The sequence below is a fragment of the Watersipora subatra genome, chromosome 7, assembly GCF_963576615.1.
Source record: "Watersipora subatra chromosome 7, tzWatSuba1.1, whole genome shotgun sequence".
Lineage (NCBI taxonomy): Eukaryota > Metazoa > Bryozoa > Gymnolaemata > Cheilostomatida > Watersiporidae > Watersipora > Watersipora subatra.
Window position 1 is genome coordinate 5,145,727 of NC_088714.1, and position 217,260 is coordinate 5,362,986.

General features: G+C 36.8%; 8 protein-coding genes across 11 annotated transcripts; 4 read left to right on the forward strand and 4 right to left on the reverse strand.

Moving 5' to 3' along the window:
- Positions 1–206: 206 nt before the first annotated feature.
- Positions 207–25,049, forward strand: LOC137399413 (tetratricopeptide repeat protein 7B-like). Of its 3 annotated transcripts, XM_068085513.1 has the most exons (22): positions 207–341; positions 797–808; positions 3,261–3,415; positions 3,546–3,714; positions 3,980–4,100; positions 4,197–4,343; positions 4,603–4,684; positions 4,881–5,063; positions 5,966–6,109; positions 6,296–6,379; positions 7,052–7,156; positions 7,955–8,127; positions 8,741–8,852; positions 9,071–9,192; positions 9,939–10,052; positions 10,854–10,942; positions 11,184–11,222; positions 12,714–12,854; positions 17,965–18,062; positions 20,464–20,568; positions 20,820–20,911; positions 24,390–25,049. In XM_068085513.1, exons 1-22 carry the CDS (start codon positions 218–220, stop codon positions 24,517–24,519), a joined length of 2,541 nt encoding a protein of 846 aa, XP_067941614.1. In that variant the 5' UTR covers positions 207–217; the 3' UTR covers positions 24,520–25,049. The 3 variants fall into 3 exon arrangements, with proteins under 3 accessions (XP_067941614.1, XP_067941616.1, XP_067941615.1); XM_068085515.1 differs by lacking the exon at positions 11,184–11,222; XM_068085514.1 differs by lacking the exon at positions 797–808 and having other exon boundaries at positions 218–341.
- A 7,583-nt stretch (positions 25,050–32,632) lies between these two features.
- On the forward strand, positions 32,633–40,740 carry LOC137399364 (DNA repair protein XRCC1-like). The gene is made up of 9 exons (XM_068085443.1): positions 32,633–32,898; positions 34,401–34,614; positions 34,726–34,904; positions 35,212–35,386; positions 35,667–35,845; positions 35,986–36,120; positions 36,289–36,388; positions 36,717–36,827; positions 40,081–40,740. Exons 1-9 carry the CDS (start codon positions 32,647–32,649, stop codon positions 40,437–40,439), a joined length of 1,704 nt encoding a protein of 567 aa, XP_067941544.1. The 5' UTR covers positions 32,633–32,646; the 3' UTR covers positions 40,440–40,740.
- Positions 40,741–49,345: 8,605 nt separating this feature from the next.
- Positions 49,346–50,322, reverse strand: LOC137400359 (uncharacterized). The gene is made up of 2 exons (XM_068086688.1): positions 50,293–50,322; positions 49,346–49,909 (listed from the first exon to the last, which is right to left on the reverse strand). The coding sequence occupies exons 1-2, from the start codon at positions 50,320–50,322 to the stop codon at positions 49,346–49,348; spliced, it is 594 nt and encodes a 197-aa protein (XP_067942789.1).
- A 2,631-nt stretch (positions 50,323–52,953) lies between these two features.
- LOC137400076 (uncharacterized) lies at positions 52,954–55,300 on the reverse strand. Its single transcript, XM_068086387.1, has 4 exons — positions 55,164–55,300; positions 54,133–54,472; positions 53,703–53,876; positions 52,954–53,549 (listed from the first exon to the last, which is right to left on the reverse strand). Exons 1-4 carry the CDS (start codon positions 55,205–55,207, stop codon positions 53,376–53,378), a joined length of 732 nt encoding a protein of 243 aa, XP_067942488.1. The 5' UTR covers positions 55,208–55,300; the 3' UTR covers positions 52,954–53,375.
- Positions 55,301–59,281: 3,981 nt separating this feature from the next.
- On the forward strand, positions 59,282–64,839 carry LOC137399365 (DNA repair protein XRCC1-like). Its single transcript, XM_068085445.1, is given in 9 exon segments — positions 59,282–59,535; positions 61,063–61,276; positions 61,388–61,566; positions 61,874–62,048; positions 62,339–62,517; positions 62,670–62,804; positions 62,950–63,046; positions 63,380–63,490; positions 64,481–64,839. Coding segments are annotated over 9 exon segments (1,701 nt in total). The 5' UTR covers positions 59,282–59,283.
- Positions 64,840–64,855: 16 nt separating this feature from the next.
- On the reverse strand, positions 64,856–100,044 carry LOC137399363 (zinc finger FYVE domain-containing protein 26-like). The gene is made up of 22 exons (XM_068085442.1): positions 99,976–100,044; positions 99,149–99,387; positions 96,051–96,248; positions 94,761–94,987; positions 93,703–93,973; positions 91,929–92,084; positions 90,426–90,677; positions 89,235–89,475; positions 83,882–84,012; positions 83,161–83,379; positions 80,560–80,743; positions 80,301–80,446; positions 78,183–78,343; positions 75,113–75,289; positions 74,741–74,906; positions 73,455–73,619; positions 72,115–72,276; positions 71,775–71,972; positions 71,095–71,333; positions 70,099–70,282; positions 68,244–68,477; positions 64,856–65,470 (listed from the first exon to the last, which is right to left on the reverse strand). The coding sequence occupies exons 1-22, from the start codon at positions 100,031–100,033 to the stop codon at positions 65,303–65,305; spliced, it is 4,176 nt and encodes a 1,391-aa protein (XP_067941543.1). The 5' UTR covers positions 100,034–100,044; the 3' UTR covers positions 64,856–65,302.
- Positions 100,045–100,754: 710 nt separating this feature from the next.
- Positions 100,755–196,075, reverse strand: LOC137400360 (zinc finger FYVE domain-containing protein 26-like). The gene is made up of 27 exons (XM_068086689.1): positions 195,861–196,075; positions 190,949–191,021; positions 190,641–190,721; positions 189,867–190,055; positions 189,187–189,304; positions 188,572–188,765; positions 117,698–117,859; positions 117,021–117,100; positions 116,513–116,667; positions 115,433–115,595; positions 114,067–114,229; positions 113,453–113,569; positions 113,052–113,271; positions 111,389–111,598; positions 110,681–110,837; positions 110,080–110,227; positions 109,724–109,978; positions 107,577–107,736; positions 107,201–107,364; positions 106,643–106,791; positions 106,002–106,078; positions 105,496–105,574; positions 103,979–104,091; positions 103,463–103,606; positions 102,510–102,736; positions 101,538–101,670; positions 100,755–100,990 (listed from the first exon to the last, which is right to left on the reverse strand). Exons 1-27 carry the CDS (start codon positions 196,073–196,075, stop codon positions 100,755–100,757), a joined length of 4,182 nt encoding a protein of 1,393 aa, XP_067942790.1.
- A 2,395-nt stretch (positions 196,076–198,470) lies between these two features.
- On the forward strand, positions 198,471–203,504 carry LOC137401254 (serine/threonine-protein kinase Nek2-like). Of its 2 annotated transcripts, none has more exons than XM_068087674.1 (9): positions 198,471–198,634; positions 199,925–200,048; positions 200,139–200,207; positions 200,541–200,689; positions 200,925–201,159; positions 201,787–201,996; positions 202,195–202,456; positions 202,701–202,805; positions 203,001–203,504. In XM_068087674.1, exons 2-9 carry the CDS (start codon positions 199,953–199,955, stop codon positions 203,312–203,314), a joined length of 1,440 nt encoding a protein of 479 aa, XP_067943775.1. In that variant the 5' UTR covers positions 198,471–198,634; positions 199,925–199,952; the 3' UTR covers positions 203,315–203,504. The 2 variants fall into 2 exon arrangements, with proteins under 2 accessions (XP_067943775.1, XP_067943777.1); XM_068087676.1 differs by having other exon boundaries at positions 199,931–200,048.
- Positions 203,505–217,260: the final 13,756 nt, after the last annotated feature.

Genomic DNA, 217,260 nt, shown 5'->3' on the forward strand with positions numbered 1-217,260 from the left:
TTCTCTCAAGTTCAGCAGAGCGGTTTGTATTTTCCCAACGGCGTGATTTCACAACGACGGTTTTAATTTAAACAGCAATAATTGCATTTGCTTTAAAAGTTGTCTGTCCTTTTCAGAAATTTTATCCGATTATGCGGAAAAGTGCGGAACATAGGGCCTTGCGGAACATAGGGCGTGCGGAACATAGACCTGTCACCGATCGACTTCAACGCTAAAAATGACGACGAAAGGCAAAAGTAACAAGCTTGAAGCTGACATAGAACGCTACAGAGGCCTTCAGAATTGGGAAAAGGCAATAGAATTAACTAAAACACAATGGAACAAATCGAATGTTGGCTTAGGTTAGTATTTTTTCTTGCAAAGCGAGTATGACTATTTTTGCAATCCTGGCAAATTTTGATTGTGCTAACTGATGTAATTTTCTGTGCAAGTAGTGGCAATTTGCTTTTTATAGTGTGCTGTGCACACTCAAATATTATGTTGACCACAATGCATCCTTGTGCTAGCACCCTTTATTGTTTCCACCCTAAACTCTCACTACAGTCAAAAGTCTTAGCAGACCTAAACTGCAGTTGCTTGCTGTACGTTTTTGTAAAAAGTTTTAATAAAGTTGATATCCGCAAGTACCACTTATTAAATCTTCTAGTTATTCACTTATAGTATGTTTCCTTAGTATGCTAAAAAGGTGCAAAAAGTTATGATCAAACTGGAATAAACTAGGCTCTGTGTTTAGCTGTTTTACATCTGGTTTAGTTTTCTGAATTTGTTATTGATCAGTTGTCATGACATGTTTCAGTGGACCTGAGTGGTAAGTTTTGGGCTGTTGTCATTTGTTCATTCTCCTTAGTTTGCATGCATGCTGTCTACTACCTTTAATGCTGATTTTAGATTGTTAAACGCTCAATTGTTAAGTGTCAAATTTGGTATTTGTTCTCTTTGGCGAACTTATGTTTTAAAGATCTTCCCAATTTAGTTTAGTAGTAGAACTGGTGGCTGACAGCTCTCTCTCTCTCTCCCTTTCTCTTTTGTCATGTTAACCAGTGGCAGGCTGCACTCTATTGTCGTGTGAACCAATGACTGGCAGCACTCCGTTGTTTTGTTACCCTGTGGCTGACAGCACTCTATTGTTTTGTGAACCAATAGCTGGCAGCACTGTGTTGTCTTGTGAACCTTTGGCTGGCAGCATTTTCTTGTCTCATGAACTAAATACTTATCTTCTTTACCAACTTTGAAAACATATTGTATATTATGGTTGTCAAACTAGATGGCTGTTCTGTTTTATGGCCCAGTTTATTCAACATCACCTTACGTCTTATCTTACGTCTTACCTTACGTCTTACCTTACGTCTTACTTTACGTCTTACCTTACGCCTTACCTTACGCCTTACCTTACGCCTTACCTTACGCCTTACCTTACGCCTTACCTTACGCCTTACCTTACGCCTTACCTTACGCCTTACCTTACGCCTTACCTTACGCCTTACCTTACGCCTTACCTTACGCCTTACCTTACGCCTTACCTTACGCCTTACCTTACGCCTTACCTTACGCCTCACCTTACGCCTCACTTTACGCCTTACCTTACGTCTTACCTTACGTCTTACCTTACGCCTTACCTTACGCCTTACCTTACGCCTTACCTTACGCCTTACCTTACGCCTTACCTTACGCCTTACCTTACGCCTTACCTTACGCCTTACCTTACGTCTTACCTTACGCCGTATCTTACGTCTTACCTCATTGATAAAGAAACTGTTTAGTCATAGTGTCTGCTACATATAGTTGATTGGCAAGTCAAGTTTTCAATAGCCTTGAAATGTAGCAAAGAAACCATTGGAATGTAACACCTATTGCGGTAGAGAAACTTTGCTGACAAGTGGGTATAGTGGCTGGTTTTCTGCGCTTACAATGCTGGCTGGTTGGCATGGCAAGGTTATACACCTGAGATATCAATTGGGAAGCATTGTTCTCCTTAATCTCATAAAGGACAAAGTATTATTAATAAATCTCAGCTTTTCTTGATGTCAAAGTCTAAATGCTTGTAATTACATTTAAGCTGTACTTCATGGGTTTTCCCTTGCATTTGCTCGTGCCCTGTTCCTTGCTTGACTTCTCTTTGCTTTTGGACATTCATTTACAAAATTATCGTCTGGTTTGGTGCTATTCAGCGAACACTCCGCATAGCTTTCACAGATATACTTGTTCCATTATGGCAAAAACAATCTCCTTTCCACTTGGAACATAACTGAAAGAAATGCCCCTTTGAATCTGCTCAACAAAATATTGGTAGCATGTAAAACCACTAGCTATGGGTTAATACAGAGTGACTGTCATTACTGACATTCTGTGGCAGTTTGACATCAATCAATCAAAACTATATTAATGAGAAAAGTAGAAGCGATTTAGACTTATAGAATGTTGGAATTGTATGGCTATGAGCCATTACTTTGTTTAATTTTCACAATTTTTCAGCATTTGTAAATATTTTGATAGCTTTCCACTATTATCCGATCATTTTATGCCATTGTTGACTAACAATAATATGTATTTGAAGAGGTTGCAAGGGATAAGCAGCATCAAGGTAGGCAACTCCCAATTTCTCTCGACCCATGGTCATCTATTCTTGACCTACACATATGGGCTCTCACGTAGTTAGAGGACCATCTATGTCTGCTTGTTATGATAGTCTCTTTACGCTCTTCTCTAGTTCTCATATGATTTGATTTTTATTCTCGAGCATTTCCTAGAACAGTAATTTCAAGTATCTACAAACGTGTTCAACGGACATTAGAGGCAATGCTGTTGTGGTAGATTTGTGTATTCGGTTTTTGCTTGTTAGGTAATGCTGAAAAATGATTTCGTGTTGTGGCAAAACTTGAGTTTATTCCATAAATATTGACTAACTTCCTCTTTGGTGGCCTTATATTCCAATAATCTTACCGTGTACATCTCTATACATGTACATGTTCTTTGCATGAGTTGTTTTTATTGATATACATTGCAGCTATTAGGAGGCGCTTTCACGTGTTTCAGTCTGTACAGATATTTGTTGAAGCATGGAGTTTATTAAACGATAAAAGGCTATTTTCTGCTTGCCTGCTCATATACGGCGTAGATAATTCCTGCAGGCTGAACATACCATGGTGATGAATGCTATGTTCGAGAGTGACCTATTTACTGGCTCCAGCTTCGCGCTACTAGTGATGACTGACAGAATAGTTAGCTTAGAAATATGCACAGAAACATCTTTCTTTTTCAAGATGTTTTGTCCAACTTGCTACAAGGAGAGAAAGAACTAGAATCATACCTGCTGAACAACCCTCCAGTTGAAGAGAATGTCGAGATGGCTAAGGAGAAGCTTGTGGCAGCAGAGAGACACCTTCGATATGTAGCTCAGCGATGCCCTAAAGAAAGGGTTGGTGTAATTACCAGTTCAGGCTTTAACTGTCACTGACTAAAATGTGTAGAAATTACTTTTTGATCAAGTATTACAGTGTGTATAAAGAATAACGAAGGCCTAATGGCACATCATATTGTGTTGCTAGGAGACGCTAAAACAGGAAGCGGTGCTGTTGTTAGGCAAGTTGTTGTTTGCTGAGGCGAAGTATGCGGAAGCGTTGAAGGAGTTTGACAGCATCAACATGGACAAGCTGACCCTTCATCTAATCACCAACCGGATGCTGAAGATATACGCTGAGGGTCTCGCTGTCAAAGGTGCGTTAGTCAGTTCTGCGCATCAACGTTGAGCTCTACATTGCAAGTGATCGAACCAATATTTCGGTGCCTCTGGTCGGTGTAGAAATACTCTAATTTGTTTTCATAATGTCGCTGTAGACATTGCATCGCTTGTTCTTTTCTAAAGATTTGTATTTTATTGGATTGTTGTGTCTTGCATGTTTGATGATCCAATGATAAATCGGAAAATTGTTATTCTAATCCTCTATTCCTACATATACATGTATGTATCGATTTCTCACAGCCATGTGCCTGGAGAAATTAATCAGCCAAGGGAAGGGCAAACAGTCTGCTGAAAATGAAGAGCTAATCATCAAATACTACGAGCAATCTGGCGATATTCTCCTTCTTTATCTCCAGAACAGGTTGGATGTTTCATTGACTGCGAATGAATGTAATTACTGTATAACATCAAAGGTTAGTAGGCGTTGCTTGATCGACTAATGCTCTCATCATTTTAGGGACTATGCTGATGTCAGCTCGAGTCCAACGTATCCGAGCACTATGACGTTGGGGGCTCCTAGTGCCACCCCGGCTAACGCTGATGCCATTGGTTCAATATTAGAAATGGCAGTTCAAAAATCACCACTTATTCATATAGAGAAGGGGTTTGCTATTTTTATATAACTTTAATGATGATTTCTTTGCATAATAACTAGGAGAAAGAAGGATGCTCTTGTTTATCATATTGTTTTTTTAATTATTGCAATATTTTTTTTTCAATTGAAATAACTTGATCATTAAACCATAACATAATAATTTAATTTGTTTGTTTCTTTTAAGCTAATTTTGTACAGTTTTTTAACACAGATGACAGCAACGCCTGTCATTTGGGCTTTTTATGACATAATTACCTGTTCTTGGCAGAGACGTCGGCAAAGGAGTGGAGAGATTCCGAGAGCTATTGAGAGCTGTCGCACCAGCCCAAAGCAAATGTCTTTATAGACTGGTTAGTACACAGGTTATCCATAAAGGATTACGAGCAAAGGTCTGACAAATAATTCTACCTGGAAAGAATTTGTCGCTCCTTTAAACATTAAAACAATTGGACTCCGCCATTCTACACATATTGATAACTGTAGCGTTGTGTAAATAGTTTAAATTAATATGGCACATGCGTCAGATGTTAAAGCTTTTTATTTTAGATATTAGCTCGTCAGTTAGCAGAGGTTTTGCTACGGGGAATTTGTGGTGCCACATATATTCCCATCAAACTCCAACAAAGCAAGCCCAAAGGAGCCATCAAGGCCAGCCAGTACGACAGCCCCAATATGTTCATTCCTTCTAATGAGGAAGAGGAGGCCTTGCTGCTGCTCCTTATAGCTGAGGTACATACTATTTGACACTCTCTCTGGTAAAGTTACCAAACACCCCTTGATATTAATCCCTATGGTAGGTTCTTACCTGCGGCCTTGTTCTATCAATTTGTGTGTGTTGTGAACTTATTGCGTTAAAGAAGGTCGAAGGTTTTTATGGCAATTTTGTGTTTAAAAACTGTTTTATGTTGACTAAAGGCTGGTTCACGCTATGTCATCGTATGTAAGTGTTTATCACTCAATACTACATTTGTGATAACATTGCTCAGACTATCACAACCCCAATTGCGTTTCATTAGCAAATAGTCCGTGACATATAGCCTTCTCATTATACAATGCATTCATGGTAGCGATGGAATACTAGTCCCGCAGCAACTGTTGTGAAAGAAAATATAGATCAAACAATCCACACGTTGCAAAGGCTGTTGTGAATGCTCGGCAAGCTCTCGGGAATGTTTGACAGCCGCAATCTTTTCCAATGTGTCCGCGTAGTCTCGACGATGTTATCGGTTTGCGGCGCTCTTAGTCGATGAATAATCATCGAGAGGACAACTCCGACACATGGCAATATAGTGTGATCCAGCCTTTAGGGAATTGGGAAAAGCCTTTAGGGAATTGGGAAAAGCCTTTAGGAAAAGCGGAACTGTAAGCATATGGTTGTACTACTGACCTTCATGTTTTAACAGATGTGCAAAGAGTGTATTTAACAATATTACTCATAAAGCATTTTGTTTATTTGGAATTCATGTTTAAATTTAGTCGGCTCATCAAAGTACTGCAGAGCTAGTTGCCCTTGATAGGTGGTTATGAGAGGTTGCATTATGGTTGTTTATATAAGTAGGTTTGTTCAAGATGTGACTCGTGAGAGTGTACCTTTACAAGTGAATCCGCATGTGTCACGATTATATATACAGGGTATGGCTAACAAGGAGGCCATCTTGGAAAGGAGTGCAGAGCATCAGCAGTCTCGGATGCATTCCTATGATAATGCAACCGCTGTCTACGATCTTCTAGCAATTTGCTTGGTGCGGAGGTCCAACTGTACAATACTAGCGGAGGTCTGTACTATACGCCCTTCCTGATTAGACTAAGTGTGCCCTGATTATTCCAGTCTACAGTTGGGACAAGACGGCTTTAATCTTTATGGGTATTAGTTTTGTTTGTTTTGAATTATAGTCAAATTTTTAACTAAATTGTATCATAAATTTTTGTTCTGATCGTCACTTGTATTTATTTTTGGATAGGCGTTAGAGAGAGCAATGAAGTTCTCATATGAGGAGCCTCATGTCTGGTACCAGTTTGCCCTCTCACTTATCGAGACAGGAAAGGTTGGTTGTCTATATGGTCTCTGCATCCATTTTTGTGAATTTATTGGACCGTCAATTCAAGATGGAAAAAAGCAAAGAAGCCTATTTAATTTCTGTAGTTGAAAATCAAGCTAAGCATGGTGTTTTTTTGTAACTTAGATTAATTAGTCAGAATGGGAGGTGTATGCAAGTGTCATAGCTTTTATATATCATATTTGTGTATATTTGTATATAATGTATGTAAGTAAAAACATGTAAGTAAAAGTTCATCAAATAATTTTTTCTTAGTTCTCAAACTTGGATCTTCTTAATTTTTACTTTTTGAAGGTTTAATTTCTTAATTTTGAGATTTTCTGTTTTGCAACATATTTCAATTTACTTTGGAGAATTGACTAAAAATAGTTTATATAAATTGATTTCACAGCACAGCCCTATGCCTGCCATACCACCATTTGCAATTAGGAGACACAATTTACTAATTACAGAGAGTTCATTGGCTGTACATCTGTCTTTATTATTAGCTCTGCATTGCATAGGTAACTCGAGTGCCACAAGTCAAACGCTTCCTTACTGTAAGAATACCTCTTGCGTAGCGCTCTAGTTGTTTTAACAGATTTAGCTATGACATAAGTTTTTGTGTGATTTGTGAAGCCATAAAGATTGAGTTGTTGAATGCAAAACAATGTGCTGCAGTTTGACAGAGCATATCTAGTGCTGAAAGAGTGTCATAGAATCGTACCTAAGGACTTTACCATACTCTTGCTACAAGCTAAACTCTGCTATGACAAGTTGCATCAGGTAAGTATTGCTGTCATTCTCAAAAGGCGAGATAGCTCCGAATATTTGCTACTTTATTAGTTTTATCTGCTCATACTACATTTAAATGATAACACCTGGCTATTTAAAAGTAGCATAAAGCTTCTAGTTGTCAGCCATGTGGCGAGGCAGCCTTTTATCGCTTCATGACGTACCAACACATTATTTACGTTATTAATCTTATTTCAATTTTGTGCTTCATGGTTATTCATGGTGACTCAACATGGTCTTTGGCAGTCTTCTAGCTATTATTTTTACTAGTACACTGTCCGTCCCGTGCGCCGTGAGAGATCATCGTGTGTAATAACTATGTACACAATTATTCCACTATGTAATAAGATGGTTGTTATTATTAATACTAGTACCCTGGTAGTCTAGTGTGCCGTGAGAGATTATCATGTGTAATAACTATGTACACAGTTATTCCACTATGTAACAAGATGGTTGTTATTATTAATACTAGTACCCTGGTAGTCCCGTGTGCCGTGAGAGATCATCATGTGTAATAACTATGTGCACAATTATTCCACTATGCAGCAAGGTGGTGCAGTGGGTAGTGTGCCTGGTTACTAAGAGAATTATCCAAGTTCAATTCCTGTGCGATGCAATTTCTTTTTCTAAAGTTCTAAGCGTGTCTTCGGACAGACACAGCTCTTAGTATAGTAAAAATTGTGCGTCTTTCTTTAGCCTGTGCTTTTATTTTTCTGTGTGCGTTGCTTTCCCTATGCCATTTACTTCTACCAATCACTTAGATCGTAAATTAATACGTGTTCTTTGCAGATAGATGATGGCATACAATTATGTGAAAAAGCGGTCGAGCTGTGTGAGGACCCGATTTCTAAGAGTAAATGCTTGCTTCTGCTGGCCACAGGCTATAGCTACAAACTTTCTGAATGCAGAGTCAATGACAAACGGGAGGAACTTGACAAGCAGGCCTTGAGTGCTTACACCGAGTGAGTTAGTTTGGGTTTCCACGGCAACAGAGTTCACCTTCTCATTCATTCACTCTAGTCTGCTGTGACTGTATGAGGCAGAATAATGCTGGTGTAGATGTTATACACCTTCCACATTGTCGGACAGAATAGTTTGTTCAGCACCTGTTATTAATGTATAACTAGAAGTTTATATTATAAATGGTATATTGTATTACATGTATAGATAGTATTATAATCATATATAGTAGATGCTCCTACAAAGGAAAAAAATAATCCAATTTCAGAATGTTTATGTTATAGGAATTTTACTTCATACAAACAGTAAAATACATGTAAATTGCCTAATTTGTTCTAAGATCTTTCCAAACTCACCTCTTTGGCACGTCAAATGGGAGTAAAACTAGACTCAACTTTTTAATTTAATGGCTGTACTGTAATGCAGCACTATTGGTTTGTATCGACAACTTTTGTCATTTTTATCACTTTCACTTGGTTTAGGTTTCACGAATATGGTAATAAGCCACTTTCTTAGAGGGCCTTTGGACAGACAGATGGACACAGCTCTTATTATAGTAAAGATTAGACAAGATATTATACATATTCAGTAAATGCTAGTTTCCCTTCGCTCCAGGGCCTACACATTAGACAACTATAATGTGGAAGCAGCCTACAGGCTTGGCTTGCATCAGGCTCTCCAGAGGAAATTGAGTGATGCCTTCAAAAGTACAAGACAAGCTTTACGGGTTTGTTGTTTGTACTCTATAGTCTCATCTGTTGACTTCATCATACCTACTCTTTTACTTTTGCTTATTATTTCAATATTAGCATCCATCTCCTTGTCTCTTGGGAATTTAATGAGCAACAGAACTTCAATATAAACATGGGAAGTAGAAGTGGAATCAGCTGTTGTAAATTCCAACTAGTGTGCATAACTCCAAGAGTAATGGATATCTCTTTTCAGCTGCAGCCAGACCACATGAACAGTTTAACTCTTCTCAGTCTCCTCTATTCATCTGAGAAGAACCAGGAGAAGGCACTACAAGTTATTAAAATAGCCTTAGGGGAGCATCCAGATACATTAAGGTAAACTAGCTTTAGGGGACCATCGAGATACATTAAGGTAAAATAGGTGGCTGTGTGAATGAGTGATTTTATGTATGATTAAATTTTGTTTCTCTAAAGGGTAGTAGGTATTGCTAAAGCTGTGTATCAAAAGATGGCACAATCCCCGAGGAGCATGAATGGACCCAGTATGGCGCTTTGTACTTCCTGTGACATTACTCTCTTCATTTTGCTCTGACATAAACCGCTGTAAAACCTGTATTTGAACGCCACCTCTATTTGAACGCCACCTCTATTTGAACGCACCTCTATTTGAACGCACCTCTATTTGAACGCCACCTCTATTTGAGCTTCACTATGGGAGAACGGTTGAAAAATAGAGCATTTATGCAACCTTGTCAAATCTATATATATATATATATATATATATATATATATATATATATATATATATATATATATATATGGATATTTTTTCATCGTTACAAGTTGCTCCAGTGTCATAAAGCAATGTAGGGGAGGAAAATATCACCACAAGTATAAAAGGGCTATATTGGTTCCATTCACACTTTCTTGATGACAACTCTCTGTATACATAACTCTAAGTATTGCCTGGGAATAAATTTATTTTTAATGCTCTAGAATTTGATAAAACTTTAAAGCTAAAGCGCTTGTTGGCTGGAGGACATGCTTATGGTAACTTTATGAATTATAAACTTTACCTGACTGGTCTTAGCCTAGAAATTGTGCAATATTTCTATCTGCAGTTTATTGTTGGTGCGCTGCAAGCTAGAGAACTCCTTGGGTCTTTTCCAACAGTCCCTTTCGACTTGTTCACAGATGCTAAGTCTATGGAAGCATGAATATCAGTCGATACAGCAGTAAGTTGTCTGCCTTCTGCAATGTTGATCTAATCTATGCAGATTGCGCTCATACCTTTGTTAAAGTTAAATTTGGCAGATCCCAAAAAAGACACTTCAATAGCTGAGAGGTTGTTGTAAATAAGTTTTTAGCTGTCAACAAGTTTGCCGTAACTAAATGTTTACTTGATATGGAAAGCTATATTCAGTTATTGCTTTCGAAGTAATCTCGCAATCTGTTGATAATCTATTCTATAATAATAGAAACTCATCAACCATTTATAATATTAAATTATGATAAAGTCAGGATAGTAAACTGGAGATTACTGAACAACTACTCAACAATCTGCCTGAAGCTGGTGCAGGAGCCACGAGTTTTAAAAATGTACAGTTACATGTACACAATTGTACATTCATTACTGAATGCTAACTAGAGAGAATTCTAGACTGAAAAAAATATCTATATACTAAAATAATAACAATTATATGGGTAAAAGGAAAAAAATACTTATCAATAGTCACTACAAATCTGTTTCGTGCAATCGCGCTTTTCAATAGACAAGCTGCAAAGATTTGCTGATTGTTACGTGAAGTATTTTTTTATTTTACCATAGTATTACAGTTACATGTATGTCTTTAGCTGATGTCTGTTTCATGATTTCTCAATGTCTATACAGTTGCAGTTTGCTTTAACGATGGAGTCAGCTTTGACAAGCGGCTTTCTAGCTGGTCGTTGTGCGCCTTTTTACTCAATTCCTCACCTGTGCACCTGGTCAGTTGTAGCGAATTCGATCTGTTGCACATGTATAAGCTATTCTGCAGGGAAGAGAACCGGGGCACGGGTCTATTGGAAAGATTCACAGATAATGGCAAAGGACTTCTACTTGTCGCTGACACAGCCAATGGCAGCGGTAAGTCAGTGCATTGTGACGTTGTAGCAGATATCTCTTACACCTCCAAGTTATCAACAGTTGATATACCTTATTGTCTAAACAGCTCAGATGACAAGCACTTTACACATAGTACATGCCGAACATCTAAATGTGAAGTAGGCGAAGTTTTTACTCATCTCTTACCTTAAATAGTGTATCCGCCTTTAGTTTACTTCTGTGTCTAGTCTCAGCTCTCTGAGATGTTTAGCTATTGTTTTAGACTGTGCCTATGTGGAGCTACATGCTTGTGATGATAAAGGTAATAGCTCTGTAGTTATCATTTCCTAGCGCATAATACTAACACTACTATTTTGAATGATGTCCCTTACAATAGACCCTCAAGTTTACCATTGTATCATATCGTACAACCCAATTGCTCGATGTGTACCTGTGATGAACCCCCCAGAAGTATGCACAACAGCTGCAGCTGTTTCTTTCAGAGTGTTCCTTGTTGCTAACTTTCAGGTTTATTCTGCATTAGAGCTCCACTGTTCATAATTAATGCAATCCTTTAGGATCGTAAGTTGATCCGTTATTCACTGCATGATCTGTAAAAGGAGGCAATTTCATAAGTTCTTTGGTAATTTTCAGAAAATACCCGCAAGAATTACAGTAAAGATCGATATAGTTCAGTACACTTTATAAGTTTATAGAGAAGGCTACTATTTGTTGCATCTTCACACAGTTGTAAATGATGTCTGCATGGTCGAGGAGGTTGTTTACCGTGTATGCTTAAGTAGTCTTGCTCGGCATCCACTTCATTGCATCCTTAGCTCTATCAATTCACTCATGATTCTTGCTACCTTGTTTTCCATAAAAAGCAGAGTAATTGATACCGATGAGTGCATCCTGGTATCAAGGCATGCATACCTCTGCCATTACTAATCACTGCCTAGTTTAACACAATGTTGCTATATCCTGCACCCAATCAGCAGTCGTATATTGAGGAGCCAGTATTCCAGGCAAGCCTTAGGGTCCTGAGATGAATCAGTTGGCATACAGCGCATTTTCCAACTCTATTGGTTATGTCCTGATTCAATTGACTCGGTTTTCTAAAACATTTACAACTATTAAAAATCGATTGTTGAGATCTGCGCAGGGTTTATGCTAAATAGTGTAATTGTTCTCAGGTTATGGTTTACTTTTTATAATTATGTTTTTTATAATTTTCCTTAGTCTATTAGACATTTCCTACAATTCTGTTTCGTAGAAAACGCAACTGTAGAAAACAGTTTTCTCAGTTGACTGGCTGTATACAACAGACATGCCATCATTTTTATCAGCTATGATAAAGCAAACAATTTTTCCACTTTCATTGCTGAGTTTTTAGGCAATATGCCTTGTCATTTCTTGTAACTATCTTACATGAAGGTATGACTGTGGCAGCTGCATACATTGCTGTGTATATCGCTGTATACATTGTTGTATACTTCGCTGTGTACATTGCTGTGTACTTCGTTGTGTACATTGCTGTGTACATTGCTATGTACATTGCTGCATACATTGCTGTGTGCAGTGCTATGTACATTGCTATGTACATTGCTGTGTACATTACTATGTACATTGCTGTGTACATTGCTGTATACACATGAGCTGTGGGTCGCACCATAAAGGTCAGCAATGTTGTGATATGTAGAAACTCGTCTAACAGAGTTCCTCTTATAAGATTTTTGACTACCACTTAGTTCACTACCAAATAATAGATGCGGGGCGCTGTCAGAACTGATTTATGGCTCTTGCTGTTTCGTAGGCTCTGTGAGAGAACTTGCGGCAGCATCTAAAGTAGAGAAGGCGTTGTCAGAGGTAGCGTCATCTTACCAAAGTTCTCTTTGGGTTCCACATGGACCTCAACACAGCTGGTCAGTGCAAGCACAGATCTGGATACATTTAGGTATGTCTATGGCAGACTATGGTATGTCTGTGGCAGACTATGGTTTGTCTATTGCTGGACTGACAGCAAAGTTAAACTAGTATCCATAAAGTCGTACAGTAGGTGGAGGACTGCGGTGCAGGAGGTGCTTAGGTAAAAATCTTTTACTAAGGTATTGCTCGGGTGTCTAAGAACATCTTTTACCCTAGGACATTTATGTATTCGCCTCATCTAACTTTCGCGTTTTCGCGGAGTCATCCTCTCGCGAAAATTTCATGAGCGAAGCTAAACTATCATAATGAACGAGCGAAAACGCGGAATTAAATAGCTTTGTTCATTGATAGTCCAAAAAACAAATAGCAGCAAGTAATCCAATTGCATTATTGATCTCGGCCACAATTCTACCTGCGGTTCACAATTACAAACTAGTCCCAAATTAAAAAAAATTTTCTTACCGGTGAACCGAACCTGAGGAATCTAATTATGCTTGTTCCAGGCCCGTATTCTCTGGGGCGGCTGGCCGGCTGAGCCGCCCCAACTTTTTAGGAACTTTCCGCGGCTAAGTACAGTCAAACTCGGATAACTCCCCCTCGGATAACATGTAACATTTCATCTCAAACACAAGGTTAACTCGAACGGATTTGTTTGGTCTGTTCCCACGCAATGATAAATTGCTTCAGATAACTCGACCTCAACATCATTTATTCGAAAAATTATTTGCCCAACGGCTATGGAGACTGGTTTTATCGCTGTAGAATATCACTTTATTCCAAGCCATAGAGACAAACATCAACTTTTAGTAGTTCTTAGGCGTCATTATTATCATCATCAGTGGCAAAATATTCTTGTTAACGACTTCTATAAAGGTTTGCAAAATATCAAGTTTTACCAAACATCCGCTTGGCTATGTCCCATCGAAAGCGTGGAAACCTCCGTATGAACTTAAAATAAAATCGGCAAAATTATCTTTGTTAAAACGCTCAAAAGAAAAAGATGTCTTTTTTCTGAGCGTTTTAACTACGGTCAAGTTTTGCCTATTTTAATTTAAAAACGTCTCGTCAGTCACATCACCTAAAACAAAACAAATCTCAAAAAATAGAAAAACGTTGAAACTTTTCGATAAAATTTTTTAAAACTTCACATGAGAGGCCCAGCTGAGGCCCTACATAAGAGAAACCTGTTGGGGGCTTACACCGCCCCCCTCCACACCTCCAGGTGTTCATAACTAGTCGCCTAACATTAGTCGCCCCAACTTGCAACCAGTGAATACAGGCCTGGACTTTGTTCCACTGCATTTATTTTCACATCACTATATTTTCGCACTCATCAGAGCTGCGAAATTAAGTTGCAGCGAAAGTTTACTCTGTATGCTACTCACGAAACTAAATACTAGCGAAATATAAGTTTCCTATGGTAGCAAAGAGCTACAGCGCAGAATCACGCAATAAAAACTCAACCGCTATATTATCTGATTAAGTGGCTGGAAAGCTCTCATATCCTCTTAAAACAAGACCTACACCACAACTACCAAACTACAAGTGTCAATATGCATTGACCGTATCAAACGGTTATAACCATTTGGCTTCAGAAATCAGTTTGTTTAAGATAGCATATGAGTCATTTACTAAGTTTATTAGTAACTGTTACCAAGTTCCATACAGCGATTGTAGCGACACCTGGGTGCAGACTGCAGATCATGTTTTCATAGGGCGCTATAGTAGAGCAATTAGTGTGACGCATTATGTGCGTTATGTCAAGAGCGTTTCAGTAATATAAATTTTTGCATATGAAAAAAGCAAGACCTAACCTATGCGCATGCACAAGTACGACACAGTTGGTTGCTAAGGCCGTTTCCATGGCACAAAGATGGTGAATCACATGGTTGTTTCGCTATCAAACCGCCACACTGATTCGTGACAGAATGAGAGCGATACGGCTTTTTCCATGATGGTATTGCAGCACCATATAGGGGTGAGTCGCTACACTCTCGCTGTATGAAGGCTTGGTAATTGTGTTATATCTACTAGCAATCATGAAAGGAACATGAGGAAATTTGTTAGTCTATGGCTTGACTACATATGTTAGTTAAATTATAAATGTGAGGCTTCACTTTCTTTGCATGAATAAAATCTACCTCATTTTAGCTGATAGGCTCAGTAAGAGATCTCTTCGTTGACAAAACAATACGAAAACATTTGAGCTAGTTGGCTCACAGCGGATTTGATTCTTATTATATTAAATCTTACAGCATAGCTTTAACCGGATATAACATTTGAAGGAGTCGAAATGCTGATTTGCTCTTGTAATGCCTACATCTATCAAGTTTCTAAGTAACTTGATAGTCTGGCTTTGTTTCACATAAAATCTTCATTTATTGTTTGTTCATTTATCCCACGAGCAAACGAGCGGAGCGAAGTGTGGGAGTTTTTATGATAAATGCATGTGCACACAACTTACGAAAATTATTCATCAACAATGAGACGAACCCTTGGCTGGAAATTTCATCAACAAATTTAAGCATCGGAATTTAAAGTCGTTAAAGTATAATAACGATACAAAACACATTTAAACCTATTTAAATATGTTACCAAGTCTTTGTAAACCTCCGATAATATCTTAAAACTTACCCATCTGATCGGATTATACACAAATAGACAGATTAGTTTGAACGAAAACTGCCACAAAAAGCTTGAAAAGCTCGGTTTAATAAAAGTTAAGACCGAAAATTGAAACGCCAATAAAGCCGTGCGACAGATAGTAGAACTATTTAGCAGTGCGCATTTCACGAGAAAACCGTGCTCATTTCATCAGTCTATGGCATTTTTTACTTGTAATCGAATTTATTCGAAGGTTTCTGTAATAAACGTAGACCGTTTGAGGCGTAGACCGATTTACAGGTACGAAATTGTGGTACACAGTTTATCAGCCTGTGTTTTTTGTCCAATCACCGAAGGTTTCATTATTTGAAACGTTAGCCAAAATTCTTTACAACTTATGTACAAGCTAGGGCCGAACTACAACGCCCCTTCATGACGAGAACATTTTTTATTTTGCTACAGTTTTATACGCGTGAATGCGGCAACTCGCTTTCTGTTAAAGATCGCTTATCAAAACCATTCTAGGTACATTCAACGCAACCAACTTTCAAACTGTGTATAGTACACAGTAGCTTGCCATTTTACTTCTAATTTTGCATTTCAAAGTTATAATAAACATATTTCTTTATTGTTGTTGAATTACATACATTACAGTAAATTAGGCCTACAGCTTTATAACACTTTTATAACAGCTTTTATTTTGCTGTAGTTTGCAGAAATCTTCGAGACGCGTAAACGCTCATAGGTTTTCTATTATTGCTGTATTACTATATTAACAATATTGGTTATTTTAATAATATCAGTGCATTTTACTTATAATATTGGCCAACATTGCATTTCTCCTATTGCAAGGGAGAGATACAAACGTGTAATATTTTCCTTTCATTGTTGTTGTTTGTCATGACCAAACACTTTTTAAATAAATTTTCTAAAAACCTATATAAATACCACAACTTCTCGATATTGCTACCTATGACGTTTTGAAATGTAAACAAAATTGTGTATTGGTTTTCTATTATTACTATATTAATAAAATTGATTATTCTAAGAATATCAGTGCATTTTACTTCTAATATTGGCCAATATCGCATTTCTCCTATAGCAGGGGGAAAATATAAACATCTTTTCCATTCATTATTGCTGTTTGTTGTATATAATAACACCCACACCCAGTACATTACAGCTACCATTGCAGTTATCCTATTGCACTGCAGAGCCATTTGATTGCTAATATTGCATTTCTCAACCATCAGTACCCTTTATTTTTTGCCAATATCTCTGGCCATCTCTTTGGTCGTGGGCTGTATGACAGTGGAATTTCTAGTTGTACTATATACCTACTTGGAGATTAATATTGCATTTAGCATAACTTGAAATGAGAACCGTGTCGTTGCTACAGACAATTGTTCAAATAAGGGGTTCACTGAAGGGCGAAATACAAATGAAAAGTGCATTGAGCAAGTTTGCAATATGGCGAGGTTTTTAGTATACTTACATGAATAATAAGGTGTGTTTAAGGACTCCCACTGGTACTACTTTTGGTTAGAGCATAAGCTAAATAATTTTTTCTCAAAAAATAAAAATTTCGCTTTGATTAGTTAGTACTGGAAAAATTTTGAACTTGCAAAAGATAACATGAAGTTAAAAAACATTTGTTAGTATGTTTATGGCACAAAATTCTATGTGATATAGCCGGATGAAGCCACTTTTGCTTAGCTTTTACATATTTAACAAGCAAATTGTTTCATTGTTATAAAACATGTCACATTACTATGGCAAAGTGTCACAGTGCCTCCTCTATTGCTAATATAATTTTATTCAATGCATATCGCTCGGTCTTGAAAATGCTAGCTTGAAAAATGAGGACAAAGTAAAAATTCAGCATAAAAAATCTGAGAGTCTCGTAACAGTGACAGTTTGTCATATTGAAGAGTTGCATTAATTATCTTAGCAGGTCAGTTTTTAGTATCACAGCATTGAACAGTGACCAACATTCATTTAAAGGCATCATGGCAAAGACTAGGTATTCGTGAGACAGTACATTGTAGGCTCTAAAAGGAATCAATTGGGACATGATTTGGGTTCCATATACTGCTCTCATCACGACATAAAATTGCCTATTCTGTTGATGTACTTATGATCAGTTGTAACTCAGCTATAGCCAGCCGATTATTTTCCGAAGCTTGAAACGACAGTTTTTATTATAGGTTATTAAATATACACTGCAAGGTAAAATAGATTAACTAATCGACTTCAACCATTGAAATTTGATTTTAAATGGTTGTTCAAAGCAGCACTATTATACATCTACATTATGCGATCATGAAGAATGTTACAGTTTTTCATGTTTTGTAAATAGGTTTCAGATACAAGAAAGCGCTACTGTCTGTTTATTTCAATGGCATATTAAAGGTGGCAGTAGCTCTATTACCTTTAACTTTGTTAGTTTAGTAATAACACTGCTTATCAAACCTTTAACTGTCTTATACCAAGTATGAAAGTACATGCATAACAATACACAATATATGATTTAGCTGAAATATATCTGGAGGCAGGTCACGCCAATGAGGCTCATGAGTGTGTAAAAGAGGCCATGGCCATATTTCCTCTTTCACACCTCGCTAGCTACATGGTGAGTTGTTTCTCCTTTTCTCTTATTTTCAATTATTTCCATCTTGTGCAACCCTGTCCAGGCTCCAAGTGTGTTATGAGTTTTCTTCTCTTTACGTTTGAGCCCCTCTTTGTGAGTCCCCCACCCTCAATCATTCTGTTTTGGCCAGCAGTCCTTTGTCCACCCTCTCACCTTTTGTCTGAATTTGTGATCCTTTTCTTTTGCACAATTCTTTGTTTTGCAGCTAGATGATTGGCATTTCCTTTCCTCAATCTAATATCAGTGTATCTCTGAATGATCAGTAGATTTCAGATCATCACCGGTTTTGCTGTTTTATGAAAACTCCAAAGCAATGGTTATATTTTGATTGTTGAAGGGATTATCGTCACTTGTATCTAGCATTTATCAGTTTTGTGATTGGCTGATTTTAAGATCATTAGGATGATTATACGGAGTCATTCAATCTAAAATGACTAGATTTAAGGAAGTACTAGCTGAATGTCCGGCGTTGCACGAGTATTAAAAATCAGCTTATAAACCGTGAAACATATTGTAGTTACCTGCCATTATCCTGGCACATTGCCAGTGGCTAATTTGAGTAAGCTAGTCCAGTAGACGCTCTTATAACGTATACCTCCTATAACGTAAATTCCAGATAACATAAAAATAAATATGTGAAGATTTTGCTTTCTACGATGTAAAAATTCCATATAATGTTAAGTACCAAGCCGGGCGAGTTCTCAAATTCGATATGGACGTTAATCTATCTTGTTGCACTTGCTGAAGAAAAAACGACTTGCGTATAGTGTAATACCTATTATATATGTACAACTTTCGGAACAATCTAGTTCGTCGGGATAGATCATCAGATGTGTCAACAAAACCGAGAATAGGGTAGCTGCGCATTGGTCACAAATACAAAGGCGATCGATTGATGCAGGTATTACAACGTTGGTCTACCAATTCAAATGTCACGAGTTGGAGTACCATCGAAAGTTCTTTTTATCCTAACCTTGACCCCCTGGATACAGATAGACGACAAACAGGTAGTACCGATTTTTTTGTAAAATATTTTGTGCTTTTGCTTTTTTGTAGACGTATAAAACATTTGTTATTAGTTTTACTTTGAAGAGTACACTTTGCTGTTTAAAAAATGAGCAAATCGTTGTAAATTAATGTCAAAGATGTGCGCTCCTCATCAATTGATAAAACCAGTGAGAATGATCATAAAAAGGCGAAAAGTTGTCGATGTAAACTAATAATACTGCGGTTATGGTACAGCACACAAGTTAAAAAAGTCAAGTTTCTTTCCTTTTTGTATGCCCAGAGTGGTGAGTTGAAAAGATCTCGGAATGAATTAAGCAATTTACATGTATGTTACTGTTCTTATAACGTAAAATCCCTATAACGTAAATGTTCCTGGAACGGATTATTTACGTTGTAGGAGCGCATACTGTATTGCTAAACTTACTAATAAAGGCTGTGAAAGCAAGCATAAAATGATGTTGCGCCGTAACACAGAGCTGTATGTGTATTTTCACTTACATAGCGACATATATTGCCCAATGAATCCATCAATTTCACGTAGCTCAATGGTTTAACATATTGTCTGGGTAATGGGAGGTTCTGAGATCAAATCTTCTGCGATACAAATTCTTCATTCCAATATTTTAATAACTATAGCCGGACAAGCCGAATCACACACATTTTGAGATTTATATGTATAGATACATACTACATCATAATACACAGTTATGATACTCTACAATATGCACTTGTTATATATACTATGTGGTATACATTTAGGATACTTCATGTTATACAATAAAGATACTCCATGGTACACATTTGGAATAGATATTCCAAGAATATTCCAATAGATATTCCATTGATACACTGAAGATACTACATTATATACATTTGGAATATTTCATGGTACTCACTTGAGATATTCCATGATACACACTTGGCAAGTTTCATGATACATATTTTGGATATTCCATGATATACACTTGGGATATTCCACGATATACACTTACATGTAGATACTCTATGATATACGCTTGGGATACTCCATGATATACATTCCGGTTATACCATGATATACACTTGAGATACTCCAGTATTGGATGTTTCACGTTATGCCCTTAACTTTGAAACACACTAATTATTGACATATGTAATTGCCTGGACAGAAAATACTTTTGCGTTTAAAACATCTTACCAAAAAACTAATTAGGATGTTTTTTTTTGTATTTGGTATTTGATTCAAAGCTCTCTAACTTATGCTATATGCCTCCGCATGACCATCTATAATGGTTTATCAACTCTCTGTATGAGATACATTTTTTGTGCTATACTTGCTCTTACAACCTTCTATAAAGTTTCTCACTTTGGTAACTATCCTTTTCTGACATTGTAGAAAGGCCGCGTGTTGGAAGTAGAACAAAATTATGAAGAAGCGAAGTCATGTTTTGAGGCTGCACTAAGCATCAACCCTTATCATGTTAAGAGTATGACATATCTGGTATGTAGGCTATTATTATTATTATTATATAAGACATGCTGTTTAATGTAGTGTGGTCATGGAACATTTTTACAGCCAGTTGAAAGGTCTAAGTTAATAGATGTTCTCCATAACTTTTCAAATATAGACCACTGGACTAGTTAGATATATGTCACTGGTCAGTTATTACTATGATTCTGTAAGCCTAAGGTCTATGTACTCATAGAGGAGAAATTGCCTTGTTAGCTATATATACAATCTACAATTTGTAGGGCAAGACGCTGCATATGATGGGAGCTCCTAAATTGGCAGAGAAAATGTTACGGGATGCGGTAAATGCTGACCCAACTTCACACCAGGCTTGGTTTGTTATTTCCTATTCTACAGATATTTATTTGCTAAATTAACCAATATGCAATACAATATTCCAACCCGCTACCTTGATAGTTCTTTTGATGCAAAATAGTGTAATTCCTTGTGGGGTTTGTATTGCGCTGAGCCCACAACATTGGCTTGCTTGTTGTATTGGAAACAAGGCTATACATTTTTGACCATACGCAGCATTAAAACAAATGAATTAAATAAAACTATTTAAAAACTTCAAGCTAAATTGTTCTTAAAGAATAAATTAATGATGTAATCTATATATATATATATAAATCTAAGTGTTTGTTTGTCGTATGTCCAGTTATAGCGATAAAGTTTTAGGAACGGAAAAAGTCACTTCGCACTAGAATTGAACTCGGAAACCTTGATTCTGCAGACAGGCATGCTATCTACTATGCCACACGGCCTACTTGTAATACTATGGAATAATTGTGAACATGCTTATTACATCTGTCAATATTTAATGGCAATTGGTTAAAATACGCGCGCTTCATTTAGCACGCTTGAACTACTAGAAAAAAAATACTTGCCCAGACTTCCCCAAAATGCTATAAATATATGTATACTAGCTGTGCTACCCGGCATTGCCCGGATAATAGAAAAGTCTTGGACAAAAAATTGATTTGTTGTTAACATAATTATAACAACATTTGCTATTCTAACTTTCAAACTACATATCATTAGAAAAGCGTTCTGTTTTACAAACAATGAAAAGTAGTGAGAGTTGCTCGATATCAGCCAGTACGTTTAATAATGTGAGCGAACAGCTTCTCGTGACATTATGCTATGACCCACGTTGTATGAAAATACGTTGGGTATTGGCTAGCCTGGGCATGGCTCTCTTGGGAAGTAGGGAGAGAGAGCCTGGGACACATAGCGAAAAAAAGTAAGATAACTTCTGCAAAACGAGCGACATATTATGTTACATATGATGCTCAGACTGATACTAATAGAAGTGTGTCGATAGATTCAGATTTCACGATGTATTAGATGTGGCGCGTTTAAAAGCCTATCGTCATGATCACGTGACTTGATCTAATAAAAGGCCCTGTGTTTTTGATAGGTTAGGTGGTTACGTAATACTCCGTTTGATAACAAAACGATAAGAACCATAGGTTACTATTCTCTTGCGTTTTCACGTTTGCAGTTTCATTTCATATACTGATAAAAAAATGGAGCAATTCAAAAATCATCTATCAAAGCTAGGCATAGTCACACTGAGACCAGAACAGTCTCAAGCTTTACAACATATTATCGCAGGTTTTGACCAATTTATAGTTCTTTCTACTGGCTTCGGAAAGAGTTTTTGCTTTCATATGGCACCGTTTTGCAGTGGTAGGTCCGAGTTGTTCATAATAACTGTCGCAAGTAATCGTAATACTCACAAGTAAAATAAAACTGAGATTACTTTTTACTAAATAAACTTTTCTTTACTAGCAGCGTGCGATTCATTTTTGTTGTTCTATTGCTATTCGTTTGCTATGTTTGTATTGTTATTGTGAAAATTTTTTATTTAATTGATTTAACTTTTTATTATAATTAAATCAAAACATAATTAATTAAAACATATTAAATAATATAACTCCCGTAATTGATTTATTATGCAACCAATATTTCATACTTACCAACCAGCGTTTGTTTGCTGCCAATTCAGATGAAAAATAATACATAATATTCGCGTAGATCATAAATAAGATCGTCACATGATACTCATTCGGAAATAACGATTGTGATATTAACGACTGCAGAAGCCAACTTTTATAGAGTTGTCTTCTCCGGGTGTTGCTAAGTGTCCCAGGCTCTTTCTCCCCAACTCTCAAGAGAGCCATGCTCAGGCTAGGTATTGGCTCTCATATACTGACTTATATTGGCAAGGTAGCAATTCAAGATCTGTGGTCTAGTGGATAGAGCGATGGTCTGGTGTACAGCAGGGTCCATGATTGAATATTCTTCAGTACGGAATCTTTATCCAAAGATTTTAAGATCTATAGCCGGAATGCATACACACATATTTTGAGAAATATATATATAGATATTGCATAAACCTAATTTAAGTTGTAGCACACATAGAAATGAACAAATACATTCAATTAAAATGGCAAATGTTTTATATGTTGATTAACACCTTCGTTACCGAATTTATTTCTAGCTCTGCCCGAATTTTTTTTCTATTCACACAAATGTTGACATAACGTTACTAATTTTGTTATAACTTGAGAAATAATGAAGATATCCACTTAATTAAAAACAGGTTGTTGAAAAGAAAATACTTTATTAGGAAGTAAAAAAATTTTAATTAACTGCATTTGAAAATGGTAAATTTTTTGTACAAGCTTTACCAAAAATATTTTGCCAGCAATTTCAGTAGTCATATTTTGACTGTCGCCATAATATTCGGTTACTATTACAATTTTTCACATGAAATACATGTACTAAAAGAGTCAGAATCACTCGATATAGAGTCACTGGAGTCCCAATGGCTAAGAATGTTAGAAGCTTCTACAGCCTAAATTATCGCGGTATTCTTTTTTGTCCATGCTTTTTCCGCAGTGAACTTTCTGTTTGATAATCAGTGATTTGCTAGTGGAAGGCCTGCTAATTAGTCTATAATGTTAGCAACAGGTTTGTTTTCATGGAGACCAGATCTTATTAGTCTATCTGAAGCGAAAACTGAGTTATTATTAATAAATTATAAATAAATAAAGCCGATGTATCGGCTTCCGGCCACAAAAAGAAGGTAACCCGAGCCGATACATCGGCTTGCGGTAGTGAAAGAGTTCAAAAATTGATTTTCTGTTTAAAAATCTTTATTACCTGCGCACCGCCGGGCATTCAGTAGTAATCAACAAAATTAAATTGTTATTGTTACTTTATCTAACAGACATTTGGATGGAAGTGTAGTAAGTCTGGCCTGAGTATGTTCAGAGGTAGAGGTGATGATAAGGATATCTGTTGTAATTTACTTCAAATCTGATTAAGCAATTTAAACTAACTTAGCTTATAAATTGCTCATCGTTAGTATATCTTTTTTACATTTGCTTTTGAATTGTAATGCTTTAAGGAACTTCGAACATTGATTGTATGTTGGAAATTATTGACAAATTTATATGTTACTAGTTCTTTTATGTCAGGCGCGCAATAAAGGCTGTTTTCATGAGGTTTGCATTGTTTGCTATAGATGATATGTATCTATGTTAAAAGAGCAAATTGTACTGCATGGGTTGGCTTGGAAATTAATGTTATCCAACATTTGATAAAACTCATAAATATTAGTGTTGTTCCATTTCTTAATGCAACTTCATGTAAAGGTTTGTCTGTAGTATGTAAATTGCTCTACGATGTCGCTTTGTTCTTACATTTGATATATTTAAATACATGCATAACAAATACTAGTTGTATGAAAACCCTCTGCAAATGATGGTTCAATTTTTTTCATTAGTACCATTTCTTTCCAGGAAAGAACTAGGTATTGTGCTGGAGTCGGGAAACGAGCACGACACTGCTGCTGAATGTCTCATTACTGCCATAAATCTAGAATGTTCTACACCGGTACTTCCATTTGGCACATTGCTCAGAGTCATCTGATCTCGCATCATTTTTTGTGTTGCTGTTTTGATTTGCTGCTCAAATACTTGCAACAACTGTTGTAATCCCAATAGGTGCAAACCATGATAAGTGAATGTGCTAAATTATTGTTTTTTTTTCTTTTCCACTCTTTTCAGCTTCACACATAGTAAATGTTGTTTTGCTGAGATCATGTGTCGTCTGAGCACTTAAGAATGTTAGTGCATAAATGTAGATTTTATATACAGTGCATCTGTTTTGTTGCTATATGTTTTAGCACATGTATTAGGGTGTAAGATATGGTTGTCAAAAATGTAAAGGTATTACAACTGAGATTATTCTCAACACTGGTTTTGCAACATTGAGTTATAATTCACTATTTTTGCATTTGCTGCAACTCAATCAGACATGTTTATTAAACTTTACCAATAGTTGTGAATGTAGGTTGTGCGTAAGCTCTTTCTTATTTTCCATACTTCTACCACACATGTTTACATTCATGTGTAGCTGTAGCTCCAAAATTACTAAATAATAAATTTTGTCAATCAATGTTACAATTTTAATGTAAAGTATTGTGTGCTATTTGCTGGCTAATGTGGAACTTCACAGACATATACTAAATTTGTTTTTCATTATGTACAGCCGTAGCTTAAACAGGTCTCGATTTTTTTAAATAATTTCTAGCAAGTTTTAGTAAATCTGTACTACATCGCCATTTGGTTTTAGTTAATATTCAATGTTGAAATGGTGTATATTGATAACATTTCGGAAATCCTAAAAACATCTATTAGGCTTTTTGCAGACGATGCATTAGTATATCGCCTTGTAGAAACTCAGACTGATAGACAAGTTTTTCAACAAGACCTTGTTTTACTGGAGCAGTGGGCTGACAGAGAGAAAATGTTTTGTTAATACGGATAAATGTCAGGTGGCTCACTTTGCCAAGCAATGCAGTAACAGTGATTATAAATATTACCTTAATGGTAAGCAACTAGATACTGTGACACATTTTAAATATCTGGGAGTATATATTATTGATTTAAACTGGGACCTGCACATAGACTCAAAAACTGCCATGACGCCCCAAAGGCTTGGTATGATTAAGCATGTTTCGTATGGCTAACCGGGTAAGTGAAACGGATCGCATACCTCACATTGGTTAGGCCAATAATGGAATATGCCAGTGAGGCATGCAGGGTTGGAAAAAACTACGGTTTTTATAAAAAACCAAGTTTTTTTGGTTTAAACCGGTTTTTATGGTTTAAACCGGTTTTTATAGTTTTACTAACGTTTTTGCAATTTCAAGTCTAATTAACATGACTTACTATAGCTGCATGATTGAGTACTGAACATACATATGTGATATCATATATTAAATATGGTACTGTGGGAGTTGTTATGGGAAAAAAGAGAGAAAACATATGGAAATTTCGGAATGAGTCTTTAATCAAACATGATCGATGAAATACAGAGCAGAAATCTTATGGCATAAAGTGAATATTTTACGTACAGTTCCATGTATAAGTAGAAATTTTAATCCAAGTGATTAGTCGTGTGATAGTGTAGAGCAAAGCATAATGCAGATGCCTTGCTAGTGTTTGGAGCAGTGGCAGATGACTCAACTTCTATCTCCTGAATACTAGCATGACTGTCTAAATGGGTGTTGTCAGCTTGACATTTTGCTACATGAGCTTCAAGCCTATCTGCGTGACCTCGCGTTACGACAGCACACCTATTACATTATGCCTTAGAACCTTTGCCTTTTGCAGTTCGAATGAAAAACTGTCAAATGGAATCCTATGTGCGAGGTGTGTTGAAATTTGAAACACAACTTTAACTTTTAAAAACACAAAAAGCTTGATAAACTGAATTCTAACAATCCAACTACTTTGGCTTGTGCCCAATAAATGAAATATTGGTTTGCAAACTTAAAGATTTTGCCCAAAAGGAATTTATTGTTTTAATTTCTAAGTAGAAGTAATCTTTTCTCACTGGCCAGACTTGAGAAAGTATTCATTCATTGTTAGAGACGATGATTGGATTAGTATATTTCACATGGTTTTTCTATTTCATCATTAAAGAGGCCATTATATCACTTGATAAAAGCAATTGAAAATGAAGTTCACTAATTTATTGTTGTGCTAAGATTTCATGTAGTTTTAACTTGAATTCTGCCATCAATTTACTAATGTGTCCTAAATAAACTTCCACAGCTGATAATTACATATAACTGCATTTCTATCGCAAATAAACCACTACGAGCTTCAAATATTATGTTTTTCAAAAGAAATAATGAAAAAACCGGGTTTTTTAGGCTGGTTTAAACCAAGCCAACCCTGGAGGCATGGGACCCATATTTAATAAGACAAATAACACTTTTGGAAAATACGCAGAGGAAGGCAGTTCGTTTTATTTCAGCAATTATATACAGCCCCCCATATATAGGGGGCTGCATATCATTGATTTCAGAGATTAAGGGTACACTGAGTGTATCGGAGACACGCAACATTTTTAATATCGAACTCTTAGCACAGATGAAAGAATTATCGCATGTCGTTAATGTTACGGTTTTTATCCGAGGGTGTTCACAGTTCGATTATCAACAGTTTTGAACACCTACTCACAGAACTGCCAACCCAAGAATGGGGCAATGCGTGAGATTTGGTTTTGGGGCAATTGATGTATCAATGATAGCATATATAAAATTTTGGAAATTGGGGCAAAAATCTCACGCATTTTCATTTTTTCTTTGGGGTGATTGCGTGAATCTCACGTCCAATGCGTGAGAGTTAGCAGGTATGTGTTGTAGTAGTCGTCTTCTCTCGTTCACATATATACGTGTATTGTATCCGCATTATCCCAGTAGGATTATATATTAGGTTATGTGGAAAAATATATCATTCACTCTCGCTTCCGGGCAGAACAACACAAGATTGTTAATGACTGAATAAGAAAATCTATCGAACGCATCTAGTCTAGTGGCCGTGCTAAACCAATTTTACTACATGGTGGCAGCGGTGGGAGGTCTTCAGCAATGTTATGGGAGACAGTGAGCATAGCGCGGAAGAAGATGCCGCTCCTGTGGTACATAAACATTACTCAATTCCAAGACTGAATCCACCGGACAAATTTGACTTCAGTGACCCAGGACAATGGACTAGGTGGAAAGCCAGATGGCTCAGGTATCGGGAGGCAAGTAGATTATGTGAGCAAAGGGACCGAGAACAGACTAACGCCCTTGTTTATACGTTAGGCCCTCAAGCAGAAGATATCATCTTAGCCAAAGCTATCCCGGAGGATACGCACGACAATCTAATTAATGCTTTCGATACATATTTTGGTGTTCGCACTAATACGATAGTAGAACGCGCGAAATTCAACAAGCTTGCTCAAGGCAACGATGGCATGGACGTATTTATCAATAAGCTGTATAGACAAGCTGAATATTGCAACTACGGTACATTGAGAGAAGACGACTACTACAACATCTCCCTTAATACAAAATAAGAAGTAGGTGAGGCATATGTGGATTGGGCATACAGAAAGAAGGCATTACAAACTATGCTGAACAGCAAACATATAAGCCGTAAACTGAGAATAACAAGAGTGAGTATAATATGTACAAGACCTAGCAACGAATGAATGCAACGGCTGCTCACCCGCGATAGATTGGTTGTTGGCGTTACTGATGATTTGCTGAGCAACAAACTACAATCAGAATTAGATTTGACTCTCAACACTGCTGTAGACATTTGCAGAAGATATGAATCAGCAAATCAGGCACAGACGGTATCGAGACCTGGCATTGAAGGTTCGTCGGCGTCAGTAGACAGCGTTAAACATTTGAAAAACCGTAGATCTATGAAAGCGACTGCCAAGAATGCTAGGCCCATAACGACTGGTGCTGCTAGTTATAACCCTAATCCAGCCAGTAAACCGAAAGCCTGTCACAGGTGTGGAAAAGGCTTCCACCCGAAATCATCATGTCCAGCTATCAAATCTGTATGTAACCACTGCCGGAAGATCGGGCATTGGAAATCGGTATGCCGACAATTATCTAAGGTTTCAGAAGTTCAAGTAGCTGAAAATATCTCGACACCACATTTCCTAGGTGAGGTCAAGCCACTCAAAGTAGACAATCGCAGCTGGTCGGTGAGAATAAATATCACTTTCCACAACTGTCCCGAGGTCGTAAGTGTGTTCAAACTCGATACAGGTGCTGCTGTATCTGTATGCAGTGTAGATACTTTTGGAGGTAACATTCATAAACTGTCTAAACCCGACAAGCAACTTGTAGGACCCGGTAACACTCACTTACCTGTACTAGGTTATGCCAATGCTAAGATGCGCATTGACAACCGACACATTGTTGAGAAAGTTTATATAGTTTCTGATCAGAACACTAATCTGTTAAGCAAGGACGCCTGTATTTCTTTAGGATTGGTTACTTGTGATGTAAATCATGTATTCAATGTTAACACTGTTTCTGGTGATGTTGTAGGGAAACATGATTTTAAATCTGAATACCCTGATGTTTTTTGTGGTTTAGGCAAGCTCGCAGATCCATACACGATACAGATACGAGACGATGCGAAACCAGTAGCGTTGCATATCCCGTACGAAGTATCGATGCCCCGTTTGCAGATCGTAAAGAGGCAGCTGGACGATATGGAACAAAAGGAGGTCATTTCAAAGGTAACCGTACCTACAGACTGGTGTGCGGGTATGGTCCAGGTTCCGAAGGCAGACCAAAATCAGATCCGAATTTGTGCCGACCTTACAAATTTAAACAAGGCCGTACGGCGTGACACATATCCAAGTACGTCGGTCGATAGCTCGCTTGCTAAGATATCAGGTGCAAAGTTTATGAGCAAGCTTGATGCAAACTCGGGCTATTATCAAATTCCGCTATCTGACGAATCCCGGCTACTCACGACATTCGTGACTCCTTTTGGGCGTTATTGCTACAATAGGGTTCCATTCGGACTAGTCAGCGCCGGCGACATCTTTCAACGGTGTATATATAACATTCTCGAAGGTCTTGACGTTGTTGTCTGTCACATGGACGACTTATTAGTATACAGCTCTGTCAGCGAACAGGAGCATGATGATCGTGTCCGCAAAGTGCTCCAACGCCTGAGGGCGGCCGGCATGACACTTAATGCGGAGAAATGTTGCTTCAGCCAACGCTCCACGAAATTTTTAGGTCATTTAGTAGATGCAGAAGGCGTGAGACCTGATCCCGATCGTATCAGAGATATTCAAAATCTCGCTGACCCGACAAATATAACTGAACTACAATCACTCTTAGGTACCGTGAATCAGTTGGGAAAGTTCTCGCCACGCATCACTGAATTGACGATACCACTTCGTGCTGTCCTCAAGTCGCCACATTGGGTCTGGGATGTTGCCCAAAAGCAAGCCGTGTCTGACATTAAGTGTGAATTGTCGAAGGCTCCGTGTTTAGCATGGTACAGCATCGACAAACCAATAATCATAATGTGTGACGCTTCCAATCAGGGTCTAGGAGCAGTTTTGCTACAAGTGCAATCCGATGGCTCTCGAAGGCTAGTAGCATGTAAATCCCGATCTCTAACCGGAACCGAACAGCGTTGGTCATCTATAGAGAAAGAGGCACTAGGTATAGCGTGGTCATGTGCTAAGTTCGATAGGTACATTCTTGGCCATCAGGACGTGACAGCCGAAACTGATCACAAGCCGCTAGTGCCCATATTTAATTCGAAGGCGGTAAACGATCTTACGATTCGCATTCAAAGACAAAGGTTTCGTGCAATGAAGTACACTTTTGTGACTAAACATGTACCAGGAAAGTCGAATTATGTGGCAGATCTGCTTTCACGCCGACCAGTAGGTAGACCAGATGTCGAGGACAAGAAGCTCGCTGATGAAATTGAGGTGTACACTATATCGTCTCTATCGCAACTACCAGCGACGGACTGCAGGCTTAACGAGATTAAACACGCACAGCTGGAGGATACAACATGTAGGCAAATCAGGCAATACGTACGACATGGTTGGCCATTTTACTTATCAGACTTGCAGACGAACCTGAAGCCATATTGGCAAGTTCAAGAAGATCTGAGTCTGGTGGACAATGTTCTCATGTATATGGACCGTTTGGTAATACCTCTTCCGATGCGCGCAGACATTCTTTTTAGATTGCATTGCGGCCATCAGGGCATCACAAAATGCAGAGAGAGAGCCCGCCAGTCAGTCTGGTGGCCAGGCATTTCTTCCGAGATTTCCGAAATGATAAAGTCATGTAGAACATGCCAAACATACTCTAGCAAAAAGACTGAACCGTTGCAACCGTCAATCTTCCCCGACCACCCATGGCAGCGTGTAGCCACCGACATGTTTCATTGGCAAAGCAAAGACTATGTACTAGTTATAGACTATTATTCTAGGTACATAGAAGTGATAAAGCTAGATCGAACCGATAGCGACTCCGTGATCAACGCACTGAAGTCCGTATTCGCTCGTCACGGTATTCCACAGTCTGTTATATCTGACAATGGCCCACAGTACGCTAGCCAACAGTTCAAGAGGTTTGCCGAAGAGTACAATTTCCTCAGCATAACCAGCTCACCGAGATTTCCACAAGCTAATGGGGAAGCAGAGCGTGCCGTGCGCACAGTTAAGAATCTGCTGCACAAATCATCCGACCCGTATAGAGCGCTACTAGCGTATAGGAACACGCCCATACAGAACGGTTATTCTCCTGCCGAACTACTTATGGGACGCCGTTTAAGATCGGACATACCCGTTGATCCGAAGTCACTCCTACCGAATCCTCCTGACATAGAGATAGTCAAGTCGAAAGAACAGGATTACAAATCCTGCATGAAGAGAGACTTTGACAGCCGCCACAGAGCGAAAGAGTTATCTCCGTTATCGCGAGGTGACGACGTGTATATTAGGGATCTCGACAGAGAAGGCGTTGTTACCAAAAACCTTCCAGGACGCTCGCATGAAGTACACACTCCGAACGGCAGCGTACGTCGCAACCGTCAAGCCCTCTGCCGATTGTCACCGAACAATCAGGACACTGTCGAACCGAGCACTCTCCCACTAGTTGAGCGTGAGGCCGGATCCAACACTGCTGCAGTACGACAACCTATGTCAATTTCTGACAATCAGCCACCAGTACTACGCCGCAGCACTCGCATACGTAGACCTGTAAAGCGCATGGATCTGTGAGCAGCCGTTGCATTCATTCGTTGCTAGGTCTTGTACATATTATACTCACTCTTGTTATTCTCAGTTTACGGCTTATATGTTTGCTGTTCAGCAGTTTGTAATGCCTTCTTTCTGTATGCCCAATCCACATATGCCTTACCTACTTCTTATTTTGTATTAAGGGAGATGTTGTAGTAGTCGTCTTCTCTCGTTCACATATATACGTGTATTGTATCCGCATTATCTCAGTAGGATTATATATTAGGTTATGTGGAAAAATATATCATTCACTCTCGCTTCCGGGCAGAACAACACGAGATTGTTAATGACTGAATAAGAAAATCTATCGAACGCATCTAGTCTAGTGGCCGTGCTAAACCAATTTTACTACAGTATGCCTACACAATTTTATTCACAACCATGAGACAAGACAGGCAACATTCCGCGCACCCCTGGCATTATCCACAAACCAAACATTTTATCACCAAAGCTTTGCACCCTGAACTTTATGTAACTTGCTTGACTATGATTAAAGGGCACTAACAATTTATATTTTTTGCGTGTCCATGTGCAAGGTTTTTTATAGAGCGTCATCGAGTTGATGGCCTTCTTTTACTCGGCCCTAGAGTCTAAGGTTTTATTTAACTTAGACTTTCTCATTGTACCAAAATCTAATTAATGAGTGTTGACGGTATTTTGTACTCTGTACAAACAATAAGCAGGAATATCGCTTGTTTAAAATCAGAGCCGTATACGGTAGATTCACAGCAGTGGAGCTGAATAGCTCTGTATAAAACGGGCTGTCGCCAATCGGTGTCAGGAACAATAGCTTGCACGCATGTTCGCGAAAAGATTTCACTAGCTAACGCTTTCATACGACAATGGCTCAAACTTTGCTAAGGTCTCATAAAGGTCAATGTCGATTGGGCGGCTGTGAACCGCTATATCATGCCTGAAATAAAGCTTGATCGAGTAGTTTCTGTGAGCAGTGAAGATAAAAAATATCCTGCTACGAACCTGCTTGGTCCTGCAGGTTCTGGAAAATGGAAATCAGGTTCTGCCGGCGAAAAACAGCTTTCAGTGATACTGCAATTTAAAAGTTCTTGTAAGCTTTCAGGGATACACGTCGGGAATGACGGCTCAGCTTTTGTCGAAGTGCTCGTTGGTAAGGAAAGTGCAGCATCTGATAATGATTGGAAGGTAAGGTTATTTAGCTGCACATAAACATCAAAATACGGCTATAAAGTCAGTAATGTTCATAAACCACTTATGAGTAACAATTATCTAATATATTATCTTATACTATAGCTAATATTGTAGTTAAATGTGTAGGTTAGGATCAAGAGAACACGATACTTTCCATTTTGTATCCCAACTATTTGATTTACTGTCAAAAATTATCATAGAGAGGAAACAAAACCGATCTACAGCCTTAGTAAGGAATTTCAAAGATGATCACTTTATTGTCTCAGTGCTGCAAATTGTGAACAGTACAAAATATTTATATGGAGACAAACAAATTTTGTGCAACACAGCTTGGTGTTTCATTGCTGCAATTCTTTTTATTAGTGCTGTGAAAAAGAAGCTACAGCTATTATTTTTACACGTATGTGTAAATAATTATGTGATACCAGTAACTAATTATGTAATGCAGGTGTGAAAGGTGTGCGCGTGTTCTCCACACTATTGTATAATCTGTAAACTGTAACACTAGTACGCAGCTTTTAACTCTTACAAAGAGTATTATATTACCAGTTAAATAGCTCTCCTCTTCACATAATTAATAAAATGGTGAAAAACAACCATGAACTGAATAAAAATGTAAGGTCGGAAATGCCATTTTGAATGGTTTGTTCTGTTTGCATTCAACATTAAGCATGCCCCATGACATGCTTTTTCAAAGTGTCAGATTCGATCATGCCATCATACCACTGAATTGGCATTGGGTAAAGACTATTAAATTCAATTTTCTTTGATAAGCAATGAGAAGCTGCTAATAGTGTTGTATATAGATCTCATTTAAATTCTACGCAAAATCGTCCTAAATTTTTAAAATTTAGTATTCACAAGATTTCTCTAATGTTAAATTAAATACAACAGCCACAGTACTTCCATTGTTACTCATTTCATCAATGCCTGTGATCCTCCTTGTAGGTACACCTGCTCTTTGTTTTAACTTTCTACTTTTTCACAGATCGGCAACATAAACAACTGCGCAATTTAATCATTCTGGATTGAAGTTATTTTAGGTAATAGCATCTTAAAACTGCGTATTTTCGCATAAGGTCACTCCTGTCTCATACTAGCTGTCCACATGAAACCGTACTCTCTGTTAATTTCAGGTGTTGTAGTAAATGGTTATTGTATGAGAATGTATAAGGCTTGTATGTGTGTTTCTGTAAATGAATAGTGACAAAATCTAGTTGTACAATTCAAGTAAAATGCATGTACATTTGGATATTTTAGTAACAGTAAGGGGCTAGCTTAAAGGATTACTGACTATTGAGTAACAATTTTGCTTTCTCAACTCATTTACTCTGCTCACCTGTTAAACTGTAGTGCTTTATTTTACTGATGTTCAGCTCAGATATCAATAAAACAATGTTTCATATTTTATATAAAACAAGATTGAAAATTTTTATGGTGCTGCTGCAGCTACGCCTTCATCTGCTACCATTCTTTGTTGTGTGAAATTCTCTCAGGTTATTCTTGTGGCATCCTCCCTGATGACCCCTGCTGACGCGCGGTCAAACACCAATCTTCACAAAGTCAGGATGTTCAGTGCTGACAAGCTAAGCAAGTCAGACAGTGAAGAAAAGTGGGATAGGGCCAAAGTGATCTGTACACAGCCATTTAATAAGAGTCAACAGTATGGCTTGTCTTTCATCTCTTTCCTTACTGATGAGGAATCTAAAGGTGCAGACACAAACCCCTTACAGACCTCTTTCTGTATGATTCCTGTTAATTTGCTCAACTTCTTCGTGTAAACTTACCATCTTAACTAGTGATTAGTTGGTCTGCCATTAGATAAATCAAAATCGATCAAGCTGGGCGCTTACACCTTAAATGATGGCACAGACAGTGATGAGCCGAGCAGAACTACTGGTGGAAGTGTCTTTTCTGACCGAGCTAGGTTGCAGGCCAACATTCCACCACCAACAGCAGCTGCTGCAGTACGTGCTGCCGCTAGAGAGGCTGACCAGAAGGTACTCTTGTTTTTACAGAGTGCTGTAATAGTAGGCTTGATATTCTCTTCAGTTGATGTTAGTAGAACTCGATTTCTAACTTAGGAATTTTGTAACAAAAGCGAAACAGCTTGTGTGATGTCTGCCCTCAAAAAGACAACTTAACAGTTAAAGAAATTCATGGCACTTGGCAAAACTTCTGCAATTTTGACAATTACTATTCATCTAGCCGTGTAACAGGTAGCACTTTTTCCAGCTGTGAGAGGAGTGCACACGCACTCAACAAAATTAACATGTTGTGTTTTGCTGTAACTTAAATGTGTAATAGGTTGGGGTTAAAAAGGAGCGAGATACTTCGAAGCCCTCTCCTGTCTCCAAAGCTGATTCTAAGGCTGTCAAGCGTCCTGCTCCTTCCATAACCTCAGAACCACCGAAATCAAAACAGAAGAAAGCGAGCTCTGCACCAACCGCTGAGGCAGCTAGAGCCGATGGCTCACCCTCAGGTATCTTTAGTATGTGATGATATAGTAATACTAAAGCCCATCTCTATGTATACATTTGTTTTTATGAAATAAGAACATTAAAATGTTGATGTGGCTTTGAGTTCAAAGATCGGTTACCGATCAATAGAAAAGGTTTTTCTTTAGCCTTTCAAACACTTTTTATCATATTTTCAGCTCATAGAAGTTGACACTTTTACTGTGTTAGCATTGATATGGCTAAATGGGTGACATCAGTAAATTGAAACTCAATTGATTTGCTGCTTTGTATTACATTCTTTAGCATCTGAGTTTAAAGACATTTTGAAAGGAGTTGTCTTCGCATTGAGTGGCTTTAAAAACCCAAAGCGCGCAGATCTGCGAGAGAAAGCCATATCACTGGGTGCTCGATATGCACCCGACTGGGACAAGAATTGTACTCATCTCATATGTGCATTCACAACAACTCCCAAATTCTCACAGGCATGTATTTACTGTAGTCCTTATTTTAATATCAGGCTAGCATCCACCTCTCCATAATTTGACTTTTCCATTATTAATGGCGCCATAATCTAGTAATGAGACTTGTTTGTATAGTTTATAGGTGTAACTTGGTGTTACAGGTGAATGGCAAGGGGTACATTCTTACAGATGATTGGATACTTGACTCCCATAAACTCAAAAAGAAACAGTCTTGGAGGGATTACAGGCTGGGCAGAGCAAAGTCTCCTCCTCGAGCCAAAGAAGATGATGAGAAAGTGAGGGAGTTTTTACAAGAGTTGTCTGTCCCTTAAGCATGCTGTTATGCCTGAAACGTGAAAGAAAATAAAGAGACCTAGGTTGTGGACCATCTGCATTCATATAGCGGATTCAATACTGCTTGTTGGTCTTTCATACACGCGTGCACTCACTCTATGTTGTTGCAGGATGAACTTGCTAAGAAAAGTGAAGAATCACCTATATCAGCAACAGCAGCACATCCTAAAAAGGAAGATTTTGATACTGGTTCTACAGATATTGATAGCGGTGAGCTTCATTTTTTGTCATTTGCTTATCTTTTCTGTGATGAAAAATAATCGTGTAGTTAACCTAGCCAGCCAACCAGAAATTTAATGAGGTACAATTATTATATGAAAGACGTGGTAAACGTTCTACAACTTGTTACATCGTCAGTGACAGTGGAAAAAATTAATTTTCCAACACATGTGGAGTTGTATTCTCACTACTGTTGCCTCTCGCGGAGAGATGCACTAAGCAAACTGTAATATGTTTGTTCCTTGAACTGACATGCGCCAGTTTTGCCAAGACATGCTTGAAGCTATGTAAAAATTGATAAATGCTGTTTATCCAACAGATGATGGTGCGGGGCAGCCGGATGCTACCCAGGTTGACAGCGATGCCACAGAGATTGATACAGATGATGAGATAGCTGCTCATCTAGCTAGTGACACATCACCTAGTAAAGGTCAGTCAGCTTTTACTTAGTGAAGTCTAGTAAATGCTTCTGCAATGCAAATAATCTGTTCGGAGAACTTTTACGATATAGGGATTTTACATATGTGCAATAAAATACATGTAAATTGCCTAATCCATTCTAAGATCATCCCAAACTCACTACCTCGGCCCTTAAAAACGTAGAAAAACACAAAAGAATTTTGTTATTCAAACACTATACAGTGACTGTGGTATTATTGGTTTCTATCGATAAATTTTCACTTTTTTCTTATGAAAGATTATGAAAGGGATTTTACATTATATGAGCAGTAAAATACATGTACCGTAAAACCTCTAATTTAACGCCATGGCAATCTATTTTTCAGCTTTTCTTCTATAGTGGCAGTCAATTGAAGGTGGCATTCAAATAGAAGCTGGCTGTCTATTTTTCAAATGGCTCATCAGAATTTTCGGAAGATAAATTTAGCCCCATTACGGTCGAAGCGAATGTCACATATATTTTTGTCTCTTTTTTCGGTGGAGCGATAATAAACCTTTTGTATGCATTAAAACTTTTAACTTCTAACTTGTCAAAGATATCTTAATTAATTTGCATTGAGAAGTCGAGAAATATTTGATATCTATTGCTTGTAATTGACCTGCGATGATATTATGGCCTGTGTCTTTCTTTGCAATTTGTTGGCATTTTAAATTTTTATTTTATTCTAAATTTGAAGACATATTTTCATTTAAGATCTACATTTAACATTGTTGGATAAAAGCTCATTGCACTCACTGATATGTTTACTACAGTTTGCAGCCAAAACTAGCTTTTGATGTGCAATAGAAGTGGAGTTATGAGCATCCATCCATTGTAAGCCGTGTTAAGATAGCCGCAAGAATCTTATTAAATAACATGCTATAAATCTGCATGTTTACAAGTTATACAATAATAATCTATTGAGTGATACAAATATATCTTTATGAACAAGTGACATAAACGAAACATATTTATATTACATGCAGAAACAAAAATTAATGTTTTTAAAATAAAGATATTTTCATCGTTTGCCCGGATAGCTGCGTTCTGATTGTTGCTCTCGCTGGAACGAACATCTTCTAGTTGTCAAATACCTTCCACAATATCTTCTGGACTCAACTCTTCTTCTGCACTGCTGAACTAGTCGACGTTTGCGTCTAAACCCTTTTTGGTAAAGCAAAACTTTTACGCGCTGCATTTAGCACTAATGCAACCCGTAAAAGTTGGCTCGCTAAACGTAACCTTTGCTCCAAAACTCGCGAACCGGTTTTTAAACGCATTTCCTTTGAAGTATTACAACCGCGTTAAACAAGGAACTATTAGCCTGAGACAGTAGTTTATTCCCATAGCGTTGCTTTGAAAGTTCATCTACCATCATAAATTTAAGTCGTTTTTATATATGTAGGCTACTTCGAAGTAGAAAACCGCGTTAAACAGAGAACTACTACTAGCTTGAGATCGTTATTGATTATTTCTATGGTGTTGGTTTCAAAGTTTTAATTAAAAAAAACGAAAAGCATTGGAATTTGACAACAAGAGAATTAACTGTTATTGATATAAACGATTCATTATAAATACGATTTTGTGGACACTTGTCTGCTGATCAGTTGATATTATGGGCTCGTAAAGATCAAATAATGTCAAAGTGAGAGTCAAATGGAGGTGGCGTTCAATTGGAGGGTGGTGGTCTATTTTTCAACCCTTCTCTCAGGGTGGCGGTCAATTGGATGTGTCATTCAAATAGAGGTGGCATTCAATCACTAGTGTTACATGCTACGAAGTTTTGTCATATTTTTCATCTTCATAGCATGTAAATGGTTTAAAGCGTCGAATCTTGAATTCTTTGAAGCGATTCAAACCTCCGTTTCAAGGGGGGATATTGTAGCAAACATATCATCAACGAAGTACTTCGTATGATGTAAACATCAATATTCGTATTATTGCACTAATCTTTGCGATCGGAGACTGGATTTTCATCGTCTTCATTAGTGGCGTCTTTATAGCATCCCTACGCAGCTCTGTTTTTAATGCATGTGTTTTGAAAATATTCTCTCCGAAATAAAAAATATTAACTCAGAATTTGAAAGAAAAATTTCTTACATGCTTTGACATTTGACCATAGACGCATTTTACGAGTGTCAGTCGCGATATATATTATGCACCCTGTTGTAGATAAAAGCGCAACAGACTAATATAGAAAACGCCGAGTTGTGTGACAATTGCTTCGTAGCACGTAAACTCATCAGCTACGAATAATTGCGAGTTGTGCGATAACTCCTGCGTATCATGTAAATACATCCTCCTCATTCCTACGATCAAAACCACAACTTCGAAGCTCAAAAATTCGTAGCGTGCAACACTAGTGATTTAGAGGTTTTACGGTAAGTTGCTTAATCTATACCAACATCATCCCATACTCATCTCTTTGGCCCTTCAAGTAGAAAAACACAAAACAGCGTTTTTATTTAACTGTGGTATTATTGGTTTCTATCAATAAATTTCTAATTTTTCGTATCACTTTCATTTGGTTTAAACTTCGTGATTACGGTAATTTCATGTTAAGGTAAGAGGGGCGCACACCTTAAATGTCAATTTAAATTGATTCTTTTTACTTTTTTCTAGACAGCAACATCTATGCTGAAAACAAAAAAATAAAGTACAACAAAAATATATTTACTATCGTAATGGCGGTGTATCTCTGTTTTTCCGAAGCCAGAGTTAGATGTTGGGATAAAATATCGATTTCATTAAGACTCTAATTCGAGACAATCAGATTGCTAGACTGACATTCTAACACCTGCACCAATCGACTGACTCCAGTTTCTGAATAATTTTGCAGCTACATATTCTCTTTGTGTTATCGGCACACCTAATGATCTCTCGTGGCAAACTAGACTACTAGGGTACTATTATATGTAATAGAAATAACCCTATACATCGCTTTCTCTCCCAAATACAGAAAGAGAGAAGATGATATTTTAAGGCTAACTACGGGACACTCGGTATTCAAGTCAAATTTGAGAACTTGCGCCAACTTGACACTATGTTATAGGGAATTTCGTACGAATGCAAAGCAAAAACGTAACATAAATCTTTTACATCAAATGGAATTTACGTAATGGGAATGTCTACTGTACTAGCTTTTTGATTGAATTCCACTCGATGGTGACAATACATTCACTAAACATTCTTGTTCGACACAGAATTTTTGTAAATGTACTTGACCAATAGAGATGTTTTACAGGTAAAGCACTGGCAAGTGGCAAAACTGCTGTGGTAAAACAATCAAAAGAGCTCCCAACAGGTTCCAGGCGTTCGCTGCCAATTCTTCCTGATTATCTGTTAGACAAAACATTCTTTCTGTATGGAGAAGTAGCCAACCGACGCAGTGTATACCGGTGTATACACGCGTACGGGGGGCAGGTAGAGGAATACATGTGTGATGAGGTAAAGTTTGTCATAACCGATAACTCATGGGATGATAACTTTGACAGCGCGCTGCGTGACAATGATTCTCTAGTATTCGTCAAATCAAAATGGATTAATGACATTCACGCACAGCAGAAGTTTATTCCGCACCAGAAGTATGCCATTGTTCCCTAGACATCTCTGCAGATGGGTAATAAAATGGTGATGATATACTTACATGTACTCTAACATCACTGGCAGATTGTTAAAATGCATGTCTTTTCCTTGATTCTTGGAACTATTTATTTCTCTGGTGTGCAATTCACCTTTTCTATTATAAATGTACATGATTGTGTAGTTTATTGTACCTATGCTTGCATGTAGAAATGCTTTGTACATATGTTGGAATGTACGTAAAAATGTTTTGTACACTTTATAGAGGCCCTAAATGGAATGTATATAGCCATTGATGGCCAATTATAAAAATACATGTAGTAATTATATTGAGAAAAAAGCAAGGTCAAAAGGAATACAAATACATATATAGCAATGTATGTATGAGAAAATGGACAAAGAAGTACACAGTACAATTGGACTGAGTTGAATGAACCTTGAGCAAAGAGAATGACTAGGAGCTGTATGACATCATCCAACCTGCTTCTGTTTGAGATATTTATCACGGATATTCTTCACAGCTGGCTGATTGAGACGCACAGCCTCTTGTGAAATTTTCATCACCGTCTCTACTGAGTCTGAACGAATAGCCAGTAAGTAAGCATTTCTCAGTTTTCCGCACATGATGTATGCGTCAATCTATAAAATTCGTGAGATTGGGAGATAATACACACGGACTACATTAGTCATAGTAACTGTTCTAGTGCTGAGCAACAAGCGTTTATAATTTAATGTCATTTGGTTGATCAATGCAGTTTCGCATAACAAAAGTAATGCAGTAATGCATAGTGAAATGACTAATACAGTGCATAAGCGTAAAGTGTAATGCAGAGCTAAGAAAATAGCACTACACAAACCAGCGCCAATCTAAGAGAAAATTTCAGTAGCCGATAGACTGGCAAAACCCTGACGTAAATTAACAAATACAGCATTCTAGTGATAGGATCAATGATCTTTGCATTTCTTTGAAGAGAATTACACTTGCAATACGTTGAAGCAAATGCCCATTTACTGCAATAGTCAATGCAGAACTTTTAGTCCTACATGCTAACTACAATTCGTGTTTGTGAAAATCTAATTGTTGAATGACAGCGAAATATATAGAAAAGAAATGGAAGGTACATTTTCAATGTAATACAATTTACAATTCATTTGGTACTCACTAATGCAACATAAACAACTAAATACAGCGTACTACTTGTTGCGCATCATCACACAGGTCTGTTCAATCGAACCATTTTTTCTCTATCAGAGGAGTTAGATGGAATACTAATGTTCTACAAGTAAACATATGTTATAGCTCTAAGACTAATGTTAATAAACAAAGGAAAGCTGTTGTATGTAAATGTTAGGGTTTGTTAGGGTTGTTTTTACTTATTTGCTCCAACTAATGGAGTATAAGAGTGCAAATACACAAACTATGAGAAGACTCACAATACGATATGTAATGAGTAACAAGCTGAGATATTAGATAAATGCTAATGCATACACAAGTGCTACCATCAGCGATACTCAAGGGAGATGTATTACCAAGGTTGGAGGAGACAATGCAGAAGATGATCAAAAAAGGGCAGGTGCCGTGCACAATGAGAGATCATAGCATAATTTATGTAATGCCGTAATAATTATGTGCATAATTATTCCATGGCACATCAAGGTGGTCGAGTGGTGCAGGAGGAGCGTGCCTGGCTTCAAGTCTGAATATGCGAGTTCAATTCCTGTGTGATGCAATTTTTTTTCCTAATGTTCCTAGCGTGGCTTCGAACAGATGGACACAGCTCTTATTATAGTAAAGATTAGTCTAGATATTATACATATTCAGTAAATGCTAGCCTCTTACTGCTCTAGGGCCTACACATTAGACAACTATAATGTGGAAGCGGTCTACAAGCTAGGCTTGCATTAGGCTCTCCAGAGGAAGTTGAGTGATGCCTTCAAAAGTACAAGACAAGCTTTGCGGGTTTGTTGTTTGTACTCTATAGTCTCATCTGTTGACTTCATCATACCTACTCTTTTACTTTCGTTTACTATTTCAATATTAAAATCCATCTCCTTGTCTCTTGGGAATTTAATGAGCGACAGAACTTCAGTACAAACACAGGAAGTAGAAGTGGAATCAGCTGTTGTCAGCTCTAACGAGTGCGTATAACTCCAGGAGTAAATTATATCTCTTTACAGCTGCAGCCAGACCACATGAACAGTTTAACACTTCTCAGTTTCCTCTATTCATCTGAGAAGAAGCAGGAGAGGGCACTTGAAGTACCATAATTAAAATAGCCCTAGGGGAACATCCAGATACATTAAGGTAAACTAGCCTTAGAGAAGCATCTAGAAACATTAAGGTAAATTAGCCTTAGAGGAACATCCAGATACATTAAGGTAAACTAGCCTTAGAGGAGCATCCAAATACATTAAGGTAAACTAGCCTTAGAGAAGCATCCAGATACATTAAGGTAAACTAGCCTTAGGGGATCATCCAGATACATTAAGGTAAACTAGCCTTAGAGGAGCATCCAGATACATTAAGGTAAACTAGCCTTAGAGAAGCATCCAGATACATTAAGGTAAACTAGCCTTAGGGGAGCATCCAGATACATTAAGGTAAACTAGCCTTAGAGGAACATCCAGATACATTAAGGTAAACTAGCCTTAGGGGAGCATCCAGATACATTAAGGTAAACTAGCCTTAGGGGAGCATCCAGATACATTAAGGTAAACTAGCCTTAGAGGAGCATCCAGATACATTAAGGTAAGCTAGCCTTAGGGGAGCATCCAGATACATTAAGGTAAACTAGCCTTAGAGGAGCATCCAAATACATTAAGGTAAACTAGCCTTAGGGGAGTATCCAGATACATTAAGGTAAACTAGCCTTAGAAGAGCATCCAGATACATTAAGGTAAACTAGCCTTAGGGGAGTATCCAGATACATTAAGGTAAACTAGCCTTAGAGAAGGATCCAGATACATTAAGGTAAACTAGCCTTAGGGGAGCATCCAGATACATTGAGGTAAACTAGCCTTAGAGAAGCATCCAGATATACTAAGGTAAACTAGCTTTAGGAGACACTCCATGGTACACATTTGGAATAGATATTCCATGAAATACACTGGAGATACTACATTTATACATTTGGAATATTTCATGGTACTTCCTTGAGATATTCCATGATACACACCTGGGAAATTTTTTGATGCACATTTTGGATATTCCATGCTATACACTTGGATACTCCATGATATACGCTTGGGATAATTCATGATATACATTCCGGTTATACCATGATATACACTTGAGATACTCCAGTATTGGATGTTTCACATTATGCCCTTAACTTTGAAACACACTAGTTATTGACATAATCGCCTCGACAGAAAATACTTTTGCGTTTCAAACATCTTACCAAAAAACTAATTAGGATGTTTTTTTGTATTTGGTATTTGATTCAGAGCTCTCTAACTTATGCTATATGCCTCCGCATGACCATCTATAACAGTGGTTCTTAACCTTTTTCAATGTATTTCCCACTTTGACAAACTACACTTCGAGATTTCCCCCTCTCTAGCAGCCGAAAATTGTGGTACTTTTGCCACTCTCAGATTGCAAGAGGAGGCTTTTCAGGATAGCATTTTGCCATACAGTCAAAATGAATCAATTATTAATTGAACTGTGATAGAAATCATATTTTATGGATAGTTTGTCATGATATACTTTTTATTTATGGAAAAATAATGCTCAAGATAAACACAACAATAGAGTAATTTAATTTTAATAAAAACAGCACAGTACAAAGTTAGCAGTCATGATCTTAGTGGGCCCTCTGCTGCTGTTTGTTTTTACTAGCTCTGGGGTCCTCCCATGTTTTGTGACGATTCTGACGACCCGACGACAGGGATATTTAAAAAGTGACAGACGAGACGACCATTTACCAATGTAGGTGACGAGGATTGCGTAAATAGGATTACTAAAGGTACGGCTGCACGTAACGAATTTTTCGTTGGTTCGGAGTTCTGGCCGAAATCACGAAAAACGCAGAATTAATCGGTCAAAATTCACAGAATTATTTGAGCTGTGCATGCCCACCGAGTTCGTCGACGAAACGCTTTTAACAGATTAAACAAATTATTAGCGAGCACGATTCTAACAGCTTTAGCAATTAGTATAGTCCAAGACATGTACCGTGACACACAATAAAAATACGGAAGCATTTCAACATAGAACACACGATGTAACTGTCTAAGTCGCGCTATTATTAGTTAGCAAACACGACTTTAGCAAATTTTAAGATATACGTAGTCCGAAAACATAATGCGACACACAAGAAAATTATTACAGAAAGTTATCATAGTAAATACGATGCAACTGACTTGTTTGCGCTAGAGATGTCGACATTCTCTACCACAAAACTTTTGCTGCTAAAAAGGAAATATAATTAAAAAATAAACAAATTGTAGCAATAGCGTCCAAACAATAAATACATTCAATAACGCAATTTAAGCAATTGCATCGTGTGTACTATGTTGATTTGCACTTATACTTTTACTATTGTGTGTCATTATACGTCTCTTTGACTATACTAATTGCAAAAGCTGCTGAGATCGTGCTCGTTAGCACGATTCTAGCAGCGCAGAATAATTCTGTGTGCTTCAATCATTTCGTGATTTTGGTTAGAACCAACAGAAATTTTGTTACGTGTTGCCGTACCGTTACTAACTTATTATTTGTTCATAAATCACCACGGTCAACCGAAACTTCACTAGTTTTGGTTTGAAGCACCTGGCCCAGCATTTATAGACTGCCAAATAATTAAAGCAATGAAATGCCACGACATTGACAGCAAATCCGTTTCCAAGTCTATGACTGACAGTGATTATTAAAGGCAATCTCGGTCTATTTTCCGTACAAGAAATATAGCTCTAAAAACCTAAGACGGCTGTCACTCTTCGCGGAGTAATCAGCAACGCTCCCAAACATCACTATTATGTTTGTGAAGGTCGCTGGTTGAGCCATGCTTTTGGTGAGCAGAAGTTCAAACCTAGCGAGTTTCAGATTTTTAACGCAACCCAGTGCCACCAGTATAGATATTTGTATTAAAATAACGAATGTGAAGAAAGAGGTTGTTTTGGTTACCAATTTGAAAAAGGTGACAGTGATTTTAAAAGTGACGACAGTGATTTTAAAAGTGACGACAGTGATTTTAAAAGTGACTATTCTGACGACAGCTTTGTGTGGTAGGACCCCCAGCTCTGGTATGTTTGGTGTATGCTTGTGTGATGCCTCAGTAGTATGGTAGTGATTCATAGCTGATGCAATGCAGACTAATTATCCAATAAGCTGCTTGATACATCACGAGGCTTGGTTTCCGTATTACCGTAATACAGTTGTACCCACAATAAAAGCATGTATCTGCATCATGTATGTGGTGAAAATACAGTACAACAGCTAGATCCTTGAAATGTGCGTAATCGATATTCTCAATCTGAAGCTTGAGAATTTCCCACCTCAAATTTCCCACTGGTGGGAAATTTCCTACTGGTTAAGAACCCCTGATCTATGGTTTATCAACTCTCTGTATGAGATACATTTTTTGTGTTATACTTGCTATTACAACCCTCTATAAAGTTTCTCACTTTGGTAACTATCCTTTTCTGACATTGTAGAAAGGCCGCGTGTTGGAAGTAGAACAAAATTATGAAGAAGCGAAGTCATGTTTTGAGGCTGCACTAAGCATCAACCCTTATCATGTTAAGAGTATGACATACCTGGTATGTAGGGTATTATTATTATTACATAAGACATGCTGTTTAATGTAGTGTGGTCATGGAACATTTTTACAGCCAGTTGAAAGGTGTAAGTTAATAGATATTCTCCATAACTTTTCAGATGTAGACCATTGGACTAGTTAGATATAAGTCACTGGTCAGTTATTACTATGACTCTGTAGCCTGAAATATATGTAGTCATAGAGGAGAAATTGCCTTGTTAGCTATATATACAATCTACAATTTGTAGGGCAAGACGTTGCATATGATGGGAGCTCCTAAATTGGCAGAGAAGATGTTACGGGATGCGGTAAATGCTGACCCAACTTCACACCAGTTTGTTATTTCCTATTCTACAGATATTTATTTACTAAATTAATCAAATATTCCAACCCGCTACCTCGATAGTTTATATGATGCAAAATAGTGTAATTCCTTGTGGAGTTTGTATTACGTTGAGCCCACAACATTGTCTTGCTTGTTGTATTAGAAACAAGGCTATACATTTTTGACCATACGCAGTATTAAAACAGATGAATTACATAAGACTATCTAAAACCTTAACTTAAAGTTAAAATATTCTTAAAGAATAAATTAATAATGTAATCTATATATATATAACTCAAATTTTTTGTTTGTTTGTCTAATGTCCAGCTATAGCGATAACGTTTTAGTAACAGAAAAAATCATTTCGCACTAGAATTGAACTCAGGAACCTCAGTTCTGCATACAGGCATGCTATCCACTACACCACTAAGTCTGGGATGAGTACATTCTGAGGCAGAGATGATGATAGGGATATCCGTTGTAATTTACTTTAAATCTGATTAAACAATTTAAACTAACATAGCTTATAAATTGCTTATCGTTAGTGCATCTTTTTTACATTTGCTTTTGAGTGTTTTTGAACTGCAATGCTTCAAGAAACTTTGAACATTGACTGTATGTTGGAAGTTATTAACAAACTTATATATTACTAGTTCTTTTAAATCAAGAGCGCAATAAAAGCTGTTTCCATGAGGTTTGCATTGTTCACTATAGATTGTATGTGTCTATGTTAAAAGAGCAAATTCTACTGCATGGGTTGGCTTGGAAATTAATGTTATCCAACATTTGATAAAACTAATGATTATTAATTTTGTTCCATCTCTTAACGCAACTTTTAAATATATTTAAATATTTAAACATATGCATGACAAATGCTAGTTGTATGGAAACCCTCTGCAAATGATAGTTCAATTTTTTTCTTCTGGACCATTTCTTTCCAGGAAAGAACTAGGTATTGTGCTGGAGTCGGGTAACGAGCATGACACTGCTGCTGAATGTCTCATTACTGCCAGAAATCTAAAATGTTCTACACCAGTACTTCCATTTGGCACATTGCTCAGAGTCATCTGATCTCGCATCATTTTTTGTGTTGCTGTTTTGATTTGCTGCTCGAATACTTGTACCAACAGTTGTAATCCCAATTGGTGCAAACCATGATAAGCGAATGTGCTAAATTATTGTTTTTTTTTAACTTTTTTCAGCTTCACACATAATAAATGAAGTTTTGCTGAGATCCCTGTATGTTTCAATATTAGGGTGTAAGATATGGGGGTCAATAATGTAAAGTATTAGAACTGAGTTTATTCTCAACACTGGTTTTGCAACATTGAGTTATAATTCACTATTTTTGCATTTGCTGCAACTCAATCAGACATGTTTATTAAACTTTACCAATAGTTGCAAATGCAGGTTGTGCATAAGCTCTTTCTTATTGTCAGTACTACCACCACACATGTTTACGCTTGTCAGTAATACAACAACGATGTTGCTGCGTAGCACCAAGCTGCTACGACGATACACCAGCCTCCCCTTTGCCACCAGTCTTCACCACCATGGGATACACGCCCACAGGAGAATGCTGTCACTAATCTCACGGCAGTCCCTACTGCCAACCCGTAGGCAAACAAAATTAGCAGTCTCGCTGCTAACCCCGCTGGACTCTCAAGTCCGATCTCCACAGCGCAGATTGCTTGTCAGTAGAAAATAGAGCAATACAGACAATCAGCTCACTTGCTCTCCTACTGAGGCCTCTGACAAGCATCTGTTTAATGCCTGTTTATATAGCGAGACCTGTTAGTCCCTCGGCTTTTCTATAGAAAACTACCTTTTCAAAGCCCTGGCTTTCCATGAAAGCCAGCCCCGTGTTACCGGCTAATCATTAGAAAGCCTCGAATATTTACATAATATCCCACAGCGTTCATGTGTAGCTGTAGCTCAAAAAGTTACTAAATAATAAATTGTGCCATTCAATGTGACAATTTTAATGTAAGTTATTGTGTGCTATTCGTGTGCCACGCACGCACACACGCACGCACACCCACAGAGTGAGTAAATCTCTAGTACATCGCATGTCCGTTTAGTTGATACTCAGATTTTCATTATACAGTTTGCCATAATCTAATTAACGTGTTTCGACCATAGATATAGTAAACCCTAGATATGCGAATAATCACAAGTGAGGCCTATAATTAGCATGATGCAACGTCATGGTGATGTGTTAAGTGAATCAGCTGATCTATGAACTCCTATTGACTTAACACTAACAACTGCTTAATTTTTCCAGTTTGTGCATCTGAGAAAAAAAATTTTTCTCACTAAAAAAATTTTTTTTTAGTGAGACTACATATTTTATTTATAGGGTAATATATAAAACTGACTTTGGATGAGAAGGGCAAGAAACTTAGACACATGGTAATGGATAATACCAATGATTTAGAAGCTTCTATATAATTGATAATACAAAGAGTGACCAAATAGAAATTATACTAATAATAAACTAATGAATCAAATGAGATTTAGAAGCAGTTATCTGCGGATGGCATTCTTCAAATTCTTGATGACATCTGTCATGACCAAAACCATGATCGGATAGTGCGTAAATTTGGCAATGTAAGTTGTGTCCGCAGGTATTCATAAGCCTTGGACGAATAATAGAACAATGTTATGGCAAACTCTTACCTTTTTGCTGTAAGTCTTTTTAGTCTTTCTAGCTTTGTTTGTGGTTTCATTTGACAATAATTCTCCTAGACATCCATCCATCGATGTAACCTCTATATTGTTAAGTTTATTGTCCTTTTTCAGTATTGTGATCAAACTATTTTGAATCCTATTCCTCTGCTCTAATCGATTCTTCTTTTTAATATTGAAATACGTGTGACAGCAAGCTGTTTAGGTCTATCACCACCACGTCGGCAGCTCGTTGTCGAGGCTGTAGGTGTGTCCTGATTGTCAGAAGCTGCAGGTTGCTCATCATCATGGATAGTAGTATCACCAGGTGTAGTATTTTCAGGGTCAGGTATTTTGGTGCTGGCTGCTGTCGGAGATGTTCTTCCACGTTTCGGCAGGCTTTCTGTTCTTATGGTTTGTGTCCGTCTTTTCACAGCTTTTGGCTGAAGGTAGGTTGGATAAAGTGTAAATATTGTAGGTATTGCATCAGATTTTAGCATTGGTTTTCTTCCAATACCTGGTGGAACCTTGTAGCAGTCTTTCTGAAAGTTATCCACTGCATAATACAGAGCTTGATGTTGGAGTCCAGTCCTGTCTTCGCACTCCCTTAGGCAAGCATTACGGGTTTCAGCTCGTTTTTTGTTTGGAAAGCGGTGAAACGCCAGATCTGGGAACTTTTCAGGATTGCTTGAACAATCATAGGCACAGCACCAGCTGCGGCTTGACTTTTTCTTAGCCTAAACATTAGCAATACATACATGTAGTAGAATGAATATGATTACATTACTTGGAATGAGACAAAAAAAGCATTTGATCAATCATGCCAAGCTAGATTACAACCCTATCAGCTGAGAGACAAGTATGTAATATATGTTGTTGTAATCAGTCTAGACACTCTTTCTTTTGATAGTCCCAAGCATTCATTCACTTCACTTTCAATTTAGAATAATCATAGAAAGGTATGTTCGTTGTTATGAGACCATGATAAGACAAGTAAGTTCAGTTGAGTTGATAATTGGTTTGTTTCCAGTATTTTCTTACAACGTGAACCAATGATATAGTACACATGCAAAGGTTAGTTTTACCAAATATTTAAAATTTGTATTATGGGTTCACATACCTGGGGTGTTGTAGTTTCCTCTGATGACATTTCACCAAGAATTTGGTCTTATTGTAACGTTTATAACTTACAAACTAATAGGACAAGCATTCTTTCACTGCTAAACTCATTGCTCAGCTGAAGGCTCTGTTGCCGTTATGCACATCACTGCGCCCGTAACGTCGTGAGAACAACAGCCAATTATAGGCCTCACTTTTGCTCCATTGTAATGATAGCTATTCGCCAATCTAGGGTTTACTATATCTATGGTTTCGACGGTATTTTGCACTCTGTGCCGTTTAGGCTATGGGCCGAAGCAGTTTATCTTGCATTTCCGTTGGCACCCCTTTCAGTAGCAATTTCTGCAGTGATTTAGACTAATTTGGGTATGGAGAATTCAGAACTAAAGAGTTGCCGCAGCTACCATTCCTACTTCTATGAGAATTTTAATAAAAATTATATTTTAGGATTTATTTCCCCTGTAAATAAGATTCCTTCCATAGAAGCATCAGATTTGCAACTTTTATTATAATTATTTGGCAGTGATTTAGAATGTCAGTGGTAAAGTCAAAATTCATCTTCTACCTATTTTCGAACATTCCATGTTCTACGATTGTTACACGCACATGTAAACTATATACAGTACATGTATATACGTATATGTACATTTGTATATAATTGTATGGTTTAATAGCTTTATTTTACAAAAAAGTTTAAAACACTATAATTACGTTTTATAACTAGACACGGATGAATTATGTTTTATAACCGGACACTGATGAATCATAGAAAATAATAAGAGCGCTGCAAGCAGTGTGAACATGGTGATTATTATTAGCATTATTATTAGTAGTAGCTATTATCAGTAGCTAATATCAAGTCTTACAAAAGGAGCTGAGATATTTCCAAATATCGCATATCCTAACTATTTGTTCAATATGTTAAGTTCTTAGTCATTGTCCTCACCATCGGCATCCTCTGATACTCTCGCTTCAGTTTTGTCTTAGCGCACGCATGTGCAAAGCTCTGTGTGAGGTAGCTTTGCCATGATACTGGCACATCAGTTCCCTCGGCACCTGGATCTTTGACACTCCCATAGAACTGCTTGTAGAATATCAGATGAGGCGATGATTCTGATGACACTTTACTACATACTCATTGTTTTTCTTCTACAGTATCCACCGATGTAAAGAAGGAAATGGTACAGTGGCAAGTTATGTTGTTGCCTCTTTTTATATACATGTAGGTAGCTGCTACATAATTGACACAATGTACGCGTTTTTTCAGCAATTGAAGGGAGGGACTGACTGGCCTAGACCTAGACACAAAAAGCCTGTCCCTTAGTCAGTTGAAGTCTGTGCCATTTTCCTGGGTGCGATCTTCTTGGCCATAAAGTCTGCGTGTGTAAGTCTCACAGAGAGAAGAAAGTTGCCCCGAAACTTATATGATTCTCAGAGTCGACTTCTATTTTGATGAGTTTTCTATGACTGTTTTTTCCTTTGCATGCAAAGGATGAAACTGCATCACAGCTAAAGAAGTCGTGCAAACCTATGAGATTTTCACATTGGAAGTTGATCTCCGAGCTTAGTAGCCTTAGTAGCTCTATTCTTGCAAAGTTTTTGATCTCAAAATCCACACAAGCAGCCTTGTACTTCTTAGTATGAGCACTAAGCACATCAAGAATGGTATCAGCAAGTTGATGGTTGACTTGCAACAAAATTCACATTACAGTTATTTGGTATCAAAAGATTCGCCATGTTTTACTCTGTTGTGTGGTAGGTGCCAAATATGTGGAAATGTGATTAAAAGCTCTTAAAAGCTCAAAAACAAAAAGCCGCCGTAGATTGGAATCTCTTGATTTCGATGACGTATCCGCGCTGTATGGTTATTTTCTTGTCACGTGATGTTCTCGCGTGAATTGAAAGGCCAATAAAAAGCTCAACATCAAACTTATCGTAGCAATAGTTTATGATAATCACTTCGGGTTTTACCTAAGACCCCGTATCAAATATAGATGCTCGCTACTTTACAGTTTCGGCTTGGCCATTCCGTTCGACTATTCATGTCTGAGTTGCGATCATAAAAAATGTCAAATTCTGAAGAGTTAAGACCCTGGCGTTTCGAGTCTGACGCTCTATCTGAAGAAGATCCTCAACAGAATCAAACCTCCCAGCAAGTAAGCACCGCCACTAGCCAGCTCTTATGTGCCAAGCTAGCTAGTAGTAATAGTTTTAGCTTGAGAGTGATAGAAAGTATATTATTATATATGATTTTAATGATAATAATTATCGCTTCAATATTGCGAAAAAATAATTACAGATTTTTCTCGAATGACAACATTAACAATTTTAATATTTAAATCTAGTGCTGCACTGATATACTGTTGGATAACATCGACCTGATGTATTAGCTATGGTTGCATAGACATATCTGTTCATTTCTTTAGGAGCTAATACCACCGGCTACAGAGTGGTGTGCCTGCGAGCGTTGTCAAGACATGCCATCTCTTCCTGAATGTTTGTGCTGCCATTATGCTGAGTTTGCGCATTGTCTCCTTGACCGAGGGGAGCATGAATGCCTGCGTATGCATCCTGGTGTAAACGAATTTGTGGCGTCTGCACCCCTTGAGTTGAGGTGGAATAATTACCTGCGATATCATAGTGAGTTGGATATTCATTTAATGCCAACAACACCAAGGCTATGCTAATGTGTCAAGCATTATCTACAATTCTTGTGTTACACATTTAATGCATCAGTTGAACACACATATTCTGAACTCGTGGAACACAAGGAGAACTGGTATATTTGGCTTGTACACTTACTACAGTAGAGAGTGTATTAGTTTTATGATTTTATTATATAAAGATCGAGATTATTTTGATGATCAGCAATTATTGTTTTTCAATAGTTGTTTTGGTAGATAATCTATTCCCATTTGGAGAGCCATCGCCAAATGCTCGGAAAAGGTTGTGTGCATACCGCAATCTTGTGTTTTGGTTTATGCCGCAAATCTTGTTTGCAAGTCTGCAAACTCTTCTTCATCATCCGTTGGTGGGAAAAGAGCCCGAATCTTAGACACCAAGCATGCAGGTAGAGGCCGTCGCTCACGGCGACAAATTTGCGGCATAAGCCAAAACACAAGCTTGCAGTATGCACACAACCTTTGTAACAACATCCGTTGTAATGGACCTCACTCTCAGGCCGTGGGAAATTAGATCGGACTGGCATCGCTTGAAGCCTTCCAGCTCCATGGTGTTAGAGCTGGTGGTCTCTGTTGACTGCAAAGTAAAGAAAGTTACGACCAACAATTACTTTCACATTATTTGAATGAACTATTTAGCTAGATGAGCAACTTCATGTTTATGTATTGATAACTACTAAAAAATTTGGGTTTTTGTCAGGCTGTGAAGTAAAAACTGTCAAAGTTTTACCTTGACAAGATGGCTGCTGACTATTAAACCGCAGCTCTGATCCATCATAGTGTAGGCTCTGTATAGTGCGCAATGCCCCGGACTATCGCATCTACCGTCACCTGCCAAATCAAGCTCCCAATCGATTGCTGCCATCAATCCCTCGTTATGCAGGGTGTACTGCTCAGCAATACACTGTAAAATATTGTAAAACTTCATTATACAAGATTAATTTGTATCATTATCATTAGTCTAAGAATGTAGAATCCTCTTCCCCCTTTTTGTGCTATATTATGATGAAGAATCAGAATTTTGAATTATAATGTATTTTGCTTGAAGGATGACATATTTTCATTTCAAGAAAAAAATTGTTTCTAAATGTCGTTATTCAATTAGTGTGCCAAGCTTTTACTCACATTTTCCAAGTTTATGAGTAAATATTAACACTCACACCATGTAAGTATTCTCTTTGTTGGTAGAGGCAAACGCTGTGGCTTGGTATTGCGATGTTCAGGAGCGACAGAAAACGGAGGTTCTGCGTAAGGCATCCGCCAGAAAAGAGTGATGCAGCTGCCAGCAGGGGGTTGATGACGTGAGCTCTGTTCACCCTGGCAGTTGTTTCCCAAGTGTACGATCGGTGACAGGAGGCACATGTAACCTTGAACTCTACCCATCCGCCTTCTCGCACCATCGTGAATGAGCAGGGGAGGGCGCAGGTGTGACAGTGAAATAGTCGCTGGAGTGCTGTCACACTTACTATTATTTTCTCCTCTTTGAAGGAGGATTCGGGTCTGAAATCACAACACAATAGTTGACTTGCAATAAGATTTGTACAACATCATTTCCTGTTATTATATCATATTTGCTTGATCAGAAAAAGAATAAATATATAGCCATGCAATCATGACACAGATTTTACAAAACCCTATCAGAATCCATGATATTGTAAACATAAAATGTGAGTAATAACTCTATGGATATTTTTTATATTTTGTCAAGTTTGGTTTAGTTCAGCTCTATCTTACATGTAATTGGAGAGCGTTTGACGCTGGCCAACATAGCGCTCAAACTCTTCCCAGTCTTCAGTGGTTGGCACAAACTCTTCATCTAATAATAATCAACTAATAATATTAATATGCTAATAACGATGATACCAGAAAATGACAATAACTATTTTATATAACATATCTATAAGTGAGTGGGGGTTAAGAAATTTGGCGAAATTAATCGTGAAACAACATTATTTTATCAATTATATATTACGTTTTACAGATAGATATGCAGTATGAATTAGTTTTGTTATTATAATAAGAATAATACACGTAATTAAAAAGATAAAATACTAATAATATAATATTACAATTAAAAGACATTAATATTGTTATATTAAATATAGATTAATACAGTACTATTAGGAGAATAATAGAAAATAACCCGAGTTACAACTACTAATACAAGTAGTTCATAAAATAAATTACTCACGTGCTTTGGTGATATGTGGAGTATTCAAACAGGTTAGAAAACATGTCGTCTTTGAACTGGCGAAAACAAAGGTAAGAGTAAGCAGGCGAATAAATAAAATTTGTCACATCCAGCTTCACCCAGTTGCTCCACGCCCGGTGAAGGTCTGGTCTTTTCTCAGCTCTTGGCCAAAAAAAGGTGCTTCTCAGCTTGGCAGCTGAGAACACTGTGTGGCGCGTTAGTCATGATGACGAATTGAAATAAACAAGTTTAATATGAGAAAGCGTGTTTGCTATTTGCGATAGATCAAACTTGAACTGAAACTAACATTATCTGATCATGTGACTTACAATTCCCGCTATATGGCGCGAAGAATTTCTACAGCATTTTTTAACCATCATAGCGGACCAAAAGGCTCATCATTTTTATCAGAGGATGATATGCAATCGTTCAAGCTAAGCTTAAAAAATTAAACATATTTTTATGCTACGTTTTGAGATATCAGTGCTCAAAGTTGCAGCATTACGATGCCGATAAAATAGACGCGTAAGAACAATAGACATGGTTTTTATCGCAAGCGTGAAGTATATTTGTGAAAATAGTTCGACGAATAAGGATGCATGAAAGTGTAAACATAAACTATCTCGCACACATTTTAGCCGTTTTAGCACACATACGTCACATTTTAGCCGTTTTGGAAAACGAATCCAAACTAGGGCGATCTCGTGTGGCTGCGATTTTCTGTTCGTTTTTAGCTTTTACGAGCTTTTAATCACATTCCCACATATTTGGCACCTAGAACACAATATAGTAAGACATGGCGAATCTTTTGATACCAAATAACTGTAATGTGAATTTTGTTGCAAGTCAACCTTTAAAGGGATGGCACTGGCAGGCAAGGCTTAGATAAGTGCCATGGCATCCACAAGGATGGCCCCACATCTTCAGTAGCTTGGAGTCACTGCATTTATGGTAGTTTGATCATGTCTGTTATAGATATGAACTGGTCCTCTGAGAAGGTTTCTAACTCAGTTGCCATCTGGGAATCTGGGCTATAATATCCACGACTGCAGTTAGAGGCACAGCTCTCTGCTTGTCCCTTTGAGCCTGGTTTCCATATGACAGCGCAAGGTGCACAACAAGGCGCACGACGTCGTGCGTAGGCCGGTTGTGATGTGGGAACGTCAACGCACAACGATTGCGCGACGTGCGTACGCTGATCGCAAAGATCCAACAGAATGGATCCTTGCGACGGGTGCGCGCTATGATGTATCTCACAATACACCTCTCGACCTTTTCAACCTATCCCACAATTCCAACAGAGGGCCGTTTTCCGAAGAAATTGGTCTCCCGTACGAAAAAGTAAGAAAATTACCCACCCTATCGCAGCCCAAGCAATGCATTGCGCACGATTGCTGGACCGCGCACGATCATTGCGCTGTCATATGGAAACCAGGCTTTTACATAAAAAGTTCCAAGATACCATAGGTAAGTAGTGAACAATCTTAATTAATTCTGTTGAGGCAAGATTGATCAACATTTTCACCAATTACGCAGTCGTGTATTGAGTATTACGCAGATACACTTGTCATAACATTTGTTATGAGAGGCCATATTTAAAACAACCACATCTTGATCAAAGTTCTACAAAATACACGTTCTTCCTGTTTGATGGTAGCAGCATTCTTCAACCCATCTGCATATGTAGACAGGTGCACCGCTCCGCAAAATTAGCAAGTTGTTTACGCAAAACCATGCTTGAAGATGTCACTAGGAGTTTAAATCCATTGTTGGGGAGCCATAGTTGCTTGTAAGGCGATGTGATGCCAATCATTGGTGCAATACCAGTACAAGTTGGTCTGCAAAACAATTATGAGCACTGCTCATCAATTACTTATCAATTACTTAATCATAGTCAAAGCAACTGAAGAAATCATATCTTAGGTTAATTTACAGGATAGATGGACAGACCAGCAGACACAGTTTTGGCCACATGAAGTACAGCTTTGCAAGTATGTAGTTGATTTGTGTGAGTAGTACCACACCTTCTTCTCACAAATCATGCATACATGTTTAAATGTAGGTCTTGATGTGTATAAGTGGACAGCAGAATTGAATCTTGTGATTTTCTTTGGTAGCTCATTTTCATCTAGACATGGTGTATCATGAGTAGCAGGTTTCCAACTCTTTTCATGTGGCTAAATGAATGCCAGGACAACATTGACTGAGGAAATCATCACCACTTAGTCGGCTTAGACCAAAAACTAGAGTGAATACATGCATGATTTGTCCATTTGATAAATGAGGGCAAGACTAATGGTTAAATGCCTTGCTGGATCGAAATTTAGTTATTTTTCAAACTGAATACAAGCATCTTGATCAGTAGCCACCACTACTGGTTTTTATGAATTACAATGTCTGCATTCCTTCCATCTTAATAATGGTTATTAATTATGTACTTAAATTACATTATAATAATTATTTTATAGAATAATTATAAGACCCATTATCTCACCTTAACTGTTTGAGTGGTAAAGTACCCCAAGTCTAAAAAAATACTCACCTCACTGTGTTTTCTCATACCAAGCTCAATTTTGCTGTTAGTCAGTCTCTGATAGCATGTTCTGTGAATCTGGTAGCCCTTGCAGGCAAGTTGAAGGCATACACCATTGGAAACAGGCCTTTCAAGCTATTTAACAAGTGTTTTTTCAAGCTTTCTAAACAGTGAATAAGTGTTTGACCTGTATGCTTAGGCAGTGTTTATCAAATTAATTTCTTGAGAGCCATGTATGTGGGCTACACAAGCCAAGTCAAAGCTCAAACCATGAATGCACTTATCTTGTATCTTATTATTTTCTATGATTCATCAGTATCAGGTTATAAAACATAATTATAGTGTTTTGAAATTGTTTTGTAAAATAAAGCTATTGAACCATACAATTACATACACATGTACATATATATATACATGTATATAGTTCACATGTGCGTGTAACAATCGTAGGAGATGGAAAGTTCAAAAATAGATAGAAGATGAATTTTGACTTTACCACTGACATTCTAAATCCCTGCCAAATAATTATGATAAAAGTTGCAAATCTGATGCTTCTATGGAAGGAATCGTATTGTTGTGGAAGTCAGCGCTGACTAGCCACTAGCAAGTGGGTTCTGCGTACAAGTTGTCTTATACCGAATGAGTAATAGCTCTCATGCACAACTGTAATTGTTGCAAAGGGTCTGGTGAATAATGGCTTTTATTCACACAAGCTCTATAAACATGAAAAGGTGTAACAATTAGAACAGTTCACTACAATCAAGCGTAATGCTGAAATGAGTTAAAGAATAAATACTCAAAACAGTTACACTTGTAAATGTAAGAATGTTAAGCAATATATATGTTACCAAAGATATACAAAGCTGCACAAAGGTAAGTTAATGTTACCGCACTGTTGTTAATGCAGATTATGAACGTAACTCTCAGTCTTTATTTCAGTCGTTTGTACTCTGTATCGCTAGCTCTGTGCTCTTTGTTTTCCCGTCTTAACACTGAAGCACCTTTGTTTATATAGCAAGGGCTGAGTGTTAATCAACGGGCTTTCCACGAAAGCTGGCTTTTAAATTATAGGGCTAATCTGAGAATAGCTAAATGCTTATGGCAATTAAAGCAGCTCAGCTTAGTAAATCCATCGGAGTATTTACAGGGGAGATAAATCCTAATATATCATTTTTATCAAGTTTCTCATAGAAGTGGGAATGGCAGTTGTGGCAACTCTTTAGTTTTGAGTTACCCATACCCAAATTAGTCTAAATCACTGCAGAAATTGCCACTGAAAGGGGCGCCGACGGAACATCATTTCTAGAGCTCTTTTGTATGCTCGGTCCATAGCCTAGTTATGCTGGGCGAATAATAAGCTGAAACACTGTTTATATTATATATAATAAACTGGAACACCGCTTCTATTATATAAAACCGTTTTATATTTGTCTAATATCGTTGTCAGGAACAATTTTTATAGATTGCACGCATGTTTGCGAAAAGATTTTAACTACTGTATCTAGCTCTTTCAGACGACAACGACTCGAACTTTGCTAAGGTCTCATAAAGGTCAATGTCGATTGGGCGACTGTGAACCGCTACATCATGCCTGAAATAAAACTAGAACGAGTAGTTTCTGTGAGCAGTGAAGATAAAAAATATCCTGCTACGAACCTGCTTGGTCCTGCAGGCTCTGGAAAATGGAAATCAGGTTCTGCCGGCGAAAAGCAGCTTTCGGTCATATTGCAATTTAAAAGTTCTTGCAAGCTTTCAGGGATACACGTTAGGAATGACGGCTCAGCTTTTGTCGAAGTGCTCGTTGGTAAAGAAAGTGCGACATCTGATGATGGTTGGAAGGTAAGGCTGCACATGGACAACAAAATATGAGTGTAAGATCAGTAGTGTTCATAAACCACTTCTGATTAGCAATTATCTAATATACGTATTATGTTATAGCTAAAATTGTAGTTAAAGGTGTAGGTTAGGATCTAGAGAACAAGATACTTTTCCTTTTGTACCCCAAATCATCGATGTACTGTTAAAAATGATCATAGAGAGGAAACAAAAGCGCTTTGCAGCCTTAGTAAGGCATTTCAAAGATGATCACTTTGTTGTCTCAATGCAACAAATTGTGAACGGTACAAGTTTATAATATGCTGACAAACAAATTTTGTGCAACACAGCTTGGTGTTTGTTCTCTGCAATTTTATTTACTAGTGCTTTGGAAGAGAAGCCCCAGCTATTCTTATTACATGTATTTGTAAATAATTATGTAATACAAGTAAATAATTATGTAATGCTGGTGTGGGTGTGTGAGCAGATGCGGGTGTGTGTGTTGGTAGGTGTGTGTGGATGGATGAGGATAGATGTGGGTGTGTGTGAGTGTGCGTGTTACACACAACTGATAATATGATACACTAAGAGTATCATATTATCAGGTAAATAGCTCTTAAAGAATTGGTGAGAGACAAGCATGAACTTATATCTCGAATTGAGTAAAAATGCAAGGTCGGAGATGGGAATTTAAATTGTTCATTCTGTTTGTATTCAATATCAAGCATGCCCGATGACATGCTTTTTCAAAGTGTCAGATTTGATCATGCCATCATACCATTGAATTGGCATGGAGTAAAGACTACGAAATTCACTTTTTTTATAAGCGATATGAGAAGCTGCTAATAGTGTTGTATATCTCATTTAAACTCCTCGCAAAATCGTCCTAAATTCTTAAAAAGCCCGTGAACGTGTATTTACAATATTTCTCTAATATTAAATTAAATTCCACAGCGTTTCCGCTGTTACTCATTTCATCACCTGCAACACTCCTAGTCCTTGTAGGTAAACCTGCTTTCTGTTTTAACCTTTTTTCTACTTTTTCCCCAGATCGGCAACACAAACAATTGCGCGCAATTTAATCATTCTGGATTGAAGTTATTTTAGGTAATAGCATCTTAAAACTGTATTTCCGCATAAGGTCACTCCTGTCTCATACTAGCTGTCCACATGAAACCGTACTCTCTGTTAATTTCAGGTGTTGTAGTAAATGGTTATTGTATGAGAATGTATAAGGCTTGTATGTGTGTTTCTGTAAATGAATAGTGACAAAATCTAGTTGTACAATTCAAGTAAAATGCATGTACATTTGGATATTTTAGTAACAGTAAGGGGCTAGCTTAAAGGATTACTGACTGTTGAGTAACCATTTTGCTTTCTCAACTCATTTACTCTACTGACTTTTTAAACTGTAGTGCTTTATTTTACTGATGTTCAGCTCAATGATCAATAAAACGATGTTTCATATAAAATAAGAGTAAAGATTTTTATGGTGCTGCTGCAGCTACGCTTTCATCTGCTACCATTCTCTGTTGTGTGAAATTCTCTCAGGTTATTCTTGTGGCATCCTCCCTGATGACCCCTGCTGACGCGCGGTCAAACATCAATCTTCACAAAGTCAGGATGTTCAGTGCTGAAAAGCTAAGCAAGTCAAACCGTGAAGAAAAATGGGATAGGGCCAAAGTGATCTGTACACAGCCATTTAATAAGAGTCAATAGTATGGCTTGTCTTTCATCTCTTTCCTTACTGATGAGGAATCTAAAGGTGCAGACACAAACCCCTTACAGACCTCTTTCTGTATGATTCCTGTTAATTTGCTCAGCTTCTTTGTGTAAACTTACCATCTTAACTAGTGATTAGTTGGTCTGCCATTAGATAAGTCAAAATCGATCAAGCTGGATGCTTACACCTTAAATGATGGCACAGACAGTGATGAGCCGAGCAGAACTACTGGTGGAAGTGTCTTTTCTGACCGAGCTAGGTTGCAGGCCAACATTCCAACACCAACAGCAGCTGCTGCTGTACGTGCTGCCGCAGGAGAGGCTGACCAGAAGGTACTCTTGTTTTTACAGAGTGCTGTAATAGTAGGCTTGATATTCTGTTCAGTTGATATTAGTAGAAGTCGATTTCTAACTTAGGAATTTTGTAACAGAAGCGAAACAGCTTGTGTGATGTCTGCTCTCAAAAGGAAAATTGAACAGTTAAAGGAAATTCATGGTACTTGGCAAAACCTCTGCAATTTTGACAATTACTAGTCATCTAGCTGTGTAACAGGTAGCACTTTTTCAGTTGTGAGAGGAGTGCACACGCACTCAATGAAATTAACAGGTAGTGTTTCGTTGTAACTTATATGTGTAATAGATTGGGGTTAAAAAGGAGCGAGATACTTCGAAGCCCTCTCCTGCCTCCAAAGCTGACTCTAAAGCTGTGAAGCGCCCTTCTCCTTCCACAACCTCAGATCTACCTAAATCAAAACAGAAGAAAGCGAGCTCTGCACCAACCGCTGAGGCAGCTAGAGCCGACAGCCCACCCTCAGGTATTTTTAGTATGTGATGATCTAGTAATATTACAGTCCAATTCTTTATATACATTTGTTCTGATGATATAAAAACATTAAAATGTTGATGTGACTTTGAGTTCAAAGATTTGTTACCAAGCGATATGGCGTGCCATAGTAAAGGTTTTTGTTTAGTCTTTCAAACACTTTATCGTATTTTCAGCTCATAGAAGTTGACATTTTTACTGCGTAAGCATTGATATGACTAAATGGGTGACATCAGTAAATCGGAACTCCATTGATTTGCTGCTTTGTTTTACATTTTCTAGCATCTGAGCTTAAAGACATTTTGAAAGGAGTTGTCTTCGCATTGAGTGGCTTTAAAGACCCAAAGCGCGCAGATCTGCGAGAGAAAGCCATATCACTGGGTGCTCGATATGCACCCGACTGGGACAAAAATTGTACTCATCTCATATGTGCATTCACAACAGTTCCCAAATCCTCACAGGCATGTTTTACTGTAGTCCTTAATTTAATGAGTACATCAGGCCAGCATGCACTCCCTCCTCATCATTTGCTTCTTCTATTATTAATGGAGCCATAATCTAGTATAATGAGACTTGTTTGTATAGTTAATAGGTGTAACTTTTGGTGTTACAGGTGAATGGCAAGGGATACATCGTTACAGATGATTGGATACTTGACTCACATAAACTTAAAAAGAAACAGCCTTGGAGGGATTACAGGCTAAACAGAGCAAAGTCTCCTCCTCGAGCCAAAGAAGATGATGAGAAAGTGAGGGGGTTTTCTACAAGAGTCGACTGTCCCTCATACTTATACCTCAAACATGAAAGAAGATAAATGCACCTAGGTTTCAGGCCATCTGCAGTCATCTAGCGAATTCAATACTCTATATTCATCACACTCTATGTTTTTGCAGGATAAATTTGCTAAGAAAAACAAAGAATCACCTATATCAGCCGCAGCCCAACCTCAAAAGAAAAATTTTGATGCTAGCTCTACAGACATTGACAGTGGTGAGCTTAATTTTTTGTCATCCTTGCCAATCACTTCTGGAATGAAGGATAATCGTGTAACTAACCCAAACCAGCCAACCAGAAATTTAATGAGGTATAATGAGTGTATGAAAGACGGCGGTAGACATTCTACAACTCGTTACATCGTCAGTGATTTCGGAAAAAAACTCGTTTTTCGAGAAATTTGAAGTTGTATTGTCACTGCTGTTGCCTCTCGCGGAGAGATGCACTAAGCAAACTGTAATATGTTTGTTCCTTGAACTGACATGCGCCAGTTTTGCCAAGACATGCTTGAAGCTATGTAAAAATTGATAAATGCTGTTTATCCAACAGATGATGGTGCCGGGCAGCCGGATGCCACCCAGGTTGACAGCGATGCCACAGAGATTGATACAGATGATGAGATAGCTGCTCATCTAGCTAGTGACACATCACCTAGTAAAGGTCAGTCAGCTTTGAATTAGTGAAGTCTAGTAGATGCTTCTGCAGTGTAAATAATCTGTTCGGAGAACTTTTATGATATAGGGATTTTACATTATATGAGCAGTAAAATACATGTAAATTGCCTAATCCATTCTAAGATCATCCCAAACTCACTACCTCGGCCCTTAAAAACGTAGAAAAACACAAAAGAATTTTCTTATTCAAACACTATACAGTGACTGTGGTATTATTGGTTTCTATCGATAAATTTTCACCTTTTTTTTATCATGTTCATTTGGTTTACACTTCATGATTAATTTTATGTTAAGTTAAGAGGGACACACACCTTAAATGTCAATTTAAATTGATTCTTTTTTACTTTTTTCTAGACAGCAACGTCTATTCTGGACACCAAAAAATTAAGTAAAACAAAAATTATTTATTTACTATCGTAATAGCAGTGTCTCTCTGTTTGTCCAAAGCCAGGATTAGAGGTTAGGATAAATGATTGATTTCATTGAGACTATAATTTGTGGCATTCAGATCGGTAGACTGGCATTTTAACACCGGCACCAATCGACTGACTCCAGGTGTTTCTGAATAATTTTATTTGCGTTATTGGCACACCGACGATCTCTCACGGCAAACTAGACTACCAGGGTACTAGTATATACATGTATAATAGCCCCTGTATAGTACCCTATACATCGCTTGCTCTCCCAAATGCGAAAAGAGAGAAAATGATATTTTTAAGGTTTACTACGGGACACTCGGTATTCAAGTCAAATTTGAGAACTTTCGCCAACTTGAAACTATGTTACATAGAATTTTATACAAAGCAAAAATGTAACATAAATTTTTTACATCAAAGTGAATTTAAGTTATGGGAGCGTCTATCGTACTAGCTTTTCGATTGAATCCCACCCGATGGTAACAATAGACACGGTCACTTAAGATTTTTGTTCGACAGAGTTTTTGTAGATGTACTTGAGTAATAAGGATGTTTTACAGGTAAAGTACTGGCAAGTGGAAAAACTGCTGTGGTAAAACAATCAAAAGAGCTCCCAACAGGTTCCAGGCGTTCGCTGCCAATCCTTCCTGATTATCTCTTACACAAAACATTCTTTCTGTATGGAGAAGTAGCCAACCGACGCAGTGTGTACCGGTATATACACGCGTATGGGGGGCAGGTGGAGGAATGCATGTGTGATGAGGTAAAGTTTGTCATAACCGACAACTCATGGGATGATAACTTTGACAGCGCGCTGCGTGACAATGATTCTCTAGTATTCGTCAAATCAAAATGGATTAATGACATCCACGCGCAAAAGAAATTTATTCCGCACCAGAAGTATGCCATTGTTCCCTAGATATCTCTGCAGATAGGTAATAAAATGGTGATGGTGGTGATATACCTACATGTACTCTAACATCACCCGAAGATAATTAAAATGTGTGCCTTTTCCTTAATTCTTGGAACTATTTATTTCTCTGGTGTGCAATTCACTTTTTCTACCATAAATGTACATGATTGTGTAGTTTATTGTACATATGCTTGCGTGTAGAAATGCTTTGTACATATGTTGGAATGTATGTAAGAATGTTTTGTACATTTTATAGAGGCTTTAGACTGAGGCCCTAAATGGAATGTATATAGCCATAGGTGGCCAGTTATAAAAATAGTAAATATATTGAGAAAAGAGCAAGGTCAAAAGGAATACAAATACATATATAGAGATGTATGTATGAGGAAATGGACAAAGAAGTACACAGTACAATTGGACTGAGTTGAATGAACCTTGAGCAAAGAGAATGACTAGGAGATGTATGACATCATCCAACCTGCTTCTGTTTGAGATATTTATCACAGATATTTTTCACAGCTGGCTGATTGAGACGCACAGCCTCTTGTGAAATTTTCATCACCGTCTCTACTGAGTCTGAACGAATAGCCAGCAAGTACGCATTTCTCAGTTTTCCGCACATGATGTATGCGTCAATCTATAAAATTTGCGAGATTGGGACATAATACACACGGACTACACTAGTCATAGTAACTGTTCTAGTGCTGAGCAACAAGCGCATATAATTAAATATCATTTGCTCAATGCAGTTTCGCATAACAAAAGTAATGCAGTAATGCATAATGAAATGACTAATACTGTGCATAGCCTAAAAAGTAATGCAGAGCTAGGAGAATAGAACTACTCAAACCAGCGCCAATCTAAGAGAAACTTCCAGTAGCCGATAGACTGGCAAAGCCCTGTAAATTAACAAATACAACATTCTAGTGACAGGATCAATGATCTTTGCATTTCTTTGAGGATAATTACACTTGCAATACGTTGAAGCAAATGCCCATTTACTGCAATAGCCAATGCAGAACTTTTAGTCCTACATACTAACTACAATTCGTGTTTGTGAAAATCTAATTGTTGAATAACAGCAAACTATATAAAAAAGAAGAGAGGATTCACTTTCAACTAAATACAGCGTACTACTTGTTGTGCAGCACCACACAGGTCTGTTTAATTGAACAACCTTTCTTTATCGGAGAAGTTATGCAGTCACGCTGCATAACTTCTCTGTTGTATGTAGTTAATGCTCTACAAGTAAACATATGTTATAGCTCTAAGACTATCGAAAGACTCAAAGGAAAGCTGTTGTATGTAGATGTTAGGGTTTGTTAGGGTTGTTTTTACTTATTTACTCCAACTAATGGAGTATAAGAGTGCAAATACACAAACTACGAGAAGACTCACAATACGATATGTAATGAGTAACAAGCTGGGATATAAGATACATGTAAATGCTAATGCGTACACAAGTGCTACCATCAGCGATACTCAAGGGAGATGTATTACCAAGGTTGGAGGAGACAATGCAGCAGATGATCAAACAAGTGCGGGTGAAAGCAAGGACCAAAAGTCGAATACACAATATAGAATGCTCCAATAGATAACTTTAGATAACCTTAAACTAGCACACGATAATAAAGAAATAGTAACGGTTTTAATTCTGGTAGTGGCATAATTGGAAGGGCCATATTTCTGCGCCTTGGGTCAATTTCAATGATAGTTTATAAGCTACAAGTCATTGGCAATGCAGTAGAAACTATACTTACGAAATATCTTTTAATAGAAATATTGCTCCAACTTAGCAATGATGTTTTTAGATACAAAAAGCCTTTCGTATTTTAGCAGGAGGAGACAACCATTTTTCCATCAAGTAAAATAAAAGACTGGAAAATTCCATGAGATTTCTGAATTCATTGAAAAGAATAACCCAGAAAGGTTTGTACCAATGGGGCTATTGCTCATTTTAATAATGTTTGCTTTACGCATTTCAGAAGAATTGTTACAAGTTGACAAAAACAAACATCGTTAGATCGATTCTTCACAATTGTCAGTCAACAGCTATTGCTGCGAGTCAACATGAATTAAAGGAAACGGGAGAAGATGATGATATGTGTAAAAGTCAAAACAAAAGAATATGAACTTAACAAAAATTAAGTAAAATAGACAAGCAAAATAAATTTAAAAAGCAAAAAAACAAGAGACAGAATTTTAAATTTTACTGCGCGTTCATTTCGAATTTACTGCGCCTGTTTTGAATTTAGTGTGTGTGTGTGTGTGTGTGTGTGTGCATGTGTGTGTCTCAGCTGTCCACTGTTTGCCGCCTTCTTCCACCTTCTCTGACCGCCATCCTCCCGCTCACTCAGTCTAGACTTCACGTCTAGTCTTTCAAGTCTAGTCTACGTAGTCTAGACTAATCACCAAAGGTAAATAAACATACCGATCGTAAATTATCTGCTCTTTCTTCTGTCTATGTGAATTTTTTCTATTCATTGTGCAGAAATATATTTCTAACATACATTTGTTAGAGGTTTTAAAAGTTTATTATTATTTATAAAATATTATGCCTGAATTTTGTGGGGCTTTGCAACGGATTAGGGCCTTTACATGCTACAATGCGTTCCTATTTACAAAGTTTTCTACCAACAAAACAGCTTTCGGATTGAATTAATCTCGCAAGTAGAAGTACTACTGAATTCCATAATAGCACACATTCTTTCATTGTTGAAAAACTGAGCTTAGAAAAGGCTCCGCCCCCTTAAGAATACTATTTAATTTTAAGGATCAGCAACTAATAAAAAATAAATTTGTCACCATCTTCACACTAACCTAATCTACCTTCACTCTAACCTACCTTGCTGTTCTCATCACCTTCACCCTAACCTACCTTGCTGTTCTCATCACCTTCACTCTAACCTACCTCGCTGTTCTCATCACCTTCACTCTAACCTACCTCGCTGTTCTCATCACCTTCACTCTAACCTACCTCGCTGTTCTCATCACCTTCACTCTAACCTACCTCGCTGTTCTCATCACCTTCACTCTAACCTACCTCGCTGTTCTCATCACCTTCACTCTAACCTACCTCGCTGTTCTCATCACCTTCACTCTAACCTACCTCGCTGTTCTCATCACCTTCACTCTAACCTACCTCGCTGTTCTCATCACCTTCACTCTAACCTACCTCGCTGTTCTCATCACCTTCACTCTAACCTACCTTGCTGTTCTCATCACCTTCACTCTAACCTACCTTGCTGTTCTCATCACCTTCACTCTAACCTACCTCGCCGTTCTCATCACCTTCACTCTAACCTGCCTGGCTGTTCTCATAATCTTGCTACCCTAACCTACCTTGCTGTTCTCATCACCTTCACTCTAACCTACCTTGCTGTTCTCATAATCTTGCTACCCTAACCTACCTTGCTGCTGTCAGCGTTTAGAAGTTTAATAAGTCCTTCGATCTCATTAGAGTTGAGAGCATCCGGTTTGGCAGCCTGTATGCCGCTAAGCAGAACCCTGTCTAAGAGAGCGGCATCACACAGCCCCGAGTCTTTGATACATGTGAGGAGTGCCCTAAGGCTAGTGTATGCTTCCATCTCACTGAACCGTCGTGCTGCATGAGTGTACACTTGATTATAACTTAGTTGGCAGTCCTAAAATAACAACAGAATCAATTGACAAATTTGAGCGAGTTATCACCATGGAGTTAATCCAAAGTGATCACAAGTCTGATGTGATGATCTGCAGTGATTTAACCCTTTCAGGCCAAACCTTGAATTCTTCGAGAAGAAGTTGTTATCCCATGGGCCGAATCCCTAATTTTTCAGGAATTTTTTTAAGTGATTTGTTTAAAAGTCATTTGTTATATTGTAATTGCAATATTTCGAAAGTACACATTCTAAGCTTTGAAATGAGTTCCAGTTTGTTATACGTTAGAGCTCACAAAATGAACTAATAAGGCTTTTTCTGTTAAGTTGGTGTAAGAAAAATCTAGTGTACTGGCAAAAATTAAGGATAGTTTTTTCAGCAGTATCAATATCAATATTATATTCCAACTCTACAGCTTTATCACTTTACCACTAGCTCTAGATAAGTCTCAAGAGCAAATGAGATAAGATTTTCTTACAGGTACGTACTAGACCTTGAATAGAGAGTGAGGAAGACATAAATAATAACTATGGTTTCTACTCTGACTGAGTCATTCGCTGCTAAAATTGGGCCTATTGACAATAATAACTACTCAATAACAGGTGAATACAATCAGAAGTTGACTAACCATGTTTTACATAAGCACAATTATCTGATCTTGTAGTCCATACATCTTCATCATTTTTTCTGCTCATCCTAACAGATGCGCCTACAACCTAAACTTATAGTTTTCTGAGTTGGGTTTGTTTTTCATGCTTTAGTAGCTAGTACCTTCTTTAATAGTTTAATGATCTGACGCAATTTTTTTATTAATTATTTTGATCATAAAAAAGTTCTTTAATTGTATATAACTAGATTTAATATAGAAATGTAGCTTGAGATGTTTCCTTCCTGAATAAAAAAACAGAAGATAAAATTAATACAAAAGGAGATACAGGTAATTTAGTAACACTGATTCTATCACTTGTGAGCAGCCAATTGATTAATGGGGCCTGGATGCGAGCAATAGAGTTATTTAATTGGAGCTGAAAGGGTTAAATACCAAACACCTATTTTAAAATAGAAACAATAAAGAATCAAAATAATAAACATTTTAGTATAGGATATTTTACTTCACAAAGGTAAATTACATTTTCGCTAGTTTTGGTTAACATCTACCGAAAAAATCTCATGGTTACCCATTCTCAGAGAATACTGTGTATATTCCGTAAAAGCTCTAATTGATCGCCATGGCACTCTATTTTCCAACCCTTCCTCTTTAGTGGCGGTCAATTGGTGGTGGTGTTCAAATAGAGGCTGGCGTTGTATTTTTCAAATTGCTCGTCAGTATTTTGGGAAGATTTTATACCGCCTATATTTTGCCCTCTTTTTCCAATGAACCGATGTTAAACCTTTGTGATACAATTAATCTGCTAGCTTACCACTAACTCGTCCAAGGTCTCTAAATAAAATATGCATTGGGAAGCGGAGAAATATATCTACTAGCTGTTATATATTGCTTGCAATTAATCTAATTTATTAATTTATAATTAATAAATTATACTCCAAAAGGTGGTTTACTTCCTGTGGATTTGATTAGTGTTCCCTCATTCGCTTGACTAGAATTGTGATAGACTACCTTCTCACCTGAATTATGCGAAAAGCCAATTCAAATCCAACGCTGACACTTTTCTCAGTGATTATGACTAATGAAGCGAGAGAAGCGCGTTCCTGCTGTTCCCCAAACAGCGAGAGCACTGGACCCTTGGCGAGAGAACTTGAACTCATGTGCTTCGCAACATCTATTTGGAGTTTCACCAAACTGACCAATCTGAATGCATAGATACAGTGGTTTGATTGCCTGTCAGGGATGATGGTGGGAATACTGACAGTACAAGCCAACCTGACATACTGAAACACAAGCTAACCTGCAGCAATGCAGTACCAAGAATATGGTATGATTCTAACACAACCAGCCTGCAGCAATGCAGCAACAGGGATACGGTATGATTTTAACACAACCAGCCTGCAGCAATGCAGCAACAGGGATACGGTATGATTCTAACACAACCAACCAGCAGCAATGCAATAACAAGGATACGGTATGATTCTAACACAACCAACCTGCAGCAATGTAGTAACAAGGATATGGTATGATTCTAACACAACCAACCAGCAGCAATGCAGCAACAAGGATATGGTATGATTCTAACACAACCAACCTGCAGCAATGCAGTAACAAGGATACGGTATGAATCTAACACAACCAGCCTGCAGCAATGCAATAACAAGGATATGGTACGATTCTAACACAACCAACCTGCTGCAATGCAGTAACAAGGATACGGTATGATTCTAACACAACCAACCTGCTGCAATGCAGTAACAAGGATACGGTATGATTCTAACACAACCAACCTGCTGCAATGCAGTAACAAGGGTACGGTATGATTCTAACACAACCAACCTGCTGCAATGCAGTAACAAGGATATGGTATGATTCTAACACAACCAACCTGCAGCAATGCGTTAACAAGGTTGGTTAACGCATTGCTGCTTTGGTTGGAATATCCCAAAATCTTTATTTCCCGTAATGAATGCTATGCTTAGTTCATGTTAAGTTTGTGCTGCAGAATAGTTTACCTTCGCACTTCTGACTCGGGTAGTTTGAGTCGTCCTGAGAGTTCGGAATTCTGACCAGTGCCAGAAAGTTGAGCCCGCTTTAGACGTGAAGCCCTTTCAGGTCTTGGTGGACCGAGGTAAGATTGATAGTGCTCTAAGGCTTTGCTAAGGTGTTGATTCCTGTTGTTCAAGTCCCCGTATGACTTAGCTTTGTTGAGATAGAATGCTTGAATACATGTCATGGCCGCTCTCAGGTGATCCTAGACATTGAACACATTTGTACAAGCTGCTTTGACAACCTGCTGATTTGCATAAACAAAAGTATTTTGAGTCTGGCGCTTCCCTGGAAGATACTGCTGATACAAACGCACTTATAACACCATGACTGTGTAGCGTTGTGTTACCTCCTTTGATACCGATATATCAATAAAAAGTGTACAACAATGTTGACTGATAATGAAAACCATACATCGTAAAGATGGAAACCGAAAATGCTTTAGACAGGCGTGTGATGCTTCAGGTGCTAAAATTTACGTGGTGCAGTCATAGAATCTAGATGAATATATACATAGAAAGTTTTGAGAGGCTATAAGAAGGCATCGGGAGAGTCATAGCAGATAGTACATACTAAAAAGTGGTACGACGGAAACAACTCATCAACAACAATCAATCGATAATCAACTTATAGACTACAGTCTTACCTTGATAAAAACTTGCATCTGGTAGAGCACATGATATTTATTGTATCTGGCGAGATGGCGACAGACAGCAGTCAGGTAAGAATTACAGCTTTGCAAGCCAGAATCCACAGTCAAGAGCTGTTCTTGAAGAAAGGACAACTCTCCTCGAGCAACAGCTGGTTGGAAAATGCATTCGATGAAGACGTCCGTTGAGCAATTCTATAATCAGAAAGATTATATGCAGAGTGAAAATGCATAAAAATCGTAAAACAAATAACTCACTCATGTCAGCTGAAAAAACTTTAAAACTGGAATAAGCAAGAGTTTCAAAAGCTCAATGAAATATAAACAGTCTGCATACCTTGTCAATACAGTATTGTATGGCTTTTAAGAGGTAACCGTTGTCAGCATAGAACTCAATAACCTTCTGGTGGTTGGCAAAGGTGTTGAGGTAGTAAAGACATTCTTCAACATTTTCCAAGTTCGCATCAATTTTGCTGCCGTGAGTTGGTAAAAGTGGAATCTGCAGACAGTCAACGGTTCAAGCAGCAATAAAAACAGAAAAACATACAAAAACTTGTCACAGTATTGCTAGATGTAACAAGATTGTTATTCACTGCTGCTGTAGTCAAGGCAAGGCCAATGTTATTACTGCTGTTTATCTAGTATTTTGCAATATTATCACATATTCATTATATACGCATTATGTGGCTCTCAGCATGAAGGGCCAGGCTTGTGAGGCAGAGCTAGCTAGAGAGTGGTAGAATACACACGTGAATAATAAAACCTGCTCTGAAACACTTACTAGAACCAACATCTACATACAAACATAAAACACATCTTATGAAGATACCCACTGTTCTAGGTTGTTTATTTTCTTAAGTCATGTGTATTTTAAACCTAAACATAAAAAAGTAAAAAGCAGCCAAGCAGGTAAGACAACAGCTTTAACTTACTTTAACTTACTGTAACTTACTCTAACGTACTTGACTAAATGCCTGGCTACACACTAACGCACCCATGCATTTTTTCATTGCCTATGAGTAACGTAGATGATTGTGGCTACATACAACGACGCTACTAAGTGATTTGTCATATTGACAAATAAATTCACTAATGAAAATTGGCTTTATTCGTGTGAAGCCCATGACGTCCTTACTCAATTCTCCAGTACACTTGCGTAAGTATATATACTAATAATAATAGCACTTGTATAAGTATCGCTAAGATATTTGTTATTTAATAGAGATCATCCGAGATTTGTTGTGATCGCAATAATGCTTGTTCATCATTTTGTATTGCAGTTTTTTTATCAAGAGAAAAATGCTACACATTAACTATAGAAAAAGCTAAGTACAAACATACTCCTGATTCGTTACATACATTAAACTACAAAAAGGATTATAATATGTTTAATTACCAAAAGAATTATCTGAAATGTAAAGAGTTATATGAGATATTTTAAATTGTAAGAGTAGCTATCGTCTAATTGCTACAAAAAAGAATTTTTTTTTCATGAATAAATAAATGTTTGCATAAAGCACTGTTGTCATCACCGGTCAAAATCCATCTTGGACACAACTTACTACGTTGGAAATGAATAAAATTTAAACGCGATCGTTATAATAAACTATTTCATCCATCACAGCTGGGTTGGTGTTATTTCTAGTCAACTGAATTATTGAATCATCGGCCACTTACAGATTTACTAATGTCCTGTCCAGACGTCAACGCTTTGAGAGTGTTCTTAATAGACAATTGGGTGTAGGAGCAAGGACCGACAGCGGTCTGTCCCAGCAAGGTATTTAAGATATCATTCAGTATTGTGCCAAAGGCTATAGTCTGTGAGCTCTTGTCTTTCAAAGGCTGCAAAATTAAGTTTCAGTTTGCAATCAATATTCACCGTATGAATGAATTGTAAGGAAACAGGCAAAATGAGTTGTCTAAAATGCTTAGCTAATTTTCAGGAAACAGCCATTGTTGGCCTTTTCTTTCAGCGAGTTAAAATTTTAGTAAGTTTAAATAAGCTCTGCAAACTTAAGATAAATCGAGGGTATAAATCAGGGCATAATAATAGGGTATAGGCAAAGAAGAATCCAGGGTAGTGGAATCCAGGTTGGTGAAATCCAGGGTAGTGGAATCCAGGGTAGTGGAATCCAGGGTAACGGAATCCAGGGTAACGGAATCCAGAATGGAGAAATCCAGAGAAGAAAAAACCAGAGTAGAAATATTGGTTGGCAGTTGGTATTCAGGGAGTACCCCTAAAACTTTTGATAGTGAAATTCCAAATATTATAAGTTTTACTAATTGGTATCAAATAGAGCTCTAAATTTTAAAGAGCAAAACTTGAATAGTCTAAGTTTGCTACGATGAAAATATGAGAAGCTCTGAGTCATACAAGTTAGAATTGAGTATATCCATGGTTTGTTGTGATAAAATTTAGGCCCTTTTTAGTTTAAGTTGAGAAATTCCATAAATCTTATTGCAGCAGTAAATGCAGAAGTTGTATTTCAACCTTTCATGGATTAACCTGAGATAATTTGGAAGCCGTGTTTTCAAAAAATTAGCCCAAGCACCAGATATTGTGGAAACAGCAATACGCAAAACTAAAACTGTCTCGGCAAATTCCGACTACTAGAGTGAAACTAACCTAAGATATTTTGAGCTGAAACAAATTCTAGTTCCACACTACTAACAAATACAGGTAAGTTTTATCCCCTTGGAATTCCAAGCTAGTTTTCTATTTTATTTTAGCTTGTGTAAAATCTGCATAGAACAGGTACAATTGTGTAAAATACGTTTGAAAACGCTCCAACAAAAAATACGTTTTTCGAGGAGTTCTTCAAATAGGAAAAAGATGGTTTGCATATGTGATAATCATGTTGCTAACGAAATAACTTTCAACTCATGCGAGTGTGCTGAACAGTGTAAAAAAGAGGAAAAAAAAGAGAAGGCATGGCCAGTCCTCTAGAAGACATGAGACAAACCTTGAGAAATTTTGAAAACTTGTCACGAGCAGCCTTGTAGTCGCCTTTGCGGAGGCAGGTGAGGCCCCATGCAGACCATATGGCTGTGGTCTCCAGACCAAACCTTGTTGATATTTCCATGGCTAGTTCAGGTCTTTCGTCCTCCATCAATTTGTCCCTCAGACGCCTGATGGGCCAAAAAGCGAGAGAAGGATGCACTAGCACAAAATGAATGCTTTAAATCTGCTAATTCAATACACGAGTTCCAATTATTCTCACCATTAGCATAGTAAATTACCAAATTGGACACAGTAAATTACCAAATTGCACACTGAACGCTTGCAAAATGCAAATAGTGTATCTTACTTGGACTATTTGAGAGAACAGCCTCACCTGACATTATCTATTTTTGCCAAGTCCTCTACTGTTGGCAGGTTTACATAGTAATCAGAGATGAGTAGACTGAGCACCTCTACCCTGTTGGTGTAGGATTCACATAGACCCACCCCATCTATATAGTGCTCCTTGACAAACCGAAGTTTGGCGTTGAGTAGTAAAAATTTCATCATACTGCAGAAAAAAGAAGACAACTTTGCATGAATCAGGCAAGACTACAAAGATATTACTATTTAAACCATAACTGCCACGAACAACTTTTATCATATTTACTAGGTAAATCAGACATGCTGATTCCGATTTTGTAATCAAAATAAAGATTAGGCCACTAACTTTCAGAGTAATGAAGAACTTTTTATAGCGTTTTAATATCGGTCTCGAAAACAACACGATCGGCATAACAAGCTCCGCCCATAAATACTTGACGTAACCTAGCTTTTTAGGAACAGAAGTTACGTAGGGATGTTTAGACCGATTTATAATAATAGAGATGGGTGTTTTAAAATCCATTAATATCTAAATTCAGCCTTAAAAATAATATCAGTCTTTTCTGAAAGGTAGATAAGCTATTTAGCATTGCATATTTAAAAAGCGCAATAACAACGCTAGCTCGTGATAAAACCGCGCTTTTTGAGCTCATTTTTCTCGGCGTCCAGCCCATTTAAAAGTCATGTAACAAGCTGCGAGCAATTTTAAATAGTTTATATCCGTTTCATAAAAAACTGAAACTATTTTACAGGCTGGATTTAGATAATAATGGGTTTTAAGACACCCATCTCTATTATTCTAAATCGGACTAAACATTCCCAACTTCCGTTTCTGAAAAAGCTAGGTTTCGTCACATATTTATGGGCGAAGCTTGTAATACCGATCGTGTTGTTTTTGAAACGGATATCGAAACGCTTTAAAAAAGCTTAAATGACTTTGAAGGTTAGTGGACTAATCTTTATTTTGAGTACAAAATCGGAATCAGCGTGTCTGATTTACCTAGAAAATACGATAAAAGTTGTTCGTGACAGTTATGGTTCAACACAAACCTGCAGATGAGAGGCTACCAATTAGTGTACTGACAACTCTAATGTTATTTGCTGTGTAATTTATTACACGGATTATACTTGTTACTCTTTATATTTCTCTTTTATGTTTTTCTTTATGTTTCTTTATGTTACTCTTTTAATTAGTTATTAGTAATTTTATATCTTCTTTACCCTAGCACACTTATGTATTCGCCTCATCTAACTTTCGCGTTTTCGCGGAGTCATCCTTTCGCGTAAATTTCATGAGCAAAACTAAACTATCATAACGAACGAGCGAAAACGCGGAATTAAATAGCTTTGTTCATTGATACTGTAGAATGGAATTTTATAACGACATTTATTTTAACGTTTTTAACGACCACTATAGCATCGTTAAAATATAAACCAAAAAAATTATTTGACTGTCAAAATTTATTACGTTATTATTTTGCAATTAATTATGATTATTTTCCCATTAAGAATGATTTATAATGATAGGAATTTGATGTCAATGCACACGCATTAGTAGGGTTATCGTTTGTTGGGGACATCAATCAATGCAGTGAGCACCGCATGTTGAAAGAAAATAAGACACACTGACACTCACAGTACTACACAAGCAGCATGGCTCTGGAACGGTTTGGATTCACCACTGACACCTCTTCAATAACTTGTAATGGTTCAGAAGATGAGGCAATAGAGAAAGAGTTAGCTCTGATAAATAACACTAATAAAAAGGAAGAGAAGAAGTTATAATAACTACACACTGTGCTAGTACATTGTATCTGTAGCTGTAGTATTACTAGCAGCTGTATCATGTATGTATTTGTATACAATTTTTAATTACTGTAATAAAGATGTTCAGCAATTATTAGCAGCAGTTGAGTGTTTGGGAAAACGTTAAAATTAAAATACGTTAATATAAAAACAAGCTAAATTGTGACAAAAACGTTAAAATTTTCAACGTAATTAAATTCCATTCTACAGTAGTCCAAGAAACAAATGGCAGCAAGCGATCACATTGCATTATCGATCTTGGCCATACAATTCTACCTGCGGTTCACAATTACAAACTAGTCTCAAAATGAAAAATTTTTCTTACCGGCGAACCGAACCTGAGGAATATAATTATGTTTGTTCCACTGCATTTATTTTTACATCATTATATTTTCGCACTGATCAGAGTTGTGAAATTAAGTTGCAGCGAAATTTTACTCTGTATGCTACTCACGAAACTAAATACTAGCGAAATATAAGTGTCCATATGGGTACATACGCGCTGACTTGCCACTCTTTTTCACTCTTCCTCTGTTTCTCATACTATTACAAAGTTTTCATACAGCATAGCGACACACCCTCATATGGTGCTGCAATGCCATCATGGAAACAGTCGTATCGCTCTCATTCTGACGTGATGGTTGTGCGGTGCCTTGACACAAGGCATCGCACAACCATCGCCCAGTAGAAACATTATCTGCTTGTCGGCCCAGTGTAGCGCTTCGACACTGGCCCATGGGTTATTACTGTGTAGACCCATGGGTCATTACTGTGTAGACCCGTGGGTCATTACTGTGTAGAAACTTGGTGAATATGTAGCAAGTTAACAGCAATTTTTACTCACTCCTTCAGATTCAACTCAACAATATTTTATTAGTTTACAGGTAAAAGGAAAGCGCAGAAAGCAATAATCTCTCATTTTTGTCAATTAACAGATTCAACCTACTTTACTTCACGCAATTGTAGAGACCTTAGCAAAGCTATATAGTTTTACAATACTCAACTAACGCATTGGAGTGTGGCTTATCTGAACGTTTTCATAAAACTACAAGTGGTATAAAAACTGAGTTAAAAAAGACATGTAAGCGAGTTATATTACACGGTTGTGAGAGCAAGGGAGGCCAATCGCAAAGCCATCAGCACCGAAAGGAGCAGAAATATACACGTATATTCGAGCTATGCTTTGCAGCAGCCTAAATGAAATTTGAGTGCGCACTGCTGATATTACTGACAATGTTTTCTAATCGAATTTAAGAAAGCATTTGTCCACTGACCTGATAATAAGGTTGTAATCCACTTCCTGATTAGTCGATCGTTGTTCAATAGGTTTTATGATATGAGAAAGTTTCTCACAAAGTCGCAGCATATAACGGCCGCACGCGATGCCACCAGTATACAGCTGGAGTATCGAAGTACAGAGAGACACACTCGGAGCCTGCATCATAAAGTGACTAATAGAAGTTTCTAGATGAGAGGATCGGATAGCATCAGAGGTAGCCTTAGCACCACAAAGTAGCCTTAGCACTACAGTACATCTATTGCTGATGCTATCACCTACTGGGTCATATATGACAAAGCAAGCGGGTAAGAAATGAAATACTGCTAAACATTATCTATACATAAACTAAACAATACTGTATTATAGCACATCACTGACCCATTATAGAACTGTCCAATATACAATATAGCATGTGTAGTGAGTTCCATCTGACCAGAGAGCCTGAGTGTTAGAAAGCTACATGAGATACATACAATTATTCTAAGGTTCCTATTGAGACTGACCTATCAAAGCACCCTATTTGTATCAGTTCGCTAATTTGAAATGTTTATAACTTTGATTCTAAAAAAAATAATAAAAGGATGACACATATGGCTTGGAAAGTTCCAGACATTATAAGAAATTTTAAATATCAAACTGTCACAGATTCTGAGTGCTGTATATAGTATCATAAACAAAGTTATAGCATGACAATAGCTATTGCGCAATACGCTGATGAGTCATGATCATAAATTTAGAAGCATTGTTCTATTACTTGATTTTTCCTGAATGGATTTTCTGGAAGTTTCTAGAATAATTGTAAGGAGGTATAAATAGCCTGACTGCAGCAGTTCATAACATTTCAGTTTACAGCGTGCATGTCTACAAGTCAGCAATAAAGGATTATATCATACTCTCACAGCAATCTTCTGCATATTATTACTTATACATAGTTAGCCGCAATATTACACCCGGACGTCTTAACTCTTAGCCTTGTGCAGACATCAGGATACAATCACAACACCAGATATCTCGAACCTGTCACATTGCATCACCACTTTGTGACACAAACTGTGTCAACAACGCGATATACTCCGAAATGACAACATACATCGCATATATTTTATATCATAGTATTGGTCTAAACATGAAAACGCGTAGCATTTAGGGGCGATATGGCCAATACATTTACCTTTTACAAACTCGTGATATTAGAATATATCATATTGTAACTCCATGCTAAAGGCAGCGCAAATCATAGCATGCCTTTGTAATTTACTATAACTTAGCTTCAAAACCTAATTATCATGTCTGAAATAAGAACTTTGCAGTTTAGGCTGTCTCTATTATAAGATCACTGTATCATGTATCCTGATATTTTACTGAGGCAAACAATACATTTGATTCGTATAATAAAATCGTATGACCAACACGGAATAACATGACTTACACAGGATAACATGACTAACACGGGATCCCATGACTAACCCAAAATCACATGACCAACACGGAATCACATGACCAACACGGAACTGCATGACCAACACGGAACCGCATGACCAACACGGAACCGCATGACCAACATGGAACCGCATGACCAATGCAGAATCGCATGACCAACACAGAATCACATGACCAACACAGAATCACATGACCAACACACAATCACATGACCAACGCAGAAGCATATGACCTCTACAGAATCATATGACCTATACAGAATCAAATGACCTATACAGAACCACATGACCTATACAGAACCACATGACCTACACAGAACCACATGACCTACACAGAACCACATGACCTACACAGAACCACATGACCTACACAGAACCACATGACCTACACAGAACCACATGACCTACACAGAACCACATGACCTACACAGAACCACATGACCTACACAGAATAACATGACCTATACAGAATCACATGACCTATACAGAATCACATGACCTATACAGAATCACATGACCTACACAGAATCAAATGACCTACACAGAACCACATGACCTACACAGAACCACATGACCTACACAGAACCACATGACCTACACAGAACCACATGACCTACACAGAATAACATAACCTATACAGAATAACATGACCCACATAGAATCACATGACCTACATGATCATAAAAGAAGTCACTCCGCAACTCTTCATTTTCTGTCTCTGAGATTCCAAGAAGCCATTCAGGGGCCTCAGGATTTCCCTGAGAAAGAGGCATTTGCAGAGTAGTTCTAGGGCTACTGGTCGGAGAAAGTGTCGGAGAAGCTACAAGCACAACTAAAATGACTAGCAGTGGCTAGACACATTGTCATACAAACTAACTAGATAAGTACTGAGTTAGAATCTGTCATCTCCATGTTTATCATCTACTAATATACCTGAAGGTTTTTCCTTAGACTTTCTCGACTGACTGGACGGAGACGTGTTACCTCGTTGCCGAAACATGTACTCATAGCAGTGTTCACACACTCGCACGCTTCGCCCACCAATTGGGGCCGTACGTGAAGAGCAGGTAGCGCAGACAACTAGGCCGCAGCGACGGCAATGGTGTCTCCTCGTGAACTGTCAAACCATAAACATACGAACACTAGCCGACCATTGACTGTGCAACAATTATGATCTATATCTATGTGGGTGACAGATGCAGTGAGGATACACATCATGGCCATTAAAGATGTGGTTGCGTCAAAAAATTTGATTTAATGAAATTAAGACCCATAAAAGGCTAAAACATCAGCTACAATTTGATGCCATTTTTGTCTTTGTAGACCAACCCTGTCCAGAGATATATGCGTTTGAATGAGGCCCTCTTTTAAAAAGCTCACGTTCCAGCGGGTGCTTCTTTCGTGACGTCACAAGCAATATATCTGAAAAGAAACCACGAGCGATAAATATGAGGTCGCTTCCTTAGCCAATCATCAGCGCGAAATTTTTATATAGGCCGTAATAAATGTTATCACTCGTAAGACGCGTTGGCTGTGATCTCAAATTTAGGAATTTTACTCCATTATCAAATCGCATCGACATCGATATTTACTAAATTAATTAACATCGTTACTTTAATGAATTACTTGATCGACACGTTTTATTGGCGAACAACATAATTGTAAAAATTGCTGCAAAGGTGACTCCGAGTTTTCTTGGCATCAGGTAGTAAAAGTTCTACGGAGGAAGATCGGAGAATGGAGGTAAATTTATCTTTCACTTTGACTCTCCTATAGAGTTTCCTGTTGAGTTTACACTCAGATTATATTTCCCTGTTTAAGGCTAAAATGTAATTTCCTGCGTGCGCGAGATACGTATGTACAGTGAGTTCTTGACAGCTTCTTTTTAATCTTTAGCATCTCGCAATACAATGGCTTAGATTGATGAATATACTAAAGGTAATATTTTAGTACTCACTAATACATGTACTAATTAATAAAATTATAACTTTTTGCGATCACTAATCGTTTTATGGTTTTTTATCGGTTCTCCTAGCTACATTTGCTTCAAATTTTCTGTGGCAGTTTTATCTAGTAAATTAAATTTATGATTTGACTTCAGATGTTCACTTTTCACTTGTAAAAAGTGAAGAAAATCGATTGATCAATGCAAATCTTTAATTTCCAGAACCAAAGCTCCGAATCGTTGGCTTGGCGTACTTGTGCCTTTGTTAAACGTTTATTCGTTTTTAAAATTACACTCGCAATCTATCAAACTCCCAATTTGAAAGCTTTCAGTAGATACGCTTTAGAATGACATATCTATGAATGACATATATATTTATTGCATTTGTTTTACTGATTGCAGGATGTTTATGTCGTCCCACCAGCCGAAGCAGCTTTGTCAGTGTGGAAACTGCCATAAGGGGGAAAGAGAGACTTGAATGTGTGCTGCATAAACCATGTTTTGTTTTGAGTTTCTAGCAGTAGATGAATTTGTCTTATTGTATCAGCTAAAACTATGTGAGTGGCCACGACTTGATGAATATTTTTAATAAAAGCTTTATGCCGAGATGAAAATCTTTTGCTTGTAAAAATTATATAATAAAATTATATTGTTGAAGATAATGCAAAACATGATTTGCAGAATATTGTAGTGAATTGGATATGGTATATGGATGTCCGCAGAACTTGAGAATGTGAGTTCAAATCCAGTTTGCAGCAGACTTCTCATCCTTAAAACTCTATCACTATGTATATTATTTTCAAAGGTAGTGAGAAACTAGTTTTCAGTGTTGGCAATGACATACAGCCCCGCCCCAAGGATAGGCGACAGACATAATGTGGGCGGAGCTTTTGGGAGGCTGTATATCGTTATTGTGGGTAGCGGAGGAAGTGTGTTGATACAAAGACCTTATTCTACAGTTAACTTGACAGAATTACCGTAGACCGGTAGAATTGGTAATCGGTACTCAAATGTTTACACAGCATTTAGAGAAAGTGAGTAAGACAATTTTTCAATTTTCGTTATTTGAGGCCTTTGAAACATTCATAATAATGTATCTGTAGCAGAGTTTAAAATTTTATTCTAACCAACATGAGCAAATACAAAATAAAATATATGCCAATAGAGCTGCGTAGGACTAGACTTTTATCGCAAATAGCCGATGTGAATACGAGATATATTGACAGATAAATTCACTTGTGACATCATTTTGGGCAAGTCTGGGCATGTTTTTTTGGTCTGAGCGTTTTTACGGCGACCAGATTTTTTTGATTTTAATCTTCAAATATCTTGGCAATGAGATTGCCTAACACAACAAACAACATATCAACGAAAAAGAGAAAAAAAATGCTTTCTTTTAAAATCAACTCAAATTTGACGCAACCACATCTTTAAGCCTCTCAATGAGCATTCGCATGAAATATTTCATCGCACAGCATGTGTATTACCTACAAACTACTGACAGCTAATCACTCGGCTGCGAAAAAATAACAAGTGTCCAAAATGTGAAGAAAAGTTACAGTTTATTTGCAGATGGATGGAATACTTACCATACTGAAAGTTTCCACCTGACAGCGCATGCACACGAGTGCCTGGTCATTAGGCACCCATTCCTCTTTGGTGGGTGCCTTCTCCGGGAGAGCTCCATACTTTGCCTTTTCAGGAGTTGTGGTTGTAGTAGGAGAAAGAGAGTCGGGAGTCCTAGTCACTGCCATGGCAGCAAGTTCGCCTGGAGCTGTCGTTGTGCGGGACAGTCTTGGCGCAAGTGACTACGTAAGAGCAAGAATATGTGAAAAATAGCAACTTAAGTAAACCTCGCTCGACAATGGTGGTTATCGCAACTACTACAGATTGTTTCAGCTCATCTTAAATGCTCAGACTATTTGCTATTACATCATTAGCTATTCCATTATTTAAGCAAAGTTTTAGCAACTCTATGAGCTATTAAGGTATTTTAATAACCGGATGTTGTACTGAACAGCGATTGTCATGCTCTTTCATCTTGCAAAGTACAACAGCACAGTGAAGTATACCTGCTGAGAAGTACAACAACACAGTGAAGTATACTTGCTGAGAAGTATAACAACACAGTGAAGTATACCTGCTGAGAAGTACAACAACACAGTGAAGCATACCTGCTGAGAAGTACAACAACACAGTGAAGTATACCTGCTGAGAAGTACAACAACACAGTGAAGTATACCTGCTGAGAAGTACAACAACACAGTGAAGTATACCTGCTGAGAAGTACAACAACACAGTGAAGTATACCTGCTGAGAAGATGACTTTCTGAGAGATGAGCCGAGTAGCGCCCTTTGTGCCAGACTTGCCTTTGAAGGTGACCCAACGACCTCCAGTTTTCTTACAGCCTTCACATTTGGAGAGATGCTCGTGGCAGCACCTGTAATAAGCAAATTGTCAATTCTGGAATATAACTCACTTTCACCATATATAAAGGCATCATGAAAAATTTTCATATATCGAACTCAATAAAATCAGGCCTCGGCATACTAGCAAATTCGAGTAGCTTGTTAGCACAGACTGTTGTTTTCATCTATAACTGACAGCTGTCAATAATGACTTACACAACCTAAATAATTTCCAGAGGCCAATCAAATGACTGCAAAAAAGTCACTCTGAGAAGTTGAATAAAATTTCAGTTTCAAGAAAGCAAATTTAATAAAAATTCAATTAATAAAATTCAAGTCAAACCTGGTCAAGATTAGCACAATATGAGAGTTTTTTCACATATATATTTACAATGTCTGATGTAAAACGCCATTATTTTTGTCTATAACGACCTTTACTTGACACACAAACTTTGCTGCTAATTGTAGGTGGCTGACATAAAAATGATTGTGAAAAACTCTGTGATACACTTAAATTTTTCCTTCTTGAAATCTGATGAAATGTAACGTTATCTCATTCGATGTTTAGTTTGTACAGCCCAAGGTTCAATTTTGCAAACCTTTAATATAATGAGTTCAGATTTTTTATACATAAAACATTCAGATTCTAATCATGGTCACATCACGCTGTAGAAGAACTGTGGCTATTTCTCTCAGGCATATGGCTATATATAGGTTTTTCGGAGGTATATGTAAGCATTAAGGCTATTTTTCCCTTGTACAGGTTTATACAATAGGCAAATATACTTAAGTTTAATTAAGTTAAGTATATTAATAAGGTATAAACCTAAGGTAAATTACCTGGTGATAAGTTATAATCAAGTACCTAATACACCTGGTTTATACCTAAACAGCCGCAGAGACTTTGTTGACAGTATGTACATGTATGTCTCCACTGAACATTCATCAACAATAAATAATGACTTATAGATTGCCTTATAACATACATACTCACTAAAAGCTACAAAAGTTATTGAATTAGTCCGCAAGGCTTCCACTGCTCAATACCCTGTCAAACAACTAACATGACAGAGAGAGGATAACTCCAAGTTAATGACTTGATTGCTCATCATGTACCTCCCTGTTAATGACAGAGAATTTCATGTGTGTTCCAAGGGCTTTCAAGGGGACTTTCCTAAGCCAATATGCTTAGGAAAGTTAGAAACACCCTAAAACAACTTTACATAACATTCTATGCTCTGTAGAGGCTTCCTTTAGTCTTCAAACCTAACAGCGCTAGATCAAAATGGAGGCGAGCAAAACCTTGCTGGTTCCACACATCAAAGATAAAAGAGAATGTAAACCAACATCTTGGCTAATAGTAAAACGAGCTTGTGTCCAGTTGCCATTGTTTAACATCGCTGACCAGCTGTAGGCTCATAGCGGTTGACACTCAGTCATGCTTAATAAAGAATGAAAAAGACAAAGCCAATCTGCGTGTTACGATACAATAACCAGTTCCTAAGGCGCATGCCAAACCTTGCCAAGTAACTAAAGTCAACAAAAGTACAATTAAATGTGATAATTCCACATCCGTATATGTCAGTTTCGCTTCAATTCTCTATCCTTCAATTCACTATCCCAACTCCTCTACAATACTATTAGATTACCAGCTTTCAAAACACTTCTGTTCAAATCACTCCATAATTCCTGAGTTCTATCTGTTTACTTTTTCTTTTTTGACATGTAATGAAAAATCTCATTTTTTTGATGATTACCAATGCCAATAAAAGGTTACACAAACATATATAAGTCAGCAGCAGATATATATTGTGTTAAGAGTCTAAGGCCACACATTTAGTCTAAGGCTAAATGCTTAGTTTTTACCTAAGCATAGCATTCACCAGTGAGTGCTGAGTGCTGCCAGAAATAATGAGACCACCCAATTATTTGAGACTTTGCTTATCTTGGCACCCTTCCTGGAGCCATGTCAATCCATTTTTGTTTACCGCATATTGCGCATCATTAGATGCAGAAATTACTCTTTGTTTCAGCAAAATAAAGCAAAAGCCTTCCAGTCTCATTTTACAGCAGAGATGTTAGAACTAGAGTCATCATGTTATATCTTCATTATTAATGGTAATACAGCTACTTTCCACACCCAATGGACCTTTTCAAGGCCATTAGGGTGTGGAATAAATCATTAAATGAGTTGTTTCAATTACGCTGCAATGGTATCACAAAATTAATTAGTTAAGAATATAATAAGCAAATAACTAGGCTACCTTTTGATTTTTAATATGGTCAGTTGCATACGCATTTCCATTGAAACATATTAATAGCCAAATGCTGCTTATTGAAAACTCACTCCATATTATTAATGGTTAGAAAATTCTGCATCTAATGATACATGTACTTTACATGGTTTGTAGTGGTTTCTACTGATAGATATATAAACCTAGATTGGCCAATAATAGCTATTCCCCCCAGGGCTGATACTCTGAAAGAAACACCCACCTGGATAGGCCCAGACTTGGCTATTGTACCCAAAACCACCTGGTTGGTCAATTTGAATTTGGATATTGTACCCCCAATCACCTATTTGGTCAATTTGAATTTGGATATTGTACCCCCAATCACCTGGTTGGTCAATTTGAAATACACCCCCTAAACACTGGGAGTTCCCTAGAGGGCGCCCATATTTCACGCCCTGCTAAACATCCAATATGATTCATGCATTAATAAAGCAGAAAAAACCTACAAACAAAATTCCCAATTTTATTCAAATATGTTTTTATTTCGGATTTTTCGTTTGTTTAGTATTGCAAAAACGATCGTTTTTTTCTTCTGTAAACGGCTTATTTTTTGTTGCTAACAGAGACCAATATATTGTAGTTTACTATTGGTAAAAAAATTAAACAAAAAAAGGCAATTAGCTAACCTTAAATAAATTTATAAAAACCGTTCGTGTGGGGACATAATAGTCGCTCTGCCTACTAGCATCAGTATCGCAAAACGACAAAATGTCGCTATGCCAGCAAAAGGGTTAATAAAACTGATTCCAAACATCAACCATCAGATCATCATTTTCATTTACAAAGGAAAACATAATGCATATCAATGAAAGAAATATCATATCCTTCGTTCTGAATATATTGCTAAAGGGTTGCTAAGATGATGCAGTGTCGACTGTCTCTTTTCCCTTCCTTTCCCCGTCAGCAAGCATGCAGATTTTAATGCAATCTGCATTAAAATGAAGACTGGAACTTCGGTACAATTTCTTGGTATTATTTTAGCTGAAAAAAACCTTAATGAGCACGGGCCTTTTTACTGGTTTGGCTGTGGAAACCCCCCCCCCCCAAAGTAGCAAATTCATCGACAGTGCCCCATGGTCTGAAAACCCCCCTAAAACGTGATTTTGGGCCAAACCTAATGGGCCTTTTAGGAGGAGTATCAGCCCTGGGCTATTCCCATCGGTTGCCTTGTCAGACTTAAATAGCATGACGTTACGTCATTGTATTGTACCTCATGCTTGACTGCACTGTTGTTTACAACGGAGCTAATGAAGAGAAGGTGACAAAATCACATTTATTTTCACATAAAAACCTTCTTGGATACATAATCCAGTAAACTAAAGCAATTCTGTGATAATATCTGATAACCACCATAGATTAAAACTATAAAAGCTATGAAATGTTGCACACAAATCATGAGCCATCAGGGCTTTATTTGCCACCCTCTCCTATCCCCATTCTCTCTTTGCCCCTTTTCCAAAGAAGAAGTGAGAAAGGGAAAAGAGAGAAGGGGGAAAAGATAAGGGGGGGGGGGGCAAATAGCCCACCCACTCAAAGAGCCAGACCCTGGCTAAGTAAATAGACTAATATCATGCTGAACTAAACATGACTAAATATGATGAGTATGCAAGTATGTCTTAAGTCAAAAATGAGACAGAATGATTATTTTACAGCTGGCTATGTAGCTGGCTAGGTCACCAAAGCTGAAGTGTAATGATTGTATCACTAGCATCGTGGATGTTACCAACTAAGATGTAAACCAAGCAACGAATTCCCTAATTGTGGTGGCTTGACTTTGTCTTCGCCTGTGGTGATTGAGATTTGCAACCACAATGAGAAAGTGACGAGAGTGTTGCTTAGTAGTGCTGGATTGGTGAAAAAATTTCTCAAGCTAGCACTAATTGCTGCCATGGAGAAGTTGCTGAGGTTCAACACCATGCTATTGTTGAAGTGTAATCATCAAACTAGTAGCCTAGCTCGTGAGATAGCAAAGAGATATATTTCGATTAGGGCGCATTATGAAGCTAAGATTAGAGCTGGCACGGGTAGCTTGTCTGGTCTTGACCCATCGGGTCAGAGGTGCCCGGGTCGAGCCACCCAACCCTCGAATCTTCCTATACAAAGACACGGGTAGGTTCATGGCTAAACAACAGCGGTTGTATATCGCTTTTTAAGTGCGATTGAAATGGAGTCGCATATAGTCCTAGCGCGGAAGGACCAGGCAAAATAAAACAAGGTGAGTCAAGACTATATTTTTACGTCTGCGACAATAGTCTTTGGACTATAGGTTTCACAACATTTTTCGGCAAGAAATAATCAACATGTCGGTGGTCTGGGAATTCATGAAGAAGCCAGTCACGAAAGGAAAATACCAAGTTATTTGTACAATATGCAAAAGCAAGTTAAAGGTTGACTTGCAACAAAATTCACATTACAGTTATTTGGTATCACCATGTCTTACTCTGTTGTGTTGTAGGTGTGAAATATATGGGAATGTGATTACAAGCTTTTAAAAGCTCAAAAACGAGAATGAGAATGCTCAAAAGAGAGAATGGGGATAGGAGAGGGTGGCAAATAAAGCCCTGATGGCTCATGATTTGTGTGCAACATTTCATAGCTTTTATACTTTTAATCTATGGTGGTTATCAGATATTATCACAGAATTGCTTTAGTTTACTGGATTATGTATACAAGAAGGGTTTTATGTGAAAAAAAAGTGATTTTGTCACCTTCTACTCATTAGATCCAATGTTAACAACAGTGCAGTCAACCGTGAGGTACAATACAATGACGTTACGTCATGCTATTTAAGTCTGACAGGCTTTTTCCCTATTGGCCAATCTAGGTTTATATATCTATGTTTCTACTGAAATCAAGGCAGTAAATCTTCACTACCAGCAAACGTCGCTTAAAATGTGAGGTGATCTCATAATTTCAGACTGCTCTGTAAATCAGTCATGGCAAGAGGAGTTGTCACTCACCATCCTTGTCTTCAGTAACACGCAATAACGGAAAGTTTATTGCTTTCTCAGCATAAGTAACGAGCAGCGTGTTGATCTCTTCAGTGAAATGGGTCTTCCCGCGAGTTTTTAACAAAAGGGGAGCTACCCGAGCTGCCCAGGATATCTTTGCATTCATGAGCAACTGTTCAAATATGAGTAGTGGTTGGAACATGAGCTGTCTGTATTGTGGATGGACTGCCTGGTCGAGTTCTAGCAGCATCTACACATGATAGACACCAAATGAGAGCTATCTATTACACCAAAGATCGGTCAGAGTATGGATCGACTCTTAACCAGTACGAAGAAAACCTAATAATCGAAAACTGTACAAAATTAATCATAAAATGTATTTTTTTAGGTTTCCGATCTTTCAAATTACGCAGACTAATTTTGGACCGAATTAATATGCTAGAATAGAAAGGGTCACAGCTTCTGATTACGTCACACCTGCTATAGGCAGCCATTTAAAAGGTCAAGTGCCCCGAATACAGAGCAATAGACCACCATGTGCCAGGTGGAACATTAGCTTGCAATGATGCGATAGCTACATGGCAGTCCTGAAATGTTTACCATTACATCCTGTGTAGATTTGGTAACTGGTTAGACATTGACAAACAATTATTCATAAATTTTACAAGTAGCTACTTCTCATGAAAATGTGAAAATTTTTCCATAATATTCGTTCTCATTACCATGAAGTACACATAGACAACAGATTAGCTGCTAATTTCTTACTGACAGTTATATGTAATTGATAAGTTGACACTGACACGCTGCAGCAGAACTCATGACATAAAGTTGACAAGTTGGCATTGGCATGCTGCAGACTACCTCATCACATGAGGACAATAAACTGGCACTGGCATGTTGCAACAGAACTGATGACATGAAGTTGACAAGTTGACACTGACATGCTGCAGCAAAACTCATGACATGAAGTTGATAAGTTGGCAGTGGTATGTTAGAGCAAAAGCTAATTTAACATACACTGTATTTATCATCACAGAATACATCAGAAATCATAGTACAAATGCAATCGCTACTCGAACAAAGAATGAAAAACAGTTGTACAAAACTCAGCTGGTAAACGGATTGCATGTACAACTAGACAAAGGTAGTGTATACGGAATTTCTCCTTGCTTTATTTAAGCTGCTGATCTAAATACTCACCTGCACACCTAGATGGCCAAGATCTAGATTTTCCTTCTGCTTATCCCCAAGGGAATCTGCCATGTTGCGAGACATAAAGGAAATAATAACAAGCATGCTGGAGGGATTCTTCAGTGCCTGAAGTACTTGCATACAGAGACTGAAGCACCAATGAACATCATCCTCAACGCTGCCACGCAAAACGCTTGTTATTTCATCGATATTAGCCGGATTGGAGTCGAGAAAGTTCACTATGTACCGCTTATATACCAACTGTAAAGACAAAACGAGGTAAAGTTAACGCCATCCGTGAACACTAAGTCTAGATTTCAAGGAGCTAGTTGGTATAATCAACTGTCATGCAACTAAACAATAAAAACCGTATTAATACACCCTAGTGAAGATGCACAAGGGATTAGGCGATGTCTGGGCTATGAGGAACAGACAGCAGGATTTGCTGACGGAAACAGGAAGTGAAAATGCTGAAGTGCCATCATTGCAATTGCTCATTCATTCCCAAAGAGGTGCGACAGCAGTGCATCTACAGGCTGTAGCACAAACAACTACATTCTAATGAAACTAAGAGGAACTTACTGAAACAACTTTAAGTCTTTTGCCGCGCTCTCTGTTACAGTTATGTAACATATTAACAGTTATGTAGTCATTTTTTCTTGCCCAAGATTTGCTAGAACTTTCTTTAAAATAGTCTAATAACCTACACAAATCTCATCACCAATATAATTATGGGCATGTTTTTAACAAACCTAACTTTTTAGGTGGCTAAAGAATTTAAGTGTATTATACGTTGCGGTCTATCAACATAAGCAACGTTATACGTATATTTATTCCAACAGCTCTAAACTCAGCAAATTATATTACTAGTTATTTGGTTTTGTTTGTCTGTTTTAACTAGATTGTTTGGTTTTCATCAAACATGTAGAAACATTAAAGAATTAGTTCCCGCTAAATCGCTTACGTTTAGCTGCGCAAGAAACATTACAACAGCTCATTTTTCTTTTTTACCAAATACGCTCATAGAAAACATTGTGCAGGCAGCAACTAAAATGTGCAGTCAGCAACATTTGACTGCACTGCTACACGAACGACAAACTGTGAGAGGCAGATCTAAAGTTTGGTTTTGACGAATCAAAATATAAAAAAGTTCTGATTTGTGTAAATTTTGTAAACTCTGTGTCAAACCTGGCTTGAGGCCAAAAGTGTTATCGTGAAATTACCCCACTGGAAGTGTTAGGGTAAAACGGGCACATCAGAAGAGTTAAGGCAAAGTTAATGAGTGGTAGTGCATACTGGGGACCTTTGTGAACCTGTTTTGGTTAGCTCAGAGTGTAGTGAAAGCAGTTTGTGTCACAATGGCTGAATTTCTAAGCACTTGTTGAAGCCTATGGGAATGAAAGCAGCATAGCAGCTATTCCTATATCCCTCAGCACCATACTTCTCTTACATAGATCACTCCAATGTATTACATGCCGATATCAGGATACAATATGTCATGCGCTTAGTTACCAGTCTGAGATCTTTATCCTCTTTCTCTTGAATGTCTATAAGTTTCTTGGCAAACTGAAACTCTTCAGCATCAAAGAGTAGGTGTGCCACTTCTCTCGGGTGCTCGCTGAGCATCACTCCAACGCTTTGCCACGCAGAAGCCAGAGCGCTGATGATCTGTAATTAGGAAGACAACTTGCAATCAGAAAGAAAACTCATGCACTGATCACGACACCATTTCAATCACTGGGAACACCTATGTTCAACACAGGCATAAGCATAAGATAAGCACAGATAAGCATAGGCGAGCAAGATCTTGTTATGGCAACGGCAGCTGCAAGAGACGCAAGGAGTATTTTAAACATTCAAACAGACTGCCCTTACAATCAGACTGCCCTTCAAATTGCCCTTACAGCTTACCAATATCCAATATGTAATCTATATACAGTAGACGCTACTATAACGTATACCTCCTATAACGAAAAACCCAGAAAACGTAAAAAATTTATGAGCAGTTTTTGATTCCTACTACGTAAAAACTTCCATATAACGTAGTGTCAAGTCGGGGGGAGTTTTCAAATTCAATTTGAATGTTAATTTATCTCGCCGCACTTGCGAGAGAGAAACCACCGTGCATATACCGTCATATAATTTATATGTAACTTTCGCGACATTCTAGTTCGTCGTAATAGATCGTTAAATGTATCGACAAAAAGGAATAAGATAGCTGTGCAATTGATCATGAATACAAAGGCGGTCGATTGGTGCAGCTGTTACAGCGTCGGTCTACCAATCTGAATGTCACGAGTTGGAGTATGGTCGAAAGTTATTTTATATCCTAACCATGACCCCCTGAATAGTGATTGACGACGACCAGGTAGAACCGCTTTTTATAGTAAAAATATTTTGTTGTTTCGCTTTATTGTACACGTACAAAATATTTGTTATTAGTTTTCCGCGGGTAAATACTTTGCAGAATAAACTTCGCTGTTTAAAAAAAAATAAGAAAATCGTAGTAAATGAACATCGACAGTAAGTGGTCTCCTTCCACTTGTAAAGTTACTGCAAAAATGGTCTATAAAACCAGTGAGACTTCTCATAAAAAGTAGAAAAGTTATCGATGCAAACCAATAATGCTGCAGTTACGGTAGAGCACACAAATTAAAAGAGTTCATCAAAGTTTTTCCTTCTTGCATGGCCAGAGGGGTGAGTTGGGAAAGATCTTGGAATGGATTAGGCAATTTACATGTATTTTACTGTTCTTATAATGTAAATTGCCTATAACGTAAACGGTCCTGGAACGGATTATTTACGTTGTAGGAGCGCCTACTGTATATAATTTTCAGTGTTTGTCTTTTTGTTAAACCCTGTGTCCAGCTAGACCAATTAAAACCTAACAATGAAAAATCCGCATGGCACTGGATTAGATTTCGGGACCTCCAGATCCAGAGGTGGCAAACACGGATTACAGTGGATCCATAGGGCAAGTAATCATTACATTGGTTACGATAGTCACACTTGAAGCGCTTGCTTCAGGTTAATAATTAGCACTATTAATCATTACGCATAACAATTGTTGGGCTGGCCCAAAACGTGGGTATTGTTTTAGTAATGATTTTGGTAAAGGTTTAGCTTTCCAGGTAAGTTACTCAAATTCATTAGGTGATTTATTCTATTATCTGTGCAATGCATGCGGCTAGTATATTCATAAAGTAGAACTAACTTCTGGTAACACTTGTTATGCCTGTAAAAGACATGAGCTAGAATAGCGGATAAAAGACAAACATGCGGGTACCTTTGCTGGGCAGCCCTCTATCGTCATCTCACGCTTGGCCTGCGCGTGCAACATTATTCTGTGATACGCAGACATCTTTGTGTGAAGATTATTTAAATACAGCACCAACGAGTTGTCTCCCTTGTCGAGTAGCCTCTTTTCACACAGAGGGAGTAATTGTAAGCACTTCTCAGCAGTGAGCAAAGACTTGTGCAAACTCAGGATGACTATGTTGGCCTGCAGTCGCTCACATCGCAAGCATTTAATGCAGTTAAGGGCCTCTGTTGACACTCTGAAAGTAGCCCATCAAATATTGACAAATCTTATTGGCATTTCAAATGGGGAATAAATGCTGTATACAATATTTCAAACAGAGAATACAATAAGAGAATTATGACACATATTAGTGTTGTCCACTTATAAGTATTGTCCACACACAAGTATTGTCTACATATGAGTATTGTCCACATATGAGTATTTTCCACATACGAGTATTGTCCACATACGAGTATTGTCTACATACGAGTATTGTCCAGATACGAGTGTTGTCCACACACGAGTATTGTCCACACACGAGTATTGTCCACGTACGAGTATTGTCCACACACGAGTATTGTCCACATGTGAGTATTGTCCACATACGAGTATTGTCCACATGTGAGTATTGTCCACATGTGAGTATTGTCCACACACGAGTTTCATATATACGCGAGTATTGGTTGCCTTGAAACTGATCCAGCAATAAAGCCAACAAGAAACTCTCCAAGCATATAGGACTGTCTACAGTAGGAAGAACTACAGTATATACTGCTTGAACATTTATAAGTGTGGAAGAAAAGCTGGTTTCATAAGTTTTGTGAGCAAATATCAGAATTTTAGTAGAAGAGTTAAAAGTAGAGAAGAGTAAAGAAGCTGCTGCAGACTCGGCAACACCTTAAATTCATTAGTAAACTCTTGGAGAAAAAGAGTCAACAGTCAGCAGAAGCGACAGCAAACTACTGCTTGCTATAAGAGAATGTCTTACTTAGGAAAGCGCGAATTAGCCATTTACACAATACAGTTATGCAAGTAAAACTCACTGTTCAGAGGCATTCTTTATGAGTGCGTAGTCTCTGATGGCCAACCAATCAGAGCAGCTGTCACCTGTTAGGGCTGTCAGCCTGTGTATGACATCTACGACCTCGTGATACTTGTCATCTTTTATAAGAGCGTCTAAGCACCTGCTGGCTGCATGTTCCAGGTGGAGACAACTCTTGTGTGTTAATATAGCTGACTTGATATACTCCGGTAGCTCTATCCTGGCCAGCTAAATGATACATAGCATCATAGACCTATCAACTATACTTAATAATATAGTATAGTTAATTGGTCTATGCATAACATAGATAATCAGATCTCATGTAAATATATAGCTGTCAGACTGATACATGTATGCATCCTGCTATGTTATGGACGGAGGTAGTAGCAGAATTTATAATAAAATTTATATTTAAAAAATTTATAGTTGTAAGAAAGACAAGCTGGAGTAAAATCTTACTCTGACCTAATCTCTTTACCCAACCATCATCTACTAAAAATTGAGAGCAACGTCCATCACATAAATCACTGTGTGTTCGTGCCCACTGCCCACGAAATCGCATCTTACCGTTTCAACGATTCAGAGTTGCCTCAAAACAAAACTTGCTAAAGCAGATTCACTTTCTGGCCCCAGTCTCTTTTCAATTCATGCGTAGTCAACTAGTTGCACTAACTAAGCCAGGACGCTTGATCGCAACGCTAAATTTTTTCCATCTATTGGGGGAGCTTAGCCGAGTATTATCGATTCGGATACATCAGCAGTGTGTATTTCTATCATGTTGAATAGTACTTTCACAGCGAATGTCTTTGCACAATTTAGCAAGGCGAAGTGGCCTCGAATGCATTTGGATTTTACTATTTCTATGATTGGAAGTGGAAGCAACTCCAAACTCACTTGAAGCATGGAAAGACAGTGATTATATTTTTGGTGGACACTCATAAACAATATTATTAGCGTCTGAACTCGTAGCCTCTCGATGGTGAATCTCTTTTTAACAGACGTATCCAAACAGAAGGGAACCACTGCCATTTAACACCAAGGTTCTCAGATGTCTTTAGAAAACATGGTAGAAAAGTGACACAACAGGCTACAAGGATACATACACAAAGCTGACCGAACTGCTGGTTGAAAATTACATTAGAGAATTCTGCAGAAGTCATGTCACTAACCATCTGCCATGCTAGATTACGTAAGATAAATTAGGTGTGTTGCTCACCTGTTCAGAATTTTTATAAAAATTATAATGTAATACACTGACAGAGATGATAGAAATATTTTAAACATCACAAACCTGATCAATATCATTGACCTCTTCGTAAATGTGAACGCAAAGTGGAGCGATAAATTGCATTAGATATCGTTGCAAATGAGGATACTCTTTTCGCAATATCTCACTACTGAAATGCTTGCCACCGTCTCCATTAAAGCACATATCATCATAGATAATATCAAGAAGCATTGCTACCACTGGAGACTGTTCCCTCAGGTACTGCAATTATACACAAACAGTTGAAAGGATAATTCATCAGGGCATTTGGATGAAAATGTCAAGGTCATCGAAGGGCTTACAAAAGGAATACTGGTCTTCAAATGCTCCTTAGTTTTCATTCATCTCAAGTAAAAACTCTAAGCAAGATGTTCATAATGACGAGTGATAATAATAACAATGACAATCTATATAAATATAAGTGTTTGTTTGTCTGTTGTATGTCCAGTATATTGGTTAAAATAAGCGCGCTTGCAGCGTTTGAACAGCTAGAAGCAAACTACTAGAAGCACGCTTGAACTAATAAAAGAAAATACTGGCCCAAACCTCCCCAAAAACAACGCTTGTTGCGTAACAACAAATGATGTGTGATAAATATAAGCACAATTATTCCTAGCTGTGGCAAAGTAGCTGCACGGTTTAGTGGTAGTGCACTTGGTTTAACGTCCATGTATCTGAATGTACGCGTTCGATTTTCGTGAGATGCAACCATTTTTATAACGCTCAGATGGAAGGACGGACACAGCTCTTATTATAGTAAAGATTTAGACTAGCTTAAGTTACTTAAATGTATATTCATGAATTCATAGGTTACTTAAAAGCTGTTTTTATCACAGGTGTCCTTTAGCGGGATATTGGCGAAGCTGAGGCCGGGCCGTAGTCTACACACACAAAAACAACAAAGGTCCACGTAGTTATGAGCAAAAACAAAAGTATTCAACCAAATATCTCACCAATTCGATGAGAAGCACACACAAAAACTAAACCAATCGCATTGTTTGAGGGGCATTGTTGTGTGCTCCCGAACTTTTTGATTCCCTCTTTTAGCAATGCCCCGATAGTTAGTGAGATGTTGAATCAGGACGTTAGGCTAGCGGCAACCATTTCTAAAACAGCAATCGGACAGTCTCAAATTAATAGGGACTTGGGGACAAGTTTTGAGAAACCATAAGGTGAGTTGTTCAAGACATGACTTGAAACTTGGAATATTTTGACATAATGGGTGGCTCTGTCGATTGGTTTAGTTTTTGTGTGTGCTGCTCATCAGATTGGTGAGATATTTGGTTGAATACTTTTGTTTTTGCTCATAACTATGTGGACCTTTGTTGTTTTTTGTGTGTGTAGACGATGGCCCCGCCTCGGCAATATCCCGCTAAAGGGCACCTGTGGTTTTTATTACCCGCCAGCCATTCAGCGAGTCTATATGTATATTAATCTCAATGTTTGTCATCTGTCCAGCTATGGCGGTAAAGTTTTAAAACAAATATTCAGTTTTGCAGAAAACTCGATCTCGAAACCTCCAGGACTAGCCACAGGCATTAACCACCAGGCTACCCCGACCTTTCAATGTTGGAAAGTATTCGGGAAAATATTTATGCAGCGCTTGCGAAAATACTAGCAGGTTTGGCTCTTAGTTTGCACGCACTCATTGAATTTGAACAAAACTTTGCCTCTTCTCTTTACTTCAGTTTTTACGATAGGTTTTTATTTGTTTTAATTAAAACTAATTTCTTTTACAACTAATTATGCTCAATCGATTTTATGTAAAACATTGTCAATGGTATGAATATTTTTATTTAAGATGAACATAGTATACTAGTGTGTACAATTTCCTTCGAGAGTTCGTTGCAGTACTTGCTTTGTGTATCAGCTTACACATTTTTTCCTTCGAATTCCACAAATTCGTGATTCACATTCTCTCTCCACTCAGCCGGACAAGGAACATTGTTTACCCTCGCGCGCATCAGTGATGTATTTAATTACGATACCCAATTTTTACATTTAAACCGGCATCGCTGCATTCAAAATTTTGATAGAGAGCGTCTACGGCAATGCAACAGTAATCTTACGTTACATTTTTTTCAATGCAACAGTAATTTTTTTATACAAACACTACTATGTACTCATTGTTATTATTAATTCAACATATTTCTGATTTTTATTTTGCTTTCTTAGTTTTGTATTAATTGTAATCAAATTGTTTATTATTAATGATAATTATTATAATTATTGTATTATCACTTTTGTAAAAGAGACAATCCAGCCATTACTTGCTAGCTATTTTCTATTTAAATACCTTTCCTGTTGTCTTATTTTTTCTGTACATTTTTTCGAACTGGTATAAAGCACGTTTCTCATGATATGAAGTTTAAGATGATTTCTATTTTCATTATAAACTTTAATAAACTTTGTGTACAACAACCAAATTCTTTAGATAATACAAATTGTATAAAATTCTGGTGGTTGATATGCCTACTGAGGAGCCTGCCACCCTAAAATATGTGCAATGCATCATTTTTTACCTTGTGATAGTGTGGATATGACGATAGTAGGTATCATCAAATATATAAATAAATAAGTAAATGACTTCATTTAAAAATTAGCATAGTATGTTGTATGTTAACTGAAAGTTAATTTTTTGCGCAAAAAACTTGTTATTATCCGTGCAACGCCGAGTATTCATCTAGCCTTTACTATAATTAGAACTAGGTCTGTCTGTATGTCCATAGCCACGGTTGAATGTAAGGAAAAAAATTGCATCATGCTGGATTCAAACTTACGGCATTCGGATGGTAGACCGACGTTCTAACAGTTGCACCAACCGCCTACTGGCATTTCAAAATAATTGTACGTATAGTTATTAAACCCGATGATCACTCTCAACACACTAGATCGTCAAGTGTGCTAGTAACAATAGTAACTGATCAGATGCATACCATTTATCATGTGAACAACAAAAAGTCTCATACTCAAAGGTTCGCATATTATGTTGCTGCTCCCTGATTGGCTAGCAGTTGAGCCACTCAGCTCCTTCTAATAACAGCATGACTAGTAGCTTGTAATCAGCCGCGTCATACCTCGATACATGTTAATCAATAGTGGAGAGTCTCAAGCCAACTGACCTGCACAGCCACATCAGAGATCTTAAACTTAGCATCTTGTAAGATACTGTCTGATATGCTGAGGCTGCAGCCGGTGTCTTCTTCTGGCACTTCGGTCTCTTCACCATCTTCTAGAGTAGTAGTCTGTGGATCAAGAGAGAAACCGAGTCTGTTATGGGCAGGAACTATTAATACCGAGGCTTCTTGAGAAGATTCCATAGATGAAAGAGAGGGTGCCGTCCCTTCCGTCCCTTCCTCAGCTACAAACAGAACAGAGAAAACTAATAAGAAACGGAATAGCGACAAAAAAAGGAATATCGTTTTTGTAAGCAAGGTCAGTGAGCACAATGAGTGCTTTACTATTACAAGAATCTATCAAAACCTGACTGAGGAATCATAGACTTGCACTTTTATATTGTGTTAGTGAAATGGTGGTGTTTGAGAAGCTGATGACAGGTAACCTGTGGCATGCTGGCAACATGTGTGTGACAGACAAGCTTATGGCTATACAGGTAACCTGTGGCATGCTGGCAGTATGCGTGTGACAAGCTTATGGCTATACAGGTAACCTGTGGCATGCTGGCAGCCAGCGTGTGAGAAGCTTATAACCTGCCAAATATTGCCTCTGTAGAATATCAGCAAGGATGACAGTCTTTTTGCTCTTTAGGTATTCTAAATTAAGGACTTGATTCAATGTAGAAATAAATACATGTATATGTAGATGCTAAATTAGGAAATTCAACTCAAAACATGTTTTTCAAGTGTCTGGCTTTCCGAAGCTTGAAAAACCCTCTAAAAACACCTACAAATATACCTACTAAAGCACCTATAAATTAACCAACACTCACATTTGGTGACTTGAGGATTTCCTCGCTTATGCTCGAGCTTATCAAGAATAAGTTTCATCTCACTCCAGCGAGTCGTCGGCTGGTAGTCGAGTATCCAGAGCAGCACTGCCGCATGCTCGTACCGAGGAAGCCCCGTCTCCACCTCAATAACTAATTCCTTTCTCACCCTCAAAAGCTGATCCGGGATATGTATCTGCGTGACATTGGGATAAATATGTACAGAGACGTTAACAACTTTGCTGCTTTAAAAAAAAATACAAAGATTGTGTAACCTCAGAGTATGCTAGAACAGTTGGCTGCAACTGCGCAGAGCCCGAATCAGCATTAATCAGCTAAGGCTAATGAATGATCAAGTAGGTGTATTTGTAAATACTTCCAGCCTGTATTTTGAACATCTAACTTAGTAACATGCAAACTGTGGAAAGCAGAAACATCAATGATAATAACAAGACCAAAGTGGTGGGTTGATCACAAGATGCACCATGTGTGGCATGAGTCATATTATTTTTACATTAATATGGGTGAACAGAACCAATTTGAGACTCGAGACAATTTAAGACTCGTGGAGAAGCACTATAACCGCATTAAATATAACTGCATATTAAATATACTGATTCCATGATGACTGGTAGAAGAAATTAGTGACAAGGAGTCACAAGCTTGAAACGAACGGCATGTATTAACTCCGGTACATCAAGAGCAACAAAAACATGCAAGTGAAACGAAGCCAGCAATATTTCTCTCTTCGTAGTTGATACATTAAGCAAAAAATCCATCTATCACACAAAACAGAAGTGAAAGTCACAATCGAACCAACAGACCTCAAGTGAATGTGGAGAAATGATAACTGCCCTCCTCATGTACATAGTCACCGAATCGGAAATCTCATTGTCAACGGTTTCAGCAGAGGTACACTTGAGTGGCAGCACATTTAGCCTTCCGTCATACAGAGCAAAGACAGTGAGTGGGTTTGGTTCAGGCGCGTAGCATGCCCAAGGGTGGTCAATGCACATATCTAGCAACATAGCATATGACCAAAATGTTAAAAATCTAACAGGAGAACTTGAAGAAGTCAAGAACATTGACCTCTTCTCGACTGTCTCTTTATGACTTCCTGATGTTGCAACAGACTCATTGTAGGGCTTAGCAATTTACCTGATAATTACATTGATAGCTTACTTGGATGATTCATTTACACATATTATATTTATTTAACTTACATATAATACTTAACTTACACATATACTTAACTTACACATATACTTAACTTACACATATACTTAACTTACACATATACTTAACTTACACATATACTTAACTTACACACATACTCAACTTACACATATACTTAACTTACACATATACTTAACTTACACATATACTCAACTTACACATATACTTAACTTACACATATACTTAACTTACACATATACTTAACTTACACATATACTTAACTTACACATATACTTAACTTACACACATACTTAACTTACACATATACTTAACTTACACACATAGTTAAACTTATTTAAATGTCTAACATACCCTGTAGTTCAACTTACCCATATGTTTTACGACATTGACTCGGAGAAAGAACTGCTGTAACTCGAATACGCTGCAGAGTCCAAGCTGACCAACAATATAACTGACTCTCATATGGAATGCTGCCGCAGTAGACATAGAGTCCAACATTCTCTGCAAATAGTTTTATGAAAGCAGCTACCAGAAGAGTGAGAGTAAATATTCACCTACAGCGGATTCATGACTTATTGCGCAATCAATGTGTATTCCTGTGTGTTTGACCGTCGCGTTAGTTTGGAGTTTTCCAAAAGCAAATAATGTGATAGTTGGCTGCAGTGTAGTTAAACACCAACTGTCTTTCAATCAATTATGAGAAGAACTCGCAGATTATATAAAACTTTATTGTACTCTCGATACCTTGCTGATTTGCAGACTAGTCTTGCATACTAATGAATCTAAAACACAACCTTATATACCATTCATAGAAACTGGTGGAATTCCAGGACCGCCGTTGCTATGATAATAATTAATTACATCGGAAACATTTATGTTTACGCAGGATGCAAGACACAAGATCATGAGCAAATCAGGATGCCGATGGCAAACCAGAATCGACATGTCAAGATAACCAGCTCGATTGTAACAATATGAAGAGGCAAATATTGTTGACTTCTTCTGATGGCTTCATAAACATTGTGCCACATTTTGATTATTGTTCTACTGGCAAAAATATCTTCATTGTATCAATTAGGTGGTGACAATTTAATCAAGTCAACCAACCTGATCTAAAAAATGATTTTAAGCTTTTGTATAAACTGTATGAGTGTGGTAAGATAGAAAAAGTGTTATGAGATTGTACTGAACTTCTATCTTATAATAAGTGACAACAGGGTTCAACAGAACTATTGTGATAGAAATCAAGAAAAAGCTCAGTAAAACAATGAGTGAGCAGAGGAGACGTCTCTCCATCAACGATTTCAATGTAGTAGTAGTTTATCACTTCATCTACTAACCTGAGCTCTTCGCTGCGTTACCATGGTCTCAACAACCCCATGCAGGCTCAACATGTTGTGTAGGTTGATGAAGAATGCCAGTTTTTGTTGATTAGTTGTGAGTAGCTTAAGATCCACACTTTGCAACTGCCTGCATTCGTCACAAAACAAGCTATACGCTTCCGTTTCCTTTATCTTTATGGCCAAGCACCTGTCTAGTCGCTTCTTGTTGTTCATGACCAAAGTTCCTGTAAATAACAAAAAACTTGCAAATGAAACGGCTGCTGTAGATATACCTGTTAAAAATATTTTCGCAAAATTTTTTAAACAAGCTGAAAATAGCGTGTATGTAGACTACAAAATATTATTGACCAATTTCATTTCATCATTGTTCTAAACGGTAAAGAACTAAAAGCCATTTTTTGATAAAATGGAAGCCCATCTCCATACATGGCTAACAACTTGAGTATTGAAGAAAGAATGAGTGAGATATAGTTATAAAGAATCAAGTTATTGCCCAACATCTCATCTCAGTGACTACAGCATTCTCGAAAGTACCACACGTTTGACCTGGTGGTTACCCATCCTATACTTGTCCATCACTTTTCATGTACATAAATATTTTATCCAGTTGTAAATGGTAAGAGCACCCTTTAGTTACTATGCCCCATTTTAAACACAATACTAGCCTCCGAGCATCTTCCCAGTATAATACTCTTAACTCCTCAAAGAAAGCCCAGAGTGCAAAAAGGGCAACAATTTATTGCAATATTTTATGAGATATTTTCATATTAGCAAGCAAAGCATGTCTCAACTATCCAAGCCCACTATTATCAATCATAATACGCATATGAAAAGAAATAAAATGTATTGTACACACAGCTGCTCTCTTCATACACCCGTCTCTATCATATGCATATAAATGTACAGTCCACACCAGTGCTTATAGTAAACCAAGAGTTTACTAGACGTACCGTTCAATAACTTGAGAAGTGATGTAAGAGCATTTGATACGGTAACCAGAGGAGGCAAGAAGAAGTCTACAGCATGAACATGGCTCTGATTCAGGACCCTCCTATATCCGAACTTCTTGTCAGCGACCAAGCTCTCCTGAATTCCTGATTACAATAATAAAAATCAGTATTTATAATTTTATCGTAAAAGAAAATGAGATGGAACTGCTCTACATGTCAATAGTAACACTCTTACTGCAGCTTTAACCTCCATTCAAGCAGCCCTAACCAATCACTAAATGACCACAATAGTGAAATACATAATTATATCCTCGGACTGATGGAATACTGCTGGCAGTGACTGGAGACACCAGTAACCTGTGCTGAAACTATGCGTTTTGGTCCACTTCTAAAGTTTATAGCACCCACATGAATGAACAATTCATTTTGACAAAAGGGAACAAAGTCAATTTTTACCAAAAATGTCTTTCTGGCTTCTTATTTTAAATGCCTTACTCCACTGGTACTGCTACTTACCCTCTATAGCATGTGCATCTTCCTCAAAGGGCTTGCATCGAACAGGGGGACAACAACTCCTGACAATCACATGGGTTAGGTCTAGCTTCACTTGTTCAGCTACAGATGCCAGCCTGCATACAAATAAAATCAAGTCGAACATGTCAAAATTAATATTTCTTTATGGTACACGAGTACTGATGGACTAACAAAGTATATACAATAGACTAACAGGGTATATACAATAAACTAACAGGGTATATACAATAGACTAACCAGGTATATACAATAGACTAACAGGGTATATACAATAAACTAACAGGGTATATACAATAAACTAACAGGGTATATACAATATATTACCAGTTTATATACAATAGACTAACAGGGTAGGTACAATAGACTAACCGGGTGTATACAATAGACTAACAGGGTATATACAATAGACTAACAGGGTATATACAACAGACTAACAGGGTATATACAATAGACTAACAGGGTATATACAATAGACTAACAGGGTATATACAATAGACTAACAGGGTATATACAATAGACTAACAGGGTATATACAATAGACTAACTTAGTATATACTGTAAAATAAACTAACAGGGTATATATCTTTTAATAAATCCTGCAGGAAACAAAGCGTAGACATACTATTAGTAAATCTGAATAGAGAATTCTATGAAGCCTGAATGTATTAAAACAGTATGCATGTGAAACACAGATAACAACTCATTGATCTCTTTAGGAATAGAAAAGAATACAAGGCACTGGTCCATTTAAGGATAGGGTGAAACACAGGTAACAACTCATTGATCTCTTTAGGAATAGAAAAGAATACAAGAGAATACAAGGCACTGGTCCATTTAAGGATAGGGTGAAACACAGATAACAACTCATTGATCTCTTTAGGAATAGAAAAGAATACAAGGCACTGGTCCGTTTAAGGATAGGGTGAAACACAGATAACAACTCATTGATCTCTTTAGGAATAGAAAAGAATACAAGGCACTGGTCCAATTAAGGATAGGGTGAAACACAGATAACAACTCATTGATCTCTTTAGGAATAGAAAAGAATACAAGGCACTGGTCCTTTTAAGGATAGGGTGAAACACAGGTAACAACTCATTGATCTCTTTAGGAATAGAAAAGAATACAAGGCACTGGTCCTTTTAAGGATAGGGTGAAACACAGGTAACAACTCATCAATTTCTTTAGGAATAGAAAAAAATACAAGACACTGGTCCTTCTAAGGATAGGGTGGAACACAGGTAACAACTCATTGATCTCTTTAGGAATAGAAAAGAATACAAGGCACTGGTCCTTTAAGAATAGAACAAACAAAGTAGAATAAAATGAATGCCAGTGCATGTGACTAAGCTAAAGAAGACAAGAACTATTGAATAAGTGTTAACCAAAACCTAAAAGCACATGATCTCATTAAAAACTAGTTATTCATAAACTGTATTGCGATCTGTTACTGAGAATTGTCTTCCCACTGAAAAGATAACTCTAGACTGAGCACTCACCTTGCAGGTTCAATGTTATGTTCAAACATAAGTCGACCCATGGTCATGGTTGGTCCATCATAAAGAACTGCAGCTACTCCTGAAGCAGAAATCAAAACTTACATGCCTTTGTCTAATCTAAATTATGTCAGCGTTTAAACATTTAAAAAAGGCCCGTCTAACCAAAAACTATTACACAACAAATTTAATAAAAATTAGAAGGAAGCATCCTATTGGCTTTAGGTCTATTGCTTCTTAGCTCTGTGTTATCTATTGCTACTCATTGTTGGTGCAAGGTCTTTACAACGAACCCACACAAACTCAGACATGCACACACTCACACAAGCACACAAACGTGCACACACGCAGGCATATACAGCTTTATACACACACACTCAAGCATATACAGCTTTATACACGCACACATTTAAGCACGCACACACAGACATGTACATGCTTAAACATGCGTATGTGCACACATACCCATGCACACATGCATGCACCCACACACCTTGAGACGCACAAACCTGAAGGCGGAAGAGCATTGTCTTTGATAGTCTTTTGTAAGAGAATCAGCTGGTCACTCAGAATTGACAAGTACTGCCTGGCAAATACATAGACATGCCTTGAAACAACAAAAAACTAAAACTGATGCATTGGAAGATGAGAGAGATTCAACGCAGAGTCGAGCGAGGAGTCGAGCGAGGAGTCGAGCGAGGAGTCGAGCGAGGAGTCGAGCGAGGAGTCGAGCGAGGAGTCGAGAGAGAAGTCGAGCGAGGAGTCGAGCAGTGAGTCGAGAAAGAAGTCGAGAGAGGAGTCGAGAGAAGAGTCGAGAAAAGAGTCGAGAATAAAAATAAAGACAACTTGTTATGCGTAAGACATTCTAGGAAGGTTGCTACACAAAGCAAAAATCTGCATAATGAATATTCTATGGAAGTCAATTAAAAGTAACCCCTAAGGATCTATCACAACCAACAATCCTTCTGCATTAAGACATGACTAGCAACTTCAACATTTTCTTACTAATAAACAAACAACATAAATAAATAATAAAAGCTTTCCCCAAAAATTCTAGACATAAACTGAAAAACCTAATATAAATATTTACAGTCAATAAAAGTATTACATATTTTTACCTGGAATCCTAAGCATTGCACTCTGTACATACCTGCTACCTGGGAAGTGTTTAGAGAGGATGCGGAGCACAGGGGTAAGTTCGAGTGTTTGTGACCGCTCTTTCGCAGGAATTTTCAGGTAATGACCAATTGCTTGCTCAACAACCTTCACCTCTTTGCACAGCTCCATTAGTGACACTATCTAAAAATAAGTATATTTTTGTCAGCTGTTGCCAAACTAAGTCAACCCCTGGTCAACCTCTTGCTGCATGCATATATAGGTAATTAATCACAATGGAAACTGAATGTTTCCATTGCGATTAATTAATGCTTCCGAGGAACTCATCATCAAGCCTCAGTGAGGACAAAGGTCAACATTGTTAATGTCCTAATTCTCAGTTTTAAGATGTTCAAACTTCCGATAAATTCAAAGTATTTGTTAACTTTTACTTATATTAGCAAATTCTATAGTTACTAAAGGATTGCATCTAAACACAGTCTGTAAGTATTGCAGTGAACTCCCAAAAGGCAAGTAATGGGGTTGAGATTGCAAAAGAAGGATATAGAGAGAAGAACCATAGTTATAAGAAGTGAAGGCGTTGGCCACTGACCTTCTCGCTTAGTTCGCCTGTGTCCATGGTGAAAAGTGTAGACAGAAGACAACTCTGAAGGGAATGCATTTCCTCGTCCAAGAGTAGAGAGAGTAGTTTGGACAGGTCAAGTGAGACAGCAAACTCATTCAAGGAGAGGCACTTCTTGATCCAGCTCTGCAAGCCTACATATATAAAAAGTGAGTCCGGCTTACATAGTACCTGAGAGTAAATTATGTTAGTTACAGACTGGTCATAAAATAGAAACATTCCTTTGCTGCCTTCCAAGCTAATAAAAAACTACCGTACGACGTTATCCACACACCTCAGCCTCTTTGTATATAATAATTGTTTCACAAGCATGGCAATAAAAGATAAGGGTAAAGTTGGCTCCTACCCGATGTTGATCTGGAAGATGAAGTGGAGTACTTCCACGCAGTGGTGAGAAGGTGGTGTGACCGCTGGAAACAGTCAGCATTAGCGCAGGCTAGGTCAGCCAGCACCATGCTGGTTGCTACTTGAGAATCCCTAGCATTGGCACCAAGAAACTTATCCACCTACATATTCAACAAACAGACGTACATGACTACTCCACTGGGTATAGCAGCTAACCTCACGATGTTGATGAACAAGTGTCTAATCTTAGCACCCAGCAAAAACTTTACCGAAGACTTTACCAATATATTTCCATTGTGTGGATGATGAAGATTTGGAATTGTCTACACATTGAGTTACAGTGCGATAAGTGTTTTAATGGACATTGCATGTTGCGGGTATTGCGGTCGCTTACTAAAAAACATAAGGAATTCTATGCCAGAGGTCATAACGACGCACCTCTGTCTCACTTATCGTACGCTTTCAAAATTGGAAAGACTAAAGTAGGGAAAATGTTTAAAATGGAATAGCTTGCGTGAGACTTTCTTGTGTATCACTCACAAATGCCGTTTCTATCTTTCGCGCACATGAAACATTCGGCAAAATTTTGTGAGTAACAAAAGTCGCTTGACTAGCGAGTTTTAGCTGTTTATATCTTATAGACGACGCAAAAATTAACCGCATCATGGAAACATAGTGTATGGCACCTAGCAGCTTTCCAAAACAATATCCATTCATGAGCAACAACTATTGTCTTTCGAATAAACATAACTTTTTACATACTTAGTCTTTGTAAGTCTAAGTTATTACGGCTGAATCTAGTATGGCAGTATGCAAAATACACAGAAAGCTTTAATCAGCAACTAGCTTGCAAAATTCTTGCATTTACAAAACAAATTTATTTTTAATAATAGCAGAATTGCTTTTAAAAATAAAATTTACAACCTACTGTTTGCATGTCAGGAGTTGTAGACCACTAGACCAGGACATGTAAACATGTCAGGAGTTGTAGACCACTACACCAGGGCATGTAAACAGGTCAGGAGTTGTAGACCACTAGACCAGGGCATGTAAACAAATCAGGAGTTGTAGACCACTAGACCAGGACATGTAAACGAGTTAGGAGTTGTAGACCACTAGACCAGGACATGTAAACAGGTCAGGAGTTTTAGACCACTAGACCAGGACATGTAAACATGTCAGGAGTTGTAGAGCGCTAGACCAGGGCATGTAAACAGGTCAGGAGTTGTAGATCACTAGACCAAGGCATGTAAACAGATCAGGAGTTGTAGACCACTAAACCAGGGCATGTAAACATGTCAGGAGTTGTAGACCACTAGACCAGGGCATGTAAACTGGTCAGGAGTTGCAGACCACTAGACCAGGGCATGTAAACAGGTCAGGAGTTGCAGTCCACTAGACCAGGACATGTAAACATGTCAGGCGTTGTAGACCACTAGACCAGGGTATGTAAACAGGTCAGGAGTTGTAGGCCATTAGACCAGGACATGTAAACATGTCAGGTGTTGTAGACCACTAGACCAGGGCATGTGAACAGGCCAGGAGGTGTAGACCACTAGACCAGGGCATGTGAACAGGTCAGGAGGTGTAGATCACTAGACCAGGACATGTAAACAGGTCAGGAGTTGTAGACCATTAGACCAGGACATGTAAACATGTCAGGTGTTGTAGACCACTAGACCAGGGCATGTGAACAGGTCAGGAGTTGTAGGCCACTAGACCAGGGTATGTAAACAGGTCAGGAGTTGTAGGCCACTAGACCAGGACATGTAAACAGATCAGTAGGTGTAGATCACTAGACCAGGACATGTAAACATGTCAGGAGTTGTAGACCACTAGACCAGGGCATGTAAACAGGTCAGGAGTTGTAGACTACTAGACCAGGGCATGTAAACATGTCAGGAGTTGTAGACCCATAGACTAGGACATGTAAGCCATTAATAATAGTGTAAGATTAGCTGCTGACTTGCAGTGCACATTAGAGTCTTGGCTAAATCTTCCTGCCTACGTACATGTACATCCGATGACTTGAAATACAATGGCCTAATATGCCTCTAACAATAACAACACCTATGAGCGTGCAACTAGAGCCTTCACACCATTATGATTTTTCAACTTAAAACTAGTATAGTCCAAGCAGGCTCTCACCTGCAATCCACCCTGAGTACGAGGAAGAGTCGCTGCCAAGGCTAAAGTCTCTGCCTTCAATGAGTCATCCATAGTGGTTAAGCTTTTAGCAGCCATGCTACGCATAAAGGACAGATTTTCTACTGGTTGAGTTGACGACTTTTTAGCGACAGGCTTCGAAGATCTTTGCTGTTTGCCTTGTTCCAAGAGGAATTGCTTATGTGACTGAGCGAAACTGAACTGTCTGCCTTCCACACTTTCTTCGAGATTATACAACTGTGAAAATGAAAGCGAGTTAATAACTACATCAGCCACAAAGTGAAGTTCGTGTTTGCTAAAACAGCGCATGAAAAATCACTATCGCTCACGATACTCACTTTAAGCACTTGCCGAGCCTGCGTGTCATTTCCCCTGTTGATGCAGATATTGAGGAGAGAGATAGGGGATGCCAGCATCTTTGGGATAAGTCCCTCCATAGAAGGCAGAGACAGCGCAGACTTTTGACTCGCCATTCGTTTTCTATACCTAAACGTGAAAGTTGGGAACCGGCTGTGAGAAGATCAAAATCTGTTTTCCAGCCTGCTACCTAGACTGATAACAAGCATTCAGACTTGTAGTATTAAGAGTGTTAATGTTAATAGTAAAAAGAATAAACTGAATTCATGTGAATTTTTTCAAAGCTGAGTTGAACCAAGATGTCTAACAGGAGCATACATTGTAAAACTCATAGTTCTATAAAGATTAAAAAGATAAGCAAAAGCTGGAATCTCTAATGATGCTGATGACGCCATGTTGTGCAACTGCTGACAGCGTGAGGTGCAGAGACTTGCGTCAGTGAGGAGTAAGGTCAACTGACTATTAATGGAACGTTAAAAAGAGAAGAACGCTTGCAGAATGACATGAGAAAAAGCGTAGACAGAGAGAATCTAAACACTAGAAAGACCGAAGCTAGAGATGAGGAAGAGCAGTGCCAATTACCGCTTGTTTTTACTGAGAGCGGCTGGTGTGTTAGTACCACTGCTATATGTTAGTATCTCACTACTCAGTTCAGACTCTTGGCTCGCCTCTCCTGACCTCTGAACTCCTAATGATGATTTGCTGGCTGTCATATTGGGAAGACTTCTCTCAAACACTCCTGCAAAAGGTGTAAACCTATTTTAACAAACGCAAAAGAATATAAAAAAGGATCAAGTCTCAAATAACTTCAGCCTGTGACCAGGAGTAAAACAGTGATAGTTCTGAGAACAGGTCAACTGATGTAAGTAGAGCTTGCGGTGAGAAAATCGGAGCAGATTAGCAGCAGAGCAGCTGATTGCTGGATGAGTACGTGATACTCTTACTAAAGCAGTGGAAGAGTCAAATTACACAGCAAATGAGAATAAAACGCGAGGTTGGCCAGATACTGACTGCAATGCAAAGACCAGCTCATAAACAAGTGTTCTACAGCCTGCTTAACTGCGTCTCATGGACTTTGGACCTTGTCTCCCTATAAGGAGAGACAAGAAACAAGTTGAGCACCATAAATACGCTGTAAAGGAGAGAGCGTGAGGGGGTAGAGAAGATTCGATACTTTCGGGTAAGTGTCTCTGTTCAGCTCCTCATCTGAACTACTCAGCTTGGAATAATGCTGAAAGACCATCGCTACGACGTAAAGAAATGCTAAAGAGCGTTCAGAGTAAAGCTTACCATAGCCATCATCATTATGCACACCAGTATCTGTGGTGGGGCGTAGAGTGACGCTTCCAAACTCTTTGACCACGGAGTCCTGAAGCAGTAACTGGTACCTCCAGAGCGCCTCACTAACTCTCTGCTGCAGCTGTGAAAGGCGGGACATAAAGTTGTTTTCTGAGATAGAGCTCAGTATCACCTGCCTTAGCTCGTCCTCCAACCGTTTCTCTATCTACACAGTAAGTAAGATAGCCTCAGGTCATCAAACAGCTACTCACGGGGTAACTATGACGATAAGCTCAGTAGCTAAAGAAAACTAGTCTAACCGCAGAGAGAATCTGTCTACCTGTAGTCTATTTCCGAAGGGCTTCCAGTTATAACAGGTTCACACGTTCTGAATACTAGACTACTTCATTTCCATCAGACATTCAAAGCAACAAAACTACTGGCTTCCTCTCCACTTCTGAAAGACTGTTGATGTACTTTTATGGTTAATAACAGCGGTAAGCTTCGGAAAACTCATAACAACATGTAGCTGACAGTCTTTTCAATTGTATGCTCTAGTATATTAGTGACCTTAGGGGTTGCTCTAGCTTGTACCTGTACTTTGTTGTTTACAGAACAATCAGCTTACCGCACTTCCTCCAATCACATCACAAAATCTTTGAACATATTGCTTTATCCCAAACTTGCTCGTTTCTTCATTTGTATGACAGGTTTCAAATTACTGCGTAAACTATGCCCAGAATATTTGTATTTATCTTCTACGCATTTGAAGACCATCACTATTCTGACTTCTCCGCAATACTATTGGATTACTAAAGTTTAAAAAAATTTTTCTCAACTCACTCAATAATTCCTGATTTTTATTTTTTTATTTTTGTTTTCGGCACGTAGTGAAAAACATTTTATTGATTATTAATGCCAATAAAAGGTTATACATACATCAGCAGTATTTTTGCAGAAAGAGTGAAGCTCTGTGCTGCTATTGATTTTCACTATTCGATCATAAACCTTATTGCTTATCTAAGATTTGTAAGTGTAATTTATCAACTTTTCCTGTTTTTTTTACTAAGGAAAGGTCTGGGCCTATAAACTAAACATGAGAGAACAACCCCCAAGCAGAAGTTGATGAGCTTCTCATAGTTGTGGAATAAAATTGCTAAAATAAGAGTAAGACAAAAATGTAGGTGCCCTGCTATCTACAAGTTAGAAAAATCTCAGTGTCTAAATGCTTATATATGTGGGTCAAAAAAATGTTTGACCCACATGCATATTCGTGCGACCTATAGGTACCCAGGCACCTATAGGTACCCAGGCACCTATAGGTTGCGCGAATATTGCCAAGCAGGATATTATACTGGCAGAAAATTTATTTATATATACACTCAGAGCAGAAAATGTCTGTGTATACAAGTACATGCGCCATAGAAAAGTTAACTGAAAATTAGTTTTAATGTCTTGTCTTCTGTAAAACTGGATATTGTGAGACATTGTCAAACAAATGACGCAAAGCAACAACCCATTCATAATGGGTCAATTAACTTCAAATGAGTGTAAGGCCTTGGCAATACATAGCATGCTTATCAACGCCTACTCAGCCCTCCCAGACAGATTCTAAAGAAGCACATTACACAGATTAGAGTTAATGAAATGTAACAACCAAAATGTGCCGTGGTACTCACTAGGTTGTTCCTAATCTCAAAGCTACTGGCTGTCACATCTGTTAAGGCCATCTTGATAATGGTTAAAATATCTCTGGTGATAAATTCATTAGCAATGAATCCTACTGCAGTAGTTTGTATGCCATCTGTGTTTGGGTTCTCGTCGCTAGACCTTTCCGTGCGACTTGATTGTATTTTGGACTTGGGCACTTTTAAATAATCAGTCTTGGAGCGACTCTACAGAAAGAAATGTGACTAATTCATATCTTTACTAATAGACTTAAGACAGTTGTCCTCTCTCAGCAGTCAGTTGAAGATGCAATGTATGAAACTAGTTTATGGGTAAAACGCCGTTTCGTTGCCGGTATAGTCTTAGAAGCATTGCTCCTAACGATAGGTTATGCTTTGTAATACATACGGAGTTGTGTTTAGTAGGTTTGCTCGTGCTCACCCACTCTCTCGCACTGTGGTAACACTCTGGATCGTCTTCACTCATCTCCGCATACGATGATTTCTCTTGTCCCATGGACTGAGCCTGATATAAAGTAATACCAAAGTGGGATAACGCTGACCTGGCATGTTTTGACAGAGAGCTAACGAAACAAGAATAACTAAGCTCTAAATTATTCATTTCCAAAAAGATAAAGCAGATGTTTGTATAGCGATAAAAACACAAGTGTGCAAAAATTCATTGCAAAGTAGTTATAAAGAAATGCTTCCTCTCATCCAAAAACCACAAAAACAAGCCAGACATGAAAAAATGATCACTAGTAATCATGGCATGCACTTCAATTATTTCAATAGAATCACACATTGTGATAGATTGCAAACATAGTTGTCAATATAAAAATACTAACATAATAGAAAAGGATGTTAACTTGGAGCCAGTTCAGATCATATTTTACTTTGAAGACTACCATAGTAACTTGACAATTATCTTGAAGAAATGCTTTCAAGTAATAACTGTGAGATCCAATGGTAAAAGGTTACAGCTCTGAGTTGTTTTCTCTTTTAAATTAGCTCACATCTTACCATGTCAGCTCGGGCATGCTGTGAACTAGTCTTGATATCCTGACTCATCGCAAACAATAGGAGGAAAAGATCTTCAATTACTTCAAGTTTTAGTGTTAGAGGTCGCAAGTCTACGAGGAGGTTTCGAAGTGTGACCAGAAGTGGCACAACATCGCCTGCGTACCTGCAAACAAGTCTTGGAATATGTTTCATAGTTGTGTACTCCTACCATGTAGGTTAAGGTGGTGATGGCATGAGACGCGAGCAACAAGCAAATCATCGAGTCTTAGCCAAGACCACTTAGTTCAGCCTTAACCTTTTCGTTTTTATCCCCGGACTCCCTATGACTGATGACAGCAATCTTGCAACCCCTTGTTTAGAATGAAATGAAAAGGGTCTAAACAATGAAACACAAACATATTTGAAATATATGAAAGCATAATGTCATTCTACAAAGAATCTTACATTTCACACTGAAGCAACATACAAAAACAACTCACTTTATGATATTTGACTTTTCTCCAGCCTTTTCTCTCCTATTATCTTATTGAAATGTGGTTCCTTACGGGTGAGTGGAATGCGCAGATCAATTTCAGAATTTATGGCATTACGACATTTATTTTTCATTTATAGAAAATGAAAATCCTGATTCACATAGCCAGGTGTTGCGAATGGAACAAGAATTTTCAATGCGTTTTTGAGCGAGTTGGATAACCAGCCGTACACAACTGACTCTTGCACGAATAACAGCTCGGACCGCCTAGGGAAGTGAGCACCCCTAAAGGTCCCTGAGGCTTCTTGATTAGGAGTGCAAGCAACCCTAATCAGGAAATCCTGACTTAAATTGACAGTGTTTAACGTCAATAGTGTACATATGTATAAGCAACCCCTCAATGATCAAGTCTGTTTATCTAGCTGCAAGTAGAGGCTATACATGTTTCTATCATCAAAGATTATGTGTGTTAATCTAGCTGCAAGTAGAGGCAATACATGTTTCTAAGAACAATGTTACACAAACAAGGGCTATGTGATCTTGGTTGAACATGTCTGTGTCCAGTGGCAAAGGAATCTCAATGACTGGAGACATGACCAGTTGTAGAAAGCAATTTATGATTGTATGTCATTCCTGGCACCACCAGGGACCTTTTTAAGAATTGAACCCCAACCTGTTGTTTGTACGTCAAGCATTCTAAACTACTGGCTGCTTTTCATTGGTAGGAGATAGCGTGTCACCTCTATCAATTCTTGTCAGCAGCTTTGATAGAGTTTACAAAGGTGTGTAAAATCCAGCCCATCCATCTAGATACCAACCTCATCACTCCATGTGCTAGTTCTTACCAGGTGCTTTCACTATTTATCGCAAAACAACTTGTGAAATGAAAACTACCTTTGAGAGAAAGCAACTCCACTAATATTTTCGGACGCTTTACAGAGGGCTTGCATGAAGCTGTCAATGATGGTAAAAGCATTGAAGAGGTGAATATCACGCTGCTGCTTGATGGAAAGCGAGTTGCTGCCTGACATGCCGAGTTCATACTGATCCAGAAGAGCTGCGATGAAAAACAGCCTATGATGGTACATCATCTTAAAAAGATGTTTGAAACAAAACTAAGAGGGATGTAAAGCAATTTAATCTGCAGTCTCGAGCAACTCTATGGCAGGTGACACGTTACAGATGTTACAGGGATTGCTAGTAGTAAAACATCATATGACAAATATTACAAGTATTTATAATACTTAAGATCCAGTTGACATATGATATGCATTTTTTCAGCATTAAAAAATCCTCTGGCAGGTGATGAATGTCCTCTTAGAGCTAAAAACCTGTCAGATGTGACAGGTGCTTCCACCATTAGCAAACCTTATGGACAGACTGTACAGATATTTCTAATATTAAAAACCTCTATGGGATATAGTGCAGGTACTTCTAGTCTTAGCAAATCCTATGGCAGATTGGTGCAAGTACTTCTAGCATTAGCAAATCCCTATGGCATGTGGTGCAAGAACTTCTAGCATTAACAAACCCCTATGGCAGATGGTGCAGGTACTTCTAGCATTAAGAGGCAAAGATAATGGTAGTGCCAACAAACTCTCGGATAAATATTATATGCACCTATTAAGAGTGTACACAAAAGGTCTGCAGAAAATAGCAACTTTGGTCAATGCCAATGAACAGATGCTAAATATCTTCAAGATACTTTATCTTAAAGGTAAATAAATGTGATTGCTCAAATCAAAAGCCTATATGCTGTAATGCTTAGTTATCGTAAATTCTGAAAATCAAAGCTTTCTAAAAAATATGAAGAAAATTTTCATGACATGCAAACTCTTATATCAAGTATGATATCAACAATTCGAATCTCAAATGAGAAAAAAACAACCGCTGACGACATAGAAAGGTTGCTACCGCAGTTCTATTGCTAAATTTGTTCTCGGCTCTGACCTTAGCCGAACAGAATATACATACCGTACGCACTCTCCGCTGTCAATGTTTTCATCATCTTCTGGTGACTCCAAGAGTCGAGGTTTGAGAGACATATGTACAGAGCGTGCAATACGGAGTGAGACTTGAACACCGACAAGTCTCCTGACTTCATGCTGGATGGTGTGCGACTCGTGGTGCTACAAGAGCGGTCTATCAAAGTCACGAGACAAATCGTACTGAGTGAATGAAAAGGTTACTTGCGCTTAAAAGTAGTTGCATCAGATACACGCAAAGACTCAAACTGTATTCACAATACAAACAGGATATAACAGGATACAACGGGAATATCAGCCACCCTGGATTGTCAGTGGTTGCAAGGAATGTAGTGTTTAGCCTATATTCTACCCCAAGCAGACCAATAACTGACCTGTAGATGAAATTGTACCATGTAAACAGCTGACAATTAGCAACAATTCTAATAACATTAAAATAGGCTAAGAACCTACTGTAGTTCCCGGTTAGGCTACCTCTAAGGGCACATATAATTTACCTTGACAAGTCGAGACTCTGCTCTATTATGTCAATCCTCTGGTGCTCATTAATCAGTGCAGCAAGTTTTTTATCTTCCACCTGAAATGAAATACATAACCTAATGGGCCGTGTAGACAAGCATTATGATTCAAGACTAAGAGTGCACAGAATGTACAATGTTTGTTTCATACAGCATTTTAGGGTGACATGAGTTTTAGCTGAAAATTTTCTAAACATAGTCGCATTCATATGAGAACTAAGGAAAAAGGTCAACAAAAATATAAGGTGAAATATTCGCATGTATACAAGAATATGAAGACAATTCATCATGGCCGAGTTGTCTCTCCTTCTGGTTTCCTTACAGCTCGTTCTGCTGCAAGGGATTCGAGAGAATAACATAGTCAAGCTACCATAATATTGACTCTCAACATAAAGAAGATTGGAGGCAGCGTCTATGATCAAGAGATGTCTAGTATGTACAACTATTTAAACAAAACAATCTTAACCTTAAGGTAAACTAATTTCCTAGTCTAATCATTTTGAGCTGCTAAATTGTCATACGATGAAAATAATAAAATTGCATAAGTCAAAAATTTATGAACAATTTTATAGGTCTGTATGAAGAATTTTAGGTAAAAATTTAAAAAAACATTGTTATACATGCACGTTCATATATGTAAGATCCAAGTGCCCTACCTGTGAGAAGGCAGCAATGACTTGATGACTTTGTTCAGTATTGCTGCAGAGTCTCCAAGCTCTATGGAAGACAAAAGGAAACAGAGGGCGCCACTCTGGCGTATCAAACATTGCCACCAGGTCCTGGTATCTGTGCTCCTTCATAAACTTATCAGAGTGGGTCTACAACATATTGATGGAGTAAGTACTTATGCAATAGACTTAGAAGGCCAGATGACCTTTTTATACAGAAAATGAACTACTTAATACAACTCTATGCAATTGCAGTTGTCTCAATCTTACCACTAATCGGTTGAATTGTAGATAAGTTTTTGGTATGTAAATGTGTATCATTATAACACCCAAAAAAAATACAACACAACAACAAGTAGAACAAACATATACCATATCTGATAACCAATGCATTGCCAAGAAAGGACAAACATTGGAAACATACCTAAAGAATTATGTATGAGCGATAAAAATATAACAGCTCAACTCTCTTAGGAATCTGTTAAAATCTTAAGGCACCTCTATCAGTCACTTGAGCTAATAAAATCTAGTAGACAGTCTAATCAACCTTAAGGCATCTATGTCAGTCACTTGAACTAATGAAATCTAGTAGACAGTCTAATCAACCTTAAGGAATCTCTGTCAGTCACTTGAACTAATGAAATCTAGTAGACAGTCTAATCAACCTTAAAGCATCTCTGTCAGTCACTAGAACTAATGAAATCTAGTAGACAGTCTAATCAACCTTAAAGCATCTCTGTCAGTCACTAGAACTAATGAAATATAGTAGACAGTTTAATCAACCTTAAGGCATCTCTGTCAGTCACTTGAACTAATGAAATCTAGTAGACAGTCTAATCAACCTTAAGGCATCTCTGTCAGTCACTTGAGCTAATGAAATATAGTAGACAGTCTAATCAACCTTAAGGCACCTCTATCAGTCACTGGAACTAATGAAATCTAGTAAACAGTCTAATCAACCTTAAGGCATCTATGTCAGTCACTTGAACTAATGAAATCTAGTAGACAGTCTAATCAACCTTAAAGCATCTCTATCAGTCACTTGAACTAATGAAATATAGTAGACAGTTTAATCAACCTTAAAGCATCTCTGTCAGTCACTTGAACTAATGAAATCTAGTAGACAGTCTAATCAACCTTAAGGCATCTCTGTCAGTAACTGGAACTAATGAAATCTAGTAGACAGTCTAATCAACCTTAAGGAATCTCTGTCAGTCACTAGAACTAATGAAATCTAGTAGACAGTCTAATCAACCTTAAGGCATCTCTGTCAGTCACTTGAACTAATGAAATATAGTAGACAGTCTAATCAACCTTAAGGCATCTCTGTCAGTCACTTGAGCTAATGAAATATAGTAGACAGTCTAATCAACCTTAAGGCATTTCTGTCAGTCACTTGAACTAATGAAATATAGTAGACAGTCTAATCAACCTTAAGGCACCTCTATCAGTCACTTGAACTAATGAAATCTAGTAGACAGTCTAATCAACCTTAAGGCATCTCTGTCAGTCACTAGAACTAATGAAATATAGTAGACAGTCTAATCAACCTTAAGGCATCTCTGTCAGTAACTGGAACTAATGAAATCTAGTAGACAGTCTAATCGACCTTAAGGAATCTCTGTCAGTCACTAGAACTAATGAAATCTAGTAGACAGTCTAATCAACCTTAAGGCATCTCTGTCAGTCACTTGAGCTAATGAAATATAGTAGACAGTCTAATCAACCTTAAGGCATTTCTGTCAGTCACTTGAACTAATGAAATCTAGTGGACAGTCTAATCAACCTTAAGGCATCTCTGTCAGTCACTTGAACTAATGAAATCTAGTAAACAGTCTAATAAACCTTAAGGCATCTCTGTCAGTCACTGGAACTAATGAAATATAGTAAACAGTCTAATCAACCTTAAGGCATCTCTATCAGTCACTTGAACTAATAAAATCTAGTAGACAGTCTAATCAACCTTAAGGCATCTCTATCAGTCACTTGAACTAATGAAATCTAGTAGACAGTCTAATCAACCTTAAAGCATCTATATCAGTCACTTGAACTAATGAAATATAGTAGACAGTCTAATCAACCTTAAGGCATCTCTGTCAGTCACTTGAACTAATAAAATCTAGTAGACAGTCTAATCAACCTTAAGGCATCTCTGTCAGTCACTTGAACTAATGAAATATAGTAAACAGTCTAATCAACCTTAAGGCATCTCTATCAGTCACTTGAGCTAATGAAATATAGTAAACAGTCTAATCAGCCTTAAGGCATCTCTATCAGTCACTTGAGCTAATGAAATATAGTAGACAGTCTAATCAACCTTAAGGCATCTCTGACAGTCACTTGAACTAATGAAATCTAGTAGACAGTCTAATCAGCCTTAAGGCATCTCTGTCAGTCACTTGAACTAATGAAATCTAGTAGACAGTCTAATCAACCTTAAAGCATCTCTGTCAGTCACTTAAACTAATGAAATCTAGTAAACAGTCTAATCAACCTTAAGGCATCTATGTCAGTCACTTGAACTAATGAAATCTAGTAGACAGTCTAATCAACCTTAAGGCATCTATGTCAGTCTAAGGCATTTCTGTCAGTCACTTGAACTAATGAAATTTAGTAGACAGTCTAATCAACCTTAAGGCATCTCTAACAGTCACTTGAACTAATGAAATATAGTAGACAGTCTAATCAACCTTAAAGCATCTCTGTCAGTCACTGGAACTAATGAAATCTAGTAGACAGTTTAATCAACCTTAAGGCATCTATGTCAGTCACTTGAACTAATGAAATCTAGTAGACAGTCTAATCAACCTTAAAGCATCTCTATCAGTCACTTGAACTAATGAAATATAGTAGACAGTCTAATCAACCTTAAGGCATCTCTGTCAGTCACTTAAACTAATGAAATCTAGTAGACAGTCTAATCAACCTTAAAGCATCTCTATCAGCCACTTGAACTAATGAAATATAGTAGACAGTCTAATCAACCTTAAGGCATCTATGTCAGTCACTTGAACTAATGAAATCTAGTAGACAGTCTAATCAACCTTAAAGCATCTCTGTCAGTCACTGGAACTAATGAAATCTAGTAGACAGTTTAATCAACCTTAAGGCATCTATGTCAGTCACTTGAACTAATGAAATCTAGTAGACAGTCTAATCAACCTTAAGGCATCTATGTCAGTCTAAGGCATTTCTGTCAGTCACTTGAACTAATGAAATTTAGTAGACAGTCTAATCAACCTTAAGGCATCTCTAACAGTCACTTGAACTAATGAAATATAGTAGACAGTCTAATCAACCTTAAAGCATCTCTGTCAGTCACTGGAACTAATGAAATCTAGTAGACAGTCTAATCAGCCTTAAGGCATCTCTGTCAGTCACTTGAACTAATGAAATCTAGTAGACAGTCTAATCAACCTTAAGGCATCTATGTCAGTCTAAGGCATTTCTGTCAGTCATTTGAGCTAATGAAATATAGTAAACAGTCTAATCAACCTTAAAGCATCTCTGTCAGTCACTGGAACTAATGAAATCTAGTAGACAGTTTAATCAACCTTAAGGCATCTCTGTCAGCCACTGGAACTAATGAAATATAGTAGACAGTCTAATCAACCTTAAGGCATTTCTGTCAGTCACTTGAACTAATGAAATCTAGTAGACAGTCTAATCAACCTTAAGGCATCTATGTCAGTCTAAGGCATTTCTGTCAGTCACTTGAACTAATGAAATTTAGTAGACAGTCTAATCAACCTTAAGGCATCTCTAACAGTCACTTGAACTAATGAAATATAGTAGACAGTCTAATCAACCTTAAGGCATCTCTGTCAGTCACTTGAACTAATGAAATCTAGTAGACAGTCTAATCAACCTTAAGGCATCTCTGTCAGCCACTGGAACTAATGAAATATAGTAGACAGTCTAATCAACCTTAAGGCATTTCTGTCAGTCACTTGAGCTAATGAAATATAGTAAACAGTCTAATCAACCTTAAGGCATCTCTATCAGTCACTTGAGCTAATGAAATATAGTAAACAGTCTAATCAACCTTAAGGCATCTCTATCAGTCACTTGAGCTAATGAAATATAGTAAACAGTCTAATCAGCCTTAAGGCATCTCTATCAGTCACTTGAGCTAATGAAATATAGTAAACAGTCTAATCAGCCTTAAAGCATCTCTGTCAGTCACTTGAACTAATGAAATCTAGTAGACAGTCTAATCAACCTTAAGGCATCTCTATCAGTCACTTGAGCTAATGAAATATAGTAAACAGTCTAATCAACCTTAAGGCATCTCTATCAGTCACTTGAACTAATGAAATATAGTAGACAGTCTAATCAACCTTAAAGCATCTATGTCAGTCACTTGAGCTAATGAAATATAGTAAACAGTCTAATCAACCTTAAGGCATCTCTATCAGTCACTTGAACTAATGAAATATAGTAAACAGTCTAATCAACCTTAAAGCATCTCTGTCAGTCACTGGAACTAATGAAATCTAGTAGACAGTCTAATCAACCTTAAGGCATCTCTATCAGTAACTTGAGCTAATGAAATATAGTAAACAGTCTAATCAACCTTAAGGCATCTCTATCAGTCACTTGAACTAATGAAATATAGTAGACAGTCTAATCAACCTTAAAGCATCTATGTCAGTCACTTGAGCTAATGAAATATAGTAAACAGTCTAATCAACCTTAAGGCATCTCTATCAGTCACTTGAACTAATGAAATATAGTAGACAGTCTAATCAACCTTAAAGCATCTATGTCAGTCACTTGAGCTAATGAAATATAGTAAACAGTCTAATCAACCTTAAGGCATCTCTATCAGTCACTTGAACTAATGAAATATAGTAAACAGTCTAATCAACCTTAAGGCATCTCTATCAGTCACTTGAGCTAATGAAATATAGTAAACAGTCTAATCAACCTTAAGGCATCTCTATCAGTCACTTGAGCTAATGAAATATAGTAAACAGTCTAATCAGCCTTAAGGCATCTCTATCAGTCACTTGAGCTAATGAAATATAGTAAACAGTCTAATCAGCCTTAAAGCATCTCTATCAGTCACTTGAACTAATGAAATCTAGTAGACAGTCTAATCAACCTTAAGGCATCTCTGTCAGTCACTGGAACTAATGAAATCTAGTAGACAGTTTAATCAACCTTAAAGCATCTATATCAGTCACTTGAACTAATGAAATATAGTAGACAGTCTAATCAGCCTTAAGGCATCTCTGTCAGCCACTGGAACTAATGAAATATAGTAGACAGTCTAATCAACCTTAAAGCATCTATGTCAGTCACTTGAGCTAATGAAATATAGTAAACAGTCTAATCAACCTTAAGGCATCTCTATCAGTCACTTGAACTAATGAAATATAGTAGACAGTCTAATCAACCTTAAAGCATCTATGTCAGTCACTTGAGCTAATGAAATATAGTAAACAGTCTAATCAACCTTAAGGCATCTCTATCAGTCACTTGAACTAATGAAATATAGTAGACAGTCTAATCAACCTTAAAGCATCTATGTCAGTCACTTGAGCTAATGAAATATAGTAAACAGTCTAATCAACCTTAAGGCATCTCTATCAGTCACTTGAACTAATGAAATATAGTAAACAGTCTAATCAACCTTAAGGCATCTCTATCAGTCACTTGAGCTAATGAAATATAGTAAACAGTCTAATCAACCTTAAGGCATCTCTATCAGTCACTTGAGCTAATGAAATATAGTAAACAGTCTAATCAGCCTTAAGGCATCTCTATCAGTCACTTGAGCTAATGAAATATAGTAAACAGTCTAATCAGCCTTAAAGCATCTCTATCAGTCACTTGAACTAATGAAATCTAGTAGACAGTCTAATCAACCTTAAGGCATCTCTGTCAGTCACTTGAACTAATGAAATATAGTAGACAGTCTAATCAACCTTAAGGCATCTCTGTCAGTCACTTGAACTAATGAAATATAGTAGACAGTCTAATCAGCCTTAAGGCATCTCTGTCAGCCACTGGAACTAATGAAATCTAGTAGACAGTCTAATCAACCTTAAGGCATCTCTGTCAGTCACTTAAACTAATGAAATCTAGTAGACAGTCTAATCAACCTTAAGGCATCTCTGTCAGTCACTTGAACTAATGAAATCTAGTAGACAGTCTAATCAACCTTAAGGCATCTCTGTCAGTCACTTGAGCTAATGAAATATAGTAGACAGTCTAATCAGCCTTAAGGCATCTCTGTCAGTCACTTGAACTAATGAAATCTAGTAGACAGTCTAATCAACCTTAAAGCATCTCTGTCAGTCACTGGAACTAATAAAATCTAGTAGACAGTTTAATCAACCTTAAGGCACCTCTGTCAGTCACTTAAACTAATGAAATCTAGTAGACAGTCTAATCAACCTTAAAGCATCTCTGTCAGTCACTTGAACTAATAAAATCTAGTAGACAGTCTAATCAACCTTAAAGCATCTATGTCAGTCACTTGAACTAATGAAATATAGTAGACAGTCTAATCAACCTTAAGGCATCTCTGTCAGTCACTTGAACTAATGAAATATAGTAAACAGTCTAATCAACCTTAAGGCATCTCTGTCAGTCACTTGAACTAATGAAATCTAGTAGACAGTCTAATCAACCTTAAGGCATCTCTGTCAGTCACTTGAACTAATGAAATCTAGTAGACAGTCTAATCAACCTTAAGGCATCTCTATCAGTCACTTGAGCTAATGAAATATAGTAAACAGTCTAATCAACCTTAAGGCATCTCTATCAGTCACTTGAGCTAATGAAATATAGTAAACAGTCTAATCAGCCTTAAGGCATCTCTATCAGTCACTTGAGCTAATGAAATATAGTAAACAGTCTAATCAGCCTTAAAGCATCTCTGTCAGTCACTTGAACTAATGAAATCTAGTAGACAGTCTAATCAACCTTAAGGCATCTATGTCAGTCTAAGGCATTTCTGTCAGTCACTTGAACTAATGAAATTTAGTAGACAGTCTAATCAACCTTAAGGCATCTCTGTCAGTCACTGGAACTAATGAAATCTAGTAGACAGTTTAATCAACCTCAAGGCATCTCTGTCAGCCACTGGAACTAATGAAATATAGTAGACAGTCTAATCAACCTTAAGGCATCTCTGTCAGCCACTGGAACTAATGAAATATAGTAGACAGTCTAATCAACCTTAAGGCATCTCTGTCAGCCACTGGAACTAATGAAATATAGTAGACAGTCTAATCAACCTTAAAGCATCTCTGTCAGTCACTTGAACTAATGAAATATAGTAAACAGTCTAATCAACCTTAAGGCATCTCTGTCAGTCACTTGAACTAATGAAATCTAGTAGACAGTCTGATCAACCTTAAGGCATCTCTGTCAGCCACTGGAACTAATGAAATATAGTAGACAGTCTAATCAACCTTAAGGCATCTCTGTCAGCCACTGGAACTAATGAAATATAGTAGACAGTCTAATCAACCTTAAGGCATCTCTGTCAGCCACTGGAACTAATGAAATATAGTAGACAGTCTAATCAACCTTAAAGCATCTCTGTCAGTCACTTGAACTAATGAAATATAGTAAACAGTCTAATCAACCTTAAGGCATCTCTGTCAGTCACTTGAACTAATGAAATCTAGTAGACAGTCTAATCAACCTTAAAGCATCTCTGTCAGTCACTTGAGCTAATGAAATCTAGTAGACAGTCTAATCAACCTTAAGGCATCTATGTCAGTCTAAGGCATTTCTGTCAGTCACTTGAACTAATGAAATTTAGTAGACAGTCTAATCAACCTTAAGGCATCTATGTCAGTCACTTGAACTAATGAAATCTAGTAGACAGTCTAATCAACCTTAAAGCATCTCTGTCAGTCACTGGAACTAATGAAATCTAGTAGACAGTCTAATCAACCTTAAGGCATCTATGTCAGTCTAAGGCATTTCTGTCAGTCACTTGAACTAATGAAATTTAGTAGACAGTCTAATCAACCTTAAGGCATCTATGTCAGTCACTTGAACTAATGAAATCTAGTAGACAGTCTAATCAACCTTAAAGCATCTCTGTCAGTCACTGGAACTAATGAAATCTAGTAGACAGTCTAATCAACCTTAAAGCATCTCTGTCAGTCACTGGAACCAATGAAATCTAGTAGACAGTCTAATCAACCTTAAGGCATCTCTATCAGTCACTTAAACTAATGAAATATAGTAGACAGTTTAATCAACCTTAAGGCATCTCTGTCAGTCACTTGAACTAATGAAATCTAGTAGACAGTCTAATCAACCTTAAAGCATCTCTGTCAGTCACTGGAACTAATGAAATCTAGTAGACAGTCTAATCAACCTTAAGGCATCTCTGTCAGTCACTTGAACTAATGAAATCTAGTAGACAGTCTAATCAACCTTAAGGCATCTCTATCAGTCACTTAAACTAATGAAATATAGTAGACAGTTTAATCAACCTTAAGGCATCTCTGTCAGTCACTTGAACTAATGAAATCTAGTAGACAGTCTAATCAACCTTAAAGCATCTCTGTCAGTCACTTGAACTAATGAAATCTAGTAGACAGTCTAATCAACCTTAAGGCATCTCTGTCAGTCACTTGAACTAATAAAATCTAGTAGACAGTCTAATCAACCTTAAAGCATCTCTGTCAGTCACTGGAACTAATGAAATCTAGTAGACAGTCTAATCAACCTTAAGGCATCTATGTCAGTCTAAGGCATTTCTGTCAGTCACTTGAACTAATGAAATTTAGTAGACAGTCTAATCAACCTTAAGGCATCTATGTCAGTCACTTGAACTAATGAAATCTAGTAGACAGTCTAATCAACCTTAAGGCATCTATGTCAGTCACTTGAACTAATGAAATCTAGTAGACAGTCTAATCAACCTTAAAGCATCTATGTCAGTCACTGGAACTAATGAAATCTAGTAGACAGTCTAATCAACCTTAAAGCATCTCTGTCAGTCACTTGAACTAATGAAATCTAGTAGACAGTCTAATCAACCTTAAGGCATCTATGTCAGTCACTTGAACTAATGAAATCTAGTAGACAGTCTAATCAACCTTAAAGCATCTCTGTCAGTCACTTGAACTAATGAAATCTAGTAAACAGTCTAATCAACCTTAAGGCATCTCTGTCAGTCACTTAAACTAATGAAATCTAGTAGACAGTCTAATCAACCTTAAAGCATCTCTGTCAGTCACTTGAACTAATGAAATCTAGTAGACAGTCTAATCAACCTTAAGGCATCTCTGTCAGTCACTAGAACTAATGAAATATAGTAGACAGTCTAATCAACCTTAAGGCATTTCTGTCAGTCACTTGAACTAATGAAATCTAGTAGACAGTCTAATCAACCTTAAAGCATCTATGTCAGTCACTGGAACTAATGAAATCTAGTAGACAGTCTAATCAACCTTAAGGCATCTCTGTCAGTCACTGGAACTAATGAAATCTAGTAGACAGTCTAATCAACCTTAAAGCATCTATGTCAGTCACTGGAACTAATGAAATCTAGTAGACAGTCTAATCAACCTTAAGGCATCTATGTCAGTCACTAGAACTAATGAAATCTAGTAGACAGTCTAATCAGCCTTAAAGCATCTCTGTCAGTCACTTGAGCTAATGAAATCTAGTAGACAGTCTAATCAACCTTAAGGCATCTATGTCAGTCACTTGAACTAATGAAATCTAGTAGACAGTCTAATCAACCTTAAAGCATCTCTGTCAGTCACTTGAACTAATGAAATCTAGTAGACAGTCTAATCAACCTTAAGGCATCTCTGTCAGTCACTTAAACTAATGAAATCTAGTAGACAGTCTAATCAGCCTTAAAGCATCTCTGTCAGTCACCTGAACTAATGAAATCTAGTAGACAGTCTAATCAACCTTAAAGCATCTCTGTCAGTCACTTGAACTAATGAAATATAGTAGACAGTCTAATCAACCTTAAGGCATTTCTGTCAGTCACTTGAACTAATGAAATCTAGTAGACAGTCTAATCAACCTTAAAGCATCTATGTCAGTCACTGGAACTAATGAAATATAGTAGACAGTCTAATCAACCTTAAGGCATCTCTGTCAGTCACTAGAACTAATGAAATATAGTAGACAGTCTAATCAACCTTAAGGCATTTCTGTCAGTCACTTGAACTAATGAAATCTAGTAGACAGTCTAATCAACCTTAAGGCAGCTCTGTCAGTCACTTAAACTAATGAAATCTAGTAGACAGTCTAATCAGCCTTAAAGCATCTCTGTCAGTCACTTGAACTAATGAAATCTAGTAGACAGTCTAATCAACCTTAAGGCATCTATGTCAGTCACTTGAACTAATGAAATCTAGTAGACAGTCTAATCAACCTTAAGGCATCTATGTCAGTCACTTAAACTAATGAAATCTAGTAAACAGTCTAATCAGCCTTAAAGCATCTCTGTCAGTCACTTGAGCTAATGAAATCTAGTAGACAGTCTAATCAGCCTTAAAGCATCTCTATCAGTCACTTGAACTAATGAAATATAGTAGACAGTTTAATCAACCTTAAGGCATCTATGTCAGTCACTGGAACTAATGAAATCTAGTAGACAGTCTAATCAACCTTAAGGCACCTCTGTCAGTCACTCAACTAATGAAATCTAGTAGACAGTCTAATCAACCTTAAGGCATCTCTATCAGTCACTTGAACTAATGAAATCTAGTAGACAGTCTAATCAACCTTAAGGCATCTCTGTCAGTCACTAGAACTAATGAAATATAGTAGACAGTCTAATCAACCTTAAGGCATTTCTGTCAGTCACTTGAACTAATGAAATCTAGTAGACAGTCTAATCAACCTTAAGGCATCTCTGTCAGTCACTAGAACTAATGAAATATAGTAGACAGTCTAATCAACCTTAAGGCATTTCTGTCAGTCACTTGAACTAATGAAATCTAGTAGACAGTCTAATCAACCTTAAGGCATCTATGTCAGTCACTTAAACTAATGAAATCTAGTAAACAGTCTAATCAGCCTTAAAGCATCTATGTCAGTCACTTGAACTAATGAAATCTAGTAGACAGTCTAATCAACCTTAAGGCATCTCTATCAGTCACTTGAGCTAATGAAATCTAGTAGACAGTCTAATCAGCCTTAAAGCATCTCTATCAGTCACTTGAACTAATGAAATATAGTAGACAGTTTAATCAACCTTAAGGCATCTATGTCAGTCACTGGAACTAATGAAATCTAGTAGACAGTCTAATCAACCTTAAGGCACCTCTGTCAGTCACTTGAACTAATGAAATCTAGTAGACAGTCTAATCAACCTTAAAGCATCTATGTCAGTCACTGGAACTAATGAAATCTAGTAGACAGTCTAATCAACCTTAAAGCATCTCTGTCAGTCACTTGAACTAATAAAATCTAGTAGACAGTCTAATCAGCCTTAAAGCATCTCTGTCAGTCACTTGAACTAATAAAATCTAGTAGACAGTCTAATCAACCTTAAGGCATCTATGTCAGTCACTGGAACTAATGAAATCTAGTAGACAGTCTAATCAACCTTAAGGCACCTCTGTCAGTCACTTGAACTAATAAAATCTAGTAGACAGTCTAATCAGCCTTAAAGCATCTCTGTCAGTCACTTGAACTAATAAAATCTAGTAGACAGTCTAATCAACCTTAAGGCATCTATGTCAGTCACTTGAACTAATAAAATCTAGTAGACAGTCTAATCAACCTTAAGGCATCTCTATCAGTCACTGGAACTAATGAAATATAGTAAACAGTCTAATCAGCCTTAAAGCATCTCTGTCAGTCACTTGAGCTAATGAAATCTAGTAGACAGTCTAATCAGCCTTAAAGCATCTCTATCAGTCACTTGAACTAATGAAATATAGTAGACAGTCTAATCAACTTTAAGGCATCTCTGTCAGTCACTTGAACTAATGAAATCTAGTAGACAGTCTAATCAGCCTTAAAGCATCTCTGTCAGTCACTTGAACTAATAAAATCTAGTAGACAGTCTAATCAACCTTAAGGCATCTATGTCAGTCACTGGAACTAATGAAATCTAGTAGACAGTCTAATCAACCTTAAGGCACCTCTGTCAGTCACTTGAACTAATAAAATCTAGTAGACAGTCTAATCAGCCTTAAAGCATCTCTGTCAGTCACTTGAACTAATAAAATCTAGTAGACAGTCTAATCAACTTTAAGGCATCTATGTCAGTCACTTGAACTAATAAAATCTAGTAGACAGTCTAATCAACCTTAAGGCATCTCTATCAGTCACTGGAACTAATGAAATATAGTAAACAGTCTAATCAGCCTTAAAGCATCTCTGTCAGTCACTTGAACTAATGAAATCTAGTAGACAGTCTAATCAACCTTAAAGCATCTCTGTCAGTCACTTGAACTAATGAAATCTAGTAGACAGTCTAATCAGCCTTAAAGCATCTCTGTCAGTCACTTGAACTAATGAAATCTAGTAGACAGTCTAATCAGCCTTAAAGCATCTCTGTCAGTCACTTGAACTAATGAAATATAATAGACAGTCTAATCAACCTTAAGGCATCTATGTCAGTCACTTGAACTAATGAAATATAGTAGACAGTCTAATCAACCTTAAGGCATTTCTGTCAGTCACTTGAACTAATGAAATCTAGTAGACAGTCTAATCAGCCTTAAGGCATCTATGTCAGTCACTTGAACTAATGAAATATAGTAGACAGTTTAATCAACCTTAAGGCATCTCTGTCAGTCACTTGAACTAATGAAATCTAGTAGACAGTCTAATCAACCTTAAGGCATCTCTGTCAGTCACTTGAACTAATGAAATCTAGTAGACAGTCTAATCAACCTTAAGGCATCTCTGTCAGTCACTTAAACTAATGAAATCTAGTAAACAGTCTAATCAGCCTTAAAGCATCTCTGTCAGTCACTTAAACTAATGAAATCTAGTAGACAGTCTAATCAGCCTTAAAGCATCTCTATCAGTCACTTGAACTAATGAAATATAGTAGACAGTTTAATCAACCTTAAGGCATCTATGTCAGTCACTGGAACTAATGAAATCTAGTAGACAGTCTAATCAACCTTAAGGCATCTCTATCAGTCACTGGAACTAATGAAATCTAGTAGACAGTCTAATCAGCCTTAAAGCATCTCTGTCAGTCACTTGAACTAATGAAATATAGTAAACAGTCTAATCAACCTTAAGGCATCTCTGTCAGTCACTTGAACTAATGAAATCTAGTAGACAGTCTAATCAACCTTAAAGCATCTCTATCAGTCACTTGAACTAATGAAATATAGTAGACAGTTTAATCAACCTTAAGGCATCTATGTCAGTCACTTAAACTAATGAAATCTAGTAGACAGTCTAATCAGCCTTAAAGCATCTCTATCAGTCACTTGAACTAATGAAATATAGTAGACAGTTTAATCAACCTTAAGGCATCTATGTCAGTCACTTGAACTAATGAAATCTAGTAGACAGTCTAATCAACCTTAAGGCATCTCTGTCAGTCACTTGAACTAATGAAATCTAGTAGACAGTCTAATCAACCTTAAGGCATCTATGTCAGTCACTTGAACTAATGAAATCTAGTAGACAGTCTAATCAGCCTTAAAGCATCTCTGTCAGTCACTTGAACTAATGAAATATAGTAGACAGTCTAATCAACCTTAAGGCATTTCTGTCAGTCACTTGAACTAATGAAATCTAGTAGACAGTCTAATCAGCCTTAAGGCATCTATGTCAGTCACTTGAACTAATGAAATATAGTAGACAGTCTAATCAACCTTAAGGCATCTCTGTCAGTCACTTGAACTAATGAAATATAGTAGACAGTCTAATCAGCCTTAAGGCATCTATGTCAGTCACTTGAACTAATGAAATATAGTAGACAGTCTAATCAACCTTAAGGCATCTCTGTCAGTCACTTGAACTAATGAAATCTAGTAGACAGTCTAATCAACCTTAAGGCTTCTCTGTCAGTCACTTAAACTAATGAAATCTAGTAAACAGTCTAATCAGCCTTAAAGCATCTCTGTCAGTCACTTAAACTAATGAAATCTAGTAGACAGTCTAATCAGCCTTAAAGCATCTCTATCAGTCACTTGAACTAATGAAATATAGTAGACAGTTTAATCAACCTTAAGGCATCTATGTCAGTCACTGGAACTAATGAAATCTAGTAGACAGTCTAATCAACCTTAAGGCATCTCTGTCAGTCACTTGAACTAATGAAATCTAGTAGACAGTCTAATCAACCTTAAGGCATCTCTGTCAGTCACTGGAACTAATAAAATCTAGTAGACAGTCTAATCAACCTTAGGGCAGCTCTGTCAGTCACTTGAACTAATGAAATCTAGTAGACAGTCTAATCAACCTTAAGGCATCTCTGTCAGTCACTTGAACTAATGAAATCTAGTAGACAGTCTAATCAACCTTAAGGCATTTCTGTCAGTCACTTGAACTAATGAAATCTAGTAGACAGTCTAATCAGCCTTAAAGCATCTCTGTCAGTCACTTGAACTAATGAAATATAGTAGACAGTCTAATCAACCTTAAGGCATCTATGTCAGTCACTTGAACTAATGAAATATAGTAGACAGTCTAATCAACCTTAAGGCATTTCTGTCAGTCACTTGAACTAATGAAATCTAGTAGACAGTCTAATCAGCCTTAAGGCATCTATGTCAGTCACTTGAACTAATGAAATATAGTAGACAGTCTAATCAACCTTAAGGCATTTCTGTCAGTCACTTGAACTAATGAAATCTAGTAGACAGTCTAATCAGCCTTAAGGCATCTATGTCAGTCACTGGAACTAATGAAATCTAGTAGACAGTCTAATCAGCCTTAAAGCATCTCTGTCAGCCACTTGAACTAATGAAATCTAGTAGACAGTCTAATCAACCTTAAGGCATCTATGTCAGTCTAAGGCATTTCTGTCAGTCACTTGAACTAATGAAATCTAGTAGACAGTCTAATCAACCTTAAGGCATCTATGTCAGTCACTTGAACTAATGAAATCTAGTAGACAGTCTAATCAACCTTAAGGCATCTATGTCAGTCACTGGAACTAATGAAATCTAGTAGACAGTCTAATCAGCCTTAAAGCATCTCTGTCAGCCACTTGAACTAATGAAATCTAGTAGACAGTCTAATCAACCTTAAGGCATCTCTGTCAGTCACTTAAACTAATGAAATCTAGTAGACAGTCTAATCAACCTTAAAGCATCTCTGTCAGTCACTTGAACTAATGAAATCTAGTAGACAGTCTAATCAACCTTAAAGCATCTCTGTCAGTCACTTGAACTAATAAAATCTAGTAAACAGTCTAATCAGCCTTAAGGCATCTCTATCAGTCACTTGAACTAATGAAATCTAGTAGACAGTCTAATCAGCCTTAAGGCATCTATGTCAGTCACTTGAACTAATGAAATCTAGTAGACAGTCTAATCAACCTTAAAGCATCTCTGTCAGTCACTTGAACTAATGAAATCTAGTAGACAGTCTAATCAGCCTTAAAGCATCTATGTCAGTCACTTGAACTAATGAAATCTAGTAGACAGTCTAATCAACCTTAAAGCATCTCTGTCAGTCACTTGAACTAATGAAATCTAGTAGACAGTCTAATCAGCCTTAAAGCATCTATGTCAGTCACTTGAACTAATGAAATCTAGTAGACAGTCTAATCAACCTTAAGGCATCTATGTCAGTCTAAGGCATTTCTGTCAGTCACTTGAACTAATGAAATCTAGTAGACAGTCTAATCAACCTTAAGGCATCTCTGTCAGTCACTTGAACTAATGAAATCTAGTAGACAGTCTAATCAACCTTAAAGCATCTCTGTCAGTCACTTGAACTAATGAAATCTAGTAGACAGTCTAATCAACCTTAAGGCATCTATGTCAGTCTAAGGCATTTCTGTCAGTCACTTGAGCTAATGAAATCTAGTAGACAGTCTAATCAACCTTAAGGCATCTCTGTCAGTCACTTGAACTAATGAAATCTAGTAGACAGTCTAATCAACCTTAAGGCATCTATGTCAGTCACTGGAACTAATGAAATCTAGTAGACAGTCTAATCAGCCTTAAAGCATCTATGTCAGTCACTTGAACTAATGAAATCTAGTAGACAGTCTAATCAACCTTAAGGCATCTATGTCAGTCTAAGGCATTTCTGTCAGTCACTTGAGCTAATGAAATCTAGTAGACAGTCTAATCAACCTTAAGGCATCTCTGTCAGTCACTTGAACTAATGAAATCTAGTAGACAGTCTAATCAACCTTAAGGCATCTATGTCAGTCACTGGAACTAATGAAATCTAGTAGACAGTCTAATCAGCCTTAAAGAATCTCTGTCAGTCACTTGAACTAATGAAATATAGTAGACAGTCTAATCAACCTTAAAGCATCTATGTCAGTCACTTGAACTAATGAAATCTAGTAGACAGTCTAATCAACCTTAAGGCATCTATGTCAGTCACTGGAACTAATGAAATCTAGTAGACAGTCTAATCAGCCTTAAAGCATCTATGTCAGTCACTTGAACTAATGAAATCTAGTAGACAGTCTAATCAACCTTAAGGCATCTCTGTCAGTCACTTGAACTAATGAAATCTAGTAGACAGTCTAATCAACCTTAAGGCATCTATGTCAGTCTAAGGCATTTCTGTCAGTCACTTGAACTAATGAAATTTAGTAGACAGTCTAATCAACCTTAAGGCATCTATGTCAGTCACTTGAACTAATGAAATCTAGTAGACAGTCTAATCAACCTTAAGGCATCTATGTCAGTCACTTGAACTAATGAAATCTAGTAGACAGTCTAATCAACCTTAAGGCATCTATGTCAGTCACTTGAACTAATGAAATCTAGTAGACAGTCTAATCAACCTTAAGGCATCTATGTCAGTCACTTGAACTAATGAAATCTAGTAGACAGTCTAATCAACCTTAAGGCATCTATGTCAGTCACTTGAACTAATGAAATCTAGTAGACAGTCTAATCAACCTTAAGGCATCTATGTCAGTCACTTGAACTAATGAAATATAGTAGACAGTCTAATCAACCTTAAGGCATCTATGTCAGTCACTTGAACTAATGAAATCTAGTAGACAGTCTAATCAACCTTAAAGCATCTCTATCAGTCACTTGAACTAATGAAATCTAGTAGACAGTCTAATCAACCTTAAGGCATCTATGTCAGTCACTGGAACTAATGAAATCTAGTAGACAGTCTAATCAACCTTAAGGCATCTATGTCAGTCTAAGGCATTTCTGTCAGTCACTTGAACTAATGAAATCTAGTAGACAGTCTAATCAGCCTTAAGGCATCTATGTCAGTCACTTGAACTAATGAAATCTAGTAGACAGTCTAATCAACCTTAAGGCATCTATGTCAGTCACTTGAACTAATGAAATCTAGTAGACAGTCTAATCAACCTTAAGGCATCTATGTCAGTCACTTGAACTAATGAAATCTAGTAGACAGTTTAATCAACCTTAAGGCATCTCTGTCAGTCACTTGAACTAATGAAATCTAGTAGACAGTCTAATCAACCTTAAGGCATCTCTGTCAGTCACTTGAGCTAATGAAATCTAGTAGACAGTCTAATCAACCTTAAGGCATCTCTGTCAGTCACTTGAACTAATGAAATCTAGTAGACAGTCTAATCAACCTTAAGGCATCTATGTCAGTCTAAGGCATTTCTGTCAGTCACTTGAACTAATGAAATTTAGTAGACAGTCTAATCAACCTTAAGGCATCTATGTCAGTCACTTGAACTAATGAAATCTAGTAGACAGTCTAATCAACCTTAAGGCATCTATGTCAGTCACTTGAACTAATGAAATCTAGTAGACAGTCTAATCAACCTTAAGGCATCTCTATCAGTCACTTGAACTAATGAAATCTAGTAGACAGTCTAATCAACCTTAAGGCATCTATGTCAGTCACTGGAACTAATGAAATCTAGTAGACAGTCTAATCAACCTTAAGGCATCTATGTCAGTCTAAGGCATTTCTGTCAGTCACTTGAACTAATGAAATTTAGTAGACAGTCTAATCAGCCTTAAGGCATCTATGTCAGTCACTGGAACTAATGAAATCTAGTAGACAGTCTAATCAACCTTAAAGCATCTCTGTCAGTCACTGGAACTAATGAAATCTAGTAGACAGTCTAATCAACCTTAAGGCATCCATGTCAGTCTAAGGCATTTCTGTCAGTCACTTGAACTAATGAAATTTAGTAGACAGTCTAATCAACCTTAAGGCATCTATGTCAGTCACTTGAACTAATGAAATCTAGTAGACAGTCTAATCAACCTTAAAGCATCTCTGTCAGTCACTTGAACTAATGAAATATAGTAGACAGTCTAATCAACCTTAAAGCATCTATGTCAGTCACTTGAACTAATGAAATATAGTAGACAGTCTAATAAACCTTAAGGCATCTCTGTCAGTCACTGGAACTAATGAAATCTAGTAGACAGTCTAATCAACCTTAAAGCATCTATGTCAGTCACTTGAACTAATGAAATATAGTAGACAGTCTAATAAACCTTAAGGCATCTCTGTCAGTCACTTGAACTAATAAAATCTAGTAGACAGTCTAATCAACCTTAAGGCATCTATGTCAGTCACTTGAACTAATGAAATCTAGTAGACAGTCTAATCAACCTTAAAGCATCTATGTCAGTCACTTGAACTAATGAAATATAGTAGACAGTCTAATCAACCTTAAGGCATCTATGTCAGTCACTTGAACTAATGAAATCTAGTAGACAGTCTAATCAACCTTAAGGCATCTATGTCAGTCACTTGAACTAATGAAATATAGTAGACAGTCTAATCAACCTTAAGGCATCTATGTCAGTCACTTGAACTAATGAAATCTAGTAGACAGTCTAATCAACCTTAAGGCATCTCTGTCAGTCACTTGAACTAATGAAATCTAGTAGACAGTCTAATCAACCTTAAGGCATCTCTGTCAGTCACTTGAACTAATGAAATCTAGTAGACAGTCTAATCAACCTTAAGGCATCTCTGTCAGTCACTTGAACTATTGAAATCTAGTAGACAGTCTAATCAACCTTAAGGCATCTATGTCAGTCACTTGAACTAATGAAATCTAGTAGACAGTCTAATCAACCTTAAGGCATCTCTGTCAGTCACTTGAACTAATGAAATCTAGTAGACAGTCTAATCAACCTTAAAGCATCTATGTCAGTCACTTGAACTAATGAAATATAGTAGACAGTCTAATCAACCTTAAGGCATCTATGTCAGTCACTGGAACTAATGAAATCTAGTAGACAGTCTAATCAACCTTAAGGCATCTCTATCAGTCACTTGAACTAATGAAATATAGTAAACAGTCTAATCAACCTTAAGGCATCTCTATCAGTCACTTGAACTAATGAAATCTAGTAGACAGTCTAATCAACCTTAAGGCATTTCTGTCAGTCACTTGAGCTAATGAAATATAGTAAACAGTCTAATCAACCTTAAGGCATCTATGTCAGTCACTTGAACTAATGAAATATAGTAAACAGTCTAATCAACCTTAAGGCATCTCTATCAGTCACTTGAACTAATGAAATCTAGTAGACAGTCTAATCAACCTTAAGGCATCTCTGTCAGTCACTTGAACTAATGAAATATAGTAGACAGTCTAATCAACCTTAAGGCATCTATGTCAGTCACTTGAACTAATGAAATCTAGTAGACAGTCTAATCAACCTTAAGGCATCTCTATCAGTCACTTGAACTAATGAAATCTAGTAAACAGTCTAATCAGCCTTAAAGCATCTCTGTCAGTCACTTGAACTAATGAAATCTAGTAGACAGTCTAATCAGCCTTAAAGCATCTCTGTCAGTCACTTGAGCTAATGAAATATAGTAAACAGTCTAATCAACCTTAAGGCATCTCTGTCAGTCACTTAAACTAATGAAATCTAGTAGACAGTCTAATCAACCTTAAGGCATTTCTGTCAGTCACTTGAACTAATGAAATCTAGTAGACAGTCTAATCAACCTTAAGGCATCTCTGTCAGTCACTTAAACTAATGAAATCTAGTAGACAGTCTAATCAACCTTAAAGCATCTCTGTCAGTCACTTGAACTAATGAAATCTAGTAGACAGTCTAATCAACCTTAAGGCATCTCTGTCAGTCACTTAAACTAATGAAATCTAGTAGACAGTCTAATCAACCTTAAGGCATCTCTGTCAGTCACTAGAACTAATGAAATATAGTAGACAGTCTAATCAACCTTAAGGCATTTCTGTCAGTCACTTGAACTAATGAAATCTAGTAGACAGTCTAATCAACCTTAAGGCATCTCTGTCAGTCACTTGAACTAATGAAATCTAGTAGACAGTCTAATCAACCTTAAGGCATCTCTGTCAGTCACTTGAACTAATGAAATATAGTAGACAGTCTAATCAACCTTAAGGCATTTCTGTCAGTCACTTGAACTAATGAAATCTAGTAGACAGTCTAATCAACCTTAAGGCATCTCTGTCAGTCACTTAAACTAATGAAATCTAGTAAACAGTCTAATCAGCCTTAAAGCATCTCTGTCAGTCACTTGAACTAATGAAATCTAGTAGACAGTCTAATCAACCTTAAGGCATCTCTGTCAGTCACTTGAACTAATGAAATATAGTAGACAGTCTAATCAACCTTAAGGCATTTCTGTCAGTCACTTGAACTAATGAAATCTAGTAAACAGTCTAATCAACCTTAAGGCATCTCTGTCAGTCACTTAAACTAATGAAATCTAGTAGACAGTCTAATCAGCCTTAAAGCATCTCTGTCAGTCACTTGAACTAATGAAATCTAGTAGACAGTCTAATCAACCTTAAGGCACCTATGTCAGTCACTTGAACTAATGAAATCTAGTAGACAGTCTAATCAACCTTAAGGCATCTCTGTCAGTCACTTGAACTAATGAAATATAGTGGACAGTCTAATCAGCCTTAAAGCATCTCTGTCAGTCACTTGAACTAATGAAATATAGTAGACAGTCTAATCAACCTTAAGGCATCTATGTCAGTCACTTGAACTAATGAAATATAGTAGACAGTCTAATCAACCTTAAGGCATTTCTGTCAGTCACTTGAACTAATGAAATCTAGTAGACAGTCTAATCAGCCTTAAGGCATCTATGTCAGTCACTTGAACTAATGAAATATAGTAGACAGTCTAATCAACCTTAAGGCATCTCTGTCAGTCACTTGAACTAATGAAATCTAGTAGACAGTCTAATCAGCCTTAAGGCATCTCTATCAGTCACTTGAACTAATGAAATCTAGTAGACAGTCTAATCAACCTTAAGGCATCTCTGTCAGTCACTTGAACTAATGAAATCTAGTAGACAGTCTAATCAACCTTAAAGCATCTATGTCAGTCACTTGAACTAATGAAATATAGTAGACAGTCTAATCAACCTTAAGGCATCTATGTCAGTCACTGGAACTAATGAAATCTAGTAGACAGTCTAATCAACCTTAAAGCATCTATGTCAGTCACTTGAACTAATGAAATATAGTAGACAGTCTAATCAGCCTTAAGGCATCTCTATCAGTCACTTGAACTAATGAAATCTAGTAGACAGTCTAATCAACCTTAAGGCATCTCTGTCAGTCACTTGAACTAATGAAATCTAGTAGACAGTCTAATCAACCTTAAAGCATCTCTGTCAGTCACTTGAACTAATGAAATATAGTAGACAGTCTAATCAACCTTAAGGCATCTATGTCAGTCACTTAAACTAATGAAATCTAGTAGACAGTCTAATCAACCTTAAAGCATCTCTGTCAGTCACTTGAACTAATGAAATCTAGTAGACAGTCTAATCAGCCTTAAGGCATCTATGTCAGTCACTTGAACTAATGAAATATAGTAGACAGTCTAATCAACCTTAAGGCATCTATGTCAGTCACTGGAACTAATGAAATCTAGTAGACAGTCTAATCAGCCTTAAAGCATCTATGTCAGTCACTTGAACTAATGAAATATAGTAGACAGTCTAATCAACCTTAAGGCATCTCTGTCAGTCACTTGAACTAATGAAATCTAGTAGACAGTCTAATCAACCTTAAGGCATCTCTGTCAGTCACTTAAACTAATGAAATCTAGTAAACAGTCTAATCAGCCTTAAAGCATCTCTGTCAGTCACTTAAACTAATGAAATCTAGTAGACAGTCTAATCAGCCTTAAAGCATCTCTGTCAGTCACTTGAACTAATGAAATCTAGTAGACAGTCTAATCAACCTTAAGGCACCTCTGTCAGTCACTTGAACTAATGAAATCTAGTAGACAGTCTAATCAACCTTAAGGCATCTCTGTCAGTCACTTGAACTAATGAAATCTAGTAGACAGTCTAATCAACCTTAAAGCATCTCTGTCAGTCACTTGAACTAATGAAATATAGTAGACAGTCTAATCAACCTTAAGGCATCTATGTCAGTCACTTAAACTAATGAAATCTAGTAGACAGTCTAATCAACCTTAAAGCATCTCTGTCAGTCACTTGAACTAATGAAATCTAGTAGACAGTCTAATCAGCCTTAAGGCATCTATGTCAGTCACTTGAACTAATGAAATATAGTAGACAGTCTAATCAACCTTAAGGCATCTATGTCAGTCACTGGAACTAATGAAATCTAGTAGACAGTCTAATCAGCCTTAAAGCATCTATGTCAGTCACTTGAACTAATGAAATATAGTAGACAGTCTAATCAACCTTAAGGCATCTCTGTCAGTCACTTGAACTAATGAAATCTAGTAGACAGTCTAATCAACCTTAAGGCATCTCTGTCAGTCACTTAAACTAATGAAATCTAGTAAACAGTCTAATCAGCCTTAAAGCATCTCTGTCAGTCACTTAAACTAATGAAATCTAGTAGACAGTCTAATCAGCCTTAAAGCATCTCTGTCAGTCACTTGAACTAATGAAATCTAGTAGACAGTCTAATCAACCTTAAGGCACCTCTGTCAGTCACTTGAACTAATGAAATCTAGTAGACAGTCTAATCAACCTTAAGGCATTTCTGTCAGTCACTTGAACTAATGAAATCTAGTAGACAGTCTAATCAGCCTTAAAGCATCTCTGTCAGTCACTTGAACTAATGAAATCTAGTAGACAGTCTAATCAGCCTTAAAGCATCTCTGTCAGTCACTTGAACTAATGAAATATAGTAGACAGTCTAATCAACCTTAAGGCATCTATGTCAGTCACTTGAACTAATGAAATATAGTAGACAGTCTAATCAACCTTAAGGCATTTCTGTCAGTCACTTGAACTAATGAAATCTAGTAGACAGTCTAATCAGCCTTAAGGCATCTATGTCAGTCACTTGAACTAATGAAATATAGTAGACAGTCTAATCAACCTTAAGGCATCTCTGTCAGTCACTTGAACTAATGAAATCTAGTAGACAGTCTAATCAGCCTTAAGGCATCTATGTCAGTCACTTGAACTAATGAAATCTAGTAGACAGTCTAATCAACCTTAAGGCATCTCTGTCAGTCACTTGAACTAATGAAATCTAGTAGACAGTCTAATCAACCTTAAAGCATCTATGTCAGTCACTTGAACTAATGAAATATAGTAGACAGTCTAATCAACCTTAAGGCATCTATGTCAGTCACTTAAACTAATGAAATCTAGTAGACAGTCTAATCAACCTTAAAGCATCTATGTCAGTCACTGGAACTAATGAAATCTAGTAAACAGTCTAATCAGCCTTAAGGCATCTCTATCAGTCACTTGAACTAATGAAATCTAGTAGACAGTCTAATCAACCTTAAAGCATCTCTATCAGTAACTTGAACTAATGAAATCTAGTAAACAGTCTAATCAACCTTAAGGCATCTCTGTCAGTCACTTGAACTAATGAAATCTAGTAGACAGTCTAATCAACCTTAAAGCATCTCTGTCAGTCACTTGAACTAATGAAATCTAGTAGACAGTCTAATCAACCTTAAGGCATCTATGTCAGTCACTTGAGCTAATGAAATCTAGTAGACAGTCTAATCAACCTTAAAGCATCTCTGTCAGTCATTTGAACTAATGAAATCTAGTAGACAGTCTAATCAACCTTAAGGCATCTCTATCAGTCACTGGAACTAATGAAATCTAGTAGACAGTCTAATCAACCTTAAGGCATCTCTATCAGTCACTTGAACTAATGAAATCTAGTAGACAGTCTAATCAACCTTAAGGCATCTCTGTCAGTCACTTGAACTAATGAAATCTAGTAGACAGTCTAATCAACCTTAAGGCATCTATGTCAGTCACTTGAGCTAATGAAATCTAGTAGACAGTCTAATCAACCTTAAGGCATCTCTGTCAGTCACTGGAACTAATAAAATCTAGTAGACAGTCTAATCAACCTTAAAGCATCTCTATCAGTCACTTGAACTAATGAAATCTAGTAGACAGTCTAATCAACCTTAAGGCATCTATGTCAGTCACTTGAGCTAATGAAATCTAGTAGACAGTCTAATCAACCTTAAAGCATCTCTGTCAGTCATTTGAACTAATGAAATCTAGTAGACAGTCTAATCAACCTTAAGGCATCTCTATCAGTCACTGGAACTAATGAAATCTAGTAGACAGTCTAATCAACCTTAAGGCATCTCTATCAGTCACTTGAACTAATGAAATCTAGTAGACAGTCTAATCAACCTTAAGGCATCTCTGTCAGTCACTTGAACTAATGAAATCTAGTAGACAGTCTAATCAACCTTAAGGCATCTCTATCAGTCACTGGAACTAATGAAATCTAGTAGACAGTCTAATCAACCTTAAGGCATCTCTATCAGTCACTTGAACTAATGAAATCTAGTAGACAGTCTAATCAACCTTAAGGCATCTCTATCAGTCACTGGAACTAATGAAATCTAGTAGACAGTCTAATCAACCTTAAGGCATCTCTATCAGTCACTTGAACTAATGAAATCTAGTAGACAGTCTAATCAACCTTAAGGCATCTCTGTCAGTCACTTGAACTAATGAAATCTAGTAGACAGTCTAATCAACCTTAAGGCATCTATGTCAGTCACTTGAGCTAATGAAATCTAGTAGACAGTCTAATCAACCTTAAGGCATCTCTGTCAGTCACTTGAACTAATGAAATCTAGTAGACAGTCTAATCAACCTTAAGGCATCTATGTCAGTCACTTGAGCTAATGAAATCTAGTAGACAGTCTAATCAACCTTAAGGCATCTCTGTCAGTCACTGGAACTAATAAAATCTAGTAGACAGTCTAATCAACCTTAAAGCATCTCTATCAGTCACTTGAACTAATGAAATCTAGTAGACAGTCTAATCAACCTTAAGGCATCTATGTCAGTCACTTGAGCTAATGAAATCTAGTAGACAGTCTAATCAACCTTAAAGCATCTCTGTCAGTCATTTGAACTAATGAAATCTAGTAGACAGTCTAATCAACCTTAAGGCATCTCTATCAGTCACTGGAACTAATGAAATCTAGTAGACAGTCTAATCAACCTTAAGGCATCTCTATCAGTCACTTGAACTAATGAAATCTAGTAGACAGTCTAATCAACCTTAAGGCATCTCTGTCAGTCACTTGAACTAATGAAATCTAGTAGACAGTCTAATCAACCTTAAGGCATCTATGTCAGTCACTTGAGCTAATGAAATCTAGTAGACAGTCTAATCAACCTTAAGGCATCTCTGTCAGTCACTTGAACTAATGAAATCTAGTAGACAGTCTAATCAACCTTAAGGCATCTATGTCAGTCACTTGAGCTAATGAAATCTAGTAGACAGTCTAATCAACCTTAAGGGATCTCTGTCAGTCACTGGAACTAATAAAATCTAGTAGACAGTCTAATCAACCTTAAAGCATCTCTATCAGTCACTTGAACTAATGAAATCTAGTAGACAGTCTAATCAACCTTAAGGCATCTATGTCAGTCACTTGAGCTAATGAAATCTAGTAGACAGTCTAATCAACCTTAAAGCATCTCTGTCAGTCATTTGAACTAATGAAATCTAGTAGACAGTCTAATCAACCTTAAGGCATCTCTATCAGTCACTGGAACTAATGAAATATAGTAGACAGTCTAATCAACCTTAAGGCATCTCTGTCAGTCACTTGAACTAATGAAATCTAGTAGACAGTCTAATCAACCTTAAGGCATCTATGTCAGTCACTTGAGCTAATGAAATCTAGTAGACAGTCTAATCAACCTTAAAGCATCTCTGTCAGTCACTTGAACTAATGAAATCTAGTAGACAGTCTAATCAACCTTAAGGCATCTCTGTCAGTCACTTGAACTAATGAAATCTAGTAGACAGTCTAATCAACCTTAAAGCATCTATGTCAGTCACTTGAACTAATGAAATATAGTAGACAGTCTAATCAACCTTAAGGCATCTATGTCAGTCACTTAAACTAATGAAATCTAGTAGACAGTCTAATCAACCTTAAAGCATCTATGTCAGTCACTGGAACTAATGAAATCTAGTAAACAGTCTAATCAGCCTTAAGGCATCTATGTCAGTCACTTGAACTAATGAAATCTAGTAGACAGTCTAATCAACCTTAAGGCATCTCTGTCAGTCACTTGAACTAATGAAATCTAGTAGACAGTTTAATCAACCTTAAGGCATCTCTGTCAGTCACTTGAACTAATGAAATCTAGTAGACAGTCTAATCAACCTTAAAGCATCTCTATCAGTCACTTGAACTAATGAAATCTAGTAGACAGTCTAATCAACCTTAAGGCATCTATGTCAGTCACTTGAACTAATGAAATCTAGTAGACAGTCTAATCAACCTTAAGGCATCTATGTCAGTCACTTGAGCTAATGAAATCTAGTAGACAGTCTAATCAACCTTAAAGCATCTCTATCAGTCACTTGAACTAATGAAATCTAGTAGACAGTCTAATCAACCTTAAGGCATCTCTGTCAGTCACTTGAACTAATGAAATCTAGTAGACAGTCTAATCAACCTTAAGGCATCTATGTCAGTCACTTGAGCTAATGAAATCTAGTAGACAGTCTAATCAACCTTAAGGCATCTCTGTCAGTCACTGGAACTAATGAAATCTAGTAGACAGTCTAATCAACCTTAAGGCATCTATGTCAGTCACTTGAGCTAATGAAATCTAGTAGACAGTCTAATCAACCTTAAAGCATCTATGTCAGTCACTGGAACTAATGAAATCTAGTAAACAGTCTAATCAGCCTTAAGGCATCTATGTCAGTCACTTGAACTAATGAAATCTAGTAGACAGTCTAATCAACCTTAAGGCATCTATGTCAGTCACTGGAACTAATGAAATCTAGTAAACAGTCTAATCAGCCTTAAGGCATCTATGTCAGTCACTTGAACTAATGAAATCTAGTAGACAGTCTAATCAACCTTAAGGCATCTCTATCAGTCACTTGAGCTAATGAAATATAGTAGACAGTCTAATCAACCTTAAAGCATCTATGTCAGTCACTTGAACTAATGAAATCTAGTAGACAGTCTAATCAACCTTAAAGCATCTCTGTCAGTCACTGGAACTAATGAAATCTAGTAGACAGTCTAATAAACCTTAAGGCATCTATGTCAGTCACTTGAACTAATGAAATCTAGTAGACAGTCTAATCAACCTTAAGGCATCTCTGTCAGTCACTGGAACTAATGAAATCTAGTAGACAGTCTAATCAACCTTAAGGCATCTCTGTCAGTCACTTGAACTAATGAAATCTAGTAAACAGTCTAATCAGCCTTAAGGCATCTATGTCAGTCACTTGAACTAATGAAATATAGTAGACAGTCTAATCAACCTTAAGGCATCTATGTCAGTCACTTGAACTAATGAAATCTAGTAGACAGTCTAATCAACCTTAAGGCATCTATGTCAGTCACTTGAACTAATGAAATCTAGTAGACAGTCTAATCAACCTTAAAGCATCTCTATCAGTCACTTGAACTAATGAAATCTAGTAGACAGTCTAATCAACCTTAAGGCATCTCTGTCAGTCACTTGAACTAATGAAATCTAGTAGACAGTCTAATCAACCTTAAGGCATCTATGTCAGTCACTTGAGCTAATGAAATCTAGTAGACAGTCTGATCAACCTTAAGGCATCTCTGTCAGTCACTGAAACTAATAAAATCTAGTAGACAGTCTAATCAACCTTAAAGCATCTCTATCAGTCACTTGAACTAATGAAATCTAGTAGACAGTCTAATCAACCTTAAGGCATCTATGTCAGTCACTTGAGCTAATGAAATCTAGTAGACAGTCTAATCAACCTTAAAGCATCTATGTCAGTCACTGGAACTAATGAAATCTAGTAAACAGTCTAATCAGCCTTAAGGCATCTATGTCAGTCACTTGAGCTAATGAAATCTAGTAGACAGTCTAATCAACCTTAAAGCATCTATGTCAGTCACTGGAACTAATGAAATCTAGTAAACAGTCTAATCAGCCTTAAGGCATCTATGTCAGTCACTTGAACTAATGAAATCTAGTAGACAGTCTAATCAACCTTAAGGCATCTATGTCAGTCACTGGAACTAATGAAATCTAGTAAACAGTCTAATCAGCCTTAAGGCATCTATGTCAGTCACTTGAACTAATGAAATCTAGTAGACAGTCTAATCAACCTTAAGGCATCTCTATCAGTCACTTGAGCTAATGAAATATAGTAGACAGTCTAATCAACCTTAAAGCATCTATGTCAGTCACTTGAACTAATGAAATCTAGTAGACAGTCTAATCAACCTTAAAGCATCTCTGTCAGTCACTGGAACTAATGAAATCTAGTAGACAGTCTAATAAACCTTAAGGCATCTATGTCAGTCACTTGAACTAATGAAATCTAGTAGACAGTCTAATCAACCTTAAGGCATCTCTGTCAGTCACTGGAACTAATGAAATCTAGTAGACAGTCTAATCAACCTTAAGGCATCTCTGTCAGTCACTTGAACTAATGAAATCTAGTAAACAGTCTAATCAGCCTTAAGGCATCTATGTCAGTCACTTGAACTAATGAAATATAGTAGACAGTCTAATCAACCTTAAGGCATCTATGTCAGTCACTTGAACTAATGAAATCTAGTAGACAGTCTAATCAACCTTAAGGCATCTATGTCAGTCACTTGAACTAATGAAATCTAGTAGACAGTCTAATCAACCTTAAAGCATCTCTATCAGTCACTTGAACTAATGAAATCTAGTAGACAGTCTAATCAACCTTAAGGCATCTCTGTCAGTCACTTGAACTAATGAAATCTAGTAGACAGTCTAATCAACCTTAAGGCATCTATGTCAGTCACTTGAGCTAATGAAATCTAGTAGACAGTCTGATCAACCTTAAGGCATCTCTGTCAGTCACTGAAACTAATAAAATCTAGTAGACAGTCTAATCAACCTTAAAGCATCTCTATCAGTCACTTGAACTAATGAAATCTAGTAGACAGTCTAATCAACCTTAAGGCATCTATGTCAGTCACTTGAGCTAATGAAATCTAGTAGACAGTCTAATCAACCTTAAAGCATCTATGTCAGTCACTGGAACTAATGAAATCTAGTAAACAGTCTAATCAGCCTTAAGGCATCTATGTCAGTCACTTGAACTAATGAAATCTAGTAGACAGTCTAATCAACCTTAAGGCATCTATGTCAGTCACTGGAACTAATGAAATCTAGTAAACAGTCTAATCAGCCTTAAGGCATCTATGTCAGTCACTTGAACTAATGAAATCTAGTAGACAGTCTAATCAACCTTAAGGCATCTCTATCAGTCACTTGAACTAATGAAATATAGTAGACAGTCTAATCAACCTTAAAGCATCTATGTCAGTCACTTGAACTAATGAAATCTAGTAGACAGTCTAATCAACCTTAAAGCATCTCTGTCAGTCACTGGAACTAATGAAATCTAGTAGACAGTCTAATAAACCTTAAGGCATCTATGTCAGTCACTTGAACTAATGAAATCTAGTAGACAGTCTAATCAACCTTAAGGCATCTCTGTCAGTCACTGGAACTAATGAAATCTAGTAGACAGTCTAATCAACCTTAAGGCATCTCTGTCAGTCACTTGAACTAATGAAATCTAGTAAACAGTCTAATCAGCCTTAAGGCATCTATGTCAGTCACTTGAACTAATGAAATATAGTAGACAGTCTAATCAACCTTAAGGCATCTATGTCAGTCACTGGAACTAATGAAATCTAGTAGACAGTCTAATAAACCTTAAGGCATCTATGTCAGTCACTGGAACTAATGAAATCTAGTAGACAGTCTAATAAACCTTAAGGCATCTCTGTCAGTCACTTGAACTAATGAAATCTAGTAGACAGTCTAATCAGCCTTAAGGCATCTATGTCAGTCACTTGAACTAATGAAATATAGTAGACAGTCTAATCAGCCTTAAGGCATCTATGTCAGTCACTTGAACTAATGAAATATAGTAGACAGTCTAATAAACCTTAAGGCATCTATGTCAGTCACTGGAACTAATGAAATCTAGTAGACAGTCTAATAAACCTTAAGGCATCTCTGTCAGTCACTTGAACTAATGAAATCTAGTAGACAGTCTAATCAGCCTTAAGGCATCTATGTCAGTCACTTGAACTAATGAAATATAGTAGACAGTCTAATCAGCCTTGAGGCATCTATGTCAGTCACTTGAACTAATGAAATATAGTAGACAGTCTAATCAGCCTTAAGGCATCTATGTCAGTCACTTGAACTAATGAAATCTAGTAGACAGTCTAATCAACCTTAAGGCATCTATGTCAGTCACTTGAACTAATGAAATCTAGTAGACAGTCTAATCAACCTTAAGGCATCTCTGTCAGTCACTTGAACTAATGAAATCTAGTAGACAGTCTAATCAACCTTAAAGCATCTATGTCAGTCACTTGAACTAATGAAATATAGTAGACAGTCTAATCAACCTTAAGGCATCTATGTCAGTCACTTAAACTAATGAAATCTAGTAGACAGTCTAATCAACCTTAAACATCTCTGTCAGTCACTTGAACTAATGAAATCTAGTAGACAGTCTAATCAACCTTAAAGCATCTCTGTCAGTCACTTGAACTAATGAAATCTAGTAGACAGTCTAATCAACCTTAAGGCATCTCTGTCAGTCACTTGAACTAATGAAATCTAGTAGACAGTCTAATCAACCTTAAAGCATCTATGTCAGTCACTTGAACTAATGAAATATAGTAGACAGTCTAATCAACCTTAAGGCATCTATGTCAGTCACTTGAACTAATGAAATCTAGTGGACAGTCTAATCAACCTTAAGGCATCTCTATCAGTCACTGGAACTAATGAAATCTAGTAGACAGTCTAATAAACCTTAAGGCATCTCTGTCAGTCACTGGAACTAATGAAATCTAGTAGACAGTTTAATCAACCTTAAAGCATCTCTGTCAGTCACTTGAACTAATGAAATCTAGTAGACAGTCTAATCAACCTTAAGGCATCTCTGTCAGCCACTTAAACTAATGAAATCTAGTAGACAGTCTAATCAACCTTAAGGCATCTCTGTCAGCCACTTGAACTAATGAAATCTAGTAGACAGTCTAATCAACCTTAAGGAATCTCTGTCAGTCACTGGAACTAATGAAATCTAGTAGACAGTCTAATCAACCTTAAGGCATCTCTGTCAGCCACTTAAACTAATGAAATCTAGTAGACAGTCTAATCAACCTTAAAGCATCTCTGTCAGTCACTTGAACTAATGAAATCTAGTAGACAGTCTAATCAACCTTAAGGAATCTCTGTCAGTCACTGGAACTAATGAAATCTAGTAGACAGTCTAATCAACCTTAAGGCATCTCTGTCAGCCACTTAAACTAATGAAATCTAGTAGACAGTCTAATCAACCTTAAAGCATCTCTGTCAGTCACTTGAGCTAATGAAATATAGTAAACAGTCTAATCAACCTTAAGGCATCTCTGTCAGTCACTGGAACTAATGAAATCTAGTAGACAGTCTAACCAATTTTAAGGCATCTATGTCAGTCACTTGAACTAATGAAATCTAGTAGACAGTCTAATCAACCTTAAGGCATCTCTATCAGTAACTGGAACTAATGAAATCTAGTAGACAGTCTAATCAACCTTAAGGCATCTATGTCAGTCACTGGAACTAATGAAATCTAGTAGACAGTCTAATCAACCTTAAGGCATCTCTGTCAGTCACTTAAACTAATGAAATCTAGTAAACAGTCTAATCAACCTTAAGGCATCTCTGTCAGTCACTTAAACTAATGAAATCTAGTAGACAGTTTAATCAACCTTAAGGCATCTCTGTCAGTCACTTGAACTAATGAAATCTAGTAGACAGTCTGATCAATCTTAAGGCATCTATGTCAGTCACTTGAGCTAATGAAATCTAGTAGACAGTCTAATCAACCTTAAGGCATCTCTATCAGTCACTGGAACTAATGAAATCTAGTAGACAGTCTAATCAACCTTAAGGCATCTCTGTCAGTCACTAGAACTAATGAAATCTAGTAGACAGTCTAATCAGCCTTAAGGCATCTCTATCAGTCACTTGAACTAATGAAATCTAGTAGACAGTCTAATCAACCTTAAAGCATCTCTATCAGTAACTGGAACTAATGAAATCTAGTAGACAGTCTAATCAACCTTAAGGCATCTCTGTCAGTCACTTGAACTAATGAAATCTAGTAGACAGTCTAATCAACCTTAAGGCATCTATGTCAGTCACTAGAACTAATGAAATCTAGTAGACAGTCTAATCAGCCTTAAGGCATCTCTATCAGTCACTTGAACTAATGAAATCTAGTAGACAGTCTAATCAACCTTAAAGCATCTCTATCAGTAACTGGAACTAATGAAATCTAGTAGACAGTCTAATCAACCTTAAGGCATCTCTGTCAGTCACTTGAACTAATGAAATCTAGTAGACAGTCTAATCAACCTTAAGGCATCTCTGTCAGTCACTTGAACTAATGAAATCTAGTAGACAGTCTAATAAACCTTAAGGCATCTCTGTCAGTCACTTGAACTAATGAAATCTAGTAGACAGTCTAATCAGCCTTAAGGCATCTATGTCAGTCACTTGAACTAATGAAATATAGTAGACAGTCTAATCAGCCTTAAGGCATCTATGTCAGTCACTTGAACTAATGAAATATAGTAGACAGTCTAATAAACCTTAAGGCATCTATGTCAGTCACTGGAACTAATGAAATCTAGTAGACAGTCTAATAAACCTTAAGGCATCTCTGTCAGTCACTTGAACTAATGAAATCTAGTAGACAGTCTAATCAGCCTTAAGGCATCTATGTCAGTCACTTGAACTAATGAAATATAGTAGACAGTCTAATCAGCCTTAAGGCATCTATGTCAGTCACTTGAACTAATGAAATATAGTAGACAGTCTAATCAGCCTTAAGGCATCTATGTCAGTCACTTGAACTAATGAAATCTAGTAGACAGTCTAATCAACCTTAAGGCATCTATGTCAGTCACTTGAACTAATGAAATCTAGTAGACAGTCTAATCAACCTTAAGGCATCTCTGTCAGTCACTTGAACTAATGAAATCTAGTAGACAGTCTAATCAACCTTAAAACATCTATGTCAGTCACTTGAACTAATGAAATATAGTAGACAGTCTAATCAACCTTAAGGCATCTATGTCAGTCACTTAAACTAATGAAATCTAGTAGACAGTCTAATCAACCTTAAAGCATCTCTGTCAGTCACTTGAACTAATGAAATCTAGTAGACAGTCTAATCAACCTTAAAGCATCTCTGTCAGTCACTTGAACTAATGAAATCTAGTAGACAGTCTAATCAACCTTAAGGCATCTCTGTCAGTCACTTGAACTAATGAAATCTAGTAGACAGTCTAATCAACCTTAAAGCATCTATGTCAGTCACTTGAACTAATGAAATATAGTAGACAGTCTAATCAACCTTAAGGCATCTATGTCAGTCACTTGAACTAATGAAATCTAGTGGACAGTCTAATCAACCTTAAGGCATCTCTATCAGTCACTGGAACTAATGAAATCTAGTAGACAGTCTAATAAACCTTAAGGCATCTCTGTCAGTCACTGGAACTAATGAAATCTAGTAGACAGTTTAATCAACCTTAAAGCATCTCTGTCAGTCACTTGAACTAATGAAATCTAGTAGACAGTCTAATCAACCTTAAGGCATCTCTGTCAGCCACTTAAACTAATGAAATCTAGTAGACAGTCTAATCAACCTTAAGGCATCTCTGTCAGCCACTTGAACTAATGAAATCTAGTAGACAGTCTAATCAACCTTAAGGAATCTCTGTCAGTCACTGGAACTAATGAAATCTAGTAGACAGTCTAATCAACCTTAAGGCATCTCTGTCAGCCACTTAAACTAATGAAATCTAGTAGACAGTCTAATCAACCTTAAAGCATCTCTGTCAGTCACTTGAACTAATGAAATCTAGTAGACAGTCTAATCAACCTTAAGGAATCTCTGTCAGTCACTGGAACTAATGAAATCTAGTAGACAGTCTAATCAACCTTAAGGCATCTCTGTCAGCCACTTAAACTAATGAAATCTAGTAGACAGTCTAATCAACCTTAAAGCATCTCTGTCAGTCACTTGAGCTAATGAAATATAGTAAACAGTCTAATCAACCTTAAGGCATCTCTGTCAGTCACTGGAACTAATGAAATCTAGTAGACAGTCTAACCAATTTTAAGGCATCTATGTCAGTCACTTGAACTAATGAAATCTAGTAGACAGTCTAATCAACCTTAAGGCATCTCTATCAGTAACTGGAACTAATGAAATCTAGTAGACAGTCTAATCAACCTTAAGGCATCTATGTCAGTCACTGGAACTAATGAAATCTAGTAGACAGTCTAATCAACCTTAAGGCATCTCTGTCAGTCACTTAAACTAATGAAATCTAGTAAACAGTCTAATCAACCTTAAGGCATCTCTGTCAGTCACTTAAACTAATGAAATCTAGTAGACAGTTTAATCAACCTTAAGGCATCTCTGTCAGTCACTTGAACTAATGAAATCTAGTAGACAGTCTGATCAATCTTAAGGCATCTATGTCAGTCACTTGAGCTAATGAAATCTAGTAGACAGTCTAATCAACCTTAAGGCATCTCTATCAGTCACTGGAACTAATGAAATCTAGTAGACAGTCTAATCAACCTTAAGGCATCTCTGTCAGTCACTAGAACTAATGAAATCTAGTAGACAGTCTAATCAGCCTTAAGGCATCTCTATCAGTCACTTGAACTAATGAAATCTAGTAGACAGTCTAATCAACCTTAAAGCATCTCTATCAGTAACTGGAACTAATGAAATCTAGTAGACAGTCTAATCAACCTTAAGGCATCTCTGTCAGTCACTTGAACTAATGAAATCTAGTAGACAGTCTAATCAACCTTAAGGCATCTCTGTCAGTCACTTGAACTAATGAAATCTAGTAGACAGTCTAATCAACCTTAAGGCATCTCTGTCAGTCACTTGAGCTAATGAAATATAGTAAACAGTCTAATCAACCTTAAGGCATCTCTGTCAGTCACTGGAACTAATGAAATCTAGTAGACAGTCTAACCAATTTTAAGGCATCTATGTCAGTCACTTGAACTAATGAAATCTAGTAGACAGTCTAATCAACCTTAAGGCATCTCTATCAGTAACTGGAACTAATGAAATCTAGTAGACAGTCTAATCAACCTTAAGGCATCTATGTCAGTCACTGGAACTAATGAAATCTAGTAGACAGTCTAATCAACCTTAAGGCATCTCTGTCAGTCACTTAAACTAATGAAATCTAGTAAACAGTCTAATCAACCTTAAGGCATCTCTGTCAGTCACTTGAACTAATGAAATCTAGTAGACAGTCTAATCAACCTTAAGGCATCTATGTCAGTCACTTGAACTAATGAAATCTAGTAGACAGTCTAATCAACCTTAAGGCATCTATGTCAGTCACTTGAACTAATGAAATCTAGTAGACAGTCTAATCAACCTTAAGGCATCTCTATCAGTCACTTGAACTAATGAAATATAGTAGACAGTCTAATCAACCTTAGGGCAGCTCTGTCAGTCACTTGAACTAATGAAATCTAGTAGACAGTCTAATCAACCTTAAGGCACCTCTATCAGTCACTTGAACTAATGAAATCTAGTAGACAGTCTAATCAACCTTAAGGCATCTCTGTCAGTCACTTGAACTAATGAAATCTAGTAGACAGTCTAATCAACCTTAAGGCATCTCTATCAGTAACTTGAGCTAATGAAATCTAGTAGACAGTCTAATCAACCTTAAGGCATCTCTGTCAGTCACTTGAACTAATGAAATCTAGTAGACAGTCTAATCAACCTTAAGGCATCTCTATCAGTCACTTGAACTAATGAAATATAGTAGACAGTCTAATCAACCTTAGGGCAGCTCTGTCAGTCACTTGAACTAATGAAATCTAGTAGACAGTCTAATCAACCTTAAGGCACCTCTATCAGTCACTTGAACTAATGAAATCTAGTAGACAGTCTAATCAACCTTAAGGCATCTCTGTCAGTAACTGGAACTAATGAAATATAGTAGACAGTTTAATCAACCTTAAAGCATCTCTGTCAGTCACTTGAACTAATGAAATATAGTAGACAGTCTAATCAACCTTAAAGCATCTCTGTCAGTCACTTGAACTAATGAAATCTAGTAGACAGTCTAATCAACCTTAAGGCATCTCTGTCAGTCACTGGAACTAATGAAATATAGTAGACAGTCTAATCAATCTTAAGGCACCTCTATCAGTCACTTGAACTAATGAAATCTAGTAGACAGTCTAATCAACCTTAAGGCATCTCTATCAGTAACTTGAGCTAATGAAATCTAGTAGACAGTCTAATCAACCTTAAGGCATCTCTATCAGTCACTTGAACTAATGAAATATAGTAGACAGTCTAATCAACCTTAGGGCAGCTCTGTCAGTCACTTGAACTAATGAAATCTAGTAGACAGTCTAATCAACCTTAAGGCACCTCTATCAGTCACTTGAACTAATGAAATCTAGTAGACAGTCTAATCAACCTTAAGGCATCTCTGTCAGTAACTGGAACTAATGAAATATAGTAGACAGTTTAATCAACCTTAAAGCATCTCTGTCAGTCACTTGAACTAATGAAATATAGTAGACAGTCTAATCAACCTTAAAGCATCTCTGTCAGTCACTTGAACTAATGAAATCTAGTAGACAGTCTAATCAACCTTAAGGCATCTCTGTCAGTCACTGGAACTAATGAAATATAGTAGACAGTCTAATCAACCTTAAGGCACCTTTATCAGTCACTTGAACTAATGAAATCTAGTAGACAGTCTAATCAACCTTAAGGCATCTCTGTCAGTCACTTGAACTAATGAAATCTAGTAGACAGTCTAATCAACCTTAAGGCATCTATGTCAGTCACTTGAACTAATGAAATATAGTAGACAGTCTAATCAACCTTAAGGCATCTCTATCAGTAACTTGAGCTAATGAAATCTAGTAGACAGTCTAATCAACCTTAAGGCATCTCTGTCAGTCACTTGAACTAATGAAATATAGTAGACAGTCTAATCAACCTTAAAGCATCTCTGTCAGTCACTTGAACTAATGAAATCTAGTAGACAGTCTAATCAACCTTAAGGCATCTCTGTCAGTCACTGGAACTAATGAAATATAGTAGACAGTCTAATCAATCTTAAGGCATCTCTGTCAGTCACTTGAACTAATGAAATCTAGTAGACAGTCTAATCAACCTTAAGGCATCTCTGTCAGTCACTTGAACTAATGAAATCTAGTAGACAGTCTAATCAACCTTAAGGCATCTCTGTCAGTCACTGGAACTAATGAAATCTAGTAGACAGTCTAATCAACCTTAAAGCATCTCTGTCAGTCACTTAAACTAATGAAATATAGTAGACAGTCTAATCAACCTTAAGGCATCTCTGTCAGTCACTTGAACTAATGAAATCTAGTAGACAGTCTAATCAACCTTAAGGCATCTCTGTCAGTCACTGGAACTAATGAAATCTAGTAGACAGTCTAATCAACCTTAAAGCATCTCTGTCAGTCACTTAAACTAATGAAATATAGTAGACAGTCTAATCAACCTTAAGGCATCTCTGTCAGTCACTTAAACTAATGAAATCTAGTAAACAGTCTAATCAACCTTAAGGCATCTCTGTCAGTCACTTAAACTAATGAAATCTAGTAGACAGTCTAATCAACCTTAAGGCATCTATGTCAGTCACTTGAACTAATGAAATCTAGTAGACAGTCTAATCAACCTTAAAGCATCTCTGTCAGTCACTTGAACTAATGAAATCTAGTAGACAGTCTAATCAACCTTAAGGCATCTATGTCAGTCACTTGAACTAATGAAATATAGTAGACAGTCTAATCAACCTTAAGGCATCTCTATCAGTAACTTGAGCTAATGAAATCTAGTAGACAGTCTAATCAACCTTAAGGCATCTCTGTCAGTCACTTGAACTAATGAAATATAGTAGACAGTCTAATCAACCTTAAAGCATCTCTGTCAGTCACTTGAACTAATGAAATCTAGTAGACAGTCTAATCAACCTTAAGGCATCTCTGTCAGTCACTGGAACTAATGAAATATAGTAGACAGTCTAATCAATCTTAAGGCATCTCTGTCAGTCACTTGAACTAATGAAATCTAGTAGACAGTCTAATCAACCTTAAGGCATCTCTGTCAGTCACTTGAACTAATGAAATCTAGTAGACAGTCTAATCAACCTTAAGGCATCTCTGTCAGTCACTGGAACTAATGAAATCTAGTAGACAGTCTAATCAACCTTAAATCATCTCTGTCAGTCACTTAAACTAATGAAATATAGTAGACAGTCTAATCAACCTTAAGGCATCTCTGTCAGTCACTTGAACTAATGAAATCTAGTAGACAGTCTAATCAACCTTAAGGCATCTCTGTCAGTCACTGGAACTAATGAAATCTAGTAGACAGTCTAATCAACCTTAAAGCATCTCTGTCAGTCACTTAAACTAATGAAATATAGTAGACAGTCTAATCAACCTTAAGGCATCTCTGTCAGTCACTTAAACTAATGAAATCTAGTAAACAGTCTAATCAACCTTAAGGCATCTCTGTCAGTCACTTAAACTAATGAAATCTAGTAGACAGTCTAATCAACCTTAAGGCATCTATGTCAGTCACTTGAACTAATGAAATCTAGTAGACAGTCTAATCAACCTTAAGGCATCTATGTCAGTCACTTGAACTAATGAAATCTAGTAGACAGTCTAATCAACCTTAAGGCATCTCTGTCAGTCACTGGAACTAATGAAATCTAGTAGACAGTCTAATCAGCCTTAAAGCATCTATGTCAGTCACTTGAACTAATGAAATCTAGTGGACAGTCTGATCAACCTTAAGGCATTTCTGTCAGTCACTTAAACTAATGAAATCTAGTAGACAGTCTAATCAACCTTAAGGCATCTCTGTCAGTCACTGGAACTAATGAAATCTAGTAGACAGTCTAATCAACCTTAAAGCATCTATGTCAGTCACTTGAACTAATGAAATCTAGTGGACAGTCTGATCAACCTTAAGGCATTTCTGTCAGTCACTTAAACTAATGAAATCTAGTAGACAGTCTAATCAACCTTAAGGCATCTCTGTCAGTCACTGGAACTAATGAAATCTAGTAGACAGTCTAATCAGCCTTAAAGCATCTATGTCAGTCACTTGAACTAATGAAATCTAGTGGACAGTCTGATCAACCTTAAGGCATTTCTGTCAGTCACTTAAACTAATGAAATCTAGTAAACAGTCTAATCAGCCTTAAAGCATCTCTGTCAGTCACTTGAACTAATGAAATCTAGTAGACAGTCTAATCAACCTTAAGGCATCTCTGTCAGTCACTTGAACTAATGAAATCTAGTAGACAGTCTAATCAACCTTAAGGCATCTCTGTCAGTCACTTGAACTAATGAAATCTAGTGGACAGTCTGATCAACCTTAAAGCATCTCTGTCAGTCACTTGAACTAATGAAATCTAGTAGACAGTCTAATCAACCTTAAAGCATCTATGTCAGTCACTTGAGCTAATGAAATCTAGTAGACAGTCTAATCAACCTTAAGGCATCTCTGTCAGTCACTTGAACTAATGAAATCTAGTAGAGAGTCTAATCAACCTTAAGGCATCTCTGTCAGTCACTTGAACTAATGAAATCTAGTAGACAGTCTAATCAACCTTAAGGCATCTATGTCAGTCACTTGAACTAATAAAATATAGTAGACAGTTTAATCAACCTTAAGGCATTTCTATCAGTCACTTGAACTAATGAAATCTAGTAGACAGTCTAATCAACCTTAAGGCATTTCTGTCAGTCACTTGAACTAATGAAATCTAGTAGACAGTCTAATCAACCTTAAGGCATCTCTGTCAGTCACTTGAGCTAATGAAATATAGTAAACAGTCTAATCAACCTTAAGGCATCTATGTCAGTCACTGGAACTAATGAAATCTAGTAGACAGTCTAATCAACCTTAAGGCATCTCTGTCAGTCACTTGAACTAATGAAATCTAGTAGACAGTCTAATCAACCTTAAGGCATCTCTGTCAGTCACTTGAACTAATGAAATCTAGTAGACAGTCTAATCAACCTTAAGGCATCTATGTCAGTCACTTGAGCTAATGAAATCTAGTAGACAGTCTAATCAACCTTAAAGCATCTCTGTCAGTCACTTGAACTAATGAAATCTAGTAGACAGTCTAATCAACCTTAAGGCATCTATGTCAGTCACTTGAACTAATGAAATCTAGTAGACAGTCTAATCAGCCTTAAGGCATCTATATCAGTCACTTGAACTAATGAAATATAGTAGACAGTCTAATCAACCTTAAGGCATCTCTGTCAGTCACTGGAACTAATGAAATATAGTAGACAGTCTAATCAACCTTAAGGCATCTATGTCAGTCACTTGAACTAATGAAATCTAGTAGACAGTCTAATCAGCCTTAAAGCATCTCTGTCAGTCACTTGAGCTAATGAAATATAGTAAACAGTCTAATCAACCTTAAGGCATCTATGTCAGTCACTGGAACTAATGAAATCTAGTAGACAGTCTAATCAACCTTAAGGCATCTCTGTCAGTCACTTGAACTAATGAAATCTAGTAGACAGTCTAATCAACCTTAAGGCATCTATGTCAGTCACTTGAACTAATGAAATCTAATAGACAGTCTAATCAGCCTTAAGGCATCTATATCAGTCACTTGAACTAATGAAATATAGTAGACAGTCTAATCAACCTTAAGGCATCTCTGTCAGTCACTGGAACTAATGAAATATAGTAGACAGTCTAATCAACCTTAAGGCATCTATGTCAGTCACTTGAACTAATGAAATCTAGTAGACAGTCTAATCAGCCTTAAAGCATCTCTGTCAGTCACTTGAGCTAATGAAATATAGTAAACAGTCTAATCAACCTTAAGGCATCTCTGTCAGTCACTTAAACTAATGAAATCTAGTAGACAGTCTAATCAACCTTAAGGCATCTCTATCAGTCACTTGAACTAATGAAATATAGTAGACAGTCTAATCAGCCTTAAAGCATCTCTGTCAGTCACTTGAACTAATGAAATCTAGTAGACAGTCTAATCAGCCTTAAAGCATCTCTGTCAGTCACTTGAGCTAATGAAATATAGTAAACAGTCTAATCAACCTTAAGGCATCTCTATCAGTCACTTGAACTAATGAAATCTAGTAGACAGTCTAATCAACCTTAAGGCATCTCTATCAGTCACTTGAACTAATGAAATCTAGTAGACAGTCTAATCAACCTTAAGGCATCTCTATCAGTCACTTGAACTAATGAAATATAGTAGACAGTCTAATCAACCTTAAGGCATCTCTGTCAGTCACTGGAACTAATGAAATATAGTAGACAGTCTAATCAACCTTAAGGCATCTATGTCAGTCACTTGAACTAATGAAATCTAGTAGACAGTCTAATCAGCCTTAAAGCATCTCTGTCAGTCACTTGAGCTAATGAAAAATAGTAAACAGTCTAATCAAGCTTAAGGCATCTCTGTCAGTCACTTGAACTAATGAAATCTAGTAGACAGTCTAATCAACCTTAAAGCATCTCTGTCAGTCACTTGAACTAATGAAATCTAGTAGACAGTCTAATCAACCTTAAAGCATCTCTATCAGTCACTTGAACTAATGAAATCTAGTAGACAGTCTAATCAACCTTAAGGCATCTATGTCAGTCACTGGAACTAATAAAATCTAGTAGACAGTCTAATCAACCTTAAGGCATCTCTGTCAGTCACTTGAACTAATGAAATCTAGTAGACAGTCTAATCAGCCTTAAAGCATCTCTGTCAGTCACTTGAACTAATGAAATCTAGTAGACAGTCTAATCAGCCTTAAAGCATCTCTGTCAGTCACTTGAACTAATGAAATCTAGTAGACAGTCTAATCAACCTTAAGGCATCTCTGTCAGTCACTAGAACTAATGAAATATAGTAGACAAACTGATCAACCTTAAAGCATCTCTGTCAGTCACTTGAACTAATGAAATCTAGTAGACAGTCTAATCAACCTTAAAGCATCTCTGTCAGTCACTTGAGCTAATGAAATATAGTAAACAGTCTAATCAGCCTTAAAGCATCTCTGTCAGTCACTTGAACTAATGAAATCTAGTAGACAGTCTAATCAGCCTTAAAGCATCTCTGTCAGTCACTTGAGCTAATGAAATATAGTAAACAGTCTAATCAACCTTAAGGCATCTCTGTCAGTCACTTGAACTAATGAAATCTAGTAGACAGTCTAATCAGCCTTAAAGCATCTCTGTCAGTCACTTGAGCTAATGAAATATAGTAAACAGTCTAATCAACCTTAAGGCATCTCTGTCAGTCACTTGAACTAATGAAATCTAGTAGACAGTCTAATCAACCTTAAGGCATCTCTGTCAGTCACTAGAACTAATGAAATATAGTAGACAGTCTGATCAACCTTAAAGCATCTCTGTCAGTCACTTGAACTAATGAAATCTAGTAGACAGTCTAATCAGCCTTAAAGCATCTCTATCAGTCACTTGAACTAATGAAATCTAGTAAACAGTTTAATCAACCTTAAGGCATCTATGTCAGTCACTTGAACTAATGAAATATAGTAGACAGTCTAATCAACCTTAAGGCATCTCTATCAGTCACTTGAACTAATGAAATCTAGTAGACAGTCTGATCAACCTTAAAGCATCTCTGTCAGTCACTTGAACTAATGAAATCTAGTAAACAGTCTAATCAACCTTAAGGCATCTCTGTCAGTCACTTGAACTAATGAAATCTAGTAGACAGTCTAATCAGCCTTAAAGCATCTCTGTCAGTCACTAGAACTAATGAAATCTAGTAGACAGTCTAATCAACCTTAAGGCATCTCTGTCAGTCACTTGAACTAATGAAATCTAGTAGACAGTCTAATCAACCTTAAGGCATCTATGTCAGTCACTTGAGCTAATGAAATATAGTAAACAGTCTAATCAACCTTAAGGCATCTCTGTCAGTCACTTGAACTAATGAAATATAGTAGACAGTCTAATCAGCCTTAAAGCATCTCTGTCAGTCACTTGAACTAATGAAATATAGTAGACAGTCTAATCAACCTTAAGGCATCTATGTCAGTCACTTGAACTAATGAAATCTAGCGGACAGTCTAATCAACCTTAAGGCACCTCTGTCAGTCACTTGAACTAATGAAATCTAGTAGACAGTCTAATCAACCTTAAGGCATTTCTGTCAGTAACTTGAACTAATGAAATATAGTAGACAGTCTAATCAACCTTAAGGCATCTCTGTCAGTCACTTGAACCAATGAAATATAGTAGACAGTCTAATCAACCTTAAGGCATCTATGTCAGTCACTTGAACTAATGAAATATAGTAGACAGTCTAATCAGCTTTAAAGCATCTCTGTCAGTCACTTGAACTAATGAAATATAGTAGACAGTCTAATCAACCTTAAGGCATCTATGTCAGTCACTTGAACTAATGAAATCTAGCGGACAGTCTAATCAACCTTAAGGCACCTCTGTCAGTCACTTGAACTAATGAAATCTAGTAGACAGTCTAATCAACCTTAAGGCATTTCTGTCAGTAACTTGAACTAATGAAATATAGTAGACAGTCTAATCAACCTTAAGGCATCTCTGTCAGTCACTTGAACTAATGAAATATAGTAGACAGTCTAATCAACCTTAAGGCATCTATGTCAGTCACTTGAACTAATGAAATCTAGTAGACAGTCTAATCAACCTTAAAGCATCTCTGTCAGTCACTGGAACTAATGAAATCTAGTAGACAGTCTAATCAACCTTAAGGCATCTCTGTCAGTCACTTGAACTAATGAAATATAGTAGACAGTCTAATCAACCTTAAGGCATCTATGTCAGTCACTTGAACTAATGAAATCTAGTAGACAGTCTAATCAACCTTAAAGCATCTATGTCAGTCACTTGAACTAATGAAATCTAGTAGACAGTCTAATCAACCTTAAAGCATCTCTATCAGTCACTTGAGCTAATGAAATCTAGTAGACAGTCTAATCAACCTTAAGGCATCTCTGTCAGTCACTTGAACTAATGAAATATAGTAGACAGTCTAATCAACCTTAAGGCATCTATGTCAGTCACTTGAACTAATGAAATCTAGTAGACAGTCTAATCAACCTTAAAGCATCTCTGTCAGTCACTTGAACTAATGAAATCTAGTAGACAGTCTAATCAACCTTAAAGCATCTCTGTCAGTCACTTGAACTAATGAAATATAGTAGACAGTCTAATCAACCTTAAGGCATCTATGTCAGTCACTTGAACTAATGAAATCTAGTAGACAGTCTAATCAACCTTAAAGCATCTCTGTCAGTCACTTGAACTAATGAAATCTAGTAGACAGTCTAATCAACCTTAAAGCATCTATGTCAGTCACTTGAACTAATGAAATCTAGTAGACAGTCTAATCAACCTTAAAGCATCTCTATCAGTCACTTGAGCTAATGAAATCTAGTAGACAGTCTAATCAACCTTAAGGCATCTCTGTCAGTCACTTGAACTAATGAAATATAGTAGACAGTCTAATCAACCTTAAGGCATCTATGTCAGTCACTTGAACTAATGAAATCTAGTAGACAGTCTAATCAACCTTAAAGCATCTCTGTCAGTCACTTGAACTAATAAAATCTAGTAGACAGTCTAATCAACCTTAGGGCATCTCTATCAGTCACTTGAGCTAATGAAATCTAGTAGACAGTCTAATCAACCTTAAAGCATCTCTATCAGCCACTTAAACTAATGAAATATAGTAGACAGTCTAATCAACCTTAAAGCATCTATGTCAGTCACTTGAACTAATGAAATCTAGTAGACAGTCTAATCAACCTTAAAGCATCTCTGTCAGTCACTGGAACTAATGAAATCTAGTAGACAGTCTAATCAACCTTAGGGCATCTCTATCAGTCACTTGAGCTAATGAAATCTAGTAGACAGTCTAATCAACCTTAAGGCATCTCTGTCAGTCACTTGAACTAATGAAATATAGTAGACAGTCTAATCAACCTTAAGGCATCTATGTCAGTCACTTGAACTAATGAAATCTAGTAGACAGTCTAATCAACCTTAAAGCATCTCTGTCAGTCACTTGAACTAATAAAATCTAGTAGACAGTCTAATCAACCTTAGGGCATCTCTATCAGTCACTTGAGCTAATGAAATCTAGTAGACAGTCTAATCAACCTTAAGGCATCTCTGTCAGTCACTTGAACTAATGAAATATAGTAGACAGTCTAATCAACCTTAAGGCATCTATGTCAGTCACTTGAACTAATGAAATCTAGTAGACAGTCTAATCAACCTTAAAGCATCTCTGTCAGTCACTTGAACTAATAAAATCTAGTAGACAGTCTAATCAACCTTAGGGCATCTCTATCAGTCACTTGAGCTAATGAAATCTAGTAGACAGTCTAATCAACCTTAAAGCATCTCTATCAGTCACTTGAACTAATGAAATCTAGTAGACAGTCTAATCAACCTAAAGGCATCTCTGTCAGTCACTTGAACTAATGAAATCTAGTAGACAGTCTAATCAGCCTTAAAGCATCTCTGTCAGTCACTTGAACTAATGAAATCTAGTAGACAGTCTAACCAACCTTAAGGCATCTCTGTCAGTCACTTGAGCTAATGAAATATAGTAAACAGTCTAATCAACCTTAAGGCATCTCTGTCAGTCACTTGAACTAATGAAATCTAGTAGACAGTCTAATCAACCTTAAAGCATCTCTGTCAGTCACTTGAACTAATGAAATCTAGTAGACAGTCTAATCAACCTTAAAGCATCTCTATCAGTCACTTGAACTAATGAAATCTAGTAGACAGTCTAATCAACCTTAAGGCATCTATGTCAGTCACTGGAACTAATAAAATCTAGTAGACAGTCTAATCAACCTTAAAGCATCTCTGTCAGTCACTTGAACTAATGAAATCTAGTAGACAGTCTAATCAGCCTTAAAGCATCTCTGTCAGTCACTTGAACTAATGAAATCTAGTAGACAGTCTAATCAGCCTTAAAGCATCTCTGTCAGTCACTTGAACTAATGAAATCTAGTAGACAGTCTAATCAACCTTAAGGCATCTCTGTCAGTCACTAGAACTAATGAAATATAGTAGACAGTCTGATCAACCTTAAAGCATCTCTGTCAGTCACTTGAACTAATGAAATCTAGTAGACAGTCTAATCAACCTTAAAGCATCTCTGTCAGTCACTTGAGCTAATGAAATATAGTAAACAGTCTAATCAGCCTTAAAGCATCTCTGTCAGTCACTTGAACTAATGAAATCTAGTAGACAGTCTAATCAGCCTTAAAGCATCTCTGTCAGTCACTTGAGCTAATGAAATATAGTAAACAGTCTAATCAACCTTAAGGCATCTCTGTCAGTCACTTGAACTAATGAAATCTAGTAGACAGTCTAATCAGCCTTAAAGCATCTCTGTCAGTCACTTGAGCTAATGAAATATAGTAAACAGTCTAATCAACCTTAAGGCATCTCTGTCAGTCACTTGAACTAATGAAATCTAGTAGACAGTCTAATCAACCTTAAGGCATCTCTGTCAGTCACTAGAACTAATGAAATATAGTAGACAGTCTGATCAACCTTAAAGCATCTCTGTCAGTCACTTGAACTAATGAAATCTAGTAGACAGTCTAATCAGCCTTAAAGCATCTCTATCAGTCACTTGAACTAATGAAATCTAGTAAACAGTTTAATCAACCTTAAGGCATCTATGTCAGTCACTTGAACTAATGAAATATAGTAGACAGTCTAATCAACCTTAAGGCATCTCTATCAGTCACTTGAACTAATGAAATCTAGTAGACAGTCTGATCAACCTTAAAGCATCTCTGTCAGTCACTTGAACTAATGAAATCTAGTAAACAGTCTAATCAACCTTAAGGCATCTCTGTCAGTCACTTGAACTAATGAAATCTAGTAGACAGTCTAATCAGCCTTAAAGCATCTCTGTCAGTCACTAGAACTAATGAAATCTAGTAGACAGTCTAATCAACCTTAAGGCATCTCTGTCAGTCACTTGAACTAATGAAATCTAGTAGACAGTCTAATCAACCTTAAGGCATCTATGTCAGTCACTTGAGCTAATGAAATATAGTAAACAGTCTAATCAACCTTAAGGCATCTCTGTCAGTCACTTGAACTAATGAAATATAGTAGACAGTCTAATCAGCCTTAAAGCATCTCTGTCAGTCACTTGAACTAATGAAATATAGTAGACAGTCTAATCAACCTTAAGGCATCTATGTCAGTCACTTGAACTAATGAAATCTAGCGGACAGTCTAATCAACCTTAAGGCACCTCTGTCAGTCACTTGAACTAATGAAATCTAGTAGACAGTCTAATCAACCTTAAGGCATTTCTGTCAGTAACTTGAACTAATGAAATATAGTAGACAGTCTAATCAACCTTAAGGCATCTCTGTCAGTCACTTGAACTAATGAAATATAGTAGACAGTCTAATCAACCTTAAGGCATCTATGTCAGTCACTTGAACTAATGAAATATAGTAGACAGTCTAATCAGCCTTAAAGCATCTCTGTCAGTCACTTGAACTAATGAAATATAGTAGACAGTCTAATCAACCTTAAGGCATCTATGTCAGTCACTTGAACTAATGAAATCTAGCGGACAGTCTAATCAACCTTAAGGCACCTCTGTCAGTCACTTGAACTAATGAAATCTAGTAGACAGTCTAATCAACCTTAAGGCATTTCTGTCAGTAACTTGAACTAATGAAATATAGTAGACAGTCTAATCAACCTTAAGGCATCTCTGTCAGTCACTTGAACTAATGAAATATAGTAGACAGTCTAATCAACCTTAAGGCATCTATGTCAGTCACTTGAACTAATGAAATCTAGTAGACAGTCTAATCAACCTTAAAGCATCTCTGTCAGTCACTGGAACTAATGAAATCTAGTAGACAGTCTAATCAACCTTAAGGCATCTCTGTCAGTCACTTGAACTAATGAAATATAGTAGACAGTCTAATCAACCTTAAGGCATCTATGTCAGTCACTTGAACTAATGAAATCTAGTAGACAGTCTAATCAACCTTAAAGCATCTATGTCAGTCACTTGAACTAATGAAATCTAGTAGACAGTCTAATCAACCTTAAAGCATCTCTATCAGTCACTTGAGCTAATGAAATCTAGTAGACAGTCTAATCAACCTTAAGGCATCTCTGTCAGTCACTTGAACTAATGAAATATAGTAGACAGTCTAATCAACCTTAAGGCATCTATGTCAGTCACTTGAACTAATGAAATCTAGTAGACAGTCTAATCAACCTTAAAGCATCTCTGTCAGTCACTTGAACTAATGAAATCTAGTAGACAGTCTAATCAACCTTAAAGCATCTCTGTCAGTCACTTGAACTAATGAAATATAGTAGACAGTCTAATCAACCTTAAGGCATCTATGTCAGTCACTTGAACTAATGAAATCTAGTAGACAGTCTAATCAACCTTAAAGCATCTCTGTCAGTCACTTGAACTAATGAAATCTAGTAGACAGTCTAATCAACCTTAAAGCATCTATGTCAGTCACTTGAACTAATGAAATCTAGTAGACAGTCTAATCAACCTTAAAGCATCTCTATCAGTCACTTGAGCTAATGAAATCTAGTAGACAGTCTAATCAACCTTAAGGCATCTCTGTCAGTCACTTGAACTAATGAAATATAGTAGACAGTCTAATCAACCTTAAGGCATCTATGTCAGTCACTTGAACTAATGAAATCTAGTAGACAGTCTAATCAACCTTAAAGCATCTCTGTCAGTCACTTGAACTAATAAAATCTAGTAGACAGTCTAATCAACCTTAGGGCATCTCTATCAGTCACTTGAGCTAATGAAATCTAGTAGACAGTCTAATCAACCTTAAAGCATCTCTATCAGCCACTTGAACTAATGAAATATAGTAGACAGTCTAATCAACCTTAAGGCATCTATGTCAGTCACTTGAACTAATGAAATCTAGTAGACAGTCTAATCAACCTTAAAGCATCTCTGTCAGTCACTGGAACTAATGAAATCTAGTAGACAGTCTAATCAACCTTAGGGCATCTCTATCAGTCACTTGAGCTAATGAAATCTAGTAGACAGTCTAATCAACCTTAAGGCATCTCTGTCAGTCACTTGAACTAATGAAATATAGTAGACAGTCTAATCAACCTTAAGGCATCTATGTCAGTCACTTGAACTAATGAAATCTAGTAGACAGTCTAATCAACCTTAAAGCATCTCTGTCAGTCACTTGAACTAATAAAATCTAGTAGACAGTCTAATCAACCTTAGGGCATCTCTATCAGTCACTTGAGCTAATGAAATCTAGTAGACAGTCTAATCAACCTTAAGGCATCTCTGTCAGTCACTTGAACTAATGAAATATAGTAGACAGTCTAATCAACCTTAAGGCATCTATGTCAGTCACTTGAACTAATGAAATCTAGTAGACAGTCTAATCAACCTTAAAGCATCTCTGTCAGTCACTTGAACTAATAAAATCTAGTAGACAGTCTAATCAACCTTAAGGCATCTCTATCAGTCACTTGAGCTAATGAAATCTAGTAGACAGTCTAATCAACCTTAAAGCATCTCTATCAGTCACTTGAACTAATGAAATCTAGTAGACAGTCTAATCAACCTAAAGGCATCTCTGTCAGTCACTTGAACTAATGAAATCTAGTAGACAGTCTAATCAGCCTTAAAGCATCTCTGTCAGTCACTTGAACTAATGAAATCTAGTAGACAGTCTAACCAACCTTAAGGCATCTCTGTCAGTCACTTAAACTAATGAAATCTAGCGGACAGTCTAATCAACCTTAAGGCACCTCTGTCAGTCACTTGAACTAATGAAATCTAGTAGACAGTCTAATCAACCTTAAGGCATCTCTGTCAGTCACTTGAACTAATGAAATCTAGTAGACAGTTTAATCAACCTTAAGGCATCTATGTCAGTCACTTGAACTAATGAAATATAGTAGACAGTCTAATCAACCTTAAGGCATCTATGTCAGTCACTTGAACTAATGAAATATAGTAGACAGTCTAATCAGCCTTAAGGCATCTCTGTCAGTCACTAGAACTAATGAAATCTAGTAGACAGTCTAATCAACCTTAAGGCATCTATGTCAGTCACTTGAACTAATGAAATATAGTAGACAGTCTAATCAACCTTAAGGCATCTATGTCAGTCACTTGAACTAATGAAATCTAGCGGACAGTCTAATCAACCTTAAGGCACCTCTGTCAGTCACTTGAACTAATGAAATCTAGTAGACAGTCTAATCAACCTTAAGGCATTTCTGTCAGTAACTTGAACTAATGAAATATAGTAGACAGTCTAATCAACCTTAAGGCATCTCTGTCAGTCACTTGAACTAATGAAATATAGTAGACAGTCTAATCAACCTTAAGGCATCTATGTCAGTCACTTGAACTAATGAAATCTAGTAGACAGTCTAATCAACCTTAAAGCATCTCTGTCAGTCACTGGAACTAATGAAATCTAGTAGACAGTCTAATCAACCTTAAGGCATCTCTGTCAGTCACTTGAACTAATGAAATATAGTAGACAGTCTAATCAACCTTAAGGCATCTATGTCAGTCACTTGAACTAATGAAATCTAGTAGACAGTCTAATCAACCTTAAAGCATCTATGTCAGTCACTTGAACTAATGAAATCTAGTAGACAGTCTAATCAACCTTAAAGCATCTCTATCAGTCACTTGAGCTAATGAAATCTAGTAGACAGTCTAATCAACCTTAAGGCATCTCTGTCAGTCACTTGAACTAATGAAATATAGTAGACAGTCTAATCAACCTTAAGGCATCTATGTCAGTCACTTGAACTAATGAAATCTAGTAGACAGTCTAATCAACCTTAAAGCATCTCTGTCAGTCACTTGAACTAATGAAATCTAGTAGACAGTCTAATCAACCTTAAAGCATCTCTGTCAGTCACTTGAACTAATGAAATATAGTAGACAGTCTAATCAACCTTAAGGCATCTATGTCAGTCACTTGAACTAATGAAATCTAGTAGACAGTCTAATCAACCTTAAAGCATCTCTGTCAGTCACTTGAACTAATGAAATCTAGTAGACAGTCTAATCAACCTTAAAGCATCTATGTCAGTCACTTGAACTAATGAAATCTAGTAGACAGTCTAATCAACCTTAAAGCATCTCTATCAGTCACTTGAGCTAATGAAATCTAGTAGACAGTCTAATCAACCTTAAGGCATCTCTGTCAGTCACTTGAACTAATGAAATATAGTAGACAGTCTAATCAACCTTAAGGCATCTATGTCAGTCACTTGAACTAATGAAATCTAGTAGACAGTCTAATCAACCTTAAAGCATCTCTGTCAGTCACTTGAACTAATAAAATCTAGTAGACAGTCTAATCAACCTTAGGGCATCTCTATCAGTCACTTGAGCTAATGAAATCTAGTAGACAGTCTAATCAACCTTAAAGCATCTCTATCAGCCACTTGAACTAATGAAATATAGTAGACAGTCTAATCAACCTTAAGGCATCTATGTCAGTCACTTGAACTAATGAAATCTAGTAGACAGTCTAATCAACCTTAAGGCACCTCTGTCAGTCACTTGAACTAATGAAATCTAGTAGACAGTCTAATCAACCTTAAGGCATTTCTGTCAGTAACTTGAACTAATGAAATATAGTAGACAGTCTAATCAACCTTAAGGCATCTCTGTCAGTCACTTGAACTAATGAAATATAGTAGACAGTCTAATCAACCTTAAGGCATCTATGTCAGTCACTTGAACTAATGAAATCTAGTAGACAGTCTAATCAACCTTAAAGCATCTCTGTCAGTCACTGGAACTAATGAAATCTAGTAGACAGTCTAATCAACCTTAAGGCATCTCTGTCAGTCACTTGAACTAATGAAATATAGTAGACAGTCTAATCAACCTTAAGGCATCTATGTCAGTCACTTGAACTAATGAAATCTAGTAGACAGTCTAATCAACCTTAAAGCATCTATGTCAGTCACTTGAACTAATGAAATCTAGTAGACAGTCTAATCAACCTTAAAGCATCTCTATCAGTCACTTGAGCTAATGAAATCTAGTAGACAGTCTAATCAACCTTAAGGCATCTCTGTCAGTCACTTGAACTAATGAAATATAGTAGACAGTCTAATCAACCTTAAGGCATCTATGTCAGTCACTTGAACTAATGAAATCTAGTAGACAGTCTAATCAACCTTAAAGCATCTCTGTCAGTCACTTGAACTAATGAAATCTAGTAGACAGTCTAATCAACCTTAAAGCATCTCTGTCAGTCACTTGAACTAATGAAATATAGTAGACAGTCTAATCAACCTTAAGGCATCTATGTCAGTCACTTGAACTAATGAAATCTAGTAGACAGTCTAATCAACCTTAAAGCATCTCTGTCAGTCACTTGAACTAATGAAATCTAGTAGACAGTCTAATCAACCTTAAAGCATCTATGTCAGTCACTTGAACTAATGAAATCTAGTAGACAGTCTAATCAACCTTAAAGCATCTCTATCAGTCACTTGAGCTAATGAAATCTAGTAGACAGTCTAATCAACCTTAAGGCATCTCTGTCAGTCACTTGAACTAATGAAATATAGTAGACAGTCTAATCAACCTTAAGGCATCTATGTCAGTCACTTGAACTAATGAAATCTAGTAGACAGTCTAATCAACCTTAAAGCATCTCTGTCAGTCACTTGAACTAATAAAATCTAGTAGACAGTCTAATCAACCTTAGGGCATCTCTATCAGTCACTTGAGCTAATGAAATCTAGTAGACAGTCTAATCAACCTTAAAGCATCTCTATCAGCCACTTGAACTAATGAAATATAGTAGACAGTCTAATCAACCTTAAGGCATCTATGTCAGTCACTTGAACTAATGAAATCTAGTAGACAGTCTAATCAACCTTAAAGCATCTCTGTCAGTCACTGGAACTAATGAAATCTAGTAGACAGTCTAATCAACCTTAGGGCATCTCTATCAGTCACTTGAGCTAATGAAATCTAGTAGACAGTCTAATCAACCTTAAGGCATCTCTGTCAGTCACTTGAACTAATGAAATATAGTAGACAGTCTAATCAACCTTAAGGCATCTATGTCAGTCACTTGAACTAATGAAATCTAGTAGACAGTCTAATCAACCTTAAAGCATCTCTGTCAGTCACTTGAACTAATAAAATCTAGTAGACAGTCTAATCAACCTTAGGGCATCTCTATCAGTCACTTGAGCTAATGAAATCTAGTAGACAGTCTAATCAACCTTAAGGCATCTCTGTCAGTCACTTGAACTAATGAAATATAGTAGACAGTCTAATCAACCTTAAGGCATCTATGTCAGTCACTTGAACTAATGAAATCTAGTAGACAGTCTAATCAACCTTAAAGCATCTCTGTCAGTCACTTGAACTAATAAAATCTAGTAGACAGTCTAATCAACCTTAAGGCATCTCTATCAGTCACTTGAGCTAATGAAATCTAGTAGACAGTCTAATCAACCTTAAAGCATCTCTATCAGTCACTTGAACTAATGAAATCTAGTAGACAGTCTAATCAACCTAAAGGCATCTCTGTCAGTCACTTGAACTAATGAAATCTAGTAGACAGTCTAATCAGCCTTAAAGCATCTCTGTCAGTCACTTGAACTAATGAAATCTAGTAGACAGTCTAACCAACCTTAAGGCATCTCTGTCAGTCACTTAAACTAATGAAATCTAGCGGACAGTCTAATCAACCTTAAGGCACCTCTGTCAGTCACTTGAACTAATGAAATCTAGTAGACAGTCTAATCAACCTTAAGGCATCTCTGTCAGTCACTTGAACTAATGAAATCTAGTAGACAGTTTAATCAACCTTAAGGCATCTATGTCAGTCACTTGAACTAATGAAATATAGTAGACAGTCTAATCAACCTTAAGGCATCTATGTCAGTCACTTGAACTAATGAAATATAGTAGACAGTCTAATCAGCCTTAAGGCATCTCTGTCAGTCACTAGAACTAATGAAATCTAGTAGACAGTCTAATCAACCTTAAGGCATCTATGTCAGTCACTTGAACTAATGAAATATAGTAGACAGTCTAATCAACCTTAAGGCATCTATGTCAGTCACTTGAACTAATGAAATATAGTAGACAGTTTAATCAACCTTAAGGCATCTCTATCAGTCACTTGAACTAATGAAATCTAGTAGACAGTCTAATCAACCTTAAGGCATCTATGTCAGTCACTTGAACTAATGAAATATAGTAGACAGTCTAATCAGCCTTAAGGCATCTCTGTCAGTCACTAGAACTAATGAAATCTAGTAGACAGTCTAATCAACCTTAAAGCATCTCTGTCAGTCACTTGAACTAATGAAATCTAGTAGACAGTTTAATCAACCTTAAGGCATCTCTGTCAGTCACTTGAACTAATGAAATCTAGTAGACAGTCTAATCAACCTTAAGGCATCTCTGTCAGTCACTTGAACTAATGAAATATAGTAGACAGTCTAATCAACCTTAAGGCATCTATGTCAGTCACTTGAACTAATGAAATCTAGTAGACAGTCTAATCAACCTTAAAGCATCTATGTCAGTCACTTGAACTAATGAAATCTAGTAGACAGTCTAATCAACCTTAAAGCATCTCTGTCAGTCACTTGAACTAATGAAATCTAGTAGACAGTCTAATCAACCTTAAGGCATCTATGTCAGTCACTGGAACTAATGAAATCTAGTAGAAGGTCTAATCAGCCTTAAAGCATCTCTATCAGTCACTTGAACTAATGAAATCTAGTAGACAGTCTAATCAACCTTAAAGCATCTCTGTCAGTCACTTGAACTAATGAAATCTAGTAGACAGTCTAATCAACCTTAAGGCATCTCTGTCAGTCACTTGAACTAATGAAATCTAGTAGACAGTCTAATCAACCTTAAGGCATCTCTGTCAGTCACTTGAACTAATGAAATATAGTAGACAGTCTAATCAACCTTAAAGCATCTATGTCAGTCACTTGAACTAATGAAATCTAGTAGACAGTCTAATCAGCCTTAAAGCATCTCTATCAGTCACTTGAACTAATGAAATCTAGTAGACAGTCTAATCAACCTTAAAGCATCTCTGTCAGTCACTTGAACTAATGAAATCTAGTAGACAGTCTAATCAACCTTAAGGCATCTATGTCAGTCACTTAAACTAATGAAATATAGTAGACAGTCTAATCAACCTTAAAGCATTTCTGTCAGTCACTTGAACTAATGAAATCTAGTAGACAGTCTAATCAGCCTTAAAGCATCTCTATCAGTCACTTGAACTAATGAAATCTAGTAGACAGTCTAATCAACCTTAAGGCATCTCTGTCAGTCACTTGAACTAATGAAATCTAGTAGACAGTCTAATCAACCTTAAGGCATCTCTGTCAGTCACTTGAACTAATGAAATATAGTAGACAGTCTAATCAACCTTAAGGCATCTATGTCAGTCACTTGAACTAATGAAATCTAGTAGACAGTCTAATCAACCTTAAAGCATCTATGTCAGTCACTTGAACTAATGAAATCTAGTAGACAGTCTAATCAACCTTAAAGCATCTCTGTCAGCCACTGGAACTAATGAAATATAGTAGACAGTCTAATCAACCTTAAGGCATCTCTGTCAGTCACTTGAACTAATGAAATATAGTAGACAGTCTAATCAGCCTTAAGGCATCTCTGTCAGTCACTTGAACTAATGAAATCTAGTAGACAGTCTAATCAGCCTTAAAGCATCTCTGTCAGTCACTGGAACTAATGAAATATAGTAGACAGTCTAATCAACCTTAAGGCATCTATGTCAGTCACTTGAACTAATGAAATCTAGTAGACAGTCTAATCAACCTTAAAGCATCTATGTCAGTCACTTGAACTAATGAAATCTAGTAGACAGTCTAATCAACCTTAAAGCATCTCTATCAGTCACTTGAACTAATGAAATCTAGTAGACAGTTTAATCAACCTTAAGGCATCTCTGTCAGTCACTTGAACTAATGAAATCTAGTAGACAGTCTAATCAACCTTAAAGCATCTCTGTCAGCCACTGGAACTAATGAAATATAGTAGACAGTCTAATCAACCTTAAGGCATCTCTGTCAGTCACTTGAACTAATGAAATATAGTAGACAGTCTAATCAACCTTAAGGCATCTATGTCAGTCACTTGAACTAATGAAATCTAGTAGACAGTCTAATCAACCTTAAAGCATCTATGTCAGTCACTTGAACTAATGAAATCTAGTAGACAGTCTAATCAACTTTAAAGCATCTCTGTCAGTCACTTGAACTAATGAAATCTAGTAGACAGTCTAATCAACCTTAAGGCATCTCTATCAGTCACTGGAACTAATGAAATCTAGTAGACAGTCTAATCAACCTTAAGGCATCTATGTCAGTCACTTGAACTAATGAAATCTAGTAGACAGTCTAATCAACCTTAAAGCATATCTGTCAGTCACTTGAACTAATGAAATCTAGTAGACAGTTTAATCAACCTTAAGGCATCTATGTCAGTCACTTGAACTAATGAAATCTAGTAGACAGTCTAATCAACCTTAAAGCATCTCTGTCAGCCACTGGAACTAATGAAATATAGTAGACAGTCTAATCAACCTTAAAGCATCTCTGTCAGTCACTTGAACTAATGAAATCTAGTAGACAGTCTAATCAACCTTAAAGCATCTATGTCAGTCACTTGAACTAATGAAATCTAGTAGACAGTCTAATCAACCTTAAGGCATCTCTATCAGTCACTGGAACTAATGAAATCTAGTAGACAGTCTAATCAACCTTAAGGCATCTATGTCAGTCACTTGAACTAATGAAATCTAGTAGACAGTTTAATCAACCTTAAGGCATCTCTATCAGTCACTTGAACTAATGAAATCTAGTAGACAGTCTAATCAACCTTAAAGCATCTCTGTCAGCCACTGGAACTAATGAAATATAGTAGACAGTCTAATCAACCTTAAAGCATCTCTGTCAGTCACTTGAGCTAATGAAATATAGTAGACAGTCTAATCAGCCTTAAGGCATCTCTGTCAGTCACTTGAACTAATGAAATCTAGTAGACAGTCTAATCAGCCTTAAAGCATCTCTATCAGTCACTGGAACTAATGAAATCTAGTAGACAGTCTAATCAACCTTAAAGCATCTCTATCAGTCACTTGAACTAATGAAATCTAGTAGACAGTCTAATCAACCTTAAAGCATCTCTGTCAGTCACTTGAGCTAATGAAATATAGTAGACAGTCTAATCAACCTTAAGGCATCTCTGTCAGTCACTTGAACTAATGAAATCTAGTAGACAGTCTAATCAACCTTAAGGCATCTCTGTCAGTCACTTGAACTAATGAAATCTAGTAGACAGTCTAATCAACCTTAAGGCATCTCTGTCAGTCACTTAAACTAATGAAATCTAGTAGACAGTCTAATCAGCCTTAAAGCATCTATGTCAGTCACTTAAACTAATGAAATCTAGTAGACAGTCTAATCAACCTTAAAGCATCTATGTCAGTCACTTAAACTAATGAAATCTAGTAGACAGTCTAATCAACCTTAAGGCATCTCTGTCAGTCACTTGAACTAATGAAATATAGTAGACAGTCTAATCAACCTTAAGGCATCTCTGTCAGTCACTTGAACTAATGAAATCTAGTAGACAGTCTAATCAGCCTTAAGGCATCTCTGTCAGTCACTTGAACTAATGAAATCTAGTAGACAGTCTAATCAACCTTAAGGCATCTCTGTCAGTCACTTGAACTAATGAAATCTAGTAGACAGTCTAATCAGCCTTAAGGCATCTATGTCAGTCACTTGAACTAATGAAATATAGTAGACAGTCTAATCAACCTTAAAGCATCTCTGTCAGTCACTTGAACTAATGAAATCTAGTAGACAGTCTAATCAACCTTAAAGCATCTCTATCAGTCACTTGAACTAATGAAATCTAGTAGACAGTCTAATCAGCCTTAAGGCATCTCTGTCAGTCACTTGAACTAATGAAATATAGTAAACAGTCTAATCAACCTTAAGGCATCTCTGTCAGTCACTTGAACTAATGAAATCTAGTAGACAGTCTAATCAACCTTAAAGCATCTCTGTCAGTCACTTGAACTAATGAAATCTAGTAGACAGTCTAATCAGCCTTAAGGCATCTCTGTCAGTCACTTGAACTAATGAAATCTAGTAGACAGTCTAATCAACCTTAAGGCATCTCTATCAGTCACTTGAGCTAATGAAATCTAGTAGACAGTCTAATCAACCTAAGGCATCTCTGTCAGTCACTTGAACTAATGAAATCTAGTAGACAGTCTAATCAACCTTAAAGCATCTCTATCAGTCACTTGAACTAATGAAATATAGTAAACAGTCTAATCAACCTTAAGGCATCTCTGTCAGTCACTTGAACTAATGAAATCTAGTAGACAGTCTAATCAACCTTAAGGCATCTCTGTCAGTCACTTGAACTAATGAAATCTAGTAGACAGTCTAATCAACCTTAAAGCATCATGTCAGTCACTTGAACTAATGAAATATAGTAGACAGTCTAATCAACCTTAAGGCATTTCTGTCAGTCACTTGAGCTAATGAAATATAGTAAACAGTCTAATCAACCTTAAGGCATCTCTGTCAGTCACTTGAACTAATAAAATCTAGTAGACAGTCTAATCAACCTTAAGGCATCTCTGTCAGTCACTTGAACTAATGAAATATAGTAGACAGTCTAATCAACCTTAAGGCATTTCTGTCAGTCACTTGAGCTAATGAAATATAGTAAACAGTCTAATCAACCTTAAGGCATCTCTATCAGTCACTTGAGCTAATGAAATATAGTAAACAGTCTAATCAACCTTAAAGCATCTCTATCAGTCACTTGAACTAATGAAATATAGTAAACAGTCTAATCAACCTTAAGGCATCTCTGTCAGTCACTTGAACTAATAAAATATAGTAGACAGTCTAATCAACCTTAAAGCATCTCTGTCAGTCACTTGAACTAATGAAATCTAGTAGACAGTCTAATCAACCTTAAAGCATCTCTATCAGTCACTTGAGCTAATGAAATCTAGTAGACAGTCTAATCAACCTTAAGGCATCTATGTCAGTCACTTGAACTAATGAAATCTAGTAGACAGTCTAATCAACCTTAAAGCATCTCTATCAGTCACTTGAACTAATGAAATATAGTAAACAGTCTAATCAACCTTAAGGCATCTCTGTCAGTCACTTGAACTAATGAAATCTAGTAGACAGTCTAATCAACCTTAAGGCATCTCTATCAGTCACTTGAACTAATGAAATCTAGTAGACAGTCTAATCAACCTTAAGGCATCTATGTCAGTCACTTGAACTAATGAAATCTAGTAGACAGTCTAATCAACCTTAAAGCATCTCTATCAGTCACTTGAACTAATGAAATATAGTAAACAGTCTAATCAACCTTAAGGCATCTCTGTCAGTCACTTGAACTAATGAAATCTAGTAGACAGTCTAATCAACCTTAAGGCATCTCTATCAGTCACTTGAACTAATAAAATCTAGTAGACAGTCTAATCAACTTTAAAGCATCTCTGTCAGTCACTTGAGCTAATGAAATCTAGTAGACAGTCTAATCAGCCTTAAAGCATCTATGTCAGTCACTTGAACTAATGAAATCTAGTAGACAGTCTAATCAACCTTAAGGCATCTCTATCAGTCACTTGAACTAATGAAATCTAGTAGACAGTCTAATCAACCTTAAAGCATCTCTGTCAGTCACTTGAACTAATGAAATCTAGTAGACAGTCTAATCAACCTTAAGGCATCTATGTCAGTCACTTGAACTAATGAAATCTAGTAGACAGTCTAATCAACCTTAAAGCATCTCTATCAGTCACTTGAACTAATGAAATATAGTAAACAGTCTAATCAACCTTAAGGCATCTCTGTCAGTCACTTGAACTAATGAAATCTAGTAGACAGTCTAATCAACCTTAAGGCATCTCTATCAGTCACTTGAACTAATGAAATCTAGTAGACAGTCTAATCAACCTTAAGGCATCTATGTCAGTCACTTGAACTAATGAAATCTAGTAGACAGTCTAATCAACCTTAAAGCATCTCTATCAGTCACTTGAACTAATGAAATATAGTAAACAGTCTAATCAACCTTAAGGCATCTCTGTCAGTCACTTGAACTAATGAAATCTAGTAGACAGTCTAATCAACCTTAAGGCATCTCTATCAGTCACTTGAACTAATAAAATCTAGTAGACAGTCTAATCAACTTTAAAGCATCTCTGTCAGTCACTTGAGCTAATGAAATCTAGTAGACAGTCTAATCAACCTTAAGGCATCTCTGTCAGTCACTGGAACTAATGAAATCTAGTAGACAGTCTAATCAACCTTAAGGCATCTCTGTCAGTCACTTGAACTAATGAAATCTAGTAGACAGTCTAATCAACCTTAAAGCATCTATGTCAGTCACTTGAACTAATGAAATCTAGTAGACAGTCTAATCAACCTTAAAGCATCTCTGTCAGTCACTTGAACTAATGAAATCTAGTAGACAGTCTAATCAACCTTAAAGCATCTCTATCAGTCACTTGAACTAATGAAATCTAGTAGACAGTCTAATCAGCCTTAAGGCATCTCTGTCAGTCACTTGAACTAATGAAATCTAGTAGACAGTCTAATCAACCTTAAGGCATCTCTATCAGTCACTGGAACTAATAAAATCTAGTAGACAGTCTAATCAACTTTAAAGCATCTCTGTCAGTCACTTGAGCTAATGAAATCTAGTAGACAGTCTAATCAGCCTTAAAGCATCTCTATCAGTCACTTGAACTAATGAAATCTAGTAGACAGTTTAATCAGCCTTAAAGCATCTCTATCAGTCACTTGAACTAATAAAATATAGTAGACAGTCTAATCAACCTTAAGGCATCTATGTCAGTCACTTGAACTAATGAAATCTAGTAGACAGTCTAATCAACCTTAAAGCATCTCTGTCAGTCACTTGAACTAATGAAATCTAGTAGACAGTCTAATCAACCTTAAAGCATCTCTATCAGTCACTTGAACTAATGAAATCTAGTAGACAGTCTAATCAACTTTAAGGCATCTCTGTCAGTCACTTGAACTAATGAAATATAGTAGACAGTCTAATCAACCTTAAAGCATCTCTGTCAGTCACTTGAACTAATGAAATCTAGTAGACAGTCTAATCAACCTTAAAGCATCTCTATCAGTCACTTGAACTAATGAAATATAGTAGACAGTCTAATCAACCTTAAGGCATCTCTGTCAGTCACTTAAACTAATGAAATCTAGTAGACAGTCTAATCAACTTTAAGGCATCTATGTCAGTCACTGGAACTAATGAAATCTAGTAGACAGTCTAATCAACCTTAAAGCATCTCTATCAGTCACTTGAACTAATGAAATCTAGTAGACAGTCTAATCAACTTTAAGGCATCTCTGTCAGTCACTGGAACTAATAAAATCTAGTAGACAGTCTAATCAACTTTAAAGCATCTATGTCAGTCACTTAAACTAATGAAATCTAGTAGACAGTCTGATCAACCTTAAGGCATCTCTATCAGTCACTTGAACTAATGAAATCTAGTAGACAGTTTAATCAACCTTAAAGCATCTCTATCAGTCACTTGAACTAATGAAATCTAGTAGACAGTTTAATCAACCTTAAGGCATCTCTATCAGTCACTTGAACTAATGAAATCTAGTAGACAGTCTAATCAACCTTAAAGCATCTCTGTCAGTCACTTGAACTAATGAAATCTAGTAGACAGTCTAATCAACTTTAAGGCATCTCTATCAGTCACTTGAACTAATGAAATCTAGTAGACAGTTTAATCAACCTTAAAGCATCTCTATCAGTCACTTGAACTAATGAAATCTAGTAGACAGTTTAATCAACCTTAAGGCATCTCTATCAGTCACTTGAACTAATGAAATATAGTAGACAGTCTAATCAACCTTAAGGCATCTCTATCAGTCACTTGAGCTAATAAAATCTAGTAGACAGTCTAATCAACCTTAAGGCATCTCTATCAGTCACTGGAACTAATAAAATCTAGTAGACAGTCTAATCAACTTTAAAGCATCTATGTCAGTCACTTGAACTAATAAAATCTAGTAGACAGTTTAATCAACCTTAAGGCATCTCTATCAGTCACTTGAACTAATGAAATATAGTAGACAGTCTAATCAACCTTAAGGCATCTCTATCAGTCACTTGAGCTAATAAAATCTAGTAGACAGTCTAATCAACCTTAAGGCATCTCTGTCAGTCACTTAAACTAATGAAATCTAGTAGACAGTCTAATCAACCTTAAGGCATCTCTGTCAGTCACTTGAACTAATGAAATCTAGTAGACAGTCTAATCAACCTTAAAGCATCTCTGTCAGTCACTTGAACTAATGAAATCTAGTAGACAGTTTAATCAACCTTAAGGCATCTCTATCAGTCACTTGAACTAATGAAATATAGTAGACAGTCTAATCAACCTTAAGGCATCTCTATCAGTCACTTGAGCTAATAAAATCTAGTAGACAGTCTAATCAACCTTAAGGCATCTATGTCAGTCACTTGAACTAATGAAATCTAGTAGACAGTCTAATCAACCTTAAAGCATCTCTGTCAGTCACTTGAACTAATGAAATCTAGTAGACAGTCTAATCAACCTTAAAGCATCTCTATCAGTCACTTGAACTAATGAAATCTAGTAGACAGTCTAATCAGCCTTAAGGCATCTCTGTCAGTCACTTGAACTAATGAAATCTAGTAGACAGTCTAATCAACCTTAAGGCATCTCTATCAGTAACTTGAGCTAATGAAATTTAGTAGACAGTCTAATCAACCTTAAAGCATCTCTGTCAGTCACTTGAACTAATGAAATCTAGTAGACAGTCTAATCAACCTTAAAGCATCTCTATCAGTCACTTGAACTAATGAAATCTAGTAGACAGTCTAATCAACCTTAAGGAATCTCTGTCAGTCACTTGAACTAATGAAATCTAGTAGACAGTCTAATCAACCTTAAGGCACCTCTATCAGTCACTTGAACTAATAAAATCTAGTAGACAGTCTAATCAACTTTAAAGCATCTCTGTCAGTCACTTGAGCTAATGAAATCTAGTAGACAGTCTAATCAACCTTAAGGCATCTCTATCAGTCACTGGAACTAATAAAATCTAGTAGACAGTCTAATCAACTTTAAAGCATCTATGTCAGTCACTTGAACTAATGAAATCTAGTAGACAGTTTAATCAACCTTAAGGCATCTCTATCAGTCACTTGAACTAATGAAATATAGTAGACAGTCTAATCAACCTTAAGGCATCTCTATCAGTCACTTGAGCTAATAAAATCTAGTAGACAGTCTAATCAACCTTAAGGCATCTCTATCAGTCACTGGAACTAATAAAATCTAGTAGACAGTCTAATCAACTTTAAAGCATCTATGTCAGTCACTTGAACTAATAAAATCTAGTAGACAGTTTAATCAACCTTAAGGCATCTCTATCAGTCACTTGAACTAATGAAATATAGTAGACAGTCTAATCAACCTTAAGGCATCTCTATCAGTCACTTGAGCTAATAAAATCTAGTAGACAGTCTAATCAACCTTAAGGCATCTCTGTCAGTCACTTAAACTAATGAAATCTAGTAGACAGTCTAATCAACCTTAAGGCATCTCTGTCAGTCACTTGAACTAATGAAATCTAGTAGACAGTCTAATCAACCTTAAAGCATCTCTGTCAGTCACTTGAACTAATGAAATCTAGTAGACAGTTTAATCAACCTTAAGGCATCTCTATCAGTCACTTGAACTAATGAAATATAGTAGACAGTCTAATCAACCTTAAGGCATCTCTATCAGTCACTTGAGCTAATAAAATCTAGTAGACAGTCTAATCAACCTTAAGGCATCTATGTCAGTCACTTGAACTAATGAAATCTAGTAGACAGTCTAATCAACCTTAAGGCATCTATGTCAGTCATTTGAACTAATGAAATATAGTAGACAGTCTAATCAACCTTAAAGCATCTCTGTCAGTCACTTGAACTAATGAAATCTAGTAGACAGTCTAATCAACCTTAAGGCATCTCTATCAGTAACTTGAGCTAATGAAATTTAGTAGACAGTCTAATCAACCTTAAGGCATCTCTGTCAGTCACTGGAACTAATGAAATCTAGTAGACAGTCTAATCAGCCTTAAAGCATCTCTGTCAGTCACTTGAACTAATGAAATCTAGTAGACAGTCTAATCAGCCTTAAGGCATCTCTGTCAGTCACTTGAACTAATGAAATCTAGTAGACAGTCTAATCAACCTTAAGGCATCTCTGTCAGTCACTTGAACTAATGAAATCTAGTAGACAGTCTAATCAACCTTAAAGCATCTCTGTCAGTCACTTGAAGTATTGAAATCTAGTAGACAGTCTAATCAACCTTAAGGCATCTATGTCAGTCATTTGAACTAATGAAATATAGTAGACAGTCTAATCAACCTTAAAGCATCTCTGTCAGTCACTTGAACTAATGAAATCTAGTAGACAGTCTAATCAACCTTAAGGCATCTCTATCAGTAACTTGAGCTAATGAAATTTAGTAGACAGTTTAATCAACCTTAAGGCACCTCTGTCAGTCACTGGAACTAATGAAATCTAGTAGACAGTCTAATCAACCTTAAGGCATCTCTGTCAGTCACTTGAACTAATGAAATCTAGTAGACAGTCTAATCAACCTTAAGGCATCTCTGTCAGTCACTGGAACTAATGAAATCTAGTAGACAGTCTAATCAACCTTAAGGCATCTCTGTCAGTCACTTGAACTAATGAAATCTAGTAGACAGTCTAATCAACCTTAAAGCATCTCTATCAGTCACTTGAACTAATGAAATCTAGTAGACAGTCTAATCAACCTTAAAGCATCTCTGTCAGTCACTTGAACTAATGAAATCTAGTAGACAGTCTAATCAACCTTAAAGCATCTCTATCAGTCACTTGAACTAATGAAATCTAGTAGACAGTCTAATCAGCCTTAAGGCATCTCTGTCAGTCACTTGAACTAATGAAATCTAGTAGACAGTCTAATCAACCTTAAGGCATCTCTATCAGTCACTGGAACTAATAAAATCTAGTAGACAGTCTAATCAACTTTAAAGCATCTCTGTCAGTCACTTGAGCTAATGAAATCTAGTAGACAGTCTAATCAGCCTTAAAGCATCTCTATCAGTCACTTGAACTAATGAAATCTAGTAGACAGTTTAATCAGCCTTAAAGCATCTCTATCAGTCACTTGAACTAATAAAATATAGTAGACAGTCTAATCAACCTTAAGGCATCTATGTCAGTCACTTGAACTAATGAAATCTAGTAGACAGTCTAATCAACCTTAAAGCATCTCTGTCAGTCACTTGAACTAATGAAATCTAGTAGACAGTCTAATCAACCTTAAAGCATCTCTATCAGTCACTTGAACTAATGAAATCTAGTAGACAGTCTAATCAACTTTAAGGCATCTCTGTCAGTCACTTGAACTAATGAAATATAGTAGACAGTCTAATCAACCTTAAAGCATCTCTGTCAGTCACTTGAACTAATGAAATCTAGTAGACAGTCTAATCAACCTTAAAGCATCTCTATCAGTCACTTGAACTAATGAAATATAGTAGACAGTCTAATCAACCTTAAGGCATCTCTGTCAGTCACTTAAACTAATGAAATCTAGTAGACAGTCTAATCAACTTTAAGGCATCTATGTCAGTCACTGGAACTAATGAAATCTAGTAGACAGTCTAATCAACCTTAAAGCATCTCTATCAGTCACTTGAACTAATGAAATCTAGTAGACAGTCTAATCAACTTTAAGGCATCTATGTCAGTCACTTAAACTAATGAAATCTAGTAGACAGTCTGATCAACCTTAAGGCATCTCTATCAGTCACTTGAACTAATGAAATCTAGTAGACAGTTTAATCAACCTTAAAGCATCTCTATCAGTCACTTGAACTAATGAAATCTAGTAGACAGTTTAATCAACCTTAAGGCATCTCTATCAGTCACTTGAACTAATGAAATCTAGTAGACAGTCTAATCAACCTTAAAGCATCTCTGTCAGTCACTTGAACTAATGAAATCTAGTAGACAGTCTAATCAACTTTAAGGCATCTCTATCAGTCACTTGAACTAATGAAATCTAGTAGACAGTTTAATCAACCTTAAAGCATCTCTATCAGTCACTTGAACTAATGAAATCTAGTAGACAGTTTAATCAACCTTAAGGCATCTCTATCAGTCACTTGAACTAATGAAATATAGTAGACAGTCTAATCAACCTTAAGGCATCTCTATCAGTCACTTGAGCTAATAAAATCTAGTAGACAGTCTAATCAACCTTAAGGCATCTCTATCAGTCACTGGAACTAATAAAATCTAGTAGACAGTCTAATCAACTTTAAAGCATCTATGTCAGTCACTTGAACTAATAAAATCTAGTAGACAGTTTAATCAACCTTAAGGCATCTCTATCAGTCACTTGAACTAATGAAATATAGTAGACAGTCTAATCAACCTTAAGGCATCTCTATCAGTCACTTGAGCTAATAAAATCTAGTAGACAGTCTAATCAACCTTAAGGCATCTCTGTCAGTCACTTAAACTAATGAAATCTAGTAGACAGTCTAATCAACCTTAAGGCATCTCTGTCAGTCACTTGAACTAATGAAATCTAGTAGACAGTCTAATCAACCTTAAAGCATCTCTGTCAGTCACTTGAACTAATGAAATCTAGTAGACAGTTTAATCAACCTTAAGGCATCTCTATCAGTCACTTGAACTAATGAAATATAGTAGACAGTCTAATCAACCTTAAGGCATCTCTATCAGTCACTTGAGCTAATAAAATCTAGTAGACAGTCTAATCAACCTTAAGGCATCTATGTCAGTCACTTGAACTAATGAAATCTAGTAGACAGTCTAATCAACCTTAAAGCATCTCTGTCAGTCACTTGAACTAATGAAATCTAGTAGACAGTCTAATCAACCTTAAAGCATCTCTATCAGTCACTTGAACTAATGAAATCTAGTAGACAGTCTAATCAGCCTTAAGGCATCTCTGTCAGTCACTTGAACTAATGAAATCTAGTAGACAGTCTAATCAACCTTAAGGCATCTCTATCAGTAACTTGAGCTAATGAAATTTAGTAGACAGTCTAATCAACCTTAAAGCATCTCTGTCAGTCACTTGAACTAATGAAATCTAGTAGACAGTCTAATCAACCTTAAAGCATCTCTATCAGTCACTTGAACTAATGAAATCTAGTAGACAGTCTAATCAACCTTAAGGAATCTCTGTCAGTCACTTGAACTAATGAAATCTAGTAGACAGTCTAATCAACCTTAAGGCATCTCTATCAGTCACTTGAACTAATAAAATCTAGTAGACAGTCTAATCAACTTTAAAGCATCTCTGTCAGTCACTTGAGCTAATGAAATCTAGTAGACAGTCTAATCAACCTTAAGGCATCTCTATCAGTCACTGGAACTAATAAAATCTAGTAGACAGTCTAATCAACTTTAAAGCATCTATGTCAGTCACTTGAACTAATGAAATCTAGTAGACAGTTTAATCAACCTTAAGGCATCTCTATCAGTCACTTGAACTAATGAAATATAGTAGACAGTCTAATCAACCTTAAGGCATCTCTATCAGTCACTTGAGCTAATAAAATCTAGTAGACAGTCTAATCAACCTTAAGGCATCTCTATCAGTCACTGGAACTAATAAAATCTAGTAGACAGTCTAATCAACTTTAAAGCATCTATGTCAGTCACTTGAACTAATAAAATCTAGTAGACAGTTTAATCAACCTTAAGGCATCTCTATCAGTCACTTGAACTAATGAAATATAGTAGACAGTCTAATCAACCTTAAGGCATCTCTATCAGTCACTTGAGCTAATAAAATCTAGTAGACAGTCTAATCAACCTTAAGGCATCTCTGTCAGTCACTTAAACTAATGAAATCTAGTAGACAGTCTAATCAACCTTAAGGCATCTCTGTCAGTCACTTGAACTAATGAAATCTAGTAGACAGTCTAATCAACCTTAAAGCATCTCTGTCAGTCACTTGAACTAATGAAATCTAGTAGACAGTTTAATCAACCTTAAGGCATCTCTATCAGTCACTTGAACTAATGAAATATAGTAGACAGTCTAATCAACCTTAAGGCATCTCTATCAGTCACTTGAGCTAATAAAATCTAGTAGACAGTCTAATCAACCTTAAGGCATCTATGTCAGTCACTTGAACTAATGAAATCTAGTAGACAGTCTAATCAACCTTAAGGCATCTATGTCAGTCATTTGAACTAATGAAATATAGTAGACAGTCTAATCAACCTTAAAGCATCTCTGTCAGTCACTTGAACTAATGAAATCTAGTAGACAGTCTAATCAACCTTAAGGCATCTCTATCAGTAACTTGAGCTAATGAAATTTAGTAGACAGTCTAATCAACCTTAAGGCATCTCTGTCAGTCACTGGAACTAATGAAATCTAGTAGACAGTCTAATCAGCCTTAAAGCATCTCTGTCAGTCACTTGAACTAATGAAATCTAGTAGACAGTCTAATCAGCCTTAAGGCATCTCTGTCAGTCACTTGAACTAATGAAATCTAGTAGACAGTCTAATCAACCTTAAGGCATCTCTGTCAGTCACTTGAACTAATGAAATCTAGTAGACAGTCTAATCAACCTTAAAGCATCTCTGTCAGTCACTTGAACTATTGAAATCTAGTAGACAGTCTAATCAACCTTAAGGCATCTATGTCAGTCATTTGAACTAATGAAATATAGTAGACAGTCTAATCAACCTTAAAGCATCTCTGTCAGTCACTTGAACTAATGAAATATAGTAGACAGTCTAATCAACCTTAAAGCATCTCTGTCAGTCACTTGAACTAATGAAATCTAGTAGACAGTCTAATCAACCTTAAGGCATCTATGTCAGTCATTTGAACTAATGAAATATAGTAGACAGTCTAATCAACCTTAAAGCATCTCTGTCAGTCACTTGAACTAATGAAATCTAGTAGACAGTCTAATCAACCTTAAAGCATCTCTGTCAGTCACTTGAACTAATGAAATCTAGTAGACAGTCTAATCAACCTTAAGGCATCTCTATCAGTAACTTGAGCTAATGAAATTTAGTAGACAGTCTAATCAACCTTAAGGCATCTATGTCAGTCATTTGAACTAATGAAATATAGTAGACAGTCTAATCAACCTTAAAGCATCTCTGTCAGTCACTTGAACTAATGAAATCTAGTAGACAGTCTAATCAACCTTAAGGCATCTCTGTCAGTCACTTGAACTAATGAAATCTAGTAGACAGTCTAATCAACCTTAAAGCATCTCTGTCAGTCACTTGAACTATTGAAATCTAGTAGACAGTCTAATCAACCTTAAGGCATCTATGTCAGTCATTTGAACTAATGAAATATAGTAGACAGTCTAATCAACCTTAAAGCATCTCTGTCAGTCACTAGAACTAATGAAATCTAGTAGACAGTCTAATCAACCTTAAGGCACCTCTGTCAGTCACTGGAACTAATGAAATCTAGTAGACAGTCTAATCAGCCTTAAAGCATCTATGTCAGTCATTTGAACTAATGAAATATAGTAGACAGTCTAATCAACCTTAAGGCACCTCTGTCAGTCACTGGAACTAATGAAATCTAGTAGACAGTCTAATCAGCTTTAAAGCATCTATGTCAGTCATTTGAACTAATGAAATATAGTAGACAGTCTAATCAACCTTAAAGCATCTCTGTCAGTCACTTGAACTAATGAAATCTAGTAGACAGTCTAATCAACCTTAAGGCATCTCTATCAGTAACTTGAGCTAATGAAATATAGTAGACAGTCTAATCAACCTTAAAGCATCTCTGTCAGTCACTTGAACTAATGAAATCTAGTAGACAGTCTAATCAACCTTAAGGCATCTCTATCAGTAACTTGAGCTAATGAAATTTAGTAGACAGTCTAATCAACCTTAAGGCATCTCTGTCAGTCACTAGAACTAATGAAATCTAGCGGACAGTCTAATCATGCAATCTCTGATCAACCACTCACCAAGAGGGTGTCAAAAAAATGTGTCTGACTTGTGAGCATGTTTAGAGCCATGTCTCTCCATTTGTATGCTTGTTTATCAGACTCTTCTAGTGAATCCATGTGCAATGTCTGTGCAAGGGTGTAGATGCGCAAGTCAGAACGACTGGCTGAGGCAGTCATTATATCCTCATAAGATAGCCATCTTTCATCTTCACCTAGTAAGAAGTAATCTGGCCAAATATTGTGTGATCAATATAATTATCTCATACATAATACTGTGTGGTCCATATTATCTCATACATAATACTGTGTGCTCAATATTATCTCATACATAATACTGTGTGGTCAATATTATCTCATACATAATACTGTGTGGTCAATATTATCTCATACATAATACAGTGTGGTCAATATTATCTCATACATAATACAGTGTGGTCAATATTATCTCATACATAATACTGTGTGCTCAATATTATCTCATACATAATACTGTGTGGTCAATATTATCTCATGGATAAAACTGTGTGGTCAATATTATCTCATGCATTCAATATGACCCAAGATGGAAAAGCTCAGAGACCCTCATTGCTAGAGTCAAAGTATCCTTTCAGGCTGAAACATTTTAGAACCAACCTGTCAAAAGACAGTCAGCAAATGCTTTGGCAAGTATCACCTCAAGCCTGTCTTTCGCCCCATCCACATTTAGCTCTAACTTTCCACGAGCCAGAAGCTCTCGCAGCGAACTTTGGTTCTGTAACAACGACAAACAGACCCAACTGTCTTTAAAAAAGCTGAAGCAACTCACAAGCTATTTTCTTTTCAGAACAAACATAAAATTAGTAAATCAATGAATGATGTCGCTTTTGGTATTTTTCAAGGTTAGCATTAAAATGATTCATGAAGCAAAGCATGAACTTTTACATCTAGCCAATGAGACTCTTTATCAATTTATATAACATTAACAATTAGTATAAGAACAGCAAATGGCATCGACAGAGTTGTGGTGACGTCGACAGAGTTGTGGTGACGTCGACAGAGTTGTGGTGACGTCGACAGAGTTGTGGTGACGTCGACAGAGTTGTGGTGACGTCGACAGAGTTATGGTGACATCGACAGACTTATGGTGACATCAACAGGGTTGTGGTGACATCGACAGAGTTGTGGTGATATCGACAGAGTTGTGGTGACATCGACAGAGTTATGGCAACATCGACAGAGTTATGGCGCGCTCGACAGAGTTGTGGTGACATCGACGGAGTTGTGGTGAGCGGTAATAAAAAATCGGCTTTTTTAAAAACAAATGAAGAAGTTACCTTCTCTGTGATGCAACGGTCGATTGCATCTAGAGTGACATTGTTCATCTGGAATGTAACATTCTTGAGAGGTAGATAGTCAAGAAGTAGAGTAGCTGGTGTTGGCTTTTTCACCAGTATGGATACTAAAAAAGCCTGGCATGGACTGGATAACTCTGATGTTTCTTGCGCATAAAATGCGTAAATGTCCTACAAACAAATAAGCCAAATACAAACTAATACATTTGAAATGTAAAAACAGCTTCTCATTGCCAATTTACGAGCCAAGGGAGCTTTGGCAGTTCATTACGCAATCACGAGCAAACCTTATTGCAGCTCACTCAGAGTGGTATATGGACAGTTGAATTGCTTATGCAAAGAACAATTTTATAGTTCAATTTACGCGGTAAATGCCATCTGAATGACACCAAGCATTGTGGAAAAATTTAATGACTTCGCATTAGCTGCAGACGAATGAACAATTACTTTTACAAGTATTATGAACTAGAATTTTTGGCTCAGAAAGAACTTACAGAAGTGAATAAAACTGAATAAAATAATTACAAGAAGCAACTTAACTCCAGCGTTACAGTTACACAGATGACATCTTAGAATGTTCATGCATCCATTGGTTACATACCTTGACAATATTTCCCAGAGAGCAAAAGCCTACTTACATTGGAAAATGACTGGGACAACGATTACTTACTCTTAAGAAAGCTCACATATAGCTGGTACTTATTACTAAAAGAGCTAAAGGTATCTACAAAAGTTTAAAGATAATGATAATCTTGCCTTAATAAGAGACGATTCAGCGTCTTGGCAGACGTCGGCGAGAAGAAAGTGGAATTCTAAAGCTTTGGTAACCTCTTCCACCTTCAATAATAGCACATCGCAACTTAACTTTTGTAGAACACTCCAACAGAATATATAACTCACTGATTTCAATGGAAATACAACACACCAGATCAAAATAAATATTAAAAATGCCAGAAAAAAGCAACTTAATTCAGATACACAATGTACAACTCCAGCTATTGTTGACTAATGTCAGAGCAGCAAATGTTTCCACGAACATCTGCACATAGTCTGGTAAAACAAACCTTGGTTGCGTTGTCTTCTATTAGCTTGTATTCTAAGAAGCAAGGCCATGTTAACGGGTGAAGTGGATTCTCACTGCAAAAGATCCGTAACCAGGATACTCACGCATATAAGTGTACAATAACTGTATGAGAGTCCAAACTTAGTACAGACTGACAATAAAGAGAAACTCCTGACGATAAAGAGAAACTACTGACGATAAAGAGAAACAACTGACGATAAAGAGAAACTACTGACAATAAAGAGAAACTACTGACAATAAAGAGAAACTGCGAACGTAGAATTTGCTAAATGGCTTTTTTTTACGTTTCTACAATGTCTCATCAAATGTTGACATAGAAGATTGCAGTAAAATTTAGACTAGCTTATCCGACCAAAACACAAAAAGTACTCTGTTGAATGTCAACATTCAATTTAGCAAAGACAAGGACAAGATGTATAACAGTCAGCTATACACTTTCATCAGTAACAAGGCCGGATGACCATCAATTGAGCACCACAGACCGTCTCAAACTGACAAATACATAGGTCTACTAGCTGCATTAGTATAAACATGTGAGATCAGGCTGTAATATTGACAGTTCACTAAAACCTAACACCATATGTACATTCTTGTTGGGTGTTAGAGGCTATCATAGCTGACATGAAACTGCTAAGTCGGATGCTGTTATATTGATGCTAATTTTAGAACAAGTCATAAAATGAATGGCTATGGAGTCAGAACTCAACAGCGGCGACCAGCTATATAATCATATAAATTTAGTACAACTCGCTGGAACTGATGAATGCAGAGATCTTGGATAATTAGATATAATCAAGCTTACATTTCATAAGTTGACACCAGCGCACTGCGCCGCAAGTCAATGCAACTTTAAGCTAGTTAAGACTTTAAGCTAGTACAAATACGAAATGCTTGACTAATTCGTCTGCAGGTAGGGCTACCGATGAATCTCATAAAAGTTACAAAAACTTTGTTGTTTCACTAGAGTGACAATCAGACAATGAAGCATGACAACGTAGCCTTTCAAAGTCAATAATGAACTGCTGTGATAAATCTGGCTGCTTCCGTAATAACATCAGGGAGGATCTAATAAATATAGATAGGAATGAACTTTAAATATTGACACTATGAGAATGAAAGACCAAAAAACAATATTCAAACTATAAGGAAATAAAAAGTAATAACAGAAAATGTTCATTTTAGTGAAGCGCTATGTCCAGAGAGCTAAGACGTTTATCCCAGACAACGATATTATGAATGTGGGTCAGTGTCCATTGTCAGTTATCAATTGTCTATTAGTAGAGAAGGATTAGTAGTATGCAACGTCTGCTTAGTAAAACTAATAATGCAAATGGGAGAATAGAACAAGCCCACCCCCTCCAAATGACTTTGTTTTGAATACAGGATTGGTGGGCATAGAGGCGCGAAAGAAACTAGAACAAGAATGCTATAAGAAAAAAACAGGAATGCCTACGTGAATGCCTTAACAATGATGCTATGATATAAATGTTGCATAACACACCGAAAGTTAAAATAACTAAAACTCTAAAAGGAATGGCCAAACATTAAGCCAGGAAGGTGCTGTGCAAATAACTATTGTACAGACAGTTCAGGAGCTATAAAGACCATGCATAAGGGAATGTCAGCGTATTGAGAAACATATTCAGACATATAACAAATAAGATTGGCACAAGGACTGGAGAATGTAAAATACTGACATCCAAGTTAATGGTTTTACTTCAGGCCATTACAGTAATGTAACGATGAAATCAAATAATTTATTTCTGAATTTAAATAATTTTTCAGTTTTGCCAAAAAAATTTTTTTTGTATTTTTTCAGTTTTGCAAAAATCAGTGTTTATTGACAAACGATCTTGTTTTGATGTGTAAAAAATCAGTAAATAGTCCACTGTCACGAATTACCAAGTGTATTACCAGCGAATTACCGAGGAGATAATATACTGCATGCGCAGTACACCGCTACAGAAGGATTTTTGGAGTTAGCACCGATGAGTTTATTTAGTGAACAACAAAGCAGGATAAATTGTGAAATAGAAGCTGTACCTACAGGTCTGACCTATTCTGTTTAATAAATGACATTATGACATCATACTCATTACTGCAACCAGCTCAAGTACAAGCATTGACAAAGTATTCTTCTCTTTTGGTTTCATTCATTAAAAAATAAGAAACGAGACACGTACTAAAAAACCGGCAAACTGTTATTTATATCTTGCATGCCAATCGCATCGATCACACCAAGAATGTGAACCTTACATTTACATGTAGTTTACAAATTATGATTTTATATGGCTGCTGATTGAAAGAAATGTAATAATTTGTCAAACTAAAGCACACAAGCTACTAATATTGAAAAGTGGGTTCACCAGCATCCTGTTGTACAATGCAATTCACAGACAACCCGCATGAGCAATAATGAGCAATAAAAACAAGTTTGTTCAAAAATCATGCAAAAAATACGATTTTTTTAATATTTTCGAAAAATTCATGATTTTGTCAATCTTGGACTATTAGTATGTTGCCTCTATCACAGGCGACATTCACAAAGAATATGCTGATGCAATTTAGCCAGTTTTTTAAACACAAAATAATATGATTTAAATGTATAAAGACTTAAAAGGATCATAAATCATATTCAAAAAGTTGCAGGTCACAATTGAATAAATTTTATATATTCAATTCATATAATATATTGAATATATATTCAACAACGTATAATTGTTCGACAAACTGTAAAGAAGTAAACTGAAAGGCGTAAAAGCATATATATCTATAAATAGATATAGGCTATACGATATCTACACGTAGAAAGTATTTGATTCAATATTAAAAGTGGTTGCAAAATGGAAATATTATATTTGAATAATTTAATCTACATTTTGTATATAATACAACATATAAGAATTTCTGACTCGGTGCTCAATTTATAACAGCTAGACCAACTGTTTGGACTTTTAACTATTACGAAGTTTTGCTGATATATCTCGCTGATGTAGATATATATATATATATACATGTATATATATATCTACATCAGCGACTTGTAGATATATATACATATACATGTACACATATATTTACTAGCTGAGTTCCTGACATTGTACGGGTAACAGAATAACCCCAAACAAAGGCTTAAGTATGAGGACTATTTGTAAGGAATGACTAATTACTAATTCAAGTAATGACTCTTTACTCAATGAATCCATTGTATTTCTTGTAACTTTGTGGCTAAGTTCACCGCCACCAGATCTGAGGATGCCCAGATCAAATCCAGTGCCGCGCAAATTTTCCATTGCTAGATTTAAATCACTATTACTGGGCACGGGTTGAACAAAAAGACAAACACTGAGATTTCTATACCGTATACCCTAGGACACTTATGTATTCGCGTCATCTAACTTTCGCGTTTTCATGAAGTACTCCTCTCGCGAAAATTTTATGAGCGAAACTAAACAATCATAAGAAATGAGCGAAAACGCGAAATTAATTTAGTATTTAATAAAAAATTTTTAATAATAACTTTAATTAATATATTTTTGTTCATTGATTAAATCAAATCACCATATGTTTACTAAACAAAAAAAAGTCAATGAGTAATTGCCTTCCTCCTCTGCTATTGTTGATAACATACTGTCAAGACATCTTCCATGTCAGGAGTCCAGAATTCTTGATAAACATGAAACCCTCTCAACTCACAAGTGAAATCAGGCTGAGCCATGGCCACCGCGTGCTATAAATACTTGAGATCTAATATTGGTACCACGTCATTCACAGCAGGGACCTAGACGTATTGATAGTCCAAGAAACAAATGGCAGCAAGCGATCAAATTGCATTATCGATCTCGCCTACGCATTTTTACCTGCCGTTCACAAATACAAACCAGTCCCAAATTGAAAAACTTTTCCTTACCAGTAAACTGTACCTGAGGAATCTAATTATGTTTGCTCCACCGCATTTATTTTCACATCGCCATATTTTCGCATTCATCAGAGCTGCGAAATTAAGTAGCAGCCAAATTTTACTCTGAATGCTACTCACGAAACTAAGTACTAGCGAAATATAAGTGTCCTAGGGTAGGGTATATTAAAGGGTAGGGTATATTAAAGGGTATACAATTTTCAACTTGTGTAACTCTCATGAACCTCCGCACCTCTCTCACACTAATTCACATGACCGGTACTTTGGCTTATGATGAATATACAGCTTCAGTCTGGGACACACTCATTAACCAACAGATTCAAGACATTAAAATGGTGCAAAAAAGTCATCAAATTCAATTCAAATAGAGAAAGAGTACCACTCCTGCTATTAAAATGCTTCAACATGAAACACTTGCTGGAAGATGAACGAAAAGAAAGCATGCGCTTTTGCAACATATCCTATGCAAAGTGGAAAACTATATCACACTATCCATTTCGTATCATGTATTAACAAAAGTTCAACCTGCCTAAATGGTCTCCTCCAAAGCAAAATTAAAAAGTGAACTGTCAACAATCATGCCAAATACTCTCTATTATAACTGCTTCCTACCACAAACTATGTCAGAGAACTGCAATCTAATCTTCATCTCTCACAATGTTTTCAACACACACAGCTAACACTGTACACTTACGTACATGTATAAAAGCTGAATAGCTAAAACATGCAATACGACTGTTAGAATCTGAATAAAAACTTAAAATTTCATGAAATACAACACTTGTTCATGCTCTACTAAGTACTGAAGAAAGTGTAAGAAATGCATTATATGCGACCAATGATATACAGCCCCCCTGTATATCATTGGTCATACAGTCACCCAGGGGGCTGTATATCATTGATGCGACATAAATGACACCGAACTAACAAGTTAACAAAATGATAAAATTGACAGACTCTGGGCTTACTTTACCTTGTGCACCAACGATCCAATGCTTTGCTAAAAACATCTTTGACGTGATACTTGAGAAATGAGCGTTGTTGATGTAACTCCTTTATGCTAGCTCTGGCCAACTCAAACTGGCCTATATATAAATTGTTGCAAAACGAGCGGAATAGTAGTTGAATTGATGCTTCATGCTCTCGACCAAAATGGTATTTATGAGCCAATAATTCAGCAAACTCCATGTTTTCTAAGCAGCATGAATTTACGGAGTTCGTAGCATAAATTATCCATGTATTACCGCATTTCAACTGAAAAGCAAGGGGAGGGCGAGTTGCTGTCACGTGATTCGAAGAGAACACAATTGGAATCGTGAAGTTCCATCTGATGATTGGACTTGTGAGATAGCCAATTAATTTGCTAAACTGTAGGTTTTGACCAATAAGATATTACGCAAAAGAGAGACGCGGTGGTTTAAAAACTTACCGGAAGTAAGTAAGGCTTCGCTTCTCAGTCGTAAGTTTTCAACTTTGAATTTCGAATATTTTGAACTGAATTGCTAGCATGCACGTTGTCGCAAATAATGTATGTTTAGGCAAAGGTTTTTAAAACTTTTTGATGTTTGCAGCTGTGTGCAAGCTGACAAAGTATGATACAACATTTTTCTATCATTTTTATGAACAACTAATGATTTCATACACAAGGCGTGTGAAATAATCACAATCTGAAAAGGTGGCTTTGAATCACAGATTTTTCTGGTATTTCTATTTATTTTAGGGTATTAAATTTTTCGTTTTGTTTTGGACAACGATTGTGATAGTTACTCGGTCATACTTAGTTTCTTTAGTATTCACTGTAAGAAAAGGAACTCTTCACGCTTTCAGTTATCTGTTACATAATGTTGCGGAACAGATCGTTAGTTAAGATGCTTTAACCATTAAAGATAAGTTAGTGATGTACTAAATATGGTCAGTGTACGCAAACGCTAAGGCACATTAATATATGGCTTATGACAGAAGTTTTAATAAACAGGACAGTGGGAAAGTGAAAAATGAATTGTTCTAAACAAAACAGGCTTTTATTTTATAAAAGGGGCAACTTTCAATCACAGCAAGATAATATTATCCAGATGACCAGTTATTTTGCTTGTTCAGTTTCCTCATTACCAAGTATATTTTCTGTTGCCTTAATGTGTGATTAAGTCATGGATTAGAATGTCAAAAAAAGGAACGATGACGAGTTAAAATATTTACCTAGCTGCTGCAAAAGTGTTGGCACTTTTGTTGAACTCTTATTGTTGGTCTGTTTTTTTTATTTCATTATTTCACTATTTCATTTTGCATTGCTCATCTTTGCAGTGAATTACATACATCATAATAATTGTTTGTTACTAATAAAATGCTTTCATGATTGCTTTCAAGGTACTATGATGACCAATGTTATTGGCATTGTTTTGCTAATATAACACATAACCTCACACTTCCTTGTAAATTTATGATAAACTAATCATTTGGTATTTATTGATAACACATCATTTTTTAATAAACCCTGCTGCACCTGGCTCGCGATTTGTGGTGTGACTGACCATAATTTGTGATGGTTATGCATTAGTTGTACATGGATTTGACAACATTATGCATAGTTTTGTTCATTTGTGGGATCGACAAGACCTGATTTTCTGACAGTGTCTAGTTTTACTTAGTCATGTGGAGTCAGGAAACTTTCAGGTATCTTGCCATGCCTGCTCCGTTGGGTTTGAGTCGAGCTAAGCAAAAGTGTTTGCCATTATGGCTCTGAATACAATTTCTAACAACCTTTTATCTATCAAATTTGTGGCACACGTAACCAAAAGGTTACAAAGTCATCTTCTTAACCTGAGGAGGATTTAAGATTTCCTTCTATTATTTTTTTCCTTTCCTGATTATCTAATCAATATTTTGCATTAGATTTTTTTTAAACTATCGTTTCTAAAACATCATTTCATTATATGGTTTTTTACATGAAAAGAGTAAGCAGTAAAAGTCCCATCTCATTAAGAATTCTTTGTTGAAAATGTCTTTCTATCTACTTTGTGGCCATTCACAACCGATGTGTTCACTTATTGCAAATTACGTTGTCAACTGAGTGGATTTGTGCATGAGATAATTTATGTTTGCAAGTGCGCAAGCTTTGTCAGTAATCTAGTGCTTTTGATCTTTTTGAACTTTTTTATGCGGTGAGTTAAACTCAAATTACATACTTCACTCAGTGTAGTGATGACGTCAGCCAAGCTTGGCTGTTGGTCACACACATACAGTTTGAGTGTGGTACGCAGGATACTATTGACACACACATTTTCGTGTCACGTCTGCATTATTTCCTACTAATCTGCGACTCAAGATTCTATCAATTAACTCTCCCGCAATATCTCAGCATCTATAGCCCCACCTACCTAGTAATATCGACCTTCAATCAAGCTTGTTGTTTCAACCCATGTTCTCACCAGATATTGTTTGTTTAGTTATTTAGTATAACTACTAAATTTACAAACTGGCCCTGATGGAAAATCAACAAATGATTTGATATAATTAATTTTCTGCGTAACTCTGACCTGTGTTTGCAGTACTTGAGGCTTAAATCCTAACCTCTATTTTAGGGTTTCGCTTAAGTAGGACACTACCACATTTCATTTGGGATACCCCAGAACTTATTGGAGACGTTGCTTTCAGCACACAGATAGTTGATACATGTCTATCTATCTCTCCCTTGACATTTTAATAGAAGGAATACCAGATTTGTTGCTTGTCGTCAAGATCAACTGACATGTAAGATGTTTAAACTATAGTATAGCTACCAAGGATTGAGTATATGAAAGCTGACAAAATGTCTTCTAGTTTGATAAATTTACTGATGTAGATGTATTGCTATATGTCATATATTAATAGATAAACTGAACAGCTGATTATAGCGATGGAAGGCTGTTGAGAAGTTTTCGTAAACAAATGCTAACTATTGTTACGGAAAATTTCTTACTGTTTATGTTGTCTCTCTGTAAAATGATTTGGTGAATAAGCTTGACTTGAGTTACTATTTTTTTCAAGACCATATTTGTATTAGATACCGAAAATATATAAGTAAATCATATATAAAACTATCTCAATTGTTAAAAGTCAAACATCAAATAGTGTGAAATATTTTGAAAAGGTGATTCGTCCTGATCGTTAACTGTTATTTACTTTATTTTTTTCATTCAAGACATATGGCATAACTCTTTGGCAACTGTGAAGTAATTTGACGCACTGTGAAAGCTATTTAGATAGGCAAATATGTACGCATCTCCTTAGAAAAATGGGCATAGTGGAAACCGTGTTATCTAAAATCAAAGTGAGCATAACTATCATTAACGCAAAACAATTATAATATTTGCTGTTTGAGGCTAACAGCAAATGTTGTTTCTCTGTAAAATGATTTGGTGAATAAGCTTGATTTAAGTTACTATTTTTTTCAAGACCATATTTGTATTAGATACTGAAAATATATAAGTAAACCATATATAAAACTATCTCAATTTTTAAAAGTCAAACATTCAGGATGTTTATTGTGTGATGAAGGTATTGTTTTGCTACCATGCTGCAATGACTACGAGACGCAACATCTCCTAGCCCTGGCACAGCACAGCATTTAATATAATATTGTAGAATATAATTTAATATACCCTAGTTTGTAGAATATAATTTGTAGATTATTGAATGTCTGCTGATTAACTAGACTAAAATTTTGCCCTCATTTTGCATTTGTACTCATCATTTACATTGCTATGTATTGTGCTATGGACTAGGCATAGATTGTAGCAATAGTTTTGATAAATCAATGCAATTATACCATGAGTAAGCTGCCTCTATATTTTTTGCTCCTTGATAGAACTCTGCTGAAAGCTTTGAATGGATGGCACCCATATTTTAATGCTTTGCTGAAGCTTAGTGAAGTTATGTTGAGTTATAAAATAAATTGCGGATGCAATACTAATAACAAACTAGTAATATAAGTTAACAGCTGCTTGCTCTAAAATAACTTCATTAAAGTAGTTGTTTGATTCAGTTGTCAGCTTATTTTAGTTTCAGATTTGCCGACTTTGAACCCATCATGCCCTCCAGTTTATCTGATTTTGAAGTATTATACACTATTGGATCAGGTTCATATGGAACTTGCAAAAAAGTGCGGAGAAAAGCTGATGGAAAGGTGAGAAAAGGATTTATTTCATAGCGTAAAAGTGAATTTTAATACATGCACTATCCTATTACACATTTTGTCATATATTTTTGTCTACAGATATTTGTGTGGAAAGAGATGGACTATGGGGCCATGACAGAGTCCGAGAAACAAATGCTGGTGTCCGAGGTGTGTTAACAGGATAGTCCATATTTCACAAATTTAGGGTACACTAAACCACCAACAAAAAACTTGTATCATAGATAAGGAACAAAAGTTGGATGCCTATCTAATTGTTTAAAACTGCCAGATAGTTCCCAAGGATTTTATCATTTAAACAGAAAAATGGTTCATTTGTTCTAAGTATAGTGCAATAAAAAAATGTTTGGTAGCCAATATAGGGCTGATTGCAAATCAACGTTCTGGATTGGGCAATATGAGCGTCTGCAGCACGAAGACTACATTGAATTCTGTGATATTATTACTATTATTGTATCGTGCAAAAAAGACTTTATGATTTAGGTTAATCTGCTGAGAGAACTGAGACACGAAAATATAGTCAAGTATCACGAGAGAGTTGTGGACAAGAAGAGACAAGTGCTCTATCTGATTATGGAATATTGCGAAGGGGGTGATTTGGGTGAAGTGATCAAGCGTTATGAAAGAGATGGGTTGGTGCCATATTACTGATGATCCATCATAATGATTTGCTATGAATTGTTTTATAAATAGACGAAAATAACAACTGCTAGTGTCACCATTCGGAAAAATTTAAATTTCTATTTGAATTTGAGTTAAATAGCTCATAACTCTTTGTCTTTGCCACATGGGAGTATCAACAATGTGTATGCTTAGTTTCTGTCTCACATATTCAGTTTCAAAGTTGGCATAATCGCTGTCTTACAGGCGACATTTTGAAGAAGATACGGTTTGGAAGACTCTGGCCCAGTGCGCCTCAGCTCTCAATGAGTGTCATAAGAGAAAAGATGGAAAATCCATCTTGCACAGAGACCTCAAACCTGCCAACATATTTCTTGATGCGCAGAAGAATGTTAAACTTGGAGATTTTGGCCTTGCAAGGGTTTTGCACGAAACAAGTTTTGCTAAAACGTTCGTCGGTACGCCGTACTATATGTCTCCGGTAAGGGCATACAAAGCTATTCTTTTTAGAAGGATCTCAGTAAAATTGTATGCCATATGGTTAATATACTGGTTATATACGGTTGGATTACTCCACTTTGGCTTTTCGAAGCATTACATTTGCTGTGCGTCATAATTTTTGGCTGGAATAACCATATCTGCTGCGCACTAGTTGACATTACTTTCTAGCCAAATTTTTCGTTGTCTTCCAAAAGGCAAATATTTTTGCAAGTCGTGTTTCAATATTTAAGTTTTCAACTTAAATGAAGATTTGGCATTCTCATAATCTTGTAGTAGTCTACTCTGAAAGATATGTCTACTGGGCTATTTATATAAGTAATGATCACTTTGGTTTCGGCAATACTTCCTAAATATTTTTCAGCTCGCTAGTTTATACTCGCTGTTTTGCTTGACAGACGTGTTTCAATATTGCATTACATAAAGATTTTATTTCTTCAATCAAAAATATTATGGTCAACATAACGAATAAATTTTGAGGTGTTGTTAGATAAAAAGGGGCTTTAAAATTGCCAACGCAATATTCATTTATGATTGGTCAAAGATGTATTTCACATGTTTACTCTGCTTCTTGTGTCTGAATTCTCTCATCCTCTGCTCAACCTTGTAGGAGCAGATGAATAAACTGTCATACAATGAAAAGTCTGATATTTGGTCATTGGGCTGTGTGCTTTATGAAATGTGCACACTGCGACCACCATTTCTTGCCTCCAACCAAAGAGAACTAGCAGTCAAAATTAGGATGGGTCAGTTCAATCGACTGCCCGCACGCTACTCAACCGAGCTAAGCAGACTGATTGGAAGGATGCTAAATGTAGAGGTACATTGCCACACTTCATATTATAAACTGGTACCACATGATTTTGGAGTTTAATCTACCAGAGCAGTAAATAGCAGAAGCATCTTTTTTGGTCTAACCACAATAGGTCAGTAGCACAAGCTAATAAGCTGGTCGCAGTTTAGAAAAATTCAGCTTATCTGGCTTTATTTCAACTAATTTGCTGTTTTTCGGCTTCAGTGTAATGCAAGACCAAGCATAGAGAGTTTGCTGTCAAATCCCCATATCAGCAAATATCTTCCTGGCTCAATATTTTTGCCGAAGACTGGAGTAACAGCAAGCAGTCAGGCGACAAAGGATTCTACCGAGGTAGCGGAGAGAGAAAGAAAATGCGCGCAAACAGAGTTGCAGCTTCAGGAGAGAGAAGTGATGCTCAAAGAGAAAGAATTGAGACTGGAAAAACTGGAAAAAGAGCTGGCAAAGAGGTTCATGCAACTGGAAGGTGCATTTTCTTCAGACCCAATTTTTTAATGATATTTTGCTCCCTATGTATGAGACGATTTAACTAGAGAACTCCTGATATTCTCTAAGAAAAAATCTATATGTACATCATTAGAGTTAGCGTTAGAGTTAACTTCTGTTAGTAAAATGATAATCTTGTTAAGATGCTATCTAATCCGTAGTCTCAAAGCTTCCACAATTATAAACAATAGCGCATCCTATTTGAAAGTTATATTATATTTCAGAACAAGAAAAACAGCTGGAGATCGGCAAAGAATGGCGATGCATAAAGGATGCTGGTCTGCAGGCTAGAGACCTGAACATCGAGAATAGACCGAACATCAATGAAGGTACAAAAGTCAGTCCGATCATATCCATAGGAACTATTCAACACCGATAACAGTGCTAGGATGACTTCAGATAAATTTGAGATTTCATATACAAGCTGGTCTTTCTATCCTCCTTTTGTTAATCTTTCAGCACTGGTGGTCTGTCTGTGCAAAATCTCTGTTTGCATGACACTCACAGACTTTCTTATTTCGTAGTCACAACTAATAAACCTCTAACACCTATCTTAAACCGAGCCAAGAGGCTTCCAGACTCACCGTCCAAACACGTGTCATTTGAGGAAAGCAAAGGAAAAGAAAACAAGGTCATGTCCATTCATACTGAGATAGCATCGCGCAGAGAAAAGGAGGCAACATTTTTTGCCTTGAGGGAGCGTGAACGGAACAACACCGAGTACCAGAGACGGAAGGAATTGCGCAACAGGCTGGAAAAAGCTAAGCACCGTGCTACGCAACTCCGCGCAGCTGAGGTGGAAACTCGAATGAGAAATAATCTTTTGATAGCCAATTGAATGTATCAATTTTTACCTTTTTTATGAAATAATTTTGCTCCTGTAATAAATGTTCTAGTTGTTTTTATTGCTATTAATCTTCCTTTTTCTAAAGCTGTCACATTTCCTTTAGTTATTTGGCCTTTTATATTCATTTTATTCATCAAGTGTTTATAATAATACAATACACATTGCAAAAAATCACACAAAAGTATCCACTCAACACGCAAACACAAGCATATTTCATGAAATATAATACTAGTAAATCAATGCCATAACTCTTCACCATCTTTCAGTTCCTTTCCACCAAATAGCTCAGTCCTATTCTTGCAGAAGCGAAGTTGAGTGTCATGCCAGTCTTTACAATACAGATAAACAGGTACTGCAGTCAGTGCCCACCGAAGATGGAACTTTCCTGACTGATTCCAAAAAAGCCTGAGGTAGAACAGACTGCCAGACATCTATAATATAAATTAATAAAAATTTTGCGCTTGCTATTCACACCAACAAAGATAATGTTAACTAGTTCTAGCTTGTTTACAACACAGTAGATTATGGGCAGAATACATAGTAATATAATTATATATAGCATTTATATTTGAAGCAGTTTGGTACCTATAGTTTACAACATTAGACAGCTAACTTGTCTCAATGAAGTTTCAATGAGAAAAAATTTCATCTACATATATGTACATGTGATTGGGATGATATGGCAATACCACAATCTCAGTCACTTGGATTCATCTGGTTAGCAAAGGACACGAGCAGAGACAGTTTCATGAATGTATGTGATTGCTTAGGATGATACGTATGATAATACAGAAAATATATCTACAGTAGATATTCCGACGATGCAAATAATCTGTTCTGGGAACATTTACGTTATAGGGATTTTACGTTAAACAAACAGTAAAATGCGTGTGAATTGTCTAATCCATTCTAAGATCTTCCCAAACTCATTCCTTTGGTCTTTCTAAAAAGAAAGACTAGACTAACCTTCTTACTCTAAAGACTGCCGTAACTGTAGTATTAATCTTTTTTATCATTTGTATGGTTTGTAATGGTTTTTGCTTTTTCTTATCAATTTCACTCTGTTTATGGTTCATGATTAAGTTGATTCATGATAAGTTTAGGGGAGCGCAACTTCAATGTCAATTTTCCCTTGCTTTTATCAAGTGATATAATGATCTCTTTAATGATGAAATATAAAAACCATGTGAAATATACTAATCCAATCATCGTCTCTAATCATGAATGAATACTTTTTCAAGTCTGGCCAGTGAGGAAGGATTACTTACAATTAGAAATTAAAACAATAGAATCTTTTTGGGCAAAAGCTTTGCAAACTAATATTTCATTTAGTAGGCACAAGCCAAAGTTGTTGGATTGTTAGAATTCAGTTTATCAAGTTTTTTGTGTTTTGAAAAGTTAAAGTTGTGCGTCAAATTTCCAACATGTCTTGCAAACAGGATTCCGTTTGGCAGTTTTTCACTCGAACTGCAAAAGGCAAAGGTTTTAAGGCAAAATGTAGTAGGTGTGCTGTCGTAACGCGAGGTCATGCAGATAGGCTTAAAGCTCACGTAGCAAAATTTCAAGCTGACAACACCAATTTAGACAGTGATGCTAGTATTCAGATGATCAAACACTAGCAATGCATCTGCATTATGCTCTGCTCTACACTACCACATGACTAATCACTTGGATTCAAATTCCTACTTATATTTAGAGCTGTGTAAAATATTCACTTCATGTGATAAGATTTCTGCTCTGTATTTCATCAATTATGTTTGATTAAAGACTCATTCCAAAATTTCCATATGTTTTCTCTCCTTTTTCCCATAACAACTCCCGCAGTATCATCTTTAACAGATGATTCCACATATTTATGTTCAATACTCAATCATGCAGCTATAATAAGTGATGTTAATTAGACTTAAAATTGCAAAAACCTTGGTAAAATTATAAAAACCGGTTTAAACCAAAAAAAACCTGGTTTTTTCGGTTTCTTCATAAAAACTGTGGGTTTTTCCAACCCTGATCTCTCAAGTGCGGAAGGAGAGAAGGCGATATTTTTAAGACTAGCTACGAGATTTTCATTATTCAGATCGAATTTGAGAATTTACAACGACTTGACATTTTATGCTATAATGGAATTCTTTGTTGTACGGAGCAAAAGCTTTGCTAAAATTTTTTACATGTAGAATTTATGTTACCTATAAGAGGCATAGGTTATAGCAGCGTCTACTGTATTCATATATAACGAAATGCATTTGTCTCAAATGGGTACCTTGTTCTAGACTGTAGCAGAGGCAGGTGTTGGCCTTATTTTGCTAGCCTTGTATGCCTGTGTTCGAGTATAGTCCTTGTATATGAGATATCCTAGGACCAGAGGAACACTCACGGAGATGAAGTTTCTTCGGCAAACTCTCGAAAAATCACCAAGTTTTTCAGCAAAGGGTCTGTCCATTCAGGGAGCAGCTGAAATATAAAAACTGTTCTCACTTGATTTGTTTACATCCAGCGATTAATTATGGAATAACTACATGAACATACAGGCCGACAAAACTATCAGTTACACTAAAGCGAAATTGTTGAATCATCAGATAAAGCATACCTACATGCTAATTGGAGGGCATATCTTGTAGAAAAAGTATTTAAGAACAACTACAATAGCTATGCACGATTGACAGAAATTTTGCTCCGAGCACACCAAACAAGATTACAAGACATCAACTATTCAATAAAACGACTGCAAATAATCTACAAGAACAACACGCTGACATGGGAATGTGATACTAGAAGAGAGGTAATCACAAGTTTAAACTAGATAAGTGGATAGCATATCCACAAACATTTTTTTTAAATGCAAATGTTTAAAAATACTGTATCATGAAGAGATCGGCATTGTTTCAATAAGAAAACTTCGTTTTGTCATAACTGACAAAACTGGTCAGTTTCAAATGGTCCTACAGACCATTTGAACGCCACCTAATAGTTGAAAGCTACCTTAAATGCGGACAAAAAAGATTTATTATAATTGATAGTATTAGGGGCACAAATACGACTATGCTCCACAATCAATAGTGTAGTTAAGGAGACCTGTACCGACAACTGAAAAACTTCTGACTAGAATGATGATAGCCATTTATAACTATTTGAAACAAAATCACTGTTTGGTAGAGTAGAAGCTTAGAAAAAATTCATCTAAACGATAACTGCAAATTTATAGACCTACAAAACCAGACTATTAGCAATAAGGAAATTAATCAAGACGCCATCTCACTGGCTGTACATTATCACATTATTAGCTTTACACAGCAAAGAGATCAAACTTTCAGAATTGAAAATTATATCAGTTAGAACTTGTGTGCATTTTAAATAGATCAGTCAGCTAATAAGCCAACTTCAAATATCGCATAAAACCGTTTGCTGTTTGTAATAAAATGAATGCGCATTTGGACAAATCAAAGAAGGTGTCTCCGAAGTTCATAAAATAGGTGCTTAGAATATCGAAGAATAACATATTTTTGCACAAGCAACTTGTCAGCTAGCTGCGTGTTCTGTTGTTTGTGAAGTCCATCAAAGGAAAATGACAAGTGACATGCCATGCACAAAAGAAGATCATTTCGCCATGACAGAGGCTTGTGAAAGAATCAATTGCTGCTTGGTACATGTACCACTTGAACTACATGTAACTACATGTAGCTTGAGCTTCATGTAGCTTGAGCTAATATGAGCTTAAGCTTGATAAGCATTATACACATTATATACCCTATACAAGTTAACGATACACATGTAGTTTGTATATACATATACATACATGTGAGCTACATACTTGTATATCGTTAAGTTATATAATGTATATAAGTTCATAGCCATATGAACTTATATATGTTAGATCATAGACCTATTGGAAGATACCCTGCTCAATGATAAGAAAAGAGAGATCATGAGATGTCAAATGAAACTTTAAGAGATAGCTGCTTAGGGTTGTCTTTACCCCAAGAAAGGTTTTGCAATAAGAACAAGAATTCAACTAACTCACAATGCATGCAAAAGCTTCTAGGAATGAATATCGCCGATGCCATTAAACCTGTTTGGTCAATATTTAATAAAACTATGAAAAACTCATACTATATTATCGATATTATTTAAAAAGAACTCTCCCTATAGAATAGCCAAATAAGAGGTGAAAAGCTCCTTTGTATAGTTGACAAAGAAATACAGCAAGTTTGCTTCTTTTGACAAAAAGATGGCAAGCTTACAAGCTAAATAGTTGAACTAATCGCTATTGCTTGATTTGCTAGCCTTTCTTACACCTCGAACCTTTCCCGTCATCGTGCATCTAATAATATACTTGCAGAGTTATGGAGCATCAACCATCCTTAGAAACTACCAACTATGTGGGTCAACACACAAGATGATTCTTCCATTACCTTTAATGATTGCTGTTTTAAAGTTCTTTTATTAGTCTGTACTAACTGGCTCTTATCCATTACTTATGGCGGCTGAGCCATAAGTAATAATACATAATACAATTTCCTCGTCTGTAATTATTGCACAGTTCAGGTATGAAAATCTGTTCTTATAAGTTTTACATCTTGGCACAGGGTTTGGTCAATATTAAATACAATGCCCACTCGAGAAAGCATCAGCATTTAATGGGGTGTATTCAGTTTTTTTCAGCAATGATCACTAGAGGTTATGCTATTGCATGTGGTGCTTGTCAAAACGCAATCTAGAAACTTGAAGAAATCTCCGCGTTATGAGGTGATGTTGTAAAATAGAAAACTAGCGAGCTAATTAAAATCTAGAATAACAATGGAAAGGCAGATATCTGAGGCAGATGCAATCAACAATAGCTAACAACTGCGAAAAACCACAGAATGAAATTGGAGCTTACATAAGAAGCTCCGATTTAGATTTCACAATAATCATGAATAGATGAAGTACAACATTTCCTGAAGAGATGGACTCTTCTAAACATTGCCAGAGCTCCATCAAGAAAATCTTGGCAACTGAACTCAAAGCTTTGACAGGCAACTATTTATCCTAGCAGGTTACACATGTTACACATCTAACGTAAGTTTCTCTCAAATTATTAAAAAGTCAAAAATTGAAGTTAGAGAGCGGGTGAAGGGGGATTGAAAGAATAGATTTTGAGAAAAGGTAGAGTGAGAAAGAGGGAGCCAAAACAATTTAGAAGAGCTAGATGAAAGTTGGAAACCAACACTAGAAAGTGAGCGCGTACATCTTTAGCAACCTGTACAAAAATGGTAACAAGCGCTTTAGCATTTACAGTGTTTGAAATTGGAAAAGTGAAATAAACAGCCTGGGATAATTGATGGTCTTTTGCTCAGCAATACAACGTCAGCATCACATGGTACACAAATATTTATTGAAACGCAACCCACTAAGTAAAGTACAGCATGAAGCCAAATACTAAATAGAGACATAAGCACTGTGCCATATTTTTACTGCATTATATTTGTTTCAAACTATTTCATTTTAACTGTGTTTAATAATATTTTAACTTCATTGTAATCGATTAAATATAAAAAGATATAGTAAACGTGTAAGAACACGTCTTAATCCCATTTCTAGACTTTGTGGCAATTACAACTTATGACAATTGAAAATTTTCATTTCGATAACCATTTTACTACAGTGCAAAATGTCGCAATGATTGCATGAATCTTAATTTGGAATAATGTTAACGTTGCACCCTGTAAATACTGGCGTTCGTCTATTCTCCTAACGTCATATTCTCACAATTCCATCACTATTAAATCCATGCACTACAAATTCATCAGAAATAAATGCGGAAATAATTACTCCAGGTATTAGTGATCACTACATTATCACTGCTGACATACAACTTAGCCAATCGAACAAGCGTGTGCATATGCAACCGAAAAAGCTCTATCAAAAAGTAGACATTGACCTTTTTCAGGAACTTCTGTTGCCTACACAAGCTAAACTAAGTGTAATGCACAATGTCGAAGAAATGTGGGAGCTGTTTACTGAACAACTAATAAATGCGGTCAATAAAACAGTCCCAGTCAAAATAATACACAAGGCAAATGAGGAAGAGCCTTTATGGTTCAATAAAGAAGCTAGGAAACTAGTCAACAAACATAGAAAAACTTACAATCTGTTTAAGAAAACATCAAACCCATTCTATCTCAAGCGTTACAAAGAAGAACGGAAGCTTGGTAAACATAAACTTCGAGAAATTAAACGAAGTTACTTGTACAATAAAATATGTAAACCTCTGGAATCGGGAAATAGTAAGCCTTTTTATCGTCACTTGAAATGGATGCAAAGCTCCACCAAACCAGCTATGAAGCTTATTGACAATGATGACACCATTACTGAAGAGCCAGTTACATGTGCAAACCTGCTCAATAGTTTCTTTCATAAACAATTTTGTACTGAAGATCAACTTACCCCGATTAATCAACGTACACAATGTGATAACGATAACATCTCCATTACTTATGAGGGCGTATTGAAATTATTATATAGCTTAAAAAATGGAAAATCACCAGGTCCAGATGGACTGAGAAAGGAAGACCTTACAATTGATCCAATAATGACTGCCAAATGTCTCACGTATATATATAACAAATCATATAAAACATCCAAGTTACCAACCAAATGGAAATTAGCTCATGTAGCACCACTCCACAAGCGTGGGGCATACAACCAAATAAACAACTACCGGCCAATTTCACTGACAAGCATCCCTTGTAAGCTCATGGAGCACATTATTCTACATCACCTCAATGATAAACTTGATAAAGTACTGCACAGTAGACAACATGGTTTTAGGCAAGGCCTTTCTTGTGAAACTCAGCTGTGTAGTACTTATCATGATATTGCATGCAGCACCGACCAGGGAGACACCACTCATGCCGTAGTATTAGACTTTGCAAAGGCCTTCGACAAAGTACCTCACCAACTCTTGATGAACAAGTTATCTAGTATATCTGACATAGATGATAAAATTCTTATGTGAATACATGACTTCCTAATGGCCAGAAAACAAAGGATGGTGGTTGATGGACATAAATCCGATGAACTAGCTGTGACATCTGGAGTTCCACAGGGATCAGTGCTGGGTCCCACACTGTTTTTAGTTTATATTAATGACTTGCCCCAGCAAGTTGACTGTAATATTAGTTTATTTGCAGATGACACCTTGATATACCAACCCGTAAACTGCCATGCTGAAAACAACGATTTCAGGTAAACATTAATGCCCTGGAATCATGGGCTAACAAATGGAAAATGCTATTTAATGTATCTAAGTGCTCTGTCATGGTTTTTAATGACAAAAATAACTCTCCCTCAGCTGAATACTTCCTAGACACTGAACAATTAGAAATAGTTGAAGAAACCAAATACAGTCAAACATGGATAACTCGAACTTCAAGGGACCGAGCGAAAGTGTTCGAATTATCAGAGCGTTCAAGTTATCAGAGCACTGTCACAAGTCCATGTATTTACTTATTTATTAGAAGATACATGTACATATGCAAACTATAATATAAATCAAAAGCACAAATGGCTTGTTTCAAATTGAATGCTTCTAATGTAAAGTTTAAAACGTTTTTATCAAAAAGTATAGAGATTTTTCTATCACTTGAGATTGGTTTGTTGTTTGAGGTGATGTTATTGCCAGGACGTGTTTTTAGATTGACATTGGCAAAACTTGATCGTTGTTGAAATGCTCAAAAAAAAAGACATCTTTTTCTTTTGAGCGTTTTACCCACGATCAATTTTGCCGATTTTTCTTGAAGTTTATGCAACTTCAAGAAAAAGTTACCAAAGAAAAATCCCTTACTTTACCTGGGATTCGTTAAGAGCAACACTCCGAGGCAGTTCAATTAAAAGTTTTACGAGGTTTAACGGTACATTGTATATCACTCACGCTTTTTGAATGGATACTTATTGAATGTACACACGTATTCTGTGTTTAGGTCAAACGATGAATAGTTTTTTAGCTAAGACAACGTATACGTTAAATAAAAACAATTTTTAAGATGTTTTAAACATTCAACATTCCAACGTTGATTCAACACGGAATCAACGTCGGAAAACTATTCGTCACGGGCTAGCCGGGTCACGCACTCAAGGATTTTCGCCACGCACATACAAAACAACATGCTGTTTTTGTTTTGTATGTGCGTGGCGAAAATCCTTGCGCGCGTGACCCGGCAAGCCCGTGCTATTAATCGTGTAGCAGTATAAATCAAATTTGACCAAACCTTTAGAAAAGTTGTTGACAAAATTATTTTGCCGATGGTGGTAATAACAACGCTTATGAATTACGAAAAGATGAGGTTTACCTCTATGGCTTTGAATAAAGTGATTTTCTAAAGCGATAACAACCGTTTCGGTAGCCGTTGGGCAAAAAACAGCTCGAATTAACAGTGTTGAGTTCGAGTTATCTATAGCAATTTATCATTACGTGGGAACGGACCAAAGAAACCGTTCAAATTAACCATGTGTTCGAGCTATCCGTGGACGAGTTATCCATGTTTGACTGTACTTAGGTGTTATCCTATAATCTAACCTGAAGTTTGACAAACATATAGACTCCAAAGCCAGAAGGGCGAGACAGCAGTTAGGCATGACTGTGTGCTATATGGCCTATATGAAGCTCCTGAAAAGGCCAAACTCTTAGCATATACTAGTCTTTGCAGGCCACATATTGAGTATGCCTCCACCGTGTGGGACCCTTCTACTAAGCTACTACAACATGAACTTGAAATGGTGCAAAACAACGCACTACGTTTTATATGTAAACTGAAAGGAAGAGATAGCATCACCAAAGCTTTAGATACTTTAAATATGCAAACACTATGTGAAAGACGGAAGGTCAGTAGACAAAATCTGCTAATGCGACTCCTCTCTTCTGACCAGAATCACAACTCATTAATTACCACCTATGATGAATTAATGCAGGACCGAGTTAGTACGAAGAAGCGATCCTCCTACTATATATGCAAGAACGTCTGTTTATCACAACAGCTTTTTACCAAAGACTGTTCGTGAATTTACAAGCTGTACATCACATCAACAATAAACAATTAATTGCTAATATGGCAATAAATTACAATATTATCTAGTGTTAACAACTGCTCAACATATGAGGCGTGCCGCTTGCCGCAACCGGCTCTAGTACGTTCTATGAAGAAGATGTAAGATTACTAATAATTTCAATTGATATGATTGCAGTTTGTCATATCTTGCCATTCCTAATATTTTTGTGTTAGTTTGCGTTGTTATTAGACTTTGACACGGGGTGTCAAAATAATGTTTATTTTGATAATGTTAAGGTAAAATCTCTATATTCAGTAATTATAATCATTTATAGTAATTTAGTCATTATAAACGCTGAACCACAAACGAACACACATTTCCAGTGCACGCTTTACATTCCATGGCAATATTATGATTACAACTAGCCAAAAAGCTCAGTCGAAGCAACGAATGTTACATAAGATTATATTATTGGTTTCAAACTCATGCTAATCAGCTAATTAACGAAGAATCTAGTATATCCCGTAATGACGTATAGCAAAATTATCTAAACTGTTTCTCGCCTCACCTGACAGCAATACAATTGCATGTACAAACACCTTTTTACAGACTAGCCGGATCGTAGCCTTTCGTACCGATGGTGGCAACGATTCCATAAACAGTTGCTTATTTCTGGTAAGTCAATTATCGATGTCCATTCAAAAACCATTTATGAATTACTACGGTTTACAGGCAATATAGCCTTCGCGTCATAAAAGCTCAACATTTTCTCATGAAAACCTCAATAAATAATATTCACAAACAACAAACAAACATGTGATTCAGTATGATTAAATCGTCCTCGAGCAAATTTCTGCGTTATTCGTAGATTTTTAATTTATAATCACGAGCCGATGTATAAATTGATTATTTAACTAATCGCTAGCAAAGTTTCATAGAAAAATTATGTTCAGCTAGACAAACGTTTATGTATGCATCCAACGCGTAACTTTGTCGAAAATTTAGTTTTCTCGCTCGCTAGCTCAAATTCTAGTGTCGTATAATGTCCTTAGACGACACTGTCAGAATCTACCTGAGATCTTTTTGACCCCTAGTTGACCTTCGTTCGAAGTTCGCTTTTCAGGGTTGTTAGAAGTCAGCTTAAATGTTTAAATTGCATGAATATATCGTGATAAAAGGCCATTGTGAGAACTGTTGTTTCGCAATACTGCAAATTTAAATTTAACCATCAAGGGTATTAGAATGTTAATGTGTGAATCAGTCAACAATGTGCATGCCCTTGATAAATTCCATTCATTTGATGTTTCATGGAAGTCTTAGTCGTCCTACTACTTTTCTTTATCAAATACTGGAGTAAGCGAGAGCTATGCTATAGGTTTTTGTTGCAATACATATTTAGTCAAGAAGACAAGAACGTCTGTATTTTTATCTTGGCAATAAACGTAGTGTCTCAATTGTATGGAATATGTTTGTTGTGTTGTCACAGAGGTGTTTTATTTTGTGTACAAGACTGAACTGCCATATTTTATTTGTATAGTAATCTAATCTAAATGTATAGTGGTTCACTATTTTATTGCTTGTTGGGATAGAATTGTGTTGCTATTTAACCAGGCCTGCCAACCCAAGAGTGAGGCAATGCTTGAGATTTGATTTTGAGGCAATCGATGTATCAATGATAGTATATATAAAATTGTGGAAATTTGGGCAAAAATCTCACGCATTTCTCACTCATTTTCATTTTTTCTTCAGTGTGATTGCGTGAGTCTAACGACTAATGCGTGAGAGGTGGCAGGCCTGTATCTAACCTGTGGCAGTAGATCAAGTAATGGCAGTCATGTTTTGATAGTGTTTTGGGATTTTATTGTAAGTCACCTAGCTTGGTTTCATATCTTATGATTTTAGTTAATGCATTTTGTATTTGTATTTCATGTGAGATACACTTTACTGTTAACATACCAAAGAGAACACCCAAGAATGCATACTCATACAATAAAAACAGGAAATGCTACATGAACACAAAAGCGAAACCACCAAAACCGTCCTTCCTTGGTAGTGTGCTCTTCTTTGTTGTGATAAGTTTCATCACAGGGGCAAATGTGCTCATCTTTATGGTGGTTTCAAAATCTTTGCTGTATATTAGAATAAAAATTACTTATTGTTTGTTGAGTTTTAAAGAGCCGAAGGTTTGTTTGCTTCTCTGCACTTATATGGCTGTTGTACATTAATCTCAACAACGTTCATTAATTTTGTAGCCTGAGTTCCAGCAATTCCGATCATACAACATTATCTTTTTAACCTACACCATCTGATCTCAAAGAGCTGAATTTACTACATAGCTCGCATGTGGCTGCAATAACTTACCAAGACATTTGCACTCTCACATTATTTTACTCACCTCCATTGCCTGTCTGGTTTGTGTACTAGCAACTACTTCTTGATTTGTTTTATAGTCAACCTTTGCAACCCATTATCGGGCATTGCACCATTGTCCGCACCACAATTCAGATGCTAATTGCAGACCGGCGCATTATCTTCCACAGCAATACCATCACTGCTTAACCTAAAGCCAGAAGGTTTGGTGAATGATAACCCCTCAATCTCGACAGTTGCCTCTTTTATTTTTACTTCACTCTCGTTAGAGTATGCCAATGTGATGGGTATGATGTGAAGAAATATCTCCTAGGTCAAAGGTTTTTTGTCTCACTCACACCTTCTCAAGTCACTACTATTTTCTCCAGTTTGTTTGCAGCCTTCTACTCTACCTTTCTACGAATTCAGTACGCAATTGTAGTAGTCTCTATCTCCACTTCTTGCTCTAAATATAGAAGCAGTTTTTTAATTGTGGTTTTATTGATTTTTTGCTAGAATACTGCATATTATTCTTTTCTCTATCACTCCTACCTCCGGAGTTCTGTCCCAACTAATTGTCATTCCACAGGTCTTTAGCATTCCAGGTACCATGATCCGTGTTCAGTTTGCTTCTTTCATCAACTCTCTGCACACTTTTTTATTTTTCAAGCCATGAATTGCCACAATTGAAACAAACCTGGTACCCGGACCATCATTTGTAATTTCAACGTACACACAAAAACTTTCAACCTTTCTTAACCTTTTTGTTACGGCTCGAAATTGCCAAGCTTACCGAGCCAATTAGTAGCATAACTGGAACCTTGGATATGAATGCGAGAAAGCAGCTATAGCTTACTTCTAACTTGTCGTAGATCTCAAAATGAATATGCATTAGAAAGCTGACAAATTTATGTACAAGCTGACATCTACTGTTTGCAATGAACCTACGACGATCATATAGCATATGCTGCAAATTGCTGGAGCTATCAATTTTGTTCATTATTCTAAATTTGAATGCATATTTTTATTTTATAAATAAATTTAACAATTTTGTCTTAAAAGCTCATTGCACTCATTGATATGTTTGCCATAGTTTGCAGCCAAAACTAGCTTTTTATGTGCAATAGAAAATGAGTTATGAGCCTTGATCCATCGAAAGCTGAGTTTAGATAACGGCAATCACGATATGAAACGGTATGCTACAAATCCGCAAAGTTATATGTTATATAACAACTTATAATTTTACAGTTGCAGCTATAGTTATATAAATACAATTTTAACTACAGTGGGTGCTGCTACAACGTAAATAATCCGCTCCAGAAATGTTTACGTTATAGGGAATTTACATTATAAGAACTGTAAAATACATGTAAATTGCTTAATCCGCTCCAAGATCTTTCCAAACTCACTTCGTTGGCCATGTAAATAGGCAAAGCTTGACTTAACTCTTTTAATTTGTTGGCTGTCTCGTAACTGCAGTATTATTAGTTTACATCGACAACTTTTCTCCTTTTTCTGATCAATCTCACTAGTTTTATAGACTGTGATTGCGACAATTTTTACAATAAGTTGATGTGGAGCACATATCTTTGACCTTCATTTACAAAGATTTGCTTATTTTTTCTAAACAGCAAAATATATTCTGTTAATGAAACTAATAACAAATATTTTATACACCTACAATAAAGCAAAACAGCAAAATATTTTTACTATAAAAAAGCGGTATATGTACTACATATTCTTCGGCTATCCGTATTTAGGGGGTGAAGGTTAGGATAAAAGATAGCTTTCGACGATACTCCAGCTCGTGACATTCAAATTGGTAAACCGACGCTGTAACACCTGCACTAATCGGTTGTCTTTTTATTTATGAATAATTAAACAACTACCCTATTTTCTGTTTTGTAGACACATATGACGATTTATCACGATGAACTAAAATTTTGCGAAACTTGTATATATAATAGATATAATGCTATACACACGTCGTTCTTTCTTTATCGCAAGTGCGGCGATGTACGAAGCAAAAACTTCACATAAATTCTTTACGATATCTGGATTTTACGTTATAGGAGCGTCTACTGTATAGTTCTAAAGTTATAGCTTTATATAGTTATATAATTATAACTATAACAAGGTTATTATAGTTTTAATATTATTATAGTCATAATAACCTCTCATATGCCACAAATATTTATTCAAAAAACAAGTGACATAAACTGTCTAGAATAGATGCACAAACCAAAATAAAATTATAAATCTTTAGGATCGTTAGCTTGGCTAGTTACCATTTGATCGTTGCTTTCATTTTGACTCATTTCAGCTTTTGGTTCTTAATACTTTTTACAGTGTCTTTTGATCTGAAATCTTCTTCTGAACTGCTGAGCTAGTCGCTATTAGCGTGCAAACATTTTGTTAGTAGAGCAAAACGTTTGCGTGTAGTCATTTTGAATGCGTGCTTTTCACGTGAAGAGTATTGTAGCCGCATGTAGAGCCTATGCCAAGCACAAATATTAGCTTTAAAATAGCAGTATAGATCCATTACATAGATCATAATTACTCAAGAT

Coding starts and splice junctions, on each gene's coding strand:
- LOC137399413 (XM_068085513.1), top strand. CDS start 218: ATGACGACGAAAGGCAAAAGTAACAAGCTTGAAGCTGACATAGAACGC. Junction 3,715..3,979: donor TGAGGGTCTCGCTGTCAAAG/GTGCGTTAGTCA, acceptor GATTTCTCACAG/CCATGTGCCTGGAGAAATTA. Junction 6,110..6,295: donor ACTGTACAATACTAGCGGAG/GTCTGTACTATA, acceptor ATTTTTGGATAG/GCGTTAGAGAGAGCAATGAA.
- LOC137399364 (XM_068085443.1), top strand. CDS start 32,647: ATGCCTGAAATAAAGCTTGATCGAGTAGTTTCTGTGAGCAGTGAAGAT. Junction 32,899..34,400: donor CATCTGATAATGATTGGAAG/GTAAGGTTATTT, acceptor AAATTCTCTCAG/GTTATTCTTGTGGCATCCTC. Junction 35,846..35,985: donor CAACTCCCAAATTCTCACAG/GCATGTATTTAC, acceptor TTGGTGTTACAG/GTGAATGGCAAGGGGTACAT.
- LOC137400359 (XM_068086688.1), bottom strand. CDS start 50,322: ATGTCATCAGAGGAAACTACAACACCCCAG. Junction 49,910..50,292: donor AGGAAACTACAACACCCCAG/GTATGTGAACCC, acceptor GCTAATGTTTAG/GCTAAGAAAAAGTCAAGCCG.
- LOC137400076 (XM_068086387.1), bottom strand. CDS start 55,207: ATGTTTTCTAACCTGTTTGAATACTCCACATATCACCAAAGCAC. Junction 54,473..55,163: donor TCCACATATCACCAAAGCAC/GTGAGTAATTTA, acceptor TTGTGATTTCAG/ACCCGAATCCTCCTTCAAAG. Junction 53,877..54,132: donor AAAGAGAATACTTACATGGT/GTGAGTGTTAAT, acceptor AATATTTTACAG/TGTATTGCTGAGCAGTACAC.
- LOC137399363 (XM_068085442.1), bottom strand. CDS start 100,033: ATGAAACTTATTCTTGATAAGCTCGAGCATAAGCGAGGAAATCCTCAA. Junction 99,388..99,975: donor AAATCCTCAAGTCACCAAAT/GTGAGTGTTGGT, acceptor TTCTGTTTGTAG/CTGAGGAAGGGACGGAAGGG. Junction 84,013..89,234: donor TGTTACTGAAGACAAGGATG/GTGAGTGACAAC, acceptor TGCTTATTACAG/GTGCTGCCACGAGCATCTCT.
- LOC137400360 (XM_068086689.1), bottom strand. CDS start 196,075: ATGGAGTTTGCTGAATTATTGGCTCATAAATACCATTTTGGTCGAGAG. Junction 191,022..195,860: donor TTGGATCGTTGGTGCACAAG/GTAAAGTAAGCC, acceptor GATCTTTTGCAG/TGAGAATCCACTTCACCCGT. Junction 190,056..190,640: donor CTGAATCGTCTCTTATTAAG/GCAAGATTATCA, acceptor ATTTGTTTGTAG/GACATTTACGCATTTTATGC.
- LOC137401254 (XM_068087674.1), top strand. CDS start 199,953: ATGCCCTCCAGTTTATCTGATTTTGAAGTATTATACACTATTGGATCA. Junction 200,049..200,138: donor GGAGAAAAGCTGATGGAAAG/GTGAGAAAAGGA, acceptor TTTTGTCTACAG/ATATTTGTGTGGAAAGAGAT. Junction 202,806..203,000: donor TAGACCGAACATCAATGAAG/GTACAAAAGTCA, acceptor CTTATTTCGTAG/TCACAACTAATAAACCTCTA.